General features: G+C 44.2%; 4 protein-coding genes, 2 long non-coding RNA genes and 1 pseudogene across 17 annotated transcripts; 5 read left to right on the top strand and 2 right to left on the bottom strand.

Annotated features, from left to right (window-relative positions):
- Positions 1 to 36,589: 36,589 nt before the first annotated feature.
- BPI (bactericidal permeability increasing protein) lies at positions 36,590 to 67,700 on the top strand (the record flags this gene model as incomplete). The annotated part of the gene is made up of 15 exons (XM_081256023.1): positions 36,590 to 36,719; positions 39,214 to 39,328; positions 40,598 to 40,726; positions 42,438 to 42,599; positions 44,113 to 44,176; positions 49,930 to 49,993; positions 51,651 to 51,742; positions 55,412 to 55,588; positions 56,621 to 56,680; positions 58,115 to 58,282; positions 59,391 to 59,458; positions 61,593 to 61,635; positions 64,448 to 64,511; positions 66,102 to 66,178; positions 67,662 to 67,700. 15 exons carry the CDS (start codon positions 36,590 to 36,592, stop codon positions 67,698 to 67,700), a joined length of 1,452 nt encoding a protein of 483 aa, XP_081112149.1.
- A 9,080-nt stretch (positions 67,701 to 76,780) lies between these two features.
- Positions 76,781 to 123,993, top strand: LBP (lipopolysaccharide binding protein). Of its 6 annotated transcripts, XM_081256259.1 has the most exons (15): positions 76,781 to 76,965; positions 81,014 to 81,128; positions 82,286 to 82,414; positions 85,143 to 85,298; positions 85,907 to 85,970; positions 89,883 to 89,946; positions 92,236 to 92,327; positions 93,690 to 93,866; positions 95,229 to 95,288; positions 97,714 to 97,881; positions 99,265 to 99,332; positions 99,868 to 99,910; positions 102,120 to 102,183; positions 102,994 to 103,070; positions 105,340 to 105,721. In XM_081256259.1, the coding sequence occupies exons 1-15, from the start codon at positions 76,842 to 76,844 to the stop codon at positions 105,382 to 105,384; spliced, it is 1,446 nt and encodes a 481-aa protein (XP_081112385.1). In that variant the 5' UTR covers positions 76,781 to 76,841; the 3' UTR covers positions 105,385 to 105,721. The 6 variants fall into 6 exon arrangements, with proteins under 6 accessions (XP_081112385.1, XP_081112384.1, XP_081112386.1 ...); XM_081256258.1 differs by having other exon boundaries at positions 102,994 to 105,721; XM_081256260.1 differs by lacking the exons at positions 102,120 to 102,183; positions 102,994 to 103,070; positions 105,340 to 105,721 and adding an exon at positions 122,413 to 123,993.
- LOC308628901 lies at positions 85,977 to 137,980 on the bottom strand. Of its 4 annotated transcripts, XR_014017598.1 has the most exons (6): positions 137,709 to 137,980; positions 135,651 to 135,713; positions 134,055 to 134,130; positions 116,647 to 116,693; positions 115,961 to 116,137; positions 93,873 to 94,154 (listed from the first exon to the last, which is right to left on the bottom strand). It is a non-coding gene; the product is annotated as an uncharacterized lncRNA (long non-coding RNA). The 4 variants fall into 4 exon arrangements; XR_014017596.1 differs by lacking the exon at positions 93,873 to 94,154 and adding an exon at positions 85,977 to 89,131 and having other exon boundaries at positions 115,961 to 116,693; XR_014017597.1 differs by having other exon boundaries at positions 115,961 to 116,693.
- A 5,918-nt stretch (positions 137,981 to 143,898) lies between these two features.
- Positions 143,899 to 150,432, top strand: LOC308629296. Of its 2 annotated transcripts, none has more exons than XR_014017650.1 (6): positions 143,899 to 144,014; positions 145,866 to 146,022; positions 146,614 to 146,674; positions 147,882 to 147,954; positions 149,789 to 149,959; positions 150,046 to 150,432. It is a non-coding gene; the product is annotated as an uncharacterized lncRNA (long non-coding RNA). The 2 variants fall into 2 exon arrangements; XR_014017651.1 differs by having other exon boundaries at positions 145,866 to 146,234.
- Positions 150,433 to 156,557: 6,125 nt separating this feature from the next.
- LOC308628736 (splicing factor 45-like) lies at positions 156,558 to 158,738 on the bottom strand. The gene has a single exon (XM_081256001.1). It carries the CDS (start codon positions 158,219 to 158,221, stop codon positions 157,016 to 157,018), a length of 1,206 nt encoding a protein of 401 aa, XP_081112127.1. The 5' UTR covers positions 158,222 to 158,738; the 3' UTR covers positions 156,558 to 157,015.
- Positions 158,739 to 169,957: 11,219 nt separating this feature from the next.
- RALGAPB (Ral GTPase activating protein non-catalytic subunit beta) lies at positions 169,958 to 273,068 on the top strand. 2 transcript variants are annotated; one of them, XM_081255473.1, is made up of 30 exons: positions 169,958 to 170,208; positions 190,723 to 190,938; positions 194,958 to 195,160; positions 202,394 to 202,557; positions 204,109 to 204,295; positions 207,110 to 207,241; positions 217,383 to 217,561; positions 218,846 to 218,994; positions 219,121 to 219,337; positions 222,845 to 223,046; positions 225,848 to 226,015; positions 226,533 to 226,647; positions 227,029 to 227,176; positions 229,349 to 229,413; positions 230,630 to 230,759; positions 232,598 to 232,719; positions 237,154 to 237,336; positions 238,585 to 238,736; positions 244,277 to 244,464; positions 246,785 to 246,891; positions 248,491 to 248,643; positions 250,774 to 250,983; positions 256,026 to 256,184; positions 257,775 to 257,940; positions 261,512 to 261,634; positions 262,887 to 263,023; positions 264,722 to 264,830; positions 265,605 to 265,683; positions 267,932 to 268,080; positions 268,932 to 273,068. In XM_081255473.1, exons 2-30 carry the CDS (start codon positions 190,753 to 190,755, stop codon positions 269,123 to 269,125), a joined length of 4,476 nt encoding a protein of 1,491 aa, XP_081111599.1. In that variant the 5' UTR covers positions 169,958 to 170,208; positions 190,723 to 190,752; the 3' UTR covers positions 269,126 to 273,068. The 2 variants fall into 2 exon arrangements, with proteins under 2 accessions (XP_081111599.1, XP_081111598.1); XM_081255472.1 differs by having other exon boundaries at positions 232,586 to 232,719.
- On the top strand, positions 234,689 to 236,908 carry LOC308629063 (small ribosomal subunit protein uS3-like; annotated as a pseudogene). Its single transcript has one exon. The product of its transcript is annotated as a small ribosomal subunit protein uS3-like (transcript).
- Positions 273,069 to 274,782: the final 1,714 nt, after the last annotated feature.

The following is a 274,782-nucleotide window of genomic DNA, read 5'->3' as shown; positions in this document are numbered from 1 at the left end:
GGCGGCCAAAGGCCGCCCCTCGGAGCCGGCGCCTTTCTCCCACCCCGCCCGCCGCGGCGTGTGATGAGAACCAGACGCCCCCCTCCCGGCCCAGGACCGCGCGGCTGCCAAGGGGAACTCGAGCCGGCGCTGCTCCTCTCTCCTTCCCCGCACTCCCGCCTCCCTTGTCTCGCAGCCCGCCCATCCCCGGGAAGCGCCCATTTCACAGAGCGAGGCTCCAGCGCAGTCCAGACACTGGGTGAAGCGCGTACTGACTTCGGATTCAGAACAGGGGTCGAATCTCTTCCTCATGCATTTGCCCGTTGGGGCATTCCAGCAAGTCACAAACTCTCCTAGGTCTCAGTTTCCTTATCTGTAAGATGGGGATGCTGATGGTGATGGTGATGATGGTGATGATAGTACCTGCCTCTTAGATTTGGTGGTGAGGAGTAAGCATATGTCCCAACGCCCTTCCCCTGTGAAGCCCACCTACATGCACCCCACCAGGACCACCCAACTCGTGGCTTAGAGATGATGGCGGCTGTTTGTGAGTTCTGGTCTTGTTTCTTTCAAATAGTGACTGGCTGTGTGACTGTGGCCAAGCCATTGTTCCCTGCTAGGCCTCAGCTTTGGAGGGAGACTGGGAAACTAGACGATAACTAAAGTTATTTCTGGTTGGATGACTCTCGGATTCACCCATTACTTTATCAAACATTGTACCAAGCACTGAGCCAGGGCAAGACAGAGCCCCTGCCCTCAGGTAATGTACAACCTAGTGGGGAAGATTGGCAAGAAACAGAAAAACAGAAAAAAGTAATACCTGAGTGTGGGAACTGCTAATAAGGAAACAGACAAATGTTAGCATTGGACACAGTAGGGGGATCAGCCTAGAGCTGGTGGTCTAGGAAGGAGGAGAGAAGCCTAGATCTAAAGGGGGAAGGAATTAGGTGAAGAGTGGGGAATGGGGTGGGGGGGAGAATCAGAGTTCCAGGCCAAAAAAAAAAAAGCATGTACAAAGGCCCTGAGGTGGTACTAAGCTTAAAAAAATTGGGAGTAAGTGAAGAACTGAAAACAGAGTATAGTAGTAAGGGTTTAAGTTCAAAGTCCAAGCAACATTCACAGCCCATCTCCCAACCCACATAGGTTAACCAGTCGTTTAGCAGATAGAACCGGAGCTAGGAGCCATTCCATCTTGCTATGTAACTTTAGAAAAGTCCCTTCACATCCCTGGACCTCCATTTGTTCATTGTTAATTCGGGACTAAGAATCCCCACTAGCTTCCCGTGCCATTCAGCCTGGGGGAATCCCTCGATGGTATGTATTCAGCAATCAAATAAACCCTCTCCAACCTGCAAGAGCCGGTCTGGATGGTTTTGGTATCATTACTCCAGACCCGAGTTTTCGAGAGAACAGACTTGTTGATGTCAGGTGCAGAATTCCGCTGGGAGTTGGGGGGATCGTAACTTGGAGGTTCTAGAGTTCCAGCTTTGCAGTGAGACAGAATTGACATGACATCTAGTGTTCTGGGTTTGCAGGCAGCAGGACTGACTGTGAGTTAGGCAGAGAAATGAAGGACTGGTGGAGTATCGGGTGCTCACAGAATCAGTGAGAAGGCTCGGGTCCATCCTCTGAAAAGCACAAGATACGTGAGATGCTCCAGGAGTCTCATGGGCAGGAATGAGTTGTAAACCCTTGATGACCGATGGAATTACATCAAGACAGACAAACACACCAAAGTAGAACTTTCCTTGTGTCAGGTACTTCTCTAAGTGTGTAATACAGAGTTATGATGAAGATTCTATTATTGTTCTCATTTTGCAGATGAAGAAAAAAAACTGAGGCACAGAGAGGTTATGTAGCTTGCCTAAAGTTGGATAGGAGTTAACTGTGGAGTCCAAAATTGAACAAGGCTATCCATTTCTAGAAATGATGGTACAAACTACCTTCCTGTGCTACCACAATGAATCCCAAGCTATGCGTCTCTCCTTGACAGGTTCAAAGACTTAAAAGAGAGATGCTCATTGGGCCATGTGCCCAAGGTTCCACTAACCCTGAACATATCAGGAACAGCTGGTCATCCAAAGGGAAATTAGGTTGCGTATGAAGGGTGGGAATGGATCTGAAATTGCATATAAACCACAAGTTCTCATTATAAAGTCCATTCCTTGGGTCTCTTGACATTCTTTGCAACTTTATTACTATCACATGTTCTTCCAAAAATACTTTCTACTTAGATGGTTCAATTCCACATCCAACCAAAAATGTACACACACATACGTATCCATACCCCCTTGGCCTCATATTGTGTGTGACCTCAAAAAAGTTCACCTTCCTGAGCCTCAGCTTCATCCTTTGTAAGCCAGAGAGAATAATATTTACTACCTCATAGGATCATGGTGGGGATTAAGTAAATTAATGAGTGTAAGGTGCTTTGCACTGTGTCTGGTACACAGCAGAATTAATATACAACACATAAAATGGTGGTGTTTGTGTTAGGGACGAATGGTTGTGAAATCAGCCTCTAAATACAAGAATTTAACTGCTGGATTGGATTTGGTTCATCTCTCAGGAAATTTCCAAAGGATTTTCCAAGGACTATTCAAGTATTCATTTCCTCTCTCTTTGGTAAATGAATAACTGAATCTTGCTCCAATTGCTACACTGAATTTGGAGAAATAACAAAATCCATCACCGGTCTTACGTATGGTAGAGTGGAGAAAACCGGGAAGGGATGTGGAAGTGGGCTCTGCTACTGATGTGCTGAGTAGCCTTGCACAGATTGAGGCCACAGTATCCTCAGCATAAAATGGAGGTTATAATCCTCTCCTCATGAGATTTTAGTGAGAATCCAATGAGATAATGCATTGAAAGGGCTTCACACAGTGCCTGGCAAGTGGCAGCTCTACCTATGATTCTGAGATTCCCAGGGCCAGATGCCAGGACATCTCATCAGGGGACAGTCTTACTTGTGGGAAGACAGTTGCCTAATTTTTAAAAAATGTCATGGGGGGGTGCTTCCACGGTGGCGCAGTGGTTGAGAGTCTGCCTGCCGATGTGGGGGACACGGGTTCGTGCCCCGGTCCGGGAAGATCCTACATGCCTCGGAGCGGCTGGGCCCGCGAGCCATGGCTGCTGAGCCTGCGCGTCCGGAGCCTGTGCTCTGCAACGGGAGAGGCCACAACAGTGAGAGGCCCGCGTACTGCAAAAAAAAAAAATCATGGGGTTCAGAATTTATTCATTCATTAAATACTTATTTGTTCCTACTATCAGGATAGGAAATACTTGGCACACGTGTGTACATTCACCCCTCTCCTACCCACAGTAGACATCATTAATCAGTCATGGAACTTCCTGCTGAACCTAAAAGCAGCCTCAGAATCCTCCTCAACACAGAGCCCAGGCAGCTGCTACCAATCAATATGAGCTGGCATTACAGACAAGGCTTATTTACCATCTGTGGTCCCTAATGTACAAGGAAGATTGACACTGGAGAAGACACAGGCTCTGCAGACAGAAGGCTTGGGTTTGAGTCTTGCCCGCTACACACCCTTATTAACATGAGTAGGTTCCAAGGTATTGTATCGGCCATGGAGTGTGCCACTCACATGTCCCTTCAACAGAAAGCCTGCTGCAGGAAGTTCGGTGAGCTGTGGATGACTCAGGATACAGCTTGTGGCTGAGGCCACATGCTTCCTGGACAGCCCCTGGTTGAGCACCCTGTGTACAAGGGTTTGCCCCTTCTGCCTGATATGGGACTCTTCTATAAACAGCCTCTGTGCCAGAGCTCCCCATTGGGCTGGCTGAGGCTTCCTCAGTGCTCTAGCACAGGTTGAAGTTCTCTCTACCCAATCCTCCTTTCCTCCCCCTTTCCTTTCACAGACGTCGAACCTGTGGCATGGTTTGAAGGCTCTTCCTTGACTCTCCCTGCTCCCTCTCCCCTTTATCCTCCTCACAAGCATCACCCCCAATGAATCTCTTGCACTTCTAACTCTGTCTCTGGCTTCTGTTTCTCAGAGGCTGCAACTAACACAGCACTGAGCTGCGTAAGTCTGGGCTGGAAAGGAGTGGTTTGATCCTCTTCTCTGATGGTGACAGTAGGGGGTGGCACAGAGATGATTGTGAGCGCTGGGGGCCAAGAGCGACTCAGAACAGGGAGGCTGAAGGGCACAGTAACATAACCCATGGCCTCCCCTGGATGAAATCGGCCTTACCCATCAAGGACTCTTGATTGTAAATGACAGAAGTTCAACTCAACCTAGCTTAAATAAAAAAGGGATTTAGGGTCTTAAAAGTGAGAACTGGTGCCAGAGCTCTGTCATCATTCTTCTGGTGGTTTTTTCCCTGTGGCCAAGGAAGAACGCCTCCAGGAACTCCAGGCTTACTCAGGTCCTAGTACAATGACAACAAGTTTTTTCCCCTACATCTATATACTAATTCTAGGGAAGATCCTGATTGGCTTTGCTTGGGTCACATGTCTATTCCTGAACCAATCACTATGGTCAGGGTAACAAGGATAAACTGATTGGCCAGAATAGATTTTGTGCCCACCCCTCAGGTGGGAACACATGGTGGTAACTCTACCAGGACTGCATGGAGTGGGGAGAACTTCTCGAAGAAACCAGAAGGAGGGAGATGGAAATGCAGGTTAAGCCAACAAAAGCTTTGATGATCATTGCCCACTTCATAAATAGTAGGAAGAAAAAAGACAGAAAAGACATGGCTTTCTCCCTCAGTGACCTTCTCTTCTTGCAGGGGAAAACATGATGTTTAAGTGAGCTCCCTGATACCAGGTCTTGGGTTGGGAGTGGAGGACGCCTGTGGACACACAGGTACTTTAGACACTGTCCCAACTTCTCCTAGGATGCCCACAATCTGGTAGCGGGGACAGAGAAGGAAATCCATGAGAACAGAACCTCTCAGGGCCCATGAAACTTAAAACTTAACTTGTTCAACTGTCCTAATTTACAGCAGGGAGATCCACCCAGAGAGGGGTGACTCACGCAGTGTCACACTGCCCAGCCAGAACTACTATCTTTCTTACTTGGTCAGCTCTTAAAACTGCTTCATGGTAGAGGAGCCCATGATATATATATGTAAGGGCCCTGAGTTCAAGTCCCTGGCTGCCCAGTACCTCCCTGGGGGATCATGGGGGTTTGCCTAAATTCTCTGAACCTCGGTTTTCTCGGCTGTACAATGGAACCAGTAACCTCTGCTTTGGCTCCCTCCCTTGCCTGTTGTGAGGCAATAGCCACAAGCACTTTTCATGTCCTGCATGGGATAGTGGTTCCTGAGATGCACTGATTGATCGCCCACTCTATTCCAGGGACAGCATGTGTACTGGGAGCTGGAGTAGCAGGGTGAACATAACAGAGGGTCCCTGCCCTCATGTAGCACACAGTGTGATAAGGGATCAAATCTTAATAATGAACACTTCATACAAATGGGGGTATGGTTGTTAAAGGGAAAAATAGAGTACATATCAAAGGAACCCAGTAGATTCTAGGGATCTGGGAGAGGTGCCCTGAAGGCTTAAGCTGAGATCTGACAAGAGAGGAAGCATTAACTAGTGAAAGAAGGCAGGGAAGAGCATTACAGTCAGAGGGAACAGCACATGCAGAAGTCCTGTGGCAGGAGAGCGGGTTGAAGGCACAAAAGAGACAGAGTGAGAGGGACAGGGACATGAGAAGGGGGAGAGGTGGGCAGGGTTCTGCAGATCACAGAGAGTTTGAATTGTCTCCTTAGAGCCCTGAAAAGCCATGGAGGGAATTAAGGAGGGAGTAATGTGATCAGCTTTTTTTAAAATCAAGATTCCTCTAGCTGCTGGGTAGAGAACACAGTAGAAGGAAGGCAGGGGCTGAAGGGAGACCCACCAGCAAGGGGGCTATGGAGGGCTGGAGAAGTGTCTAGCTCCAAGGGCAGTGGAAACCAGGAACCAAGGCCCCAGGGGAACTTGGGGCTGGAGACCCCAAGGCAGGGGGCACTGAGGGCTATCCTGCTTCCCTCAGTCCATCCATTAGCCCCCCATCCCCCCGTCTCTTTTCCTCCTAGTCCAGCCCTTGCTTGTTATTGTAGGATTGACTCCATGGATGACTCATCCAGGAGTTGGCTTTCTCGTTCCAGCCATGTCCCCATCCCTGGCCACTTGGAGCTCCTCAGGGCCTGCAGACCTCGCCCCTCACCATCTGGGGAGGCAGCCAAGAGCCCCCCAGCTGAGGGGAGGTCCAAGGAGGAAGGAGCTGGTCTCTGTCAGCCTCAGCCATGACCTACGCCTTCCTGCCTCTGTGGATTTATTCATCCTCTTCCCCTCACCAGGGGACCCCCTTTCTGCAAGTCCTGTTCATCCTCCCAGGAACACCTCCTCTGGGAAGCCCTGCCTGGTGGCCCCAGGCGATCTTCCCCGCTCTGCTCAGCAGCACCTGTCTTTTCATTCATCCCTCAGGAACTCACTTTCTGGTAAAGGAAGCAGGAAACTGCTGGAATGGAGTTGTGGACACAAATATGTTAGGAGCCTAGAGGAGGGAACCAGTAACACCCCCTAGAGGTGGGATCCAGGGAGTTTTCCCACAGGAGGGACACTGGCACCAGGGTTGTGAAGGAAGAATAGGAGTTCACTGTGGGGAGAAAGAAACAGGATGTGCAGGGGCTGATGGCAGGTAATATCTGTAATGTGTGAAAGGGACCCCGTGCATTCAAATGTTTGTGATGAATAAATGAATGTTTGGGAAGAACACTGAGAAAATTCAATGCGGCTGCAAACTGGTGGCATATGAGCCAAACCAGGCAAACAGAAGGTTTAAAAAAAACCAAAGCAAATCAGTTGTCAATGTCTAAAAATAAGGAGGCTTCACATAAACTTCTGAAGCTGGGCAGCAAACTCTCCCTTCGCTGAGGCACTTGGTAGTCAGCTCACCAGAGTCCCCACCTGGTTCACTTTACTTGTTCATGGTACTTCCTGGACCCTGCGGGCTTCTGAGTTTGCACCCCTGATCCAGATAATATGCTTTTTTTAAGGTTCTGGACCATGAGTTGCTCACAAGGCCAGGCACACAACAGGTGCTCAATTAATGTTTGTTAGCTAGGTGGATGGATAGCATGGTGATTCTAAAACATGCCCCGAATTTCTTTCTTTTTTAAAAATTATTTATTTATTTATTTATTTATTTATTTATTTATTTGGGGCTGCATTGGGTCTTCATTGCTGTGCCTGGGCTTTCTCTAGTTGTGGCAAGCGGGGACTACTCTTCGTTGTCGTGCGTGGGCTTCTCATTGCAGTGGCTTCTCTTGTCGCAGAGCATGGGCTCTAGGCGTGCGGGCTTCAGTAGCTTTGGCACGTGGGCTCAGTAGCTGCAGCTTGCGGACTCTAGGGCGCAGGCACAGTAGTTGTGCACGGCCTTAGTTGCTCTGCAGCATGTGGGGTCTTCCTGGACCAGGGCTCGAGCCCGTGTCCCCTGCATTGGCAGGCAGATTCTTAACCACTGAGCCACGAGGGAAGTCTCCACGAATTTCTTAACTCTTCCTTTCCCAAAGTGGAGCCCCCTTCATTGTGGGCTGGGTCTAGAGACTTACCTTGAAAGAATCAAATGTGGAGGAAGTGACGGTGTGTGACTTCTGAGACTAGGTCATAAAAGACATTGTGGCTTCCACCTTGCTGTCTCTTGGATCATTTGCTGTGGGGGAAGCCAGCCACCATGTTGTTGGGACACTCAAGAGGCTCTACAGAAACGCCCATGTGTCGAGGGACTGAGGACTTCTGTCAATAACCATGTTGCTCAACTTAGCAGCCATGCAAGCAAGCCATCTTGGAAGTGGACCTTCCAGCCCGACAAGCCTTTGGGTGTCTGCAGCCCCAGCTGACAACTTGATTGCAGCCTCATGAGAGACCCTGAGCTAGAACTACCCAGCTAAGCTGCTTCCAAACTCCTGATCCACAGAAATTGTGTAAAAAAATAAGTATTTATTTTTGTTTCAAATGCTGAGCTGGAGGTAATTTGTTGTGCATCTAACTAATATAGATGGATGGATGGATGAACGAATGAAGGGATAAATGGATGGATGAGAGGTTGGATGGATATAGCGTATGTAGGGAGGGAGGGAGATTCTATTCAGAAAGTGAGTAGAGGTCGGATCCGAACTAGAAAGCCAAAAAAAGTTTGTAATACAGGAGTGCCGTAGTCATCTCTAAGTTTTAGGCGTGTCACACAGGCAGCCAGCTAGGGGAGGATGGAGTGGAAGAGCCTTAAGTCTGAGAGGTAAGCAAGAGGCTGTGTCAGTCATCCTGGGGAGACTGGGTGCCCTGTGTCTCCAAATCCAACTTCCTCGAAAAGCAGTCCTACCCCAGTCTTTTGCACCCTGAGGTCCTGGCTTCGTCATTCCTCGGCCCCAGCTGGCCCTCTGAGCTGTGGAGGAGGTCAAGACTTCAGCATTTCTCAGAGGCCTAGTCATCCTCCACTCAGAGTCTTCTTTGTGTGGAGGAAGCAGTTTCTCCCTTGCCTGGTGGGGGGCTGAGGGTAGGGTCAGTGGCCTTCAGGAACCAGAGAGGGGGAGTGAGGGGCTGAGATCCTCTGTGGAGACCCCACTGGCCCTGGGCATGACGGGAGCCATGGCCACCAACCAAACATGGGGTTAGGTCAACCCTGAAATCCAGTCTACTGGGGTTGTTTGAAATGGCCCAGCACTTCTGGGGCAATGCATATATGAATGGGACTGACATATAGGAGAAGTTTCAATGCAAATCAGACTGCACTGAGATGCCATTTCTCATCCATCGAATTGGCAAAAGTTCAAAAGCTTGACAGCACGTGTTGATGAGCCTTTGAGCAAATAAACACTCTCATATATCATTGGTGGGAATTTGGTAATATCAGCAGAATGACATGCTGTACCCTCTGACCCAGGATTCTTACTTCTAGGACTTATTCTAAAGCTATAATTACACAAATATTTTAAAACTTACATACAAGATTATTCACTGAGGTATTATGTGTAATAGCAAAATGAGTTTTGGTACCATACAACGGCTGAATATGGCTGAATGTTATGCAACCATAAAAGCTGGGAGGAAGACCTCTATGAACCTGTATGGAGTGATTTAAAACATACATTGTTAAACCAAAAGATAAAATAAAAACAAGTGTAAAGGATTATGTATAGTATGCTACATTTCATGTAAGAAAAAAATTTTTAATTATATATTTTCACATGTATGTATTTATTTGATCATGCAAAAGAAACCCAGGAAGGATAAATCAGAAACTTATTATTGGGTTGGCCAAAAAGTTCATTTGGGTTTTTTGGAAAAACCCAAACAAACTTTTGGCCAACCCCAAACAGTTACTCATAAGGAGTTTGTGGCAACGCAGTAGAGAATAAAGAGATGGGAGTGAGACTTCTCTGAATATATTTTTATACAGTTTTGATTTTTTAACCATGTATACATTTTCAAAAATAAAATTAAATGAGAAGATGAAAACCTAGACCCTAAGCTTGAAAACAAAGAGAAAAAAATGAGCTTTATTGTATGTCAGATTCATAATATAGGGGCTTCCCTGGTGGCGCAGTGGTTGAGAGTCTGCCTGCCGATGCAGGGGACACGGGTTCGTGCCCTGGTCCGGGAAGATCCCACATGCCGCGGAGCGGCTGGGCCCATGAGCCATGGCCGCTGAGCCTGCGTGTCCGGAGCCTGTGCTCCACAACGGGAGAGGCCACAACAGTGAGAGGCCCGCGTACCGCAAAAAAAAAAAAAAAAAAAAAAAAGTATGGATTTGTGTGTACACAGAAGTTAGCCTATACATACTTATTTCTTTTCTCCATCAGCTGAGAGGGCTTAGAAACAACAACACCCCAGTAACAATGAGCCCACCTAGCATCCACAACTTGGTTTCTAATACCATTCTCCAATAAAAGAACCAGGGCTCCTTGGAAAAGTGGCTTATGCTAGGACTGGGATAGGAATACACAAGATGAGCCTGGATCATCTTGCAGTGCCAGAAAGTAAGGAAGTGCTAAAAAACAAACAAAACCCACAACGATGGCAGCATGTCAAAGGGACACAGGAACCAACTGAAAGAGCTTCTAATGACCAAAGCTGGGACAATTTGAGCAAGGAAATAAAGCATTATACTGATATAAATAAATGAGTGGATAAATAAGTGGGAGAAAATAGATAAATCTCCTTGCAGAAGAATTCCAAATAATTTATGTAGATACATCACCTTCAAGGAGATGGAGCATAATTTGTCACTCCTAAAGTATGGGCTGCACATAGTGACTTCCTTCCAAAGAGCACAGGATGGAAAGGAAAAAAAAGAGTAACTTTACATGGAGAAACCTGACAAACACTACCTCAGCCAGGTGATCAAGGTCAACAACAACAGTGATAAATCCTGTTGGTAGTAAATACTCTTCATATGTGGGCAAGGATAAGGTAATTGAGGTACAAACTGCCTTAGACAGCCTCGATTCTGTTCCCACCTACCTTGCAAAAATACCCAGACAGGGCAATAGTCTTCTCCAAGGACACACAGAGTGTCCATGGCAGATCAAGATTCAAACCCTCTACCCTGACCTCTAGCCCAGGAATCTACCCCCAAATTCCAGAGTGCTGGAAATGGGAGGCACACAACAGGCCTATTTACAATATTACCCAAGCTGCCACTATGGGGACACCCGTTTCACAGAAAAGGTAAGTGGGGCTCGAGGGGCTGGTAGAATTTCTCCCGCATCAGCTTGGAGTGTCAGAGCTGCAAAAAAATAGGATATGTGGCTTCCCAAGTTATGTATGCCCCCAACAGCCACAGCTTAGCCTGATTTACCTTCATCCCTGGAATTCTCAGCCCTAAAATGTCTCCTTCCACAGATCTCTAGCTCTTTCCCCCTCTTTTCTTACGAGATTGCCTTTTCCCCTTGTGGCCATACTTCAAGGCTCTAGGGCCACCCAAGGACACCCCAGGCCTCTTGCTGGGGTGAAAAGACCAGGGCAGTGTGAAAAAACTGGGCAGATGGTGCTATGGCAATGGCGACAGGCAGGGGGCCAGGGTCATACTGCGGCCTCTTCCCACCAGCCAGCCAAGAACTTAGCTCCTAATGAAAGGGCTAAATTGTCCCGTGCAGCTGTGCTTGTTTTTTTCCTCCTCTTTCAATCTGCAGCGCTGATAGGGGAGGGGGGAAGGTCGCTTTCTTCCTGCCTGTGTTCTACCCCCCACCCCCAGGGAATCCCCTAGGACTATTCTACAAGGGCTATCAAGTGCCACTTTCCCTTTCTGGTTTCTTGTCAAAGCAGAATCTCAGGTCTGCAGAGTGAGAAGGGGGTCTCAGAAGCCATGGTGTCCAGCTGTCGCCACATCAGAATGACCCATGGGGTATATTACATGCAGAAGTCCCTTTCTTCTCCAGAATCAGAACCTCCAGGGCTGGGACTGGAAACTGTATATTTTCATAAACACAGCTGGTTGATGAGACACCTGGTTTCACAGATTGAGAAAAACGGAGGTCCACAGAGAGCTGCTCACAGTCACAGAGTGATTTTTATGGCTAGACCCAAGCCAACTCATTCAGTCAGTCACAAAAGCATTCACTCAGTGCTGACTCTACCAGACTATATGTTAAGGATTTACCAGAAAGAAGGTTTGCTAACAAGATGCTCACAATAAGCAAACAAGCAACAAATGGGTCCTTCAAAAGCACAATGATAAGTGACCATTGAGATGTCCAAGACACTGCAGGAGCCCAGGAAAGGGTACCTAACCAGGCAAAGGAGCAGTAATCAGGGAAGGCTGCCTGGAGGAGGTGATAACCCAAGCAGACTCTTCAAGGAATCCTATGAAATATCTATGTAGTGGAGGAAAAGCCCTCCAGGAAGGTGGATCAGCATGAGTAAAGGCTTGGAGGTGATAAACAGCATGGTGTGTTTGGGCAGCCAAAAGCAGTTCAGTGTGGCTGAAGCCCAAAATCTGAGGGAGGAAGAAGTAGAATTCCACTCACTGATTCTATCTATTGAGTGCTTGCTGTATGCTGGACCTTTTTCAGGCACTGGGTTTGGGCACAGTGAACAAAGTGGACAAAATCTTTGCCCTCGTGGGACTTACATTCTAGTGGGAAGGAGAGAAAAACACAAACTGGTAAGCAAACAAGCAAATAACATGCATGAGGTGATAAGTGCTGAGGAGGAATATAAAGTAGGGTAAGAGGCTGGGGGTTCCTGTTTCATGAGGGGCAGACAGGAAGGCGTCCTGGAGAAAATGGCCATTAGTGGAGACTTAAAGGAAACAAGGCAGAGAGTCATAAAGTATCTGAGTGGAATGTATTCTAAGAAGAGGGGGTAGCAAGTGTAAATGTCCTGAGGCAGGAGTGAGATGGAGAAATGTTGGTGGGGGTCAATTCAAGGAGGAACTTATGCAACATGTTAAGAATTTTGATTTTCTTCGTTATGGAAAGTATAAGTCAGCAAAAGATTTAAGCAGAGGAGGGGACAAAGTCAAATGTAGACTTTAAAGTTCCTTCTGACTGTTATTTAGAGAATGGAGCAGATGGCAGCAGGAAGACCAGTGAGGAGGCTGCTATGGCTGTCCAGGTGGGAGGAGATGGTGGCCTGGACTGAGGGGGTTGATGAGGAAGAGAAAAGAAATGCTAAACTAACTCTCCAAGAAGCAAAATCCACAAGGCTGGATTGGTTGCTATTGTTGGGAGAGAAGGAGGTGTCCAGGATGGCATCAGGTTATAGGTGGGAGGCATGACCATCTCTTAGTTGGAGGCATACTTGGACCTGGACGAGCAGGACTGGGGAAAAAGATACATTTAATTTTTAACTCCTGAGCCTGGGGTTCCTGTGGGATGCCCCTCTGTCCAGAGGGAGGATGATCTAGGGCTCTAGAGGGATCTGAGACAGACAGGGGGGTTGGGGAGTTGGCAGCATAATGAGGGGCTGGGGAGGGGCTGGGAAGAGGCTGGACAGATTGGTCATTTGAGATGGTTCGTGAATGTTGAATGGGAAGGAAAGGGTGCCCAGAACAGAACCCCAGGAAACCCCAGCATTTAAGGGGTGTAATAGACACCCACAAGGGAATAAGAACCAGGGAGCTGGGACCCAAGGAAGTGAGGAGAGAGTTTTTTGGGTGAAGCCAGGGGATGCTTCAACGGGAGAAAGACAGGCTGTGTTAAGGGCGCTCAGAGACACATTCAATCAGGGACTAAAATATGCCCATGGGATCTTTGTCAGGCATTAAATAGAATGACACTGCTCTCAATGGGCTGATGTGGAGCTGTCTTCAAGACTGTATTCATTATCTACTGCTGCTAACAAATGACTGACAACTCAGCAGCTTAAAGCAACAGTGAACATTTATTGTGTCTCACAGTTGCTGTGGATCAGGAATTTGGGAAGGTTTAGCTGCCCTGTTCTGGCTCAGAGTCTCTCACATGGTTGCAGTCAAGATGGTGGCCAGGGCTACAGTTATCTGAAGGCTCGACTGGGGCTGACAGACCTGCTTCCAAGATGGCGCACGTACATGGCTGATGATTTGGTGCTGGCTACTGTCAGGAGGCCTCAGTTCCTCACCCAGCGGGCCTCTCCACAGGGCTGCTTGAGCAGCCTCACAACGTAGCGACTGGCTTCCTCCCCCAGCAAGTGATCCAAGAGAGCATGTGGAAGCCACAATATCTTATGACCTCACCTCAGAAGTCACACACTGTTATTTCCACAATATCCTATCATAGTCAGTCCTATTCAGTGTGGGAGGGGACTCTACATAAAGGCAGGGGTCACTGGGGGTCATCTTGGAGGCTGGCTTCACAAGGTGAAGACAGGAAGACCATCAAGTGCCCAGCAGCATGTTTGGTACACAATGATTTGTGGAAGTCTTTCAAAGGCCACCCATCTACATAAGCATGTGATGCTTATTTCATAGAACATCTCTGGGCAGATATGCTTTTCACTGTTTAATCCCTTTGTATCTTTTACATGTTTCCCCTATTCTAACAAATATATTTAAGCAATAATTATCAGGTGACTGGAAGAGGTGTCCACTGAGTTTGGAAAGGAGTTCTTTCATTCCTTCGAACAACAGACACTTGTACTCAGTTCCTACTGTGTGCCAGGCATTGCTCTTGGCAGCAGAAACAGTGAAGTGAGCAAAACAAAGCTCTTGCTGTTGTCAGCTGATTTGTTTGCTAGGGCCACCATAACAAAACACTACAGACTGCAGAGCTAAAAAAACAGAAATTTATTTTCTCACAGCTCTGGAAGCTAGACATCCAAAATCAAGGTGTCAGCAAGGTTGGTTCCTCCCAAGGCTCTGAGAGAAGAATCCATTCCAGGCCTCTCTCCCTGGTTTACGAACGGCCATCTTCATGTTCCAAAGCCTTCTCCCTGTGTATATGTGTGTCCAGATTTCCCCCTTTTTATAAGGCCACCCATCATATTGGATTAGGGCCCCCTCTCATGACTTTATTTTAATGTGATTACCTCTCTAAAGACTGTATGTCCAAATACGGCCACATTGCAAGGTACTGGGAGTTAGGACTCCGGTGTATGAATTTGGAGGGAACACTACTCAGCTCATAACCTCACCTTATGATCTAGTGAGAGAGACAGATGATAAGCCTATAAGCATATGAATCCTCAGGAGGTGAGGGGTGTAATGGAGAGAGAGACAACAGCACTGGGGGACGAGTAGGCCAAAGGAAAGGTGTGGCTCTTACCTGTGGGATGGAAGGTTCCAGGGGCTGAGTGGGGAGGGGTGGCCTGAGGGCAGCAAGTGGGAGTCTGGGCCAAGGAGACAAATGGGGCTTTATGGAGGTTTGGCTGAGGAGGGGCTGGAGGATGATAGCTGGAGAGAGGCCTGGGATCAAAGGGAAGTTTCATCTAATTTTACGAGGAAGAATTTCATGAGCTGAGAAGACTCAAAAAAATTCAGGAAAGGGGGGCAAGACCCCAGGTGGAGAGCTGGGCCTCTTCTGGGAGCTATGAGGAAGGGACGGAGGGAGTGAAGAGGCGGGGGTATCAGCATGAGTGTCAGGGTGGGTATGAGGAGAAGGCTGAGGGCTTGGCTGAGGGACACAGGAAGCTTCAGGGTGGGGGCTCCCCAGCCCTCTCTGCCCACAGGCCTCCCTCCCAATCCCCCACCAGCCCCGGCAGCCTCCGTCCCTCCCATTTCCTCCCCGTCTCCCCCAGGACTCTCCTATGACACGGCTGTGGGACACTCCCTCCCCACCGCTGTCCACTCCATCAATGGATGCTGTGTTCTCTCTGGCGTTCCCCCCACCATGTGTCCACCGTCACAGGGACCACACGGCCCGGGGTCAGTCAAGGCCACCTCCATCTGGCGGCAGGGAAGCTCTGCCTCCACATTATGACAATTCAGAAATTCTTAAGAAGCTGTGCGGGGCTTTCCTGGTGGTGCAGTGGTTGAGTATCTGCCTGCTGATGCAGGAGACACGGGTTCGAGCCCTGGTCTGGGAGGATCCCACATGCCGCGGAGCAACTAGGCCCGTGAACCACAATTACTGAGCCTGCGCGTCTGGAGACTGTGCCCCGCAACAAGAGAGGCTGCGATAGTGGGGGGCCCACGCACTGTGATGAAGAGTGGCCCCCACTTGCCACAACTAGGGAAAACCCTCGCACAGAAACGAAGACCCAACACAGCCAAAAATAAATAAATAATAATTAAAAATGAATATCTGCTTATAAAAAAAAGCTGTGTGGTGGTTTGTTTTTGGGTTTTTTTGTCTTCAATTTTCATGTGAAGCTGTGTTTTGTCTTTTCACATCCATTGGACTCTGCCCCACCTTTTGAAAACCCTCCAGTGATGCCCTGTTGCTCAGAGGACAGAATCCAAACACTTCAGAGTGGCCTCCAAGGAAGGCCTTGCGTGGTTTGGCTTCTTCAGTCCTTTTTTTTTTTTTTTTTTTTTTCCCACATCGCGCATGTGGGATCTTAATTCCACGACCAGGGATCAAACCCGCATCCCCTGAAATGGAAGTGCAGAGTCTTTTTTTAAAAAAAAATTTATTTTATTTATTTATTTTTGGCTGTGCTGGGTTTTCGTTGCTGCGCGCGGGCTTTCTCTAGTTGCGGCGAGCGAGGGCTACTCTTCGTTGCGGTGCGCGGGCTTCTCATTGCGGTGGCTTCTCTTGTTGTGGAGCAAGGGCTCTAGGTGGGCGGGCTTCAGTAGTTGTGGTGCGTGGGCTTCAGTAGTTGTGGTACGCAGGCTCTAGAGCGCAGGCTCAGTAGTTGTGGCTCACGGGCTTAGTTGCTCCGCAGCATGTGGGATCTTCCGGGACCAGGGCTCGAACCCGTGTCCCCTGCATTGGCAGGCGGATTCTTAACCACTGCGCCACCAGGGAAGTCCCTAAAGTGCAGAGTCTTAACCACTGCACCACCAGGAAAGTCCCTCTCTAGTACTTTTTAAAAACTTTTTCATTTTGAAGTAATTTCAGGTTTGCAGAAGACTTGCAAAGACAATATAAAGAATTCCAACATACCCTTTGCCTAGGTTCCCCTAATGTTGCCATCCTACCTCACTACAGTACATTTATCAAAGCTAAGAAATTAATGTTGGTGCAATGTTGCGTTACTTTTATAATAAATAAAGACGCTTATGGATTTTTTCATTTTTATTGTGGAATATATCACAAATACAAAGGCATATATGTGCAGTTTGAAGAATAATGATAATGCCCTTGAACCCACCAGTCCATTTAAGAAATAGAACCTTACTGTTACCTTGAAGATCTCTGTATGCTCCTCCCCGATCAAGTCCCCTCGTCTCAATGATTGTACCCACAGATTTTAATTTATGGAGGTGACTGAGTGATGACTCAGAGAGGCTAATGTCACTGAAAAAAGAATTGATTACTTACACTTTCCAAGGGAAGGGGGTTGCCCCAGGCCACTCAGGGTCACATGAGAAAGACACCTGGGTGATTAGGAGTCAGAAGCAAGGATGTAGGGAGCTTAAGGTCCTTTACTGGGGTTTCCATGGCTGTAGGGGTGGTCTCTAATTGCCTGGTTAGCTGGATGATTTAGGGCAGGGAAGTATTGGTTTGGTGTGTGAGAGTTAAAGTGGGTAGTAGTGGGTATGGACTCTGGATTCGTTGGTTTACATGTAAAAAGCACACTCCCCGAGAAACCCTTTGCTATCTCTAAGAATTGGCTACCCTGCAGTGCCATCTCTCTTGGGCCAGCAAGATTTTCCAAATGTCAAAACACCATAAGATAACAGAAAATAAAAAGACCATCAGTTCCCTGGTGGTCTAGTGGTTAGGATTCTGGGCTTTCACTGCTGTGGCCCAGTTTCAATTCCCTGGTCGGGAACTGAGACCCCACAAGCCACTAGCTGTGCCGCGTGGCCAAAACAAAACGATTAATATGTCCCCCTCCCTCCATGCTCCCGCTGCCTCATCTCAGGAAACCCATTCCCTTGTTTTTCGCTATAGTTTTACTCTTTATATATAATTTCCTAAACAAAATATTCTTTTGCTTTGTCAGTTTTCAAACTTTATATAAATGGAGTCATACTGAATACATTCCTCTGTGAGTTGCTTCCTCCCAATCCTCCCAAAACTTCTGCTTTTAAGATTCATCCATGTGAACACAAGCAGCAGACAGTTTCATTTGCCTTCACTGCTGTATAGTACTTCATTGTCTGCACATTACAATGTATATTGTACAATGCAAATTACAATGTATGTATGTTCTATTGTGGATGGATACTTGCATCTTCTCCAGGTTTTCGCTGTTGTTGTTTTTCTGTTGTGAACAACGTTTCTCTGAGTATTCCTGCAGATATTGCTGATATACAGACGTGCTTCTTTTGGGTAAACCTAGCAGTGGAAGGGCACGTACAAATACGTTCACATCAAAGCACAGCATCTTCAGCATTACTGAGGATAACGGAAAACTGTTTTTCAAAGTTTACATGCCTGCCAGCTCCCTTTCAGACCCTCATCATCTCTTGGTGACATCATCTCTGACTTTCAAAATTTTGCCAATCTAGTGGGTATGTAAGGATATCTGATTGGGTCTTAATCTCTACTTCTTTGATTGATAATCAGGTGTCAGTCCTGACTGTTGGCTTTTCTTTTTGTAATGGAGGTGCCTGACTTAAGCTTTGATTGCCCGGGCATCCACTTCCAAGAGGGCTATCTCAAATAAATACATGGCTGGCCACAGGACTAGGTAAAGAGCCTGGCCACCTGCCCCAACTGAGGCTCTTTTGTTTTAGAGATCTTGGTTGATTTCAGTAATTGAGCTTTTGGGCTACTTGTTTTTGGTTGTTTCCTCTTCCTGTGCTTCAAATTCCCACTCTTATGCTTCAAATTTTCCAATAAAGAGAGAGCCTGAGAAACCCTAGGTCCCCACCCTTGACCCCAATTAAAGCAGGACCCCATGCCCTCACCCTCTCTCTCTGCTCGAACCTTGCTGTGTGGCCCCAGGTGTGCTGTGTAATTTCTGGTTCCTGTAAGTAATAAAGCTTTATTTTTTCATGCTGAAGGGCATCTTGCAATCCTATGAACCACAAGGGCCGGTCCATGCCAAGCATTGTTTACTGATGGGCTGAGACCAGCACACAACAATTAGTAAAGTTGGCTGGATTCTATGATTGCCCTTGCAATGAATCAAGGGGAATGCCCCTTTTACCTGCAACCTTCTTACTAACCACCTAACTCAGGTGGGGACTCCCATCTGGGAAAGAGCACCGCTTGCTGGGCTTGTTGCACTGCTGTGTGCTTTTGCATATTGCCTTTGTGGTGTGTTGCCTGCAGTATCCAACCCAAAAGGTAATGGCCACCATAATAATCCAAAGATCTCCCCAGAGCAGCGTGATCAAGGACATATGGTTTAAAGAGACAATTAGACAATTACTTATAAAGGCTTTAATTGACTATAAATGTGCATAAGGGTCCTCCACGTGTCAAGACTAAGGGGAGCTAAGGAGAGTGGATTGGATCACAAGGCTATTGTCACTGCCCAGGGAGAGGTTCTGGGGTAAAGGCACCAAGAAAAAGTAAGGAGGACAAAGAGGGTGGGAGACCTCAGCCTGCAACCGCTGAGTCAGTGGGTTGTGCCTGGACTACGTGTCCTACCCCAGGAGTCAAATAGCCTTACAACCGGAAACCAATGGTAACACCAGAGGGAAAATACGACAGAGGCCTATGGTCTCTGTGTCACCACTTCACTCACAACTGTTGCTCTTCGTTGCTCTTCAGTTTACTATGGATTCAATCCCTGGTGTGATGTTGCTGGCAAAAGCCAATCCCTAAGAGGTCTCTTGGGATACCCTAGGGGTGGAAAAAAAGAAGTGAAAGAGGGCTCACAGTGATGTCATCCAAAATTTGCCAGGAACAACACAAAAGATTAAGGTAACAGGAGAAATCAAGAGGTAGAAACTGAGATCAGAAACTGTACCTTAATCAAAATTCAAACCTTTCTTAAAGATTTTATGCAACAGGAAGGAGAGAGAGGAACTAATTGGCTATTTCAAGCCTTTCTAAAAATTTTACACAGCAGGAGACCTTCAAACCTTTCTAAAAATTTTACGCAGCAAAATTTTATGCAGTAGAGAGAGGAACTAATTGGCTATTGTAGGTTTTTGTTTATTTGTCCAAAACGGGCTCCGGATTTTTTTTTTTTTTTTTTTTTTTTTTTTGCAGTACGCAGGCCTCTCACTGTTGTGGCCTCTCCCGTTGCGGAGCACAGGCTCCAGACGCGCAGGCTCAGCGGCCATGGCTCACGGGCCCAGCCACTCCGCGGCATGTGGGATCTTCCCGGACCGGGGCACGAACCCGTATCCCCTGCATCGGCAGGCGGACTCCCAACCACTGCGCCACCAGGGAAGCCCCAGGCTCCGGATTATTATTCATGGCCGCCAAAATGCATCAACTGGTTTGTATCTCTGAGGACCCTAAATTCCATAATTTTCTTAAAGATCCATCCAGGCTACATGCTCACTGTCTTCAAGATACCACAGATCCTAAGTCCCCTCGGCTTTCCCTTGAATGGGGCAAAACTAAAATACACACCTCACTAGGAGTCCCTGCCACCAAGGGAAAAGCTGGCAGGGTTATTGAGGCCTCCAGTGAGGATCACTGCTAAGGCTCACAGTGAATGAAAAACATTAAGGTGAGACCTATCTCCTGGTGCACAAAGTTGACCTGGTCCAATGGGTTTATCATTTCCATGAACACTGTGACGCAAAAGACCCCCTCTTCAACTCCCAACCCTGAAGAGGCCCTATTTGACCTTAAATCCAAGGAATTATTTTTACAGGGGCCTTCCCTAATTGCAGGACAATGCTACTACATTTTATTGGGACTGTCAAAACCATCCAAAGGACACTAAAACTTCTAGAAGAAAACTTACATTCTTTCTCTGTCTCTTGAAGATATAAATCTCCCCATGTCTTTGAAATTTAAAACCCCAGGAGGTAATTTAAGATTATAAGTGGATCCACACAATTCAAACCCGTGTTGTTCAAGGGTCAACTGTACTTTTTTTTCTCACTACCTGATCCCTCCAGAATTTAGAAACTCTCATTGAGTATTCTTACATTCATAGCAGTATAATTATTTGCATAACTTCAATAAGAATCTGTTCTCCTTGTGACAGGATAAAATTTGAATCATTGGTTATATTACCAAGGCTTTGGCTGGAACATCGTATTTGAGAATGTGCATAAAAATACACACGACCAGGTTTAAGGAGCTAAGGCTGACTATATTGAGCCAGTAAAGCCCGATACCAAGTCTCCCTAAAATTGAGTGCCCTTACTGAGTGTATGATTAATCTCTCTATCCAAAACTTTATTCCCCCCCTTGTCTCCTTTGACCTCAATCCCTTTCTCGTCCCCTCTGACTTCAATCCGGTGCTAACCAAACACTAATCAACAAGAGTCAGAAGACTAAGATTGCTGTGGTCAATAATATCGTTAATGTATTAAAATTGCCATTATAGTATCATCATTAATATACAAATTCAGTTTGTTTCTCCAGGGCAAGATGAAACGAACAGACCCCCAAGCCATGGACCACCTGACCTGAGAATTGTAAAACAAAGACATCCTGACTTCCAAAACTATGATTTAGAAATGTCACAGAAATGTCCCAACGTGATGTTTAGTCCCAGTTTCTTTGTTCTTCCCCTTTAATACATCCCTAACTCAAAGACCAAGTTGGAGTGGATCTGAGACTTGTCTCCCACTCCCTTGCTTGGTGCCTGACAAATAAACCCTTATTTTGTTGCAAACACTCACTGTTAGAGTTTGGTTTTCTGCACCAGGGGCACATGAGCCCTTGCCCAGTAACAGCCCCTTGGAAAAATCAGCCTGGCACCTTTCTTATAGGGTTTCTGGCAGCCTTACCAAGTGGTTAAGAAAGGTCACTCCCTGGCAGGCCCAGGAACCTCAGGATATTTGGGAGACCTCGAGAAGAGAGGAATTCATCTAAATCTATAGGTATTGCAGGCAAAGTCTGATGGTAAATGTTTGGCTTGTCTTCCTAGCCTTTAAAAGTGCAATCTGAGATTCCTTATGAAAAGTTCCAGCAAATCAGACATAAAAGAGTCTGTATGGTCAATCATTATTCTTGCTGCACTTATGTGAATAATAAGGCCAAGTTTAATGAGACTAGATTTCTTTTGTGAACAAATTAGTCTTACTTTGATTGTCTCTGATAGAAAAAGGGGTGACCGTAGGAAAAAAAAATTATGTTTCAGTAGAAACTGTATACACACTTGTGGATACTAGATTCTAGTTCTGTTAGTGGTCTTTGTGGTTTTTAGATTCTAGTTCTGTTAGTGGTCTTTGTGGTTTTGTTTTCAACCTGTAAACTGGCATGGACACTGAACCCTTTTCATTTCCTCTGATATCTGGCTCCAACTCTCCAAACTAATGTTTCCAATTTTTCTCCTGCTTTCTGACTTGGAACCACTGAGAACTAAAACTGCCCTTTCCCAAAGTCGCAAAAGCTAAAGTGGAACAACTTGAAATAAACTTCAGAGAAATCAGCACACTAGCTCATATATGGAGGATCTTCATGCCTGTTGCTATGTGGGCCCCTCAGAAAGATCACCAGAACCAGGAAAGTCTGTGAGATCACCACTGCCTGCCCTCACTCCACCTGAAGATGCTTCAAGCTCAGCATCTAGAAATCTTCTCAACTGGTTGCCTTCAAAACTCAGAATCCTTTGTTTCCATAGAAATGCCTCTTATGCAAGTACTTGCACCATGTTGGCCTAACTTGGAGAACTCACCTGCATCACAGCCAACTGAAGACACAACCCTTTAACTGAAGCAACCTATTGTCAGGACTAAGAGGCTGATTCAATTAGATATGGTGCAATCTACCAAATCAGGACAGGTTCAAACCTACTTATACCAAATGGCCCAAGATGTTAAAATATTTCATAATACTACTCAAATCTTTGAACAGATTGCTAGGGCTCCCAGATCACTGACTTAGTTCCATCGTGAGGCCTTTCAAGTTTAAGACAATGGCCACGAACTGGATTTCAGACTATTGGCTGTATAATTATGGTAGAATTTGCTAATATAATCTTATTTAGGTGTGTAATTTCTGGGTTGAAACATGCCCTACCCCTGACTTTTAGCATCCAGCTATCCAGGCAGTTAGTCGACTCATTGTTGACTCTGTTGCCTCCCCATCACACGGTAGATTGTAGTGTAAGCCTTGACGGCTGGCTTTTCTTTTTGTAATGGATGTGCCTGACTTAAGCTGTGATTGCCCAAGCATCTACTTCAAAGAGGGCTATCTTTTTTTTTTTTTTTTTTTTTTTTTTTTGCGATACGCGGGCCTCTCACTGCCGTGGCCTCTCCCGTTGCGGAGCACAGGCTCCAGACACGCAGGCTCAGCGGCCATGGCTCACGGGCCCAGCCGCTCCGCGGCATGTGGGATCTTCCCGGACCGGGGCACGAACCCGTGTCCCCTGCATCGGCAGGCGGACTCCCAACCACTGCGCCACCAGGGAAACCCCAAAGAGGGCTATCTTGAATAAACAACTAGGTGAAGAGCAAGGCCCGCATCCCCACTGAAGCTCCTTTGTTTTAGACATCCTGGTTCATTTCAATAATTGACCATATGGACCACTTGTTTTTTCTCTTCCTGCACTTTACATTCCTGCTCTTATGTTTTAAATTCACCAATAGAGAGAGAGCCCAGGAAACCTGAAGACCCCACCCTCTACCCCAATAAAAGCAGAACCTCAGGCCCTCACATGTGTTCTCTCTCCTGCTGCTTGCAGCCTTGCTGTGTGGCCCCAGGTGTGCTGTGTACCTTCAGATCCTGTCAGTAATAAAGCTTTATTTTCTCAAAGTTTCCTGATGGTTACTTCTGAAGGACATCTTGTAATCATAATAAGAACCACAAAGGCGGGTCCAACCACATTGCTTGTTGATAGACTGAGATGAGCACAAAACAGGTGGAGTGTCTTTTCTCATGTTTATGGATCATTTCTGCTTCTTTTTTGAAATTTCTGTTCATAATTTTGCTCATTTTCTTTTGTGTTATTTATTAGTCTTTTATTGATTCATAGGTGTTTTTATGTATTATAGTTGCTACTCTTTGGTTAGTTATGTGTGTTGCAAACATAGCAGATTGTGACTTGTCTTTTCATTCTCTTAATGGGGTCTTTTGATGAACGGAAGTTCTCAATTTTCATGTAGTCAAACATCATATATTTCCTTTACAGTTTAAACCTTTTGTATCTTGTTTTTAAAAGCTTTGGTTAAAGGATCTTTCCATAAAAATGCTCTCCTACATTTTGTTCTAAAGTTGTAAGATTTACCACTTACATTTAAATTCTTAATTCATCTGGAATGGGTTTTTAATATATGGCATGAGGTAGGGAATCATTTTCATTTTCTTCCTTATGAATAGCCAATTATTCTGGCACTTTATTGGAAAGACCAATATTTCCTTCTGCATTTGCAATGCAAGTTGTGTTGTATACCAACTTTTCATATATGCATGAAGAAAAAAAAGTGTTAAGGAAAAAGTAGAATGAAATAAAGTGGCATGCAAGTCTTCATCCCAGCAAGTCCACGTCTAGGAATTTATCCTAAAGGAATAATTATAAATGCAAAAGAACACTTAGCTCAAGGATGTTGTTCATAAGACCTAAAAAAAAAAAAAAAAAGGAAACTATCTACTTGCATATCCAACAAGAGGGGATTGTTTAAATATATTACGGTACCTCCATGCATTGGAACACAGTATAGTAATCTAAAAAGATGTGGCAGGTTTTAATGTGGTGACATACGTTGACTGAAAAAAAATGCACCACCTAAAAGTTGAGAATTATGTTTTATCTGGCAGACTTGCTGAGGACTTAAGCCCGGGAGGCAGCCTCTCAGATAGCTCTGAGGGACTGCTCTGAAGAGGTAAGGGAGAAGCCAGGATATATAGGAGATTTTGCAACAAAAACCAGGTAGTCAGAACATCAAAAGATTACTGTTAATTAAAGAAAAAACAAACATCTCAACTTAATGAATTTAGTGCTTTTGTATGTATGGGAAGATGCAAGAGTCTGGGTTCATTGAAATCATTCCTTTGGTATGCACCTTAACTATCTAGGGCCAGTATCCTGTTTTCCTCCATCCTGAAGCCCCTCAGGGTACACAGCTGGGGGTGCTGCAGTGGCTGATGGCTTGCTGGCCACAACCTCCTTTGTCCACTGATACGGCAGGTGACATTTTTCGTTCCCACACGGAAAGAAATACTGAGAAAAGCAGACTGTAGAACCACATCTATAGTATAATTCTCTTTATATAATCTGTTCATAGATACATTTCAAAGAAGGGGAAGAATTTGTTAAAATACCAGCAGTTTATGTGTATTGTTCGAGTTTTTCACAGTGCTATCAGACAAACATAAATAACACACAATTAGTTTTTCCTATGTTAAAAAATAATGTTGCCTATGTTAGTAGGACCCAGATATCCTACTCCTAGGTTCTTATCCAAGAGAAATAAAAAATTAAACACAAAAGCCTGTATGTGAATGTTTATAGCAGATCCACTCATAATCACCAAAAACTACAAACAGATTCCCTCATCTGGTGAATGGACAAACTGTAATACATCCATACAATGGAACATTACTCAGAAATTAAAAAAGAAAACAAAACGCTGCTATGAGATGGATATACGTCCATGCTCCGTCCTGTAAAAGAAGCGAGGCTCAAAAGGCTATACGCTCCATTTATGACATTTGGGAAAAGGCAAATGTATAGAAAAAGAAAATATCAGGGGTTGCCAGGGTAGGGCTGGTGGGAGGGGCTGACTGCAAAAAGGTACAAAGAAACTTTTGGGGGTGAAGGAACTGTTCTGTATGTTGATTATGTGGTGATTAGACAACTATGGGTTTGTCAAAACTCAGACATAAACACTAAAAAGGGTGACTTACTGTATGCACATTACACCTCAATTAAAAAAATTCTAAGTATAAAAGGTGATGCGTATAATGTGACGCGTATAATACCTTTATAAATTAAAACAAGCCAACCACGTGAAAGCTAGAAAAAAATACGCTGTGTAAGAGCATTTAATGATATGGAAAAACATTCCCAACATTGTCAAATGCATATCCATGGCACACAACTAAGTAATAGACTTCCATCTGCTTGTGTGTATATGTGTGTATACACAAATGTGTATACACACAAATGCACACATACACGCACACACTGGTAGGAAGACACACTGCTGGCTCAACACCAGAAATGGTGTCCACGTCTCTCCGAGTGGAGGGGTCACAGCTGATCATTATTCTCTTTTGCCCCTCTTTTTTTTTTTTTTTTTTTGCGGTATGCAGGCCTCGCCGCCGCGGCCTCTCCCGTTGCGGAGCAACAGGCTCCGGACGCGCAGGCTCAGAAGCCATGGCTCACAGCCCCAGCCGCTCCGTGGCATGTGGGATCTTCCCGGGCTGGGGCACGAACCTGTGTCCCCTGCATCGGCAGGCGGACTCTAAACCACTGCGCCACCAGGGAAGCCCTGCCCCTCTTTTTGCTGATTTTCCCACGCTGACCACATTTTGTCCTGGCTCCTTGGAACCGCTGGAGTCCAGGAGGATGGGAGGATGCAGCCATTCCACAGCTGGGAAAACAGCAGCCCTCACATGAACCCTGAGCCCCGTCCTGTCAATGTTTATTTTTCCTCCCTGAGCAGACAAGGCAGGAGGCTGGGACAGGGGGGCAGAACTTCAGACGCAGAAGCCCCCTTCAGTTGCCACAAGGCAGCCTGGCCGTCTCCCAGGCAGGGGCCCTACACCCTGGGCTCTAGTACATGAGGATAAGGTCAAGAGGGCAGGCTCTGGCGCCCCCTGGATCGACTCACAATTAATCACTTATCAACTGTGTGTCCCTGGGCCAGGAACTCAACTTCGCTGTCCTCCTCTGTAGCATGAGGATAAAGATGGTGCCTCCTTCATCAGGATGTCGTATGTGTATATGAGCACGCACACATGTGCAAAGGGTTTTGAACGATGCCTGGCACCATTTAAGTGCTCGGCAAATGATTAGGAGGATTGCTGTGAAAATCCCGCTGATAGATGTATGAGCCTACTGGTCCCATCTCAGGGCATGCGGTGCTCACAGGGTCACTGTCCTGATATCCCCAAATAATTTTTAAACAACTCATTGTGATTTAGAGCACCCAGAAAGGAATAGGCACAATCTCCTGAGATACTTCTTAATATTTCCCTCTCCTCAGTGGTTCACATCCCTCACCACCATCACTATCATCTCTTTGGAGGTCTCCCTTCTCCAAACTCCCTTAATTCAGTCAACAGGCACCTACTGTGTGCCAGAAGCCAGTCTAGGTACTTAGGAGCAAAACAGATAAGAATCCTTTTATCCATATGTAGATTACAGAGCCATCCCCCAGAGCTAGCCCTGGAGCCTGGTCTTTTCCCTCTTTCTTCCCCCACCCCTGCTTCATCATTTTGCCACTCAGAGCACCCAGATCCCTGCAGCCCCCTCTACAGAGGGCGGAGGACAGGAAGAAGCTGAGCCAGCCTCTCTTTAGCAGGCAGGGCTCAAGCAGAGCCTGGGCACCTCCAGTCATCAACAGCCATGTCCATTACAGACCGAGATTTCCAGCTCTGGCCGGGCACACAGGAAAGGCTTAGCCATGGTGGCCTCATTTTACAGCGGTCATCTCAACCCCAGTTGGACTGGCAGCAACTTCCAGGACAGAGCCCACTGTTGTTCAGTCCTCGGAGAAGGTACACCACAGGGCAAGGCGCGCAGTAGGCTCTTGGTGGCCAACGGGGCCCCGTAGGGCACCCCATGGACAGATCTCTTTCAGAGGCCATGGATGGCCCACGTCAGAATCCACTGATACGCTGGGGAGGTGTGTGGGGCAGGGGGTGGGACTCACCAGCCCAGCCAGGGTTTTCCGTGCACTTACAGAAATCACAGCGCCCCACGCTGGCAGAGCATTCTGCCCCTTTTGAAGACCCCACCTGGCCAGTCTGCCACACGTTTAGTCCTCAAGATGCACCTGTGAGCTCCAGGGGACAGACAGTGGGTACGGTGGGAGGAGGCCAGGGTTTGGACTTGTCCTCAGCTCCACCCTTAGTAGTGCTGAAGCCTTGACAACCTTCCTGACCCTCAGTGTCTTCTTCTATAAAAAAAATACAAATGTTAACCCCTTCCTGGGTGGAGAGGATTCAATGAAAGGTGGTACACAGAAGCATTTTGTTAATGTTTGTCTGCCTTTTTCTCTCAGAAAAATCCTCCACCTTCAGACTATCAGACACCCGGGAACAGAACCCAGTACACTGCTTCTCATGGATCTTGTCACTGCGGTCACTGCAGATCTACACATGCAAGTTTGTGTACACCACACACACACACACACACACACACACGAGGCAATTATGGATATTCTAACCAGGGATCCTAACTGCAAGCAACAGAAGGCAACTGTGGCCCATTTGAGCAGGAAAAGAAATGTATGGAAAGGATAAAAATTTGCTTCACAGAATCACAGGAATCTCCAGGCCTTTACTCTGAAGGCAGAGTGAACTTCATTAAAATGAATTGAGAGGCACACATAACATTGTGTCTTTCGCAGAGTTAGTGCTCCATAAATGTTATCTAAGATAAGAATAATCTTATGTTACGCCTCTGCTCAAAATCGTTTAATGGCTCCTACTGTCACCAAGGTAGTCCTGGCCTCAGGCTGTGGTGCAGGTGGGGATGGAGGATCTGAATTCTTTCAAAGGATCTGTGAACCCAGATAGTCAGGAAGCGTTGTCTGGAAGCCAGCTCACATCCCCAAGGAGGGTAAGAAACGCTCTCAACCCCACCTGCTTCCCTGCTCTCGCCATCTTTCCCCCTCCGCTAGGAATTTGGAATTGCTACTCCAATTGGCTGGATTCCAGGACGCTGATGGGTTCTTGTTTGCTGGTGGGCAGGAGTCTCTGGGGCTAAAGGGCCACACACTCAAGTGCCCTTTCTCTGTTCTTTTGCTCTGTGCCTTGTGACCAGTAAGCCAAACCCAAGCTCACTCTGGCTTTCTCCCCCACCTCTCTTTCCACGCAAGCCAGCCATTGTTGGGATTTCTCCACCACGCGGTCAGTCAAAGGCTGGGAGGGGACGGGATGAGCCATGGGAAGAGACCCGTCCCCCTGGCATCTGTGCTCCTGACCAGGCTAAGCCACTGGCCACTGGTCCCGCTGACAATGAATCAGTACTTTGTTTCTGAGCTTGACAGTCTCTGAATTCAGCTCCCCAGGTGTAGTGGGGGCCAGGCGGCGGGTAACTGGCAGCACAAGTTTTGGGCGTTTAGAGGTCCCTTTGCCAAACTATCAACTATCATCTGAACGTGCCCCTGGCTCCTCATCTCAAATGTCTAAACCCTGAGCTCGAAAAATGCAAATTCATTTAAAAGAGTGGCTAAATTTGCAGTGGCTTTTCCTCAACCTCCTGGTTGCAAACGTTAACTATTATCACGGAGGACCTTCATACTTGAAAAACTTGGGAGTCAGTGGGCTTTGAGAACAATACCACAACATGCCTTTGCTTAGCTGTTCCCTCCACCTGGCCTCCCCCCACACAGTCCATGGAAAATGCTCAGGGGGCTAAGGGGATGTGTTTCTCAGGGAGTCCTGACATTGCAGAGTCAACTCCATCATGCAACCCAACAGGAAGCACTCCCTCCCCTCTTTTGGAGGCCCTCAACACCCATGTGCCATTCCTCAGTTGTGTGGCCTCGGGCAAGCTACTTAACTTCTCTGAGCCTCAATTTTCTCACCTGTGAAATGGAGCCAGTGATACCTACTTTCAGGGATGGGTGAGGATTATTATTATTATTATTATTATTTTTAATTTTTTAATTAGTTTCTGCTTTATAACAAAGTGAATCAGTCATACATATACATCTGTTCCCACATCCCTTCCCTCATGCATCTCCCTCCCTCCCACCCTCCCCATCCCACCCCTCCAGGCGGTCACAAAGCACCGAGCTGATCTCCCTGTGCTCTGTGGCTGCTTCCCACTATCTATCTACCTTACGTTTGGCAGTGTATATATGTCCATGCCTCTCTTTCGCTTTGTCACAGCTTACCCTTCCCCCTCCCCATATCCTCAAGTCCATTCTCAAGTAGGTCTGTGTCTTTATTCCCGTTTTGCCCCGAGGTCCTTCATGACTTTTTTTTTTTTTTTTTTTTTTTATTTATTTTTTAAATTCCGTATATATGTGTTAGCATACGGTATTTGTCTTTCTCTTTCTGACTTACTTCACTCTGTATGACAGACTCTAGGTCTATCCACCTCATTACAAATAGCTCAGTTTCGTTTCTTTTTATGGCTGAGTAATATTCCATTGTATATATGTGCCACATCTTCTTTATCCATTCATCCGATGATGGACACTTAGGTTGTTTCCAGCTCCGGGCTATTGTGAATAGAGCTGCAATGAACATTTTGGTACATGTCTCTTTTGGAATTATGGTTTTCTCAGGGTATATGCCTAGTAGTGGGATTGCTGGGTCATATGGTAGTTCTATTTGTAGTTTTTTAAGGAACCTCCATACTGTTCTCCATAGTGGCTGTACCAATTCACATTCCCACCAGCAGTGCAAGAGGGTGAGGATTATTAAAAGGGAATGTTAGCCAAGGGTTTGGCTTGGTTGCCAGTGTGGTTTAAACCCTCCAAAGAGGGGGCTGCTCTTATGGATGAGGACCCTGGGCCCAGAGAGGAGCAAAGACTTGTCCAAGTTCACATAGCCATGTAGAGGCAAGCCAGGGCTCAAAGCCAGGCCTTTCCTCACTGGCCTTCCGTGGTCCCAGCCCGCCTGTGTCTCCATCTTTGTGCTCTTACCACTATTGCGCAGGGCCAGGCTGGCAGTGGTTTGCCCTTTACCAGCCACAGACCCCCAGGGCTGGCTGAGCACACACCTATTTCCTAATGTGCCTGAGGGGAAATGGTTCTGGATGCTCCTTGGACATTTGGCAACTGTGTGTTTCTTTACTTCCTGTGATCCACCGTGGGGCTGGAGGAGGCCCAGCCTGCTAGAGCCAACACTCTCAGCTTCCAGAGAGAGCGGAGAAGCAAGAGTGACACTCTCTCTCCCCTCTGCCCCCTGGGAGAACAACATTGCTTTCTGCTTCCCTTTCCCTCAGCCTTCAGCTCTCCCCAGAAACTGTCCTTCCTGCAAAGCTAATGCCTTCAGACTCAGAAGTGGCCCTCATTCTCTCAACCCCAAGGCTGCCATCCCAGGGCCAAGGTCAATTCTCACCTCCTCCCGGAAGCCTCTGGGGATTGTCAGGCTGAGCTTGTCCTTCTCAGTCTACATACATTTATTGTCTGGAATTTATGCTCTGGGTTCTGACCCTTCTTTCATGTATTCATTGGTATTTTTTTTAATGTTTAATTTTTATAAAATTTTAAAGGTTACTTTCCATTTACAATTATTATAAAATATTGGCTATATTCCCTGTGCTGTACAGTACATCCTTGAGCCTACATTACACCCAATAGTTTGTACCTCCCACTGCCCCACCCCTATGTTGTCTCTCCACCCCCCACTGGTAACCACTAGTTTGTTCTCACGAGTCTGCTTCTTTTATATTATATTCACTAGTTTGCTGTATTCATTGTGATCTACCCCAGGACTGCACTAGTAATAATTCAAAAAGTAATAATAATAACAGCACCATGAGAAAGACCTGCCCTCACATCCAAGACCAGGGTACCCAAAGGGGTCTTTTTCTGAGATTTTAGGCTCAGAAAGAGATATTTTTTTAGCATAACAAGGTAGGAGGGACACCCTCTCAAGAGGTTTTCTCCATGGTACAAAACGTCTGATTGCCTTCTAGATACTACACACCTTGAGGCCTGATCTCCACGAGGTCCTATTCTTCTCCTCCCCTCCACCCCTCGGATCCACCACGAGCCCCTTCCTGTTCCTGCATCCCCAATCCACGATAAGAAAATAACTGACAACATACACCAGAAGCCAGACACACAGAGAAATTGGGACCAGGAGGGAAAGAGCTGGAGGATCAGGGGCTGAGGGGGAGGGAGAAGTTTATGGGGCCTCCACTGACCGCAAGGATGACCTCATGGTAACACCTGAGCATCGAGGCCTGATGAAGAGCTGCCCCTGAGGATGGAGTGTGGGGACAAATGAGGAAACAGGTTCAGCAAGGTTAAGTGACAAGGTCAAACTCACAGAGTGAGTAAGTGGCAAGCTGGAATCTGCACCCAGATCAGTGAGGTTTCAGCCTCCGCTCCTAACCATCTTGCTGTGCTGGGAGTGGGTGTTCCTCCGCAGAGCACCTGGCCGAGGAGTGGCGGCTCACAGAGGCCATGGGAGCCCTGGATTCCTCTCCCTCTGCACATGTCCAGCCCAAACCCAAAGACCCGAGAACCGAGCGCTCAGTATGTTGTGCCCCTAGTGTGTTTTCCTGGGGGCTCCAGGACTCTCCAGCCAGCTAGCCATGAAGGTTAAGTTATGACTATTTGTTGAGCACCTTCTCTATGCAAATTGATCCACACCTGTTATCTCATTTAATCCTCAGAACAACCCCCATGATGGGCATTGTTTCCCTATATTTAAATGAGGAACCCAAATTTCAGAAGGGTCAAATAACTTGACCAGAGTAGGTAGCCTGGCTAGAACTATGAACCCAGGGCTCCAAGCCCAATGGACTTTCCTCTAGAAAAACTCGACATCCTAAGGAGCACGGATTAGAAAGATGGACAGAGCCAGCCCCTGAATTAACCACTCTTGACCCATCCCACCTCTAAACTCCTGCTGAGGTAATATGTTTTCCTATAATTTAAGCCATGTTGAGTTGGGATAGCAGGAGAGAATTTGAGTGGCTGACAGAATTTTTCTATATTCTTATTGTGATCCTGGTTACATACACATAGCTATATATGCATTACAATTCATAGAACTAAAAGAAACTATAAGAAGTAAATATGGCATAATGTTAAGATTTTATAAGCCTGGGTAGTCTATTCTTATCTATATGTTTGAAGTATTTTACAATAATGATAAAAAGACCAAAAAAGAGGAGGAAGAAGAAGAAGAGGAGGAAAAGGAGGAGGAGACATTGGAAGAAGCCTGTTTAGACGCAATGGCTGGAGCTGTTGCAACCATCTTGCAACTGTCAATGAAAAATTAATCAGTAGATCTAAGAAAGAAATGAAAAATTTTATTCACGCCAAGTTGAGGATTATAACCCAGGAACCGGAGAAGTTAATCTGTGAACTTAGTTCCTGCTTCTCCATTCTCTGGCCACTGAATAAAGCTTGTATTGTTTCAATCTAAAACAAAACAAAACAAAACGAAAAAACGAAAAAAATAAAACCCCAGGAACAGCATCTCAGAAAGCTCTGAGATGCTGTTCCACCCATTAGAAGTCAAAACACAGTTACATACGTTTTTTGAGACAGAGGGCTGTACGTTAGATGACATATTATTGACATTTTACACAATTCAGATGTGCAGGTATTTCTGCCAACGGGGAAGTTTTGGTCAATGCCTAACGCAATGCACAGTAGAGGGGAGAGAGGAGGCCAAAGGGCAGAGAAAATTTTTTACGTTTACATTTTCTTGTCTTGCCATTAAATGTGAATTTGATTTCACACAACCATGAAAGAAGCCAGTGTGAGGGTAAATCTGAGACACTAGGATGTCAGAGCAGACAGGTGTGGAGAGATGGTAAATGTCTGTTAGCTGTTGAATTATTTTTTTAATTCCCATTTTTATTGCAAATCTGTTTTTGTTTTTCTTGGCTGCACAGCATGTGGGATCTTAGTTCCCCAACCAGGGATCAAACTCACACCCCCTTCAGTGGAAGCACAGAGTCTTAACCGCTGGACGTCTGGGAAGTCCTGTTAGTTGTTGAATTAATCAGAACCTCAAACCTGCCCTCTCTCTGGACTTCGTCTCTGAGATATTATATGTGTTTATTGTTGAAGCCAACATGAGCTGGGGATTTCTGTTCCTTGGGTTGAAGACATTGTCACTCATACTGAGTAGAGAGTCAGGCCTGAAGCAGTAGGACACCTCCATGGCCAGTGGCAGAGCTGAAAAGGAGGCCAGAGGGTCGCTGATGGACTCATCTGGATTTGACTGAGCATGAACATCAGAGGGAAGCCAGTGGGGCTGGCTGCTTCAGAAACGTGCCAGTTGGTTTGAAGATTCTGATGTAGTGGCAGTGTAAGTCATCGTCATGTGAGTTTCCTCTTAATACTTCTTTCCTCTCTGACACCCTCACAGATGCAACATCTGCCTGAACCCAGGGGACTCAGGAATTTGGAGCAGTTAGAGCTGCAGGTGTTCAAAACTGTGTAAGATAACTCTTCAAAAATCTAATTTTCTGACAAGTCATGGATCTATGTGTTTTGGCATCTATCTTCCTTGTACAGATACAGACATGTGAGTCTGGGGGCCCAGGAAGGTAGAACTAGGGTGAGGACCCAGGGTGACAAGTTCTCTTGGAAAGCTAGAGGGAAGAATTCTTCTCTCCATGAAAGGCAGTGTGACCTTGATAGGGACATAATCGCTCTGTGACTCAGTTTCCTCAACTCCAAAATGGAGAATAATTATCCCACCCTCACAGGTTGTTTTTAGGCTTGGAGACAATGTATGTAAAGTGTCTGTCACATAGTAGATGCTCTGTACATGGTCACTGTTTTCATTCTTAAGCAAGCCAGAAGGATTCTTGTTGGGGCAGGTTGGGGCAGGAAGGGAGACCCTTTTAGATACAGAGGAAGAGAAGAAAGGAAAAAAAAAAAAACAAAAACAAACCTCAGGAGGTCTCATGTCCTCCTGGATCAATGGGCTTCATTAAACTTTCATCAAATCAGAGTCGGGGAGACAGGGCGCCAGGGGGCTGATGAAGACTCAGCGGAAGAGAAGCCATCCTCCCCCTCTGCGGCCCCGCCCCTCCTCTAATCACCATGGAGATGGTGAGGCTGCCCAGCGGGATTCCCGCCCACACTGGGCCTGAGGCTGCTGCAAAGGGAGGGGCAGGGGCAGAGCAGACAGAGATCCTTCTGGAAAGCTGGTGTGGGGAGTATGTGCTGGTCACCACCCCCCTCAAGGCCCAAGACACTGAAGGACTCAGGATGGTGTGGGATGCATCTGCGTTTGATTTCCAGCTCTGCTAGCAGCTAGCTGCCTGACTGTGGGAAGAACACTTCCCCTCTCGAACCCTCAGGTTCCACATCTGTCAAAGGAAGCGGTAAAAAGGAATAAAAACAAAAGCTTGGTGAAGAAAACTGGGGGATGAGGAAGCAATGAAATATAGTGCAGTGCATGTAGAAGGAGACAGAACCCTACATACTGTTCATTGAAAAAAGGGAACTTTACAGAACTGGTCAGTGTGATCCCTTATTTCTTCGTTGAAAAACACACTCTATCTACACTTACCAAAAGGGGGAGAGGGGAGAGAAATACTCTAAAATACACTTCTGCTTGTCCTCTCTGGAATTAGGGATGGCAGGTAATTTTTAATTTTTTGGTTCTTTCTCAAATTTTGGTCAATGAACATGGATTACTTTTAAAGCCAGAGTGACATTAATAGCTACCATTTGTGGGCTTATTATGCAGGGGTGTTGTGCTAGGTGCTTTAGGTGGTTTAAAGCCCTTTATGTCTTCACAAAAACCCGGGGAGGGAGGGTATTCTGTTTATCCCCACTTTACAGAGAGAAAATTGAGGCTCAGAGAGGTTAAGGGGCTTGACCAAGGTCAAACCACCACAGAGTGGCCGAGTTGAGATTTAAAACCACAGTTAAGATACCAGACTCCTGGGCTTCCCTGGTGGCGCAGTGGTTGAGAGTCCGCCTGCCGATGCAGGGGACACGGGTTCGCGCCCCGATCCCGGAAGATCCCACATGCTGCGGAGCGGCTGGGCCCGCGAGCCATGGCCGCGGAGCCTGTGTGTCCGGAGCCTGTGCTCCGCAACGGGAGAGGCCACAGCAGTGAGAGGCCCGCATACAGCAAAAAAAAAAAAAAAAAAAAAAAAAAAAAAAAAAAAAAAAAAGATACCAGACTCCAAAAGTCAAGCATTTAATTATTACCATTTTTGCCTCTCAGGACAAGAAAATGCTAAATGTTCTGTTTCCTTAAATGTTTTACTATGGAAAACATCAAGGAAATCAAAAGTAGAAAGACAAATATAATTTTCAGTTATAAAATGAATGAGTTCTGGGGATCTAATGCACAGCATGGTGACTATAGCTAAGAGTACTCTATTGCACACTTGGGATTTGCTAAGAGGGTAAATCTTCAGCCTTCTCACCACACACACAGAATGATAACTACGTGAGGTGATGGATGAGTTAACTAGCGTGGTTGTGAAAGTCAATTGACAGTGTACACATTTATCGAATTATCACCTTGTACACTTTAAATGTACACTAGACCCTTGAACAGTGCAGAGGTTGGGGCACTGACCCCCCCGACAGCAGCCGAAAATCCACGTATAACTTAGAGTCGGCCCTCCACATATGCGGTTCCACCATATCCGAGGTTCCACATCTGTGGATTCGACCAACCAGAGATGGCGTAGTACTGTAGCATGTATTTATTGAAGAAAATCCCCATATAAGTGCACCTGCGCAGTTCAAGCTTGTGTTGTTCAAGGGCCAGCTGTATACAATTTTATTTGTCAACTGTACCTCAATAAAGCATTAAAAAAAAGAAAAGAAAAATATAATGAACACTGATGTACCTACCCCCCAGCTTCCAGGAAGTCCTTAGATAAAGGGATTGGGGTGGGGGTTCAGGGAGGGAGAAGGGGTGCTGAGGGAGGAGAATGATGCCCAGAGCCAGAAGTCTCAACCTACACACACCACACACCACACATACAAACACACACAGCATACCACACCACACACACACACCACACACAGACACGGGGCTCCCAGGCTCCACTGCTGGCTGCTCTGGGGCTGTGGCCCCGACCATGGTGGGGGACCGCAGGCAGGCGGCCGTCCACCCCGTCTCCCGCCCCTACTCCTGTTCCTTCCTCTTTCCACATTCCACTGACTTGCACTTCCCCAGCTGCCTCATTTATAGGTCCCTGATTCCCCTCCAAGGCCTCGAGGTTTTGGCAGCTGTGCAGGACGAAGACATGGCCAGGGGCCCTGATGACACGCGGAGGTGGGCGATCCTGGTGGTGCTGGCCGCCCTGGGCACAGCTATGACAGCAAACACCATCCCCGGCCTCGTGGCCAGGATCACCCAGAAGGGCCTGGACTACGGTAACTGGATGCCTTCCTTTTCTCCCCTCCAACCTCTGAGGAGCACTGATTGAGCACCTGCTGTGTGCAGCCCTTTAAATCCAGTGTATGGCCTGCTCACAGCTCCTCCAAGGAGGCCCTCTTACCCCTGTGTTACATATGAAGAAGCTGAGGTAAGGTGAGCTACCCAAGGTCACAGGGCTGGGAAGCGGCAGCACCGGGATTGGAGCCCTGGTCTGGAGGACTCTGAGTCCAGTGCTCAGGTCCCTCACGGTCCCCTCCCTCTACGCAATACCCACCTCGGGCTTCTAGGCCTTTCACTTCCTTCCAAGCTGGTTCTCAGCCCTGATTTTTTTCTCAAAGTCCCTGGCTCAGTCTTCAGTGTGGGGAGGCCCTCCCCCAGGGCAGGGGTTTGTCAGCCATATTGTGCACACTAGCCATCTGGGTGACCCAGAGAGGGTCCCCCAGGCCATGCATCCAGGCCCAGACAGAGGAGAGACTGGCATGAAGCAGCCCCTGACCTGCTCAGATCGGTGCCAGGCACTGTGCTAAAAGGACATACTGTTACCAGCGACCTTTACAGATGAGCAGACAAACTTGGAGGAGGGACTGGGAAGTGGGCGGCCTGGATCTGAGCTCTGGTCTTGTCAGATGTACCAGGGTGGGGCTGCTCAGTGCTGCCTCTCAGTGGCAGAGAGATGAACTGCAGAACAGTGGGGGACAGCCCGTGCCAGAGAAATCAGATCCAGAAGGCAGAAGAACCACAGCTGCGGTGGACCCCTGGGGAATCAGGACAGGACCAAAGGGACCTGGTATCCCACCCCTGAATTCCTACCCCAGCCCAGGCAGGACATCTCTGAATCCCAGGGGTGCAGACGGAAGTTCCCCATGAGCTAGGAGAAAGGATTATGTCCCTGCTCTCTACCCAGAGCTGGGGTGGTCCTGAAGTCTTACAGAGAGCAGAGGCTTGGGCTCGGCCTTTAAGCCCAGAAGTCTTCATGTTCTGTCACATCAGCCTCGGTTCCCCCTTCTACTCACACCCCATGCGGCAACCGGTGAGAGCTGTGAAATACAGCAAAGCTGCTCATTCCCCCTCTTTACTTACACTGTTCAGTGGCTCCCTAGTGCCCTCAGTGGATGTCTTGGGCTTGGCATTAGAGACCCTTCAAGACATGGCCGCTGCAGACCCACAGATCGTGGCCATCCCACATTTTCTTTTCCCTCTGGGCAGTGTCAATCTATGCATTGTTTACTTTTGAACCCCCAGAAGGCCTATCCCAGGGCACAGGCTCTGGGACCAGAAGGCCTGGATTCAAATCCTGCCTCCATCACCTGCCAGCTGTGTGGTCACCTTTCTGAGTCTCAGCTTCCTCATCTGTGAACTGGGAGTCGTAACAGGACCTACGACCCAGTATTGTTCCGATTCAGTAACTTAATATGTGTATAGAGCCCAGAACTGTGCCTGGTGGAACAGAGTAAGAGCTTGATAACTGTTATTATTACTATTATTATTCTTACTACTTCCTAACTGGCTCCTGGGATCCCTCATCCTGCTACTTACTCTTCTCATTTAACGTGTTTGCCTTTTAACTGGTTTTTCGATGCTGTTAACCACGTAATAACTGATGGCAGAATTCCTGACCCTGGAACATTCATTCATTCATTCCTCCAACAGGTATTAAGTTCCAGTCACTGTGGTAAAGATAGGGGATGTCCGTGACATCTACCACTGACCTTGGGGGGCTTACATCTAGTAGGGAAGAGAGATAGTAGTAAAAAAATCACATGAATAAATGCATAATTACAAACGGTAACGGGAGCTCCAGAAGAGATGCCCACAGCATCATGAGAACGATAACAAGGGGGATCGCTCTCATCTGATGAGTCAGAGAAAGTTCCTAGAGGAAGTGATGACTAGAACGACCAGGTGAAGATGAGAGGAAAGGGTTTCCTAGGCAACAGGAATGGTACATGCAAAGGTCCTGTGGCGAGAGAGTCCGAAAGCCAGAGAGAGAGAGTATCTGTGAGGGCAGAGCACAGAGCAGATGTTCAATAACACCCACAGGTTGCCTGACGGGGTATTTGGAGGGGGTGATATTTTAAACTAGGGGCTGGCAAATGACAGCCTATAGGCCAAATCTGGACCGACGCATGTTTTTGCATGGCCCAGGAACTAAGCATGGCTTTTACAGTTGGAAGAAGTCAAAAGAAGAATCCTATCTCACACCATGTGAAAATGATATGAAACTGAAATTTCAGTGTCCATCCATAAAGTTTTATTGGAACACAACCGTACCTAGTCATTGACGTATTGTCTACGGCTGCTTTTGTGCAATAAAAGCAAAGCTGAGTGGTTGTGACAGAGACAGTAAGACCCACAAAGCAGAAAATCTTTGCTCTGGGGCCCTTGACAAAAACCTTAGCTTGAGCCCTGCTTTAGATCTTTCCGATCCCAACGTCCCTGCCATGAACAGGCTGCACACCTCTGACCACTGACCCCCCTCTCTCCCCTCAGCCTGCCAGCAGGGAGTGGCTACTCTGCAGAAGGAGTTGGAGAAGATCACAATTCCCGATCTCTCAGGAAGCTTTAAGATGAACATCCTTGGGAAAGGGAAGTATAGCTTCTACAGGTAAGGTCCGTCAAGCTCAGTTCTCAGTGTGCAGGACTGTAGTGTGTTGGGGCCACCAAGACCTAGACTCACAGAGCCACAGACTCCTAAACTCAGAGACATTAGGATCCCACAGCTAATGTTCACACCATCCCAAGGGGATCCAATCCCCCAAGCTGCATGTGGAGGAAACCACACAAACGGTCTTTCAGGCACTCACCATGACTCCTGCAGGGATGTCACGAACCCCCAAACTCTGTGCCAAGCCCACATGTTAATTAGGATTAGGGGTGGGGGTGAGGTTTCAAGGACAGAAAACCTAATCCCAAATGGCCTAAACCAGATGGTATTGGCTCACAAGTCCCTGGAATTGTCTGTCTTCAGGTTCAGCTTGAGGAAGGCTCAAATGTCACTGGACCCTGTTTCTCTCCTGCCACCTCTCAGCACCACTTCCCTCGGGAGGGCTAATTCTTGGGTAGGGCCTCCCCGCGAAGCACTCACCAGCATCTTCTCAGCACTCCCAGCCCTGTGGGAGGAGGGCACCTTCTCCTTACAGCTCAAGCAAAACTCCTAAGATTCACTCTGATTGGTCCGTCTTAGGTTATGTACACACTCTTGGACCAATCACTGTGGCCAGGGGATAGAAGACACGAAGGAGCTTGTGCTGAAGTCTCAAGCTCCACCCCCTGAAGATGGCAGTGAAGTCAACTTTCTTTGGAGCAACACGGACTAGATGTGGGGAAGGGTTCCTCCAGAGTAAAATGGCAGTTCCGTTGTCACAAGAGAGGGGTATGGGTGCTGGGGAGAGAAATCCATAAATGTCCTCTAAAGAATTTTATGCACTCACTCATTCAACAAATATTTTTGTGCACTTACTATGTGTCTGACTCATCAGGCTATGCTACAATAGTGGAAAAAAGGCAGACACATTCCACCCTTTACAGAACTTGTAGTCACTGGGATAACATTTGTTATCTTCACCGATCATCACACACCCTGCAAGACAGAGGTTACTGTACTCATTTTACAACATGAGGAAACTGAGGCTCAGGATGGTTAAGTGATGTGCCCAGGGTCACACAATAGTAAACTGAAGAGCAGTGTTCAAATGCAGATTTGTCTGACTTCAAAGCCTAACCACAGAGCTCCCCAGGCTGCTCTCATAGCTTCTGGGTTCTTTTGGAATAACTGGGGTAAAGGGCCAGGATGGAGGGGAATGAGTCTGCATTGACCATTGACTGAGTCCTTGTGGGGACACTTAGAGACTAACTGATCATTTCTTCTTTGCAGCATGGTTATTCATGGATTCAAGCTTCCCAATTCCCAGATAAGACCGTTGCCTGATCAAGGCCTTGAACTCTCCATCAAAGATGCAAGTATCAAGATGAGTGGAAAATGGAAGGCTCGAAAGAATTTCATGTGCGTTTGTTTCCAAGCTCAGTGTTTGTTGAGTGTGTGGGTGAGCTCTTGGTGATATTTGGAGGAGATGAGAGCCAAGGTCTCAAGAATGCCCAATTTTTGCCTGGCCCATTACCATTTGCCCCCTCAGAGTTCCTGGGGGAACTTTTCACAGAAGAATTTTCAACATAACCCTTGGTTAATAGCTGAGAATTTTCCCACATCTCAACGCAGGGCGCGGGCAAGGCTGAGTTGGTGCATGTGGCTTAGGATGGAAGGCTAAGTGGGACCTTTTTTTTTTTTTTTTTGCGGTACACGGGCCGCTCACTGTTGTGGCCTCTCCCGTTGCGGAGCACAGGCTCCGGACACGCAGGCTCAGCGGCCATGGCTCACGGGCCCAGCTGCTCTGCAGCATGTGGGATCTTCCCGGACCGGGGCACGAACCCATGTCCCCTGCATCGGCAGGTGGACTCTCAACCACTGCGCCACCAGGGAAACCCTAAGTGGGACCTTTAGTTTACCCCTTTATCAGTTAGCTATCGCTCTGTAACAAACCATCAGTGACCGAAACTCAGTGACCTAAAACAAGTCATAGATCATCACTTACATATCTATGTTTTGGCTGGGGTTCCCTGATGTAGGTTGACCTCAGCTGAGGTAGCCCTGCTACACATGTATCTCCTCCTCCTCCCCGGACCAGTGGGCTACCCAGAGCATATTTAGTGATGGTGGAGGTGCAAAAAGGGCAACCAGAAACATGCAGCCCCCCTTAAGGCCTGGGAGGGATTGAACTGACCCATGGTCACTTCTATTCATATGCCATTGGCCAAAGCAAGTCATGTGGTCAAGTCCAAGGTCAAGAGCATGGAACTACACACATATGCCCCCAAGGTAGGCAATGGTGAGGGTATGGATGCAGGGAGGGGTGAAAATTGGGGCAGATCATCCAAACTACAGCTCTGAATCTAAATATTGGGCCCTCACTGCAGTGACTCCGTGCAGCAGTGACAGTGGCTCAGACTGACCTGTCAGTTTATCGACTTCTCCTTTGTGGTGAATCCAGGGAGAAAACGGACACTTTGGTGAGGAGAGGGGCGTGAGTCTGCCTTCTGTTACAAGGACTGCTGGGTGTGTCCGTTCCCCACAACAAGAATTGCTTACTTCTTCACTTGGGCTCTTTCACATCTATCATTTCACTTACTGATCACACACATACAAAAAATGATAACAATGCTTCCTCACATTATAGAAGAGTTGACAAACTACATTCACACTCACTGTCTTATCCCAAACTCATTTCATCCCTGAGGGAGGAGGTATTAACCCCATTTAATGAATGAGGGCATTAATTAAAGTCATTTGTCCCCCAGACTCAACTTTCTAGTGGCAAAGCTGGTGTCCCACTGCTGGTCCAGGGTCTGGGTAAGGAAACTGAAGCTCAGAGAGGTTGAGAAACATTCTCAGTGCCACACAGCACACAGGCAGAGGCTGAGGCAGTGGGTAAGAGCAGGGTTCTGCCAGGCAGACATGGGTTCAAACTTCGGGGTGGAATCCTGGCTCTTTCACTCAGCTGCTGTGTGACCTTGGGCAAGCTGCCTTCCCTCTCTGAACTCCATCTCCTCACCCAGAGTGGAGATAATAGCAAAACCTGCCTTCCGGCATTGGTGTGAAGTCTGAATGGCAGCGAGCAGAAAATGCTCGCTCCAAGTCTTTTCTTTCTGTTTCCCTTCAGCAAAGTCAGCGGCAACTTTGACCTGAGTGTGGAGGGCATCTCCATTATGGCTGGTCTCAAGCTGGGTTATGACCCCACCTCGGGCCATGCCACAGTCGCCTGCTCCAGCTGCGGCAGCCACATCAACAGAGTCCACGTACGCATCTCGGGCAGCAGCCTGGGGTATGATCTCCTGGGGCTGTGGATGGGAGGAGGGACAGGACTGTCTTAGTTGTTCTTTTTTTTATAAATTTATTTATTTATTTTGGGTTGTGTTGGGCCTTCGTTGCTGCGCATGGGCTTTCTCTAGTTGTGGCGAGCGGGGGCTACTCAGCTGCGGTGCACGGGCTTCTCATTGCGGTGGCTTCTCTTGTTGCAGAGCACGGCCTCTAGGAGCGCAGACTTCAGTAGTTGTGGCGCATGGGCTTACTTGCTCCGCGGCATGTGAGATCTTCCCGGACCAGGGCTCAAACCCGTGTCCCCTGCATTGGCAGGTGGATTCTTAACCACTGTGCCACCAGGGCAGTCCCTGTCCTAATTATTCTTGTATTCAGAAAACACATCCCAAATGCCACTTCTATGCCAGGCCTCAGGTGTAAGGGGACAGGGGTCTACAGATGGAACACACAACACCCCTGCCTTGAAGAGTCACTTGCTCGTTCAGTATTCATTCAGCAAACTTTACTGAGCACTTATGCTCCAGGCTGTGCACTAAACACTTTAAGTGCACCAAGTTATACAGTCCTTACCACAAGCCTGCAAGCATTCATCTCTCCATCCATCCAACGAATATCGACTAAGAATTTGCTATGCACCAGGCTTGTGCATTGTGCTCAGGAAATAGCAGTTGTCACTAAAAATTTGGCCTTGCTAACAGCGATTGGAGACTTACTGCATGCCTGGCACTGTTTCAAGCATGTTCCTTATCTCATTCAATCCACACAGTGACTCTGTGCAGTTAGTCAATTATTACCCCATATTCAGAGGAGAAGATCAAGGCACAGAAGGAATAGGAAATAACCTGAGTTTTCATACCTAGTGAGTATTGAGAAGGGATTGGGATTCAGCCCAGGACTTGCTGGCCCCAGAGTCTTAGCTGCACAGTCCCTGCTCTTTTGAAGCTTCCAGCCTGTGGGGAAGACAAACATTAATCAAATCATTGCATGAATGAATGGCTCACAATAAGACCTGAGAAAAAGATGTACCAGGTGCGATGAACACATAGAACTGGAGGATCTGACCTAGCCTGGGGGCTGGCCATTTCATTTTCTTTGATGAAATGACATTTCAGTTGAGATGAAAAGAATAAGTAGGAGTTAATTAACTTGGGGACAATGGGTGTTTTAAGCAGAGCGAACAGTATGTGCAAAGACCCTGCAGTGAGAGGAAGCACAGGACACAGGAGGATACGGCAAAGCAGTGTGGCTGGAGTACAGAGAGAGGGAGTGGTGAGGAATGAGGCTGAGATGGGATGGGGGTCCAGCCGTGCACCTATTGAAGAAATAACCTCAGAAGCAGGTCACTGCCCACAGGGGAAGAAGTGTCTGATGGGGGTGTACAGAGTTGGAGCCCAGGGATGAGGGAGTTTAGGTTTATTTGGAAAAGGGAGGAAGGCTTCCCAGATGAGGCAGCCTTTGGAATGCATCCCAGGGACACCTGGGAAGCCTCATGCCTGTCCCCACGTGTCAATCTCCAGGTGGCTGATCCGACTCTTCCGTAAAAAAATCGAGTCTTCGCTCCGAAACAGCATGAACCGCAAGGTACGAGGGGCTCAGAGTTTCACCTCCTGTCAGAGTGGGTGGGGCCTTCTGTGTCCACATACCTCACGCATCGCTGGACACTTCTGCTCTCACCCAGACCTCTTTTTTATATATATATATATATATATCTTTATTGGTGTATAATTGCTTTACAGTGTTGTGTTAGTTTCTGCTGTACAACAAAGTGAATCAGCTACATGTATACATATATCCCCACATCCCCTCCCTCTTAAGCCTCCCTCCCAGCCTCCCTATCCCACCCCTCTAGGTCGTCACAAAGCACGAGCTGATCTCCCTGTGCTATGCGGCTGCTTCCCACTAGCTAGCTATTTTACATTTGGTAGTGTATATATGTCAATGCCACTCTCGCACTTCGTCAGAGCTTCCCCTTCGCCCCCTGTGTCCTCAAGTCCGTTCTCTATGTCTGTGTCTTTATTCCTGCCCTGCAACTAGGTTCATCAGCACCATTGTTTTAGATTCCACATATGTGTGTTATTTGTTTTTCTCTTTCTGACTTACTTCACTCTGTATGACAGACTCTAGGTCCATCCACCTTGCTACAAATAACTCAATTTTTATGGCTGAGTAATATTTCAGTGTATATATGTGCCACATCTTTATCCATTCATCTGTCAATGGACATTTAGGTTGCTTCTATGTCCTGGCTATTGTAAATAGAGCTGCAATGAACATTGTGGTACATTTATCTTTTTGAATTATGGTTTTCTCAGGGTATATGCCCAGTAGTGAGAGTGCTAGGTCATATGGTAGTTCTATTTTTAGTTTTTTAAGGAACCTCCATACTGTTCTCCATCATGGCTGTATCAATTTACATTTCTACCAGCAGTGCAGGAGGGTTCCTTTTCTCCATACCTTCTCCAGCATTTATTGTTTCTAGATTTTTTTGATGATGGCCATTCTGACTGGTGTGAGGTGATACCTCATTGTGGTTTTGATTTGCATTTCGTTAATGATTAATGATGTTGAGCATTCTTTCATGTGTTTGTTGGCAATCTGTGTATCTACTTTGGAGAAATGTCTGTTTAGGTCTTCCACGCATTTCTGGATTGGGTTGTTTGTTTTTTTTGATATTGAGCTACATGAGCTGCTTGTATATTTTGGAGATTAATCCTTTGTCAGTTGCTTCATTTGCAAATATTTTCTCCCATTCTGAGGGCTGTCTTTTCGTCTTGTTTATGGTTTCCTTTGCTGTGCAAAAGCTTTTAAGTTTCATTAGGTCCCACTTGTTTTTTATTTTATTTCCATTTCTCTAGGAGGTGGGTCAAAAAGGATCTTGCTGTGATTTATGTCATAGAGTGTCCTGCCTAGGTTTTCCTCTAAAGGTTTTATGGTGTCTGGCCTTACATTTAGTCTTTAAACCATTTTGAGTTTATTTTTGTGTATGGTGTTAGTGAGTGTTCTAATTTCATTCTTTTACATTTAGCTGTCCAGTTTCCCCAGCACCACTTATTGAAGAGGCTGTCTTTTCTCTGTTGTATATTCTTGCCTCCTTTGTCAAAGATAAGGTGACCATATGTGCGTGGGTTTATCTCTGCTCTCACCCAGACCTCTTCAGCAGTCCCCCACAGCCCTTGGAAAGCACATGTCCAGCTCTAAAAATCAGTCATGTCAATTTTCCTGGGGATCCAGTGAGAAACTAAGAAAGGATCATGTGACACATGACCCACAGCAAACTCCCCCATGCTTGGACCACCTCTGCTCTTCCCCCATCATTCTTCCCTGCAGAGAAACTACCATTCTCTCGCACTGAGCCCCTCTCCTCATAGCGCTCCAGCCTCCTCCCCCATCCCCCAACCCCGAACCCCCTTGGTGGCGATACCCACCCAGAAAACGTGCAGCTGATGAAGCTGCTAGACTAGAGTGTGGTCACATTATGTCCTGAGGCTGGAACTGGTACGAAAGACAGACACGGACCAGAGCTCCCAAGCCTACCTTCACCCTAACCCCCACCCCACACAAGCCAACCTCTTCAGCTGAGAAAAGGGGCCATTCCTTGGGCTAGTTTTCCATTAATAAACTGTCAGTCTCCAGGAAACCCCTGAGCCTATCTCCCAAGACAAGTGAGCTTGAGTTTTCTCAAAGGGCAATGGGGAGCCATTGAAGGTTTTAGGCAAAGGGGTGACCTGGCCAGATCTGTGCTTTAGAACAACTTCTCTGGCTGCCGTGAGAATGGCTGGAGGGACCAAGAGCAGGGGCAGGAGTCTCGGCTACACTGAGGAGGCTTGTGCAGCCTTCCAGGTGGGAGACCTTGGTCTCCCAGTGAAAGGCACTGACAACATGGGTAGGGAGACATCCATCAAATGAGATCATCTATCTGAAGGCACTCTGTCAAAAGTTAAAAAAAAAAAATCCATGCCTGGTGGTCAAAATGCATAACACAGGAGATTATAAAACAGGTTTTAGAGTCAGAGTCTCTGAGTTTTGATTCTGGCTCCAGGGCTTAGCTGTGTGATGTTGAGCAAATCACTTGACTTTTCCAAACCTCATTCACCGTCTGTAAAATGGGGACGTTGATACCTTCTTCACCAAGCCGTTGTAAGGATTACTAAAATAGTTAAGGCTCCCCACCAGCCTGGCTCAACCATAACTCAACCGTCTCTGTAATTAAGTAATAGTATGAGGGGAGTGTTAGCATGTATTTAACATAAAGAACTATTAAAATAGATTATTTCTTGTTAACGCCTTAAGAGTGACCCCTTGAGAGCAGCCAAGCTGAACAATAATAACGCTGAGACACAGACAGAGGAAGTGATATTGCTGGGCTTCAAACCCATGCCACCCCACCTCAGAGGTGAAGCTCTTAATCAGTCCAAGATATTGTTTAGAAGAGAGTATGGGCCTGAATGGATGAATGGATGAATGGATGAATAAATGAAGTGTCAGGGTGTCCATGATGTTATGTAGGCCTGGAAATGGCGAGGAATGAGTTTGGGAGTCCACCCCCCAGGAATTCAGAGAGAAGAGTGGGCGTCTGAGGGAAGGAAGGGCCTATAGAGGGTGTGGATGGGGGTGGGGGCGGAGGAGGGTGGCAGCAGAGAGGCAGGCGCCAGGCTGCCATGTGATTTGCTGTGATTTGGAGCCCCCTGGTGGCCCTCATTAGTAACTGGCATTGGAGGGCAGTAGCTGAGGGCAGGCAGCCCAGGTGTCCAGCTGGCCCCTCGCTGCCAGATGTGCCGCCCGCTCTCACCTTTGGGCCACTTGGAGCAGAGGCACGGGTTTCTCCGAGAGTGACATTCTTAGTCTCCTTGGGACATCCAGAGTTTTATGTGATAGAAACACACTCCAGGAAAACCAAAATTTCTCCCTCCTTCCTTTCTTTCCTTCCTCCCTCCCACCCCCCAGATAAAATAACTTGATTGACAGTGGGGAAGGCGGGAGGGACGTATGGAGGTGCCCTATCTGCCCTGTGGGCAGATAGGGGGACCAGCACTGCGGAGGAGTGGGAACCTGACGGGTTTGGTTGAGATGTGCTGGCCTTGGGGGCCTGTGGGACCTCCAGGGACTTGGTCCAGGAGGCAGCTGGACCCTCAGGCTGGAGCTCAGGGGAGATGTCTGGCTGCAAACCAAGGTCTGGGTGCTGGCCACAGGTTGGGAACGTGGAGCGGGGGACCCAATCAGGGTCCCCCCACCCCCCTAGGCATGGCTGAGACAAAGATTCAGGTGCGAGTGTTTTATTGGGCAGGGATCCCAGGCGAGGGGTGGGGAAGGGACCTGGGGGCAGGAACATTATTGAGTGGGCTACCGCTCTGGACAGCTGGGGCTCAGTGCTGCGGGACTTCGGGGCACACACCTCAGAGCTGTCCCAAAGGGGTGGGGAAGATGGGTATTTATCCACCAACTCTCACCCCTCTTTCGGGCTGCTGTAACTCCTTCTTGGCACTTGGGAGCAAGGTCCAGGGATTAAAGTCCTCAGGCAGGGAGAGTTGCTGGGTGTGTAGGGAGCTGTCACGCCAAGCGCAGGGGACCCCCGGGGTGGACCAACAATGTCCCACAGGGGCCATGGGCATGTATGGCAGGCTGCAGAGGGGCTCCTGGGTGGAAGGAGATCATCATCTTCACGAGGGAAGAGGAGCTCACTGGGTGTCCAAGGAAGAGGAAGTAGAGGTCCAGGCGGAGAGCGGGGAGGGTCCTCAGTCAGAGACAGTGGCCCATCATGCCAGGGGCTGCCCGACAGTCAAGAAAGGCAAGGACTGGAGAGACTCCGCTGGATGAATGAGGTCATTCAAGACGTGGGGAGAGCAACGTCGTGAAGGCGGGGCTTATCTGACCGCCGCCACCTACTGCACCACCTACCCCATCAGCCCCAATGGGTCAAATTAAGGAAGCCTGTGATTTTAATCCTCCTCCAGCTATAGCTTCGAAACAAATAGCCCCAAATACAGCGTCATCCAGCAACGACCATTTGATAATGTTCACGGATTCTGTGGATCAGGAAATCAACAGGCACAGTGGGACCAGCGTAGCTTGCCTCTGCTCCATGATGTCTGTACCTCATCTGGGAAAACTCCAAAGCTTGGGGCTAGAGTCATCCAGTGGGATCTTCTCTCATGTCCGTGGTGCCTGAGCTGGGAAGACTTGATGCTCGGCTCAGCCGGGGCTGTCGACTGGAGCATCTACCCGTGTCCCCTCCATGGGGCTGGGGCTTTGCACAGCTCATCAATGGGTTCCAGAGTGACCATCTCAAGAGACCAAAGTGGGGCTTCCCTGGTGGTGCAGCGGTTGAGAGTCCGCCTGCCGATGCAGGGGACACAGGTTCATGCCCCAGTCTGGGAAGATCCTACATGCCGCGGAGCGGCTGGGGCCGTGGGCCATGGCCGCTGAGCCGGTGCGTCCGGAGCCTGTGCTCTGCAATGGGAGAGGCCACAACAGTGAGAGGCCCACGTACCGCAAAAAAAAAAAAAAAAAAAAAAAAAATAGAGACCAAAGTGGAAGCTGCACAGCCTTTTATGACCTCACCTGGGAAGTTACACAATGTCACTTCCGCTGTTTTCTATTGGTTAGAAGCAAGTAGCCACCCCGCCCACCCAGATTGTAGGGGAGAGTTCACAGACTCCACCTCTCAATGGGTGTGACAGGGCCACATTCCAGAAGAGCAAAAGGAATGGAAAATATAACCCGCAGCGCTCCATTTTACAGATGAGAAAATAAGGGTCTCTTTTCTCATAGAAATGGAGTAACTTCCTCAGTGGCAAAATCAGCATGTGACCCAGGGCTTCTCAGACCAGTGCTTGTTCCCCTATGAGTTATGGGAGGGGGACTGCTGGGAAGTCTTCTCTGGCCACACAAAGCAAAGATGAGGGTGCCCACCCAGGCTTGAGCAGAGGGCCTGGCCCCTGCTCCTAGAAGCACACACAGGGGAAGGCTGACATCTAACCACCTCCTGTTCATTTTCTCACCACCTCATTCCACAAAGGGTCTGAGTGCAAACAAAAGCAAACAAACAAAATCTCACATTAAAAAATAAAAAACATAAATACCATCAGGAAAGCTCCATGCCAGAGTAGGAAATAAAATGCAGACATGCAGGTCATACAGTCATATAAACTTACTATTTCCAAGTTACATGTTGAACTCTGAGCTTCCTGGCGGCCAAAGAGAAAAGGGAAACTTGAGTAGCTATATGATTTTCAAGGAAACATTCAAGAAGAGCGAAACATGTCTGGATAATTATTCTCAGAAGACATTTTCCACTATAGGAAACCTTTGCTGATCAGTTCTTTTGTTCTCCCCAGATCTGCGAGGTAGTGACCAGTAGCGTATCCTCCAAGCTGCAACCTTATTTCCAGACACTGCCAGGTAAGGAGGCTGGAGTAGAAGGCGGAGAGGGTGAGGGACACAGGGAGAGTGTGATGGAGCCAGCAATTTCCCTAGGCAGGCCTGGGCTTGGGTGGGAATGGGTAGCACAGATTATTTTCAAATGGCAATTGGCATCAGATCCCCTCTTGGGCCAGGTCCTTGTGACAGGTCCAGAAGTTTAATGGAAAAGCAGCTCTGCAGGGGCCAAACAACAAATACCTGCAGCTCTCTGGAGCCAAAGATACATAGCTGGCCTGAGAGCTGAGGCTGATCGCTTCCCCTCTCAGGGCCTCAGTTTCCATATCTTTAAAATGGGGACAATCTTCTCTTTCCCCAAATGCTTGGTAAATGGTGAAGGGCTGCAGTAGGTGGGGGAGGACCCGTATGGCCAAGTGCTCACCATGTGTCATTTACCCAGCAGAACGGTTTCCTCTCGGCCTCCTAACACCCCACTGAGATCACTGTTTTGTCCCAATTTTACCACCAGGAAACAGAGGCTCAGAAAGGAGCCGAGGGCTTCCCTGGTGGCGCAGTGGGCTTCCCTGGTGGTGCAGTGGGCTCCCCTGGTGGTGCAGTGGGCTCCCCTGGTGGCGCAGTGGTTGAGAGTCCACCTGCCGATGCAGGGGATACGGGTTCGTGCCCCGCGGTCCGGGAGGATCCCACATGCCGCGGAGCAGCTGGGCCCGTGAGCCATGGCCGCTGAGCCCGCGCATCCGGAGCCTGTGCTCCGCAATGGGAGAGGCCACGACAGGGAGAGGCCCACGTACCGCAAAAAAAAAAAAAAAAAGAAAGGAGCCGAGTCTTACCTGAGGTCAAGAGGCAGTAACAAGCAGAAACAGGATCCCAAGCCTGTGCCCCAAACTGCTGCCTGGGTTGCCTCCCTGTGGAGCCTGGTTTGGCTGGCACATGGCACATGTCCATTTCAGATACATTCCCTTCCCCGAGGCATCGCCCCAGCCCCTCCAGGCGCAGGGCCCCTCCTGGACGTGTTCAGTGCAGTTGCAGCGTCCAGGGTTTGGCCTCACCAGGCAGGAAAAAGATTTTGGCTTGAGTCCCAGCCTTGTCACTCACCAGCTTTGCCATCTTAGGCTAGTTACCTTTTCTGAGACTCAGTTTATTCCCCTCTAACATGGGAAGAAAGGGCTAAAGGAAGAACCAATATTTATTTAATCCTCATTGATTACTGCTGGGAAGCAGAGAAACCACTCAGACCTGAAGCCAGTCTGGGCTCAGCCTGGAATATTATCACTGCTAATAATGATCCCTTCTGGCTTTTGAGTTCCTACCATGTACAGGGCATCATCAAGGTCACTAGTAGTACCCCATTTTACAAATGAAAAAATGTGGCTCAGAGAAATGAAAGGACTTGTCCAAGGTCACATAGATTTCAATTCAAGCCCAGGTCTTTCTGCTCCTTGACTCTGTTTTAGCCACGTCTCCGGGCTGTTGGAAGAAGGGAGAGAGATGATATCTGTGAATGTGGGGTGTGGGCTCATTTTCCTTTAAGGAGACCTCAGGGAGGGCTCCCTGGAGGAGGTAGGAATGGAATTAGCACTGCAGGTCTTGATTCAACTTTAGGGGACGCTGCCCCTGCATCCAAGGCCCCAAAGATGCTGCCATGGGGAGCCAGCTCATGGTCCATCTTCTTTCTCCCTAGTGACAACCAAAATAGACAACGTGGCTGGGATTGATTACTCTCTGGTTGCACCTCCAAAAGCCACAGCTGATAACCTGGATGTGCTGTTGAAGGTAAGACTTACACCAAGAATCATACACCCTCACACCTTTGCCTCAGACCACCTCCCCCGCAGACTCCCCATCATCCTTGGAGACAGATCTTATGACTCCACCCCTTTCCTATCCATTCTCACTGCTCTCCCCAGTCCACTCTCCTCATCTTCTCCCGGTTCCAGTCACACTGGCCTTCAGGCTATTCCTGAAATGCGCTGCGACTGCTCCCTCCCCAGGGCCTTTGCACTTGCTGCCCCTTCTAAACAGGAGGCTCTGGCCCAGATATCCACAGAAGCTCTCCCTTTCCTCCTTCAAGTCTTTGCTCAAATATCCTCTCCCTAAAGAGGCCCTCCCAGGCCACTGTTGCTAAAATAGCGCCCTCCTCTTCCCCTATATCCTGCTTTATTTTTCTCAGCAGCACTTAGTACACACGGTCGCAAGCTTGTCTCCCTCAATGTGATGAAAGAAAAGGGGCGGTGATTGCTTTGTTCTTTTTTTTAAAATTTATTTATTTATTTTTGGCTGTGTTGGGTCTTTGTTGCTGCACACGGGCTTTCTCTAGCTGCGGCGAGCGGGGGCTATTCTTCATTGCGGCGCGCAGGCTTCTCATTGCGGTGGCTTCTCTCGTTGCAGAGCACGGGCTCTAGGCACATGGGCTTCAGTAGTTGTGGCATGCGGGCTCAGTAGTTGTGGCTCGTGGGCTCTAGAGCACAGGCTCAGTAGTTGTGGCGCATGGGCTTAATTGCTCCGTGGCATGTGGGATCTTCCCGGGCCAGGGCTCGAACCTGTGTCTCCTGCATTGGCAGGCGGATTCTTAACCACTGTGCTACCAGGGAAGCCCACTTTATTCTTTACTGTATGTGTAGCACCTCAAACTATGCTTGGCATATAATAGGTGCTCAGTAAATAGGTATTGGATGGATGGATGGATGGATGGATGGGTAGATGGAGTTCGTTTCATTTCATGCCACTTTCCCCCTCATTCCGCAGCCTCCAACCAAACTCACTGACCTTGCACTTCCTCAACATATCCAGCTAGTTCCCACCTCAGGGCCTTCGTCCTGTCCATTTCCTCTGCCTGGACTCCCCTCCTTCCCATGCCCTCCTCTACCCCACTGGCTTCTTCTTATCCTCCAGCGGATGTGGGCTGGGTTTTCGCTCCCCGAGCAGCCTTCTCAGACCTCCTCAGCTGGAATAAGTCCCACTCCCTGAATCCCCTCCGGATGTACCTCGGTCCCTCCACAATCGATGACTGGCTTGTTTGTTTACTATTTACTTGTTTGTTCTAAAACACATTTGATGTCAAAAAGAAAATGTAGAAAATACAAAGGAGCAGAGAAATAAATAGGAGGGAGAGAAGGGAGCAAGGAAGGGAAGAAGAAAAGAGAGATTACCCTAATGTTACAACTCAGAGATATGCACTGTTGACACACAAGTTACAGTCTTCCAACCCTCCAATCCTTGTCTCTGCTGAGACACAGGAAATTACACACACACACACACACACACACACAGACACACGTAACAGAGGCAGAAACAAATACACATAAAAACCACATATATAGGGGCTTCCCTGGTGGCGCAGTGGTTGAGAGTCCGCCTGCCAATGCAGGGGACACGGGTTCGTGCCCCGGTCCAGGAAGATCCCACATGCCACGGAGCAGCTGGGCCCGTGAGCCATGGCCACTGAGCCTGTGCGTCCGGAGCCTGTGCTCCGCAACGGGAGAGGCCACGACAGTGAGAGGCCCGTGTACCGCAAAAAACAAAACAAAACAAAAAAAATCACATATATAGACGTAGAAGTACATACACACACGTGCATGTATACGTCATATTTTACATTCTGTTTTACAACCTTTAAAACCAGAACAGTATAATGTGAACATCTATCAATGAAATGTCCTCCCGTAGCCCTTTTACTGGCTCTTGGGTCTGTCAGTGGACAACTTGTGGTAAGGTACATGGACAGTGCCCCCTCCTGGGGTGTCTGTGCTCTTTCCATGTTTCCCACAAGTTTGACCAGAGCTGCCTCGAATATCCTTATAGCTGGATCTCTGCCCATCTTTGACTATTTCCTAGAAGTGAAATTGCTGGACCAAGTAGTATAGTTTTTTAAAATCTAAGTGATACGATGGAATAAAAGATTAAAACAATTCTTATTTACCCCTAGCGAATGAGAATGTCCTGTTTATTGCCCCCTATCTCCACTTGGGGCTCCTGCCCAGAGGTAACGGCTGTCAGCCGTGGAGGGTATTAGCCCTCCAGTCCCCTGGTCCTAAGCATTCACATACACATATGTGAAAGCCCATCTAGTTTTGCTGAGAATCTGTTTGCACGTATGAATACACACTGTTCTTCACTTGCTTTTCTCACTTAATGATATACATTAGAGCCGGTTCCTGTTTGGTACATAGGTCCACCTGTTTTTTTTTATTTTTGTCTTTTATGCTTTCTTTTTTTTTTTGTCTTTTTTTTACACCTGATATTTTTAAGAGTTGCATATGGTATTTATTCTATAATATGGGTGTTTCAATCATTAATTGTAAATAATGAGATGATCCAAAAGTACAGAGAATATTGCACATTCTCACGTACCCACAACCCAGACTTCAGACATGTTACATATTTTGTCATACTCACCTCTGATTTTTTTGAAATGAAACATTGTAGAAATAAATAGCTGAGGCCCCCTTGGGGACCCTCTACCCTCCAGGGAACCACACGGATGACGCCCCTGTGTGTCCTTCTTGCCCGTGTGTGTCAATAATTCTTTTTTTTTTTTTTTTTTGCGGCACACGGGCGTCTCACCGCTGTGGCCTCTCCCATTGCGGAGCACAGGCTCTGGACACGCACACTCAGCGGCCATGACCCACAGGCCCAGCCGCTCCGTGGCATGTGGGATCCTCCCGGACCGGGGCACGCACCCGTGTCCCCTGCATCGGCGGGCGGACTCTCAACCACTGCACCACCAGGGAAGCCCAATAATTCTTATATAGTATGTTTTATAGGCCTTTAAATTTTACATAAATGGTATTCTAACATATGTATCCATCTACAATTTGCTTTTTTATAACTCGGCATTCTTATTTTTTTAGCTAAATAAATGATCTGTTTTCGCCATGTGTTGCCAAATTGCTCTTCAGAAACATAAACATATAATCCCCAGCAGCACGTGAATGCTTTCACCAAAAACTGGGTAGTATGAGCTTAAAATACACACACACTTAAAACAGCTTACCTCTCTCGAAAATTTTGCTAATTTGATCCATGAAAACAAACAAGCAGAGCCTCCTTGTTCTCTTAGGAGAATTTCTGCGCTTCTTTGCAAGGTTGAGGCAAAGCCAACAGCATGGTTGGGTGCGTGCTTGCCGGACTCTGGCTGCCCAGGTTCAGTTCCTGACTCTGCCACTTACCCTTCCGAGTGACCTTGGGCAAGTCACTTCACCTCCCTGAGCCTCGGTGTCCTCTCCTGTAAAATGAGTATAATCTCACCTACCTCACAGTGTTGGTGGGAAAAGCACTTAGAAAGTAGCCCCAGGAGGAGATGCTATTGTTCATTTCTGTCCATGGCTTTCTCCTCTGTGAATACGTGATTGGTACCCTTAGCTCATTTTTTCTTGGAATGGAGACATCGAATTGTAATATCCTGAAGGATGCCCAGGCTCACTCTTCCGCCTCCATCCCCAGGGGGAGTTTTTCAGGCTGGCCCACCGCAGGCCCCCTCCCTTTGCCCCGCCGGCGCTGACCCTTCCCACCGACCACAACCGCATGGTGTACCTGGGCATCTCCGAATATCTTTTCAACACGGCCGGGCTCGTGTATCAAGAGGCTGGAGTCCTGAATATGACCCTCAGCGATGACATGGTAAGGCCAGGTGGAGGTAGATGTGTGAAGAGGTCTGGACTCAAAGCGCAGTAGATGGTCTGGATCTGAGTCTTGGTTCACAGTTGGGGAGATCAAGGTCTGGACTCTAGAGTCAACCAGACCTGAGTTCAAATCCCAGCTCCCCTGTTTTCCAGCTGGGTGACCTTAGGTGGTTATTCAGCCTCTCAGAACCTCGGTTTCCTCTAGTTCCTCCAAAGGGTGTAATGAGGGTTAAATGAGATATGAATGCTTGTGCAGCCCCAGCACAGGTTTATCAGCATGGAGGAAGTCCTCTGAATACTAACAGTAACAGCCAGCATTGACTGAGTACCTGCCGTGTGTTGGTCTGTAATCCAGCTTTATCATCATATCACCATTATCGTCATCATCCTCATTGTATATTTGTGGCTGAGTCCTGCTCTGGGCCTCAGTTTACCCATCTGTAAAATGAGGAAACGACCATCTTCTCCAGAGTCTAGGGGCAACCTGATCCCACCCTGGTCACCAGCCGCACAGGGTTCCTCCTACGCTGCTCCCTGAAGAGATGCCAGATCCTCCCTCTCTGTAGAGGCACCAAAGGGATGCTGACCCCCACATGTCCCCCCTGTGGAAATAAAGAATGACCACCCGAATGAGAACTCTTCAGGGCAAGGGAGTCAACCTCTATCATTTGCGTTTGGCAGAGACTCGAAGGCAGACAGGGGGCAGGAAAGCTTTATAGTGAAAAAAAGGGAGGGCTTCAGGTAGGCTCTCATGGAGGTTGTCGGTGCGGGGAAGCTGGAGGTGGGCTAACAGAAGCCAGGCAGCCTATGGGATTGCTTTGAGGAGCATATTTGACTTTTTCAATGCAAAAAATAGGGAAGCTGGCAGTCACTGATCATGCCCTGACCATTCTGGGTCGGCATTCTATTGTCATATGTGGTCTGGCCATGGTCTGTTTGTATATTCAGCCTCTCACCCCTCATATGGAATTTGCCACCCAATCTATAACATAATCTTCCAAGATTCTTTTCTCTTCTTCTCTCACTACAGTTACCAAAGGAATCCAAGTTCCTCCTGACAACAAAATCCTTTGGAGCCCTCATACCCGAGGTGAGAAAGGATCTGCTCCCCTTTAGTCAGCTCAGTGAGGAGGCCTGGGGGAGCTAAGTAGGACAGGGCTCTGCAGAGTGGCCTGCCGAGAGCACCCCTCTCCAGATCCAGAGGCAACCCAGCCCGAGAGTATGGAAAGAGCTTTGTGCAGCCCATCCCCAGTACAGAGAGAGGCTCCAAGCACCCACGTGACCAGGTGTGAGGGTAGATGCCGAGGGCTCATCCATTCAACAAATATTCATTGAGTGCCCACCACATTTCTGGGGCCCTGTGCTGGGCATCCAGCAAAACAGACCACATCCCTGCCCTCCAGGAGCTCCAGTCCAGTGGAGAGAGAAAATTATTATTAGACACCCAAAACAATAAAAAAGAAAATGCAGACTGTGATAAGTGAAGCCAACACTAATTGGCTGAAGTTGATGAGGTCACTTCAGGCAAGGTAGCGGGGGAAGGCCTCTCAGTCTGCTTGGGCTGCCATAAGGAAATGCCACAGACCAGCTGGCTTAAACAACAGAAATTTATTTCTCACAGTTTTGGAGGCCAAGAAGTCCAAGATCAAGGTGCCAGCAGGTTCAGTTTTTGGTGAGGGCTCTCTTTCTGGCTTGTAGATGGCTGCCTTCTTGCTGTGTCCTCAGATGGCCTTTCCTCTGAGCACATGGAGAAAGAACAAGAAAGCTCTGGTGTCTCTTCTTATTAGAACAGTAATCCTGTTGGACCAGGCCCCAGTCTGATGACCTCATTTAACCTTAATTACTTCCTTAGGGCCCCATCTCCACATACAGCCACACTGTGGGTTAGGGCTTCAGTATATGAATTTTGCGGGGGATGGTGGGGGGGGGGGCGGGGAGACACAAACTTTCAGTCCCTAATGGCCTCTTCGGTGGTGGCACTTCCAGAAATTTCTATACAGGAGGTACTGGTATAGAGGAGGTGTGACTGGTAGGGGGCCAGGGGAATCGTCTTGAAGCTTCATTTGCATAACAATAACATTCTTTTTACTCAGACTGTGAGTTTACCTGGGGGAGGATTGGAGGCAGCTGAGATGGGGGTGTTGCCAAAGCTCTCCTCTGATCCCCCTTGAAGCCACCACTGCTCTCTAGACTTGAAGGAAGGAAAAGAGCGAAGCTAGGGAAGAATACAGGACGAGCATTCAGGAAGAGGGAACAGAGAGTGCAAAGGGTTTTAGATGGGAAGAGAGCAGGTCATATTTGAGGAAGAGAAGTCCCTTGTGGCTGGAGTTAAAGGGCAAGAGGTAGAAGCATGGGGTGTGAGGTTGGCAGGGTACCAAGTGCTGAATTATGCAGTCTTTACGGTTTATTCCAAAAGCAATGGGAAGACATTGGTGGTGTTTATGCAGGACCAGGACAAGATTGGATTTAGAAACATTTTAATAAAATTGCCCCTTTTGTTGGTTGTCCCTGCTGGGGGCTGCAGATGGCTAAGAGGTTCCCTGACATGAAGATGCAACTCCTCATCTGGGCCTCCTCCCCACCGAACATTGCCGTGTGCCCCACTGGCCTTGACCTCACCTTTGCCCTGGATACCCAGGCCGTTGCTGTCCTCCCAGACTCGTCTTTGGCCCCCCTCTTCCTGCTTGAGATGGTAAGCTGCTCCCGGGTGAGAGCAGATGGGGAGCCCTGGATAGGGCCAAGAGCATGGCCCTCAGAGTCAGAGGGACCAGTGTGACTCCTGCCCAGACTCAAACCTGGACTGTGTGTTTCCAGGACCTGAGACTGGAGCCACTGTCCTACTGCTTCTTACTTCTACCGGCATTCATTCATTCCGTTGTCCCTTCCGTCGTTGGCTTGAAATATGCGTACTATTTCCAATTCATTCACTTGTATCTTTGGTCATTCAATTATGTATTTGTGGATTTGTTCATTCATTTATTCATTCAATTATTCATTTGACTGCTATCTTGAAACATACTATACCTTTGCTGGTTCATACATACATTCATCTATTCCATTATTCATTTACTTATACCTTTGTTCAATTGATCATTCATTTGTATATTTGTTTGTTCATTCATTCCTTTATCATTTATTCATCCATGCATATCTTTATTCTGTCCATTGTGAGTTTAATCCTTCACTTATTCAAGTATTTATTCCATGATTGACTTGTGCATTCGTTCATTTGATCACTCTGTCACACCGCAAACATTTGGTTGTACCCGCTCTGGCAATTGAAGGTGAGGGCCAGATTCTCCCCACCAGGAGGTACTCAGGTCTGCCCAGTCTCAGGCTGAGGCCCATTTTCCCCACTTTGCAGATTCAGTGGGTTCTGAGGGGGTTGCCCAAGGCCACACAGACAGTGGGCAGGAAAGCTGAGGTTGGGAGTCTTGGTTTCCTGACTCAGTAAACATTCGTTTTATGAATGAATGAATGAATGAATGTGAGACTAGGGCTGGCCTGGACTCCAGCCCCACAGCCTGTCTCCCACAGTCCATGGGAGTGGCCTGGGAACGCTGAAATGGTCTCAGAAGCAGGGGGAGAAAATGGTAATTGATTGACAGGCCAGGACTCATCAACAAGCACAAGGTTTGCAAAAGGAAGAGCCCTCTCCTCCGTGGGTCCCGCAGGTCTGACCCAACAATGAGGGCTCCTCTGCCGAGCCTTTGTGAAGCTTACCTTCCGGTCTTGGAGGCTTCGCAGAGTCCCCAGCCCCTGGGTCAGGGGCCTTCACTTCCTGGATTGTTTCTTTGCAGTACATGAACGTTTCTGTGGATATTGGTGCCAGGTCAGAGAGACTTGTTGGAGAGCTCAAGTTGGACAAGTAAGTGGGCCTGTGGGCACGCGAGGAAGGGACTGCCCATCTGTTCTTGGTGCCCGTGGGCTAGCAATGACCTTACAACGTGCCAAGCTTTCCTGTTCATCCATCACATTTAAGCCTCAAACAGTGCATGGTGGGCACAATATCCACATTTTGCAGACAGTGAAACTGATGCTCAGAGATGAAGTGACCTGAGACCACACATTATAGGGTGACCAACCATCTCGGTTTGTCTGCAGTGTCCCAGTTTTAGCACTGAAAGCCCTGCAGCCCAGGTCACCCCCCACCCCATCCTAGGCCCACTCATGGCTGGGCAGTGCCAGCTGATGAATCTGCTCCAGCCCCCAGCCACTCCACGTCCCTGGCCTTCCTGGGCACTTGGAAAACACTTCAATTTCTTCACACCCTTCCTTGGGACTTCATCAGCCATCTCCTGCTGGGAGACTCTGGAATCTGTGCCTGGGTTGGAATCCCAGCAGAGGAGGTTGTGGTTACGGATGTGGGCTCTGAGGTTGAGCCTGCTGCCTTGGAAGCGCAGCTCACCTTTGGCAAGCACTGAACTCTCCAAACTTCAGTCAGTTTCCCTGGCTGGCAAAATAAGCCCAATAATTGTTCTTTGCCAACAGCATCATTTTGAGGGTGAAATGAGGTATTAATATGTATTGCAGTGCTTAGAACACTTCGAGGGATACAATAAGCAAGAGGAAAAGAGAAAGACAGAGGAGCACACAGAAGAAGAAAAGAAAAATCAGAAATGAGGGAGAGTCAGAAAGAGACAGAGAGACAGAGAGAGACAAAGGAAGGGAGGGAGAGACGCAGAGAAAGAGAGAGTGAGAGCAAGACAGACAGATGGAGAGACACATTAACAGGAGAGACAGAGAGACACAAAAGGAGGAAAGAGGAGAGAGAGACAAGCAGATACACAGAGATCAAGAGTGAGGGAGACGCACAGAGTCCGATGCGGTGACCCCCGCATTCCAACCTGGCGTCTACATCTGCATCACTTTCACACTGTTTAAATTGAGTCTTGACCCACATTCCTCCTCATTTCTGCCTTCTCTCTGGCACAGAGCTGTCCTTCTTAACCTTGAGTGTGGCTCCTGAGGTTTACGTGCTGCTTATTTCTCCTGGCATCATTTTGACAAGTGTTACTGCTTTAGAAACATGTGGATTTAATTTTCCTGGAAACACCCATGGGCCTCTCAAGTAGAGGAGCTGGAGAAAATAGAGCTGGGTGATGGCTGAACACAGACTTTCTAAAGTATGCAGGGATGGGGGTGGTGAGAGTCCATAGGCAAGAGTTTTCAAACTTTGTAGGGTACTGGAGACAACAAAAGCTTTGACATCAGGGAGACCTGTTTGAAATTCTACTTAGCTGAATGTTAGCTGTATGACCTTGGGCAGATTGCTTGACCTCTCTGAGTGTCAAGGACCTCGTCTGTAAAATGGGAGTGTGATGGCCCTTGGCTTTGGGTATTACAAGAATTCAATCGGATAAAGCAACCAACATAGCGAATGATAGGGGTTCAATAAATAGCCATTTATTTACCTGTTTCCTAGATCATAGTTAAGATGCCATAAAGTCTGTAAATATGGGATTGTTTATTGGCTCAAATAATTGAAAAGTCCAAGGGTTTCAGGCAAGGGTGGATCCAAGTGCTCAAATGATATCCTTACAACTCTGACTCTCTTGATCTCTTGGCTTTACTATCCCTTATGCTGGCTTCATTTCCCAGCAGGCTGTCACCAAGTGATGGCAAAAATTGTTACCAGCATCTCCCTAATTTTGCTGGAGAAAAGAGAATACCTCACTTCCAATATTTCCAGCAGAAGTCCTGGGACCAACTCTCATTGGACCAGCATGGGCTAGAGTTCAATCCTTGAAGCAATCACCATGGCAGGGGAGATAGACTCTGCCCTTTGGCCAGCCCACCCCAGAACCCAGCATTAATAATGTAGGGAATGGGTGACCGTCCAAAAGGAAAAATCAGGGGGCTGTCACCATAGAAAGGGGGAATGGATACAGGATGGGAAAACCAGACAGCATCCACCAGAGTGGGCCCCTTCTCCCCAGCAACTGAACTCTAATATGAGTCAGGCTAATGGTGGTCTCAACTTCCCCCTCCCCTTCTCACAGGCTGCTCCTGGAACTGAAGCACTCAGACGTCGGTCCCTTCCCGGTGAGTCTGAGGCCATTGGTGGCTCCTTCCTTCCTCTGATCTTGAGATAACTGTCCTGAAGACACCTGGGCTCATAGCATCATTTCAATAGACCACTGGTTCATTTGCATATAATTTGCCTGTGAAGTAATGATGCAGGGAGCTTTGTGGGCACAGAGACCCGAGCTGGAATTGCTGCTCCAAGCTTACTAACTGTGGGCCTTGGGCAAGTCCCTTCCCCTCTGTGAACTTCATATCTTCCCCACAAATCAGGGATAATCCTTTCCACCTGAGTTAGTGTGGTGAGTTTTAAATGGGATTAAATGTGCACAGTCAGGTACAGAAAATCTGCTCAACAGATGTTTGTTGAAAAAACAAGTTAATTACTTTATTGAGTACCTACTATGTGGCAGGCACTGTTCCCCAGGTGTGGGAATGTGCTGATGAACTAGACAAGAAAGTGACTTCTTCTAGAGCCTACATTGTAGTAGAGAAACAGACAAAAAGAAATGAAGAAGATCATTTCAGTCAAGATCAATGCTATGAAAAACTAAGTGGAGGTGGGGTAGAAAGCGATGGGGGAGGTTAAGGGTTAGACCATGTGATCAGGGGAAGCCTCTCTGGGGAGGTGATATTTGGGCTGAAGGAGCCTGCAAGGTGAAGATCTGTTGCAGGCAGAGGGAATAGCAGGAGAAAAGGCCCTGTGGTGAAACAAGCTTGGCATGTTTGGGAAATGCAGAGAAGCAGTGTGGCTGGAAAAAGCAAGTAGGGGCTGTAGAGAGGCAGGCAGGGGCTGGCTCGCCTGAACCTTCTGGACTAGAATAGGTTGTGTTCAAGGGGCAGCAAGAAGCTGGTGAACGTTTCATGCATGGAGTGACATGATCTGATTTATACTTTATAAAAGATGCCTCTGGCTGCGATGGGGGGAATGGATTACGGGGAACGAGAGTCAGACCATGCGGATCGTTGGGGAGGCAGGTGCATTTGCCCATGTGAGAGATGATGGAGGCTGGGTCTAGGCCAGGAAGAAGGAGAAAGATGGTGGATTGGAGACACACTTTGGAAGTAGAATTAGAACTTGGTGAGAGATTTGATGTGTGTGGTGGGGGAAAAGGCAATGAAGAATGACTCCTAGCTGTTTGGCTTGAGCAGCTGGATGAATGAATGGCAGAGTCATTTAGAGATTGAGTAGGGGAGGTGGGAGGGAGACAACAGGTGTCTCGCCAGCCCAAGTAGATGATTCCACTACCCGGAATCACAGACTGTCATCAAATAGACTCACCCTTGATGCTCCCCCATCACTACCCTCTGGCACTGGTGGGGAGTTGCCCCTGTAGATAGCAGGTCAAGTGTACTTCAACAGCCGACCTGAATGAGCATCGCTCTTGTGACTTCCATTAGAAGCCACAGTGTGCTAATTCTGTCCACAGCACTTTACTGCACATGGCCCGAATCTTCCAGAGAGCCTCTTGCTAAAGCTCTGGAGAACATTTCCTTAGATCTCTGAAATGCCCCCCAAGATTTCTACTGAGTAGGTGCCTTATAAGCCACCCAGCCCTGAAGTCAGTCCCAACATCCCCTCCAAACCCAATGGACATCCATCCAGCCACTTCCATCTCGTAAGATTGCAACAAACAGAAGGGCCCAAAGCAACCTCATTGCATTTTCATGGATTTACTGGTGCCAAGGCTCTCATGGTGGCAGCTGGACTCAGTCGGTGACTAACTTCTGCTTCCGCAGAAAATAAAAGTTTAAAGTTCCCAGATTCATGAGAAGAAGGGCACCACATTTGATGAGCCCAGGGGACTACAGTCTGGGGAAGGAAACTCAATTGTCCTAGAAACAAAAATGTACATACTTACAAGTTGTAAATGTCACCACTACAGGCAATCATCTTGAGGGTGTTACATTATTTTTGAATTTTTTCAATTATAGCAAAAGCAAAACATATACATTATAGAAGAGTCAGAACCTACAGATTTGCAAGACAAACAAACAAAAAATAAAAACCATTCCTGTTTTCACCACTTAATTAATAATTTGGAGTACATCCTTCCTGACTTTTTTCTATGCATATTTAATAACAGAATGGAATTACATGGTTTCTGTAGCCTACTTTTTCTTTTTTTAAAAATTTTTATTGGAGTATAGCTGATTTACAATGCTGTATTAGTTTCTGCTGTACAGCAAAGTTAATCAGTTATACATTAGCCTGCTTTTTCTTACTCAAAAAGATATCACGAAAAATTTGTGCTGATAATTATATTTCTACAATATCATTTTTAATAGGTGCATAGTATCTCTTAGTATCAAAGTGCCACCATGTTCCTCAGATGATTCCCCAATTGTTGGACATGTAGGTTGCTATTAATTTATTGTTTTGGTTCTATCTATTGCACTACTTCATTTCCTTAGGATAAATGCCTTAGAGGCATGTTTGCTGGCCCACCATGCACACACATTTTTAAGGCTTTGGATGAACATTGCCAAATAGCCCTCAAAAAGTTTGAACTAATTTGCTCTCTAGCCCACAGTGTCTGAGCGGGTGCATTTTCTTATGCAAAGTTTTTCACATTTAAATACTCTGTGACGACCTTCCTTACCTCAGCCTTGCCCCCTACAGTCTAGAATGTGATTTGCATCTGGAACCTTTAAAGCAAAAAGGGTCACTCTGGTGACCTTGATGGAGCTGCAGAGTCTTCGCGTCACCCCTGTGTCCATCTCTCAACGGTTTTCCCAGCTGCGAGGTTGCCCTGGGTGGGAGGGAGGGTGACGGAGGACAGCTGATGCTACAGTGCCCTGATGTGTGTCCCATCCTCCTCGTGACCCCCAGGTTGAATTGCTGCAGACTATCATGAACTACGTGGTGCCCACTGTCGTGATTCCCAAGATTAACAGTAAGGAATTTTGGAGAAAGGATTGATTTTCAGTCCTGGGGGAGAGGCGGGGTGGGGGTGGGGGGTTCGGTCCTGAAACCACCGAATACCCAGCCCCAACTGTGGTAGCTGGAAGTGGTGCCTCAAATGGACCTCAAATGGCATCTGACCCAGAAAAGGGATGGGAAAAAGGGCTGAGTTCCTCCTATGTGCCCATCCAGCCTTTTTTTTTTTTTTAAGATTTACAAAAATGTTTAATATACTGTTGTCTGTAACAGGAAAAACTGAAAACAACCAAAACCAAAATTAAGTTATAGGAGTCATTAAGTAAATTATGGCATACATTAACATTATTGAATATATAAAAATTAAAAATCACATTCTTTTTAAAAAAAATTTTTTTAATTTTTAATTTTTTTATTGAGCTTTTCTCAGTCTTTTATTATCCTTTGCATATGTTCACACACTGTGATCATACCATGCATAAGTTTTTTATTCTAGTTTTCTAATTATTCTTTCTATTATAAGCATATATTTTTTTACATCTTTATTGGAGTACAATTGCCCCACAATGGTGTGCCAGCCTCTGCTTTATAACAAAGTGAATCAGCTATACATATACATATGTTCCCATATCCCTTCCCTCTTGTGTCTCCCTCCCTCCTACCCTCCCTATCCCAACCCTCTAGGTGGTCACAAAGCACCGAGCTGATCTCCCTGTGCTACGCGGCTGCTTCCCACTAGCTATCTATTTTACGTTTGGTAGTCCCTAGAGACAGGGGATAGCAGTGGCCATCAGTTTTCATAGGAGGAAATGGGAGATCAGAGAAGTTAAGTGATCGTTCCAGGTCACAGAGAAGGTGAGAGATGGAACTGGGATTTGATCCCAGCCCTGAAGCCAGAGCCCTAGGTCTTTTTCCAACTCTGAGAGAGAAGGACCAAGGAAGAAGAGCCAACCTGGGCTAACGCTTCCACTCAGCTCACTCACTGGTGAAACCCCTGACCTTGGCAGAGCCAGGGGCAAGGGCACACATAGAGGCCCCCGTGCTGTGTAACTAGAACACTTTGAAATTGTAAATGAAAACAACAAACTGTTACATATAGTCTCTGGCTCCTCCTACCTTGACAAATGCAGCTTCATAATGACCTGAGGGGACCAGGTTGGAGTTTAGAATTCTCCAGAGTTTCACAGCAGAATGGGGTGGGACGGGGGAGCTGGACCACAGCCCGTTTCCAGTTTCATCCTAAACGTGGAGGGGCTTCATGTGCATATCCATCACATGTCCCCAGAGGGCCTCCACAGCCCAGCAAGCAGCCGCTCCGGCTGTCACTTGGGCTGGATGTGCACCAGCAGTGCCGGCACCCTCAGGAGGGTGGTCTTGGGGCTGAGGGGGCGGGAATTCACCAGTCCTGGGTGCTTGGAGCACGGTGGAGGAGAGAGTGGGAGATTCCAGGCAGCCTCTTCACAGGTTTCTTCCCGGATCCGGGCCAGGGGAGCTGCCGGCCGGCCGGGCTGTCTGTTTCGGATCCCTGTCCCTCCCTCCCTCTACCTCCCTCTTCCCTACAGAGGAAGTACCTTAACCTTAACCTCTACCTTAACCTCCAATGCAGAGAAGCTGCAGAAAGGCTTCCCTCTCCCGCTGCCCGCCTCCATCCGGCTCTTCAACCTGGTGCTTCAGCCTCACCAGGTGAGTCCCCAAGCTCTCCTTCGCCAAACCTCCCATCACAATAGGCCCCTCCTCCATGTCAGCTCTGGATCAAGCGCTTTCTACCCTTGCAATAATCCCAGAGGGTGGGTGCTGTTACTAAACAGAGAACAGAGGCTAAGACTCAGAAGAGCCACACGGCCATTCCATGAAGTCCAAAGTCAAAGCCAGGTCCCTGCTTTTAACCATGGGCTGCACCACTCCCACTCTCCACTTGGTAAAAATGGAACTCACGTGGTGGCCCCAAAGCCTCTTTTATAAGGTGGATGCACTTAAATACTTGACAAGTAGGTGTCACATGCCTTCCTTTGCATCCAGCATCCTTCTAGGCCCTGGGCTATAAAGCGCAGGGTCTGGCAGATTACGATCCCCGGGTATGGACGGCCTCCTCTTCCCTTTCCCTCAGCCTGACCCCCCAACAGCCTCTGACACTATTTTCCCCATCCATGGAATGCTTTCTTCTCTTACCTTTGAAGATTCCCTCTCCTGGTTTTCCAGCCACCTCTCACTGGGCTGTTTGGTCTCCTTTGCTGGTTCCTCCTTCCCCTACCAGTGGGAGTTCTCCAGGGTTCCTGCCCCAGCCTCGGCCCTTCCCCCGCTATTGCTTTCCCTGGTCGCTTTCATCAACTCAGGCTCAACAGCCACCTTTGTGCCGCCCAGTGACCCAGCCGTGCTTCCAGTCTCTTCTACGTGCCCGAAGTGTACATACGCTGGTTTCCTTGGTGCCTCCATCCTTAAACCCACTGTGTCCCAACAAAGCTGATAACTCTGCAAGGAAACCATCACCCACTCTTACATTCCTTACCACTGTCCGTGGCTTCCTGATGACCTGGTGGCCCTCCTGGGAAACCTCCGCCCAGCTTCCTCCCTCTCCCTCACCCCCAACATCCAGCCCGTCAATCCCTGATTCTTTAAACTTAATGGGAGAACTACCAGGGCTAAGAGACAGTAGAGAAATAGCTGAGTGAGCAGAGGAAACACATTCCCCACGTTCCCTACATTTTACCAAGTTCATTCTTAAAATAAAAAAATGACCCCATAGGCACAATTTAATGCCTTCATTTCTGAAAATCCTGAGTGAAGGGTAGGAAGGAGCAAAAGAGAAGTGTTTCTGCAACTGTGATTGCAAGGAGGGCTCCCTGGAGCTGCCAAGAGGCAGGGATGACAAGTGAAGGCCTTCCCAGCAGCCCGGGGGTCTCCACGTCTGAGAAGAAAACAGCTGGCAGAGAAGCTGCTGACAGATTCACGGGCCTTGGCAGCCACTGATGTGCAGACCCCAGGGGTGGGACGCCAGGTGCCCCCCGCCCCACTCACTCCTGCCTTTCTGTCAGCAGACAGGCCTGCGCCATTCTCTGCTTCCCAACAGACAGGCTCCCAAAATTTCCTTCTAAAAACCCAGCATCCCCATATTCACAGATGAGGGGTATTCTTCCGCCTAATGATGGCCTTCTCATCTCTCCCCCAGGATTTCCTCCTGTTCGGTGCAGATGTCCACTACAGCTGAAGTCCCCATGGGTGCTGGGGGCTGTCAATCACATCGGGAGGTGAGGGGCTGTCAGCACCCTAACCCTGACAGGCCCCATGGGGCCCGGGCTGCCTCCCTCCAGGCTTCCCTCTCTAGCTCTTGACTCGGAGACTTGCAAACTTCTCTGAACTCAGATTCAGAAATGATCTAAACATGGGAACCTTGTTCCTTGGAAAAGTGTGTGGTGTGTATTTTAGGGATTATGAATTTCTTTCAAGGGCTAAGGCTGCATGGACATTTCCTCCAGGAATTGCATTTCAATTGTAATCACAATATTTCTCTTTGTGCTTCACACAACATTAAAAAAGCAAAATAACAAAAACAAAAACCCGTTTTTTCTGTGGAATTCTCTGTGATGGTATGGTTTCTTCTTGTTTTATGTCCATTCATTCGTTCATTGGCTTTATGCAGTGTGGCCAAGATACAATCACCTCTTTTTAGTTCTCTAATTAATTTCTTGAGCCCCCCACATGCCTTCCTTAGCAGAAACTCCCACTGTCCCTTTTTGAGGGCATCCCTCATTCAACAATCTCCAAGAGTAATTGGGGTTTACTTAGTCCAAAGGGAGTGGGTCTTGCTTCCTCATGTCAGGCAGAGGTCTGTAGAGTAGCTCTGTCCATTGGGTTGTTGTTCCTGCCACTGCCACATAGCGTCGCTGTTGAACAGTGATTCCGCACCGCCCATTGTCTTCCTGTGTAGTCATCTACCGCGGCTGTTGCTCCTGTCACCACCACGCGGGGTCGCTGTTGAGCGCTTATCCTGCACAGCCCGTTTTCTCTGCCCCACACTTGGGCTCCACCTTGGTGGCTCTCTTAGTCCATGCTTTCCTGCCCAGCCATTGGGCCCAAAGCAGAACACTGAGCCAGGGGACAGAGCCCTGTGGAGTTTTTAGTCAGTCACATTCTCAGCTGCAATTAACACTTCCCCATGACTCTCCAGGCTGCTATGGAAGCCCGATCACCAGCCCAGACAGTTGTTGGACTCTTGGTGAGTTTCCCTGGGGACTTTGGGCCATTTCCTATCATGGAACATCAGGTGTGGCTATCTCAGGCCATTAGATGGGTCCTAATAGCACTGTACTTGAAACTGGTTGAAAATTCCTGGAAAGCCTCCTTAGCTGTTGACATTTGGTCTGAGACCAGAAGAATGAAGAAGAGTTTGAAGCAGGCAGTGGTGTACGGATGACATGATCAGATTTCGTTTTAAAAATGTTTTTTGTGTGTGTGACTTCTGAAAGCATTAGAAGGGCAAGAGTGGAAGGGGGTGGGCACAAATTAGGGGTCTGTTGTCCTTCAGACTTCATCCAGGCTGGTGCTAGTAAAAATGGAGAGAAACATTGCAGTGAGGAAAAGCAGATAAAAGACTTTTTTTTATTTTAAAAGAAAAATGTACATGCTTCTGCTAACACCATTGATTCTCTGTTAAATGGAGGTGGAGAATCTGGGGCCACACAGGGGAAGGGAGGGACATTGATCAAGCACAGCACACTAATGATTTCATCTAATCCTCACAGCACTTTCCATCCCCCAGGGTGAGATTTGTTCAGTCCTTGTAGATTGAGTCACTCCCCGGATTACACATCTGGTAAGTGGCAGAGCTGGGATTCCTGCCTTTTATGTCATCAGAGCCCATGCTGTTTCCACTCCTTCCAGATGTCCGCATCTTGCCTGTTTGGGTCTTGGCGTATTGAAGGCAGGACTACTGGTTTCAGTTGCCTAGGCCGTGCACTGCAAAAAGGCACCAGGCTGAGGGAACAAAACCCTTTCTCTAATTTGTCCTCCAAAAGGGTACACTTTTTCTGTTTGCCAAAGACTAATGGAGGCACTGAATAGGAACAGAGAAAAGCAGCTTGTTAGGCTGGAAGAGGGCGAATGGAGCACAGCATGGGATGAGGCTGGGAGGCCGTGAAGACTGTTAAGGACTCTGGATTTTGTTCCAAAAAATAAGGGGAGCCACTGGAGAGTTTTGAGCAGGAGAAGGACACAATCTAATTCACATTTTTTAAAGACCCCTCTGGCTGGGGTGGGAGCATAACAGATAAGTAAGGGGACATAACCCTGCCTTTTCCCACCCTCACTCCCTCTCCCATCATTCTCTTTGGAGATGGTCAGCCCCTTCCCACGCCTACCCTCTACTTTCCAAAACATTCAGGCAGCCCATGCCTCACTTTCTATAGAAAAAAGTACAATTATTTCTTGGATCTAAAGACCTGTGAGTGGGACTTCCCTGGTGGCTCAGTGGTTAAGAATCCACCTGCCAATATAGGGGACATGGATTCGAGCCCAGGTCTGGGAAGATCCCACATGCCGTGGAGCAACGAAGCCCGTGCGCCACAACTACTGCAGCCCGCGTGCCTCGAGCCTGTGCTCCACAACAAAGAGAAGCCACCGCAATGAAAAGCCTGCACCGAGCACCATAACAAAGAGTAACCCCCGCTCGCCGCAACTAGAGAAAGCCCATGCACAGCAACGAAAGAAAAAAAAAAGACTGGTGAGTGGGACACAGTGTGCCCTGGAGACCTCATACTAATGGCTGAGAAATATGCAGTTGTTTGGAGGTCTGATGTGAGGGGCATCCCCCCAACACACTCCAAATTATCTGCCACGCTGCCTACAAAACCACTGTTGGAGTGGCTTCTCCCTTCAGGCTAAGCACTGCTCACTCCAAATGATGGCTAATGGGTACAGGGTTTCTTTGGGGGGGGGGTGCAGAAAATCTTCTAAAATTAGATTACAGTGAGAGTTGCACAACCCTGTGAATATATAGGGCTGGCCAAAAAGTTCATTCGGGTTTCCCCGTTAAAAACCTGAGCAAATTTTTTGGCCAAGCCTAAACTAAAACCCACTGAACTGTACACTCGAAGTGGGTGGATGTTATGGTATGTGAAATATGTTGATAAAGGTGTTTAAAAAAAAAAAGAATTGACTTGTCCACTCTGGACTGCCTAAAAGCTCATCATCAGAGCAGCTTCACTTCTGGTTAAGCATTGCCCACTTGGGGCTCCTTTTGGCAATGCTGACTTAAATATGAAGGAGGGGTACCCGACAGGGGGAGAGAAGAAGGCGTGTCAACCCAATCCCTCTTGGGCTGCACAACTTTCCGAATGGCACTTAACCTCTCTAATCCTCTATTTCCTCCTCTGAGAAGTAGAGGTAAAACCTTGCCCTTGGGCTTCCCTGGTGGCGCAGTGGTTGAGAGTCCGCCTGCCGATGCAGGGGACACGGGTTCGTGCCCCAGTCCGGGAAGACCCCACATGCCGCGGAGCGGCTGGGCCCGTGAGCCATGGCCGCTGAGCCTGCGCGTCCGGAACCTGTGCTCCGCAACGGGAGAGGCCACAACAGTGAGAGGCGTACCGCAAAAAAAAAAAGAAAAACCTTGCCCTCCTCTGTGGCATGAAGTTGTTGTGAGGAATGAGTGGTACCATTGATGAGCTCATGCCATGATGGCTAAACGCAGAAGCTGTGGTCCCAGACGCTGTGGATTCAAATCCCTGCTCTGCTGTTTACCAGCTGTGTGACCTTGAGCAATTAAGCCTCTGGCCTTCAATCTTCTCATCTGTAAAATTAGGATCATAATAATACCCATCTCAAAACGTGGTTATGAGAATCAAATCTATGTGAAATCCGTGGTACAGTATCTGACAAGCAGTAATCAAAGTTGGCACTAAATATTAATAAACCCACTAATCCCCACTCTACTGTAAGGACTCTATCTGGCTTGCCACAGTTCTCTTCCCAATGCCTGCCGTACGGGTGACACTCAATAAATATTTATTTTTTAAATGATCAAGGATTTGAATCCAAAACCACTTTGTCATGACTTTCAAAGTATGATCCAGGGCTGCCTGCCTGGATGGGCCTGACCCCAAGAATCAGAACGACTGCCTGGCTAGAAATCTGGGCTCAGTGATGGATTCACTGTGTGGCTGGTCTTCCCTCCCTCGGTCTCAGTCTCCCCTTCCGTAAAAGCAAGGGCCCTCTGGACTTCCAGGAAAGGAATCCAATAAAGTGAACTCTGGCAAATATTAAAGAATCTTTTCTTGCTGAGACATTTTCATTTTAACAGAAGCTCCTTAGGGTCCCGAAAGCTATTAAGACCTGGTGAAATGAGGCTATGGCTCGGAGTTTAGATGCTGCCAATGGCAGAGGCGGAGGAGGGGTGGAGGGAGACATGGGAGGGTTTTCAAGTTCCTTAGAGCTTCCCCGGGGTGAGAGGCTGTGTGTCCTCATGGCCAGCCCTGCTGCAGTAGGTGACATCTCCTGGCATCCCAAGTAGGTGACACAATATCAAACCACATTGGATCAGCAGTGACAGTACTATTTTTTTTTCTGTAAATCCACATGCCTCAGGGCTCATGCATGTGTGTGTGTGTGTGTGTGTGTTCATGCACACACATCACAGATCTGCAGGTGACTGGGTTGGGAGAGGGGGCAGCCATAGACATCAAACTCCAAAGTGCCTACGGAGCTCCAAAAAGGCAGGTCTTCACGACATCCTTCTCTTCAATTAGAGCCGATGTGCTCAGGAGTGCAGGCACCATCATAGAAAACTGCCCTTGAAAATAAGAGTGAACAGAGGTATAAAATCACTGAGCTTGGGGGGAACTTGGAGCCCATTTAGTCCATTGTTCTCAAAGTATGGTCCAAGATTGGCACCACCTGGAGCTTGTTAGACAAACAGAGTCTCAGCTACCAAAGGAACGTGATGAATCAGAATTTGTATTTAACAAGATCCCTGGTATATATATACATACCACAACTTCCTTATCCATTTATCCATTGACGGACTCTTGGGTTGTTTCCATGTCTTGGCTATTGTGAATAATGCTGCAATAAACACAGGGGTGCAGATATCTCTTCAACATCCTGTTTTCATTTCCTTTGCATATATATCCAGAAGTGGAATTGCTGGCTCATACAGCAGTTCTATTTTTAATCTTTTGAGGGACTTCCATACTCTTTCCCTAGTGGCTGTACCAATTTACATTCCCACCAACAGTCTACAAGCATTCCCTTATCTCCACATCTGGAATTTGTATATCTATACACAATGGAATATTATTCAGCCATGAAAAAGGAGGAAATCCTGTCATTTGCAACAACATGGCCCTTGAGGGCATTATGCTAAGCAAAAAAAAGATAAATATTGTATGATACCATTTATATGTGGAATCTAAAAGAGCTGAGCTCGTAAAAATGAGAGTAGAATGGTTATTACTGGGAGCCTCGGGCAGGGGGGAACTGGGGAGATGATATTTAAGGGCCAAACTTGGAACTAGTAGTTAAATAAGTCCTGTAGGTCTAATGCACAGCATCGTGATTACAGACAACAATACTGTATCATAAACTTCAAAGTTGCTAATAAACTAGATCTTACTTATTCCCGCCACAAAAAAGAAATGATAATCATGTGCTGTGATAGAGGTGTCAGCTAACGCTACAGTGGTGATCACACTACAATATATAAATACATCAAGTCAACACGTTGTACAGCTTAAACTTACCTGTCAATTATATGTCAATGAAAATAAATTTTAAAATAAAATAAATAAATGAGATCCCTGGGATCCGAGGAACACTGTCCTAGTCCGACACTTTCATCTGCATTTGGAGGCAAAGTGAGAATCAGAGAGGGGCATGGTTTACCCCGTGTCACACAGCCCATCAGGAGCAGAGCCTAGACAGGGACCCAGGCTTCCTTGCTGCCAGTGCGTCACATGTTCTGGCTCTGTGTTTCGACACAGCCTGCTTCCTTCTCTTGGACGGCCCTTGGCTCTCTCCTCTGTAAAACCATGTGTGACCTTCAAGATCCAAGAGGATGTCACCTCCCTAGGCAAGATGGCCCCCAGAGACATCCTTGGTGGCAGAGTGAGGGTTGCTGTGTACTTTTAGTTCTGTGTCACAGGCTACTGTTCCCGCACAAGACCTGTTCAGACTTTGGAAAAGAGCTCTCCACGAGAGGAAGGCATTTGCTACAAAAGGTCAATAACAGAAGAAATACTCAGTGTACCAACTGTGTCCATCAGGCAGGAAATCAGAATCCAGCTCAGATGGTTCTTGGGATTCGAATGAAGGGGCTATTTACAGAGCTGGGGGACGGGCTTAAGGAAACCTGTGAAGGATGGGAGGCCCCCAGGAACTAGCCTCCCTAAGCTTGAAGCAGCAAAGAAAGCAGTAGTGGTGTCCCAGCCTGGCGGGGAGATGGGAAGGCTGGAGCCAAGGGTGAGAGGAGTGTCAAGAGTGATGCAACCACGGCCAGACCTAAAATCCAAAGCAAGGAGGAAGCAGGGAGAAGTGCCCTGACCCTGCTCTCTTCCTAACCTCCGACCTCCTGCCGTGCTGGCCTTTGGCTGAGCCCAACTACAGATGAGAAAACTGAGTCAGCATGCCCAAGGTCACCCAGTGGGTGAGCCAGGATTCAAACCCAGGCCACCTGGTCCCAACATTCATGCCGTTAACCTTTCACTTTTCCGATTTATGTTCATTCACTCAATTATCTACTATGTGGTGCTCAGTATTCCAGGCACTGTCGTTTCCAAATTCTGGGTTTTCCAAATTCTTTTCGAGACTTTTGTCATCAGAACACAGTAAACACTGTTCCTGTTCAAAGGGAGAGCGTTTTCTCTGCTGTAGGACTTGATGGTGGGGGAGTGACAGCGGCTTTGGCTTTCGTGGAGGTGGATGGACAGACTGGTAGGAGAAAAGTCCAGGGGTTCTGGCCAGTGTTGGATTCATGCTGCTCCCAGGGGCCTCTGCTGGGTCCTGGGTCACCAGCAGGGACCTTGACCTGGGGGTGGACACCTGTGGCGGTGGAGGCTGGGCCTGGGCCCATGGGGCACACTGCCCAGCCGGGGAAGTTCTAATGTCCAAAGCTCACTGCTATGGGAACTCCTGCCCCTGCAAACAGCCCCCAGCCTGGACATTCTCAGACCTCTGTCAGAGGAAGAGTGACATCTGTGTCCCCATGAGGTCCCCACTCTCTAGAATGTCCTCCCTCGTCTCCAAGCTGAAGGGCCCATGGGAGTCACCTGCTCTGTATCCCTCATTTTACAGAGGGAAACTTAGGCACAGGAGGACACAAGGCTTGCTGAGGGCCCCATGGCCAGGCAGAAGCCAGATCGGAACATTGGTTTCCCGGCTCCCAGCCCAGCACCCCGCCCTACCTCCACAGGCAGAGTCCAGGGAGCAGATGCCCCCAGGCACACTGCTGCCAAGCTTTTGTCCTTGTTCTTTGCTGGCCTGGAATGGCTCTTCCAAAGCCCACATCCTCCTCATCCTTAGGGTCCCAGCTCAGCACGTCACCTCAGAGAAGCCTTCTCTGACCATCGCTTTGGAATGGCCCACAGATCCGGGTTCAAACCCCTGCTGGGTGACTATGGCTTAATCACTTCATTCCTCTGAGCCTCAGTTTTTTCAGCCCCAAACGAGACTTCAGTACTCACCATAAAAGGCTGCTGCAGGGCCGAGAGGGGTGTGTGGCATAACCAGCATGGTGCCCCGCACATAGTAGGCGCTCAATAAATGCTGCTTCCCTGCCAGTTCCCACCAGAAGCGGGAAGGATCATAGGATTCACAGGGCTCAGCCCTGCCCTCAGGAGCACTCAGGCCTCTTGCAGGGGGATTGGGGGGTGGGACAAGGACCCCAAAAACCTCAGCCTGATGGACAGAAACAATAGGACACAGAGGAGCAGAGAGGCCCCAGTGTGGGCTTCCCTGCGCTCAGTGTGGGAGATTCTGATCCCAACCCCAAATCCAGTGCCTTTTATGACCCACTGGGAAGAAACCCTGTCACTCCTGCCACAGTCAGTGTATTGAAGCAGTCCAAATACCCACCCAATTTCAAGATGGAGACACAGAGACCCCACCTTTTGAATTTGTGGACATATTTTTAAAGTACCACAATTACAGAAAAGCAGAGAATGGTTAATGCTATGATGGAGAAAGTGCAAAGGTTTCTGGGATCTCAGAGGAGGACCTTCCTCTAATCCAGGGAAATATGGAGGTGATCGGGGAAGGCTTCCTGGAGGTGGGGGCAAAACAAAACTCACGAATATAGGGAGTCCTTGGGAGGGGAGAGATCCCTACAAATTAAGCACAATCCCTACTATAAATTTTGTTTCCCAAAATAAAATTTTATTTTCTTTAGTTACTGCAAATACAATATATGCCAAGAAAATAAAAATGGAAATACCAGCAAACAAAAAGGTTTTCAAAACACCCATAATCCTGCTCATCCAACCAGAAATGATCCCTCATAACTCCTTGCTAAGAATTTTCCAGATTGGCAAACGTGAGAATAGAACAAAGAAATAGAACCTCACCCTATGATGCCATTGGCAATGGGCCCCTCATAAGCATCTTTCTGAAGTATCAAGAAATACATTTATTTCTGCAGTCTCACTTTAAATGTATGATAGTATACCCAGTGCGCTTTTGTTGAACGTCTTAGGTTGGGTCCCACTCTGACCTTGCCGATGTCACACGGAGCAGCAAAGGGCATCCTACTGCTGTGACATATTTCCACACTGACTTAATTATGTACTTAGAGTAAAGTTCCAGCAGTAGAATTACTGGGTCACTGGGCATGCAGCTGTTTAAGGATTTGCCGAGTTGCCTTCCAGAAGATTTTACCACTAGCAAGGCTTGAGAAGCCTGTTTTCCCACAGGGGATGGGGAGCGGGGGTGTGGGGCGGAGATGTCTTTTTCACATAAACTGAGGTGAGTCTAACTCAGCTGGCTTGGACTCCCAACTCTGCCACCTGCCGGGTGTGTGAGCTGGAGCCGGTGACCTGGCCCCTCTGAGCCTCAGCTTCCTTGTCTATAAAACCGGGCCTTCCTGGAAATGAACGTGGGGTCTTTTTGTGGGAAGAGGGGACAGAGAGTGTCACCTGGGCCCAGGCCAACCCATCCTCTCACCCGGGGCGGCGACCACAGACTTTGAAGTATGACCCATGACCCCAACAGTGTCGCAAGCAGGTTCCAGTCACTAGGCCTCCCCTTCCTGATTCCAGGAACCTGCCCCACTCAGGAGCTGCCCCAGGCCACAGGCCTCAGTTACTTAAGGGAGCTGGGCCCAGCCTGAGGCTGCGACAGACCTGGCCCAGCCCTCTGGGAACCCAGGATGGGGACTTCGGCTGGGGCCCTGTCCTCCCTCCTGCTGGGAATGCTGCTCACATCCACCCCCGGGGCCCTGGGTGCCAACCCTGGCCTGGTCGCCAGGATCACCGACAAGGGCTTGGAGTATGGTAAGGAGCTGCGGCTGTTGGCTGGACTTGGCTGACCCGCTTGGCCCCAGGCTGCTCTGGGTACGGCAGGGGACACAGAGGGGACTCTCTCCCTTGGGATGGTGCAGCCTTCCCGGCCAGGCAAACCTGGCTCAGGTTCTGGCCTCGTCACCCAACCCCTGGGCCACTTGGGCACATTACTTGTCTTAGCTGGGTTCCCCACTAGCCAACAGAGATAAAGATTTGGGTGCGAGTAGTTGAGTTGGGAGATGATTCCAGGAAACACTGTAAGAGAGTAGTGATGTGAGATGAGAAAGGCAAGGTGGCCAGGAGAGGCGTATCATTAAACCAGCTACCGCCTCAGTGATGGGAACAGCTCCACTGGAAAATTTTTGCTCGAGTTTGAAAACATATGCCTTAAAACTAGATGTCAGGGACTTCCCTGGCGGTCCAGTGGTTAAGACTCTGCGCTTCCAGCGCAGGGGGCACGGGTTTGATCCCTGGTCGGGGAACTAAGATCCCACATGCTGTGCATCACAGCCAAAAAATAAACAAAAACCAAAAATATATATATTAAAAAAAAAAAAAAACTAGGGACTTCCCTGGGGGAGCAGTGGTTAAGAATCTGCCTGCCAATTCAGGGACACGGGTTCGAGCCCTGGTCCAGGAAGATCCCACATGCTGTGGAGCAACTAAGCCTGTGTGCCACAACTACTGAGCCTGTGCTCTAGAGCCCGCGAGCCACAACTACTGAGCCCACACGCCACAACTACTGAAGCTCATGCGCCTAGAGCCCGTGCTCCGCAGCAAGAGAAGCCACCGTAATGAGAAGCCCGCCTACTGCAACGAAGAGTGGCCCCTGCTCGCGGCAACTAGAGAAAGCCCGCATGCAGCAACGAAGACCTAACACAGCCAATAAATTAATTAATTTAAAAAAATTGATGTCAGAATGGTGGTTACCACCCGGAAGGGGCACAGGGAGCCTGCAGGGGTGCTGGGAATGCCCTGCATCTTGCTCTGGGCGGTGGCTACATGCGTACATAAACATGTAAAAATTACCTGGCAATACCTTTAAGATTAGTGCCCTTTAGGTTATACCTCTACGGATGTTATACCTCAGTTTTAAAGAATGGGCAAAAGCAGGACTATATTTTATTTTTTATTGGAATATGGTTGATTTACAATATTGTGTTAGTTTCAGGTATACACCAAACTGATTCAGGCTTTTTTTTTTTTGCAGATTATATACCATTATAGGTTATTACAAGATACTGAATATAGTTCCCCGTGCTATACAGTAAATCCTTGTTGCGTATCTATTTTATGTGCAGCAGTTTGTATCTGTTAATCCCATACTCCTAATTTGTCCCTCCCCCACACCTTTCATAACCATGCTGTTTTCTATGTCTGTGAGTTTGTTTCTGTTTTGTATATAGATTCATTTGTAGTATCTTTTTTAAAAGATGCTAAAACAAAGTCTCAGGAATAAACTGTCCAAGGGGCAAGGGATCTAGGGTATTTATACCGCTCCCTTCAGCACCTGATGGAGGGCTGCTCCTCACATTTATGGAGGCTCAACTGCCTTATCTGTTCACTGGGGTAATACCATTCCCTCAGGTAGAGTTGGTGGGAGCCCAGATTGGCTGGGGACAGAGAGAGGGAAATCAAGGAAGGGGTCTTGGAGGAGGTGAGGTAGAAAAGATACGTTAACCAGGGACAAGAGATAGCATTTTGGCAGAGAGATCGGCTCATGCATTTGCTGGAGGGAGGACTGCAAAGTGGTTTGAGGCAGAGTCGGGGAGACCCCGGGTCATCTGTGTACACACACCCTCCCTGAGGGCAGAATCCTGGGTCTCTCATACCTCAGATAAACAGAAGGTCCTACCGAATGCTGTTTATATTGAAACCCTAGATCAGGCAAAATTTGCCTTTTGCTCCTTTCCACTGTGTAAATGTAACCAGTCCTCCAGAGTTGGACATTTTGGTCCTTCCCATATTTTTTTTTTTTTTTTTTTTTTTTTTTTTTTTTTTTTGCGGTACGCGGGCCTCTCAGTGTTGTGGCCTCTCCCGTTGTGGAGCACAGGCTCCGGACGCACAGGCTCAGCGGCCATGGCTCACAGGCCCAGCCGCTCCGCAGCATGTGGGATCCTCCCGGACTGGAGCACGAACCCGTGTCCCCTGCATGGGCAGGTGGACTCTCAACCACTACGCCACCAGGGAAGCCCCTTTCCATATTTTTAATGACATAAACCCTGCATTTACTGAGTACCTGATGTGTCAGGCACCAAGCAAGGGTGCTTTTTAAAATAAATTTAATTAATTAATTAATTAATTAATTTTTAAACGTCTTTACTGGAGTATAGTTGCTTTACATTGCTGTATTAATTTCTGCTGTATAACAAAGTGAATCAGCTATACATATACATATATCCCCATATCTCCTCCCTCTTGCGTCTCCATCCCTCCCACCCTCCCTATCCCACCCCTCTAGGTGGTCACAAAGCACGAGCTGATCTCCCTGTGCTATGTGACTGCTTCCCACTCGCTAGCTATTTTACATTTGGTAGTGTATATATGTCACTGCTACTCTCGCACTTTGTCAGAGCTTCCCCTTCGCCCCCTGTGTCCTCAAATCCGTTCTCTGTGTCTGTGTCTTTATTCCCGCCCTGCAACTAGGTTCATCAGCACCATTTTTTAGATTCCACATATGTGTGTTATTTGTTTTTCTCTTTCTGACTTACTTCACTCTGTATGACAGACTCTAGGTCCGTCCACCTCACTACAAATAACTCAATTTCTTTTCTTTTTATGGCTGAGTAATATTTCAGTGTATATATGTGCCACATCTTTATCCATTCATCTGTCAATGGACATTTAGGTTGCTTCCATGTCCTGGCTATTGTAAATAGAGTTACAATGAACATTGTGGTACATGACTTTTTGAATTATGGTTTTCTCAGGGTATATGCCCAGCAGTGGGATTGCTGGGTCATATGATAGTTCTGTTTTGAGTTTTATAAGGAACCTCCATACTGTTCTCTATAGTGGCTGTATCAATTTACATTCCCACCAACAGTGCAAGAGGGTTCCCTTTTCTCCACACACTCTCCAACATTTATTGTTTGTAGATTTTTTGTTTGTTTGTTTGTTTGTTTGTAGATTTTTTCATGATGGCCATTCTGACTGGTGTGAGGTGATACCTCATTGTAGTTTTGATTTGCATGTTGAGCATCCTTTCATGTGTTTGTTGGCAATCTGTATATCTTCTTTGGAGAAATATCTGTTTAGGTCTTCTGCCCATTTTTGGACTGGGTTGTTTGTCTTTTTGATATTGAGCTGCATGAGCTGCTTGTATATTTCAGAGATTAATTCTTTATCAGTTGCTTCATTTGCAAATATTTTCTCCCATTCTGAGGGTTGCCTTTTGATCTTGTTTATGGTTTCCTTTGCTGTGCAAAAGCTTTTAAGTTTCATTAGGTCCCATTTGGTTTTTTTTTTTGTTTTTATTTCCATTTCTCTAGGAGGTAGGTCAAAAAGGGTAAGCAAGGGTGATTTTTATCCTGTCAGCCCCTTTTTGCTTTGCAATGATCTTTTTTAACCCTCATGCCACCCCAGTGAGGAAAGTATTATTATCATTGCTATTTAACCGACAGAGAACACCAAGGTTGAAAACTTGCTCAAGGTCACCCACCTAGAAACATGCCAACACCAGAATCCTAGCCCTAAAATCCTTACAGTCTCTTCTACACAGGCTAGATGCCATGAAGGACAGGAAAGAGGGCCACCCTCCAAGCACACAGCACTCCTCCCTCTCGGAGCTGCTGACAAAGACATTGTGTCTTCATCCATAACATGGGCATGAACATAACTACCTCACCAGAAATGCAGTGATGCTCCTGTGTGTTTCTCTTGCTACTGGGTGCTCTAGAGGGGCTCAATAACCTGCAACTGCAATTAATGCTAATCAGGAAGTCGACCTCTTTCCCCAGGGCAGGTGGGAGCCACTGAAGGGTTTAGAGGGAGGGAGGCAGGCTGACTAGGCGGACTCCCAGCTTTTTCCCATCCACAGTGGCCCAAGAGGAGCTGGTGACTCTGCAGAGTAAACTGTATGATGTCACACTGCCCGACTTCAGTGGGGACGCCAAGATCAAATACCTCGGCAATGTGCGCTATGAATTCCACAGGTGGGGCTCTGAGGTGACTGGGCAGGGGCCGGGGGGTCTGGAGAGGAAGGGAGGGAGAGCCCCAGGACTGATTCAGGACGTCTCTGGGGCAGACGGTGGGATGGTTCCTCACAGAATTCAGAGGGAAGTTCTGGGAGGAACTTGGGCCCCTTCATTCATTCATACAACAAATATTAATGAAGACCCACTAGCTGTGTGACCTGAGCCTCAGCTTCCTTATCTGTAAAATGGGGATAACTTGCTGCCTCTTTGGAGTGATTATCCAGGCTCTGGCCTGGCCACTGGATGTAGCCTGGAAGGGAAGCTAGACCTTAAACATTGTTTTAAATAAACCTTAAATTTTAGATGTAGTAGCCCTCTTAGCCCTGAGGTTGGCACATCTGGAGGAGTCAGCTAAAGTTTCCTGGACGCGATGGCATTTGAGCTGAGTCTTCAAAGGATATTTAGACCTGAACAGCTGATGCTTTTTTTAAAAAAGGCATCAAACACTTTTTGAAGGATTGATAATGGAATGGGGGCAATTGAGCCCACAGCTCATCACACACCTCTCTGCTCACCACTGATGGCTTCATTCAGTCCTTTTTTTATTCAGTCCATCAGTAAACATCTATTGGGCACCTACTGCGTACTGGGCAAAGAAGATGGAACTTGACCATTCTCTTCCCAATGATGGCTCCACAATACACGTCATCTTGGTTTGCTTCTCCCAGCCCTTTTGTGTCTCTTCTTGAAGCTGCCTTCGGCCTTCTCTGAATCTGATTCCCCCACCTGGAGGTGTGGAGGAAAGGGATGATGGGGTGCATCTATGCACCCTACTCAGGATCCCAGCCAGGGACACATGAGCTCTGATCCTGACTGTGCAGCTTTGGGCAAATGCATCCCTTCTGAGAGGTTCTATGTCCCCCTCTGTAAAAAGGGAACCTGAACAGTGCTGAACCCCTCTGTGAGACAAACTGACATAATGCATATAAAGTACTTGGCATGGCTGCCTGGTCAGCACAGGGCACACAGCAGGTAAGTGTGGGGAGCCAGAAGCCTGTCTGATGCAGGCTCAGCTGGCCTAGTCCCTGTAGGATGGGGGCAAGAGCAAGACCCCTGCTGAGGCTGGACCTGCCTCTGCCTCTGGGCTGATGCCGCTTCTGTGGGTCTCTCTCCAGCCTGGACATCCACAGCTGTGAGCTGCTCGGTGCTGCTCTGAAGCCCCTCCCCAGCCATGGCCTGCATTTCTCCATCTCCGACTCCTTCATCAGAGTCAAGGGCAAGTGGAAGGTGCGCAAGCGGATACTGTAAGTTGACTCTGCTTCCAGGCCCTTGGAACCTTGGCTTTGGCTTTCATTCCACGCTTCTTGGGTCCAAGGTGTTCCTAGCTTCCCCCATAGCAAACCTCAAGGCAAAAATTCAAGTGCAAGTACTTCATCTGGGGAGCGACCTAAGGAAACATAGAGGGGGTGTGCAGAAGTGAGGTGGGGAAGGAGGTCAGCTTGGCAGCTACTAGAGCTCAACCCTCCCGGGGACCCCTGGGGATAGTGTAGGCAGAGCACACTTCTGAGGTACCCCAACCTCCTGTTTGCCATTGGTCAAGGGTAGCTCTCAGGGGCACGACCTCTCCAGCACTTTGAACTGTTCTCTGACCTCTGAGGTCCTTGGATGGAAGGTGGGTTAGTCTCCTTGGGCTGCCATAATGAAACGTCACACTCTAGGGGGTTCAACCAACAGAAATCTATTTTCTCACACTTTTGGAGGCTGAAAGTCCAAGATCAAGATGTGGGCAGGTTTAGTTTCTTCTGAGACTTCTTTCCTGGGTTTGCAGATGCCTGCTCTGTTGCCATGTCCGCTCGTGGTCATCCCTCCATGAGCCTGCATCCCCGGTGCTTCTCTGTGTGTCCAAATCTCCTCTTCTTAGAATGACAGATTGGACTCTAGCCCACCCTAATGGTCTCATTTTAACTGAATCACTGTCTCAAATACAGTCACATTCTGGTTACTGAGGGGCCTTCAACATTTGAATGTGGGGGGGACACAGTTCAGCCCATAACAGGAGGGCAACTATGGGTGACCTGGCCATATAGACACTGGAGACCTGCCCTGTCCTACACAGTAGCCTGTGGCCACATGTCCTTACTGAATACATGAAAAGTGGCTGGAACAAATGGGGATCTGTTGTAAGTGTGAAACACCTTATTTGAAGATTCAGCACATAAAAGAACATAAGAAATCTCATTAATAATTTTTACACTGATCACATGTTGAAATGATAATCATATACTATTAAAATGATTCTCACTTTTTTCCTTTTGCTTTTTCTAATGTGGCTACTAGAAAATTTTAAATTACCCATGTAGTTCACATCATATTTCTGTTGGACAACACTGCTTTAGAAAGATGCTCAGTATATAGGTCACCTATATTTGCATATTTCTTCAATTTCCATGACAGGAATGAAGCCATACTCTTCAAGATCTCTTATATGAGCATATGAATATCTACCTCACTTTTTAAAACTTTTTTTTAATGTAACTTTTTTTAAGATTTTTTTTTGGATGTGGACCATTTTTAAAGTCTTTATTGAATTTGTTACAATACTGCTTCTGTTTTATGTTTTAGTTTTTTTGGCCACGAGGCATGTGGGATCTTAGCTCCCCGACCAGGGATCAAACCAGCACCCCCTGCACTGGAAGGGGAAGTCTTAACCACTGGACCTCCAGGGAAGTCCCTGTAATATTTTTATTGAGGTGAAATTCACATAACATGAAACTAACCATTTTAAAGTATACAATTCAGTGGCATCTAGTGCATTCACAATGTTGTGCAACCACCACCTCTACCTAGTCCCACAATATTTCCATCACCCCAGAAGATGCTCCATACTTATTAAGCACTAACTCCCCATTTCCCCCTCCCCCAGTCCTGGGCCACCACCAACCCGCCTCTGTCTCTATGGATTTGCCAATCCGGGACATATAAATGAAATCGTATAGTATGTGACATTTTGTTTCCGACTTTTGTCATGTAACATAATATTTTTGAGGTTTATCCACACTATGGCATGCATCAGTGCTTTGTTCTTTTGTATGGATGGGTAATATTTCACTGTGTAACTAGACCACATTTGGCTTCATTCTTTTTAAAGGCTGCATAGCATAGATGCCCACAATTTATTGAACCTATCCCAACTAGTTGACATTTAAGGTTGCTTCCTCATTTCTTGCTATTACCCATGATGCTTCAGTGAGCTGCCCCACACATATATCTTGACTGGACGAACCACAGAGTAAAGACTTAGAAGTAAAATTACTGGGCCAAAGATTTGTGGTTAAAATCAGGATAGATTCCACCAGCTTGTGTTCTAGATGTGCTTTCCCAACCAGTGTTTTGTTTTCCATATCTTCACAAGCACTGGGTGTAAAAACTTCTAAACTTTTTATCAACCTGTTAGGTGAAAAGTGGCATCATTGTTATTTTCATTTTTAGTAACTTCTCACGTGCTTATTTGCAATTGAACTTCCTTTTCATATCTTTGATCCCTTCTCTTTCCTTTTGTCCTTTCCTTATTTCTTTGTATAGGCTTATTCTTTGTGTATTAAGGAAATTAACTCATATATTAGCTCACGTGTTACGGAAATTAGCTCTTTGCCTAGATCAAGATGCAATTTCTTTTTTTTTTTTACTTTGCGTATGGCATTTTGTTGTTGCTGTTCACTAAAGTTTTAATTTTCAGTGCTGGCAAGTTTATCCACCATTTCCTTCATGGCTGCTGAGACTTGGATCTAACCTAGGAAGGCTTTTGCCCATCCCTGACCATAAGTAAATGAACGCAAGCTTTCTTCTTGAACTTTTATGGTCTTATCTGTAATAAATCTTTGCTTTGTAATAAGTACTTGTAATAATTTTTTTAATTAAATTTTTACTGCAGCTTCACTTATTTGGGGGTAAGAATTGAGATTTATATTTCCCCCCCAAATGGTGGCTGACCCTAGTCTAGGAATCAGTTACTACTTCTCTTATCTCCTCTAGGAAACTAGACGGCTCCTTTGATGTGACAACCAAGGGCATCACCATGTCAGTCAATCTTCTCTTGGGCAGCGAGCCCTCTGGGAGACCCAAGGTCACTGTTTCTAGCTGCAGCAGCCACATCCGTGATGTGGACGTGCACATGTCGGGAGATTTGGGGTAGGTCACCATCGGGACACTGACGAGCTTGACCCCTGGCTGCAGCTAGAGGCACATCCAGCCCAAGGCCTGGTCACTGATAAGCATGAGGGTCCAGGCGTACTGCATGGGTATATCACGTGCCCTTGGAGGTAATTCTTTGGGGGAGCTGCTGAAATCAACAGAAGCAGATTTAAGCTCGGAGTACCGGTGTGCCATTTCCACCAAAAGACAAACTTCACCACCAACAGGCAAGTGCGATTTGGTTACTGAAGAAACACAAAGGCTTTTGGCCAAAGGAGAGTTTGTGGAAAATATGTAAACCCTTGAGCAAGTCTCTTCAAGTCTCAGTTTTGTTGATTAGAAAAACATGGATTCTCCAGCCCCTCCCCCAAATCTACTGACTTGGGGGCACAGCAGGGGGCTGGGATGCCAGATGCGCTGAATCAGTGAGTGTGCTGGCAACTGGGACTCCGCATATTCATCCCATCCAGGATTCTGGGACACAGCAGGGGACCAGAATGGGGTGGGGAGGGCTCCCTTGGGGACTGGCCTGGCTCTCTCTACTCTCCCACTGTCCCTGCATTCAGTGGCACACAGCTGATCATCCACTGTGCTTCTCTCCCCAGGTGGCTGCTGAATCTCTTCCAACATCAGATCGAGTCCAAGTTCCGAAGAGTATTGGAGAACAAGGTAAGAATGTCCAAGTGGCTGGCGCTGCCGAGCCGCTCAAGGGGCTGGGCCCAAGTCCTTAATGGGCTCTGGCCTTGAACAGCCCTAGGGGCTGGCCCAGGCACACTTGGGCTCAAGGCCCAGAGAGGACAAATCAAGGTCATGAAGCTGGTGTGCGGCAAAGCTGGGGACAAAACGTAGGTCTCTGGACTCCGAGTCTATCCAGTGAGACAGAAAATGGTTAGATGCTTGGCCAAGGGTAAAACAGTAGGGGCCAAATGGAGACGCCTGCTTGGCCTTGCTCGCTGCCCGCCCTGGCCCTGCAAGCCACAAACGCAAAAAAGAAAATCAACACTTAGGTGGCTGCAGAGACCAAGCAGGACACTTTGGGAGTGTGTGGACCAGGTGGGAGTTCTGGTTCCTGCCTGGGCGATGAGCACCTGCTTTGTACGCGGAAGCAGTAACAGACTGTCAGTGCTTCCCATTAAAAAATTATGTGAAATCTCCAAATTTTGGAATCTCTGGCTCAAAGAAAGAGGTTTCATGTTAACTTTCAGTTCTTGCACTCACTCACTTCACCCCAAAATCTCATTTCTGGGGTATCATATACCTGGATCTGTGTCTGTAGCAATGACTGTGCTTGGGAAGGAGAAAGTAACGAAGGAGGAAGAAACAGGCGCACACACCGCTCTTGGTACAACATCTGGTTTGGCTTTGAGTGCCTCCTGGTGGTTGAAGAGAGAATAGCATGCAGACCCCACAGATTGGATGTAGCAAGCTGCCTTCTGTTCCTTGTCTTATCCTGGTGTCCTGGGGTCTAGGTGAGCTTGGGAAATATGTCAGCCTCCTTCTCAAGCACCCCACTGCCATGTTGCCATGCCTTTCTGAGTGGGACATAATATTCTTCAGTGGTTTGGATTTATACTCCCCTGTTGATGATGGAGATAATAATGGTTAATAATAATAATATATAAAAATAGTACCATATTACAATTAATAATAATATAATAATTATCAGGGTAATAAGTTACCCTGATAAGTACTATTTTGATAAATTAATATAATTAATGTTATACAGAATGTGTCACTCTATATAACTATTCTTCTTTATAATAATAATGGTGGCTATTTGTTGAGCCTGTGGTTTGGCTAAGAGTAATGTACTAATCACTTCACATAGGCAATGCCACTGGATCTCAACCACAGCCTCTGAAGGAGATACCGTTTCCCACGTCTGAGGGAGAAGCTCTGAGCGTGGAGTAACTTGTTCAGTGGTCACCTTGTTGACAAGAGGCTAGGTCAGGATCTGAATTTCCTGGAGCTTGGAGCAGCTTGTACCAAAGGCCTTGTGGGGGCTGGTGTCTCAGGAAAGATGGAGATCTCTCTCCCCTGATCCCTGATCTTTTTTTCTTAAATTTGTTTATTTACTTATTTTGGCTGCGTTGGGTCTTTGTTGCTGTGCGTGGGCTTTCTCTAGTTGCAGTGAGCGGGGGCTACTCTTCGTTGTGGTGCGCGGGCTACTCGTCGCAGTGGTTTCACTTGTTGCAGAGCACGGGCTCTAGGAGCACGGGCTTCAGCAGTTGTGGCACGTGGGCTCACTAGTTGTGGCTCGTGGGCTCTAGAGCGCAGGCTCGGTAGTTGTGGCGCACGGGCTTAGTTGCTCAGCCTCATGTGAGATCTTCCCGGACCAGGGCTCAAACCCGTGTCCCCTGCATCAGCAGGCGGATTCTTAACCACTGCGCCACCAGGGAAGTCCTGACCCCTGATCTTTATAGGGCTTCAGAAATCTCCTTCTCCCAGGGCAACTAAGAGCCTGGTGCAGGACCGGTCGGCTTCCCCATTCAGGGAGGGATGAGGTATCTGACTAGCAGGGCTAAGAATAATGAGTCCTTGCTGAGCTTACTCTCTGGGCCATACACACTCATAAGCTTATAACCTCACCCCACCCCCACCAAACACCCTGGAAAGCACTGGGCCTTGTCATTGTATCCTGAGGTGAGGACCCCAAAGCAGAGAGAGATTCTGCAAAGGTCACAGAGCCAGTGGAGACTTAGCAGGATTTGTTTTTTTTTTATTAGTTTCTGCCCTACAACAAAGTGAATCAGTCATACATATACATCTGCTCCCACATCCCCCCCGCCTCCTGCATCTCCCTCCCTCCCACCCTCCCCATCACACCCCTCCAGGCGGTCACAAAGCACCGAGCCGATCTCCCCTTAGCAGGATTTGAACCCAGGTTTTCAGACTTCCCTACTACACCCTTAACCACTGCCCCAACCTGCCTCTCTGGGAGACCTTACTGCATGTCTGGGGCCGAAGCACCTGAAGGCCTCCCTTCCCCCATTGGGTGAGGTCGACAGAGTTTCCTGGCTCCTTTGAAACTAACCATGAAGGTTCCTCACCACCTCTTTCCTTTATTTCTGGCAGCTCCCCACTACCAAACTCTTCTCCCAGAAACTAGGCCAGCTGCAAAGGGAGGTGAAGATTTCACCCCTTGTCTGCCCAACCCCCAGCCTGTCCTTCCCACAACCCTGTGCCTGGTTTATGCCTGCTCACCCTTTAGCTTGCCCTTAAAAGGCCACCTCTTCAAGGGAGCCGTCGGTGACTCCCTCACTAGGCCAGGGCCCCATCCATGCTCTTGGACCCCCTGCCCACGTGCTCCTCCCTCCACTGTATCTGTGCATCCGTTTGCACCACAGGTGATAGCTGGTTAATCAAAAAAGCTGTTTAAAGTGAGGACTCACTCATACACACCTGAACAAAGAAAATATTTACATATGAATCCAAATGTTTTAAGATACAGTAAATGTAAATTCAGTTGACCGAGGCCCAGAACTGTTCTTTGTAAACAGTCTCTTGATTGGCATTGCACTGTCTTTCTTTCATTCAACATGGATCTGCTACAGATTCCAGCTCAGATTTCTTTAACCACAATGAGAAACTAAAGACATTTGCAAAGCAATCCCAGTGCAGAATCCTTCTAAATTCTTATGATTGTCTTCCTTGTAAGCTTTTCTGGTCCACACCAATTTACCAGCATTTTCTTTAAGCAACTCACCTTTCCAAAACACTTGCCATAGGTTTTTGGGAATTCCCTGGTGGTCCAGTGGTTAGAACTCCGCGCTTTCACTGCCGAAGGTGTAGATTTGATCCCTGGTCAGGGCACTAAGATTCCTCAAGCCCTGAGGGCATGGCCAAAAAAAAAAAGAAGAAGAAGAAGGAAAGAAAACGTAGGTTTTCATAGAAACAACTCTTGTCTCAGTCATATTTCATGGGTTTACATAAGAAATAATTTGAGTGATTGCAATAGCAAGGAAAGCAAACAGGTTAGAGAACACACATTTCCTTTTCTTGAGACGCACGCAGTTCAACGGGGGCAAAAAATTCTGAGTGCTTAGTGTGTGTGGTAGTCTGCTGGATGGGAGGGTTCAGTCTTCCATGGGCAGCAGGGGACATGGGGACTATTGATCAATCCAGCTAACCTGTTAAGTGATGACATTTAAGAAGTATCTGCATTAAGTATACACTTGTTTGTGTGGCTATTGCTACTTATTGTCTGGTTCTGCTATTTCCACTCTAGACCCTGGGAGACCAGGGCATCCCAAAGGGAAAGGTCCTTCATGATGGAGTTTCAGGCAGCGCCTCTAGCCATGTCCCCTCATCCACTGCGTAGGTGACTACCTAGCTCCGATTTCCAGTCCTGGGATGGACTTTGACAGGTCCAGCTGGACCCTATTGGGGTCTACATGGGGGCTGACATGTTTTTGATCATTTCTACTTTCTCAGTACCTGGCACATCATAAGTACTTATACATTTTTGTAGAATCAATGACCAATTAGCAAATAAGTGAAATAATGGAACTAAAGCAATTAGCACAGGGCCAGACCAAAGCCAGGGAACTCACTCAGGCTTTCTCTTCTTATATTTTTCAGATTTGCAAAATAATCCAGGACTCGGTGACCTCTGACCTACAGCCTTATCTCCAAACTCTGCCAGGTAGGACACCCCACCCATACCTGGGATACTTGATTTTTACTAATTTTTATAAGTGCATACATGTACCTTATAAAACCTTACATGGAAGAGAAGTGTTGAAAGTTAAAATTAAAATCCCCTTTTCTCCCCAAATTTTCTTCCAAGAGGTAACCTATTTCCTTTGAATGTACAAATATAAATATACACATACATAAGCATATAACTATACATTCACATATATATTCCTTTTGTTCATGAATACATGTGAATATGCATAATTATGAATATATATATTAGTCTATAATAATACCTTGTTCTTTTGTAACTTGTATACTTTGGAGATCTTTTTACATCAGCACATATAAATTGATCTCATTTTTAAAAACTTTTGTGTAGAAGTTAATACAGAGAGAAAAGTGCTCAAATCATAAGTGAAGAGTTTTTAGAAACTTTTCACGAGCTGATCACATGCACGTACCAGCTTACAGATCAGTATACAGAACACGACTGGCCTTTCAGAGTCCTCTCGTGTCTCCTTCTGACACTACCCACCCCTCAGGGTGACCACTAACCCAGCTTCTGCTAGCAAAGGTTAGTTTTGCACTTTGTACATCAGTGGAACCATTGATGTACAAAGTCTTTTATCAAGAGCTGGAGACTTTCTCTATTCAACTTTTTTTTTTAAAGGATACACATTTTACTTATTTATTTATTTAAATTTATTTTATTTATTTATTTTTGGCTGCGTTGGATCTTTGTTGCTGCGCATGGGCTTTCTCTAGTTGCAGTGAGCAGGGGCTACTCTTCGTTGTGGTGCACGGGCTTCTCATTGCGGTGGCTCCTCTTGTTGCAGAGCACAGGCTCTAGGCCTGTTGGTTTCAGTAGTTGCGGCACGCAGGCTCAGCAGTTGTGCCGCACGGGCTTAGTTACTCCGCGACATGTGGGATCTTCTCAGACCAGGGATCGAACCCATGTCCTCTGCACTGGCAGGCAGATTCTTAAGCACTGTGCCACCAGGGGAGCCCTATTCACCTTTAAAATATGAGGTCAATCCATATTGTTGCATATGGTGAGTTCATTCTCCTGCTGTGTAATCCACCGTGTCCATGTCTCTCCATTGGTTTGTCTATTGTACTATTGAAGCCCATTTGGGTAGTTTCAGTTTTAGACCATCGTGGGTAGGTGCTGTGAACATTCTAGCTCCTGTGGATGTACGTCTTTGGGTATATACCCAGGAGAGAAATTACAGGCTCTTGTGGTGCGCACAGGTTCAGCCTTACCAGATCCTGCCAAACAGTTTTCCAAAGTGGTTTTAATAGACCTCTTTTTTTTTTTTTTTTTTTGGCCACACCACGTGGCTTGCAGGATCTTAGTTCCCTGACCAAGGATTGAACCTGTGCCCCCTGCAGTGTAAGCACGGAGTCCTAACTACTGGACCACAGGGGAATTCATTTTAATAGCTGCACAGTGTTCTATCTTAACGGATGTCTCCATTTATTTAATAAGTCCCCAGCTGCTGGATAGGTAGGTTTGTTGCCATCCTTTGCTATTGCCAACAGTGGGGCAGGGAGCGCCTCACACCACCTCTTCCCCTTCAAATGTAGCAAGTGGAGGCCCCAGATCTCGGCTACACACATAAAGTTGGTAGAAACAGGCCCTGGCAAATTGTTGAGGTGTTCTCTCATGCCTTGGCCCCCAGGTCCTCCACACTCACCTGTTGACATTCCCCTTCAGCAGAGACCCAGGCAGGCACAGACACCCAAGTGCTTGGGACAGAAAACTCCAGTCCCTCCAGGGCCTTGGAGGGGAGTCTCTGGGCCCTTTGGACATGGCCCAGCCTTCCTGGTTATTTGGTTCGTACTGGTAGGAGACTGGTTTCCCAGAAGATCAAGGTCTCGGTTGTAAACTTGGGGAGCAATAGCTTCGGCTGGAGAGTTTTTCCTATTGTGTAGCTTCCTAGGTGTGGAAGGGCTGCCAGACCTGAGTTCCTCCTGCCCTCAGGGTATGTGTGTGTGTGTCTATGTGTCTGTGTGTGTGTGTGACTGTGTGTCTGAGTATGTGAGACTCTGGAAACTGCTCAGGCTCTGGGCTAAGCATACCAGCCCCCTTGTGGCTTAATCACCAGTGGAACCGAAGAACCCATGTCATCTCTTTCTTGGCAAAGGCGTTCTTTGCCCCCAGCACTGGGCTGGGTGGAGGGTCTTAAGGTGGAGGGGCAGGGGGCTCTGAAGAAAGTCACAGAGAGTGTGGGTCAGCCAGAGCCCTCACCCCTTCTCCCCCGCCTGCCTCCTAATTCTGCCCTTCCTTCAGTCACCATGGAGTTGGACATTTTCGCTGGGCTTGATTACAGCTTAATGGAGGCCCCTCAGGCAACAGTGGAAATACTGGACGTGATGCTTAAGGTAAAAGGGTCAGGGGCGGGGGCTTGGGCGGGTCCAGGCCAGGTGTGGCATCACCTCAGGGTCAGCCCTTCCTGGGGCCTCTTGTTCTCCTGGCTTCAGATCTGTCCTCATCTCCCCGTGTGGTTCCCACTGTGTCAAGGGCGGGGCGATATGGATTGCTGCGGGGTGTTCCCAGAGCCAGGATCCTCCCACGGTGTCTTTTTTTTTTTTTTAAGCTTTTTTTTTTAGCTGTGCCAGTAGCTGTGGCGCACTGGCTTAGTTGCACTGTGACGTGTGGGATCTTCCCGGACCAGGGCTCGAACCTGTGTCCCCTGCATTGGCAGGCGGATTCTTAACCACTGCGCCACAAAGGAAGCCCCTCCCAGGCTGTCTTACATCACTTAGGCCTTGAAACTTCCCTTCCCCCTTCCTCCCCTCTTTCACCATTCCCACCAAACAGGTGAGGTCAATCAGAGCTGGCCCTCAGTGGTGTGGAGGAGCCGGCCAGGAGGTCCTATAGGTTAACAGACCAAAGCTTCTGCGGATCGTTTCATTAAGGGATTCTGGATACACACTTTGATCCAAAGGAAAACATCCTTTTTATTTTTTAATTTTTATTGGATTATCGTTGATTTACAATGTTGTGTTAGTTTCAGGTGTACAGCAAAGTGTATCAGTTATACATATACATATATCCTCTTTTTTTTATGTTGGGGGTAGGAGTTTTATTAATTAATTAATTTTTGCTGTGTTGGGTCTTCGTTTCTGTGCGAGGGCTTTCTCTAGTTGTGGCAAATGGGGGCCACTCTTCATCGCGGTGCGCGGGCCTCTCACTATCGCGGCCTCTCTTGTTGCGGAGCACAGGCTCCAGACGCGCAGGCTCAGTAGTTGTGGCTCACGGGCCTAGTTGCTCCGCGGCATGTGGGATCCTCCCAGACCAGGGCGCGAACCCGTGTCCCCTGCATTAGCGGGCAGATTCTCAACCACTGCGCCACCAGGGAAGCCCCCTTTCTTTTAAGATTCTTTTCCCATATAGGTCATTACAGAGCATTGAGTAGAGTTCCTTGTGCTATACAGCAGGTTCTTATTAGTTATCTTTTTTATATATAGTAGTGTGTATATGTCAGTCCCAATCTCCCAATTTATACCTCCTTCCCTTATCCCCTGGTAACCATAAGTTTGTTTCCTACATCCGTGACTCTACTTCTGTTTTGTACCCTTTTTTTTTAGATTCCAAGGAAAACTTATTTAATGGTGGAGTTTCAGGCATGTTCCCTCCAATCCATGTTCCCTCATCAGACTCTATAGGCAACTACCTAGCTCAGATGTCCAGCCCTGGGATAGACTTAGAAAAGTTCAAATGGATTCTCTCTCTCTCTCCAGGGTGAAATTTTTAGCCGTGATCACCGCTCCCCGGTTGCCTTCCTTGCTCCTGTCATGAGCCTTCCTGAAGAACACAGCCGAATGGTCTACTTTGCCATCTCTAATTATGCCTTCAACACCGCCAGCCTAGTTTATCACAAAGTGGGATACCTGAACTTTTCCATCACAGATGACATGGTGAGAATCATAGCACAATAGCTCCCACAAATGACACTGTCTCCTTCCTTCTTTCCTTTCCACGCATTTACATCAGTGAAATAGTAAATTATGACTAAGAAGAAAGATCAAGAGCAGGAAAATATAAGTTAGTACGATTTCCCTTTTCATTTTGGCTGCCAGAAAGCTCAAAGTTCTTTCTCCCTTAGAACAATTGTGGAAGACTTTGTGGCTTGCTTGTCTGTCTTTTAGTTTTCCCTCCAGACTCGATCTGTTATTCTAATTCATACTTTCTTTCATCCTGATGGTCTGTGGAGGTTTAAAAAAAGATTTTAGTGAATGGGGCAGGACAATAGATACACTGATAAATGCATAAAGTTACATAGAATAGAAAATAAAGACCAAGTTAAAAGTAAAGCACAATTTTATAAAGACACTGGGCCCCAAAATTGATTTTTTTAAATATCACGAATCTGTGCAGGAGCTTCCTGTAGCCAAAATGGAAAGGGTACATGATTTAGTGATTCACAGGAAAAAGGAGAGACAAAGTCTTCCGAGCACTTAGCTCTAAAATAACTCTCAGATGTGGCTTTGTATAATGGTTACTAAATTTTAGAGTGGATCACGTGGTTAATATTTCTTTCAGTTTCTTTAATATTTCTGGGGTTTAGATGGATGTTTCTTGTAGCTCTTTGTAAAAGCTGAGGCCCCGTGAACAATGTAGGGATGGTGGGGGAAACACAATGCAGTCCGTATTGGATGGTCCAGCCTACGCTGGTAATAAATTGAGGACCAGCGGTGATGGATGGAGTGACACTTGTCCTTTGACTCACCCACACCCAGGCCTTTTACTTCTATTGCCATGTTTGAGTCACCCTTCCCACCTGTGGTACAGTCCTTTCTTTCAGTGGGTGGGATCACGGTAGCTGTGTTTTACTGAGCACTCACTATGTGCTAAGCCTTGGGCTAGATGCTTTGTACCCACCATTTCACTTAGCCCTCACAGTGACCCAACAAGTGGGGACTATAATTATCTCCATTTTATAGGTGAGGAAGTTGGGGCTCAGAGAGGTAAAGGCACTCACCTGAGATCACATAGTCACAAAGCCAAGAGTCAAACCTAGATCTGCGTGATTGCAAATCTCACCCTTGTGGATCCTCTGACTGAGTCCTGCGTGTCACTTATGGCCCAAGGAGAGCAGTCAGGATCCCAAGGACTTGTGTGCTCATGGTGAATGCAGAACAGGCATCTCGCCATTGCCATGGTAACCCTGAGCAGTCAAGAAGCTACATTATTGAATATCCCCCCACTTCCCCATCTCTCTTCAGAACTTCGGCTCTGGCCGGAGCGCCTAAAACTTCTTTTGTGTCCCTTTGCCGCAGGTTCCGCCTACTTCTAACATCCGACTGACCACCAAGTCCTTCCGCGCCTTCTGCCCCCGGGTAAGGCTTCCCTTAGCCCTCAGGGTGCAGGCTGAGCCCCCAATACTTCAGGGGTCTTCTTTAAAACCTCCACACTCCTCTCAGCTTGACCAAGAGTCAGAAGGCCAGCAGTGGGGCCCCCAGTGAAGGCCGTGGTGCTGCAGGTTTGGGGACTCCCTTCCCTTCAAGGCCCAGATAACAGAGGCCTGAGCCCTGTGTCTCGTGGGACCACAGGCTGCCCAGTCTTTTTTTTTTTTTTTTTTTGCGGTACGCGGGTCTCTCACTGCTGTGGCCTCTCCCGTTGTGGAGCACAGGCTCTGGACGCGCAGGCTCAGCGGCCATGGCTCACGGGCCTAGCCGCTCCGCGGCATGTGTGATCCTCCCAGACCGGGGCACGAACCCGTGTCTCCTGCATCGGCAGGCGGACTCTCAACCACTGCGCCACCAGGGAGGCCTGCCCAGTCTTTTGTTGATGATCTCTGACAATACCAAGGAATGCCGACATGTCCCACAAAATGTAACCTAATTAATAACACCAAGCAATTACAGAGGGCGTACTAGGGGTCAGGCACTGTTCTTGGTGCTTTAAAAAATTATTTTTTGAATGGATAATAAATTCTCATTGTTCAAGATTCAAAAGACATAGAAGGCTATAGAGTGGAAAGTCCCATCCACTCCTGTCCCCTAAACATCCAGTTCACACCCTGAGTCTATCAATATTATCAGATCGTACACATCTTTCCGGGGCTATTCTATGTATATATGAACAAATGTATGTCTTTCCTCCATTTTTTTACAGAAAGGGAGGTATATGTTACACTCCATTTTGTACCTTACTTTTTCCCTTAGTATACCAGGAGATGATTCCATGTAGGTAGATAAAGAGCTTCCTCACTCTTGTTTTCTTGGGAATCCAGTCTGCCATTGTATTATGGATGGACCATAGTTTGGGTAATCAGTCCCCCATGGAAGGACATGTACGTTGCTTCCGGTCTTTTGCTACATCAGTGTTGCAGTGAATAACCCTGTAGCTTGGTCTTTGCTGGACTAAGCTTTTCATGTTCAATATCTCATTTAATCCCACAGAAATCCACCTGTCCTGTCCCCTCTCCCCTATCTTCTGAGTCCCCCCAAGACACAGCTCAGACAGGTGGTAGTGCTTAAAGTTCCTTGCAGGAGGCTTGATGATGGCTGAGAGGAATTATAACGGTGGGAAAATGGTTGAACTTTAAATACTGCGGTACCTGGGTCACGTCCTTCCATAACATACCCTCACAGCAGGCCCCTTCTCTCCCTAGAGCCCCAAAAAAGCCCAAGCTGCCACCTTGTTGTCGGCACTAGCATTAGAGGGACCTTGGCTTCATCCTGGTTCCAACATCCCTTTTGCCCAGAAAGAGGAGGAAACTCTCCCTCTCCCTTCCTGCTCACATCGTAATCAACCTGACACAGAAGCAGCTCAGGTCACCTTCTTAGCCAAGTGGTTTACCTCCTCAACCTTCTAAAGATCTCCCTTTTACAACTGAATGTAGATTTTATATTTGCATAACCAAAAGGCTCATGGGACTGTCGTTCCTCCACCAACTTCCCCCGTAAAAGGAAGTCTTGACCCCAAATTAAATTCTAATTAAAAGGAAAATTGCCAGCTCTTTGAAATGGTGGGATCTAGGTGTGCTGTGCTTCAAAAACATTGGTGTCTGGTCTTTGCATGTGCAGTTACCTGAGTGTGATGGGGGTATAGAGAAAAAAATAGCTCTCACCCATTGCCCAGGGAGGGGTGTGGAGTGAAAAAAAAAATCAGCCTAATCTTTCTGGAGGACAGTTTGGCAATCAATAACTGGCAGAAGCTTTAAAAATATCCCTGTCTGGGGCTTCCCTGGTGGCGCAGTGGCTGAGAGTCCACCTGCTGATGCAGGGGACACAGGCTCGTGCCCTGGTCCGGGAAGATCACACATGCCGCGGAGCGGCTGGGCCCGTGAGCCATGGCCACTGAGCCTGCGCGTCCGGAGCCTGTGCTCCACAACGGGAGAGACCACAGCAGTGAGAGGCCCGCGTACCGCAAAAAAAAAAAAAAAAAAAATCCCTGCCCTTGGACTCAGCAATTCCATGTCTAGGAATGTATCCCCCAAAATAATAGCCAAGGGTACACAGGAGAGTGGTCTTTAAAATGGCAAAACCTTGGAGACAACTTGATGTACAATAAAGTTAGATCAATTGCAGTACCCATACACAGTGGAATACAATGCATCCATGAGATAAATGACACAGACTCCATATGTCTGACGTGGAAGGATGTCCAGTTATACCTTCAAGAGAAAAAGGCACAGAGCATTTTGTGGAAATTAAACCAACCAAGAAGTGTTCTCAGCTTGACCTGACTCCCTCAAGGTTCTCCAAGCAAACCTGCACGTTTCCTTCTCTTGACATAATTTCTTCATTCTGTCCTCAGTTAGCCAGACTGTACCCCAACATGAACTTAGAGCTCCAAGGCACAGTGGTCTCTGCCCCCTTCCTGAACTTCAGCCCTGGGAATCTGTCCTCAGCTGCCCAGATGGAGATTGAGGCCTTTGTGCTCCTGCCCGACTCTGTCAAGGAGCCTGTCTTCCGGCTTGGTGTGGTAAGGTTCAAGGGCTTGGCAAACATTGTTCCCTTTTCCTACATGCTTTTTCCCCCACTCCCCACCTGGCTAATTCCTTAAGATAGATCTCAACTTAAGTATCACTTCCTCAGATAGGCCTTTCTTGGTTGCCCTTACCCCTGATCTACCTTAGGCCCCTTGTCATTTTTTTTTCTTGTGGCACCCTATTATTTTTCCTCATAGGACTTATTGTAAAGATACCAATGTAGCTGTTTGCAGGTTTATTTGCTTAATGTATGTTTGCCCAACTAAGTGAGTCTGGGCTATTGTGGGGAGGAAGGCAGAGGGGATCTTTGACCTGTTGCTCTGCTCTTTATCTATATCTGACCCCTGAAGACTACATTTCCCAGGTTTCCTTGCACTGACTTCCAGCTAGGTCAGCCAATGGAAGACACTGTCAGGAGAACAGAGGGTGGGAGGAAGGAAGAAGCCAGAGTATTTCTTCTTCTCTCTTTATCTTGGACAGAGACTCAGGCACTGACTGTGTCTCCTCCATGGTGCCTCCCCAATTCCTCCCTCTGTTCCTCCAGTCCTGGGGCGGAAGCAGCTTCCCACCTCTGCTGATCTCTGAGTTGCCTGTCCAACTCTTTTTTAACTTCTCAGCAATTCCATCATTTGTATAACCAATCCCCTGTATGAAAGTCCCTCTTGGTTAAATATTGAGAGTTGTGTCTCCCTTCTCAATGGACCCTGTCAAACAGAGAAGGGATTCTGAGTTTTTTGGGGGTCCTGCTCACAGGATGGAGAACTTTGCTCTCTTGTTCCAGGTTTGAAACTCAGCAAGACAAATTTCTAGAAGAGTAATTGCTCCCAGATGTTATATCTGCAATTTGATATTGTTGTTATTGTTATCAAAATTGTTGTCAATATATTTTATTTTATTATTTATTATTTTTATTATTTTGGTAAAGCAGAAAAGGATAGCTTTATTGCTTTGCCAGGCAAAGGGGAACACCCCAGACTTCTGCCTTGAAAAACTATGTGTCCCTAATATATTCTAAATTAAAACATAAGCTATTATTACTATTATTATTTACTAGGGCTGAATCTTGGCCCTGAGATAGCTAGAAATGGTCCCTTTAGAGATCTCCAGCGATAGGCCTCTAAACCTTCTCTTGGTAGTATGTTCAAAGTTTAATTGTTATCATAGTCAGCAATTTCAAGTAAAAATGTTCAAGTCCAAGTTCAAATGTTTATTGAGCACCCATGATGAGCTTCTTGGGAGTCTAATCTAGTGGGAAAGTTCCTACTTTAACTCAGTGAGATGTTTGCTTAGAGGAGACAGCCAGTCCTCATAGTTATCCATTCTGTACATGACAACCTCCTTCATCTAGACCTGTTTCTTTCTACTGGAATTACCAGGCCATTAATGTGTCTGTCATGTTGACCTTCAACACCAGCAAGATCACTGGATTCCTGAAGCCAGAAAAGTAAGTCAGCCTCCTGACTTACATGGGGGGTGCTCAACTGGGCTCCATCTGACACTTCAGCTGATTCCCTGTAGCTGGAGGTGGGATGTAACCAGATCCCCCTGTCAAACCGTGGGGCCCACAGTTTGGGAAGGAAACTTAAATTTTACCCCAGTTGGCCCAATTCCTTTGGCCAACTGGATCTGCCTCCATAAACTTCCTTTTCACCTAACCCCCATTACTTCCAAATTTCTAAAGAATTTACTAATACTGCTTTTTCTTAATCTATGAATTTTAGACATCAGCAATATTGACTTCCTGAAATTATAGAGACTGAGTTCTTTCATGTTACACACTTCCCCTCTGCAAGTCTTCCCAATAAGGTTGTATCATTGTTTTTGGTTCCTCAATCACCTATTTCACTCTCACTGCTACCACACCCTTGGCCCTGTGCCTTCTCAAGCTGGTGTCTCCTCCTTTCTAGGGATCCCTACATTGCTTAGGTTTCCCTTGAACATAATGCCCACATCTCTGAATCTTCTCTGATTTGTTATAGGATACAAGTGGAACTGAAAGAATCTAAAGTTGGAGTATTCAATGTAAGTTATTATTGTTTTTATTTATGAAATGATTAGGGTAATAATTAATTTAGAGTATTTACTAAGCAATGCTTTGGCACCTATAATAGAAAATAGAAAAGGAGAAGAGTTACTCTCTGCCCTAGAAAAGCATAGAAGTTCTTGAGGACAGGAACCATAGGGCAGAGGAACAGTTACCTCCCAATATAAGACAGTATAATTAAATCATCTATTGGACAAAATCTTTTAACTGCAAAGAATAGAAAGCCAACTAAAAGTGTCTTAAGCAAACAGAAGGAATGTATAGGATCATAACCAAAAAACAAAAACAAAAAAGCTAAGGCTAGAGGTTTCAGGCATAGCTGGATCCAGGTGTTCAAATTAGTACAAGAATCTCTCTCCAAGGGAAGGGGAGAGGGGCGATATAGGGGGAAAACGGTTATTAACTGATTGTATAAAATCATGTGTGTGAAACTTCTGAAAATTGTAGAGTGCTACAGAATTTAAAGAATCTTTCATTCAATTTTTGAAAAAGAAAAAAAGAATATATTCCAAAAAAAAAAAGAATCTCTGTCTCTCCATTCTGCTTTCATCTGTGTTGGCTTCATCCTCAGGCAGGTTCTTCCCACTGGTGAAAAACTCACAAATTTCCTGTAGTTTCTTTTTTTTTTTTTAACCCCCCCCCCAAAAAAAAAGCCCTCTTTGGATTAATCTTAGTCATGTGCCCATTCTTTAGCCAATCACGTGGTTGGAAATTGGACAAGGTCAACTGGCTGAGCATGGGTTTAATCTACACTCCCCGAGCCAGGATTTGCAGTCCCAAACCACACGGACTGAGATTGGAAAGGAGGGTTCCCCAGGAGAAAATAGGGACTATTATTAAAACAAAAGGAATTGAGTGCTGGGCAGGCAAAACCAAAGGATGATTTCCACAAAGAGGAAAAAGTGGTGAAATAGATGGCGCCATATTAAAGGAGGAAAAAGAATGGGAAGTTTTATGTGGGCTGAAACAATCGAGGAGAGATTTCTGAAAAGAGGGAAGGTGGGGTGATGGCAGCTGCTCACAAGCCAAGGAGGAGATGGAACGACTTTAATCTATAGCAGTTGGCTCCCTTTTTACCATCCTATGGATGCTGGCTCCCTCTGACCACACTTTACCTGCCCCCCACTTCCCAGACCTTCCCTCAAGTAGAAGTGGAAAAAATACATCAAGTGTGGGGAGAAACATTGCCCACAGGGACCCTGAAGGATGACTCCTTTCAGAGAACAAAGGCTAAAGTGAATAATGACACACTAATATTGTATCTGTGCATGGCATGTAAAAATGTTCTATGAAGTAAATTACTCATATGTAAAGAGTCACAAAAAGACATCCTATCATGTTTTCAGAACATCGACCATAAAAAATAAGATCTGTAGGGCTTCCCTGGTGGCGTAGTGGTTGAGAGTCCGCCTGCCGATGCAGGGGACACGGGTTCGTGCCCCAGTCCGGGAAGATTCCCACGTGCCGCGGAGCGGCTGGGCCCGTGAGCCATGGCCGCTGAGCCTGCGTGTCCGGAGCCTGTGCTCCACAACGGGAGAGGCCACAACAGTGAGAGGCCCATGTACCGCAAAAAAAATAAATAAATAAAATAAGACCTGTAGAATCAGATAAATCTGGATTCAAATTCAGACCCTGCTGCCCGATTTCTAGCAAGTCACTCTCATTCTGTGGGCCTCCGTTTTCTTATCTGTGAAATGGGGACGTTAATATTAGCTTCGAAGTGTTATAGTGAAAATGGAATCAGGTGTAGACGTAATGCTCTGAGCCCTATACCTGGCACATAGTGAGTGTTAAAAGTTGGGTTTCATAATTTTTGTTTTGACTTAAAAATCTTTTTTATTATATAAGTAACTTGGGAAAACATTTCCACTGTAAAAAGAAAAATTAGCTACTAAAGATAAGGCTAAGCCAAACCTTGATGTTCTTCCTGGAGGATAGATAGTTGGGTGTGTAGTCTTCCAAATTTTTCTATCCCTTTGTACACATATAAATGTGCATCTCAAAATAGTTTTACCTTATAAAGTAGTAGCATGATGTAGGTATCTACCTGAAATTTGCTTTTTTTCAAGCCTTTTGCCATGTCAACCCATACAAAACCACCCCACCCATGGGGTGGCCTCTGTGGAGGTTTGTTGGTGGGCAAGATGGTACATGTGGTTATGGTGTACCTCTCCTATGCTCCACCAGGTGGAGCTGTTGGAGGCGCTGCTCAATTACTACCTTCTCAACACCCTCTACCCCAAGGTCAATGGTAAGTATCACTATGGATTTTTCCAAGTCAAGAGTGGACACTGCTCTTTCAGGGAAAGAAAGCTGGGACCAGGGCTCTCCTGCAGGCTGTGTGACCTTGGGTGAGTCACTTCTCTTCTCTGAGCTTCAGTGGCCTGTCTGTGAGACAGGAGTGTTGAAGTCGGCCTCACCTCATTCCGGGCCTCTAAGGAGGGCTGAGGATAGGGGCAGTTTTTGGAACACAGTAAACCTCCTCCTAAGAGAGAAAGAGGGGCTCACAGAAGTGCCCACACACACCCTGAAGTGACAGGTGAGACTGAGAACCAAATTAATACACAGGGTACAAGGCAGCCCACCTCTAAAATCACATTCCCCAGTTAGTTGCTATCTCCCTGGTCAAAAAATAAAGCTTAAAGACCTAAACCCTGTTTCCATGAGACCCTGCTTCATTTGGCTGCAGTAGAAAGCAGGATGCAAGTGGGGGGCAGGGAGCAAATGCCCACTGGATTCTTATCATGAGTAGACGCTGCCCCATCCCTGCCAATGTCTCCACAGAGCACCATGGCTGAGGGCTCAGGCTCCTCTGTCAGTCTGCCTGGCATCAAATCCCAGTTCTCCCACTTTCTAGCTATGTAACCTAGGACAGGTTACTTGGCCACTCTGTGCCTCAATTTCCTTATCTGTAACATGGGAATAATAATCCCAATCTTTGGTGATAATTAAATGGGAATATACCATGTATTGCGTTTGCAGAGAGGAACTTTTTGGTGTAAATTTTTCTCTGTAATTATTTATTAACAAATCTCTCTGGATGTTCTGCCTCAACCTCCAGATAAGTTGGCAGAAGGCTTCCCCCTCCCTCTGCTAAAGCGTATTCAGCTCTATGACCCTGTTCTCCAGATCCACAAGGTCAGTGGGTTCAGCAGGGTTCTGAGGAATTGGGGAGGGGGGTTGGTTAACTTTCCTGGTTTGCAGGCTATAACTCAGTGGGTGGGACCCAGCCCAACCCTGCAGCTGGGAAAGCCTCCACAGGGGTGGGATGGTTCAGGGTCAGCTGGATGCCATGAAGCCGTCCACATGTCCTTTAGAAGTGGCACCTCTGTGGGGGCAGGAGGGATTTGACACAACCTGTGTCACAACTTTCCACCCCCCACCGCCCCGCCCCCGGGCCGTGGGTGACCTGGGAGAACCTCAAGACCAGCTCGTTTTAAAAATACAGCAATCCTAGCCATGCCAACAGCTCAGGTTCTGAAAGCCATTTGTAAGTTTTTAAAATTTCTTCTAATTTCTTGGGAATTCCCTGGTGGCCCAGTGGTTAGGACTCGGCACTTTCACTGCTGAGGGCCCGGGTTCGATCCCTGGTCTGGGAACTGAGATCCCACAAGCCGTGTGGTGAGGCCAAAATTAATTAATTAATTAATTAAAATAAAATTTCTTCTAAGTTCTTAAGTGGAAGAGCTTTGATGTACTAATAGATACATGTTTGGTGTGCCGTCCCTCATAGACCCATGGCCCCACCACACTCATAGCTTGACTTATGGTGTACGTCCTTCCAGCCTTTTGTCTCCTCCAAGCATTTTTTGAAATTGTTTTCTTGTCATGGATAGTTGCCTTGCTAGCGCTCAGACCTGTTTCCTTTCTTTTCTTTTGGTTGCAGTCTAGTCTCCCTTCCCCCCACCAATGTTAAATTCTGTCCCAAGCATGCAAGGGACCATAATTTACTTAACGATTTGAATACCAAGGAATATGTCTGATTCTTCACCAGACTCTCCACTCTTCTGAGCAAGCATTTTATGCGCCATCTGTGCCCCCACGGTTCAGGTTATCTTTCTAGAAGAGCATCCGTGAGGTGGGATGACTGGGTTGGCAGGCTTGTGAGCATTAAAGGAGATGCTGCTTTGTGCGTGGTACATAGTCAACATCCAGCAAACAACAGCTACTAAAGAGAGGGGCAGGCAGCAGAGTGACCAGGAACATTGAAACAGAGATCAACTGAGACATTTGAAAAACAAATATCCAGAGCCCTTTTGTGCCCTGAGATACTCAACATCCAACTATGGTTGAGAGTTTATAAGGAGTGAGACAGGTCATTGTTCAAAGCAAGGACTGAGTGACAGTTCATGCAGCTGGCCTCAGTTTTCTCCTCTGTAAAGTGGGGTGTAGCCCAAACCTCACTGGGCGGTTATGAAGATTAGAGCTTCTAGCTCAGTTTGGCACAATGGAAGTCATTAGAAGATTTGTTAGATTGACCCTTGAACAACACGGGTCTGAATGGCCCCATGTCCGGGTTTACGCAGATTTTCTTCAATAATAAATACAATACTATGGTACTACACCATCTCTGCAGTTGGTTGAATCTGTGTATGAGCAACTGCGGCCGCGAGGAACCACGGATATGGAGGGCTGACTATAAATTATACGTGGAGTTTCCCACCCATCGGTGCCCCTAACCCCACAGTTGTTCATGGTCAACTGTATATATACTATCATATCCATTCCCTTTTTTTTCTTTTTTTTTTTTGCGGTACGCGGGCAGTGAGACACTGTTGTGGCCTCTCCCGTTGCGGAGCACAGGCTCCGGACGCGCAGGCTCAGCAGCCATGGCTCACGGGCCCAGCTGCTCCGCGGCAATGTGGGATCTTCCCGGACCGGGGCATGAACCTGTGTCCCCTGCATCGGCAGGCGGACCCGCAACCACTGCGCCACCAGGGAAGCCCTCCATTAACATTTTGAGGTCAGCTCTGCCCACGTGTTTGACCCCCAAAGGCAGGGGATGGGTTGCTGTAGGAAAGAATTGGATTTTGCTCCGAGTTCAGAATTCCCACCCCTTTGGTAATGGAAACTTACGAGGAAGTAGGAGAATAAACCCCAGCAGCTCACAGTTTTGTCTTATTCACCAAGGAGAGAGAATTTAGGTGACACAGGGGACATTTATGAGGTCTGCCAGGAAGCAGCAGCTTGGGAAATGACAGATAAATTGCCACCTTAGAGAAGGCAGCTGGCAAAAGCTGTGCTTTATGGAGACCTTGGGAACAGAGGCACACGCTCGATTTATGCACTGACCTGGTTTCTGGCAGAGCTTGTGCTTCCCCAGATGTGGGCCTCCCTTTAAATCAGAGATGCATCTTTTTGGAGTAGAGGATGCTTTTACCATCCTGTCCTGTCTTGTCTCTCCTAGGACTTCCTGTTTTTGGGCACCAACGTCCGGTACCTGAGAGTTTGAGGACAGGGCGAAAGACAGGGCTTGGGGGCCACAGCTGGATTGCCAAGTTGCATTTCCAGATGTGCAGCATATTCCTGGAGATTCTGGGAGGATGAAGACCATTTCTGTTATCAGCTCTGGGGGCCTGGCCTCTGTCCCCACACTCCTCCTTTTCAGCACGTACACCCACAACCCCTCTAACTCTGGATTTTACTTTCCCACCAGCACGGACCGTCCTCCCCCACTAGCCTGTACTATCTTTAAGGGCAGGCACTGTCTTTTTTATTCACCATCGGATCCCTGTGCCTAGCAGAGTGCTTGCACTTAGTAGGTCCTCAATAAATATTTATTAAATGGCTCAATGAAGGAAACATCTGGTACTCTAGCTGATCCTCCCTACTGCCAACCCTCTCTTACTTAAGGGGTCTTTGGACGGTCAGCTCCATCTGTGGTCTTCAAGGATGAACCCTGACCACATTCCCATTTCTCAGCGCTGCTGCTGTGGGAACCTCAATGCGAGAACATGGGATTCCACTCCCTGCTCAGCCCTGGACCTGGAGCTGATGCTGGCTCTCTAAGACAACTGTCCATCTCAGTTTGGGGGCAGTTCATGGGTAGTTCATGGGCTCATTTCAGTACATGCTCCCTCTCTCCCTCCCTGTCTGTCTGCTGCAGACACAGGAGCCAGTGGGTCTCCGGGAGCAAAAATTCAGCCTCCTGCTGCCCTCCCCATTGAAACAGGTGTAAATTAGGAGGAAATGGATCTGTCTAGGTTTTGGGTCCGATCCGAATAAAAGACTCATCCAACTGTTGTTTATGAGCCCCAAGCCTGGAGGAAGAGGCCGTGATTTCTAATTACTGAACAACCAGCCTTTGATCAGACTTTACCAAACAGTCATTTCCAAGTTATGTGGTTGGGGCCCCAGGGACTGGGAATCAGAAGGCTCGTTGGATGCTTTCTTAATTGTGTTAATGAGCGGATGGATGGAGCTGCCGGCTAGCAGATAATTCACAGGGAATAGACCCATTTACCCTGTGTGTGACAGAGATGCATTACAAGATGGGATGATGCACTGTCACCCAGCTGGAGGCGGGGTGAGCCATGGCTTCGCCTCGTCTCTTTTGTTCACCTGTCTGCCACCATCATCCATCCTGTGATGGACTGTGAAGGGCTCGGCTTCATCCAGCACTGGCCACGTGGCCTTGGACCGGTCCCTTTCTCCCTTTCCCCCACTTTATGCTATAAAATAAGGATGATAATAATAGTAGCCATGTCCTAGGACTCTTATAATGATGATATTAGGTAATCCATGTAAAAGGATTTATTTAACCCTAGTGGGGATTCAATATTTATTGGCTGGACGTGCTTACTGAGCATCCTCCTGTTTGCAGGCACTGAGTTGGTCAGCACAGGGGAACTAGAGGCAGCACAGACCCAGTTCCTATGTCTGTTTTTCAGAACATTGCCTCACTGAGGAAAGAGCCAGTCTTGACTCCAACTGACTTGCTTTGGGCCTCTGGGAAAGACCTCTCTAAAGCCTCAGTGTCCTCCCTTGTCAAATTTGCTGGGAATACCTCCTTGCAGGGTGACTAGGGACTCAGTGGGTTCACATCCAGCTTCTGGGGGTGAGGGGAGGATAGGGCATAACCAGGTCCTGGTAAACAGCTGATGCAATTATCACCTACCTTCCTTTGGGCTCCCCAGAAGCAGACTCTGAAACAAGGAGGCCGGTACAAGTAGTTTACTGGGAAGAGGATCCCAGGGAAATAACCAGCAGAGGAGAGAAAATGTGATGGGGGGCGGGCTTCCCTGGTGGCGCAGTGGTTGAGAGTCCACCTGTCGATGTAGGGGACACGGGTTCGTGCCCTGGTCCGGAAAGATCCCACATGCTGCGGAGCAGCTAGGCCCGTGAGCCATGGCCGCTGAGCCTGCGTGTCCGGAGCCTGTGCTCCACAACAGGAGAGGCCACGACAGTGAGAGGCCCGCGTACCACAAAAAAATAAATAAATAAAAATAAAAATAAAAATTTTAAGATGTCAATCAAAGCAATTTTCGGCACATGCTTTAAAAAAAATCAATCTACAAAATGGATAATCAACGAGGACCTACTGTATAGCACAGGGAACTCTACTCAGTATTCTGTAATAGGGACTTCCCTGGTGATCCAGCGGCTAGGGCTCTCTGCTCCCAACTCAGGGGGCCCCGGTTTGATCCCTGGTCAGGGAACTAGATCCCACATGCTGCAACTAAGAAGTTCACATGCAGCAACTAAGAAGTCCGCATGCCACAACTAAAGATCCCGCATGTGGCAATGAAGATCCCGCATGCATCAACTGAGACCTGGCACAACCAAATAGATAAATAAATATTTTAAAAAAATATTCTCTAATAACCTATATGAGAAATGAATTTGAAAAAGAATGGATATATGTATATGTATAACTGAAGCACTTTGCTGTACACTTGAAATTAACACAACATTGTAAATCAACTATACTCCAATATAAAATAAAAATTAAACTAAAAAAAAGAACAAAAACAACAATGTACAAAAGGGTCCATAATAAGCAGCAAAGGTCTCAGAGGGAACAACTTTTAATTCCTTAAACATTTCTGTTTTTAGTTCTGGATACCTTCAAATATTAAGTAATGTTCCTATTTCTCTCTCTCTCTCTCTCTGTCTCTCTCTATTTACCAATATGAAACAAAATTACTGATTTCATTAACCTGCCCCACTTACAGCCCCTCTCTCAAAATAGTTATGTAACTTCATATTTTTGGCTTCTCTGTTGGTCAGTTTATAATTTCAGATACTATGTTCGTACATTTGTTTTTTGCTCCATCAACTATATATAGCTGGGGTCTCTCAATTTCTCTACTCACTGTGACCTAGCACCTCTCTGAGCCTAAGTTCCCTCACCTGGAAAAGAGCAGGTATGAGAGTCTGACTAGACAGCTAGTCACAAAACCATTTCTCTTTCTTCCTGGGCTCACAGCTGTTTCCCAGCCTCCCTTGCAGTTAGATGTGACCATGTAGCTGAGCTTTGGCAAGTGGAATGTGGGCAGAAGTGATGTGTGCCACTCTGGGTGTAGCCCATAAACACCCCTATTTGAGTCTCATTCTCTCTCTTCCTCTCCCCTCCCCCATCCGGATTTGACACCCAAGGTAACTTGAGATAAAGGTACTGACAATGACAGAGCCTCCAGCAGCCCGGATCCCTGAATCATTCTGTGTCACGGACTTCCAGTACTATGTTGAATAGAAGTGATAATAGTGGGCATCCTTGCCTTATTCCTAATCTTAGAGGAAAAGCTTTCAATGTTTCACTAATGAGTACGATGTTTGTGGTGGGCTTGTCACATATGGGCTTTGTTAGGTTGAGGTCATTTCTCCTCCTAGTTTGTTGAGTGTTTTTATCATGAAAGGGTGTTGAATTTTGTCAGATGCTTTTTCGGCATCTATTGAGATGATCATGTGATTTTTATCTTTCATTCTGTTAATGTGGTGTGTAATTTGCGTATGTTGAACCGTCCTTGCCCCACACAGGTAAATCCCACTTGGTCATGTTGTATGATAATTTTAATGTGCCGTTGAATTTGATTTGCTAGTATTTTGTTGAGGATTTTTACATCTATAGTCATCAGAGATATTGGCCTGTAGTTTTCTTTTCTTGTACTGACTTTGGTTTTGACATTGGGGTAACACTGGCCTTATAAAATGAGTTTGGAAGTATTCCCTCCTCTTTCGTATTTTGGAAGAGTTTGAGAGGTATTGATTGGCATTAATTCTTCTTTAAATGTTTGGTAGAATTCTCAGTGAATCCATCTGGTCCTGGGCTTTTTTTTGGGGGGGGATTTCTGATTACTGATTCAATCTCTTACTAGTTACAGGTCTGCTCAGATTTTCTACTTCTTCATGATTCAACCTTGCTTGGTTGTATGTTTCTAGGAATGTTTCCATTTCTTCTGGCTTACCCAATTTGTTGGCATATAATTGTTTATAGTAGTCTCTTATCATCCTTTTTATTTCTGTCATCAGTTGTAATGTCTCCTCTTTCATTTCTGATTTTATTTGGATCTTTTTTTTTTAAGTCTAGCTAAAAGTTTATCAATTTCATTGATCTCTGTAAAAAAGCAGCTCTTAGTTTCATTGATTTGCCCTGCTCAGTTAACCCTTCGTTTCCCCCCAGCAAGAAAATATGCAGCCTATCTACACCATAAATAACCAGATAATCTCTCCTGGTTCAGAATTCTAAAAGCTTGTCATCAGCTCTACAGTTCACTCAGCAAATGACTGTGTGGCACTGTAAATTGCTATTTAAATATTTTGTGATCTTACTTCTCCTGAGTTTTATGTCTAACAACTGTAAGTAGATTATACTTTCCTTGAGGGCAGGAAACAGATATTATATGTCTTTGTATCACCCATGCCTCACTGCAGTACTGAGTTGGGCACTTAATATGTATCTGGTGATTTGATTTGAAGTCTCTTGTCACTTAACCTAATTTTCCAATCTTTTCCCCAGCTACGGGCTGCCCCAGGCCCTTTTCACATAGCTCCTCCAATTTAGAGTCTGCTGTTAATTGTCTCCATATCTTTGTCTATGCTGTGCTGCACATGCTCAGTGCCCCTGCGTTTGACTTTCATATCACTCCTGTTCAGATCACAGAGCTCCCCAAAGGACATCTCACCCGGTTCTCACCCTTTCTGATGGGTCTAAGCCCTCTGCTGGGGCTCCAGAGGATATTCGGGAGGTAGATGAGCCATGAAATGTTAAGTCAGGAGGGTGGAAACCCAGGTCAGCAGGAAACAAGAGAGGATCTGAAAGGCCTACATTTTAAAGGGTCATCAAGGGTTGCAGGGATTAGCATAGTTAATATTTTGGTGAATTTCCTTGGTGACTTTCCATTTTAGGAGAGCCTGGGCATGGTTAAGGTCATGCAGAGAGGAAGTATAGAGTGGGATGGCTTCATAGAAAAAGTCCCTTTTAGATCTAATACTCCATGATTCAAAATTACTTACCGTTATGTGTTGAATTGGGTCCTCCAAAACAGATATGATGGAAGTCCTAACCTCCAGTACTTCAAAATGTGACTGTATTTGGAAATAGGATCTTGATAGAGATAATCAAGTTAAAACGAGGTCATTCAGGTGGTCCCTAATCCAATATGACTGGTGTCCTTATAAATTTGGACATAGAGACAGACACCCACAGAGAAACAAGATGATGACAGAGGCAGAGATCAGACATGCAGTTTCAAGTCAAAAAATGCTTGAGGCTACCAGAAGCTAAGAAGAGGTAAAGAAGGATTCTACCCAGAATCTCTGAGGAAGCCTTGTCCCATGGATATCTTGATTTCAGAATTCTGGCCTCCAGAACTGTGAGACAATAAATTTCTGTTGTTTTAAGCCACCCAGTTTGTGGTATTTTTGCAGCAGCCCTAGGAAAGTAACACACTTATCTTCTCCATGCTTCCTTCCCCCTATCCATAAAATGAGCACCTAATGTCAACTTCACAAGAGTGGGAGGCTTTTTGCTGAGCTAAAAATATCAGTGGATTTTTATTTTTTAAACATTTATTTATTTGATCGCGCTGGGTCTTAGTTGCGGCACACGGGATCTTCGATCTTCATTGTGGCATGCGGGATCTTTAGTTGCGGCATGTAAACTCTTATTCAAGGCATGTGGGATCTAGTTCCCTGACCAGGGATCGAACCCAGGCCCCCTGCATTGGGAGTGCAGAGTCTTAGCCACTGGACCACCAGGGAAGTCCCATCAATGTTTTTTTTTTTTTTTTTTTTTTTTTTGTGGTACGCGGGCCTCTCACTGTTGTGGCCTCTCCCGTTGCGGAGCACAGGCTCCGGATGCGCAGGCTCAGCAGCCATGGCTCACGGGCCCACCCGCTCCACGTCATGTGGGATCCTCCCGGACCGGGGCATGAACCCGCGTCCCCTGCATCGGCAGGCGGACTCTCAACCACTGCGCCACCAGGGAAGCCCCCAATGGGTTTTTAATTAGTTATGCAAAAGTCAGCTTCTCACTGAGTTTGCAAAATAAGCACAGCTGTTCCAAGTATGCTTTTTTTTTTTGGCTGTGTTGGGTCTTCATTGCTGCATGCGGGCTTTCTTTAGTTGTGGCGAGCAGAGACTACTCATCCTTGCAGTGCACGGGTTTCTCATTGCGGTTGCTTCTCTTGTTGCAGAGCATGGGCTCTAGGTGCGTGGGCTTCAGTAGTTGGAGCATGCAGGCTCAGTAGTTGTGGCTCACGGGCTTAGTTGATCCACGGCATGTGGCATCTTCCCAGACCAGGGCTCAAACCCACGTCCCCTGCATTGGCAGGAGGATTCTTAACCACTGTGCCACCAGGGAAGTCCCTTGACTATAGTTTTTTATTCTTTAACTATATTACTGGATTCTACCTCTTAATCTTTCATGAAGTTCTGCTTCAATATTCATAGATTAAATTAGTCTGTGAATTTCTCTTTGTTGCTTTGTCAGGTTTCGATATTTATCTTAGTCAACTCAGGCAGCTATAACAAAACACTGGGGTGGCTTTAACAACAGAAACTTATGTCTCATAGTTCTGGAGGCTGAGAAGTCTAAGATCAAAGTCCTGCCAATTTGCTTTCTGGTTAGGGTCTAATTCCTGGCTTACAGATGGTCATCTTCTGGCTGTCTTAACATAGCAAAGAGAAAGGGAGATGTCTCTCAGGACACTTTTTATAAGGACACTAATCCCATCATGAGGGCTCCATCCTCATGACCTCATCCAAACCTAACCACCTCCCAGTTGGAAGGCCCCACTTCCCAATACCATCACATTGGGAGTTAGGGCTTCAACATATGAATTTGGGGGGAGGACACAATACAATCCATATCAATATTAATACTCTTCCAAAAAAAATCACTGGGCAGTTTCCTTCTCTCTTTTTGCTCTGGAAGAGTTTGGTGAGCTTTGGAAGTACCTGTCACTTATAGATTTGAAAGAAACCTTGGGGTTGTCTTGGACAACTTCCTCAGCTACTTCCATAGTTATTAGTCTGTTCAGGTTTTCTATTTCTTCTTAAGCCAGTCTTGGGAATTTTTATTTTTTTAAATTTATTTTGGTTTTAAATCATCCAACTTTTCAAGAGGATTAACATTGCATTGTGTTAAATGGGCCTTCATAATTTCCCCCTTACCTTTATACTGTATAGTATCATTCAACAATTAAAGAGAATAAAGTAGATCTATATATGCTGACATGGAAAGATCTACAAGATAGAATGGGGGTTTATCAAGTCTCAGAAAAAGAGAGAATCCATTTTTTAAAATAAGCTTTTATTTTGGAATTAGAATCTCCTTTTTATATATTAAATGGATGTAAAATGGTCTAAAAAGATACCCACTAATATCTAGTTGTAGCAGTATTCCCCTTAGACCTGAGCAAGAGGGACCTCTCCCTTGGGCATGCTCTTTAGAGGGGCTGCTCATCCTCCTTCCAGATGCACCACATCCACAGAGGACATGCCCATCTAGAGTCTGAACCTTCCTTCTAGACCAGCCTTCCTATTCCTGGGACCCCAGCATTCCTTCCAGAGTCTGTAGGGACCTTGCCTCAGGTATGTCTTCCTGAGGATGGAGTGTACCACTGCTGTGACCACTGCTAGGTCCTGTTTGAGGGGTGTGTGGAGAAACCTGGATGTGCAGGTTGGAGTCTCCATCTGTGTATGCATGAGGCCCTGGTGGTGTAGACGGAGCCGGGCAAGGGAAGAGAAGGGAGGCCCTACACCTCATTCTAGGAAGAGGCTCTGTAGAGTCCAGGAATTCTAAATCCAAACATGGTTTCTCAGGTCAATATGAAGGTATATTTGTCCAGGTAGGAGGATAGAACGTTTCTATTTAACAGTTTGTTAGCTGGATTTACAAAAAGTATGTAGATATATGGTATGTGGGCCTTGGTTTGACTCTTGTCCTGGGCGCCGCAAATGTCATGGGGTTAATCATATGACTTCTGGGAGAGATGTGGAACTTGAGGGGGGAAAAGGGAGAGTGTGTGTCATGGGCTGAACTGTGTCCCGCAAAATTCATATACTAAAGCCCAAAACGCCACCCCACCCCCTGTACCTAAGAATGTGAGTATATTTGGAGATGGGGCCTTTTAATGTGTTGATGAACTTAAAATTAGGCTGGGCCCTAATCAAACTGACTGGTATGCTTATAAGAAGAGGAAACTTGGACACACAAAGAGACACCAGAGGCTCATGTACAGAGGGGCGAACGTGTAAAGAGGGGAACTGTCTGCACCCCAAGGAGAGAGGCCTCAGAGGAAACCAACTGTGTGGGCACCTTGATTTTGGTCTTCCAGCCTCCAGAAGTATAAGAAAATAAATTTCTGTTGTTTAAGCCACCCAGTCTGTGGTATTTTGTTCTGGCAGCCTGAGCTGACTTTAACTTTTTACTCTATTTTTTTCTTCTTTGACTTTTATTTCTAATGCCTATGTATCCGTGCATTATTTATGTAATTAAAAAATACATATTAAAATGTTCTCTTATCATGCTCGTCTTTCATTTCTCATCCTAATTATGTGTTCTCTGTATGTGGTCTTTTTCCTCCTGATTAGGCTGGCTGGTGGCTTCTCTATTTTACTGTGCAGGGTTCTCTTCCACAATGAATCAGCTCTTCCATTTACCAATTCTACCTTTGTTTCGTACTTTAATTCATTAACTTCTGCTTGTCTTCATTCTGCCCTTCTTTCCTTAGATGTATTTTGTTCATTTTGTATCTTCCAGCTTTGAATGCTTGATTCATTTATATTTGTCTTCTTTTTCAGAAATATACGTGTTTAAGAAGAAATTTCCCTCTCATAATGTTTTTTTATTTTATTTTATTTATTTTTGTCTGCGTTGGGTCTCCATTGCTGTGCGTGGGCTTTCTCTAGTTGCAGCGAGCAGGCGCTACTCTTTGTTCCAGTGCGTGGGCTTCTCATTGCGGTGGCTTCTCTTGTTGCAGAGAACTGGCTCTAGGCGCGCGGGCCTCAGTAGCTGCGGCTCGAGGGCTCTAGAGCGCAGGCTCAGTAGTTGTGGCACACAGCCTTAGTTGCTCCGTGGCATGTGGGATCTTCCAGACCAGGGATCGAACCCATGTCCCCTGCGTTGTCAGGCGGATTCTTATGCACTGGGCCACCAGGGAAGTCCCTCTCATAATGGTTTTTTAGCTGTATCTCATTGTTTTAGACACAGTGTTTTCATCTTTGTTTTCCAATCTTGTTTGAACTTACAATTTTGACTTTCTTTTGTTCTCAAATGGAGTTTTAAATTTTGAGGAGGGGATGCAACTAGAGATTATCATACTAAGTGAAGTAAGTCAGAAAGAGAAAGACAAAAACTATATGATATCACCTATACGTGGAATCTAAAATATGACACAAATGAACTGATCTATGAAACAGAAACAGAATCGTGGACATAGAGAACAGACTGGTGGTTGCCAAGGGGAGGGGGTTGGGGGAGGGATGGAGTGGGAGGTTAGGGTTAGCACATGTAAGCTTTTATATAAAGAATGGATAAACAATAAGGTCCTACTGTATAGCACAGAGAGCTATAGTCAATATCCTATGATAAACCATAATGGAAAAGAATATTTTAAAAAAGAATGTATACATGTGTATAACTGAATCATTTTATTGTATAGCAGTAATTAACACAACACTGTAAATCAACTATACTTCAATTTTAAAATAAGTAAATAAAATTTGAGGAGGGTTTTAAAAAATATTTTATTTATTTATTTATTTGCTTGCACTGGGTCTTAGTTGTGGCATGCGGGCTCCTTAGTTGCAGCTCCCTGGCTCCTTCGTTGTGGCATGCAAACCCTTAGCTGCCGCATGCATGTGGGATCTACTTCCCTGACCAGGGATCGAACCCAGACCCCCTGCATTGGGAGTGCAGAGTCTTAACCACTGCACCACCAGGGAAGTCCCGAGGAGGGGGTTTAATTTTTCCACGTGGTTGGGTTTTTGTCTCATTTCTACTTTTTGTTTTAATTTCTGGTTTTATTACTTGGTGGTCAAAGAAGTCTCTACTATTTCTATTTGGGGGAAAATTACTGATATTTTCTTTATAGCCATGGTCAAGTTTTGTAACTATTCTCATGGGTGTTTCAATGGAAGACATATTCACTGTTTACATATCCATTTGTTTGCACAATGCCCTATTATTACTAATATCAACCTGATTCATTATTTGATTCGGATCCTCTGTATCCCTTTGTGACTTGTGGCTCTTGGTAAAGCCCTTTAGCCAGTGTGGTTGAGCTGATTTATCTCTGTTCAGCTGGCATTGTACAAGGGTGATATCAGGGTGTGATTCTCACCTCTCTCTCCTCACCTTGCCCTTAGCTCGTTGGCTTGATATAGGACCCCAGCTCAGAGAATTACAAGGGTGGTAAAGTTACAGAGTCATCCTTACAGCCCTGGTTCCCATCACCCCGGGGCTTGAAGACAGTCGCAAGGTCTTGAGTCTTCTTTTGCTCTGAGTTCTCATCTTTCCAAGTAAAGATGTTGGTCAGACCCTTCCAGACCCTCTTACTTACTTTTAGGAAACCTGTACCTACTTAATATCCAAGAGATAGGTAGGGACTCTCCATGTCTTCCTTAAATGTGTTACAGATATTTCTGTGCATCTGGAAGGTACTCTTGCCAATTTGCTCAATTCTGCCACATTCATTTCAGATGACACGTTCTTCTGTTACTTGCTCCGTCAATTTGTCTCTGCTGCTGCTGTTGTTCACCTGAAAGGTGTTGGAGAGGGTCAGCGGGGCTTTCACTCTGCCACCTTTTCCTCCTAATACCCATCAAAGCCAATTGCTTCTGTCTCTTGCCACATTCTATGAAAGCCAATAGCTGGATCCTCACTAAATTGAGAGACTGTGTGCTGAAGTGTCTGACTCAAAATAAAATCTATTAACTTTATGGATCCTTGGGGACACCTCAAAGGTCATTCTGAAACTAGAGTTCAGCGGGAAGCCCCTGTGCTTGCTGATGAGGACAGACAAGGCATGTTAAGATGCCTTTGAGAGGCAGCACAATGGCTTTTTCAATCATATGTCTTGAGGACAGAGAGATGCTCCCTATTGTGTCTCGCACAGGCAATTCGAAGTGGCTTCTAGATAAGCAGCAACCAGGCTGCTCTGGTTTAATAATATTCCTCTTATTTTCCTGAGCAATACCAAGGAGTCAGTTGAGCTGTCTATAAACACAGTATTCTCAAATTTTCTTTGTTTTTTCTTTACTGTTTTACCTTTCTCTTTCTCCTTCCCTTTTTCTTTTTTCTTTCTTCTCCTGTTCCTGTAATAAATTTGAAAGCATCAGTGTTTCTAATGTCCAGGAAATATTTTTATGACTCTTTCTCTTTGCTTTAGACCTTATTGGCTCTTTCTTTAACCATAATTCTCACCTCCTCATAGTATTTTACAAAACAGGAAATTTCTATTTACTGTAACTGGCAATTATTACATAAACATTCTTCATGTATATTGGTCAGGTTTCAGCAGGTTGTGCGGCAGAACAAACAACCCCAAGATCTTAGTGGCTGACCACCACAGTGGTTTATTTCTCACTCACGTGACATGTCAGTTGCAGCTCTGTGCCAAGTCCTCTTCATTCTGGATCCAGGATGCAGGAAGAAAGGGAAGATCAAAGTGCAAAAGGGACAAACTAGCCAAATCTAATCCCTTTTAGAGGGCTTTTCCAGGAGCCCACCCTTTCCTGGTTCAGGTGGGTCACTCAGCAGCCTCCTACAGCGCAGGCAGCTGCTCCAGCACCTGTTCCTACAGTCTACAGCAGCCAGAAGCACTGAAAGGCCAGTAGCTTCCCCCAGCACCCCCACCTTTGGCAATTTTGTATTCAAATGCTTCCATTGAGATACCTCAGTGGTATCAGGGTAACTTTCCCTGGTTTGATAGAGGGCAGTTTTCTGGCAAGTTCCACCAGGGCAGACCTCAGTAACTTCTCTGCTGTTCAGTGAACCACAGCTGTGCCCAATCCAACAAAGTCTGGACCTCAGCACTGGGGGGAGGGCATAGGGGAGGGAAAGCTCTTTCTCAGCCCTGAGAGTCATGACTGCTCCTTATACCTGCTACTTCACCTGTATTCTTCAGAGTTCTCTTCACCTCTTACTAGGCAACCCCTCATTACTTCAATCCTCTGTTATAGTCAATGATTCTTTATATTACACTTTCCCTATTCAAATTACCATTTTTCTCTCCTGATTGAATCCAGACTAATACACCAGCCCAGCTTTGTTGGCTCACATCTCATTAGCCAGGACTAGCTGCCAGTGCTGGGAAATGTAGCTCTTTAGCTGGGCAGGTGGCCACTTCAACTAATCCAGGGTTCTGCTAACAACAAAGAAGGGGAGTTGAGGTCTTGCATAAACAATGTGCAGCGTTGACCTCAACAGAAGTACATATTGATAAGGATGCCTTCCAGATCTCCAGTCAAACTTCTCTGCTTTCTAGGACAATTCCCTTGACCACACCCATTGGTGAAAATCCCCACCTGCCCACATCTCCAGGTGAACATTCTTACCTGTCCACGTCTCCAGGCTCATTTCACACCATCCTCCCCGATACCATGGATCCCTTCCCTTGAAAATCCCCTCAATCCTCTTAGAAAAGGATTAAATAAGCGGAAACAAATTCAACAAGTATGATTTGCTCTATTATGAGCATTACACAGACTGAATGTCCCACAGTGTCCCCCTGAAACAGGTGGGAAGGGGGCAGGGCACAACCTTTAAAAGAATGACATAGCCTTTGGATCTGACATAAACTGGTTAGAACCAACTAGGTCCAAGATGGCAGAAGATTCGACTTCCAGTAGACCTTGAGCTTCATTTTATGCTCATTGTAATATATTAGCATATGCTAAATGACACCAGGGCCATGACAGTTCTGAGACTAACCATAAAAGGCCAAAAAGTGGGTGGTGGCCCAATTCCTGGAAATCTCCACCCCTTCTCCAAGATAGTTGGAATAATCCTCCCACTCATTAGCCTATGAAATTACCCAGCCCATAAAAACTAACCACCCCATATTTTGGGGCCTCTCGCCTTCTGAGATGGCCCACACTCTGTCTGTGGGGTGTGTTTCTCCCAGGGCCACTCTCGCCTTTTGAGACACACCATACTCCGTCTATGGAATGTGTATCCCTCTAAGTAAATCCACTTTTTACCTATTGCTTTGTCTCTCACTGAATTGCTGAGACATAAAGACTTCAGTAGGTCCTGAGACCAGATATGTGATTTTAATTAAAAGACAGTGGATTCAAGTTCCCATCTGGGTTTTGGCCAGGTTCGAGTCCCAGCCCATGGGTTCAAATCCCAATCTGAGTTGTGCAGTTTCACCCCGTCTCTGAAAGCCCCCCCAGTCCCTCCAGCGTCTCAGAATCTCTCGACAGCCTGCCCACTGGCCCTCCATGTGCTGTGACCCATGTCGTGTCTGCCTCCCTAAACAGCTGAAGCCCCCTTAACAGGGGGACTGACCCAGTGTCTGTCCCTTGCAGCTCCCTGCCCAGTCACCCTGGCCCCCAAGGCAGGGAAGGGCATCCCCTCCTTTCTCAGGACGCTCCCCAAGCTCTCAGAGCCTGGGCCTGAGACACAGACATTATCGCTCCCCTTCTGCAACTCTGACTCAAGCACAAGTTCCAGCCAAGATGGAAACAGGAGGTAGTGATGGGAACTTGCTGTGTGACTGTGGGAAGGTTAACAATCTCCTTCTCAGGGGTAGCTGTGAGAGTTAATGAGAAAATGACAGTCTTGCTAGTCACACAGTAAGTTCTCAGTAAATGCTAGTTGGGGTATTATTATTTTACAGTTGCTGGCTAGCTCTTCAGAAAGAGGGGCCTCTCACCTCTAGGAGTTTAGGAAACTCCAAGTGAGTTCTGACCACTTTGAGGTCCCGGGGCATCAAGAGAAGTCACTCCGAAGGGACAGGAGGGGAGAGCAGCTTAAGCAGCCAAGCTCTCCTGGTGGATGTTAACTTGAATTCACAGGAAGTTTCACAGGGAGATCTTTCCAGAAATGCAGCAGCTGCATTGAAAGTGCAGACTGCACCGCCATCTACTGGCCATGTTTTGGAAGGAACGTAAACAAGTAGACAACTGGTCACACTGCTGCTGGTTAATCACGTAGATTCCTGGCCTACACTCTCAGGGGTACTGGGGTGTCTGCATGTTTATCGAGTCTTTCAGTGGATTCTTGTGCAGGTGGTCCAGTACCCCCCACCTCTTCCCATGAGGCGACCCTATTTTAAGGCATGAACAAAAATATTCACAACGATGTGATGCACTGAAATGCACTCTTGCCCAAAACACCTAACCTGAATCTAATTATGAGGAAACATCAGACAAACCTAAAGCGAGTGACTGACCTATACTCTTCAAAAATGTCAAGGTCATGAGAGACAAGAAGACTGGGAAACTGTTACCAGGAGACTAAAGAGAAAGGAAAACTGAATGTAATATATGATCCAAGATTTTCATTCGTTATGTAGGATGTTATGGGACAGCTGACAAAATCTGAACATAGTCTGCTGAAAACAGTATTGTATAAGTGTCAATTTCATGATTTTAATCATTGTACTATGACTATATAAGAGAATGTCCTTGCTTTTAGGGAATACACACTTAAGTGTTTAGGGGTAAAAGGCCAACAGGTTTGCATCTGACTTGCAAACAGTTCAGGAGGGAAATTTATGTATATATATATGTATAATCTTGATGAAGGGTGCTCAGGAATTCTTTGTACTCTTTTTGCAACTTTTTTAGCAGTCTGAAATTATACTAAAATAAGAAAAAATTTTTTCACAGCCCTACTGAGAAAATAGTGACATAATGCCACCATAAATCAGTTACACATTAAAACCTCGCCTTTTTACAGAGCCCTTAGTAGGTGCTGGACATGTGCTTTTCATGGTTTATCTCATTAAATGCTCACAGCAATCTTATAAGAGAAATGCTACTATTACCCTCCAATTTTCACATGAAGAAAGCTTCACCTCAGAGAGGTGAAGTAATCTGCCCAAGATCACACAGCCAGTAGGTGATAGAACTGGGATGGGCTCTCTCAATCCAGAGTCATAAGAATCCAACTAGCAGCACGCAGGGTCCACAACACTAGAAGACATGGTTCTCATTATTGAAAGGACTGGGGACCACTCCTGCAGTTGCCAGATTGAACTGTACCATATCCTCCAAACATACCTGGGCCTTGACTCTGCCTCTGTGCAGACCATTGCTCCTGACTGCCTTTTTTGCTGTCTTCAATGTCCCTCCCCTACATCCTCTTCTGGGCTGAAAAACCTCTTCCCCCACAGTTCCTTCCCAAGCCCTGTACCTAGGAGGGACCTGTCCCTGCTCTGCAGTCCCACAGCCCTATACTTGTCCTTCTCTCAGAGAATATCCTATTCTCCATCTCCCATTATAATCCTTTGGCAGAGGCAGAAGAGGGAAGCTATTGCTGGCTCCAGCTCTGCACTCAGACAGACCTGGATTCGAAACCTGGCTCTGCCGTTTACTGGCTGTGTGATCTTGGGCAAGTCCCTTCACCTCTCTGAGCATCTTATAAGTAAAACAGAGCTACGATAACCCAACTCATTATAAAGAGAAAGAAAGATGAGCTGTATAAGACATTTCCTATAATATCTGGCAAGCGGCAAGTACTTAAAAATGTTAATTACTACTCCTGTGTCCTACCTCCATAATGACTGTTTTAAATTTTTTCAGATAAATTAGTTATAAGCTTGTGTCAAAGTTTTATTTTGATCATGCCACAAAGCCAAGTCAGAGTTCCCTTTTGTTAAGGACATTTCCCAGGAAAAGAGAATGGTTGGATAAGCATTATTAAACTGAATATAAGATAAAGAATGTCTGATAATCAGCTGAGTGTTTGGGTAGCTGATTTCTCCAAGGAGGTTTTAATCTTGTTAGAGTTTATCAGAAAATTGCTTAAACATTTATCAAGAATGCTAATTTCCTCCCAGAAGGAGATTGTGAATTACACCAAGCAATTCTATCGTGATGGGAACACTCTGCTCTTAATCAAACTCATAATAATCAAGGCTGACATTTCGTGAGGGTTCACTATACACCCAGCATGGAGCTGTGTCACAGGCCTAGCCTTGAAGCAGATCCTGGGTGTATTTTGTCATTGTGCCCTGTTCTGACTTAGTTCAGAGTCAGACTATGCAGGCGGCTACAAAATGCTGGTGGAATGTGTGAACGGGAGCAGCGGCCATCACGTCCCAGGACTCTGCATGATGTGGGACACACACCCTCTCCTGTCCTGCACACCACCAAGGTGGAAACAAACAGGTTTCTGAGAGCAGACCATCCACTGTTCCCCCAATATAATGGGATGTAAGTAAATGACTTGGTTAGGCTTTCTGGTTCAATACTGTCAAGAAAGTCCTTTACCAGCTAGGTGACAAAGTGCTTAATTCTGGCCACAGAGCCTGGCAGAGAGACCAAAGGCTCATTACCAAGCATGGATGCCTTTCCTCTGGCAGACAATAAAGAGTTGGATCCAAGTTGCTCATTAGTTTCTTTAGGGATTTGTTGGACATCTTGCTACTACGTGAACAAACAGATGGACTTGGCTGTTGGCCGCAAGGATATTTAAGAAGGAACAGATCTGCCTACCCATTGTGAGAAGCAAAACACTGTGTCTGAAGGGGGTGCACTGCCTCCCATATGGTTTGGGGATGAAGTCAGTGGTCTTCAGAGTGTGGTCCCCTGACCAGCAGCATCAGTATCACCTGGGAATTTGTTAGAAATGCGAAGTCTTGGTCCCCACCCCAAACTTACTGAATCAGAAATCTGAGGTGGGATCCAGCACTCTGTGCTTTAACAAGCCTTCTAGGTGATTTGGATGCACATTCAAGTTTGAGTTAAACTGGGTTAAGTTGTAATATGTTTTCCTCTTTCTGTCTTCTCTGGCTTCCCCGCATCTTCTCTTCCTCCCCATCATCTCCCATCCTTCCTCCTCTACAAACCTATACCTTCTCAGAATCTCCTGGGATTAAATATAAGTACTCAGCTGGGTTGTGAGACCATCCATGGATCACCAAGAAAGATGGAAGATTATCAAACTCCAGAAAATTGTCACATTCTCCCAGCTGAACGTTTGAGAACAGGCCTGCCTGGATGAGCTAGAAGACGCCTTGATGGCCTCTGAGGCCACAGCACCACACGCTTCTGAGGCAGAAACAAGATCAGGCCAGAGTTTGGAGTCTGTGCTGTCCTGGAGCCAGCCATGGCCACTCAGAGGATGTTCAGAGCAAAATAGCTTAGGGAAAGAACAGCAACTGGGAGAAGAGGTGAAGAAATGGCTGTAGGTGACCACAAAGAGGCCTGGCACAATGCAGCCATTCAGAGAAAAATGCCACAGCTACAGGATGGATCTATAGAAACACATCAGCATGTACTGGGCTCCTGAATGGATTTCCTGCAGATCTGGGAGCTGATATTCAGTGGATGTTCAAGGAAAGGGTGACTCCTGAAGGCTGGAGAACTTGGGACACTCATGTGACACCAATAAAAAGAAGGCATAGTCAACTGATTCTTTTAATAAACATTTGCAATTCACCATGGCACATGCTGAATTTTAGGCAGAGGGCATATCTGGTACCTCACTCTGGTACTGTGGTCCCTTCTAGCAAGCTCTCCATCCAGCTCCACAGCCATCTCTAGGTCTACTTAGACCACTCAGGATCCCAGGCAGCTCAGGGAAACTAAATTTCAAAGCCTCCTGCTATGGACAGAGTTATGTAACCCCAAAATCCATATGTTGAAGCCTAACCCCCAGTGCGCCGGTATTTGGAGTAAGGAACTAATTAAGGTTAAATGAAGTCATAAGAGTGAAGCCTTAATCTGGTAAAGTGAGTGTCCTTATAAGAGACACCAGGCATATATACAATGGAGTATTACTAAGCCATAAAAAAGAATGAACTTTTGCTATTTGCAACATCATGGATGGACCTGGAGGGTATTATGCTAAGTGAAATAAGTTAGACAGAGAAAGTCAAATACTGTATGTTATCACTTATACATGAAACCTAAAATATAAAACAGGTGAACGAATACAGTAACAACAACAAAAAGAGACAACAGGGAGGCCACTCTCTGTCTCTCTCTGTCTCTGCTATGTGAGGACATGGTGAGAAGGTGGCCATCTGCAAGTCAGGAAGAGAGACCCCACAGGAAACCAAATTGACTGGCACAATAATCTTAGACTTCCTGGCCTCCAGAACTGTGAGAAAATAAATTATTTTATTTAAGCCACCCAGTCTATGGTGTTTTGTTTTGACAGCCCAAGATAATGAAGATAGCTCCCTCTGCCTGACCCCACCAGGCTGTCCAGTTGTCCTGGATATACTATAGGATAGGACAGGGGATAGTTCAAGAAGTGTCTTCTTTCAGATTGCTAAATGGGAAGCAGAGTAAATGATTTCCCCCCTGTCCTCAGTGTTCCCTCTAATGCACCTTTCCCCTGCAAGCCAAAGTCCACAGAAGAGACACCTTGTACCCCTCAGCCATCTGTCCAGGATCCAGTCTCCCTCACCAGTGGGCCAACACTAGCCTTGGGACATCCCAGATACTGCAGCCAGTTGTATCAGGAACTGGCCCCACCCACCAGCAGGCTGACACTAAATCTGAGACCCCCAGTCCCACAATCACCCACTCCAGAACCCAGCCCTGCCCATCAGTGAGCCAGCACTAGCTCCAGAACCCCCCAGGATCACATAGCCAGCAGCCCCATGACCCAGCCCTGCCAGCCAACCAGTGGCTGGCAGCCTCTACACAAGGTAGGGCCTGACAACAAACCAGACCAAGTGCCAGCCACACCTACCAGATTGCCCACAGCAGTCAGTCTGCCACAACACGCAGCCCAAATAGTGGGCACCCCTAGAGCATATAGCTCTGGTGACCAGAGAGAGGAGTGTGCTGCTGAGATACATTGGACGTCTCCTACAAAAGGCCACTTCTCCAAGGATGGGAAACGTAAACAACCTACCAAATACATAGAAATAAAAAGAGCAAATTAGGCAAAATGAGGTGACAGAGGAATATCTTCCAAATGAAAGATCAAGATAAAACCCCAGAAGAAGAACTAAGTGAAGCTGAGATACGCAATCTACCCCACAGAGAGTTCAAGGTAATGATCATAAAAATGTTCAAAGAATTTGGGAGAATATTGGATGAACAGAGTGAGAAGTTAGAATTTTTTTTTTTTTTTTTTTTTTGCGGTACGCGGGCCTCTCACTGCTGTGGCCTCTCCCGTTGCAGAGCACAGGCTCCGGACGCGCAGGCTCAGCGGCCATGGCTCACGGGCCCAGCCGCTCCGCAGCATGTGGAATCCTCCCGGACCGGGGCACGAACCCGTGTCCCCTGCATCGGCAGGCGGACTCTCAACCATTGCGCCACCAGGGAAGCCCAGAAGTTAGAATTTTTTAACAAGGTTAGAAAATATAAAGAAGAACCAGAGATGAAGAATACAATAATTGAAATGAAAAATACCTAGAAGGAATTTCTAGAAAATTTCCTAGAAGGAGTCAACAGTAGACTAAATAATACAGAGGAACTGATCAGCAAGCTGGAAGACAGATTAGTGGAAACCAATGAAGCTGAAAGAAAAAAGAATAAAGATTAAAAAGAAATAAGGACACTTTAAGAGATCTCTGAGATAACATCAAGCATATTAATATTCACATTATAGGGGTCCCAGAAGAAGAGAGAGAGAAAGGGGCAGAGAACATATTTGAAGATATAATAGCTGAAAATTTCCCTAACCTGGGAAAGGAAACTGACATCCAGGTCCAGGAAACACAGAGAGTCCCAACAGGATCAACCACACCAAGACACATTGTAATTAAAATGGAAAAAATTAAAGGGAGAATATTTAAAGCAGCAAGAGAAAAACAACTAGTTACATACAGGGGAACTCCAATAAGAATACCAGCTGACTTTTCAGCAGAAACTCTGCAGGCCAGAAGCGAATGGCATGATATATTCAAAGTGATGAACGGGGAAAGCCTACAACCAAAAATACTCTACCCAGCAAGGCTCTTTTCATTCAGACTTCATGGAGAGATCAAAAGTCTTACAGGCAGGCTGGGCTTCCCTGGTGACGCAGTGGTTAAGAATCCGCCTGCCACTGCAGGGGACATGGGCTTGAGCCCTGGTCCGGGAAGATCCCACATGCCACGGAACAACTAAGCCCATGTGCCACAACTACTGAAGCCCGCATGCCTAGAGCCTGTGCTCCCAACAAGAGAAGCCACCACAATGAGAAGCCTGCACACCACAACGAAGAGTAGCCTCCGCTTGCCTCAACCAGAGAAAAGCCCATGTGCAGCAACGAAGACCCAAAAGCAGCCAGAATTTTTTTAAAAATTAAATTAAATTAAATTAAAAAGTTTTGGGGCTTCCCTGGTGGCGCAGTGGTTGAGAGTCTGCCTGCCAATGCAGGGGACACGGGTTCGAGCCCTGGTCTGGGAAGATCCCACATGCCGTGGAGCAACTAGGCCCGTGAGCCACAACTACTGAGCCTGCGCACCTGGAGCCTGTGCTCCGCAACAAGAGAGGCTGCGATAGTGAGAGGCCCGCGCACCGCGATGAAGAGTGGCCCCCACTTGCCACAACTAGAGAAAGCCCTGGCACAGAAATGAAGACCCAACACAGTCAAAAATAAATACAAAAATTAATTAATTAATTTTAAAAGAAGACCTAAAGAAGAAATACATGGCAAATATCTTTAAAGAAAATAGTTTTACAGGCAGGCAAAAGCTAAAAGAGTTCAGCACCACCAAACCAACCTTAGAGAAATGTTAAAGGGACTTCTCTAAGTGAAAAAGGAAAGGCCACAACTAGAAACAAGAAAATTACAAAGGGAAAAAATCTCATTGATAAAGGTAAATACACAATAAAGGTAAATTAGCAGTGTGTAAAGCTACTGTGAAAGTTGAAAGACAAAAGTAGTAAAATCATCTATGACTGCAATAAGTAGTTAAGCGATACACACAAAAAAAGATGTAAAATATGATGTCAAAAACAGTAAATGTGGGTGTGGGGAAAGTAAAAATGCAGGGTGTAAAAATGTATTTGAACTTAAGACATCAGGAACTCAAAATAATCACATATAGATTGCTATATACAGTGTGGGGAATATAGTAAGTAACTATGCAGTATCTTTGTATGGTGACATATTATAATTAGACTTATGGTGGTGATCATTTTGAAATGAATAGAAATACCAAATCACTATGTTGTGTAACAGGAGCTAACATAGTGTTGTAGGTCAGTTATACTTCAAAAACAAACAGATAAACAAACTCATAGAAAAAGAGATCAGATTTGTGGTTATCAGAGGCAGAGGGTGAGGAGAGGGGGAACTGAATGAAGGCAGTCAAAAGGTACAAATTCTCCATTATAAGACGAATAAGTTCTAGGGACGTCATGTACAACATGATAAATATAATGAACACTGCTGTACGGTATATATGAAAGTTGTTAAGAGAGCAAATCTTAAGAGTTCACATCACAAGAAAAACTTTTTTTCTATTTCTTTTTTTGTTTTTTTGGCTGCATTGGGTCTTTGTTGCCACGCGTGGCTTTCTCCAGTTGCGGCGAGCGTTGGCTACTCTTCATTGCAGTGTGCGGGCTTCTCATTGTGATGGCTTCTCTTGTTGTGGAGCACAGGCTCTAGGCACGTGGGCCTCAGTAGTTGTGGCACGTGGGCTCAGTAGTTGTGACTCATGGGCTCTAGAGCACAGGCTCAGTGGTTGTGGTGCATGGACTTAGTTGCTCCGCGGCATGTGGGATCTTCCCAATCCAGAGCTCGAACCTGTGTCCCCTGCATTGGCAGGCAGATTCTTAACCACTGTGCCACCGGGGAAGTTCCTCTATTTCTTTTTTTTTTTTTTTTTTTTTTTTTTTGCGTTATGCGGGCCTCTCACTGTTGTGGCCTCTCCCCTTGTGGAGCACAGGCTCTGGACACGCAGGCTCAGCGGCCATGGCTCATGGGCCCAGCCGCTGTGCGGCATGTGGGATCTTCCCGGACCGGGGCATGAACCCGTGTCCCCTGCATTTGCAGGCGGCCTCTCAACCACTGCGCCACCAGGGAAGCCCTCCTCTATTTCTTTAATTTTGCATCTATATGAGAAAATGAATGTTCACTAAACTTATTGTGATAATCATTTTCATGATGTATGTAAGTCAAATCATTAGGCTGTACACTTTAAACTTATACAGTGCTGTATGTCAATTATATCTCAATAAAACTGGAAGGAAAATTAATAATAATAAAACATCCATACTACGCAAAGCAATCTACAGATTCAACACAATTCCTATCAAAATTCCAATGGCATAATTCACAGAAATAGAGCAAACAAGTCTAAAATTTATATGGAACCATAAAAGACTCCAAATAGCCAAAGCAATCTTGAGAAATAAGACCACAGCCAGAGGCATCACACATTCTGATTTCAAACTATATTACAAAGCTGTAGTTATCAAAACAGTGTGTTATTGGCATAAAATCAGAAACATAAATGAATGTAACAGAATAGAGAGCCCAGAAGTAAACCCACGTGTATAAGGTCAATTAATTTACAACAAAGGAGCCAAGAATACACAATGAGTAAAGAACAGTCTCTTTAATAAATGGTGTTGGGAAAACTGGAAATATACATGCAAAAGAATCAGGCTAGACCCCACTCTTACTCCATACACAAAAATTAACTCAAAATGGATTAAAGACTTGAATGTAAAACCTGAAACCAGAAAACTTCTAGAAGAAAACATAGATGGTAACCTTGACATCGGTCTTGGCAATGATTTTTTGGATCTGACATGAAAAGCAGGGGTAACAAAAGCAAAAATAAGCAAGTGGAATTACATCAAACTAAAAAGCTTCTGCACAGCGAAGGAAACCGTCAACTAAATGAAAACGCAACCTACTGAATGGGAGAAAGTATTTGCAAATCATGTATCTGATAAGAGGTTAATAATCAAAATAGATAAAGAACTCATAAATGCAATGGAGAAAAAAAAATCTGATTTTTAAATGGGCAAAGGATCTAAATAGCCATTTTCCAAAAGAAGACATACAGATGGCCAACAGGTACAGGAAAAGATACTCAACATCACTAATCATTGGGGAAATGCAAATGAAAACCACAATGAGCTATCACCTCACACCTGCTGGAATTATTATCAAATAATATTTAATAATAGCTATTATAAAAAAGACAAGAAATAACAAGTTTCGGCTTGACGTGGAGAAAAGGAAACCCCTGTGCATGCCTTGTTGGTGGGATGTAAATTGGTGCAGCCACTATGGAAAACAGCCTGGAGGTTCCTCAAAAAATTATAAATAGAACTACTATATGCAAATCAGAAGAAAGCTGGAGTAGCAATTCTCATATCAGACAAAATAGACTTTAAAATAAAGACTACTAGAAGAGACAAAGAAGGACACTACATAATGATAAAGGGATCGATCCAAGAAGAAGATATAACAATTGTAAATATTTATGCACCCAACATAGGAGCACCTCAATACATAAGGCAAACACGAACAGCCATAAAAGGGGAAATCGACAGTAACACAATCATAGTAGGGGACTTTAACACCCCACTTTCACCAATGGACAGATCATCCGGAATGAATATAAATAAAGAAACACAAGTTTTAAATGATACATTAAACAAGATGGACTTAATTGATATTTATAAGACATTCCATCCAAAAACAACAGAATACACATTTTTCTCAAGTGCTCATGGAACATTCTCCAGGATAGATCATCTGTTGGGTCACAAATCTAGCCTTGGTAAATTTAAGAAAACTGAAATCGTATCAAGTATCTTTTCCGACCACAACACTATGAGACTAGATATCAATTACAGGAAAAGATCTGTAAAAAATACAAACACATGGAGGCTAAACAATACACTACTTAATAACGAAGTGATCACTGAAGAAATCAAAGAGATCAAAAAATACCTAGAAACAAATGACAATGGAGACATGACGACCCAAAACCTATGGGATGCAGCAAAAGCAGTTCTAAGAGGGAAGTTTATAGCAATACAATCCTACCTTAAGAAACAGGAAACATCTCAAATAAACAACCTAACCTTGCACCTAAAGCAATTAGAGAAAGAAGAGCAAAAAAACCCCAAAGTTAGCAGAAGGAAAGAAATCATAAAAATCAGATCAGAAATAAATGAAAAAGAAATGAAGGAAATGATAGCAAAGATCAATAAAACTAAAAGCTGGTTCTTTGAGAAGATAAACAAAATTGATAAACCATTAGCCAGACTCATCAAGAAAAAAAGGGAGAAGACTCACATCAGTAGAATTAGAAATGAAAACGGAGAAGTAACAACTGACACTGCAGAAATACAAAAGAGCATGAGAGATTACTACAAGCAACTCTATGCCAATAAAATGGACAACCTGGAAGAAATGGACAAATTCTTAGAAATGCACAACCTGCCAAGACTGAACCAGGAAGAAACAGAACATATGAACAGACCAATCACAAGCACTGAAATTGAAACTGTGATTAAAAATCTTCCAACAAACAAAAGCCCAGGACCAGATGGCTTCACAGGCGAATTCTATCAAACATTTAGAGAAGAGCTAACACCCATCCTTCTCAAACTCTTCCAAAATATAGCAGAGGGAGGAACACTCCCAAACTCATTCTATGAGGCCACCATCACCTTGATACCAAACTCAGGCAAGGATGTCACAAAGAAAGAAAACTACAGGCCAATATCACTGATGAACATAGATGGAAACATCCTCAACAAAATACTAGCAAACAGAATACAACAGCACATTAAAAGGATCATACACCATGATCAAGTGGGGTTTATTCCAGGAATGCAAGGATTCCTCAATATACGCAAATCAATCAATGTGATATACCATATTAACAAATTGAAGGAGAAAAACCATATGATCATCTCAATAGATGCAGAGAAAGCTTTTGACAAAATTCAACACCCATTTATGATAAAAACTCTGCAGAAAGTAGGCACAGAGGGAACTTTCGTCAACATAATAAAGGCCATATATGACAAACCCACAGCCAACATCGTCCTCAATGGTGAAAAACTGAAACCATTTCCACTAAGATCAGGAACAAGACAAGGTTGCCCACTCTCACCACTCTTATTCAACATAGTTTTGGAAGTTTTAGCCACAGCAATCAGAGAAGAAAAGGAAATAAAAGGAATCCAAATTGGAAAGGAAGAAGTAAAGCTGTCACTGTTTGCAGATGACATGATACTATACATAGAGAATCCTAAAGATGCCACCAGAAAACTACTAGAGCTAATCAATGAATTTGGTAAAGTAGCAGGATACAAAATTAATGCACAGAAATCTCTGGCATTCCTGTACACTAATAATGAAAAATCTGAAAGTGAAATCAAGAAAACACTCCCATTTACCATTGCAACAAAAAGAATAAAATATCTAGGAATAAACCTACCTAAGGAGAAAAAAGACCTGTATGCAGAAAATTATAAGACACTGATGAAAGAAATTAAAGATGATACAAATAGATGGAGAGATATACCATGTTCCTGGATTGGAAGAATCAACATTGTGAAAATGACTCTACTACCCAAAGCAATCTACAGATTCAATGCAATCCCTATCAAACTACCACTGGCATTTTTCACAGAATTAGAACAAAAAATTTCACAATTTGTATGGAAACACAAAAGACCCCGAATAGCCAAAGCAATCTTGAGAAAGAAAAACGGAGCTGGAGGAATCAGGCTCCCTGACTTCAGACTATACTACAAAGCTACAGTAATCAAGACAGTACGGTTCTGGCACAAAAACAGAAAGAGAGATCAATGGAACAGGATAGAAAGCCCAGAGATAAACCCACGCACATATGGTCACCTTATCTTTGATAAAGGAGGCAGGAATGTACAGTGGAGAAAGGACAGCCTCTTCAATAAGTGGTGCTGGGAAAACTGGACAGGTACATGTGAAAGTATGAGATTAGATCACTCCCTAACACCATACACAAAAATAAGCTCAAAATGGATTAAAGACCTAAATGTAAGGCCAGAAACTATCAAACTCTTAGAGGAAAACATAGGCAGAACACTCTATGACATAAATCACAGCAAGATCCTTTTTGACCCACCTCCTAGAGAAATGGAAATAAAAACAAAAATAAACAAATGGGACCTAATGAAACTTCAAAGCTTTTGCACAGCAAAGGAAACCATAAACAAGACCAAAAGACAACCCTCAGAATGGGAGAAAATATTTGCAAATGAAGCAACTGACAAAGGATTCATCTCCAAAATTTATAAGCAGCTCATGAAGCTCAATAGCAAAAAAACAAACAACCCAATCCAAAAATGGGCAGAAGACCTAAATAGACATTTCTCCAAAGAAGATATACAGACTGCCAACAAACACATGAAAGGATGCTCAACATCTTTACTCATTAGAGAAATGCAAATCAAAACTACAATGAGATATCATCTCACACCAGTCAGAATGGCCATCATCAAAAAATCTAGAAACAATAAATGCTGGAGAGGGTGTGGAGAAAAGGGAACACTCTTGCACTGCTGGTGGGAATGTGAATTGGTACAGCCACTATGGAGAACAGTATGGAGGTTCCTTAAAAAACTACAAATAGAACTACCATATGACCCAGCAATCCCACTACTGGGCATATACCCTGAGAAAACCATAATTCAAAAAGAGTCATGTACCAAAATGTTCACTGCAGTTCTATTTACAATAGCCCGGAGATGGAAACAACCTAAGTGTCCATCATCCAATGAATGGATGAAGAAGATGTGGCACATATATACAATGGAATATTACTCGCCATAAAAAGAAATGGAATTGAGCTATTTGTAATGAGGTGAATAGACCTAGAGTCTGTCATACAGAGTGAAGTAAGTCAGAAAGAGAAAGACAAATACCGTATGCTAACACATATATATGGAATTTAAGAAAAATAAATGTCATGAAGAACCTAGGGGTAAAACAGGAAAAAAGAAACAGACCTACTTGAGAATGGACTTGAGGATATGGGGAGGGGGAAGGGTAAGCTGTGACAAAGCGAGAGAGAGGCATGGACTATATACACCACCAGACGTAAGGTAGATAGCTAGTGGGAAGCAGCCGCATAGCACAGGGGGATCAGCTGGGTGCTTTGTGACCGACTGGAGGGGTGGGATAGGGAGCGTGGGAGGGAGGGAGACGCAAGAGGGAAGGGATATGGGAACAGATGTATACGTATAACTGATTCACTGTTATAAAGCAGAAACTAATACACCATTGTGAAGAAATTATACTCCAATAAAGTTGTAAAAAAAGAAAAAGAAACAGTAAAGGGGGGCTTCCCTGGTGGCGCAGTGGTTGAGAGTCCACCTGCGGATGCAGGGGACGCAGGTTCGTGCCTCAGTCTGGGAGGATCCCACATGCCGCGGAGTGGCTGGGCCCGTGAGCCATGGCCGCTGAGCCTGTGCGTCCGGAGCCTGTGCTCCACAATGGGAGAGGCCACAACAGTGAGAGGCCCGCGTACCGCAAAAAAAAGAAACAGTAAAGGGAAAAAAACCAAAAACTGAGTAAAGGAGCAAAGTCAACACACAAACAAGCATGTCAGTCATGGGCTGCCTTGAATAATGTATTATTATGGGTTGTCCTCCATTCCTGTTAAGTTCATAGAGCAGAACCCACGATTTACAGTTCTCCCATGTGCCCTTCAGCATTATCTGAACTTATTCCAGTGTGAGGTCCAAATACAAACGTGTGGACTGGTTTCTGTCCGGAGGCTCCTTTACTTCAAAGACAAAGCGAACCTCCACAAGTCCGGGGCCCAGCCCGGTCACCATATCACATGTGGGCCGGCAAAGGCCCGTCCTCTGAAAGAAATGGCAGGACCAAAAAGCTAGTGTGTGAAAGCTCCAGGGTTTGGAAGGGACAACTGGGCCCTTCAAACACGGGGAAAGGTCTTTCAGCGACTCCTGTCCCTGCACTATCGATGACCAGGGCACGGGCAGCCCACGATCACTTTCGATGCAGGAGCAGCAAAGGACAGAAAGAGCCAGGAAGGGCGGGAGGCTGGAGCCAGGGGCCTGGGGCAGGGAGAGCAGCCCAGCCTGGCCGAGTCCCAGCAGCTTCTGTCGTGTCCTGCCAAGACCCCACAAAACCTCCCTGCCAGGGGGAGTCAAGACACTTCCAGAATAAAAAACTGCAAATGCTTTCGGGCTGAAAAAGATCAGGATCATGTGGTCATGGCACCACCATGAAAAATTTTTTAGAACTTTTGCTGCTATCCCAGCTTTGCTCTTCAGATGAAGATGTGGAGTCTGAGACGGGGTCACAGCGCTAGACAGGTTGAGAGGCGGGACCGGTCTCCATCACAACGGTACTTGCACTGACACCCCAAGGCTCGGAAGGGAGGTGCCCCGGGGAGCCCTTCACCCAAGCAGGTTCCCAGAGCCCTCCCCTAGGCATGTGGGGGACTGCCCCACAGCAGGATACTGTCACCCCACTTCCCCCTACATGATCATCCAAGCCCCAGAAAACACGCACGTGACTGTACAAAAAACACAAAATTCCAGAGAAAGGTCCAAAAGCCTTACCTGGGGCCCCAGGGCCTAGCGCCTGGCTGACACCAAGATGACGCCTCCTGTGGAGCCTCTGTGCACACAGACCCAGCTGCAAAGGAAAATCGGTGAACGGGCACTCACAGCAGGCTCTGGGGGACACACAGAGCACTTGGCACAGCAGCTGGCAGTTCCTAGCACTCACGAAGGCAGGCTGTTACTGCAGTACCTGAACGGCCACACTACGGTATCAGGAACAAGAACAATTTAACCCCAGGAAGGGGTCTGCAGGTCACCTCTGACGGGAATAACACCTACATTACGCTATGTGCCAACTGTGAGCAATCTGCTGCTAACCAGTCTGCAGGCTGTGGCTGCCTGGCAATGACTAGAATGGACCGGGAGGGGTACCAGGTGGGGGAGGGCCCCGTGCCTGCTACGTAGTATAAGGGCGACTTATATATGCATCCTCAACTATACTGGGCTTTGTCCAGGTCGGTCACTAGAAAATCACCCACAGTGGACCACGGGCCCTGCTCATGACCAGGATTAAGGCAGATTATAGTAAGTCTATACCTTTCATTACAGAAACAATTCCAGTGGAGAAAAGGAGGCTGACCCGGCAGGCTGGCTTGCTGGAGGGCTTGGTTCCCTGACACTCTGCAATGGGAGAAGCCCTGTCACCTCACAACAGATGGGTCATCTCCACCTCTTTGGGGTTTTTTTTTTGGTCCAGGTGCTATGCGTCAGGCACCAGATGCAACACAATAGAGGGAGGTGCTGCCCTCAAGATTACAGCATAAGGGGCACGATCAGCAAATCAACACTTTCTAGGTGCGATCAGTGCTGAGGGGCGGGGCTGAGGATGTGGGATGAGGAAGGGGTGCGATGGGGAATCAGAGAAAACTTCTGGAAGGGAGCCCTCCACTGCCAGCCCGTGAACTGCTAAGGCAGGGCCCTGTTCGGGAAAAGGGGCGCTCAGTGAGCACACAGCGCCAGGGACCAGGAAGCAACACCAATCAGTGGGAAGAAAGACATGTACGAAAGCTCCAGAGTTTGCAAGGGACAGGAGTGAACCCTCCAAACACGGGGAAAGGCTTTCAGCAATTCCTCTCCCTGCACTATCAATGACCAGGGCACAGGCAGCCCACGATCACTTTCGAATGCAGGGGCAGAAAAGGGCAGTGAGGGAGCTGAGAAGGGAGGCCACAGCCAGCATCCTGGGAAACGGCCTGGCCTAGGAACACACCAGCAGACAGGTCAATGACCAGACTTACAGCCTAAGATGACAGAACCACCCGATTATTCACCAGTGCCTGCCAAGAGCTGAAGAGGAGACTAACGGCAGAAATACTGAGAACTCTTAGGTACTGAAGGAACGTGTGTAAGTGGCACCAGGATTGAACACCTGACAGAATTCTCACTCAGGCTCACAGAAGAACACTTGGCTGGACACTGGATGTGAATCTCTGTCCTGTCAACATCACAGCAGCCTCCATCCAGGCTCTCAGGAGCAGAAGGGGGCCCAAGCCTCCACTGCACCCTCACTCTCCACACCTCAGCACCCAACATCTCTGGCCTCACAGCCTGCACACAACTCAAGTAATAGAGAACCGGCGGGACACCACTTACCTGGGACTCAGTCCCGGCTCTCCCTGACGACACGTCTCATGTAACAGCAGCCATGTGACACTCCTGCAGGGGACAAGAAGCCATCACGTGATCTGCCCAACTGGCAGGAAACCATTATGCTCATCGACAGGAAAACATGATGTGTGTGTTGGGGGGATTCGGGTCTTAGGCAATGAACGCACTACATCCTGACTCCCTCCATCCTCAGACTGCCTCATGCTTGGTCACTGCTAGTCACTGAAGGCTGTCCTGTATGGAAGGGACAAGTATGGGTCCCCTGAACATGGGGAAAATCTTTCAACTTTTCCTCGGCCCATATTACCAATGACCAGGACACAGGCAGCCTGTAACCACTTCAAATCCAGAGGTAGAAAAGAACACAGGGCTGCTGAGACTGGAGACCAGGGTCAGAAGACCACAGTTGTGGCAAGACCCACTCCCATTCTCCTTTTTTAAAGCCTCAGAGACACCAGCACCAAGCCAGGCAGAGGGCACTCAACAGACACCAGGAGCCAAAAGACATCTAAAGAGGTGGTGGGGGGGGGGATTTCCTGGAGGTCCGGTGGTTAGGACTCCGTGCGCTTTCACTGCCATGGCCTTGGTTCAATCCCTGGTCGGGGAACTAAGATCCGGCAAGCCGTGCGGTGTGCAATAAAACATAAGTAAAATAATAGAAAGGCGGCGGGAGGACAGCCATGTGGGACAGCTCCAGAGTTGGGAAGGGACAGGAGTGAACCCTCCAAACACGGGGAAACGCTTTCAGCAACTCCTCTGCCGGCACTACCAGTGACCAGGGCACGGCCAGCCCACGATCACTTCCGAATGCAGGGGCAACAAACGGCAGAAGAAGAGCCAGGCAGAGGAGCCCATGTGAGCAGCCGGCTCTCCGCCCAGGAAGGGGAAAGCTGCCCAGCCAAGCCCGGGACCCCAACGCTATCCTCACTTCATGGAAAGACTCCATCTCCCCTCATCAACAGAGGCCACACGAAGACCAACTTCTCGTAAAAATGCCTCAAGTACTCATCCACCCACAAAATACTAAGTACCTACTAACCACTTGCCAGGCACTGGGGGTTCAGAGACACAGACCAGGCCTCTGCCCTCCAGGACTGCTTGCTGTTTCCCCCCTGGAAGGAAAGGAAAGCTCAGGAGAATGAAGTAACTCACCTGAGGTTCCACGGCTAACGAGCAGCTGAGTCAGGATCTGAACTCAGGCCTTTCTGGCCCCCAAACCCAGCCCCACTCTCCTGCACAAGGCTTGGCAAGACTGTTCCCAGAACCCCCCTGAGCCCAGGGACCACCCCCTCTGCGGCGGGGCAGGAAGGCCACAGCCCCCAGTTCAAGGCCCTCAGGAGCAGCACTTGCCCAAGGGACAGACAGCTCATTCCCTGGACACAGTGGGGCGCAGCAAGCAGTGCGGCTCACGGTCTCGCAAGAGAGGAGGGGGCGCTGGCAGAGGCAGGCGCAGCAAAGCCGTTCGAGGGAGGGTCTTCAGCAGCGCAGGGCCCGGCCAGGGAACGGGTGTGGAAGGGCTTCAGTGCGAAGCAGGGACAGGAAGCCAGACTCTGCCCCTCGGGGGCCCTGGGGCGCCCTCACTTTAAAGCTCAAACACCCGTTGGAAAATGGACGTTTCCACACTTTCCCTTAAAGCTTATTAAGGGGAAATGGGCTAACGGTCACCAGAGTATTTGGCCGGTAACCGACGAGCGGCTTTGGGGCCTGAAACGCTGGAGTCGGAGGTGATGGGCAGTGAATCAGGGGCTCTGGCGCCCCCCGGGCCAGGTTCACACGGGCTCTGCACGACCCCCTGCGGGACCTCGGGCCCACGCGTCATCCGACCGGTCTCTCGACATCAGCGGGCACAAGTCTCCCCACGGGGTGGGTGAGGCTCCAAGACGGCGCCGGCCGGTGGCTCGGTGACCCGAGGCCTCTTTGTCGAAGACACGAGGGCCGAGAAGTCGCCATGCGGCGCTCACCGCCCCCTCGGGCCTCAGTTTCCCCTTGGGGGGGGGGCGGGCGGAGCAGACCACGTGCCCAGCGCTCCCCTCAGTAACGCACCCGGGGCGCCGTGAGAGATGGCACGGAACAGAGGCGGAAACACAGCAGACAGTGCGGGAAGGTACGGATGTCCGCGAATGTTGGGAGATGGCGTGGATCCAAGAGAAACAGAAACCAGCGGAGTCGGGAACCTCCTCCACCCGCACAGCGGCGGCGGAACTGCAGCAGAGACGAGGCCTGCGGCCTAGAGCGGAGTCGCCGGGAGCGGATCCCTCGCGCGCGATCCTGCAGCGACCTCTGGTGGAGCGGAGCCCGAGTTCTGCGTTGGGATGACTTGGTAATTTCCAGAAGCAGTCTGAAATTTTGCTTTTCTGTGTGTGTTCTGTTTGTTGTCACTGATTTGTCATTAATTTGTAGGAATGGTGACTCTTTCACATGAGAAGCTTTAATTAGCAAAAGCTCTTTTTTTTAATATCCGAGTATAGTTGATTAATAATGTGTTAGCTTCAGGTGTACAGCGGAGTGATTCAGTTATACAGATACATATATATATTCTTTTTCAAATTCTTTTTCCATTTAGGTTATTACAGAGTATTGAGCAGAGTTACCCCTGCTATACAGTAGGTCCTTGTTGGTTATCTATTCTAAATATAGCAGTGTGTACATGTCAATCCCAATCTCCCAATCTATACCTCCCCTGCCACCCTTTCCTGCTGGTAACCATAAATTCGTTCTCTAAGTCTGTGAGTGTGTTTCTGTTTTGTAAATAAGTTTGTTTAATCATTTTTTAAAGATTCCGCATGTAAGCAATATCCTATGATATTTGTCTTTGTCTGACTTACTTCGCTCAGTATGACAATATCCAGGTCCATCCATGTTGCTGCAAATGGCATTATTTCATTCTTCTTTTTTTTTTTTTTTTTTTTTTGCAGTACGCGGGCCTCTCACTGTTGTGGCCTCTCCTGTTGCAGAGCACAGGCTCCGGACGCGCAGGCTCAGCGGCCATGGTTCACGGGCCCAGCCGCTCCGCGGCGGGACCCTCCCGGACCGGAGCATGAACCCGTGTCCCCTGCATTGGCAGGTGGACTCTCAACCACTGCGCCACCAGGGAAGCCCATATAACTGGCTTATTTTACTTAACGTAATATTATTAGGGTTCATCCATGTTGTAGCATTTGTCAGAATTCCCTTCCTTTTTAAGGCTGAATAATATTCCATTGTATGTAGAGACCACATTTTGTTTATCCATTCATCCATCAGTGGACACTTGAGTAGCTTCTACCTTTTGGCTATCGTGAATAGTACTGCCATGCACATGGGTGGACAAATATCCCTTTAAGACCCTGCGTTCATTTGTTTCGAGGATAAGTGGAATTGTTGGATCCTAGGGCAATTCTGTTTTTAATTTTTTGAGCAACCACCATCCTATTTTCCGTAGTGGCACACACCATTTTGCATATTTTATCTACTTTGAAGTTGAAAACTTGAAGTTCAGAAGGATTAAGTAGCTTGCTAATGTGTAAAACGTGGTAGAGAAAAATTTCAAGTATGTCTATTGAATTCATTTCCTAGGGCTGCCATAAGAAATTACCACAAACTGGGTAGCTTAAAACAGAAATTTATTCTCTCACTATTCTGGAGGTTAGAAGTCTGAAATCAACATGTCAGCAGGGCCATGCTCCCTCTAAAACTCTGGGTGGGGGTCTTCCTTTTCCTAGTGCTTGGTGGTGCCCATCAATCCTGCAGCTGTGTCAATTCAATCTCTGGCATTCTCCTGGGGTGTCTTTCTCCTCACTTACAAGGACACCAGTCATGTTGGATTAATAGTCCTCCGTCCTGCAACATGACCTCATCTTAACTTACATCTTAGTTACATCTGCAAATACTATTCCCACATCAGGTCACCTTCCCAGGTGCCAGGTGTTAGGACTTCAACATAACACCTTTTGGGGGTACATAACTTAATCCATAATATCTGTCTTCCTCCAAATTCTGTGATATTTACCATACTTTTGACCTCTTAATGTGATAAACTACTAGACTTCCCAATAGAAAGCCATGCTTGCATTTATGGGACAGAACTTATTTGCTAGTAGTGGATTATTAGACTATAAGCTTGGAGGAAGGCAGACACAATAGGCTTTTTCATTCATCCCTTTGCCTCCAGTCATTATACAAAAAAAAAAAAAAAAAAACAGTATTGGAGGGCTTCCCTGGTGGCACAGTGGTGAGTGTCTGCCTGCTGATGCAGGGGACATGGGTTCGTGCCCCGGTCTGGGAAGATCCCACATGCCACGGAGCGGCTGGGCCCGTGAGCCATGGCCACTGAGCCTGCGTGTCCAGAGCCTGTGCTCCGCAACGGGAGAGGCCACAACAGTGAGAGGCCCACGTACTGCAAAAAAAAAAAAAAAAACAGTATTGGAAAAGTGGTATAGTTTTTCCAGTGCCTTTATGGGGAAAAATCATTTGAACAGTTGTTTGGGGAATTATTTAGGTGGTAGTTTTTGTTGTTCCTTTCTCAATTTCCTGCCAGTCAGGCTGTTGTTGACATCTGTTGGACACACCCACCAGCATAGCACCCCATAGAGCGGAAGTGCTTATTTACCATGTATTGAATAAATGAATGAATGAATGAATAGAAGGTTCATTGGCTCAGCAGTGCCTCTGCCCCCTTTTTGCTACTACTGTTCTGTCTCGATGACCAGTGGCTCCAAGTGGCTGGTGGCTCCTCCTCCCCCTACAGCCTCCTTAAGCCCCCTGTGTCCACTCCTGAAAGAGCCTTGGTCCAGGCAGACCTAATCACCAGCCTCCTCCTGCCTGGGTAGGTCCCCAACACTTCCCCTTCTGGCAAAAGACCCACTTGAAACATCCATCCCTTCTGGAGCTTGCAGAGAGTGCACTGCAGTTTTATTTTGTTTTTAACGTCTGCAGACACATTGCTGACTGACAAATAAGGACAAGCCACCGAGCATGGACTGTTATCTGAACGCCAAGAGCAAAGGCTGTCGTAACACATTTATTTCAAGACCTCAGCATGCTGCCCTGTTTGCTGGAATCTCCAGTTATGTAGGCCAGTGTCGTAGATGGGAAAGTCATCTGAGATAAGCACGCAGTGCCTCGTGCAATGCCAACCTCCCCGCCCTGACCCCCACTGATGGAATACCTCAATAACTGGCCATTTAGGATAAGTTAAGGAAAAGACTTAGGCACTGCGCCAGGAGTGTTGGTGCCAGAAACCTAACTTATGCTAAAAAAAAAAAAAAAGAATTACATTCTTAGAAAGCTTATGTAACCGAACAAAAGGAAAGGCAGAGGTGGAACTGGGCTTCCAAGATGACAAACACCAGGGACTGAAATTCCACCAGTACTCTCTGTCCTGCATCCCCCCCTCTCTCTGTGTGTGGATTTCTGACTTTACGTTTACTCTGTTTCTTGTATATGGGGTGGGGGGGACATATGCTACATTTGCCCTGAAGTACATCTCCATACATCTTCCACTGTAGGTAGGCAGGATTGCCACATATGGTTGTGCAGGTTGTGTACTGCCCAACTCATGGACATGCCATTCACATCATAGACTCTGGCTGAAAAGCAGAGATGTTAAGGATACTTGGCTGAACATAGAAAACACTTGATGTTTTCCTAGCACATCCTTCTCTCGTCCAGCAGAGTCACCCTATGTTCTACCATCCTGAAGAGAGGGGTTCAAAAATCTCCATTCTAATCCTTAAATGGTGGGCCTTTCTAATGAAGACTCTTGGGAATATCTTTAAAGGGCAACACTTTGGGGAAATTTTCCCACAAGCTTCATGAGGACAAGCAGAAGATAATTAAACCTGTGACAGTGTAACCCGTGCAGGTCCATTAGAATAAGAGAAAGGTTTGCAAGAAGTAGAGGGGCCTTCTGAGAAATGCAGCCCTAATGCCACATTCTTGGAACTCTCAATCCTCAAATTTACTTTCCAGGCCAAAGGATAGGCCCTTCTACGTTTTCATAGCTGTGGGAGGAGTCACCCATCTCAGAGGTCTCTCATCTTATGGGTGGATTGGGAGGTGTTGAGCGTGCATAGGTGCATAGGTGTTAAGCATGCATAGACTTCAGAGTCTCTGTGGTTTGCCCTGCTTGGGATGCTTGGCCAAGACCCAGCTCCTTCCTGAATGAGCTCACTGGGCAGACCCTACCCAGTGATGCAGTGGGCGGAGGGTGGGCAACAACAGTGAAAGGAAGAGGAGCCTGAAGGTGATCGAATCTGAGCTGGGTCCTCTGTCAAACATATTGTTCTCCTTGGTCATCACTGACCAAGGCTGCTTCCGCCTGAAACTTCCCAATATACTTTTAGGATGTTTAGGTCTACATTACTGAATAAATTAACCTGTAATTTACTTTTCTTTTATTAACCTTTTCTAATTTGGAGGTTATGTGAACTGAGAACTGTTCTCTCTTTATAATCTGGGAGACTGTGTAACGCTGCAAATCTTTGTAGAATTTACCTATTAAGACACCTGGGGGCTTCCCGGGGGCTTCCCTGGTGGCGCAGTAGTTAAGAATCCGCCTGCCAATGCAGGGGACACAGGTTCGAATCCTGGTCCGGGAGGATCCCACATGCTGCAGAGCAACTAAGCCCGTGAGCCACAACTACTGAGCCTGCACTCTAGAGCCCGCGAGCCACAACTACTGAGCCTGCGTGCTGCAACTACTGAAGCCCACACACTGCAACTACTGAAGCCTGCGCGCCTAGAGCCTGTACTCTGCAACGAGAAGCCACCACAATGAGAAGCCCGCACACCACAATGAAGAATAGCCCCTGCTCGCCGCAACTAGAGAAAGCCCGCGTGCAGCAATGAAGACCCAATGCAGCCAAAAAAATAAATCAATAGGGCTTCCCTGGTGGCGCAGTGGCTGAGAGTCTACCTGCCGATGCAGGGGACACGGGTTCGTGTCCCGGTCCGGAAAGATCCCACATGCCGCGGAGCAGCTGGGCCTGTGAGCCATGGCCGCTGAGCCTGCGCATCCAGATCCTGTGCTCCGCAATGGGAGAGGCTACAACAGTGAGAGGCCCACGTACCCCCCCCAAAAAAAATCGATAAAATAAATAAATTAAAAATAATAATAATAAATAAATAAACTTATTAAAAAAAGACACCTGGGTATGATGTTTTCTTTGTGGGAAGATTGTTAACTGACTCAATTTTTTAAAGTGTTATGAAATTATTTAGGTTTTCTATTTTTCCTTAAGGCAATTCTGTTAAATATATTCCAGGAATGCGTTCATTTTACCTAAATTTAAAATTTTACGGGCAAAAAGTCAAACATATTGTTCTCTAGCTTTTTACCCTCTGCTGACTGTACAAAGACCCTTTTCCCATTCCTAAAGTTGTTTGGCTATGTTGCTCTAAATGGTTAGGCTCATTTTCTGCCATTTTGGTTTCTACTCATTGTTTTATTGATTTTACTTTATTTGGATCATTTCAATTGTCCTTTTCCTCATTTTTTAAGCCCTCAGGAACCAAGAGCGGACTGAGACACATGGACTTTTTCTTACATTTCAGAATCAAGTGAATGCCTCTCCCATTGCAACAATGAGAATTTCTTCTCTTGTGACATTTAAAGATTCATCTATTACAGGCCATGCAATGAGATGCCCTAACCAGTTTCTAACTTCTTCACATCCCAACGCATGGATCCACTCCCCCATCCCTTCCCCCACATCAGCTTGTGCGTCTTCCTTTTCCTCCCTTTTCTGAACATCTTCCCATTCCCCCTTTCTGTTTGAATCCTTCAAAACCCTGCTAAGGTACACCACCTACAAGAAACCACCTTAATTTGGAAATTGACTGAAGTATGACTCCACTCATAGCTCCACAACTAGCCTCCAAGCTCCTTTAGGATCCCTGCTCTCTCACACTCGAGATACATAATTAAGGAAGAAAGTATAATTTTCCCAGCTTGGGTCCCATGCCCAACCCTTTCTCAGGAGAGGGCAGGACTCCATAATTGATATTCCCAACAAGACTGAATTCAACAGGAAAAGTGAATGCCACAAGAAAATCAGGGAGAAGGAGTAGACAGGTCAAAACTACAGCTGTCCTAGCCATTTAATATTCAGATGGGTGGTTGGGAAGAGGAAAGGATGCTCGGAGACTTGGCAGGTCAGAGTTTCCGTTCTCATCCACAAGGGGGCGCGAAGGAACCGCTTGCGCGGGTTCCGCCCTGGGAGCTGCCGCTCTAGGCTGCCGCGCCTCAACTGCATTTCCGCTGGCGTTCAACCGGCGGACGCTGCGTCCTGCGTCCTAGTGGGAGAGAACCGTGCAGCTTCTTCTCACGTCGTCTCCTATGACCTGCAGCCGACAGTCCCGGCACCCTGGGTGAGTCACTGCGGGGCCGCGCTAACCAGGGACCCCCGGCGGCCTTCAAGGCCGGTGCTCTGTCTCCCCGCCCCCGACAGGAGGAGAAACAGGCCCGAGGGGGTGGGAAGCTCCGGCCGCAGGTCTCCTCGGAGCCCTTGTCCGCTCCCTGTTCTGAGCCCGTCCCCTCCGCCGCGTGTGGGCCTTTCGGGACTCGTGTCCTCGACAAAGAGGCCTCGGGTCACCGAGCCACCGGCCGGCGCCGCTTCGGAGCGTCAGGTCCCCTGGCCTCACCCGCCCCGTGGGGAGACTTGTGCCCGCTGATGTCGAGAGACCGGTCGGTTGACGCGTGGGCCCGAGGTCCCGCAGGGGGTCGTGCAGAGCCCGTGTGAACCTGGCCCGGGGGGCGCCAGAGCCCCTGATTCACTGCCCATCACCTCCGACTCCAGCGTTTCAGGCCCCAAAGCCGCTCGTTGGTTACCGGCCAAATACTCTGGTGACCGTTAGCCCATTTCCCGTTAATAAGCTTTAAGGGAAAGTGTTGAAACGTCCATTTTCCAAACGGGTGTTTGAGCTTTAAAGTGAGGGCGCCCCAGGGCCCCCGAGGGGCAGAGTCTGCCTGCTTCGCACTGAAACCCTTCCACACCCGTTCCCTGGCCGGGCCCTGCGCTGCTGAAGACCCTCCCTCGAACGGCTTTGCTGCGCCTGCCTCTGCCAGCGCCCCCTTCTCTCCTGCGGGACCCTGAGCCGCACTGCCTGCTGCGCCCCACTGTGCCCAGGGGCTGAGCTGTCCCCTTGGGCAAGTGCTGCTCCTGAGGGCCTTGAACTGGGGGCTGTGGCCTTCCTGCCCCGCCGCAGAGGGGGTGGTCCCTGGGCTCAGGCGGGTTCTGGGAACAGTCTTGCCAAGCCTTGTGCAGGAGAGTGGGGCTGGGTTTGGGGGCCAGAAAGGCCTGAGTTCAGATCCTGACTCAGCTGCTTGTTAGCCGTGGAACCTCAGGTGAGTTACTTCATTCTCCTGAGCTTTCCTTTCCTTCCAGGGGGGAAACAGCAAGCAGTCCTGGAGGGCAGAGGCCTGGTCTGTGTCTTTGAACCCCCAGTGCCTGGCAAGTGGTTAGTAGGTGCTTAGTTGGTATTTTGTGGGTGGATGAGTACTTGAGGCATTTTTACGAGAAGTTGGTCTTCGTGTGGCCTCTGTTGATGAGGGGAGGTGGAGTCTTTCCATGAAGTGAGGATAGCGTTGGGGTCCCGGGCTTGGCTGGGCAGCTTTCCCCTTCCTGGGCGGAGAGCCGGCTGCTCACGTGGGCTCCTCTGCCTGGCTCTTCTTCTGCCGTTTGTTGCCCCTGCATTCGGAAGTGATCGTGGGCTGGCCGTGCCCTGGTCACTGGTAGTGCCGGCAGAGGAGTTGCTGAAAGCGTTTCCCCGTGTTTGGAGGGTTCCTTCACTCCTGTCCCTTCCCAACTCTGGAGCTGTCCCACATGGCCGTGCTCCCGCCGCCTTTACATCTGCTTCCTGGCCCCTGGTGTTCGGCTTACTGAGTGCTGCCTATGCGAGGCCCAGTGCTAGTTGCAGAGAAGCTTTTTAAAAAGGAAGATAAAGCATGGGCTGTGTCTAAGGAGCTATGGGCTGGCCGTGGAGCCACTGTTCGGGTAATTTTCACCAAGGGCTTCCCTCCAGGAAGCCAGGTCTGCCTCCCCCTTTTCCCCTTTCCAGGTCCTTAGTCAAGCATGTTTCCTGGTGTGAGGCAGTGTGGGAAGTGGCTTGTTGTGAGATGAGGGCAGTAATCATACTTCATGAATATCATTGGTTTTCTTGTTTTTTTGCCTCTCTCTGATCTGATCTCAAGGTCAGTGTCTGAGTTTTGCCTCTCCGCAGGCTCAGTGCCTGGCAGGTGTCCGGTCTCAGCAACTGTGGAACAACTGCCCAGCAGGAAAGAAGGAAAGGACAGACGCATCCCGGTGAGGTGGCGCGGCCCATCGTGTCATGGAGAATCAGGGAAAGACTGCTTGTGAGCCAGCCAGCCAGGGGAGAGGTGGGGGCACTTCCTGTGTTTCCTTTTCTTGGAATTGTTCTTCCTGTTGACCAGTATTTATCCCTTGGAGGTCCCTTGGCATGAGATGGAGCCCAATCCACCAGGGGAGACTTTCCCCATGGCCTGCGGTTATGGTGGCAGGAACCAGAACAGTACTGCACTTGGACAAGGCTTAAATAGACACCAGACCTCACCTCCGCAGGCAGCCTGAGGTGCCTTTACCCTTCCTACCCCACCCCCGGGTCAAGGCCAGACCAGGCCAGGCACAGCCTGTCAGGTGCTGCACGCTACCAGACCTGTCCTGGACTTTTATTCTGTTCAAGATCCAGCTTCCAGAAACTGTACAGTGTCATTAGAGTTTGCACAAAAGATGATGTGAAAAGGCCTCTGCCTCAGATGCAGATGAGCTGTTGTCCCATGTGGAGTAATAACTTCCGTCCTGTTCATGAGTGGTGGTGTGGCTTGTGGGTGGTAACAGCAGCCCACGTTTGTGAAGTGGCCGCTATGCATGTACTCAGCCTGGGCTTCCCAGGACATGCTGTGGTCAGGTGGGATCTAGGTTACTCATCCAGGGCTTCTCGATTTTTGCAGAGGAGACTCTTGAGAGGTGTCCCCATCCTGTCAAGAAGCAGCTGGACCATGTGCTGCTGAGGTGAGCTCTGTTCCCTGGAGATCTGGGGCTTTGCCTCCCTCAAGGTGCATGCAGGTCCCGCGGTGGTCTGGGAAGCAGCTAGAGGAGAGACAAGAGTGGCTTCGACCCGGCCCTCACCTTTACCCTCTCTGGGGCCTTTGGGAACACACCTGGTTCCTCTTTATGTGCTTGTTTCTGAGAGCCCCTGGGGAGCCCTTCCTCAGACTGTTTGTTATGTTGGCAGCAGAATGTGTGAACAGAGGCAGGGAAAGGATTTCGGTATGCCCACCTGTACCCAGGTGTCAGTCACTTCTCTGCCTCCTCCTAACTTTGGGACCTTCTCTTATCGCTGGTTTCATCCTCCATAAAGCAGGACTACAATGAGGCCATTTGTCTTCAGATCACCGAGTCCCTGTCTTTTACAACCTAAGAACTCTGTCACTTTTCTTTCAGAGGTGTCCTCCCTTTATCTCTCCCTTGCGGGCCACGTGGAAGGCTTTTTTTGCAGGATTAGAAGCAGATACTACTGGGTGCTTGTGCTCCGTTAGGCCAACTGCTCCAGGCCTCTGCCATTGGCCTCCTTTTTCAGCAAGGCCTCTGTCCTTTCCTGCCCTTGCACTTGGAAGTGATCACGGGCTTCCCGTGGCCTGCACTTTGGTAGTGCAGGCAGAGGAAACATGGTAGGGTTGTCCTGCATTTGGAGGGGTCACATCCTCACCCTCCAGTTCCGGGAGCTTTCCTACACACTCCTGCTTCTTGCCTGCCATACCTCGGGCCTCCAGGGCCTTGGGGTCTATCATGTGTGCATTGGTGTCTATCATGCGTGCATTGGTGTCATTGTTGGGGCATTCGCTTCCTGCCCCTGCTGTTGGGAACCAGGCCCTGTGTGCTGCTTAACTTCCCCTTGATGCCCAGTTGCTGTCAGTCGGCCATGGCACGTTCCCGTAAACCTGGCAATGGTGTCCTTTTCCGCCTATCACTGATCAATTACACATTGATCAGCGTTGGCCACCCTGCCATAGGCCATCCACTGTCTCCCTTTTTAGAGTTAACTGCTGTTTTTTTAATGAAGAAATAGTGTGTCTGTTCAGGAAATAATAACAGCCAACATAGGCAGCACGTGTACTGTCTGGTAACTCTTGCACTAAGTCCTTTCCTGGTGCCTGACATGCTCTGCTGTGAGCAGGGACAAGTCGGGTGCTCATCCTTGGCTTCTTGTCTGTTGCAGATGAGTCCACTGTGTGCGGAGGTGTCATGGAAGTGGTCATGTCAGGAGTGGTCTAGACCTCAGTGTCCTTGAGGTAAGATCTCTCATGCATTCTCTGGAGTGTTGGGTCCTCTGATCCGGTAGTCGCGTGTGTGTGTCCCCAGGGGCTTCGGGTGAAGATGTAGGGGAGCCGAGAGGTGAGCTGAAGGCAGCATCCACGAGTCCCCAGGTCTGCTCACCGCCCCAGCCCTGGGCTTCCTGGACCACATCTGGCCCTTCACTGTCGGCAGTGGCTGCTGCAGGGCTGGAGCCTCTAGAGTTCCACTGGGGCGTTGAGAGTTGTGGGGTATCTGTCCTTCCCTGGAGTGTGGGCAGAAGCATGTTGTGATGGAAAACGGGTGGACCTGGGCATCAGAGATTCCTCCCCTGGCTTTGAATCCCCTTCTGGTTCTGTCTTAAGGCAGTGTCCTATTCAGAACCTTGTTTCCTTCATTTGAAAAACCAAAGCTGTGTTAGAGGTGACTTGGTGGTTCTTAAGACCACGTGATTTCTGTAATTTCCAACCGTAATATTTTCCCGTCTTTGTCCAAAGTGTCTCCTCTCTCTTTTTTTTTTTTTTTTGAGTGGATTTTTTTCTGTGCTGATTGATTGATTGATTGGCTGTGTTGGGTCTTTGTTGCTGTGCACAGGCTTTCTCTAGTTGCGGTGAGCAGGGGCTACCCTTCGTTGTGGTGTGCAGGCTTCTCATTGTCGTGGCTTCTCTTGTTGCGGAGCAGGGGCTCTAGGCGCACACGCTTCAGTAGTTGTGGTTTGCGGGCTCTAGAGCGCAGGCTCAGTAGTTGTGGCGCACAGGCTTAGTTGCTCCGCGGCATGTGGGATCTTCCCCAGCCAGTGCTCAAACCTGTGTCCCTTGCATTGGCAGGCAGAGTCTTAACCACTGCGCCACCAGGGAAGCCCCAAAGTGACTTCTCTTTGATTCCCCTTAGGCGAAGGTTTCTGTTGGGCTTTTGCAGGAAAGAATGGCCACTCCGTGGGTCCTGTGCTTGGCTGGGTGGTTTTCCCAGACTCAGTCTACCGTGTAGGCCACTGGCACTCCCTTCTCTTCCTGGAGCTCTCTCTGCCTTGTACGCACCTGCATTCAAAGGTGACCATGGGCTGTCCGTGCTCTGGTCGTTGATAATGCAGGGAGAGGAATTGTGGAAAGCAGTTTCCCGTGTTTGGAGGGTCCACACCTGTCCCTTTCAAATGCTGACGCTTTCACACACTCCTGCTTCTCTCCAGCCTGTGCTTTCCAGCCCTCAGGCACTGGGGGCTGCTGTGTGACAGGCAGTGACAGGAGACTTCCGAGCTCGGCCTGTCTCAGCTTGGCCTCCTGTTAGCAGAGCCAGGCTACATCTGTGTCAGGTTTAGATACTTTAGGGGTGTAAGGAACCAGGATGAATTACACATAATGAATAAGCACGATGTTGGGTGGTGTATAGTGGTTGCTGTAAGATTTTCAAAGGGAAGCAGCTTGTTGGAGGTGGCGGACCTGGCCTTTGAAGGAGTGGGATGCGATAGGCTGTAGGAAGGTCTTCGGGGGGAAGGGAGGAACACGAGGATGATTTGAGGCTGGGGTGAGCGTGAGCACCTGGGAGTCCGGTGTACAGGCAGTAATGACGGTGCGGGGGACAGCTGCTGGGGGTGGCGGTCCCCACTCCTGCCACAGGGGTAGGGCCGAGTGGGAAGAGCTCCTGAGAGCAAGCTCTCCGGCCGTCTCTCTGCCAGTTACTGCATTTGCTCTGTCGCCATGAGAAGGCCCATTTTTTAAACACAGTGTTCATTTTGACTCTTCTCTGGGAGTTTTGAGATTCCGTTTTGAGCCAGGTTTGGTGTGAAAAGCCCGCAGCTCACGCCTGACTAACTGGGGGCACTCTCACGCGTGTCAGCTTGAAGGAAGACACGGTAACGTTGGAGAGTTACCCCTGGTCCTGACCTCCTGCCCCGTGGCCTCCTCGTCACTCTGGGGTGCTGCCTTGGAGGAAGCCTCAAGGAATGGAAGCTCTGGCCTCTCAGGATGGTGACCTGGGTCCCAACTCCCCTGGAGGGGCTTCCTCATGGTGAGTAACTGCCAAGGGGCTAAGTCGGCCTGTGTTTCTGAAATAGAAATTCCAAGCTGCCGGCCTCATGTGACTTCCTCCTTTAGGTGGTTTTGGGGCTGTTCACGGATGCTGGCAGAACAGAGCGAAGAGGGGTGTTGCCGCTGATCGTCACCAGACCTTCGTCTCCTGTTGCCTTAGCACAATATGGAAGGGCTTGGCCCCTGTGAGCGGGGCAGAGGGAAAGTCCTGGGACTCTGGGGACTCGGGATTCAGAACTGGAGACCTTCAGCTGGCTCTGCCCTTCCAGCAGGTGCCACAGAGCACTGGGGACCCAGAAGTCTGCTTTCCTTCCGTCTGGACCAGGTCATCCAGTGGCCTCCGTGTCCCCTTGTCTGCTCCTGGTGTAACTTTTTAGAAACAAGAGTTCCCATTGGAGTCTTCTGTGCTGGGCATCGTGTCCTCTCACCCACTTCAATAAACCTTGAAACTGCCTTGCCGCTTTTTATGGTTTTGTTTTCTTTTTTTAATACTTGCTTCCATGTGCACAGCTAGGTATAGAGACAGTGGGCCACAGGGACAGGTCTTCCAGGTTTCAGTCATTGAGACTTTCCACTTAGCACACTCCTGAGGCCTGACCTAGGGATGGGGGATGGGATGTAGAATTGACATGGAGTTGAATAATCCCAAGTGCTTCTGGGGGCTCAGGTTTAGCAGAGACGGGAATTGTTGGCAGAGGGATGTTTGCTCCAGGGCTTTGGAAGAGAGGATGAGGGTGTGGTGGACGTAGAGACAGTCGGGCTGAAGTCCTCGAGGAAGGCAGGAGAGCCTTGGGCTGTGGGGGTGAAAGTACCCGGGGTGAATTTGGGGAGATGGTTTGGAGCAGGGCTGGGAGAGGGATGTATGAGGAACAGCTGCCCTCGGGAGAACTCTGGCGGTGTGGTGGGCAAAGGCCAGGTGTTGGGGTTACTGGTACAGTAACAATGACGGCAGTGGTGCGCTTCACCACCCTGTTGGGTACATGGCACTCTGCTCACCTTTCAGGTGTCGTCCACACAGGGGAAGTCTCCCAAAGGCCCTGGTGAGAAGGGAGGAGTTCGCTGTCCATTCCTTCCAGTGCCGTTGAATCACCTTGACTGGGGCTGAAGTAGAAACCAGGTGGTCAGGCCCACCTATGTGAGGTCAGCAAATTGATGGCTTCTGCCAGTGGGAGGCATTTTTGGGCCTGGAGGGTCCACGCTGCCGGGCAGCCGCAGCAGAGGTCCTTGTTTCTGCCGTTCCCCTCTCCTCAGTACCTGCCCAAGGGCCACGTGAAGTCTCCCATTTGCTCTCTTGAAGACCCCCCACCTGCTCTGACTCCCCTCTGGGCCAGTTTCATCCCACCGTGGCCCTAGTCCTCTAGTGAAAAAGGAGCACATGTCCGCCCACTTAGCCAAAGCCCCGCTGCTGGTTGTTGCCTCGACACTTGGAGCCCTCTTTCTTTAACACAGACTGTCCCCTCATTGCTGAGCAACTTCCTGTCAGCTTTTGGTACCAGTATCTGTGCCCCATTCCCCTGCCCTTTATTCAGTTTATTCTTTCATGGTTTTCTGGACCCCCCCCCACCTCAATCCTATAGCCTGGGGGTCCCTGATGCCATTTTGTCTGTGTTCTGTAGGAGGGGGCGGCGATGGAGCACTGGAGAGGGGAGAGGCGCGAGCTGCTATGGTTGGTGAAATGGGGGAGGGGAGGGGAGGGGAGTCACAAGCCTACGGAGGCGTGATCTCTGACCGTGGCTTGGCCCAAGGGCACCAAAATTTCCTTCGTAATTCGCCAGACTGGTCACTTTCCGGAGGTGTCACTCATTCCTCGCCCAGTTTCCGTGGCATCCTGGTATAATGACTGGAGGTGGGAGTGGGTGAAGTAATGCATTAGAAGTGCAGGTTGCACCACCCCGCCTGCCCGCCCCGCATGTAACACTCGGTAGAGGACAGCGCTTCCTGATCATTAACCTGTTCACTTTCAGATTATAAATGACGCTCGCCCCTGACCCAGCCTCTGAAGTCTGCCCTCCCCTGCCCTCTGCTACCCTCGCCCACCTGACCCTCAGCCCCAGCTTAGGCTTCCCACTCGCCAGGGTAGACACGCAGGGCCCTCCCCTGTGATCAGGGTCTACTGTCCACCCGCATCTCACACATCATGCCCCACAAGCACCATAGGCCCCAGCCATGCTACCACGTAAGGTTCCTGACCATGCTGCCCTTTTCCTGGCCTGCGTTTTGTGTGCCTGGAACGCCCCTTCCATTTCAGATGCTCGCCTGACTCCGCTTGTGTCACTTCCTGTAGGAAGCCTTCACCGGCTAAACTTCCACCCAGACTGGATCGCCTGCCCTTCCTTTCATTCACATCAAGTTCAATTTTGGGTAGGCACAATTCTAGGAAATGATAAATAAAGGAAGGCAAAAGAGCCAAAACCCCTGCCTTTATGGTGCTTCCATTTTAGAGGACAGGGACATACCATAAACAAAGTACTGAAATGTCTAGTGTGCTAGACAAGGACTGAGAAGAAAACTAGTCAAGCGGAGAAACAGGACAGGAAGTCTGGGGGCAAGCAGGGGGCGTGGCCTTTGAATCTGTAGTTGGAGAAGGCCTCACCTAGGAGGTGTGATTTGAGTAGAGGGAGGAGCTCTCACCTCTGGGCGTTCATGGCAGCCTGTGCAGTCTCCATCACGGCACGGACCAGCGATGGGAGGAATCTTCCCTCTGGGATACCAGGCCCAGGGAACTGGGGGGACGAGACACCTTTGAGGCCTCTGCAGGGCGACGGCTAGTTAGCAACGTCTGCCGTGTGGTGAGGGCAGCAGCCGAATCAAGTTGGGATTAGCTAGTCAGACCAGGCTGTGCACGTCTGGAGGGCAGGCTCTGCATTGTCAGCGCGCAGCCCCTCGCCCCACCCCCCGACCACAGCTCGGTGGACTCGGTGCCATCACCCATGGGCAGGCCTAACCCATGACCTTGGTCTAGGACCAAGAACAGTGCTAACCAAGCCAGGCATGTTTTCCTCTTGGGGAGTTCTTAGCGCGTCAAGAGCCTGAGTGATTGGTTGCAGGAACAAAAACAGGAAGAGATGGAAGAATTAAGTCCCTTTAACAGCAGAGTCCAGAGGTGCAGAGCACTGAGCTCCTGTTGTAGGCAAGAGAACCATTTCTAGAATTTTTACAGGGAGAGGATGAGACTCCAATTGCCAAACCATGTTTGTGCTGCTGTACAAGGCCTGGCTATGGAGTCTGAGCAGCACTTGCTACAAGGCCTGGGGTTCCGTTTTCCCTGAATTCTTATAAGGCGTGGCCAAGTGACCAAAATGCCCGTCTTCCTTTTCTTTCTAAGAGACGTTACATTCACCATCACTGTACCATGAGTAGAGGGAGCTAAATGAGTGTCTGCTCATAACAGCCTACAGGGTGTTACTTACTTACCAGTGTGGTGGCTGACACAGGCAAGGAGCTCAATCTGCATTTAAGGATGAGGGATGAAGCCAGTGGTGGCCTCGACCATGGGTACCAGGAATAGTTCACTGAGGCCCCTCTTCCCCCATGACTACAACTGGCATGTCACCAGGATACCTAACTCGTAGGAAGCGACCTAGAGAAATCCTTAAGAGCCTGTTGAATTCTGATGTTGTCCCTTAATTGCTTTGGGGCCTGGAGCACATTCTTTTGCCTCCTTGAGCCTCGGTTTCTGGCTCTGTAGTTTGACCATCAGAATAGGACCTACCACAAATGGTAATGATGAAATAAGATGATGCTTGTGAAATGCATAACACAGTACCTGCCTCACACTGAGTGCTCTGTACACATCAGCTATTTTTATTCGATGAGCATGTCTAGCTTGTTGATAGTTAAAATGAAGAACAAATATAAAATGTCATTATGACAGACTCATCAGTCATCTATTAACGTGACACTACATAAATACTTCTTTGCAAATTTGCAGACGTCCCAGGGGGGCTGGTGTTAATCATCCCTACCATTGATAGAACTTTTATTAAATTCCACGCACTGTACTAAGTGAGCCTGTATATATAATTACTTCACTTAATCTTCACAACAACCAGTGAGGTAGACTTAATTATTCTCCATTTTATAAATGAGGAAACCAAAGCTCGGAGAAATGAAGGGACCTGTCTCCCTTCCAGTGAATGGTTCAGCTGGCTTTCCATTTCCTGGTGTATCAAGTAGTGAAAAATGTTGCAGGCTGATTTCATAAATAGCACAAGCATACGAGGCTGTCAGATGCTTGTTTGTACTGGGAAACTGGAAATTAGGATATTTTACTCTTCCCTCCATCTGTTTCAAATTACGGCCTATTATGCAGTCTTCCTAAAATAGTCCCCATCTAAATCACCAGTCTTGAGGACTGAACTTGTGAACCTGACATGTACAGAGACGATAGGCATGTTTCAGCCAACGCCAAAGTATCAAGTGCACATCTCATTACGGCTGTGTCTGAGGCAGGAGTCATCCTAGGTCTTCTAAGCTTGAAAAAACCTTGGCAGGGTACGACCGAGGTGGCCCAAGAACCAGGATTAGGGTCAAGAAGGGCCATGATCCTATCAGCAAGTTGGTGCCTGGTACCAGAGGTGAGGCCGCTGGTGGGAGTTTTATGTACAGTATAATCAAGCCAGGAGAACGGCCATCTGGGAGAATGAAGGTTTATTGTCCATGCAAAAAAGATTTGTCAGGCACTGTGCTGAGAAGCAGGATCTGTCCTCATGGGGATCATATCCAGGTATATACATAGTAAGTTCTATTTCCAGATATTTATGGAACAGTCACTATGTGCGGGCCTTGCTCTAAGCTGTGCACACAATCCTGAACAAAGCTGAGGAGGGGCCTCATGGAGTGTACAGTCTAGAACAGCACCGTCCAAGATAAACCCATACATGTAATTTAGAATTTTCCTACTAGCTGCATTAAAGAAATAAAAAACAGATGAAATACATTCTAGTAATACGGTTTTATTTGATCCACTACATCAAAAAATATTGTCATTTCAACATATAATCAATATAAAAATGATTGAGATGTTTTATATTTTTCCCCCAAACTAAATATTTGAAATCTGGTGTACATTTCATGCTTATAGCACGTCTTGGTTATGCTTACAGCACGTGTGGCTGGTGGCTACCTTACTGGACAGCACACAGATCTAGATGATGAGGGGTTCGAGGCTAATTCCATGAAAGAAGAGTGTTGCAAGGATGCCTTCTTTACAGGAAGGCTGCTGCATCTGGTAAAGAAGCTCCTCCAGCCTGGGTTCCCCATCCCCTGGAATCCCTCTTCCCCATCTTGGCAGAGCAGGGCCAGGTATATATCAGGTGTGCCGGATGGAATCCCTGCATCATGTTCCAGAACCTACTGGAGGCAGGATGCCAAGTTCCATAGTGCTCGCCCAGTGTAAGCCCCACTTCCTAGAGTTAACCTTAGTGCGCTGGGAGTGCGTTCATTCAGTCAGTTACTACTTGTTAATTGAGCACCTACTAAGTGCCAGCCTCTGTGCTAAGTAAGCACTGGGAACACACACCAGTGAACATAGACAGTTGATAGCTCACAGTCCCATCATGATAAACAAGTAACCCATAAATGAAGAAATCATTAAAAACGGTAAGAAATGCTATGGAGGACAAATGACAGGTGCTGTGAGATTCAACAGGGCCACCTGACCTCTTTGGGGGTCAGAGAAGTTCTCCCGGAGGGAGTAGAATTAACTGGGCAAAGGAGGAGTGGTCCACGTGCAAAAGCAGCGTGGGGGATGCAGGGAGGAGCTCTAAGACAGCCAGTGGGGATGGCATGCACCACTGAGGATTAGGGCAGCAGCCTGGAGTGGCTGGGAGAGCGCTAGCTTTGGAGTTGCACGGATCTGGTCCAACCCAGCCAGAAACTTGGGTGACAAGTTTCAACCTGTCTGGGCCCCAGTGGCCTCCTTTAGAGGGACGTGGTGAAGATTAAACAGAGTGATGTATGAAAACTCTTGATATAGCAAATGCCCTACCTCATTGTTAAATTGTTGGCCTTTTTTATTATTTATTGAAGGTTCTTCTGCACCATATCAAGAAGATGGCCAAGTTTTGTGTTTGTTTCCTTCTCTTGGGGACTTCAGAAGTCTCCAAAGTAGAAGTGTTTGAAGAAGTGGAGACAGAAACCTCCCCCCCCCCCGTTTATTTTTTCCCTTGCTTTATTTTTACTAGAAAATTTGAACAGTACAAGTAATAGATGACTTTTACAAATAAACCTTTTATTTTGGAATAGTTTTAGATTTGCAGAAAAGTTTAAAACCTAGTACAAAGAGTTCCCATGGATCCTTCACCCAGGTGCCCCTAATAAGCACATTTGTCAAAATTAAGAAGTTAATACTGGTACCTTACCATTAACTGAACTCCAAGTTCAGTTTGGATTTCACCAGTTTCCCCACTCATGTCCATTTTCTGTGCCAGGATCCAATCCAGAATACCACATTACATTTAGTCATCATGTTTCCTTAATCTCCTCCAATCTGCAACAGTTTCTTAGTCTTTCCTTATTTTTCACGACCCTGACAGTTTTTTTTTTTTTTTAGAGAAAGCAGAAATTTTCACCTTTGGCAGACTGCCAAGATGATACTTAATTATAGAATTTATGAAGCTACAGTTTAGTAACTTGCAGATTTTATTAAAATGAATCAAAAAAAAAGAAAGAAAAGCAAAGGGTAACACAACCCCATATCCCAAAACTTTCTAGATTTTTTTAGTGCAAGAAATGCCGTATCACTGAAGCACTTGAGAATTATCATGAAATCCTAGCAAAAAATGTAATCACCTCAGAAGTGGTAATAAAAAAGAGAAACAACCAGAGAGGCACACAGATTGTTTTTTTAAAGGATTTTTATACCATATTAAAAAACCACAAAATAAAAAAGGGATCAGTCAACATATATCTTAGAAGTCCTTCCAGAGTCTCTGTACCCACAGCCATGCAGGCTGCCTGTTGCCTTGCTCTCCTCTGCTCAGTCTGTGGCTCGTTGAAGGATCGTTGGAGATGACTCAGGCTCTAGTTCTTACAATCACACTTGTTCTGCCAAATCCAAGACCCTGAATTTATCCAAATTGTAGAAACATGCTTTGACCACCCGTCCACCAAAATACCTCCCATTCAGATCAACAACAGCTTTAATTGCTGATTCAACCCTCTCAAATTCTAAAAATATTCGTACTGCTTCATCATCAGGGGCACCAGGAATTTCAAATATCACACATTTTCCAACTTTGCCATATTTTTCACACTCTTCCTTGGTTTCAACTTCCAAGTCTTCATCTACCTCTCCTGCACCAACCATGTTCCTTAGTAGGACCACTTTAGTAGGACACTTAAGTATTTCAGCTAATGGATTTGAATCCGACTTCTTGGCTGCATCTTTCTCAGTGGCGTCGCCCACGATGATCTTGCCTCCCCGCTTGCTGGTCTTCTCCACGGACAGCGCTGTGCTCAAGCCCTGCTCGTGCTTCCCAAGACCCTGGCCTTCCCGGAAGCTGTACTTCTGCATGATTTTATGTGCTACTGTGCCACCCATGTTGGCGAGGAAGGAGTTGCCAGGGCCAGTCGGGGATCTGGGTCTGTCTTGTTCCTCGTACACTGGGGGAGGGATAGCAGCTTTGGAAGACTGTGAGCGAGGTCTTGAATCCTCTTCATAAGGGAAGTCTCGGGGTAACTCTTTGTCTTTCTCTACAAGAGAAGTGGGTGGTGCAATGGCAGCTCCGCCCATACTTCTCTTCCTCCTCTCTCGCTCATAATCTTCATCTTCATCAGAATCTGGATCTGGTCGCCTGGAAAACCCACTAGCTTCATGTCTGTCTTTACGCCTCTTTTCTCTCTCTTCTATTTCCTTCTGTCTTTCCAGCTCCCGCTGTCTCTGTCGCTCCTCTCTCTGGCGCTTCACTGCTTTCTCATAATCGTTAGGAAACATGGGATCATATTCATCAGCTAGGGGAGTCAAAACTTCTCCTGCAGAAAACCCACTGGGAGCCGGGTCCTTGAGGCCCGCCGCCACGTGCGGCGGGGTGTCCACGATCTGCCGCTCGTCTGAAGAGCCACCTCGCTTCAGGTCGATTACTGGGGCAAGGACCGTACTTTGTTTTGTCCTCTGGCTCTTTGCCTGAGTGAGAGCTGCCTTCTTCACCTGGAGCTGAGACTGCAGAAATTTGAAGTTTTTGGACCAGCCGTCCGTTTTTGAGTCACTGGTCTCCACTCCCAGGTCATCGTACAGGGACATCTTCTCAGTTTAATGCCGGCCCGCCCGGCCGACGCTCCCGGGCCGCGGCGGCGCACAGGGGCCGAGGCGCCGCGGACTCGGCGGGCTGGGCGCTCGGCTTCAGCCCCCGACGGCCGGGCCTCTCCGGCGCCAACCCCTACGCAGAGCCCCTGACAGTTTTTTGTTTTTGTTTTTGGCTGCTAAGTATGTGGGATCTTAGTTCCCCGACCAGGGATTGAACCTGTGCCGCTTGCATTGGGAGCACGGAGTCTTTTTTTTTTTAAGGTCACTGCAGTAGTGGTTGGAATAAGAGGCTGAAAGGATTTTTTTGTTTTGTTTTTTGGTTTTTTTTTGGCTGTGTTGGGTCTTTGTTGCTGAGCGCGGGCTTTCTCTAGTTGCAGCGAGTGGGGGGCTACTCTTCGTTGCTGTGCGCAGGCTTCTCATTGTGGTGGCTTCTCTTGTTGCGGAGCACGGGCTCTAGGCACGTGGGCTCAGTAGTTGTGGCTCGCGGGCCCTAGAGTGCAGGCTTGGTAGTTGTGGCACACGGGCCTAGGTGCTCTGTGGCATGTGGGATCTTCCTGGATCAGGGATCGAACCCGTGCCTGCATTGGCAGGCAGATTCTTAATCACTGGGCCACCAGGGAAGTCCCAACCTTGACAGTTTTGAAATGTGTTGGTAAGATATTTTGTAGAATGTCTCTCAATTTGGGCTTTTCTGATGTTTTCTCATGATTAGACTGGAGTTACGGGGTTGGGGGAAGAATATCACAGAGGTGAAAAGCCCCTCTTATCACATCCTATCAGGGAGTATATAACATGACTTATCACCAATGATATTAACCTTGATTACTTGGTTAAGGTGGTAGCTGCCAGACTTCCCCACTATAAAGTTACTATTTTTCCCTTTCCGTACTCTAGTCTTTGGAATATAGGCTTGATTTTAATAGATATTTAAGAAAACATATTTGGAAATCTTTGCCCAACAGTGAGAGAGTATATCTCTTTCTCAAGCACATTTGAAGTATTTACAAATAATGACCACATTATCTGCTGCAAAGCGAGTCTCAAATACCAATGCATCAGTATCACATAGATTACAATATGACTACAACATAAAGACACGTAAAAACAAAACTTTAGACAATACTTAGACTTGAACTATTACGAATATACCATATATCAAAACTTGTGGAATGCAGCTAAAACAGTACATAAGGAGAAGTTCATAACTTCGAAGGCCTTCATTGAGAAATTCCCTACAGTAAAGGGAGCGTGTGACTCATCACACAGGAGACTTACCTCCACTGACCAGTGTGGACAGGAGTTCAGAGGGTTTCTCCCCAGTGTTATGGTCTTGGGCACTCCTCCAGGACTTTAGCAAAACCCTGAGGGAATCAGAACCACAGTGAACCACTGAGATTGAATGGCCCACCAGTTCCGAAAAATGGAGGCACAGAACAGTTATTCGATTCTACAAAGAAAAGGGATAAAGGGAACTATGCTCAATATGCTGTGATAGGGACTTCCCTGGTGGTCCAGTGGTTAAGACTCTGCGCTTCCAATGCAGGGGGCGCAGGTTCGATCCCTGGTCAGGGGACTAAGATCCCACATGCATGCCGTAACTAAGAGTTCGCGTGCCACAACTAAGGAGCCCGCCTGCCGCAATAAGACCCAACGCAACCAAATAAATAAGTAAATAAATAAATATTTTTTAAAAAGTCCTGTGATAAACCATAAAGGAAAAGAACATAAAAAAGAATATATATATATATATATGTGTATAACTGAGTCACTATGCTATACAGCAGAGATTGGCACAGCATTTTAAATCAACTATACTTCAATTAAAAAAAAAAAAGAAAAGGGATGAGATATTTTCCCCATGCTAGCTTTGTGAAATAAGTTTCAGTTGTGATATCCATCAGAGGTGTTGAGGGAAACCAGAGTTTATGTTATCTTTGATTTAGATCTGCTAAAGACATTGTTTTGTTGGGAGCAAGAGTTTTATAATTTTTTTAAAAAGCTGTCCTTTCCAAATGCAAGAAAGACAGCTTCTCAACAGTGAAAAAAGTACACAAGAATATAGGTTTAACCTCTTCTTAAAATAAAAAATTCTAAGTAACGAAGTTTGCTCCAACGTCACAGGCATTGCCTTTAAGTGCTACCTTTTTCAGAATGGGCCACCTCCTTGTAAAACTCTCGCCACTTCTAATAGACCCTGTGTGGATTCTGCTCTCATAGGTTTAGCTGTCTTCTGCTTGAGGTGATCAAGCCTGGGAATACAAAGCTTCAAAGTGCCGATTCTTTGAGCTATTCCCTGGCAGCTTTACCAGGGAGATCATTAACGGTTAGGGTGGGATTTCTTGAGCTCCCTTGGAATGGGCTTGTCGAGGACCACCCTTCCCCACCAGAGAAGAATGTACTAAGAAAACCTACCCTTCTCTTTCAGCCAAGCATTTTCTATGGCATGGGCTCAACCACGCATCCCCAGCATCTCTGCTTCTCAGCTATGAAGTATGATGTGAATGGCTCCCAGGAGGGGTACAGTGCACATCCCTATGTGGCAAACCTGCCTACCTTCAGTGGAAGGTGGATGGAGACATGCCTGGGATAAACCTAGAGCATGTCTCTAACTGTATGCAAAAAGCCAGAGTGAGTGTGGAGTCAGAAGTCCACACACAGGGAGGGGCAGAGCTGCAGGACAGGGAGTCCCAGAGGAATTCCAGTCCCCCGTGCTTGTTGTCTTGAAGGCCCAACTTGACCTCTGCCCTCCCCTTATTTGACGACATAAGCTTTCCAATAAATATTTCTTTTTAAAGTATAAGTTAGATTTCCATCGCCAATGCATCCTTGCTAAAAGCCCGAGTTTTCCCCTTAACTTGCCCCAAATGGCCAGTTGTTAAGGTGTTCCATGGAGGGTTTGCTTATCCAGGTTGACCTTGCCTACCTAACGGGGATTCCAGCAAACAGGGCAGTGTATTGAGGTCTCAAAATAAACATGTAGTGACAGCCTTTGCTCCTGGCATTCAGACATCTGTCCATTCTCAGTGGCTTGTCCTTATTTGTTGGTCACTAAATTTATTTCCTGGTATTAAAAATAAAAGAGTAGGCACACTCCATCCATACAGGAGATGTATGTGTGATTTGGACCTTTTGACTGGAGGGAATGTTCTGGGGCAGCCACTCCAGTGGGGGGCCCAAGTTGGCAATTAAGACTGCCTGGAAAATGGTGCTTTCAAGAGTGGGAGAAGTGAGCTCAGAGGAGCTCAAGGGGCCTATCGGGAGAAGAGGAGGACACCAGCCAAGGCAGTCCTAGTATGTGCAAGGCCTTGGCAAATATTTTTTGTATAGCCCCTGTCTATATAAACAATTTTCTTAAAAATATATTACAGAGGAGAATTCCCTGGTGGTCCAGTGGCGAAGGCTCTGCACTCCCAATGCAGGGGGCCCGGGTTCGATCCCTGGTCAGGGAACTAGATCGCACATGCCTCAACGAAAAGATTCTGCACGGTGCAACTAAAGATCCCGCATCCTGCAACTAAGACCCAGTGTAGCTGAATAAATAAATATTTTTAAAAAATGTATTAACAGGGAATTCCCTGGAGGTCCAGTGGTTAGGACTCCGTGCCCTCACTGCCAAGGGCCTGGGTTCCATCCCTGGTTGGGGAACTAAGATCCCACAAGGCACACTGCGCGACCAAAAAAAAAAAAATTCATGGGCCCCATGTGGAGCGTTGTGATTTACTGATGAAGATTTAGATCATGGGTAGAGAAGGGTGCTGAGACTTTATTTCTTGTCCTATCAGTGCACATGAAGATTCTTGGTAATATCCAGACACCATCTCCTACTCTTCAACTCCAAGAACTATCTCTTCATGTTATTTATTGTAAAATGTGCCATTCTTGCTTAGTTTCTTATTTCCCACTGCAAAAAACGGTATGCCGTTTGGAACCTGTTAGTATTGAAGCAATATAGATCTTCTTAACTTTGTATTTCTCTAATACATTTCTTTACTTATATATTACATTACAATTCATACATTACTCATGATGCTGCGGCATCCATGGTGGTGGTCCCTACGTGCTGGTTTCCAAGGACTCTCTCAAAGATTTTTACTGTGCCTCATTGATGAGAACTACGAATATCAATCTTACCCAGAGTATGCAGGAAAATGAGAATGATGATTTATTTTCTGGTCATGTTAAACTTATCATTTGCAATATTGTTTTGTAAATGTGGAGTAATACATCTTCCAATCATGACTTGAACTCTCTTTTTTTTTGGTAGAAAGGAAAGTTGCTTTAATCAGAAAGCCAGCAATCTGGGGAGAAAGTAGACTCATGACCCAAGAACAACTCCAAAGATTCTGGTCAGCCATGACAATTTTTAAGGGGAAAAAGGGGAAATAATCGCAGTTAAATATTAAGGAGGTCATATTCTTTGTCATTTTTCCATTGCGTGCAGACCTGCTGACTTCTGATCTTCCTTTGGATGCTCTCCTGCCCGCGTGGTCTGCCTGCAAGTTTACCAAGGGGAAGCTAGGGGTAGATAGTAAGTCATTCTTTAACTACTTAATTCTTCATTATTACTCCTTGTTTTTTTTTTTTTTTTTTTTTTTTTTGCGGTACGTGGGCCTCTCACTGCTGTGGCCTCTCCCGTTGCGGAGCACAGGCTCCAGACGCGCAGGCTCAGCGGCCATGGCTCACGGGCCCAGCCGCTCCGCGGCATGTGGGATCCTCCCGGACCGGGGCACGAACCCGCGTCCCCTGCATCGCCAGGCGGACTCTCAACCACTGCGCCACCAGGGAAGCCCCGTTCATTTTTATTTCTGGCTCCCTAGCATCGCTTTGGATTTGGACTCTGCTATCCAGAGTATTCACCAAGCCTCAGGGCTTCATGTCTTTTGAGAATCGGCTCAGCTGGTTTTCTAGGTTCTCATCCAAGTCTCGGCAAGAAACTGTTGGTTCAGCCAGAGCTTAGGGCTGAGTCCTCTAGGATGCTATTGGAACACACTCTCCAGCTTGGCTTTGACCCTTTGGAGACTGACTGAACTCGCTAGGCAGTCAACCAACTGTGTTATTGTCCAGCTTACATCTCTTTATCTCAGTTAAAAAGGTATCATGAGGGTTTGGGTCAAGGGCCTTTCAGGCATAATATGGTTACACACAGGCCTTCCCAACCTATTAGTCTCTGATTCTATCACAAAAACCAGATAGGATTACTTGCTATAACTTATTCTTGGGAATCCCTTACTGGCTCCTAGAGCTCATTGGTCCCTCTCTAAGGGTCTACATACTACCTATTTGGGAACAATTATAGTTTTGTTTTTTTTAAAATAAATTTATTTATTTTATTTATTTATTTTTGGCTGCTTTGGTTCTTCGTTGCTGTGCACGGCTTACTCTAGTTGCGGCGAGCGGGGGCCACTCTCCGGTGTGGTGCGCAGGCTTCTCACTGCGGTGGCTTCTCTTGTTGTGGAGCACGGGCTCTAGGCACGCGGGCTTCAGTAGTTGTGGCTCACAGGCTCTAGAGCGGAGGCTCAGTAGTTGTGGTGCATGGGCTTAGTTGCTCCACGGCATGTGGGATCTTCCCAGACCAGGGATTGAATCCGTGTCCCCTGCAGTGGCAGGCGGATTCTTAACCACTGCGCCACCAGGGAAGCCCCTCGATTATAGTTTTGAGTGAGTTAGAATTTGCCACACAGTTTGTCAGGTCTATCAGAATTTATTGAAGGGCTTCTTAACCTAGGGTTTGTGAACTTGCATGGGAATAAATTACATCTTTATTTTCACTAATCTCTGACTGAAATTTCGCATGTTTTCTAATTGTTAATGTAAGCAACAAATCACAGTAATGTTAGCATGACCTTGACTTTGTCGCCAATACAAATCATGGATTTTTCACATCATGCTGGAGTCGTTGTAGACATTTCAAAACATCTTTCAAGTTCACAACTACTTCAAAATTATGGTACTTATAAGACCTGCTGCTAGATCTTGTTACTTAATGCATTACTAAAGAGGCACGTATATTACCATATTGCAGATTTAAAAAATATTCTAATAGCTTTATTTTAATATAATCGGCCTCCCTTGCAATCTGACATATTTCATTTGATGCATTTAAAAATACAACTCTGAGAAGAGGTCTGTAGGTGTCACCAGTTTGCCAAAGGGGCTCATGTACAGAAATTCATGCTTGTCATGATGGTAGCAGCTCCTCCTCAGAAGCCTCAGGGGCCAGAGCTCTGCCCAGAGCTCCCCTTTGCCCAGACAGATCTCTTGAGGGGCAAAAGAACCCTCACCTCAACTTTGGGTTCTTGTCTTCTCTTCACTCAGACTAAGCTAACACTAGTGAAGCTTTCCTTTCGACTACATGTCTTGGACTCTTTAGGCCATAATCACTGCATTCCTGAATTATGATTGCTTTCAATGCTGACCACAGTCCTGCCTTCCACACACCACACCAGCGGGGAGCACGGGAAAGGGGCCTGTGATCAGAGTGAGAAGAGCGGCCCCCTTCATACAAGATACATCCGTCCCTTGTTCTCCATGGCTTAAGACAGATGAGAGCACCATGTCATCGCACTGATTGGAGGCATGAAAAGTACATCGATGGAAAGAGCACATCGGCCTTGCAGCTCAACATCTCAAAAGTCCTTGGAGGAAACGGGCATGGCCGCTTCTGCCAAAGGGAGTGAGGTGACCACCCTGGGGGCTGGCTGGGGAAGGGACAGCAGAACACACAGGGTAAAGGACATCTGCCGCCCTTTTCTCCCATTTCCCTGGCTGCACTAGGTCAGAGGGGCACTGTGGTCTGAACAGAGAGGTGCAAGCCAGTACCTGGGTCCACACTTGCAGCTCAAGCGTCTGCAGTGGATTGTTGGTGGCTCGCAATCTTAAACCTAGCCTGGTTCCAAAGTGAGTGAGAATCATCAGAATCATACTAAAACTACTTCGGCAGCCCAATCTTGCACAAAGGGTGAAAGAACTACTGTATCAGATAGCAAGAGTGAGGTCCTTGCCTGGCTGTCCTCTTGGAATCAGAGCTGGCTATGGGGCTCCATGACATGAGTCCTGGAGTATCTCAGGGCATCTGGTCAACCCCACACATAAATGAGAGGGGGGTGGGGGTAAGATAGAGGGTTGAAGAGTTCTTCAAAGAAAAGTAATGGAGAATGAGACCCACCCGGGATGGACATGGTCTGGGACGGGGTAGCTGTTCCTAGACGGCACCTCTGGCCAGCCCCAACCACTGAAGTGAGACTTAGAAGATTTCAAGGTAGAAATTTCTGGCCAACAGGACCCACACGGGGCCTGGTCTGGATTGGGGCACCAGGCCAAGATGGCATTGGTGGCCTGGAGAGGCACTCAGAAAATTTTGGGGAATACCAATCCAAAATGCAGTACCATTTGAAGCACAAGGTCTGGGGCAGGGGACCTCTTACCTAGATCTAATGATATTTTCTACCTCTACCACTGGATATTATTCACTAAGACTTAACGGTCCAGCAAGAAACTGGGTTCAATGCTGAGCCAATGAATCTTCCAGCCACCCACCCATCCATCCAACAAATGTTTATTGAGCACATACACTGTGCTAGTATTGCGTTAGGTTCAGGAGAAATAGAAGTGGATCTTCTCAGCCATTTTCCACACCAAGCTAGTTCTGCACAACTGAAAAAGGAAGAAAAGGGAAAAAAAAACTGGCTACAGATGACATACCTCTCATATATCTGTTCAGTTAAACACTTTTCTCAATTATGGCTTTTGAAAACTGTTCCACTTACTATGGTTCCACACAATTTACCCCAAAACTTAGTGGCTTAAAACAATGACAATATTTATTTTGCTCATGAATCTGCTATTTGGGCTGGGGTTATCTTGTCTCTGCTTTGCTTGCTTTCAGGTGAGTTGGCTTGAAGCCTGGGGACTGGAATCATCTGAAGCCTTCCTCATTCACATGTCTGGCCATTGATGTTGTCAGCTGAGACAGGTTGTCTCAGGTTGTCAGCTGGAACATCTCCACATGCTCTCTTCATGTGGTCTGAGCTTCCTCCCAGTATGGTGACTGGGTACTGAGGGTGAGCATTGCAAAAGCGAGTAAGCCAGGTGGAAGCTGAATCCTCCTTATGACCTAGCCCCAGAAGTCGCCAAGCATTACTTCTGCCCTATTGGCCAGAACAGTCACAGCAGCCAACCAGATTCAAGGAGAGGGAATATGGATCCATCTCTCAGCGGGGAGATGTTGGTTACATTGTAAGAAGAACTGGGGGATGGATTATATATATTGGTGAGGTCAGTTCAGGAAAAAAGTCTTCCACATAAGGTTGATACAACTGCTCCATTTTTTTTCCTTTTTTCAAATGCAATACCTTTTAATACACAGTAATTAAGTACATGATACCAAGTGATTATTCTGACTACAGTTTCAGATGAAGACAATTCCCCAATTCATTCTACTTTTATAGTTAGAATTTACGATGTAGAACAGATTTGAATTGTGCCCTGTTGGGAGAATCCAAATGTTTTATTCTGTATAGCATTTCATATGTCTCTTCAGTCTATTGTGCATGCACACTTTTTGCATATGTTTCAAAGTGTTCTGATGTTTAATTTTCCCTCAAGGTGTTTGTGTGTGTTATAACTTTATTTTTATGTTGGTTTAAGAGAAACACTGAAAATTTTTTTTTAAATTGGAAAAGAAAATATGCAGAAATATAATATCACCTTTAAAAAATGACTGCTCACTTGTATCTTTCCTCCACCCGCCACCCCTCACCTAATATTAAATCTTGTCATCTTGGTCAGTACATTAGTCCTTATACGTTACATTTTTTATGTAGAAGCCACATTCTTTTTTTAGCATTTTATTTTATATTGGAGTATAGTTGTATTATTTTCAGGTGTACAGCAAAGTGATTCAGTTTCATTTATTTATTTATCTTTTGGCCACACCATGTGGCCTGTGGGATCTTAGTTCCCCGACCAAGGATCGAACCCATGTCCCCTGCATTGGGAGCGCAGAGTCTTAACCACTGGACCGCCAGGGAAGTCCCACAAAGTGATTCAGTTACACGTATACATGTATCTATTCTTTTTCAAATTCTTTTCCCATTTAGGTTGTTACATATTATTGAGCAGAGCTCCCTGAGCTCTACAGTAGATCCTTGTTGGTTATCCATTTTAAATATAGCAATGTGTACATATCAATCCCAAACCCCCTAACTATCCTTCCCCCCTGCAGAAGCCATATTCTGAATTTAAAATTATTTATTTATTGCTTATATGATTTTTGTTTCCATTGTTCCATTGCTACATGTTTGTCTGTTAAAAATATTTAGGTGTCTTGGGTTGGAATTGAACACCTATCTTTTTCCCATTAAAATTAATGGAAGGGCTTCCCTGGTGGCGCAGGGTTGAGAATCTGCCTGCCAATGCAGGGGACGCGGGTTCGAGCCCTGGTCCGGGAAGATCCCACATGCTGCAGAACAACTAAGCCAGTGCGCCACAACTACTGAGCCTGTGCACTAGAGCCCGTGAGCCACAACTACTGAGCCCACGTGCTACAACTACTGAAGCCCATGCGCCTAGAGCCCTGCTCCATGACAAGAGAAGCCACCACAATGAGAAGCCTGCGCACCACAACAAAGAGTAGCCCCCGCTCTCTGCAACTAGAGAAAGCCTGTGCACAGCAACTAAGACCCAATGCAGCCAAAAATAAATAAATAAAAATTTAAAAAATTAATGGAAATATGTATTTTTTTCATTTATCAGCTTTTCACTTAGAGGCAGAATTTTCAGGAGTCAATTAAAGTCATCAGGTGGGAGATAGATGTACTTTCATCATCTCCCTAAAAGCTTTGACAGCCTCCCAGTCCTCTGTGTCTGTCATTTTTCCAGTTCCCATCACCTATTGCTCTTCTAAGCCATCACCTCCATTATCAGCTCCTTACCTGTCTGACATATTACAGATGTTCCATATTTATTACGTTAGGAATGAGTCTGGTTGACTGTAACAGGTAACTTGACAAACTGTGGTCTAAAAAAGATTTTTTTTCCCCCTCATAAAACAGGAAGGCAGTCCAGGGTTTGTGCAGGTGCTTGAGTACGACCTAAAGAACCAGACTTCTTTTGTTCTTTTATTTCATCTTCCTTAGCACAATCCTCCTCATGGTCTCAAGGTGATTGCTGCACCTCCGGGTGTTGTGCCTTAGTTCCAAACATGAAGTAGGGGAAGGGTGAAGGTCACAAACTTCCAAAGAGTTCCTTTTTATTCTGGAAGGGAAGCTGTCCCTTGGGACTTCTGCCTACATCTTATTGGCCAGGACTTTGTCTTATTGCCACTTCTAGCTGCAAGGGAAGGTGGGAACTGTGTGCTTTGCTTTCCAGCCTCTGTAGTTTGGAAAAGCAAGGGATAAGTGATTGGAAGAAATATTGAGAGCCTCTTACAACATGTGCCACACTGCGTTTAATTGAAATGTATTGCTTCGATCCACAAAGTATCCTGGATATAGCCTGTTCTTGTCCTGGAACATTCTTCCTTTTCCTTTTCTCTCCTTTCCTGGGTATGTATGTGTGTGTGTGTGTGGGAGGAGACAAAATATTGAGGAAACACTCTTATTTTTTTTTTATTTTTTTATTTTTTTTGGCTGTATGTGGGCCTCTCACTGTTGTGGCCTCTCCCCTTGTGGAGCACAGGCTCCGGACGCCAGGCTCCGCGGCCATGGCTCACGGGCCCAGCTGCTCCACAGCATGTGGGATCTTCCCGAACCGGGGCACGAACCCGTGTCCCCTGCATCGGCAGGCGGACTCTTAACCACTGCGCCACCAGGGAAGCCCCACTCTTATTTTTTTTTTTCCATGAGGATACCAGTTCCTTTGTCACTCCTTCCTCCATGGTCTCTTCTAACTGAGGGTAAGGAGGAGGAGTCAGCATCTTCTTTGCTCCATTCTGCTCTTTTCAGACACCGTGACTTCAGCACTACTACCCTGATCCCTTCCTCTCTGAATATCAAGGACAGTCTCAAGGCCAGGTTCTCCCTCCTCTTCTTTCTCAGCCCAAGTTTCCTCCTTTACACTCCCAAGGGACTTGAGCTGTATCTCTCTAATGGTATTTATCATTTTCTTCGTTGAAGCTGAAACCAAATGATTGGAAGTGGTACTGTTTACGAAATGTGTGGTGCATTGTAGGTGCTCAAACCGGTAGCTCTTGCTATTATTACTACTATTAATAATGTCTTATCGCCTATATCAGACTCAGCTCCTTAATGACAGGCTCTGAATCTGATGTCCGATTCATCTTTGTAACACACATCTGGCCTGGAATTGAACATTGCTCATCATGCTATCAATATAAGGGGGCGGCGGGTAAAGGACAACATTTCAAAGGAAGGGTTCTGTACTGGTGTGAGAAATTCTTAGAACCTGAGTGGGAGCCAGAATCTTGCAGAGAAGACCCTTACTCCGTCCGCATCAAAAACACGCAGAGTCCCAACTGTTTCGTAGGGACGCATGTGGACCGCCTTCACGCCTGTGTTGCGATGAAGTAGGAGAGTCCGTCACTTCACCCCTCCTGCTCCTCCGGAAAGGGAGGCGGGACTATACCCCGCGCGCGGCGATCTGGGATAGCTGCGCACGCGCAGCTTCCGTCTCCGTGTCTTGGGAATTATTTGACGCCGCCGCTTCGGCCCCACACAAGCCTCTGATTAGGCGCGCCGCGCACGCGCAGTGATCCTCTAGGCTCGGGGAGTTATTTGACGCTGCCGCCCCTGGCAGTCGGAAGTTGCCTGAGCAGAGCCTAGCCGGCCGGCCCGAGTGGCCTTCGTCGACCCGGGCGCCCTGGGAGAGTCGCTGACGGGTGGACGGAGCGACCGCCTGAGGACAGCCGGCGGGGGCAGCGAAAGCGCCGGGCCTATGGCGCGGGTGGCGTGAGGCGGAAGGCCGAGTGCGGCCGGCGGCGGCGGCGGCGCCCGCCCCAGCAATGCGGGCCCCGCCCGTCGCCTCAGGTAACCGGGCGGCCCTCCCCGTCGCGACCGGACCCTCCCCTCTCCTCCCCTCCGGGCGGTCTAGGGATGGCTAAGCCTTGTTTCTCGGCCCTGGTGGCTCCAAGGGCCCTTCGGAAGCGCATCTCATTTTTGGGGGGGGACCCACGGGGTCCGGGGCAGCTTGGCTGTGGAGTCGGCGGCTTCTGTCGGGTCTGTTCAAACCCGGGGTGGCCCTTGAGAGCTGCCCCGGCCGGGCGAAGCTCTTTCCTGGCAGCCTGGGGGAGGGGGCGGGTCTGGAGCGGAGCTAGACAACTCTGGCGAAGAATCTGGTCCAGCAGAAAGGTTGGTCGAGTGGCTGTCGCCCTTTGGGACGATGCTGCCCGTTGCACGGTGACTGTCGGAGGAGGAAGAGTTAATAATGAGAATAAACAGCTAGCCCCTGTTAAGCGCTTACTATACGCCGGCCATTGTGCCAGACCATTACGTTCACCCCATCTAACTTCACAACAACCCGGTACGGGAGGATGATTATCCCCATCTTACTGACGAGGCGACTGAGGCCCTAAATGGTTAGGTTGACTTCCTTGCCCAAGGTCACGGAGCTGGTAAATTTGACTCGAGATTCAAGTTCTTAACAATTAGGTCAGTGGCTCTCCAACTTCGCTGCACGTAGAAATCACCTGGGGCAGCTTTTAAAGATTCCTGATGCCCAGGTAGCAGAGCCAGGCCAATTAAATCACCGTGTTTGGGAGTGGGGTCGGTGGGGGAAGCCAGACAGCAGTATTTCTTAAAGATCCCCACATGAATTCAGTGTGCAGCAAAGTTTGGGAACTGCTACCGTAGATAATTCTGCATCTCAGTAAAACGTTTCGGTGTTTCTCCAGTTTAAGTGTGTAGGAGAATTTTCTGGGAGTTTGTTTAAAATGCAGTTTCCACCTGCAGAGATCTTTTCATTAGGCGCACGGACTACTACACCTTGTGAAAGCCTGTTGGGGGTGGGAAGTAACTTTCTCTGCAGGATTTGTGAGTCAGCTGGACCTTTTAAAGGTCCATCTCATGCAAAACTGTTAGTTTGCAATTTTCCTGGATACACAGTACTCATGGTTATAGTGTCTCTGATCTTTGGGTCTTGTTTGAATATGCTGTTATCTGCCTAGTCTGTCCTCTGTGTTTTCTCCCTGCTCCGCCCAGACACACACCCTTCTGCTGTTTCTTACACACATAAACGTAGTCTTTTCTTCCCACCTCTGGCTGCATAACTCCCAGCATTCAAGAAGCCTCTGTGACCCTCACACCTCTTGCTTCCAACCACCTTGGGTCTTTCCTGTTTGCTCTTTAGCATCATCATAATGGAATTTACCAGTGATTTTTCTGTGTTGTATTTCTGTGTTTTATTAGATTGTGAGCGACTTGAGCCATGTTTTCTCATCTCTGTATTCCTCCCAGTTCTTTGACATACAGACTCAACAAAGGTTTTACTGAATGGAATGTTTGTGTCCCTTTTATGTCACAGACTGCATGCTGCAAATCGGTTCTTCTCTATTTCCACTTTTGCAAAAGGTGTTTGGTAGTTCTTGCTCTACAGAGTTTTGTTCTGTTTGCTTGAAAATACTCGTTAACTTTTCCATCCAGCAGTTAAATAAACACGTTGAGTTCTTAGAACTGGCGAGACACTAGGGAAGACTAACTATGTGCAGTCAACATTGGTTGATTTTTTTTTTAATTAATGACTTCTTACTATATGGTGTCATATAGTAAGACTTCATGATGTTTTCTTTTTAAATTTTATTTATTTATTTATTTATGGCTGTGTTGGGTCTTCGTTTCTGTGCGAGGGCTTTCTCTAGTTGCGGCAAGTGGGGGCCACTCTTCATCGCGGTGCTGAGGCCTCTATCGCGGCCTCTCTTGTTGTGGAGCACAGGCTCCAGACGTGCAGGCTCAGTAATTGTGGCTCACGGGCCTAGTTGTTCCGCAGCATGTGGGATCCTCCCAGATCACGGGTCGAACCCGTGTCCCCCTCATTAGCAGGCAGACCCTCAACCACTGCGCCACCAGGGAGGCCTTGTTGCTTTATATTATATAGTTTTATCATAGTCAGATACAATCAGTTCTGTAGTGGAGACCTTTTTATTGCCCTTAGGCCTTTGCATGTGTTCCCTACTAAACACTATGCTGTCCAAACTAGCGTTTAGTTGTCATCCACTAAATGTTGTTACCTTGCTGGTACTTGGTAAATACTAGTAGAGGGAAGTGCTGTTGGTAGTAGTTCATCCTGTTACTAGGAGGGATGACTTAAGAAGTACTTAATAAAGATTAAAACCTTGATGTCAGAGGAATTGACAAACTTAGTATATATTTATTACAGAATGCCTGAACTGCTGTTGCCCAACATATTTACAAATTATAAAGGAAGGCAGCCTGGTAATTCAGATTATCTTTGTTCTTGGCTGGTCTTAAAACCATGTAAGGTTTATAAAAGTGATTGAGTGAGTATGTGTGTGAAGGTCATTATGAAGAGGTTTTTGGACAAGAAAGATTTTCAATAGTAGTTAAATATGGTAAAGTATGTGGACTGAATAAGAAACACATTTCACGTAATGACATTCTTTACATCATACAGATTGTTATAGAGTTTTCTTGGTTCTGTTTTGTACTATTTACTCAAATTTTAGGCTAAGGCTAATGTAGAAACTGATGGGATAATTTATGTTAAATTCAGATACTCAAGAAACTTGCCCTTGTTTCTCTGATCAGATATGGGCAGAGTATCCAGTTCTGGCCTTAGCACATGGAAGAAACTCAATCTTCAAGCCTGAGGTTTAAGTCTCTAGTTTGATCCCCCAGAAAAGGTGAAAAACTACACGTGCTCAGTTAGAGACCAAAAATGACTCTAATCATGATAGCCTGAGACCTAGAAATGGATTCTTTTTAATTTGAGGTACCCATCAGTGTTAGCAGATGTGTTCCCTGACATGTGTAAAGGGCTTTTCGATAGAATACATGATTTTCTTTGGTGCAAGACGATTAAACGTTTTAGAATTAAGGTACATGGAGTTTAAGTTTTAGATGCAGAAAATAGGTAACCTGCCCAAGACTACATGGTTGGCTGTAGCACATCTAAGAATAGAATGCAGGTCTCCTTCCTCTGGACTCAGTATCCCTTTCCACCCTCATGCCCCTCATGTGAGAGGATGTCTTGTTTCTTGTTGTTGTTGTTGTTGTTGTTGTGTGTGTGTGTGCGTTGGGGATGGGGGAAGTGGACAGAGTAGTCTGCTATGTTTGAGATATTAAGTTAGATATATAATGAGTGCTTGTAGTATGACATGTACTTTGCTATATAAACTGGGGATATTAAGATAAATAAGACACAGCCCCTTTCCTTCAGGAATCTATAGTCTAGTCAGGGTTGTAATAAAGGTAAAAGTATAGTATCTAAGGCAGCTCTGTCAAATAGAAATTTCTGCAATGATGGAACTGTTCTATATCTGCACTGTCTAATGTGGTAGCAGTTAACCACATGTGATATTGAGGACTTGAAATGTGACTAGTTTAACTAAGGAACTGAATTTATAATTTAATTTCAATTTAAGTAACACGTGGTTATGGCTGCTGTGTTAGAGCAAGTCTGAGGCATAAAAGATGAGAGCTGTGGTGGAGGTGGGAGCAGGCAGAGTATCCATATTTTTTGGACAGACTAGCAAAAACTACCTGTTTTCACTTTTGGGGTTCAAGAATGCAGGCAGAACCTGTCTCCCTTTCTTGTAACTCAGGTGTTTGATAGGATCCTTAACAGAATCTGGTGCACAGGTGAATACATTCCTTTTTGGCCAAGCTTGATTGATATTTGCCTTGGGGGTCAATAGGACTACAACAGAAATATGAAATATGTTCCTTGTGCCTTTATTAGTTGTAAAGGTTATATGGATGACCTTGAATGCACTTACGCACCTTAAAATCCAGCATTTATTTACTCAGTTCATTTATTCAGTGTTTTGGCACCCTGTACCCTATTTTTCCTAAGAGAAACAAGGCATGCCTGATAGTGTGTACCTTGCATTTGTACAGCTCAAAGTATGTTGACTTATGTTGTTTTATTTGATCCTTTTCCCAAGTCACTTTAGCTAGGTACTGCAGGTATTCTCCCTGTTTTACAGGTGAGGAAACTATGACAAAGAAATGCCAAGTGACTTGTCCAAGGTCATATAGTGAGGTACCGAGTCAGAACAAAAGAAGGAGCATTGGACTTCGAGGCAAGAGGTGGAGTTTCTTGTCCCAGCTCTACTGTTACTTGATGTGACCCTGAGCAAGTTGTAGAGGCTAGTGACATCTGTCTTGCTTAAATTTCTAGGCTTGTTATTGAACTGAAATGAAATAACATGTGAAAGCTCTTTGAAAATGATCAATTATGCAAAGGTACATTGTTATCAAGCAAGATCTGCAATAGTTTTTCTGTTGTAGGATGCCACCTTCGTAACTCATCACCTCAGTTACCATGTTGAATACTGCTGTATCATGGATTTATTCATCATGGATTTCTGTTCTTCACTGTGAAACTTTCTCTTGGGCAGCCATTGTGTCCTGTTCCTATCTGCTTCCCTACATGTTAGGACAATACCTGACACATAGCAGGTGTTTAATAAATGTTTATTTAATGAAATGACTGCTGTACGAATTTACAAAGTTAAAAAAAACTGTTCTCTGTAATTAGATTTGAAGCTCCTTGGGAGCAAGGACGATGTTTATTCATTATTATAGTCCCTGTGCTTGGTGTATAGAGGGCATGTAATAAATATTGGCTGAGTTAATTGATGTAATTAATGCCAAGCTGTGGTCTTAGTGTGTCTACCACTGTATTGATCATTTTGGTAGTTTGTCAATTAGACCAAACCTTCATGTTACTTTGTGGTTGTACCTACAAGTCATAAACTGTTACCCAGCACACAGTGACCTGATAGTAGAAACATCCAGAGATTACCTAGAAAATGGATACATGCAGAGTTGGGAAGGAGATTAAGTGATCTGCAGGGTAGCACTGTCATCTTTGCTTTCCTCCTATCACTTCTGGAGTATTGAAAGTGGAGGCTTCTCTGCTCGCAGCTCAAGTTGATAGCCACCAGAGCCTAGCTGGGAAGGAGACTCATAGGATCCTAACACAGCAGCCAAAGCTCTCAGCCCTCTGACTTCAGTATCTCACCACAGTGCCCAGCCCTCCCTGCAATGTTCCCATCCTTCCTGCCCTCCCCGTCCTCAATATGTTAGAGACACTGGAGTCTGCTTTCCCTTCAGCCTGTCTTAGATACTTCCATCAAATTTCCTTAATAGGAATTCAGTTCCTGTTGTATTATTCCTATGATAAAGTTAAACTTTCTCTCATTCTCTGCCCTCAGTTTTTACTAAGTTAATTTCAAATCTCCAATCTGAGGATTCATAGTACTCTTCCTCCATAAGAGCTATTGTTTGTTGATTGCTTACTTTGGACTAGGTAGGACCAAACATCTTACATGTATTGGTTTTCTAATCACAACTCCAAAGTAGGCTGTTATCCTACTGTTATCTCCATTTAACAGATGAGGATGCTCAGACACAGAGGTAGAGCAACTTTTGCAGGATTTTCCAACTTGCAGGTGGTGGAACTGGGATTTGAATCTAAGAAGTCTAGTTCCAGAGTCCTGGCTCTTAACCAGTCTCCTATTTGTTTTCATGCTTCTCATCTCTGTGTGTAATGGCTACATCATAGTATATAGAGTTAATATGCCCTAATTGTGAAGGTATTCCATTATTGATGGACAGTTAAATTCTGATCACTTCCCCATCTTATGTATAATACTACAGTGAATGAATGCCTCGTGCATTTTTCTATTGAGTTGTTTATCAGGATAAATTAAGTGGTGTTACTGGGTCAAAGCACCTGATATTACTGTGTCTCCCACTGTGTATTGGCAAAACATTCGTGCTATCCTTGGGTGAATGGTTAGGCATTAGCCTGAGGTGCCTTACAGGTGTGTCAATTTATCGGCAGGATAGAGCTACAAACAATTCCATGGCAAGTGGACTAGGCAATCAAGGCCCAGCAGGGTTTTACCGTGGTGCTATCCTGAAAGGTTGATGCACATATGAACATCTTTGCCCAGGAGGACCTAGGCTGTGAAACAATTCTGGTTCTTGAAACTACAGATGTTCTTTGAGATCTCTGGGTTGCTTTGGACAGCTTGAGGTGCAACAGCAAGAGGAGGCTCTTATTTGTGTGTTTAAGACTAGGCTGGCCACTGACAAAACTGGACCCAACGGGACTTACCCTGCCAAATCTGTGACATTACACTCTGCCCTCATCTTTTTTTTTTTTTTTTTCCTAACAGCAACAAACATGAAACAAAATGAAGTTATAGGACTTCCATAGTTGGGTAGTAAGCCCAGACCCTGGATCAGAGGTGGGTTAGGGTGACTTTCAGGGCAGCAATGGCTCATTCATAGTGTATGCCTCCCTACCTTCCCTCCACAAGAATCATGCTAATTCAGTTACCAAAACTAGCATATGCCTTTATCTTTGATCAGAGGCGTAAACTGACCCATAGATGAGTACTTTTTAGCTTACATCCTGTTTTTTTTTAAAACTTGAATTAGTTGCTAACATTTAAAGAGTGGACTTCACAGAGATGTCCAGATTTTCTGTGTCTCTTGAAAAACTGGATTATCAGGCAACACTGGGTCTACATTCCTTCAAGGTAATAGTTGGCTAAGGCTGAGTAGTGATTGTGTCCTTTAAAGAGAACCTTAATTCTCTAATTTGCCCCAGTGTGCACCCTACCCACTTCACCCCATGTTTGGTTTCCTAGACTGGAGGTTTTCATCCTTCCCAGACCTAATATTGGTAATGACTGCTTCAGTATCCTGAAATTAACAGATAATATATAACCGACCAACACATAGAATTTTAAAAAAATCTGTGAAACTAACAATAACAAATGATAACCATAAATTACTATCCTTCCAATAAAATTGGTATTTCGGTAAAAATGCTCAGGTAGAGCTATACTAGAGGACATAACAAAATGGTCGGATGCTTGTGTCTACTTATAACTTGAGAAAGTAAGACAGTAATATGGCACTTTATATTTGACATTTGAAATAAGGGCTAAGTAAGTAGCATGTAGTTCTTGGGATTGTGCTCCTGACAGCAGTGTGTGGTGTTAGCAACTCAGACACCACACAAGGTATGGCCTTTGGTGATGTGATTGTTCTGAAATGGTGAACAATTCTTGGTGTGGTAAGGTTCCAAACATAAAAAAGCTGAATCTTTCCTCGGTTTGCATGGTTAATTGTGTTACTGGAAAATTAAGTGTATATTAAAATAGCACAAAATATTTTGTATTTATGAGTAAAATGAAGTTAGATTTTTAGCCTTAGACAATTAAGGACAGAATGATTTTCTGGCAGACATTAGAAAGTCAGGTGAAATGTAGCAAAATTATTCATTGTGCAGGACTGTCACCTGGGTTACAGGATGTCTAGATATCTTGGATCTACCCATAAATACCAGTAACATGCCCCAGTCGTTGCGTTAACCAAAAGTGCACTTAATATTTCCAAAATACCCTGGGTGGGGGCAGTCCTTTTTTTTTTTTTTTTTTTAAATTGAAAATCATTGCCCTAAACTCTTGAGTGTGTCCTGTTGGCCTTACCTCCTAATCATTTTGCTAGTTTAATATTTACAAAATAATGCCTTTGTTAATTTGTGTTTTTTTTTTTTAATGTTTGTTTCCAATGTTTATTTTCTCTTCATTGTTTAATTTGCATCTGCAGTTGGCCCTTTCTGTTGGTGGGTTCCGCATTTGCAGATTGAACCAACCATGAATCAAAGATACTTGGGGAAAAAAAATCCAGAAAGTTCCGAAAAGAAAAACCTGAATTTGCTGTATGTAAGCAGCTATTTACACGGCATTTATATTGTAATTAGAACTATTTACATAGCACTTACATTGTATTAGGTATTATAAATAATCTAGAGATGATTTAAAGTATATGGGAGAATGTGCATAGGTTATATGCCACATACTTTTTTTTTTTTTTTTTTTTTAATTTATTTATTTATTTATGGCTGTGTTGGGTCTTTGTTTCTGTGCGAAGGCTTTCTCTAGTTGTGGCAAGCGGGGGCCACTCTTCATTGCGGTGCACGGGCCTCTCACTATTGCGGCCTCTCTTGTTGTGGAGCACAGGCTCCAGACACGCAGGCTCAGTAATTGTGGCTCACGGGCCTAGTTGCTCCGCGGCATGTGGGATCTTCCCAGACCAGGGCTCGAACCCGTGTCCCCTGCATTGGCAGGCAGATTCTCAACCACTGCGCCACCAGGGAAGCCCGTGCCACATACTTTTATATAAGGGACTTGAGCATCTGTGATTTTGGTATTGTTGGAGGGTCCTCGAACCAGTCCTCCGTGGATACCAAGGGACAACTGTAATTATAAGGTACATCTTTGTCTTATTATTTTTTGTCTTTTATGCATTTTGTTGAAATTTAGCAGCTATGTTTTTCTGTTACATGTGTTAAATATTTTAGTTCAACCTTTTCTCTCTCTCGGTCTTAGTTGCAGTACGTGGGCTCTTTAGTTGGGGCATGTGGGGTCTTTAGTTGTGACATGCGGACTTCTTAGTTGCGGCATGCATGCAGGATCTGATTCCTGGACCAGGGTTTGAAACCAGGACCCCTGCATTGGGAGCGCAGAGTCTTACCCACTGGGCCACCAGGGAAGTCCCTACCTTACGTGTTTCTTGAAGCATTTATTTCATTTTCTTCCATGTAATCGTTTAAACATTAATAGATTTGAAGAATTTAAATCTCTTATATTTAAAAACTTTTTTAAAAATTTTAAGAATTTAAGAGCTATTAATCCTGTTTTTTTTTTTTTAATGTTGAGCCTTCTTTTTTAATTTATTTGTTTTTATTTTTGGCTGCGTTGGGTCTTCGTTTCTGTGCAAGGGCTTTCTCTAGTTGTGGCAAGTGGGGGCCACTCTTCATCGCGGCGCGCGGACCTCTCACCGTCGAGGCCTCCCCCGTTGCGGAGCACAGGCTCCATATGCGCAGGCTCAGTAGTTGTGGCTCACGGGCCCAGTCGCTCCGCGGCATGTGGGATCCCCCCAGACCAGGGCCCGAACCCATGTCCCCTGCATCAGCAGGCAGACTCCCAACCACTGCGCCACCAGGGAAGCCCTTAATCCTGTTTTGATTGGTCTTTCATAGTGTTTTTTCAAGAAAGATACTCCTGACTTTTTTTTTTTTAACTTTTTTTTTTTTTTTTTTGCAGTACGCGGGCCTCTCACTGTTGTGGCCTCTCCCGTTGTGGAGCACAGGCTCCGGACGCGCAGGCTCAGCGGCCATGGCTCATGGGCCCAGCCGCTCCATGGCATGTGGGATCCTCCCGGACCAGGGCACAAACCCGTGTCCCCTGCATCAGCAGGCAGACTCCCAACCACTGCGCCACCAGGGAAGCCCGATACTCCTGTCTTTACTTCAAAATTGGGAAGGGTGGTAGCTGTTTCTTAAAAATGCAAATTCCCAGGCCCTAACCCAGACCTACAGAATTGAGCTTTTTGGGGATGGAGTTTTGAAATCTACATTTTAAACCAGAGGCGCCCCCCCGCAATGATTCTTATGTATGCAGTGGAGTTTGAGAGCTAGCTTGTCTTTTTTTTTTTTTCTTAAAACATTTTTTTCTCTCCAACAATGTATTATCCGAAATGGCCACTAAATATTATTTAAGTATTCCTTGAATATTTGAAAACCATCCAACTACTTTTTTTTTTTTTTTTTTTTTTTTGCGGTACGTGGGCCTCTCACTGTTGTGGCCTCTCCCGTTGTGGAGCACAGGCTCCGGATGCTCAGGCTCACCGGCCATGGCTCACGGGCCCAGCCGCTCCGTGGCATGTGGGATCTTCCCAGACCGGGGCATGAACCCGTATCCCCTGCATTGGCAGGCGGACTCTCAACCACTGCGCCACCAGGGAAGCCCGACCAACTACTTTTTTAATACTAATAAATAGCTTAAAGCAAATGGACATTTTCAGTTTTTATATGTATACAGCATGCAAAATTTTGGACTTCCTTCAGTGGCATAAATGGAACACCTTCTAACATCTTCCTTTTTCCCACTGATAAACCTTGGCATTCTGAAACATTCAGTATTCACTGTGTGCCAAGGACTTCTCAAAGATTCAGGAAGTGAGGTTTCCCCTCAAAAAGAAGGTTGACACACTTGTGGTGAAGATATCTTTATAAAGCTAACGAATAACCAAACGTGAAGCTTAATATTAATAGCCTGTAGTAGACACTCAGAGCTGGTGAAGAGGGGTGACTGGAGGAGTCAAAAAAAGTTTTACCGAAGAGGACATTTGAGCTGTGCTTTGAAGTGTGAAGACTTCATAAGGTGGAAAGAGGTGGGGAACAGCATGAACAGTAATATAGAGTATGAACAAACTTGTCGGTTTTGAGCAATCATCAGTGGTTCTTTGGGTCATAGCTTGGAGGATGGGGTGGGAAAGTGGCCATAGAAGATAAAACTGGGAACATGCATAAGCAATTTCAATTAGAATTTTAGCAAGGTTTTTTCCTTTAATTGGATAAAGTCATCTTAACTTTTTTTTTTTTTTTTTCTTTTTGCGGTATGCGGGCCTCTCACTGTTGTGGCCTCTCCCGTTGCGGAGCACAGGCTCCGGACGCGCAGGCCCAGAGGCCATGGCTCACGGGCCCAGCCGCTCCGCGGCATATGGGATCCTCCCAGACCGGGGCACGAACCCGTATCCCCTGCATCGGCAGGCGGACTCTCAACCACTGCGCCACCAGGGAGGCCCTTAACTTTTATATAAAAGAGTAAATGCCTGAGAATAGCTGATAAAGTTTTGAAAAAGAGTAGTCAAAGTAAAGGGAGCTTCCTCTTCAGATGTTAAAACATTCTGTAAAGCCACTGAATTTAAATCATTATGGCTGGACTTCACTGGTGGCATAGTGGTTAAGAATCCGCCAGTGCAGGGGACATGGGTTCTAGCCCCGGTCCGGGAAGATCCCACATGCTGCGGAGCAACCAAGCCTGTGCGCCATAACTACTGAGGCTGCACTCTACAGCCCACGAGCCACAACTACTGAGCCTGCGTGCCACAACTACTGAAGCCCGCGCGCCTAGAGCCCGTTCTCCGCAACAAGAGAAGCCACCACAATGAGAAGCCCGTGCACCATAACAAAGAGTAGCCCCGCTCGCCACAATTAGAAAAAGCCCTCACACAGCAACAAAGACCCAGTGCAGCCAAAAATAAAAATAAATAAATAAATTAATTTAAAAAAATCGTTATGGCATTAACATAGGAATAGACAAATAGTTGAACAGAACAGATTTGTAAATAGATTCCTATATAAATGAGAGTCTAATATATGACAAAATTGGTATTTCAGGTCAGTGGGAAAGGATGTGCTTTTATTTTTTTGTTTTTTTGTTTTTTGGCTGCATTGGGTCTTTGTTGCTGTGCATGGGCTTTCTCTAGTTGTGGCGAGTGGGGTCTACTCTTCGTTGAGGTGCGCAGGTTTCTCATTGAGGTGGCTTCTCTTGTGGAACACGGGCTCTAGGCACTTGGGCTTCAGTAGTTGCAGCATGCGGGCTCAGTAGCAAGGATGTGTGTTTTTTAGATGTTGGGGGTAGCAGTTTATTAATTAATTAATTTATTTTTGCTGTGTTGGGTCTTAGTTTCTGTGCGAGGGCTTTCTCTAGTTGCGGCAAGTGGGGGCCACTCTTCATCGTGGTGTGCGGGCCTATCACTATCGCGGCCTCTCTTGTTGTGGAGCACAGGCTGCAGACGCACAGGCTCAGCAGTTGTGGCTCACGGGCCTAGTTGCTCCGCGGCATGTGAGATCCTTCCAGACCAGGGCTCGAACCCGTGTCCCCTGCATTAGCAGGCAGATTCTCAACCACTGCGCCACAAGGGAAGCCCAAGGATGTGTTTTTAATAGATGATATTGACACAACTTACTATACATCTGTAAGAAAATAAAATTGGATCTTTCCTATACCACTCATAGAAGTAAATTCCAGGTGATATAAAACTTAAATGTGAAGAATGAATTATCTTGCATGAAAATCTAGTAACTACATTATACACTTTAGGGTTATGTCTTTAAACTTATGGACCTAGGTGCATAATAAATATTTTATGTATTTTACATTATGACCCAGAACATATGCATATATAAAAAATGAAACAAGTCTTAAAGAACATTGCTTACCTTTACTGTGTGTGGTGCCTTTATTGTATATTCTATTCCATATAATTAAAAAGTATTATCTATTTCATTTATTTTATGACCCACAGTTTGAAAAACACTGATACAGGGGATAGGAGGGAGAAATCACCTAAGCCAGACTCAAAACTAGAAGTTATAAAATAAAAAAAAATATATTTGGCTAGAATAATGAAATTCTACTTCATACCTACCAAATTGGCAAATAAATATGTAAATAAATCTGATTCTTGGCAAAAGATTGGGACTGAGAGGAGGAAGGGCTCTCATCCATTCTTAATGTAAATAGGAGTTGTTACAGCTTTTTGGGAATCTATCTGGCAAGACCTGTTAACATTAAAAATATATATACTCTTTGATCCAATGGTTTCACTCTTGGAAACTTGTCCCATAGAAATTAAAAGGCCAGTACTTAAGGATATATTAGCAAGCATATTTATTGCATCATTATTTCCTGGTGACAAAATATGGGAAATGAAGTAAATGTAAATCATTGGGAGACTAAATTGTACCATATCAGGGAATATTACACAGCCATTAAAAAGAATCTTATTGGAAGGATATGCATGAGGTACTGGTGAATGGAAAAAAGATGTAGAAAAGTATATAGTCCCTAGCTATGTGTGCATATAAATTATTTTAATATGACTGAGTTAGGGTGGAGCAAAATACACAAGGAAGTGTTAGGTTGTTTAAGTGGATTATCTTTTCAGGGAAGTGAATTATTTGGGTAGGGAATGAAGACAAATATAAAGGGTAAAAATTCACACTAAAACAAAACAAAAACCCTTGTAGTATAATGTTCTTGTGCATTTATTGAAGAGGTTATAGTGTGTGTATTATACTATATACTATACGTATATGTATGTGTGTGTGTGTTTATATATATGTTCATAAAAAAAGGTGAGAAAAAATGTGTGGGTGTAAGTTATACTCTGATGAGAATGGCAACCTATCAGAGGCTCCCCTTTTTTCCCTTCCATTTTTTAAAAAATTCTTATTAGTCATCAGTTTTATACACATCAGTGTATACATGTCAATCCCAATCGCCCAATTCATCACACCCCCCTGCCCCTGTGGCTTACCCCCTTGGTGTCCATACATTTGTTCTCTACATCTGTGTCTCAATTTCTGCCCTGCAAACCAGTTCATCTGTACCATTTTTCTAGGTTCTACGTATATGCGTTAATGTACGATATTTGTTTTTCTCTTTCTGACTTACTGCACTCTGTATGACAGTCTAGATACATCCACGTCTCAACAAATGACCCAATTTCGTTCCTTTTTATGGCTGAGTAATATTCCATTGTATATATGTACCACATCTTCTTTATCCATTTATCTGTCGATGGGCATTTAGGTTGCTTCCATGACCTGGCTATTGTAAATAGTGCTGCAATGAACATTGAAGTGCATGTGTCTTTTTGAATTATGGTTTTCTCTGGGTATATGCCCAGTAGTGGGATTACTGGATCATGTGGTAATTCTATTTTTAGTTTTTTAAGGAACCTCCATACTGTTCTCCATAGTGGCTGTATCAATTTACATTCCCACCAAGAGTGCAAGAGGGTTCTCTTTTCTCCACACCCTCTCCAGCATTTGTTGTTTGTAGATTTTCTGGTGATGCCCATTCTAACTGGTGTGAGGTGATACCTCATTGTAGTTTTGATTTGCATTTCTCTAATAGTGATGTTGAGCAGCTTTTCATGTGCTTCTTGGCCATCTGTATGTCTTCTTTGGAGAAATGTCTATTTAGGTCTTCTGCCCATTTTTGGATTGGGTTGTTTGTTTCTTTAATATTGAGCTGCATGAGCTGTTTATATATTTTGGAGATTAATCCTTTGTCCGTTGATTTGTTTGCAAATATTTTCTCCCATTATGAGGGTCGTCTTTTCATCTTGTTTATGGTTTCCTTTGCTGTGCAAAAGCTTTTAAGTTTCATTAGGTCCCATTTGTTTGTTTTTATTTCCATTACTCTAAGAGGTGGATCAAAAAAGATCTTTCTGTGATTTCTGTCAAAGAGTGTTCTTCCTATGTTTTCCTCTAAGAGTTTTATAGTGTCTGGTCTTACATTTAGGTCTCGAATCCATTTTGAGTTTACTTTTGTGTATGGTGTTAGGGAGTGTTCTAATTTCATTCTTTTACATGTAGCTGTCCAGTTTTCCCAGCACCACTTATTGAAGAGACTGTCTTTTCTCCATTGTATATCCTTGCCTCCTTGGTCATAGATTAGTTGACCATAGGTGCGTGGGTTTATCTCTGGGCTTTCTATCTTGTTCCATTAATCTATGTTTCTGTTTTTGTGCCAGTACCATATTGTCTTGATGACTGTAGCTTTGTAGTATAGTCTGAAGTCAGGGAGTCTGATTCCTCCAGCTCTGTTTTTTTCCCTCAAGACTGCTTTGGCTATTTGGGGTCTTTTGTGTCTCCATACAAATTTTAAGATTTTTTGTTCTAGTTCCATAAAAAATGCCATTGGTAATTTGATAGGGATTGCATTGAATCTGTAGATTGCTTTGGGTAGTATAGTCATTTTCACAATATTGATTCTTCCAATCCAAGAACATGGTATATCTCTCCATCTGTTGGTGTCATCTTTAATTTCTTTCATCAGTGTCTTATAGTTTTCTGCATACAGGTCTTTTGTCTCCCTAGGTAGGTTTATTCCTAGGTATTTTATTCTTTTTGTTGCAATGGTAAATGGGAGTGTTTCCTTAATTTTTCTTTCAGATTTTCATCATTAGTGTATAGGAATGCCATAGATTTCTGTGCATTAATTTTGTATCCTGCAACTTTACCAGATACATTGATTAGCTCTGGTAGTTTTCTGGTGGCATCTTTAGGATTCTCTATGTATGGTATCATGTCATCTGCAAACAGTGACAGTTTTACTTCTTCTTTTCCAATTTGTATTCCTTTTATTTCTTCTTCTTCTCTGATTGCCGTGGCTAGGACTTCCAAAACTATGTTGAATACTAGTGGTGAGAGTGGACATCCTTGTCTTTTTCCTGATCTTAGAGGAAATGCTTTCAGTTTTTCACCATTGAGAATGATGGTTGCTGTGGGTTTGTTGTGTATGGCCTTTATTATGTTGAGGTAGGTTCCCTCTATGCCCACTTTCTGGAGAGTTTTTATCATAAATGCGTGTTGAATTTTGTCAGAAGCTTTTTCTGCATCATTGAGATGATGGTTTTTCTTCTTCAATTTGTTAATATGGTGTATCACATTGATTGATTTGCGTATATTGAAGAATCCTTGCATCCCTGGGATGCATCCCACTTGATCATGGTGTATGATCCTTTTAATATGTTGTTGGATTCTGTTTACTAGTATTTTTTTGAGGATTTTTGCATCTATATTCATGAGTGATATTGGTCTGTAATTTTCTTTTTTTGTAGTATCTTGGTCTGATTTTGCTATCAGGGTGATGGTGGCCTCATAGAATGAGTTTGGGAGTATTTGTTCCTCCACAGTTTTTTGGAAGAGTTTGAGAAGGATGGGTGTTAGCTCTTCTCTAAATGTTTGATAGAATTCACCTGTGAAGCCATCTGGTCCTGGGCTTTTGTTTGTTGGAAGAGTTTTAATCACAGTTTCAATTTCATTACTTGTGATTGGTGTGTTCATATTTTCTATTTCTTCCTGGTTCAGTCTTGGAAGGTTATACCTTTCTGAGAATTTGTCCATTTCTCCCAGGTTGTCCATTTCATTGGCATAGAGTTGCTTGTAGTAGTCTCTTAGGATGCTTTGTATTTCTGTGGTGTCTGTTGTAACTTCTCCGTTTTCATTTCTAATTTTATTGATTTGAGTCCTCTCCCTCTTTTTCTTGATGAATCTGGCTAATGGTTTATCAATTTTGTTTATCTTCTCAAAGAACCCAGCTTTTTGTTTTATTGATCTTTGCTGTTGTTTCCTTTGTTTCTATTTCATTTATTTCTGCTCTTATCTTTATGATTTCTTCCCTTCTGCTAACTTTGTGTTTTGTTTGTTCTTCTTTTTGTAGTTCCTTTAGGTGTAAGGTTAGATTGTTTATTTGAGATTTTTCTTGTTTCTTGAGGTAGGCTTGTATAGCTATAAACTTCCCTCTTAGAACTGCTTTTGCTGCATCCCATAGGTTTTGGATCGTTGTGTGTTCGTTGTCATTTGTCTCTAGGTATTTTTTGATTTCCTCTTTGATTTCTTCAGTGATCTCTTGGTTATTTAGTAACGTATTTTTTAGCCTCCCTGTGTTTGTGTTTTTTACGTTTTTTCCCCTGTGATTGATTTCTAATCTCATAGCGTTGTCAGAAAAGATGCTTGATGTGATTTCAATTTTCTTAAGTTTACTGAGGCTTGATTTGTGACCCAAAATGTGATCTATCCTGGAGAATGTTCCGTGCACACTTGAGAAGAAAGTGTAATCTGCTGTTTTTGGATGGAATGTCATATAAATATCAATTAAATCTATCTGGCCTATTGTGTCATTTAAAGCTTCTGTTTCCTTATTTATTTTCATTTTGGATGATCTGTCCATTGGTGTAAGTGAGGTGTTAAAGTCCCCCACTATTACTGTGTTACTGTCTATTTTCTCTTTTTTAGCTGTTAGCAGTTGCCTTATGTATTGAGGTGCTCCTATGTTGGGTGCATATATATTTATAATTGTTATATCTTCTTCTTGGATTGATCTTTTCATCATTATGTAGTGTCCTTCCTTGTCTCTTATAACATTATTTTAAAGTCTATTTTATCTGATATGAGTATTGCTACTCCAGCTTTCTTTTGATTTCCATTTGCATGGAATATCTTTTTCCATCCCCTCACTTTCAGTTTATATGTGTCCCTAGGTCTGAAGTGGGTTTCTTGTAGACAGCATATATGTGGGTCTTGTTTTTGTATCCATTTAGCAAGCCTGTGTCTTTTGGTTGGAGCATTTAATCCATTCACGTTTAAGGTAATTATCGATATGTATGTTCCTATGACCATTTTCTTAATTGTTTTTATAGGTCCTTTTCTTCTCTTGTGTTTCCCACTTAGAGAAGTTCCTTTAGCATTTGTTGTGGAGCTGGTTTGGTGGTGCTGAATTATCTTAGCTTTTGCTTGTCTGTAAAGCTTTTGATTTCTCCATTGAATCTGAATGAGATCCTTGCTGGGTAGAGTAATCTTGGTTGTAGGTTCTTCCCTTTCATCACTTGAAGTATATCATGCCACTCCCTTGTGGCTTGTAGAGTTTCTGCTGAGAAATCAGCCGTTAACCTTATGGGAGTTCCCTTGTATGTTATTTGTCATTTTTCCCTTGCTGCCTTCAATAATTTTTCTTTGTCTTTAATTTTTGCCAATTTGATTACCATGTGTCTCGGTGTGTTTCTCCTTGGGTTTATCCTGTATGGGACTCGCTGCGCTTCCTGGACTTGGGTGGCTATTTCCTTTCCCATGTTAGGGAAGTTTTCGACTATAATCTCTTCATATATTTTCTCTGGTCCTTTCTCTCTCTCTTCTCCTTCTGGGACCCCTATAATGCAAATGTTGTTGCGTTTAATGTTGTCCCAGAGGTCTCTTAGGCTGTTTTCATTCTTTTTTCTTTATTCTGTTCTGCAGCAGTGAATTCCACCATTCTGTCTTCCAGGTCACTTATCCGTTCTTCTGCCTCAGTTATTCTGCCTTTGATTCCTTCTAGTGTAGTTTTCATTTCAGTTATTGTTCATCTCTGTTTTTTTGTTCTTTAATTCTTCTAGGTCTTTGTTAAACATTTTTTGCACCTTCTCGATCTTTGCCTCCATTCTTTTTCCGAGGTCCTGGATCATCTTCACTATCATTATTCCGAATTCTTTTTCTGGAAGGTTGCCTATCTCTACTTCATTTAGTTGTTTTTCTGTGGTTTTATCTTGTTCCTTCATCTGGTACATAGCGCTCTGCCTTTTCATCCTGTCCATCTTTCTGTGAATGTGGTTTTTGTTCCACAGGCTGCAGGATTGTAGTTCTTCTTGTTTCTGCTGTCTGCCCTCTGGTGGATGAGGCTATCTAAGAGGCTTGTGCAAGTTTCCTGGTGGGAGGGACTGGTGGTGGGTAGAGCTGCCTGGTGCTCTGGTGGGCAGAGCTCAGTAAAACTTTAATCCGCTTGACTGCTGGTGGGTGGGGCTGGATTCCCTCCCTGTGGTTGTTTGCCCTGAGGTAACCTAACACTGGAGCCCCCCTGGGCTCTTTGGTGGGGCTAATGGTGGACTTTGGGAGGGCTCACGCCAAGGAATACTTACCAGAACTTCTGTTGCCAGTGTCCTTGTCCCCATGGTGAGCCACAGCCACCCCCCACCTCTGCAGGAGACCCTCCAACACTAGCAGGTAGGTCTGGTTCAGTCTCCCCTGGGGTCACTGCTCCTTCCCCTGGGTCCCGATGTGCACACTACTTTGTGTGTGCCCTCCAAGAGTGGAGTCTCTGTTTCCCCCAGTCCTGTCGAAGTCCTGCAATCAAATCCTGCTAGCCTTCTAAGTCTGATTCTCTAGGAATTCTTCCTCCCATTGCCGGACTCCCAGGTTGGGAAGCCTGACGTGGGGCTCAGAACCTTCACTCCAGTGGGTGAACTTCTGTGGTATAAGTGTTCTCCAGTTTGTGAGTCACCCACCCAGCAGTTATGGGATTTGATTTTACTGTGATTGTGCCCCTGCTACCGTCTCATTGTGGCTTCTCCTTTGTCTTTGGATGTGGGGTATCTTTTTTGGTGAGTTCCAGTGTCTTTGTGTTGATGATTGTCCAGCAGCTAGTTGTCATTCTGGTGTTCTCACAAGGGGGAGTGAGAGCAAGTCCTTCTACCCCGTCATCTTGGTTCAGGGCCACAAATTTTCCCTTCCGTTTTTGAGAGTGCTTATTTTAGGGCAGTGGTGCCGGGGTTGGGGGAACATCAGGATATCCTTAGGGGGGTTCCTTATAAATCCTAAGGAAATTGAGGCAACTTGTAACAGTCAGTCACATCCACCCATCCTTCACATTGTAGGTACCTTGTTCGATTCTGGTGCATCCTTTCTGCCTTCCCATTGTCAGGGCCTCTTGGTTCAGAGGAGGACCATATCCTCTTGAAAAACACTGATACTTACTGAGCTGGAATGAGGTTTTGTAAGATAAAATTAAACAAAGTTACCAGTTTGAAGAAAAACTAGTTTAAGGGATGGAACTTTTTAAAGCTTAAGTGTATCCTTAAACTCTGCCGGCTGGGCAAACAGATTTCAGAGCAAGTAGAAAATGAAAGTTAATAGAAATTAATTGGAAAGGATTAACCATCCTTGATTCTCTTCATGAGTATGGCATTTATGATTGTAATATTTACATTGCATTCATATAGATATGTTTTCTGTGGCTAAAGTTTCTCATTTGTATGGTAGACTTAAATATCTTTAAATGGAGAATATACAGTGTAGGGAAAAGCAGGACATGTCATGGAGAATGTATAGGTTAGGGAGGGGCAGTACATGCTGTGGTTAAGAGCATGGTCCCTGGAGCCCAACAGATGTGTACTCAAAACCCACCTCTACCATGTTATAGTTGTGAAGCCTCAGGGAAGCAGCAGACCTCTCTATGCCTCAGTTTTTTCATCTGTGAATTAGGGATAGTGTTACTTAATTTTCATAGAGTTGTTGTGTGATTTCATGAGTAGTATGTAGTAAATGCTCAGTAAGTGGCAGGTCTTTACATGTTTTCTGAAGGACACTGACTTCCAGGGGTTCCATTACCAGAAGAATGTATGCCACTGCTGTAGGGAATGAAATATTCTCAAAGAATTTTATGTCTGATTTGAGGGCATTGGTGGGAAATTGCAGGGGTATGTTTCTAGCAAGTAATAGGTACTTGGAAACTGTTGACTGAAAAATCTGGGGCCTACAGTAAACCCTTTCCTTTGTCTCCCTTTCCTACTTAGAGCATACCATTCTTCTATCTTTTTCTATCCTGGAACATGAAATGTAGAAGGTTCCCTCATGCTGTGAGTGTACCAAATTTGATTATTTTATCCCCTTGCACGGTGGCCATCTGCCCCAGCTCTACTCTGAGCTTCTGAGGGCTCTTTTGGGGAGGTGCTCAGACAGCTGCTTCCCAGGGTCTGCCTTTCCTACCTGATCTCACTAAGAGGCTATTTAGGACATTCTCAAGACATTTAAATGTTTTTTTTCCTCAGTCTTCTCAAGGCAGTATATTTACAGCTTCTTTATCTTGCTATGTAGGGTAAATGTCTTTTTTACTAAGTTTTATTAGTTTGCAGCAATATAGTTTGACTTGTAATTCTCTTTTGTCTTTTCAGGTGCCATTTGGATAGTCCTTTAGCGGCACGATGTACTCTGAGTGGAGGTCGCTGCATTTGGTGATTCAGAATGATCAGGGCCACACCAGTGTGCTACACAGCTATCCAGAGAGCGTTGGGCGAGAGGTGGCCAATGCGGTGGTTCATCCTCTCGGGCAGGCCTTAGGTACCCTTTCAGCGGCTGGTGGTGAGAGTTTGTTGAAAACTGACAAAGAAGTAAGTGTTTTTTTCATTTCATTCTACTCTGTGGAAATATGTTTGTTACAGAATAATTTGTTTAACATTGTCTTTTTAAGTGGATTTCTGCTCACTGTAGTGTGATGTCTTAATTTGACCGTATTTGGGTTGAGGGTTGGGGCCCAGAGTCTGTGGGAGTTATGAGGAATAGGTTGTACCATTGTGCTGTTGGGACTTCCTGCTAGCCGGACCCAGTTCTCCACTTGAGCTGTGAGCTGAGACAGAGACTTGCCTATCAGGTCCCTTTCCCTAAGTTTTAGGCTTAGTCTTCAGATTTCCATTCAGAGGTTGTGTTTGGAAGGTCTTCATTCCTACCTCTAGATGGCCTCTGACTGAAGGCCTATCTTGTGTTGTCTTCAGGCTACACATGTGCGCTGCGCTTGAGGCTCTCCCGCTGTCTCCATCCCAGTCTACCCTTGTCTGACTTCTAGGTTTAAGAGTGCTACAGAGCAGCTAAGTCTGTATAGCTGTGAGCCCACGTGGTTGGGATGGGGGTTGTGTTTACTGTTCCTAAAGATGAGGAGCTTTTGGAGTGGCTTGGCCTAGAGCTAGTCCTCTGTTCTTGGGTTCAGGGGACGGGGCTGAAGTTAAGTTGCCAGTGGGGAGTCATGAAGGGGCCCTGAGAATGGAGTGATACGGAGCTTGCTAGTATGAGGTCTGGCTAATCGGGATTAGAACTTGTCCCTTGTGCTTGAGAACATTCATGCAACGTTTAGGCTTTGGGTTTACCTATTTCTCAGACACCGCACCGTTTTTCACTTACATTTTGATTTCTTGTGAAGGAGAGATTAGACTTAGTCTAGAAATAAGACAACTGTAGATAGGAGACTAAGGTTTATAGCTCAGGAAGCATTTTATTTACCCTCTGTAGGCCAAAGAGCCTGGGTTGCCGAAGGGGAAGCCCCTCATACTGAGGAGCATTTTCTTCTCAGAGTGCCCTGGCAGAGACTTACCCCGAGGACCAGCACTTGTCCTGGCGCACTCTCTTCTTGGTGTGTCTGTAATTCCTTCTGCCCTCTCCTGGGAAGAGATGGCATGTGAGTAGATAAAGATGCTCAGTGCAGCCCTTGTTTTTTCTCCTTTCCTACCCTCAAAAGGATATGAGAGAATAGGTCTTGAATCCAGTGTCCTCTCGAATTGTACAGTTGAACTATTGTGTGACGATATTACCAAAGATATCTTCTCCTTGGTCTTTCCTGTGATAATTAGGTACTTGCAACGTCTTTTAAAATTAGGAACTTGCAAGCTCTTTTAAAATTCTTTCTCTTGTTCACCTAAATCCCACCCCTCTATACCCCTTCCCACCTCATTTGTCACAGCTTCACTGTGTTTTTATAGTCACTTTTAACATTTATTGCTGTTATATGTTACTTTCTATTATATTATATTGTTGTTATGTATTTTCTACCCTTAGCCTTTGTAGTTCTGAGGTTAAAAATTGCAGTACAGGGCCTCCCTGGTGGCGCAGTGGTTGAGAGTCCGCCTGCCGATGCAGGGGATGCGGGTTCGTGCCCCGGTCTGGGAGGATCCCATGTGCCGCGGAGCGGCTGGGCCCGTGAGCCATGGCCGCTGGCCCTGCGCGTCCGGAGCCTGTGCTCCGCAACGGGAGAGGCCACAACAGTGAGAGGCCCGCATACCGCAAAAAGAAAAAAAAAAAAAAAAAAAAAAAAAAAAATTGCAGTACATGTATTTATCTTGTTAGACTCAGCTTTAGTTTTAAGCTGTTATAATCTTTTTTTAAATTATTATTTTTTATTTATTTATGTTTGGCTGCGTTGGGTCTTTCTTGCTGCACACGGGCTTTCTCCAGTTGCGGCGAGCGGGGGCTACTCTTCATTGTGGTGCGCGGGCTTCTCATTGGGGTGGCTCCTCTTGTTGCAGAGCACGGGCTCTAGGCACGTGGGCTTCAGTAGTTGTGGTGCGTGGGCTTCAGTAGTTGTGGCTCGCAGGCTCTAGAGCGCAGGCTCAGTAGTTGTGGCGCACGTAATTGCTCCACGGCATGTGGGATCTTCCAGGACCAGGGCTCGAACCCATGTCCCCTGCATTGGCACACGCATTCTTAACCACTGTGCCACCAGGGAAGCCCAAAGCTGTTATAATCTTCTTGAATCCTGAATTTCTATTTAACAAGTTAGTTTTTTTTTTTTAGCTTTGTGATATCTACAAATGGTCCGCATGTAATCTGTTTTTCTCTAAGTTAAAATCTTGGCAGAGCCTTTGGCATGCCATTGGGCATCTTCTTCCAAAACGATCTTGGTACAGTAATCCACTGCTATTCTCCCATGTTATTTTGACCAGTTACAGATCCAACCATTCTACCTCCTTCTGGACTGTATCTTTCCATCTTGTCCACAAGGACCAAATTTCTTGTTAAAGCCCAGATCCCCCTTTGCCAGAGAAGGCTGTTAATGGCATGGTGAGAATAGCTTTAGATTTCTAGTTGGAAGACCAGGGATCAAGTTTTCAGCTCCAGCATTTCCAAACGAGTGCCATGGTCCAAATTGCTTAATTTGCTAAACTTCAGTTTTCTTATGTATGAAATGAGGATAGGGACTTCCCTGGTGGTCCAGTGGTTAAGACTCCACGCTTCCACTGCAGGGGGTACACGTTTGATCCCTAGTTGGGGGACTAAGATCCCATGAGCCATGCAGTGTGGCCAGAAAATAAAAGTAAAAAATAAAAATAAAATGAGAATAGTTTACCCTCTCACACCGGTTATTTTGATGTTTAGATAATATTTATGAAAATACCTCAGAAACTGGTTTTAAATCAGTGCCAGGTTTCTACATTTGTCAGCTGCCTTCATAGTAACTCTCTTAATAAAGGAATGAAGCTTGTCTGTCATGACTTGTTCTTTTTGAGCAGGCTGGTTCTCAGCGACCCTGCTTCCCTTTCATAAGTGCTCACTGATCATCTGCTTAGTAATTTGTCCCAGAGTTTTGTCTGGAATTCACTTAAACTTTCCAGTCTACATTATCTGGAATATAGTTTCATCCTCTTTTGCAAATTAGGCCATTTCCCCTTTCTCATTGTGCCTTATTCGTTCATGACTGCACGCAGTGGTTCAGCAGTCTCTTAGGCACCTTCTCTCGGCCCCTAATTCAGACAGGTCAGGAGGCTGGAACTCATTTAGTGCAGCTAAGTGCCTTTTTAAGATCTTACCCAGCTTCAGTCCCTTCTGACTTGTGTTTGTTCTTGCCCTTCCATTTAAAATATTGTTTTCTTTGCCAATGAAAATAGTCACAAAATAAGAGTTGGGCAGTTCATCTTCCTTCCTGTTGTTTGTTAAAGTTGCATAATCTGGAAATGGAATATAATTAAATTTATGTAAGTGATTTCCTAAATGACACACATACCCGCATGCAAATGAAGTGGAGAAAAATATCTAAAATTTTCTATTTCTGTGCCTCCAATCTCTATGGAAAATCAAGATGACCTGTACTTACTCTTTATTTTACAGAGCAAACAATAATATGTTTGCTCTGTAAAATAATAATAATAACATGTTCACCCTATGTTGGGGTGAAAGCCAACATAGGCTTAATAATTAGAAATAAGTAATTTATTTTCTTCTTAAATCTTTTGCTTAGGAAACGTTGTCTGAGTATGTCTTTTTTTTTTTTTTTTGCGGTACGCGGGCCTCTCACTGTTGTGGCCTCTCCCGTTGCGGAGCACAGGCTCTGGATGCGCAGGCTCAGTGGCCATGGCTCACGGTCCCAGCTGCTCCACGGCATGTGGGATCTTCCCGGACTGGGGCACGAACCCGTGTCCCCTGCATCAGCAGGCGGACTCTCAACCACTGCGCCACCAGGGAAGCCCCCTGAGTATGTCTTATACATGGAAAGTACATTCTGTAGAATTAATCTGATGTATGTTGAGATGAATATACTTCAGTTGAGAGGTTTTTGACAATAAAAGAGCTTAACATTTTAAATCAGTCTACTGATACACAGATAGGAATGTGTAATAATTCTATATGTATATTTTCTTTTGTTTAGGTAAAATGGACCATGGAAGTAATTTGCTATGGACTGACCCTTCCATTGGATGGAGAGACTGTAAAATATTGTGTTGATGTATATACTGACTGGATTATGGCTTTAGTGTTGCCGAAAGATTCTATTCCATTGCCAGTTATTAAAGAGCCTAATCTATATGTTCAAAGTATACTAAAACACCTGCAGAATCTTTTTGTACCAAGGTAAGCTATACTAGTCTATCTGGCCTGTTATCAGGATCATAATAAACTACTCATCAATGTTACTTTTTTATATTATAGGAACTGATTTCATTGTTAGACCTTTGAACAGTAGCTTTCATTACTTGTTCAGTTAAAGAGTGTGTTAATATGAATGAGAGAGATGAGCTTATATAATGTTTACTAGGACTCTTTAACAAGTGTGTGTTCACTTTAACGGCTTTTGGCTTCGCTTCTAAGATCTGATAGCTATTAGACGTTAAAATACTGTGACCCTTTTCCCTTCCAGTCGGAAAAAACCATACTTTTTGCCTAACATACTTCTTATCTCCACTTAAGCTAAAGGCAACTAAGCCATCTACTTTAAAATGAATCTTTCTTATGAGAGAATGAAGACATTGAAGTAAGCAGATTTGAAATTATAGGCACATTTGTAGTAGGCCAAAAGAATACTCTTGACAGTTTGTTACTGAGTTTTTCCCCTATCTCTGCGGCAGAGACCTTAAATATTGTAATGTAAGATTGCCTTACTTGTGCCTAAAACATTTTTTCCCATTCTAAAAGAATTATATGTCACTATAAAGGATTTTGGAAATATAGAAAATAATGGAGAAGAAAGCATTAGTTGCCTACCTATTTGTAGGGATTTCCTTTGAGAAAAATCTGTTTTCAGCTGTTTTTTATGTCTGGAAGGGGCAAGTGGGCTTCCCTCCTTTTGGAAAAGTTCTGGTTAGGGCTTTTGGTCTGTCAGATGATGAGGACTTTGAATCATACAAAAACCAGCCCTGTAAATTTTAACTTTTTAAATTTAGAAGGAAGATTACTTTGGAAAATCTGAATTAAAAAAGAGGAATCTCCATTAAGAGCTCTGGTCTATAGGATCAGTTGTACAAACATACCTCAAGATATTGCAGGTTTGGTTGCAGACCACCACAATAAAGCGATCATTGAAATAAAGCAAGTCACATGAATTTTTTGGTTTCCCAGTGCGTAAAAGTTTTTATACTATACTGTAGTCTGTAAACATGCAATAGCATTATGTCTAAAAAAACAATTACATATTTTGATTAAAAAATACTGGCATTGCTGAAAAATGCTAACCATCTGAGCCTTTAGTAAACTGAAATCTTTTTGCTGGTGGAGGGTCCTGCCTCAGTGCGATGGCTGCTGACTGATCAGGGTGGTGGTTGCTGAAGCTTGGGTGGCTGTGGCGATGTGTTAAAATAAGACAACAGTGAAGTCTGCCACATTGATTGACTCTTCAGTTCATGAACGATTTGTCTGTAGCATGCAATGTTTTTTGATAGCATTTTACCTACAGTAGTTCTTTCAAAATTGGAGTTAATCCTCTCAGACCCTGCTGCCGCTTTATCAACTAAGTTTATGTAATATTCTAAATTGTTTGTTGTCATTTCAATAATTTTCACAGCATCTTCACTGGGAGTAGATTCCATCTCAGGAAACCACTTTCTCTGCTCATCCATAAGAAGCAACTCCTCTTCCATTAAAGTTTTATTATGAGATTGCAGCAATTCAGTCACGTCTTCGGGCTCCACTTCTAATTTTAGTTCTCTTATTATTTCTACCACATCTGCATTTACTTCCACCACTGAAGTCTTGAGCCCCTCAAAGTCATCTGTAAGGGTTGAAATCAACTTCTTCCAGACTCTTATGAATATTGATGTTTTGATCTCTTCCCATGACATAAATATTCTTAATGCCATTTAGAATGGTGAATCCTTTCCAGAGGGTTTTCGCTTTCCTTTGCCCAGATCCATCAGAGGAATCGCTGTCTGTGGCAGCTATAGTCTTAAGAAATGTATTTCTTAAATAATAAAACTTGAAAGTCGAAATTGCTCCTTGATCCGTGGGCAGCAGAATGGATTTTGGGTTAGCAGGCAAACATTAATCTTGTTGTACATCTCAGTGTTGACGGAAAAAACTGCACAGTCGAAAAGTTGAGAATTATGTTTTATTCGGCGGACTTACTGAAGACTATAGCCCGGATACTGTTTCTCAGCTCTGAGGGGCTGTTCCAAAGAGGTAAGGGAGGAGCGAGGATGTATAGGAGCTTTGCTGGGAAAAAACCAACAAAACAAAACTGTGTAGTGGAACATCAAAAGATTACTGCTAATCAAAAAACAGACATCTCAAGTTAATGATTTTAGTGCCTTTCTGTGTATGGGAAGGTGCGAGAGTTTGGGCTCATTGAAATAATTCCTTTGGTATGCATCTTAACTATCTAGGGCCACTATTTTGTTTCTCTCTGTCCTGAAGTCCCCTCATGGTGCACCATGGGAGTGGGGGGGGCATCTGCAGCGGCTGATGGCTTTATGGCCACGATATTGTTTGTTTACTGAAATGGCAGGTGACATTCTTTGTCCACATCCATTAGAGCTCTTGGATGACCCAGGTACATGGTTAATGAGCAGTAATATTTTGAAAGGCATCTTTTTGTCTGAGCAGTAGGTCTCATCAGTGGGCTTAAAATGTTGTAAACAGATGTGCTGGCATCCAGGCTTTATTGTTTCATTTATATGGCACAGGCAGAGTAGATTTAGCATAATTTTTAGGGGCCCTAGGATTTTCAGAATGGTGAATGAGCATTGGCTTCAACTTGAAGTCACCAACTGCATTAGCCCCTAACAAGAGAGTCAGCCTGACCTTTGAAGCTTTGAAGCCAGGAGTTGACTTCTCTCTAGCTATGAAAGTCCTAGATGGCATCTTCTTCCAATAGAAGGCTGTAGGCTGTAGGCTGTTTTGTCTCCATTGAAAATTTGTTGTTTAGTGTGGCCACTTTAATTATCTTGGCTAGATCTTCTGGATAACTTGCTATGGCTTTTACATTAGCAATTGCCGCTTCATCTTGCACTTTTTTTTTTTTTTTTTTAAATGGAGACATTTCCTTAAACTTCATGAACCAGCCTCTGCTGGCTTCAGACTTTCCTTCTGCAGCTTCCTCACTGCTCTCAGACTTCATAGAACTGAAGAGAGTTAGGGGCTTGCTCTGGATTAGGTTTTGGCTTAAGGCAGTGTTGTGGCTGGTTTGATCTTCTATCCAGACACTAAAACTTTCTTCATATCAGTAGTAAGCCTGTTTCTCTTCTTATCATTTGTGTGTTCACTGGAGTAGCACTTCTGATTTCCTTCAGGAACTTTTCCTTTGCATTCACAATTTGGCTAATTGGTGCAAGAGGCCTAGCTTCCAGCCTGTCTTGGCTTTTGACTTGCCTTCCTCACTAAGCTTAATCATTTCTATCTTTTTACAATGTTGTGTTAGATTCTGGTGTACAGCAAAGTGATTCAGTTTTTTGTGTATATATATATATATATATACACACACACACATACATATATAAACACACACAAATATATGTATATTCTTTTTCAGATTCTTTTCCATTATAGGTTATTACAGGGTACTGAATATGGTTCCCTGTGCTATAAGGTAGGTCCTTGTTGTTTCTAGCTTTTGATTTAAAGTGAGAAACATGATTCTTCCTTTCACTTGAACACTTAGAGGCCATTGTAGGGTTATTAAATGGCCTAATTTTAACATTGCTATCTCTCAGGGAATAGGGAGGCCTGAGGAGAGGGAGAGAGCAGGAAAATGGCCGGTCAGTGGAGCAGTCAGAACACACACAACATTTATCAGTTAAGTTCGCTGTCTTATATGGGCATGGTTTGTAGTGCCCCAAAACAATTACAATCACCATAACAGATATAATAATGAAAATATTGCGAGAATTACCAAAATGTGGCACAGAGACACAAAGTGAGCAAATGCAGTTGGAAAAATGATGCCGATAGACTTGCTCAATCAATGCAGGATTGCCACAAGTCTTCAATTTGTAAAAAATCTGCAATATCTGTGAAGTGCAACAGAATGGAGTGCAATACAATGAGTTATGCCTGTAAACTCCTTATCTTGTGTGCAATACCTGCTGTAATCTGGCCCCTAACCACATTAGCTGCTGCTAATTCTGCGTGAGCCCTGCTCTTTGGTCAGACTCATAAATTAAACATTCTCCCAAGACTCCTGAAATATCTTCTCCATCATTACCTACTCTTTTGCCATCCTCCTCCTCCTCTCCCTGTCCTAGTTGTCCACATCGCTCTCTTGATGGTTCATCTTAAATTCAGCCTTACCTGGTCATTCAGGCCCATAGTGATCACACCTTCTTTGAGCCTGTAGGGTACTTCCTGTGTACTTCTGGTATCTCTCCAGTTTTATTGCTTATCTTTTAAAATGTGTATGTCTCATTTCCCCATCTAACCAACTTGAGGGTAGGAACTAGGTTGTATATAGTTTGGACTTCCACAGTACCTAGAGCAGTACTGGTATTACATTAGGGTGAATAAAATGCTGGTTGCTTATATTTATTGATTTCAAATAGAATTATAACAGGAATGATGGGAAGTAAGTGGCATATTGTTTGTGGCTAAGCAGGTTCTTCTAAAATGATATAATACTTTTAATGCTTTCTTGTCATCCCATTTAGGAGACTAATTTACTAGGCTTTTTCTTAGTGCGTGGGACAGTCTCATGGATAGTACTGTCACTGTGTTTCTTTCCTCTTTGTACTCTTACCAACTCTCAGTGCTCAGTTAGTTTGTATTGATGAGAAAAATCAACGGCATTTGAGTTAATTAGGCTTTTGCTTTGGCTTTTCTCTTTTTTTTTTTTTTTTTTTTTGCGTTACATGGGCCTCTCACTGTTGTGGCCTCTCCCGTTGCGGAGCACAGGCTCCGGACGCACAGGCTCAACAGCCATGGCTCACGGGCCCAGCCGCTCCGCGGCACGTGGGATCTTCCCAGACCGGGGCACGAACCCGTGTCCCCTGCATCGGCAGGCGGACTCTCAACCACTGCGCCACCAGGGAAGCCCTGGCTTTTCTCTTTTGAGAAACATGACTACCTTATAAATTGTTCATCTTACTGTTTTGGTAATTAGCTTATTTTCTCAAAAGTATGTGTGTGTGCATACTTCTGAGTGGGGGCTAAACTGAGTATTAGAGTTCTCATGGCCAGTAATGTCTTAGGGAGCTGAATATTTTCAGTGCTAAATATTGGGAGTTATGATCTCATCTCTTATTACTGGAAGTTTCTTTTTTTTTTTTTGATTCAGATAGTTCACAAAATTGTCATCAAGTTTACTTAATTAGTTGTTTTTATGAAAACTAACACTCAGAATAGAGGAAACAGCCTCTACTACTTTGCTAGAGATTAAGTCAGAGTGGATGTAACCTTTCTCTTTTTGCCTATCAGTTTTTGGGGGTCTTTTTTGCATAACTGAGTGAAGAGTGACCCATCATTTAAAATTGATTAGTGTTTTCATTGCTCAAATAAACTTCTTTAGAAAATGTGATGTTCTTCTAAAGCAGTGGTCGGCAAACATTTTGTGAAGAGTCATATAGTAAATACTTTAGCCTTTGTGGGCCATACGGTGTCTGTCACAACTATTCAACTCTGCTGGTGTAGAGAAGCAGCCATAGATGATATATAAATAAATGAGCATGGTTGTGTTCCAATAAAACTTTATTTACAAAAACAGATAGCAGGCCAGATTTGACCCATTGGCCATACATAATTCACCACCCCACGTTCTAGAACAGTTTTCTGAAGTTCACAAGTTGCTTTTGAAAATATTAAGGGGAAAGGAACATCTTTGGTGTTTAGACCTTTCTGTTTATTTTCCAGTAAAGATTACCTTGTTTCTCTTAGCTGTAGAAACTTGGACACTTCTTAAATTTAGGCTGTCTGAGTGAGGCTACAGTACCTAAGGAGCAGATGTTTCCTTTTCTGCCACTGGGCAGGTGGTACCTAGAAAGGGTGGGTAGGCCTGGGTTACCATTTGGGAGGCTTCTAGTGTCATTGCTATCTTGCAAGAGTGTCACCCCCAGGACTACTAGTGGTATTTTTGTTTCTTATTCTGGGTTTCCTCTTACATGGCTACATGAGGTTTGGGGCTGGTATGTATTTCTTACTCTTCTTTAGTAGCCAGAGCAACAGACACAAGCTTGAGCCTCATGGCTTCCCATGGACTGGATTCACCTCAAACTGAACATGGGATATCTTCCTGCTCTTGGGGACTCTTGGCTTTTCCTAAGTGAATGTCTCATCATTTTACTTTAGATCTGACTTCTTCAGGGAAAACTTAAGGTTGTCATTTTTTTGCAACTCCAGTGTAAGTTTCTGGTTTTCTGGGTCATGGCCCAGAATCTGAGAATCTTTATTCTAAGGTTTTGATGGGAGTTCTAAGGGCAGTCACTTCATTTTCTGGATTTCTTGAGGCAGCTCTGCGATTCTCTACTCTCATTCAGACATGTTTTATGAATTTGTAACATGAGTCATAATATATAGAAACTTGGCCTCAAGATTTATTTCAGTAGTATTAGTTACTTGTCTTGGGTTTCACATGAGAACTCCGGAGGGCAGTTCATCATTTGCTGATGCAGTGGGTTTACTACGGTTCTTGAAATTCTCAAGGTGATCCACTTTGGACAGTGGGGATAAGGGCTGGAGCTTGGACCTGATATATAGATCTAATTCTGTTGGAGAAAAATGGTCCTGTGGACTAAAAAGCGTTATAAAACTGTTCTTCGGGAGTATCTTGGGTACCTTTGGAGCCTCCATCTTGGGTTATTTTGCCTTTTTTTTTTTTGTAGAGCAGCAGTAGCAGGTGCTCATTTCTGAGGCAATTGCCTCTATATCTCGTCAGTTTTGGGGACCTGTTAGGATATTCCATTCTGTAGGCTCTTCTCTAGCAGACATTAGCTTCAGAGGGACTGTGAGCACTATGAAATCACGTGCAGAATTCTTGTAAATGTGTGTTTAAAATTTTTAAAAAGAATACAAAGGCCATTCTGCTGTGTGAGCAGCGGAAGTGGCTGTGGGTATTTACTCATTCATTCAGCAGAAACCTATTGAGTATCTGTTGTATGCACCAGGCACATTTCACACTTAGAAAATCTAGAAGTGAAGTTTACTTTCTGTTATCCTCTGTCTCCCCAGGAGCTCTTCAAGCTCTTTAAGAGTGGTAGGCTGAGATCCCAGAGGGCCAAACTGTATGACGAGGAAGTAGCTTGGAACTGAAGAGGGTGCATCTAATTCTGTCTGCTGATGCTGTTAGGGAGTATCATTGGATCATTGCTTGCTGTGTCCAAAAGTCTCCTGTCCTTAACTGTTGCATTCTGTCCTTAAGGCTTGTCAGTGATGTCTGTCTGTCTTCTTCAGACAGGAACAGGGCTCCAGTCAGATCCGACTATGCTTACAGGTCCTGAGAGCCATTCAGAAACTGGCCCGTGAGTCATCCATTATGGCCCGAGAAACCTGGGAAGTCTTACTGTTGTTTCTTCTGCAGATTAATGACATACTTCTAGCACCACCAACTGTTCAAGGTTTGTTCATTTTTTTTCTAATTTATTTCTGAGCTCCAAATGCTGTTTACTTTTAGACTCAATGAGTAGTAGACTGTGGGGATTTAAATTTTGGCACTACAGTTGACAAACCAAGATGAACAGTTCTTAGAATGGAAAACCCTCAAAGGCACAATGCAAAGTTATGTTAACTTCAGTGATGATTTTGCTAATATAGGGAGGGACTCAGTGAATTAATGCATGTTTGATAATGACAGTAACAGTAGCTTGTTCAGTATATTAGGATAGAGCCTAAATACGAAACAACTAATGTACCGGATTACAAAGTAGTTATCCAGGTAGACTCTGAAAACTTGATAGCTAGAAGATATTTTGTTTAGCAAATGAACCCTACAGAATCTTAAAGTGTTCTATTTGGAAGTATGACAGTATGTCATTCATTGCCTAGCCATTAAAAAGCCTCCAATTTTATAAGATTTTAGAGTGTATTTTAGACATCCTGCTTTGTATGCACAGTATACACAGACAATAAGTTGATATTTTAGTTCCCTTGTTGCTTATTCATCTGTGTAGTCTCTTTACTAACACATGTGAGTGTGCTTGTGCTCTCACACAAATGCAGTGTCCAGGAAGATATCTTAAAAAAAACCCTAGAATTTTAGTGTAGCAAGGGACCCCATAATAGGAATACCCTGTCTGGTATTGATGATAGCTGGCCAGACACAGATAGTGTGTCTCTCTGCTACACACTCCCCATGGCAGGGATTTCAGCACCATAAGGCCGGCAATCCATCCACTTCGGGGGCTTATTATTGTTGAAACTTCATTTTTGCACATTTGAAATAGGAATCCTTAGAACTTTTCCTTCTCGTCCCAAGTTTGTCTTTTGGAGCCATGCAGAGTACAGACCACTGCTGTTCTTCCTAGTTCCAGGGCTTGGAACAGAGGAGCAGCTCTGTTTTCATGGTTGAGGCTCTGTCCTTCCCAGTACCAGCCCTTGGGCCCGCTTCCCTTGAAAGGGTCGCTTTCAAACACCTGAAGCATTTGATAGCAAAGTTTAGAGGTAAAAAGTCTTGGGTATTTGTTCTGATTCTTTTACTTATTGGCTGTGTGAACTTGGGCAAGCTACTTAAATTTCCTGAACCTGTTTTCTCATCTTCAAAATAGGTATAATCGATAATTGGTAAGAGATATTATAAATACCTGTCCTGCAGAATTAATGTGTATGAGCTGTGTGCACAGAAACTGACTCATAGCAGTCATTCATTATAGACACTCATCCTTTCCCTTCCTCCCTCTGTACTCCTTGTCTCACTGCTGGAAGATTAAGATCTTCAATACAGACCAAGCAGGGCCACTTGAAAACTTTCAAAGTGATAATGGGTTGATGTATCCATGATTTCCTTCATAGGAGCTTCTAAGAATAGTTTTTTGTTCTCACTGTTAAGTTGTTATTTGAAAGTCAAAACTTAACATTGCAGTTAATTTTTTGACCAGTTCTCCCAAGTCACTGTATTAAAGATTCTGCTTTACAAATAAGTATGCCAAAGATGTTTTCTTTTTGTTGGTAAGGTGGCATTGCTGAGAATCTAGCAGAGAAGTTGATTGGTGTTCTCTTTGAGGTTTGGTTACTAGCTTGTACTCGGTGCTTCCCAACACCTCCTTACTGGAAAACAGCCAAGGAGATGGTGGCTAACTGGAGGCACCACCCGGCAGTGGTGGAGCAGTGGAGCAAGGTCATCTGTGCGCTCACTTCAAGGTAAGTTATCATCATCCACTTGCCTTCCTTCATCCGTCTGGCCTTGGGTAGCTTTCCCCTAGTTCTGTGTCTTTCTGGGATTCACAGAGTACATGGTAAAAAGTCTCTATTCTGTGTCTCTCATTACTGTACTTTAGATAGAGAATCAAACCACTTTTTAAAAATAGATATGTCAGTTTGGCTAGTGCCTGTCTAATCTAAAACATTTTAGATTAAGCAAGTATTTTGGAGAGGCAGATAAATTCTGAGCCCTGCCACTCCCACCCCCAAAATCCCACTCTTATTCTGATTATTAGAATATTCATGATCATTATTTTAAAAAAACAAACCAAAGAAAGGTATAACAGAAAGAATTAAGTTCACCAGAAGTCTTATTATATATGTTTATACATAATTTTACAGAAATGGGACCATACTATAATGTTCTCCTGTGTAACCAAAGTAGGCAGTATTTTATTATAATAATTTAACTTTTTTTTTTTTTACCATTTATATATAATGCCATCACTATTCTGTGAGTAAACTGTTAGGCCTCATTTTTTTCAGACTTTTTTTTTTTCATTTCTTTTAATATGACTCTAAAAGTTGAACATTCTTTTTTAAACATAATCACAATACCATTTATCACACCTAAACAAAATGTTAATAGTTTGTTAATATTGGTTAGGCTGTTGAGTGTTCAGATGTCCCTGAATGGCTCAATTTTTTTTATAGTTGATTCCATTGAATCAGAACACAAACAAGGTTTGGACATTGTATTTAGTTGACATGTTTCTTAAGCCTATTTTAAACTGTAGGTTACTGTTCTCTTATTTTTATTTCCTTGCAGTTTTTTTGTTGAACTGGATTGTTTGTCTTATAGAATGCTTCACAGTTTGGATTTTTCTGATTATGTCCTAGTTGTGTTAATTAGCATGTTCCTCTGTCCCCTGTATTTCCTGTCGACTGGTGGTTAGATCTAGAGACTTGATCTGATTCAGATTTGATGGGGGGTAGGGTAGTGGTGGAGGTAAGAACGGATCATTCGTAGGTGGTATCATGTATCAGAAGGTAGACTGATTCTGGTATATCTTTGTGAATGTCAATATTATGAATCTATTTTAAAATAATATATCATTTTATCTTGATTATAAAAGCAATACATGCTTATAATAGAAAATTTGGAAGATGTAGGGGGAAATATCCATCACTTACAAATAACCAAAGTTTGAATGTATTTTTTCTGTTTTCTCTTTTTTTTTTTTTTTTTTTGGTGTGTGGTATGCGGGCCTCTCACTGTTGTGGCCTCTCCCGTTGCGGAGCACAGGCTCCGGATGCGCAGGCCCAGCGGCCATGGCTCACGGGCCCAGCCGCTCCGCGGCATATGGGATCCTCCCAGACCGGGGCACGAACCCGTATCCCCTGCATCGGCAGGCGGACTCTCAACCACTGCGCCACCAGGGAGGCCCTGTTTTCTCTTTTTAAAAAAAATCAATTTGAGATTATTTGATATAGTATTATCTGCTTTTTTTATCTGTTGTCTGATTCTTGTCCCAGTAATTACATGTACCTTTTTTCTTCTTAAATAGATCTCAAGATCATTTTTTAATGGCTTTATAGTTTTTCATTTTATAAATGGAATTATAATTCATTTAATAATTTCCCTGCTGTTTTGATACTTAAGTTTTTCCCTGTGTTTTATTTTAAAAATATTGTTGATATGTGAGTACTTTATACATAGTCTTTGTGTATATTCTGGTTATTTTATTAAGACATCATCTTTAGATTATATAACTATAATGTAATAGATTATAATCATTCTAATTATAATAGGTTAATAATTAGGTCAAAGGGCTTTGAACAGTTTTAATACATTTGGAATATTACTATTTAGTTAAGTAATTGAATTGTCAAATTCATTTTATGGCACACACACCATAAATTCTAAACTTCATTTAAAGTTATATAGCAGTTATTATGAATAAATTATAGCTTAGTTGTGTTGAAGGCGTTTGCAGTGCGATGAATCTTTTAAAAATAATTTAAAGAATTTATTATTTATATTACATGATGGAGATGGGGGGGAGATGCAAAAGGGAGGGGATATGGGAACATATGTATATGTATAACTGATTAAATTTGTTATAAAGCAAAAAAAAAGAATTTATTATTTATATTACATGACTATATAATCAACATAAGCATAATTGTATATTATGATTCTATAATTATTTGTTATTTGCAATTATAAAGTAAACTTCTAGGTAATTTTTAATTTTATAAAGTAATATTTAATTTGTAATTTATGTTATAATATATATTATAAAATTATATTATGTATAATTATATACACCATTGGATGTTACATGTTATACATATTATAATGTTATATACAAGAGGTATTATAAAATTTATATGAGATATATTTAATTTATAAAATCACTTATTTGATAATTATAATAAAATCATATAAGTAAAATAAACTTAGAGTTAAATACATAAATTTATAAAATTATAAAGAAATTTTATAAGTAAATAAAATAAACTTATAAATTATATAACTTAAAAATATATGAACTAAATTATAAATAACATTAATTATTTAAAAAAAGAAATACATGTTTTAAATAATCCTTTACAAAACTGGAAATCCTCTTCCAGTTTATCTATTTTATAAACAAGGGTTTTCATTTATTTTATTCACTTCAGTGAGGTATAATACAGGTTTCATCTATTTTCTCTTATCATATTTCTCTTAGTATATTTTAATGCTTGAATATATTTTCCATTCTGTTACAAAATGAACTTGGTGGTGGGTTTTTTTTTATTTTCTAGATTGCTACGCTTTACATATGGTCCTTCATTTCCTCCATTTAAAGTTCCCGATGAAGATGCCAGTCTGATCCCTCCTGAAATGGATAATGAGTGTGTTGCACAGACATGGTTTCGCTTTTTACATATGTTAAGGTACTGTTGTTGTTGTATTTCATGTGGTTTTTACGCAGTGAGTGTCTTAGGGCAGGAATGGTGCTATAACTCCTTGTTGGAGTTCACAGTGTGGCTGTTAAGCCCAGTCATCAGATGGAGCCAAATTGGACAACACACACATCTACATCATGTGCCCCTGCTCTCCCTGTCCCAGCAGGGTCAGGCTGTCCTCAGCTGCTCTTGGGCCACACTCTCTAGAGGCTTGTTCCCTGCAGTAGGTGCAGCATTTGTTCTCTTGCCTGTTGGTGCAGCTTGGATGATGATCTCTCTCCCAGGACTTTGTCACATTCTGTGGGGACTGGAGACTAGCTTGTTCCTCTCTATGACCAGCACTTACTGGTCAGTCTGGCTCTCAGGACCTCTCTTCTAGTAGCGTTGTTTAAAATTTCACTGAGGGTACACCATAAAATTTCACAGAGGGACAAATTGCTAAAAGTAATACTTCATGCTCTTTCTTTTTTTATAGTAATTCTATTCAATTCAATTTCATTGCTTCCTACCTTTCTCTCTACTAGCCCCATCCTTGTGCTCTGTGGGACTTTGGTTCTGTTGTATACTGTCTTGATTTGTAAACTTCTTCCTTGCATATCTTTTCTTTCTGGTTTGACGAGCCTCATTTTTCTATTTGTGTATTAGTGATTCTAAATTACTCTGTATGACCTGTTTATGCATTAGGGATCTTAACCATTTTCTATCATGTTTTTTTCAGTTTGTATTGTGTGTTTTTCATATTTCAGTGAGTTTAGTTTATTTTTTTTAATCTGTCTTTTTCTGTGATTATTTTCTGTTTCCTTTAAGATTAGAAAGTCTTTCTCTGTTCTTTGATCAGATAGATATTCACCTATGATTTCTTCTGACTTTGTTTCCTTTGTGCCATTAAGTTCCTTTATATATATGGGTTTTGTCTTTGGGTCACATATTCCATTGATCTTTGAATTCATTCTTATAGGAGATTAACACTTTTAATTATTTTAACCTTATAATAGTTATTGATATTTGGTGGGACTAATATCTTTTTCCCAAAAACATTTCTTGGAATATTTTTTAAAATCTCTTTTGCCTGTTTAACATTTTAGATGACTTTTAGAATCCACTTGACATGTTACAAAACACAAGTGAACAGAAGAACCCCACAAAACCTTTTGGGGTTTGGAGTGTGTATTAATTAGGGTAAGGAACATGTCCTCCTTTAGCAGATGAACCTGAAAATCTTAGTGGCTTAGTACAGTATGTTTCATAAAGTCTTGGGTAAGGAGCAACTCTGCTTAGGTAGTTGTTCAGGGACCCAGGCTGGCAGAGTCTCTGCCATCTTCAACATGTGGCTTTATTAGGGCCTTAACTTTGTAGGCAGGTGCCTCTGTATCTGGCTAGAAGATGGAAAAGAGAGAGAGCAAGGAAAATTGTGTGGAAGGTTTTCATGGACCAGCTCCTGAAGTGTAATGTAAATCAATGCTACCCATATTCCATTGGCTGGAACTCAGATGTATGCCACACTTAATAGCAAGAGAACATAGGAGGAAAAGAGAAGCTAGTGAACATCTAACCAGACTCTGCCAAAGATGAGAATTGCATTACGCTTGTATTTATATTTAGGAACAGCTGATATCTTAATATATTGTGTTTGCTTTTCTAAGAGTAGGTATTTTTCGTTTTTAGAATCTTATTTAATTAATTTATTCATTTAGGTTGTGTTGGGTCTTTGTTGCTGTGCATGGGCTTTCTCTAGTTGAGGCAAGCGGGGGCTACTCTTCATTGCGGTGTGCAGGCTTCTCATTGTCATGGCTTCTCGTTGCAGAGCACAGGCTCTGGAGCGCAGGCTCAGTAGTTGTGGTGCACGGGCTTAGTTGCTCCACAGCATGTGGGATCTTCCCGGGCTAGGGATCAAACCCATGTCCCCTACATTGGCAGGCGGTTCTTAACCACTGCACCACCAGCGAAGCCCCTAGAATCTTAAATATCTTGCAGAAGTGTTTTGTAGTTTTCTTCACAGAGATCTGCATAATTTTTTTCGTTTTACCATTATTCCTATGTATTTATTGCTGATGTTGTGAAAGGCTAACTTTTTTCTAATGTTAAATCTTGTAAGTGGCTATTGCTGCTGTAAAGAAAATGTTTTACTTATTTTATTTTTGTATATTTTTTATATACTTGGGATTTAAAAATGCTCTGAGTATTTCACTGATTCTTTTTAAATTTCTAGATATAATGAATACATATCTGCAAATAAATGTCTCCTTTCTAGTAATTCATACTCGAATCTGTGGTAATTAATTATAAGTGCTTTGATTGCAGTAATATCTGTATATGAGTTCATGTTCTGCTACTTTTTTCTTTGTGAACTTGAGCAAAAAGTTTAGTCTCTCTGAGTCTCAGTCTCTTTTTAATCTATACAATGGGGATAATAATAGTATCCATCTTGTTATAAGCACTGAAGAAAAAGTATGTAAAACAGTACATCTAATGCTTGAAAAGTTGCCATTGTTGTTATAATTATTTTTGTATGTGTTTTACTACATTAGGCAGAATTTCTAGAACATTGTTGAGTTAAAATGATACTGTTTTGGCATCCTTCTTTCATTCTGATTTTCATTGGAATGCCTCTATTGTGTGAAATTTTGAGTGGGATATTGGTTGTTGATATTAGATAGTTATTCTTTTTTATGTTCCTGATTTCCTAAGCAATTAAAAAATTTTGAATTTAAAAATATAAGTAAAATCAGAAATAGTACTGAATTATTTTCAAATCATATTTTGGTGTCCATTTAAGCAATTAAATGTTTTTTCTTCTTTTACCTATTGATAGTATGTTAATTTTTCCCCAATACTGAATCATCCTTCATTGTTTAGAGCAAAATTCTGCTTGGTTATGGAATGCTGTTCTATTGAATCATCCTTCATTCTTTAGAGAAAACTTGTGCTTGGTTATGGAATGCTATTTTAATGTTTTCCCAAATTATCTCCGTTTCTATTTTTTGACTAATTTATATTTTGGTAACTTAAATAGGAAACTACCTATCTTTTTCTATGCTCTGTTGCATGAAAGTTATATATTCCTTAAGAGTTTGTAGTTCTTGGATAACCTTTTCCTGTTCCTTCACTATTAATTGATCTCTTCAGGCTCTATCTTTGTTCTTGAGCTGAAAGATTTTAGTATTTTAGTCAGGGTTTTTTTGATATACAGAATAGGAACTTACTTAAACAAATGAAAAAGAGGGGTTATTGTGTGATGATAGAGCAGTCTCACTGGGCTCCAGGAAGCAGTGAACATTCAATCATGATAGGGAGGGATCAAGGCAGCCTTGAGACAGGCTGCTCTATTGTCTGTCTCTTGGCTTTTTTGCTCTTCTTGTGCATATGCACTGCTCTCTTTCTCTGGCAGGCTCCCCCTGAACCCCTGTTTCATTCTCTCCAGTTTTCAATATTAAACAGATGAATTAAGCAGAGCTCTGCTGGACTGAGGTGTAGTCCATTCCAAGCTTACTGCTTATTTTTCTAATTTTTGAACAGAGAACTATAATCCCCAGTAGGTACTGCTTCTAGAGACTTCTTATCTTCCCTACACCACATAGTAGACCACAGTTCTTTGGATACAGTGTACTAACACTAGAAGCCCCTTTTCCGTACATGCACACATACGCCCCTGTCCCCACTTGCAGTTATGTGAAGTTCAGAGTCTGAGTAGATGGGAAAAGGTTTCAAAGGTCCAGGGCATCTATAAACCACTGATTTATGTTTCTCAGCCTAGTTCTTTTTGTCTTGAAGCTGGTGGAAGTTCTTTCCAGGTGCTGGCTGTAGGTTGACTAACAATATTACCTTGGGTTGGAAAGGCTGTTTAATGGACAGTTAAGCAGACTATTTTGAGTGGAAGCCTAAATCTATTTTTTAATGGAAATGTTTAAAATTATTTATATATAAAATATACCTCAAACCCATTGTTTTAAATACATTGAAATGGGTCTGCTGCCCTATCCTACCCATCTACCACACATGCTGGGATGTTGCTCCAGGACCTTACTTCAGACATCCGTGTGGCTAACAGGGTTTTGGTGCTCCGGCCTGGTGTCACGCCTGAGCCTCCAAGGTGAGAAAGCCAAGTCCAGGACATTGGACCACCAGAGACCGCCCGGCCCATGTAATATCAGTCAGCGAGAGCTCTCCCAGAGATCTCCATCTCAATGCTAAGACCCAGCTCCACCCAACGGCCAGCAAGCTTCAGCTTGGCTGGATGCCATGCCAAACAACTAACAAGACAGGAACACATGCATTAGCAGAGAGGCTGCCTAAAATCATACTAAGTTCACAGACACCCCAAAACACACCACTGGACGCAGCCCTGCCCACCAGAAAGACAAGATCCAGCCCCACCCACCAGAACACAGGCACCAGTTCCCTCCACTAGGAATCCTACACAAGCCACTGAACCAACCTCACCCACTGGGGGCAGACACCAAAAACAACGGGAACTACGAGCCTGCAGCCTGCGAAAAGGAGACTCCAAACACAGTAAGTTAAACAAAATGAGACAACAGAGAAATGTGAGCAGATGAAGGAGCAAGGTAAAAACCCACCAGACCAAACAAATGAAGAGGAAATAGGCAGCCTACCTGAAAAAGAATTCAGAGTAGTGATAGTAAAGAGGATCCAAAATCTTCAAAATAGAATGGAGAAAATACAAGAAATGTTTACAAGGACCTAGAAGAGCTGAAGAGCAAATAAACAATGATGAATAACACAATAAATGAAATTAAAAATTTTGTAGAAGGAATCAATAGCAGAATAACTGAGGCAGAAGAACGGATAAGTGACCTAGAAGATAAAATAGTGGAAATAACTACTGCAGAGCAGAATAAGGAAAAAAGAATGAAAAGAATTGAGGACAGTCTCAGAGACCTCTGGGACAACATTAAACACACCAACATTCGAATTATAGGGGTCCCAGAAGAAGAAGAGAAAAAGAAAGGGTCTGAGAAAATCTTCGAAGAGATTATAGTTGAAAACTTCCCTAATGTGGGAAGGGAAAGAGTCAATCAAGTCCAGGAAGCACAGAGAGTCCCATACAGGATAAATCCAAGGAGAAACATGCCAAGACACATATTAATCAAACTATCGAAAATTAAGTACAAAGAAAAAAATACTAAAAGCAGCAAGGGAAAAGCAACAAATAACATACAAGGGAATCTCCATAAGATTAACAACTGATCTTTCAGCAGAAACTCTGCAAGCCAGAAGGGAGTGGCAGGACATATTTAAAGTGATGAAAGGGAAAAACCTACAACCAAGATTACTCTACCCAGCAAGGATCTCATTCAAATTCAACGGAGAAATTAAAACCTTTATAGACAAGCAAAAGTTAAGAGAATTCAGCACAACCAAACAAGCTTTACAACAAATGCTAAAGGAACTTCTCTAGGCAGGAAACACAAGAGAAGGAAGAGACCTACAAAAACCCAAAACAACAAAGAAAATGGTAATAGGAACATACATATCAATAATTACCTTAAATGTAAATGGATTAAATGCTCCAACCAAAAGACATAGACTGGCTGAATGGATACAAAAACAAGACCCATATATATGCTGTCTACAAGAGACCCACTTCAGACCTAGCAACACATACAGACTGAAAGTGAGGAGGTGGAAAAAGATATTCCATGCAAATGGAAATCAGAAGAAAACTGGAGTAGCAATTCTCATATGAGACAAAATAGACTTTAAAATAAAGACTGTTACAAGAGACAAAGAAGGACACTACATAATAATCAAGGGATCAATCCAAGAAGAAGATATAACAATTGTAAATATTTATGCACCCAACATAGGAGCACCTCAATACATAAGGCAAATGCTAACAGCCATAAAAGGGGAAATTGACAGTAACACAACCATAGTAGGGGACTTTAACACCCCACTTTCACCAATGGACAGATGATCCAAAATGAAAATAAATAAGGAAACACAAGCTTGAAATGACACATTAGGCAAGATGGACTTAATTGATATTTATAGGACATGCCATCCAAAAACAACAGAATACACTTTCTTCTCAAGTGCTCATAGAACATTCTCCAGGATAGATCATATCTTGGGTCACAAATCAAGCCTTGGTAAATTTAAGAAAGTTGGAATTGTATCAAGTATCTTTTCTGACCACAACGCTATGAGACTGGATAATCAATTACAGGAAAAAAACTGTAAAAACTCCAAACACATGGAGGCTAAACAATACGTTACTAGATAACCAAGAGATCACTGAAGAAATCAAAGAGGAAATCAAAAAATAATTTGAAACAAATTATTTTGTTTCAAATGACAAATGACAATGAAAACACGGCGACCCAAAACCTATGGGATGCAGCAAAAGCAGTTCTAAAAGGGAAGTTTATAGCAATACAGTCCTACCTCAAGAAACAAGACAAATCTCAAATAAACAACATAACCTTACACCTAAAGCAGTTAGAGAAAGAAGAACAAAATAAACCCCAAAGTTAGCAGAAGGAAAGAAATCATAAAGATCAGAAATAAATGAAAAAGAAATGAAGGAAACAATAGCAAAGGTCAATAAAACAAAAAGCTGGTTCTTTGAGAAGATAAACAAAATTGATAAACCACCTGCCAGACTGATCAAGAAAAAAAGGGAGGAGACTCAAATCAACAGAATTAGAACTGAAAAAGGAGAAGTAACAACTGACACTGCAGAAATACAAAGGATCATGAGAGATTACTACAAGCAACTGTATGCCAATGAAATGGACAACCTGGAAGAAATGGACAAATTTTTAGAAAAGCACAACCTTCCAAGACTGAACCTGGAAGAAATTGAAAATATAAACAGACCAATCACAAGCACTGAAGTTGAAACTGATTAAAAAGCTTTCAACAAACAAAAGCCCAGGACCAAATGGCTTCACAGGCGAATTCTATCAAACATTTAGAGAAGAGCTAACACCTATCCTTCTCAAACTCTTCCAAAATATAGCAGAGGAGGGAGCACTCCCAAACTCGTTCTACGAGGCCACCAATCACCCTGATACCAAACCCAAAGATGTCACAGAAAAAGAAGACTACATGCCAGTATTACTGATGAACATAGATGCAAACATCCTCAACAAAATACTAGCAGACAGAATCCAACAGCACATTAAAAGGATCATACACCATGATCAAGTGGGGTTTATCCCAGGAATGCAAGGATTCTTCAGTATATGCAAATCAATCAATGTGATATACCATACTAACAGATTGAAGGATAAAAACCATATGATCATCTCAACATATGCAGAAAAAGCTTTCGACAAAATCAACACCCATTTATGATAAAAACTTCAGAAAGCAGGTATAGAGGGAACCTACCTCAACATGATAAAGGCCTTATATGACAAACCCACAGCCAATATCGTTCTCAATGGTGAAAAACTGAAACCATTTCCTGTACGATCAGGAACAAGACAAGGTTGCCCACTCTCACCACTGTTATTCAACATAGTTTTGGAAGTTTTAGCCATGGCATTCAGAGAAGCAAAAGAAATAAAAGGAATCCAAATCAGAAAAGAAGTAAAACTGTCACTGTTTGCAGATGACATGATACTATACATAGAGAATCCTAATGTTGCTACCAGAAAACTACTAGAGCTAATCAGTGAACTTGGTAAAGTAGCAGGATACAAAATTAATGCACAGAAACCTCTTGCATTCCTGTACACTAATGATGAAAAATCTGAAAGAGAAGTTAAGGAAACACTCCCATTTACCATTGCAACAAAAAGAATAAAATACTTAGGAATAAACCTATCTAAGGAGACAAAAGACCTGAATGCAGAAAACTATAAGACACTGATGAAAGAAATTAAAGACGATATAAACAGGTGGAGAGATATACCATATTCTTGGACTGGAAGAATCAACATTGTGAAAATGACTATACTACCCAAAGCAATCTACAGATTCAATGCAATACTCATCGAACTACCAATGGCATTTTTCACAGAACTAGAACAAAAAGTTTTGAAATTTGTATGGAAACACAAAGACCCCAAATAGCCAAAGCAATCTTGAGAAAGAAAAACGGAGCTGGAGGAATCAGGCTCCCTGACTTCAGACTCTACTATGAAGCTACAGTAATCAGGACAGTATGGTACTGGCACAAAAAACGGACATATAGATGACTGGAACAGGATAGAAAGCCCAGAGATAAACCCACACACATATGGTCACCTCATCTTTGATAAAGGAGGCAAGAATATACAATGGAGAAAAGACAGCCTCTTCAACCAGTGGTACTGGGAAAACTGGACAGCTACATGTAAAAGAATGAAATTAGAATACTTCCTAGCACCATACACAAAAATAAACTCAAAATGGATTAAAGACTTAAATGTAAGGCCAGACACTATAAAACTCTGAGAGGAACACATAGGCAGAACACTCTTTGACATAAATCACAGCAAGATCTTTTTTGATCCACCTCTTGGAGAAATGGAAATAAAAACAAAAATAAACAAATGGGACCTAATGAAACTTAAAAGCTTTTGCACAGCAAAGGAAACCATAAACAAGATGAAAAGACAACCCTCAGAATTGGAGAAAATATTTGCAAACGAAGCACCTGACAAAGGATTAATCTCCAAAATATACAAGCAGTTCACACAGCTCAATATCAAAAAAACAAACAACCCAATCCAAAAATGGGTGGAAGACCTAAACAGACATTTCTCCAAAGAAGATATACAGATTGTCAACAAACACATGAAAGGATGCTCAATATCACTAATCATTAGAGAAATGCAAGTCAAAACTACAGTGAGGTATCACTTCACACCAGTCAGAATGGCCATCATCAAAAAATCTACAAACAATAAATGCTGGAGAGGGTGTGGAGAAAAGGGAACCCCCTTGCACTGTTATTGGGAATGTAAATTGATACAGCCACTATGGAGAACAGTATGGAGGTTCCTTAAAAAACTAAAAATAGAGCTACCATACGACCCAGCAATCCCACTATTGGGCATATACCCTGAGAAAACCATAATTCAAAAAGAGCCATGTCCCACAATGTTCATTGCAGCACTATTTACAATAGCCAGGACATGGAAGCCACCTAAGTGTCCATCGACAGATGAATGGATAAAGAAGATGTGGCACATATATACAGCCATAAAAAGAAACGAAATTGAGTTATTTGTAGTGAGGTTGATGGACCTAGAGTCTGTAATACAGAGTGAATGAATTAAGCCAGAAAGAGGAAAACAAATACCGTATGCTGACACATATATTTGGAATTAAAAAAAATGGATATGAGGAACCTAGGGGCAGGACAGGAATAAAGATGCAGATGTAGAGAATGGACTTGAGGACACGGGGGTGGGGAGGGAGGGGTAAGCTGGGACGAAGTGAGAGAGTAGCATGGACATATATACACTACCAAATGTAAAATAGATAGCTAGTGGGAAGCAGCTGCATAGCACAGGGAGATCAGCTTGGTGTTTTGTGTCCACCTAGAGGCATGGGATAGGGAGGGTGGGAGGGAGACACAAGAGGGAGGGGATATGGGGATGTATGTGTACATATAGCTGATTCAGTTTGTTGTACAGCAGAAACTAACACAACATTGTAAAGCAATTATATTCCAATAAAGATGTTAAATAAATTAATTAAAAAATATGGAACAGAAAAAAAATACATTGAAATGTATGGCTTTAATGTGTGCATGTGAACACAAACACTAATCCCAATTTTCACATAGTTTTTAAACAATTGGAAATGTTAATATTAAAGTAAGATTTTCTCCTTGGGGTTCTTGTTGATTTATTTATAGTTTTACCATTCCATTGCTTAGTTCCAAACATATTACAAAATATCCATGTATACGTTAAAAAAATTAAAAACTAGTCTTATTTTGATTCTCATTCTCTGAATAGGCAAAGTAGGTTCATGTAAGCACACTGCAGGTCTTCTGTAAAGTAGTGTTGGTGTTGAGTCCCTAGCTTATTAAATACAGATTAATCTCCTCTCTGAATCATCAAAGAAATAGGCACAAACAGCCCGTTCTTAAATTAGATTGCATGCATTTTATTGCTAAAGAGATTTCTAAATGTATAATTAATTCTTGCTCTCTCTTTGATAGTAATCCCGTGGATTTGAGTAACCCAGCCATTATAAGCTCGACTCCCAAATTTCAGGAACAGTTCTTAAATGTGAGCGGAATGCCGCAAGAATTGAATCAGTATCCCTGCCTTAAACATCTGCCTCAAATATTTTTTCGTGCCATGCGTGGAATCAGCTGTCTGGTGGATGCATTCTTAGGTGAATTTTGTGTATGTTGCTAGATGTTTGAAGATAACTCTAGAATCTAGTTTTAGAGACTTGTGTGGACAGCCCAAAGCAAAAGATGATCAGAGTTGATTACTAATAATAAACTGGGAAAAATTATTTGCAATGAATGTGATAGCTAGAGGGTTTTTGTTATTATTATATAAATAGATCAAATAATGCAAAGAAAAAGAATAAGACCTGGTAGATAAATGGACAAAGACTATGAATAAATAATTTGCAAAAGAGAAAAGTGTTCATTCTCACTAGTAATCCAAGAAAATACAGATTAAAATGCATTAGGTATCATTCTTTTTTTTTTTTTTTTTTTTTTTTTTTTTGCTGTATGCGGGCCTCTCACTGCTGTGGCCTCTCCCGTTGCGGAGCACAGGCTCCGGACACACAGGCTCCGCGGCCATGGCTCGCGGGCCCAGCCGCTGCGCGGCATGTGGGATCTTCCGGGATAGGGGCACGAACCCGTGTCCCCTGCATCGGCAGGCGGACTCCCAACCACTGCGCCACCAGGGAAGCCCCTAGGTATCATTCTTATGTGAATCATTAGGAAGCAGTTTATACTTTTTGTGAACCGTTGTTTTAAACTGTTTTTCACATGAAAAGTCAGAATTTTTTTAACCTGTTAAAAGGCAGTGATATTTAATACCAATCATTTTCAAAAACGTTTTGTTATGTGCAATTAATATATTACAGAGGTAATATATTAGTTCAGTTAACTTTGGCTGCCACCTGGCCAAAAGTACTAGTGGTTTAAACAAGGTAGTTTACTTTCACATGTGTTAAGCTCAGGACTAAGCTGTATACAGGGCTGCTATAGCAGTTCCACCATTGTCAGAGACCCAAGGCCCTTCCGTCTTCTGGCTCTTCATCCTTTGTGCACACTCTCATGGGCCATGATGGGTGAAAGAGTTCCAGCTGTCCTGTTCAGGAATTGGGAAGGAAGGAGCATCTACCTTTGATTGGTTCTTTTAAGGAGATTTCTTGGGGAAGACCCACCCAATAATTGCCCACTTCTCTATGGTCAGAACATGGCCACATCTGTCTGTAAGGGAGCCTTCAAAAGGCAGTTGTTTATTCTGCATAGCCATGTCTAGCTAAAATTTGTGTTTTGTAACTCAGGAAGAAAGGACAAATTGACATTGGGAGGCAGCTAGCAGATTCTGCTGTAGTCTGTTGTGAGCCTTCACTGGTGTAGCTTGAGGAAGATCTACTGACCACATATTTTGAACTATGAAGAATAACTCCATTTGTCTTTCTTTAAAGGCATTTCTAGACCCCGATCAGACAGTGCTCCTCCAACACCCGTGAATAGATTGAGTATGCCTCAAAGCACTGCTGTCAATACCACCCCACCACATAACCGGAGGCACCGGGCTGTTACTGTGAATAAGGCCACCATGAAGACAAGCACAGTAAGTTCTCATGACCATTGTTATACTGTATAAAATGGGCTTTTTAATCTGCCTTCCTTTAAAAAATTCCTGCTGTTTTCTCAAACTTTTCATGAGTGTGGCTGTATTCTTGTGTTCTTCTAATAGGTTAGTACTGCTCACGCCTCAAAAGTTCAGCACCAGACATCCTCCACCTCTCCTCTGTCAAGTCCAAATCAGACTAGTTCAGAACCCCGGCCACTGCCTGCCCCACAGAGACCAAAGGTTAACAGCATCTTGAATCTCTTTGGATCATGGTTATTTGATGCAGCATTTGTTCACTGTAAACTTCATAATGGGATAAACAGAGACAGCAGCATGACTGGTAAATATTGCTCAAGAAATACGTTGTCATTGTTTTTCTTTTCTTTTTTGTCTTTTTAATCTTTCCTACCTGCAAGATTAATATGTATCTTAAAAAGCTCTCTGTCTCTGACCAAGCAGTGTCTTGTGCTTAACCCCTTCCAGCTGAAGTAATTTTGAAAGTTTCCCTACTTGTCCTTTTTATGTTCGTTCTATGAGGTTTGGCTTTTGTCTGGCTTTTGTCTAACACTTCAGGTTAGCCACTTTTTGTTAAACCAGATTCCTTTCAGTAGGTGACCTGGAAGTTCCCTTCATGTCAGCCAGGATAATAATACTGATATAAAGAATTAAACATAATCGACCAGAAATTTATTCATAAGAAGTGTTTTCTTAGATTTTTGACAGCCATTCACTCATTACTACATATAAATATCAGAAAATTTCTGCTTCACAGAAGACTCTAACCTTTTAGGTTTTAGTCTAGAGAACTTTATTTCAAGGGCACACTTTGAAAAATATATTTTCTCTGTAAGTAAATAAGACTGGTGAAGAATTAATAACTCAACCCTGATATATTCATTTAGATTTTATTACAGAAATGAAATTCTATCTAAATCTGATTTATTTTTGTCATCTTACCATTACACATGGAAAGTAGTGGCATAGGGTGCAGGATGGAAGGCTGGGGTACTGCAGAATATACTGAATATTTATGACTTTTATAGAGCTGAGCAATAATAATGGCTAGCACTTACTGAGCTGCAGTTACTCTGTGCCAGGCACTATGCTTTATGAATTAATTGTGCTTTATGTAATAATATAATTAATATTGGTTGGTTGGTAAGAGAAGCACTTTTCCACTGGGGTTGGAAATAACTTGAGATAAAAGGATGCCTAATTGTGTTAGATGATGCGTCTCTAGGAAGAGTGTTAATTTCAAGGATAAAACTAATAAAACTAATAAAATGGTCATAAGGGTCTCTGCTTTCTCTCAGAAATGCATTCTTTGTTATTATGTATCATCTCGGAACTAAGGGTCTGTTAGCATTATATACATGTAAATTATTTTGGTTGTTCTTACAAATCTTTAAATAATTTAGAAAAGTAGTACATATAAAGGCATTTTCAGGAATATAATTTGAGATTGCATGATTGAGTTTAGGGATTCCTTTGTTTATTTTGTTCAAATTCAGACACTTTATATTCTACCATTTCCATATTTTATTTGCAAGTTTGACTTATGGATAAGTAAATGTACTTATTTGATGACTAAATGAAAACATTTAAAAAACATTTTGACTTACGTTTTCTTATGTTCATGTGCCTTATATTTTGAGTTTTATGACCCATGTTTATATTTATTAATTTGTATTGTATATTCTAGATTGAGTTAGTCATATTTTTATTTTTATTAGGATACAATTCTTTACAGTGTAACTTCTGGGTATCAAGCTGTTGACACTAAAATCCCTGAATCCAGAGTGGTTCAACCTGCTGCTTCCTTGGTGGGCTTGCTTAAAGGGAATTTATAGATCTTCCCACTCTCTAGGGAGTTTTTAACAGCTTTTCTCACCCTCTTGTGCCAAAAGACAGAAACTAAAATTCAAATCATGTGTGGGCTACAAATTCCTACTTTTAACTCTTACCATTTTCTTTGGTGGGGAAAGGATAGAAGCTCTTCTTCCCCCACCTTGTGTTCAGAGATGAGAAAGGCTGTTGTATTACCCAGGAGATAGGAGGTGTCCAGATAGCTGAATGGGTTAAAGTGCTGTTGGGTGCTACTCTTGAGGTCTTGGGGGTGGTGGGAAGTTTGAGAATACTGATTCTGTTAGTCTGTTCTCTAAGTACTGGCTGCCATCAAGGAATTCTGCCATGTAGTTCACCTCTAAAAATGTTTGCTTCTGTGAACTGGTTAGCTTTAGAGTTACATGACAGTACACTGTGCTTTGTAATTGTAACATTGAGCTGGGAAGGGTTAATGAACTAAAATTTTAATGCACGTTATGGGCAGTTCAAAACCTCAATTTTTTTGTACTTGTGTAATTTTCTTCGTTCATTGTTTTGCATGATACAAAAATCATAATTTTGGATCTGAATGCACAATTTCCTGTTTTTGAACTAGCTTGTGGTATCATAAAGCTTTTAATCTAACTTTTAAAAAGCTAAAAAGCTTCTTAACTTATTGTAAAATTTCACCATCTTTAAAGTATTTTATAATTACTACTGTCCTTTGATTTGTTTCCATTTATTTCTATTATCTTGCAGCATCTTTTATCCAAATTCTTCTTTCTTATAAATCTTGTAAGTAGGAACCAGAAGCTTCTCCTTAATTGCAGTCATGTTTTTATTTTTTTCATAATTCCATTAAAAATTTTGATTGTCATTGTCTCTTGTAGTTTTTGCACTCGGGAAGAAAAATACTTTTCTGTGTTTTGAATGGGGAAGATTGTTGGCAAAAGCAAATTAATCTGCCTGAATCAGTCCCATTATTTTCGTACACTAGTCTGGTCATGTCATGAATTCCAGGATTTTGCACTAACTGTGTTTTGGCTTTTTTTTTTTTTTAATTTAAAGCTTTAAGCGTATTTTTATACAGATTTAGTGTTTGATTTGTATGCATTCTGCATGTAGTGTTTTTCAAATGTATTATTGCTGGATAGCTTATTCAGGACTAAAAATGGCTCATGGGAAGTTGCATAAAGATTTATGCTTGACTCTGCATTCTGTTAAATCTGTTATTACAAATAATTTAAACATTTCATGTAGAGTGATAAAAGATTTCAGAGTGATTTTCAATACACTGTGAAATCGTTTGTTAAAAATAAAAGCAACTTTCGAAGGGCTTCTGTTTCAGTGACAACAAATGACCATGATAATCTTTCTTACCAATCCAATTTTCTGATTTATCAACCTCAAGTTAGCTGCTGTCTGTGGTTGTTAAAATTCATTCTCATTTTGCTTGGTTGGGCGATTCTTTGGTGTGTGTTTTGGAGTTGGGTGGGTGGTGGGAATGCTCTCTCTTCCTCCCTACCCATTTCTTATCCTTACCTTGCCCTCTCCCTAAAGTATACAACCTGGCATGGGATTACCCATTCAATTATGATGTCTGTCTGGGGTAATGTGTAAATTTGCAGTACCTATTTTTCTTAATGTTTAAGCATCATTTTTTTAGGGAGAGAAAAAAACAGAATAAATAATAGAAAAGCCAAATTCTGTGTTATATATCTGTATGTATGTGAATACAGATATATACAGATGTACTCTGCTAATCAGAAATTCAGTTGAAAAATGCATCTTGTAGAATCTGTTAAACTGACAGTACCACTGTAAATTGTTACCCCTTTTCAAAGAAGATTTCAGAGAGCCCTTTTAAAAAAAAAAATTAAGACATAATTGCTAAACAAAAGCATTATTGGATTCTATTCAAGTAGCTATTTAATGACACCAACATTTGATCTTTGTGTCCAGGGTCCCATGAGCCTATTTGCATATCAACAAATATAATAAAACCCTCCTTTTTTCTCCCCAGCCATTACAACACAAGCTAGCATGGAGTTTCGACGGAAAGGGTCACAAATGTCCACAGACACCATGGTTTCCAATCCTATGTTTGATGCAAGTGAATTTCCTGATAACTATGAAGCAGGAAGAGCTGAGGCTTGTGGGACACTGTGTAGGATTTTTTGTAGCAAGAAGACTGGAGAAGAGATTCTGCCAGCTTATTTATCCAGGTCTTAGAATTTTTTTTGTTTATTTTTCCATTTATATAGTTGTGATAGTGAAACTATTATAGCATGGCTTAGTAGGTTGAACTGATAAGTAAATGTTGGTTTGAAATACCTGCAAATGTATGTAAGTAACTGAAATTTTTTGCTTGAATTCTTCCTTTTTACCTACCTTACCAGATTTGGTGAGGACCCCTAACACCCTTTTTATTTTAGAAGTATTGTTAATTCCATCTTAGATGATGTTTGTTAATTACAGAGAGATTTGAAGGGCCACACTAAATTTTTAATACATTTTTACCACAGTACTAGACAGTATAGATGGTCCAGAAATGTTAGCTGTCAATCCTGCCTCTAAGGAGCTTATTTTCACAAGTGAGCAAAGCCATGTACACAAGTAACACCAATCCGATAGCAATAGGAAGCTGGTAAGAGAGAGACACAGAAAAAGTGCTATAGGCATTCAGAGGAAGCAGCAGCATACACTTGCCCTGGGGGTTCAGGAAAGAGTTACAGAGGATTGGATGATTGTGCTGGACTTATAAAATGACTAGTATTTAGACTATGTTAACAAGTTGGGTAGGGTCATCCTATCCAAATTTATAACTTCATCCAGTCTTTTTGAATGGCTCTGCCATCCATTCAGTTGCTTATGCCAGAAACTAGGAGTCATTTTAGGCTTCTCTTCTCTCCCTCTGTATCTTTAGATGGTCAGCCGACTCTTGCCTTTCTGCTACTTAACCCTCTTTCTAATCTCTCCACTCTGTCCTCACCATGACACTTCAGGCCTTGTCACTTTTTTGCTAAATTAACTTGTAATGGCCTCCTATTTTTCTTGACTGTCTTTTGCCCTCCTCAACTGATCATTCACACAGCTCCTGAAGTGATACTAATATTAATAAGAACATTCAGGTGTCTGTACATACTAGGTTCTCAGGAGAGAGGATTAAACTGACTCAGAAGGAAAAAGTGTAGAAGAATACAGATGTGAAACAGAATGGTACATGCAGGGAAGTAAGCAGTATCTTAATAGGCACTTGACTTTCAGTAACAGAAAACTCTTTCAATGTGACTTAAGCAAAAGGGGAATGAGTTATGAGAAACTCACGCTGTTGAATACCTTCTAAGGTCAGGACATGCAGCAGGGTCTCACAAAGGGCAGGAATCAGGAGCTAGAAAGTGTTCAGGGGCCAAAACAACTTTCCCCCTTTTTGTTTCTCTGTCATCATGGTCTCCCAGAACTGCTTCATTCTTCTCTTACCTGCAGATCATGTTCTTATATTGTAGTATGCTTCTAAGTTCAAATTTCCATGACCTTTGTCTAGGTGACCAGCAGGGCCAGTTAGCATTCTGAATCCTAATTTCAGATTCCTGAGAAAGAGGATCTGATTAATCAGGTGTCTACCTCTGGTCTAATCAGCTACAGCTGTGAAGGTGGGTCACATTGGATACTGGCACCCCATGTGGTGGGGGCACATTTCTTAGGAGGGAGACGATAGGTTGGGACGATACTCCAAACGGTATCAACAGCAGTAAGGGAGAAGGCTGTGAACACGAGCCTTCCATCTGGCCCATAAGATTGGATGGGTGGTAGTGTGACTGAAGAGTGGATTTGTGACGGAGGCCAAGGATGGGGTTAGTGTTGAACCTGTTGAATTTGAGGTGTCTGCGGGCTATTTATCAACAAATATTTATTAAGTTCCTACTTTGTGCCAGTCGCTGTGCACAGGGAGTACTAGAGTAATCAGTAGACATGTCCTGCCCTCAGGTCTCCAGTATGCTTTTGGCTAGTAGATCTGGAGCTAGAGACTGATTTGATTATGTTTGGTGGCTTAAGTAGTGTTTAAAACCAGGCTAGTAAAAGAGATAGCTTAGAGAACTGAGGTTGGCAGCCTGAGGAACCCCAGTGTTAGGAGGCACGTGGAGTAAGAAGATCTGTTAAAGGAACTAGCCATAGAAGTCAGAGAAGAATTAAGAGCAGAAGGGAGTAATCAAAGGGTTGAATGCTTTAAAAAGGCAACGTTAAGACTTAGACATGTCTTTTGGATTTAGCAATTGAGAGGCCATTGGTTATTTGCTATAACATGGTTTTAGTTGAGTTCTAGAAAGAGAAGATAGATTGAAATGGGTTGAGCAGTGACCAGGAGGTTAGGAAGTTGTTTCTGAGGAGGTTTGTGGAGAAAGGTACCTTACAGCAGCAGAAGAGTATACTAGTATAGTTGCTTTTGAATGATGGAAGATTGAATGCTTAGTTCATTGGGGGTTAGGGGAGGATGTTAAAAGTAAGGTATGTTCAAGTACATTCCTAAAAGGATTCTTATTCAGAGCGACCTTCATGTCGTGGTGAATACAGGGTCGAATGAGGTTTCTTTCTTTCATTGTGCCCCCAAAAATAATGGGGGAGGGGGAAAGGGACACAACACACTTTTTTTCAGGAATTGCGAAACACTACAAAATTTTACTGACATGGAAATCAATTCAGTAATTCCTCCAGTTTATTGATAATTACTGCAGCCTTTTGTTTTTATCAGTAGTTACTTCATTTGCAGGCACCTGTAACTGAATTGCAAGGCTTAAAACTTCAAGAAAGTGTAATAGACATGAATCTTTTTTTTCTTTTGATTAGGAAATATAACTTGGTTCTTAGTGTATTTGATTCTGAATTGTTCTAACTCCAGTAATACATTTTAAAGGATAGAAGTAGTGAAGATTGGAAATAGACTTTAAGATGACTGTGTAGAAAATATTAATAATTATGAAAACAATTGATCAGCAGTTTGTTTAAAATTTTTTTCTTGCTTTCCTAGATTTTACATGCTTTTAATTCAAGGTTTGCAGATAACTGATTATGTGTGCCATCCTGTCTTGGCCAGCGTTATTCTAAACTCCCCTCCTTTGTTCTGCTGTGACTTGAAAGGGATTGATGTTGTGGTTCCTTACTTTATTTCAGCTCTTGAAACCATTTTGCCTGACAGGTAAGCTTTCATTCTGTACTAGTATGTCAGTTGTCGGTTTTGGCCTGGTCTGTTTTGGTGCTTCCACCCCAGTTTCCCAATTTATCCTGTCCAGTTGTCTTCATAGCCCAAGGGGACTCAGGCCATATTAAATGAGTGTAGAACATCCAGGCCTACCTCGTCCCTGAACTCTTTCAGTTCTCTTTGTCCACGGGCGTGTTGAATCCTTCTTGGTCTGGTCTAGACGGGTAAGAATAGCCCCAGCCCAGAGGTCTTTTATGGAGTAGGCCTTACATTTAAAATCAATCAATCAGTCAGATTCTAGTTTAATTCCATAACAGTTTAACATAGAGATTCTCTATCACACACACACAGATTGCAGAATATGAACTCAGTGGAAAGTAGTTACTGCATTCTTTATAAAACCAAACCCAGTACGTGTATTATAAAAAATTGGCATAATGTATATTTGGCAATAGCTAAAAACATACTTTAGTTCAGAAATACTAATAGCTATCTTTTTTTTTTTTTTTGGCAGAGAACTCTCAAAATTCAAAAGCTATGTAAGTCCAACAGAATTGAGAAGATCTTCCATTAATATCCTGCTCTCTTTGTTGCCCCTCCCACATCACTTTGGCACAGTCAAATCCGAGGTAGTTTTATTAAAGTTTTTTATATTCTGTATTCTCTTTTGTGTGTTAATTCACGTCAAATTGTATTTTTTTAAATGGAACAGGAGCTTTAAAAATTTTTTTCAAATTATTTCAAGTGAATCAACAAAGTTGATTTGTTGAGGTATTTCTTCTGTCAGTGAGCCAGCATGCCCTTGGCCTACCATTTCAAGTGGTGATGGGCTGGGCTGGTGATGTCTGATCTCATATGTTGTGTGAGTTAGTGACACACTTAGCACAGTGGCTAATATTAGACTGCAGGCCTTGCTTGTTAGACTGATCTATGTGTCCACTGTAGCAGTTCCTACATGGGCGTAGTGTACCACAGCAGACGATGTTAAATGTTATTTGTTTCTTCCGTAGGTGGTCCTGGAAGGAAAATTTAGTAATGATGACAGCTCTTCTTATGATAAACCAATAACTTTTTTGTCACTGAAGTTGAGACTTGTGAATATACTAATAGGTGCCTTGCAAACGGAAACGGACCCCAACAACACTCAAATGATACTAGGTTTGTGTTCACATGTTTTTTTATAAGTGAAAACCCAGGTGGTATGTTGACCTCAGGCATGTTGAGGAGGCAGGGGTCAGGGATGGGAACCTAAGCATAATATAGCCCTACTTATTCTGAACCACAGGCAGAATTTGTTTGCTTTTATATGTGAAAATTTTTGAAGGGGTGAGATGAGGGAAGGAAAGCATCCTAGTTGTCTTGGTAGGTCATGTTGGCTTAGTTTTATTTGTGTTCTTCATTTTTCTCTTTCCCTCTTGTCCTTCTCTCTCCTTCTCTCCCCTTCCCTCCCCTTCTTCTCCCCTTCCCTCTCTTCTCTTTCCTTTCTGTCCTCATTACTTCTGCCTCTGCCTCCTGCCTATTACGTACATGTGAAAATATTTGGAGTTGGGTGTAATTCTGGAAGCCATGTTTGAACATGCCAAGAGGAGATTGAGGAGTAGCTGTTGCTGTGCCTCCTCCCTTTTTCCTTATTATTTCCTGTTGGTTTTCTAATCATACTGACTCTCTGTCTTAAATGGCTCCTTATTATTATTGCCACTTACATATTTTAAACACTTATCACCTCTCAGCTTGGTTACTGAAGCTGTCTCTCACTGTACTTCTGGTTTTTTTTATCAAAGCCAAGGGCATGGTCCTATGTGCAGATACTCCAAGGAGAAAGAAGAGAATGGCATGGCTTTTATCCTTGAGCAAGTCTCATTGCAGAGGTTGGAACACCTTCACAGAGTACTCAGATAACAGCAGAAGGCAGTGCTGATTGCATATCATGTTGAGTGTCTTCAGGGTTGAGAAAGAAGAAACCAAAAGAGCAAGGAAACTTCATAGAGGGAAGTGGAAGTTAAATTGGATCTTGTAGGGCAGGATTTGAATAGGCGCCAGTGAGGTTAGAATTTCATTCCAGGAGAGGAAATGACAAGGCCAGAGCATTGGTGGTGGCAGTAGTGGTTGGAGTGGCTACTCAGGAAGTATAGTATGTTATGCGGCAAGAGAGGGGAATAAACAGGGAAGAGTAAATCCTTTCATTTTGGAAAGGAGTTGAAGGAACAGAGGTTAAATCTCGATCTGAGAGAGCCTCCAAATTGTACTTTTTTAGGTTATTCAAATAACATCGCTTGAAATCAGATAATTTCTACAGTTGATAGAGTATTTATTTCTGCTTTATCCTTGTTCTGAAGACGCTCCCTATGTGTGTTCCAAGGAAGAATCAGTTGTCGGTCTTGCCATAGATTGGCAAAGCTGTGTCTGTCCTCTTTATCCATAGTGCACAAGAGCACTCCCCCACTGGGATGAGAAGCAGTGTGCTAGGCTCACTATCTTGTTTCTGTCCTAGTCTTTCTAGGGCTATGAGTTCCTTGGGAATAAATACATGCAGCTTGCCTTCAGAATATGCAGCCATGGGCGAACCCTAAACCATTCGTAAAAAGCAGTTGGTCAGAAAGATATAGCTGTGATTTTTATCTTGTTATTTTATATTGAAAAGATCAGGGCTTCCCTGGTGGCGCGGCGGTTAAGAATCTGCCTGCCAATGCAAGGGACATGGGTTCAAGCCCTGATCCGGGAAGATCCCACATGCCAAGGAGCAACTAAGCCCGTGCACCATAACTACTGAGCCTGTGTGCCACAACTACTGAGCCCGCGTGCTACAACTACTGAAGCCAGTGTGCCTAGAGCCCGTGCTCTGCCACAAGAGAAGCCACTGCAATGAGAAGCCCACGCACCGCAACTAGAGAAAGCCCGCGTGCAGCAACAAAGACCCAGTGCGGCCAAAAATAAATTAAAAAAAAAAGTAAATTTATTAAAAAAAGAAAAAGGAAAGATCAGAATCTGGTTTTGAAAGTATTGCATAATATTTTTCTTAGTTTATATTACCCTCGAAATTGAGATGTTTACATCTGGTCTTTCACACCAATTAAAAAATACCTTCAGATTTTTTTTGACCTTCAGATTTATTTTAGGAAAACGTTATTTTAAAATTTGGGGGAGAGATCAGAAGATTAGGTCATTTCTAAAGAATATCTTTTCTGACCAACCAGTAGATTTATTAGTAATTTTATGGAACTTTCAGGAATACTCAGCTAAAGTAATATTCTTATCTCTGTATTAATGGAGATGTTTTAGCCATTTTAGTATTCTTGTCATGTATTTAAATGTATTTTTTTGTTGTTTCAGGGGCAATGTTAAATATTGTTCAAGATTCAGCACTCTTAGAAGCCATTGGTTGCCAGATGGAGATGGTAAGAAGCATACAACATGTAATTTGTCAGAGAATATCAACTTCTGTTTTTATGTAAATTATATTCCAAAATGTCTGTTCTTGTGTTTTTTAAAGGCATTTGTTTGTAAATTCAGCTCACTGATTCAGAAAGGATCCTTTTTAAAATATCTATTTTGAGGTTTCTTAGCTTTCAGTGCCTCATCAGGTCCCTGAGAGATTCTGCATGAGAGAAATTCCAGCTAAACACTGTCTTTATTCCTGGACAGTGTTTACTTAAAGCTCTTACTTCTTTTGCTGTGTTGGTGAATTGGCTTGAATAATCTAGGAAAAGCCCCCTACTCCATAATTCCTTGTATCCCTTGTAGATCTAGTGTTGGCTGTAAACAGCATCTAGTTTATTCTTTTCTATCTCATCAGCTCTTTCTGGCCCCTCTAGACCAAAGTTTGAAGACCCCCGCAAAGCACCAATGCTTCTAAATCAAAAAAACTTTCCAGAGACTCCCAGTTCCCCCTGCTTCTGTCTTCAAGATATGTGATCCCTCTACCTGGAGTAGAGGTGGGGTGGTGGGTGGGTGGGGAATTAATAGAGTATACTGGTGTGAGATGGGTGGATGTTGGATGGGTGATCAAGTTATTATTAAGGAAATTATGTTCATGTCCCAGTAGGTGGCTAATAACAGTCACCTTATCTGGATAAAATGAATTGTGTTTGTAGGGGAGGAAAATGAGGAATGTCTTTAACAGACACCTTTGTTAGCCCCTATACGTACAGGAGTTAATCTTTGTACTAATCATATGTTTTATTGTTTGTGTTTTATCATATAACTACATTTGAAAGTTGTTGTTTGTTTATTTGTGTTTTTTTTTTTTTTTAAGATTGTATTCCTGTTCTGATGTTTTGCTTGGGAGGCACTAGGGTATTTCTTTAAGGACCCAGAGTCATTAGCTAGTGAAGTCTAGTGAAGATGGAAAAGGTCTGGCCCTTTTAAACAGCATCAAAGAAAACTCCAGAATGGGCACCCTCTAATCATCAGACCCTTGATACCTCCAATAGGTGGTTATGCGAAAACACCACAGCAGTTTTAATCCTTTGTCAATTTTTATCTGTGTATCAGTTTGTGCTGTTTAGCTGGCACCTTCCATTTTATCAACATGGCTTTAGTGATTGACCTCTGTCTATACTTGTAAACTATGGGTCTAGCTGTCAAATATTTGATTCATTTTTATTTGACTAGGGTGGTGGAGAAAATAACTTGAAGAGTCATAGTCGCACGAATAGTGGTATTAGTTCAGCAAGTGGTGGAAGCACGGAGCCCACAACTCCTGACAGTGAAAGACCTGCTCAGGCTCTTCTAAGAGATTATGGTAATCCATGTTTTTTTTTTTTTTTTTTGAAATCTAAAGTTTATAGAATAACTTTTAACGCACAGATATACAAAACAAACAAGCAAAGAAATGTTAAACCAGATTTTAAGTTCATGACTTTTATGTATCTAAGTGTAACAGAGAGGCTATTAGTCCAAGACATTAAGAAAAAGAAAACATTTAGCTCTGTAGCTTTTAGTAGTTGGATTTTGCGTGGTTTCTTAGATTTTATAAGTGATTATAATGTGTGGTTAGGGAACATTTCTGAATTCTGTACCAGGTGCTAGTAGTACAGAGTCAAATAGGATTTACGCTCTGCCTCAGAGTCTAATGGCAGAGTCAGCCAGTCTACCCGATTTTGCAGTGTGGTAAGGGTGGGTGATGGTTTATGCATTAGACGGCAACTCAGAGGAGAGTCTGTCTTTGTGTTTGAAGGCTATATAGCCTACTTTATCTGGTTAGATTCTTCAGTCACAAAATGTAAGGAAGAGTAAGGAAACACTTGCCATTAGAGCATCCTATTCAATAATGTCCTTTATCCTGGGCAGTTACTTTATGGGTTCTGTGAGTTTATGGGTGCCTTTATGTTTTTACACATAAATACTAATGGTGTATTGAATCTGTGAGTATTAATCCAACTAGATTGGAATGAAATCTAGCTCCTTAGATGTGAGCTTAATTTTTTTAATCATTTGGAGAGTTCATGAGCCCAGGAGTCCAGACATATTTCAGTGATTTAAGTTTGTTTTAAGTATCCTTCAACATGTCAGATACATAAGGTCATTCATTATGTGGCTATTAAACACATTTAAATATTGCATTTATGAAGAAGTTATTTGGATTGCTATCTTACTCATTATGCTTGTGGATTTAAGTGTAGGTGAAAATTTGTTTTATTTTTCATGTTTCTAAGACACTTTTAAACTAAAGAAATTTTCGCATTATTATGTGTTCTAATATAAATGTTTGAAGTGGTTATTGTTTGTTTCAGTATTTTGAACTGGTGTTAGTGAGTTCTGCTTGTAATGTCATAAAATATTTTTCCTAAGAAATCCAGATATGTGTTAGTGTCGCATGAATGTCTCTCTTTAATGATCATTCCTTTTTTTGTTGTCACTGCCCTCTTTCTGATAGGATCGACAGGTATAATGTCCCTAAAGCTTCCTTTATAAATTCAATTTAATTTGTCCTAATTTATTATTAACTAAGTAGTAATTACTTTTAAATATAGAATTGGAGGCTAAATAAAAACACAATAACTTGGTTATGTAATTTTTTTAGAAGTATTAAAGTTGTCTTAGAGAATTCAATATTAAAATTTGTTTGAAAAGGGATTGCATGTAACTTTTGGTGGTTTAAACCCTGAAAATAATTTCAGTAGATGCTTTAGGATAATTCCCAGCATCTGAGGAGATTCTAGAATTTGAATTCTTTCCTCTATAAAATTCCAAAGAAATAATTGATAGCCTTTTCATTGTTTTGCTTTTTTAAAAAAAAATGTAACTCTGTCAGTTAATTTAGACATTTTAAGATTTACATTGTTATAAAAATGATATTGAAACTTTCAAATCCCAGTGGATGTCTGTATGAAAGTACATGAGCTGGGAGCTAGAAGCTGCTCTGGTCCAGTGTGTGTGCCCTGTGCACTGTTGTTCAGTCAGGCTTGACGCTCAGGCCAGTGGGGCGGGGAGCATAGCGCTGTGTGGGTGCCCATCATGCTCACTGTGGCTGCTGTGGTCTGTGCCTAGTGGAATGCTGTGCTTCTCGTTACTAATGCTTAGTTGTTTTCCCTCCCTGTGGGATGTGGCATTGGGGTTATATCCTAGCTCTTAATACAGATTCAGCTGCTGGGCTCCTGATTCGCAGCATTCATCTCGTCACCCAAAGACTCAACTCCCAGTGGCGGCAAGACATGAGCATATCACTGGCAGCTCTAGAGCTCCTCTCTGGCCTGGCGAAGGTGAGAAGGACAATCCGTTTATTTTAGCCCAGCGACCTTGGACTATGGCTCTTTTTTCTGTATCTCCTGACCCCTTCTTGGGGTATTGCGGTGTTGGTTATATTCAATGCAGTTGATATCAAGGTGTGCAGAAATGAGCCTCCAAGTGAGATTTTACAAAATGATCTTTACTATTTTGTTTAATAGGTTCAAAGAGTGTGAATGATATTTTTTGCTGTTAAATTACTGGAAACATTTCAATACTTGCTATTCATTTGTACATAATAATAGAATACCTGTTGATTTATACCTGTTGATTTTGTATTTGCTTATAATACCCTTAAATTTTCAACAACATTTTGTGCCATTGTAAGTTCATCTAACTTCAATGAACAAATGCAGATTTGACAACAAAAGAAAAGCTTATCCTAAAATATGCCATTTGGGACTACCTGTGATTCTTCCATCTTCCATTATCAGAGATAAGTGAAAATTGGCTGTATTTTCAAATTTCTTTCATAGGTCTTTTTCAGTTTTGTGGAACCTTAGAGCTGGGTGTCTGTTTGCATTTCTCTAAGTATTTTCTTTTTTTTTTGCTGAGGTGAAATTCACATAACATAAAATTATCCTTTTAAAGTGAACAATTCAGTGCCTATTAGTACTTTCACTGTGTTGTGCAACCACCACCTCTTATCTAGTTCCAAAACATTTATAACCCCAGAAGAACCCTGTACCCATTAAGCGGTTGTTTCCTGGTCTCCGTTTCCCCTAATCCCTAACAACCACCAATCTGCATTCTGTCTCTATGGATTTACCTATTTTGGATATTTCTTATAAATTAAATCATACAACCTATGAACTTCTATGTATGGCTTCCTTCACTTAATATGTTTTTGAGGTTGATGTATATTGTAGAGTCTGTCACAACTTCATTCCATTTTATGGTTGAATGATATTCCATTATATTTATGTAACAATTTGTCCGTTCCTCTGTTGCACATTTGGGCTGTTTCTACCTTTTGGCTATTGTGAATAGTGCTGCTATGAACATGGACATACATGTGTTTATTTGAATACCAATTTTCAGTTGTTTTGGGTATATACCTAGGAGTGGAATTGCTGGGTCATATGGTAATTCTATATTTAACTTTTTGAGGAGCTGCCAAACTGTTGTCCACAGCGACTGAATCACTTTACGTTTCCACCAGTGATATAGGAGGGTTCCAATTTCTCTACTAACATCTTCACTAACATCTAAATGTTTTCTTATCTGTAAAATGGGCAGGATTATCTTGCGTGTGTGTATGTATGTGTATATATATATATATATATATATGTGTGTATGTATATATCTATCTATCTATCTTGTATAACACCTGGTGATGTGAGGATGAAATGAAATGAAATATATAGAACACTTTGTAAACACAAAGGTGATGTACACACATAAGGTGATATTGTCTGAGATAAAATTTAAGCCCTCGTTTTACAGATGAGGGGACAGGTAAACAGAGGCTGTGACTTACCTAAGTCATGAGAGACAAAATAAGCAAGTCACCACCACTTACAGCTTACCTTTACCTCAGAGATTCTCAAGGATAGATGAAATGGCCATAGTTTTGTGAGGAGCAGTATTGATGCAGAAGGTAAGAATAGCCATTTGTGAGACATGCAGGACCACACTGTCTTTGAGAGCAAGGTACTGTTGCCTGTGACCTTGAGTACACTTGCAGTGGTAAGGAATAATTAGTCCTAGATGGAGTGCTCTCTGGACCTAACAAACCATAAAGGGCTAACACTATGTGATTTCAAGACTTGCTGTATAAAGCTATGGTAATCAAAACAGTCTGGTATTGGTATAGGGTTAGACACCTAGATCGACAGTGTAGTATATAGGGAGTCCAGAAATAGATCCACACATGTATGGACATCTGATTTTTGACAAAGGTACCACAATAATTCAAAGGAGAAAGGATAGTCTTTTCAGCAAATGGTGCTGGAACAATATTCATATACAAAAAAAAAAAGAACTTTGACTATGTACAAAAATTACCTCAAAATGGATTGTAGACCTACATATAAAACCAAAACTCTAAACTTCTAGAAGAAATAATGGGAGAAAAATCTTTATTGGTTGTACAGAGATTTGGGTTATACAAAGATTTCTTAGATATTATACCATAGAGGAACAGACTATTAAATTGGACTTTATTAAAATTAAAAACTACCATTCTTCAAAAAATACTGTTAAGAGAATGAGATGACAAGTCACAGATTGGGAGAAAATCTTTACAGAGTATGTATGTGGTGAGGGACCTGTATCCAGATCATATAAAGAATTCTCAAAACTCAGTAGTAGCCTTTCGTTTTGGTGGTGTGCAGTAGTAACATGGTGGTGAAAATTTCCAAGAAGAGGATGTTTGTTGTTGATGGCTTTTTCAGAATTAAACTGAATGAGTTCTCACTCAGAGGCTGGCTGAAGATGACTGCTCTGGAATTGAGGTCTGAATTATACCAACCAGGACAGAAATCATTACCTTGGCCTTCAGGAGCAGAATGTTCTTGGTGAGAAGAGTCCAGGAATTGACTGATGTAGTTCAGAAGAAGTGTGGATTCCCTGAGGGCTACGTAGAGCTCTGTGCTGAAAAGGTGGCCACACGAGGTCTGTGTGCCATTGCCCAGACAGAATCTCTGCATTACAAACTGCTAGGAGGTCTGGCTCTGCAGAGAGCCTGCTGTGGGGTGCTGCAGTTCATCATGGAGAGGGGGGCCAAGGGCTACAGGGTCATGGATGTCAGGGAAACTCCAAGGACAGAGGGCTGAATCCATGAAGTTTCTGGATGGTGTGATGATCCACAGTGGGGACCCCGTTAACTACTATATTGATACCCCTGTGTGTCAGTGTTGTGCTGGGCATCAGAGTGAAGATCATCTTGTCCTGGGATCCAAGTGGTAAGACTGGCCCTAAGCAGCCCCTTTCTGACCACATGAACATTGTGGACTCTAAGGATGAGATATTATCCATCATTTCCATCTTGGGACAGAAGGATAGGAAGCCAGAACTACCTGCCATGCTCGAGCCAGTCCCCACTGCATAACATGGTCTTCTTGGCACCTGGATACGGAGTCTGGATGTTGCTTTGTGAAGACCTTTAATACAGTCTTTTGAAAAGACAGTATAACAATGACAGCAAAAGCCCTCAATAATACAACAAACAACCCAGTTTTAAAATGGGCAAAAGATTGGACAGATATTTTACCAAAGAAGATATACTGATGGCAAATAAGCACATGAAAAGATGCTCATTATCATTACTTAGTAGGGAAATGCAATTAAAATCACAGTGAGATACCACTCCATACCTTTTAGGTTAAAATTTAAAAGACTGACCATACCAAATGTTTGGTGATGATGTAGAAGAATTGGAGCTCTCATATACTGTTGAAGGGAATGTTAAATGGTGCAACCATTTTAGAAAACAGCTTTGCAGGTCCTTAAAAAACTAAACATGCATCTATCATATGATTCAGTCAGTCCACTCCTAGAAAATAAGAGAGCATATACGTGTACAAAGACTTGTACCTGAATGTTTATAGCAGCTTTATTTGTAATATTCAGAAGCTGGAAACAATCCAAATGCAACAGGTGACTGTATAAATTAATTGTGATATAATCCATATAATGGAATACTACTCAGCAATAAAAAGGAATGAACAACTGATACACACAAAAATGTGGATAAATGTCAAAATAATTGTGCTGAGTAAAAGAAGCCAGACTGTCCCCCCGACCCCCACCAAATAGTGCAGTACTCTGTGATTTTATTTATATAGAACTCTAGAAAATGCAAGTTAATCTATAGTGACAGCAAATCAGCAGTAACCTAGGGAGGGGGCAAAAAGGAGTGAGAGGAAGGATTACAAAGGTGCATGAGATTTTGAGAGGCGATGAATATATCCACCGTCTTGATTGTTGTGATAGTTCACAGGTGTATACTTAGGCTGAAATTTATCAAATTTTACACTTTAAATATACGTAGTTTACTGTATGTTAATTATACCTCCGGGCAGCTGCACAGAACTTTGTAACCCATAGAGCATTGCTGTGGGGTTGGGTTAGGGGGCTTAAAAAATGTGCACATGTTCCATTGCCAGCTATTCTTGTGATTTGTGGCAGTGATGAGTAGCTGCACCCCAGGAGTTTAGGTTTTAGAGCATGAAAAAGTATGCTAAAGTGAAATACTGTTTTAAGGTTTGAAAAATGCCCTCTATTTTTATAGAGTAGTGTATGATAATACATCTGAAATGTTATGTTCTTTTATATAAATAATACTTTAAAAAGCAGGGCTTCCTGTGATGTGTCATATTCTCAGAAAGGCTGGGCCTCAGTGTTGAGGCTTTGACATTGGTACAGTGGTTCCTGGCTAACTGTGTTCACCGTACGAATACGCTCAGGTGAAGGTGATGGTTGACTCAGGTGACCGGAAGCGCGCCATCAGTTCCGTGTGCAGCTACATTGTGTACCAGTGTAGTCGGCCAGCTCCTCTTCACTCCCGGGATCTTCACTCCATGATAGTGGCAGCTTTTCAGTGTCTCTGTGTCTGGCTGACAGAGCACCCTGATATGCTTGATGAAAAGGTTAGTCTACTAGATCTTAAACAGTAAACAGAAACACCAATGTATGTTGGAAAATATCTTTTGAAAGAGAACATCTAAATGTAAATACAACGTTGCATACTTTGAACTGAATATACTTGTTATATTTCAGGAGAACACTTGTCCTAGTGAGCATAATTCAAAAACTGTCATCGTACTTATACAGTTGACCCTTGAACAATATGGAGTTGAACTGTGTGAGTCCACGTATATGCACATTTTTAAAAATAGTAAATACTACACTATTACATGATTCCTGATGGGTTGAACCCATGAGTGTGGAACTGTGGATAAGGAGGAACCGCATATATGGATGGCTGATATACATGTGGATTTTTGACTGAACTGAGGGTCAACGCCTCTAACCCCCATGTTGTTCAGGGGTCAACTTTATTTGGTTGCAAATTAACCCATAGAGAAGTTCTTTTCAAAGATGGGGCTTTGAATAATTTATCTGTGAACTGTCAAAAGAGATGGCCAATAGGTACTTTGGTCACCTGTCATCAAACCAAGAAGGGCAGTTGATAGCCAGGCTGCAAACCTAGAGCACTGCTTGTTCATAAAGGTTGCTTGTATCTAAAAATTTCATTTCACACACGTTTCTTTCTTTTCAAGTAGACACAGATATCTAGACTGCTTTCTCTACCATTGTTCCATGTAATACTTTTCTTATGGGAAGGCAGACAGTTACAAAGAATTCACAGTGTAAATAAAAGAAGAGATACCAGGTTTATTGGAAAATTATAGAGAGTTTTATATAGTTTTTTAAAAATAATACTGTTGATTAACTCTTAGTCATTTTCATGATGACTTGTAAAGTTATCATACCAGAAATTGCTTTAAAATGTCAATAACCTATGAGCCTCCCTTTGGATAATGTAACATATTTTACACCATGTAGGTTTAACTGAATTGCTGTTACATCTCTTTCACTGGGCCTTTCACGATTTACAGTCCATGGTAATTTTACAAGAATTGTGACTGATAAAATTGAAATGAATTTATCATTACTTATTATCTGAATCTCAACACTCAAATTTAGTTCTTTAAAGAACAGTGGGGGGGAACAAGTTTATTTTATTAAATTATTATGAAGTTAATATATACCTATTCAAGAAAATGAGAAATTAGAGTCCCACCACCAAAACACACCCATATCGACACTTTCATGTATTGTCGTCTCATAAAATAGGTGTCTTACAAAAGCTAATCTGCTTTTCCTTTTTCTAGGACTGTCTTAAGGAAGTGCTGGAGATTGTGGAACTGGGTATTTCAGGAAGCAAGTCCAAGAACAGTGAGCAAGAGGTCAAGTACAAAGGAGATAAGGAGCCAAACCCTGCATCTATGAGGGTAAAGGATGCTGCTGAAGCCACCCTAACATGGTATGAAAGTGACTGCACAGGGATTGTGCCTAAGAGTTAGATGGGATTAGATGTGATCCTGTGTTGTTTCATCTCCTCCCCAGTTGTTCAGCATTAAGTGACACAACCCCATTTAGGATACTGTTTCTCCAGAAATAAAATGGAAAAGAAAATCTCTTGTTTTTTGGACCAAAGGAAACCAGGAACTTGGGGCTGAGAGTTTGGGTCCTTGTTTTTCTATGCTGGTTGTTAGTTAATTAAAGTCATATCATTTTAGAGCTGGAAAGGATCTTGGAGAGCCTTACCCACCCCCTCACTTTGATGGCTGAGTCCAGAGACAGGGTATGTCCGTGGTCACACCATTAGGTCTCCTACTTGCCAGCTCAGTGGTTTGTATTCTCTGCTATACCATTTATATTACATGTTACAGGTTCATTCAGCAAGATTTATAAACTTTCTCTTATGAACTGGTAATAGGATTGTAAAGATAAATCAGATTCAGTTATCACCATCAAAGAGCTTCTTGTCTAGTAAGGAAGATAAGATGTGAACACAAATGTCTATAATGCTAGTTAGATTAAATGCTCTAAGAGAAGAGGTACAAATGAAATGCTGGGGTGTTGGAAGGAGGAAATGAATACTTCCAGATTTGGGGAAATCAAAATAAGATTCCTAAGGAAAATGACATTGACCTGACTCGTAGAGAATGGATAAAGTTTGAGCCATAAGTCAGATTGCAGGGTGGTTAGGCAGCAAGAGAAGACTCCTACGTCAAGCAATTTGGTAGTGAAGGGACAGAGACAGGTTGGTATCTTGAAAAAGTATTAGAGAGAATTGAAAGAGTGTGTTTGGCCAGTTAGTGAGCAGAGTAGAAAGAGGGAAGAAAGGCAGTTTATCAACTGAAAGGAAGAGGTAGGTGGAGAGGATTAGGTGGAATTCGTACAGATGGAAAGATCAGGCTTATGAAAGGGTAAATGTGGATGAGACCCCAGAACAACATAAAAACGGGAAGGAGGAATGTCAAGTCAGTCTGGGTTGGCTCATCTTGGTCTTCTTAGTAAAGTGGTAGGTAAGACAGCTTGTAGATTTGTATGTAAATCAGCCCTTACCAAGATCCCAGAATCTTTTATGAGTTTTGTGACCTGTTGAAAGCTTCACACTAACGTGTGCACAATAAAATTGGGTTTATTTCAGTTCCTCATGGGCTTAGGTCATTCAGTAAAGTTTCAGAAGCACACTTGCTTTAGTTCAGTCCTGCTCACTATGCTAATGATGGGCTTTCATTGACTTTGTGGAGGTTTGGCTAATAGCTAGAAAATTAGAAAAATGCGATTGAGTACTAGAAATAATAGAAGTCCAGAGAGAAGACCTGTGTGGGCTGGGGTGGACTTAAAAGCATTATTAAAAAACTAAGACTTGATGTGTGTACATTGAAGAGTAAGGGATATGGAGAAAGGGGGAAGGACATTTCTCACTGGGACTCTGCATTATATAAAAATAAGTTTGCTCCATCCTAGGCTGGATGGGACATTCCATTGAGAATATGATTGGCAGTGAGGATCGGATATGAGCTCGGAATAAGTAGAGAGTCCTGGGATGCTTCCAGGGCTAGCCAGTAGTTATCCAGGTGGCTCATCTGTCTTATCTCTGCTGGCAACTCTACAAAAGGCATCTTCAGTTTTAAGTCTTGAAGAGGGCCCTGAAGAGTCATCATGAAACATATCCAAATCACATTTTCTCTGTTCCCTCACAATTACAGCTTTATGTCAGTATCATTGCTGTTTTCCAGTTATGCAAACACAGAACTTTGACTCATTTTCTGATTTATCTCTGCTTTATCTGTTATTCCCCATATGAAGCCAGTTACTGAGTCCAATAGACTTTACTTTTGAAAGTATTTCCTCCATTTGTTCTGACCTCAGATAGCATTCCCAGTCCAGGCCCTTATCACTTCTTGCCTGATTTCCCTGTTTTCAGTCTCTCACACTTTTCATTTTGCATTCTGTTGCTGAACTCATCATCTTAGGTACTGTGCTTATTCTGCTGCTTGAGTGATTGAAAACTGAATAGATTGCTGTTTACTGCGATGTGGTGTGAAATTTTTGGTCTCGTTTTCAAAGCCCTCCTTGAGTCCCCACTCAAACTGTCTGATCTTTCCCAGCACATCCCTTCTGCCACAGCTGGCAGGCCACTTGTGGCCGTGAAGTGCACATGTTCATACCTGTCTGTATACTTGCCCTGGGTTTCAGGACTTCCCTCTTCTCTTGGCCACATCCTCCATTGTTCGGTGCTCACATCATATCCACTACTTCTATGGACCTTCTTTGGTCATTCTGCTTCTTTTCCACACCTCTGTGCTCAATTAGTCTGACCTTACCACACTGCATGAATTCTACAGTGTCATGATCACACCTGGTTATATTTGATAACATGCTAGTGTTACCTCCCCAACCTGGGTAAAGACCACATTTCCCTCTTCACACCCCTCACAGTGCTGAGCACACAGGAGATAGTTACGGAATGCAGATCAGCTGGTTGGTGTTTTTTCCCTTGTTGTATAATATACATTAGGACTCTGGAAGACATTTTAGTGGCCCCTCTGCTTAGTCACCTTTAAGACTTATTTACCAAGTTATTCAGCCTCTAATTTTGGGATACTTTAACCCCCAAGTTTGCCCATTTCATTTTAATTGTTAAAAACTTGATGTTTACACTGAGCTAAAATCACTCCCACTTTAACTTCTACCCATTGGTTCTGATTCAGACTTTTAATAATGAAACCCTTTTTTCTGAGGAGTGGTGATATTCGAAGACAATGCTCATGTTCTTTCTGATTCATTTCTGCCAGTACCTTCAACTGTTTTTCATATGACAGGGATTTAGAGTACCTTTATCATCCTCGTCTTTTTCCTTTCAATGGCGCAGGTTTGGCTGTGTACCTCTTTAAAGGTCAATGACCTTTAAATTGTAGAATATTATATTTTCATTAAAGTGTACTTAGAGACTGCATTGGGTTTTTGAGAACCTGGTGATTTGTACTAAGTCAACTAAAATCTTAGAGGCTTTTTTTAACGCATTTACTTTTTGTCTTTCTCATCCTGTACTTATTTTTGGGGGGGTATTTGGATGTAATATACAGAATTTTGCATTTAAACTTGAAATTTCTTAATGTAAGATTTACCTCATTATTGTTAATCTTTTAAGATTCTTTTGGATCCCAACTCTTACTCTGACATATTAACTCTGCAGCTCAACTTTTGGTCAACTGCAGATTTATTTTATTTATTTATTATTTTTAAATTTATTTATTTATTTATTTATTATTTTTGGCTGTGTTCGGTCTTTGTTGCTGTGTGCGGACTTTCTTTTAGTTGCGAGTGGGGGCTACTCTTCACTGTGGTGCGCAGGCTTCTCATTGCGGTGGCTTCTCTTGTTGCAGAGCACGGGCTCTAGGTGAGCGGGCTCAGTAGTTGTGGCTCGTGGGCTCTAGAGCACAGGCTCAGTAGTTGTGGCGCACGGGCTTAGTTGCTCCGCGGCATGTGGAATCTTCCTGGACCAGGGCTCGAACCCATGTCCCCTGCATTGGCAGGCGGATTCTTAGCCACTGTGTCACCAGGGAAGTCCCCAGCTGCAGATTTAATGAGCCTGCCCTGTGTGTCGTAATCAAAGATACTGATAAAAATATTGAACAGGGACTTCCCTGGTGGTCCAGTGGTTAAGACTCCGCTTCCACTGCAGGGGGCACAGGTTCTATCCCTGGTCTGTTGGGGAAGATTCCACGTGCCGCACGGCGTAGCCAAAAAAGTAAATTAATTAAATGGTTAGTTCTTGAAAAAATATATATATATATTGAACAGAGAAAGACTCACAAAGCACATGATAAGAGGTTTCCCTTCAGGTTCACAGAGGTTTTTAAATCTTGTCTGTAAGTTTATAATGATACACTGCCAAATACTTGCATGTCTTGATTTCAGAGATATTTCTCTGCCTTTACAGTCTAGTAATCATCAAGAGGAGAAAATGAGGTTAGGCTGGTGTGACCTATACCCTTGCCAGCAACCTATTTGATAATGTCTTAGGATCTTGCATGGAACATAAGCTCACATGGTCCATATGCTTTGTGACAACCATCTCTGTCCCATATTAGAAAACCCACATTTTCCCATTACTCGTCTCTTGGTTTTTCATAAATCCTTAGGCCTGAACTCATCATGAAATTCTCCTGGTCCTTGAAATTCTTAGATAGTCCTCCTCCTAGGAGGAGAGAAAATGGAAGGAAAGTATCTGTTAAGCAGTGTTGCCTTCTATTAGAGAGATTTGGGTTCAAGCATTAGAATGAAAGAGAAAGGGAGAGGATTGCAATGATGTTGGGGAATACTAATTTTCAAATGAGTTACGTATGAAGGATCAGGTGATATTAGGACCACAAGATAAAATCTTTTAAGTTTTCTTAAGAAGATTCTGTCTGTGTTTCAGTTTCTTAATTATAAAATGGGAATAATAATGGTACCTATCTCATAGGGTTGTTATGATAACTAAATAAAATGTGTGAAGTGCTTAGACCCAGTGCCTGGCACATGGTAAGTGGTATATGTAAGTTATTACTATTATGCATTGAAGGTATGCAGAAATCTCTGTGGATATAAACATTTCAGAATGGTAAGACTTGATCAGTTGAATTCCAGTTTATAAAGCATTTTTTCTTATATATTCTCATTTAATAATTACAGTGGTTCTGTGAGATGTAACTACTAGTGCATCAAGTTCCTTATCTGTAAAATGAAGATATCTATTCATGGCCACACAGTGAGAAGGCAGTAGGCCCTGGTTTCTGGTCTCTTGATGATCACTTATCTCTTCTGAGCCTGAGTTTCCCCGTCTGAAAAATTGAGGGGGCTTGGCTGATCTTTGGATCCTTTTCTAGGTCTAGAATGCTTTAGCATTATCCTGAAACCTGGAGCACACACATTTTTAAAAATATATCTTTAGGAGCTTCATGATTTGGAAGTATGATTAGTCACGTTCCCTGGGTGGCAAACTTCGAGAGAGAGAAATTTGCTTGCAGGAAGTTTATTGGAAAGTGCTCTCAGGATCAACCCTTATGAGGGAATGAAGGAAGTAGGATTGAGCAGAGGGAAGACATAAACTGTGATGCATTTGCAACAAAGAGCTCTGGAGCTGGGCCGGCCCTTCAGGATTCTCTCATGTTGGGGCCAGAGGGCTGGGACTTAATACCCCTGTATTAACAGTTCATTGGACGAGAACTGTCCCAGGAGGAAGCTGTGATCTTGAGTAAAGTGGTTCTCATTGGCCTCTCCAGGACTCAGCTGAAAGCTATGGCCACCATCTCCCTGCATCTGAGGGACTGGGTCTTTCAATCTTGGAGAGGGAAATCTGGACAGCACACCACAGCATCCGCCACAGGGAGTAAATCTGACTCTCAAAGAGGAAGCGTGGCTGTGGTCAAATAAATCCAAAAGAACAGAAGGACAGATTGATGCATGAGGTGAACTTAAGATTTCCCTTTGGGGATTAACTGTTATCTTTTGCATTCTCCGTAGTATTATGCAGTTGCTTGGCGCATTTCCTTCACCCAGTGGTCCTGCCTCTCCTTGTAGTCTGGTGAATGAGACCACTTTGATTAAATACTCCAGACTGCCAACCATAAACAAGCATAGTTTCCGGTACTTTGTCTTGGATAACAGTGTCATCCTGGCAATGCTGGAGCAACCTCTTGGAAATGAACAGAGTAAGTTTCAGCACTTTGGGCTTTTTCCACTGCTAAATCAACATGTTCATCAGTATTAGCAAGCTGTTTCCAGGATCGGGGAAGGAAAGACTGCAAATTCTAAGTAATTTTGCATTTGTCAGAAAGCCTTCTAGCTGATGAGATAATAGCAACTAAAAAATAGAGGGTCAGAAAATGCAATATACATATTAAATAGAATCTTTTAGAGGCTCTTTATTAGAAAAGAGCTCCATAATTTTATAAAAAGTTTACTTTAGTGGGATATTTCTGTTGTTTACTGTGTATAAAAATCAGTATTACTCTTCCGTCCTTCTTGAACTTTGGATCCTGCCCCTCTCCTTTCCCACCCTTCACTCCACATTGTTCTTTTTCAGTTATTGGTGCCACCCAAACAGGCTGGGAATTGGAGGAGTCATCTTTGCCTTCTCCTTCCTGTTACTCCCTTATGTAGTTGGTTTCCAAGTTTCTACCCAGCTAGTGACTTTGGAATCTTCTTTTCTCTGCATTCCTCCCAGTACAGCCAAATGCAGGACTTTATTATTTCTTACCTGGATTATTGCTTCCTACCTGATCTGATTCTTCCTCCTTCCAGTTCCAAAATTTGTTACCGTTACCTCCATCCTACTTGCTGCCACCATTGCATTCATCCTCAAATGCAGATCTGACCATGCCAGTGCCCTCCTGAAAATTATTCAGTGATTTTCCATTGACATAACATGCACTGTTTTCTTCCCCTCTTTCCCCCAATTATAAACCATCTCAAGGTGTGTGATTACCACTGCAACGCAGACTACTCAAAGTACATTTTTTTCTGATGGTAATTGGAATCAGCCAGTATGTAAAGGAAGCATGTTCTTAGAGAGACCCTTATTGCTGGGAAGGTAAAGGAAAGTGAAGGTTACAGAATCGTTGGGCATACAGGGAATCACCTGGCGTTCAGTTCCCGCATTTACAGGTTAAGAAACTGGGGCTCAGAGAGGGTATGTGACTTATCCAGGGTTACTTGAGAAGTGTATGGTATGACCAGGACTAGAGTCCAAAATTTTCTGAACCTCATACTGTCTCTTTGTTATTGTTGCCCCACAGTGATAGGATTTCCTCAGTGATTAAAGACTTAATCTTCTTACTTTTGCAAACGTGAAAAGGATCTTAGAGTCCCATGCAAATTCTGTTGAGTATATATAGGTAGGATCTCATAAATCCATAAAATGAAATGAGACGTTTCCCAGTAGTTCAGGGACGAGTGAATACCATCACAGGTTTCCTTCCTCTTGTGGTAAGATACAGTGACTTTAATATGAAGTGGATGGGGCCTTTAATCGTTGCCCAACTCCAGAAGCACTGGTCCCAAGTCTTTCCTTCTTAAGGCACCTCATCCTTCTCTACCTTAGACCTGGGTGTTGCTTGACTTTCTTCCCTGGTTTGTGCCAGTTATTCATGATTCCTCCAGTTTCCCACTCCCAAGCCACCTGCTAAAGAGTCTATAAAATCCCAGTATCCTCTCCAGGTTTCCTGGCCTGAGGGGTAAATGTCAACCCTTTCAGATTTTTTAGGACTCCATTACTCTCATTCTAAGCAATTTCATTGCATTGGAATTCTACCAAAAATATAAACAATTGAGATTTTATAGAACTACAAGGATATTTTAATGGTTCATTGTAATAGTTAATAACAGAAGCAAGAGAGAGAAGTTTGAACAAGTTTGACTCCTACACCAGAGACAAAAGAAGGGAATAGGAAGAAGGATCTGGGTACTCAGGAAGTCCATCCTGAGTTCTTTACCTCCCTTCTTCCTGCCCCTGAACTTCTGTTGGGATGAAACAGTGCCTGCCTGTGGTGGGCCGTGGTTCACAAAGGCATGGGTGAATGTAACATCAGCACCGCAAGCACCCAGCCTGTCTTCTGCATTTAGGTCATTCCCAACACTGAAAATTAAGAGTATTTGCTGGGATAGTGTTACCCAAAAATGTGTATGTGTATTGCTGGAGGTATGTGAGATGATGTTGGTTGATACATCGGTGAACATTATTTTATGTATTTTTAAACATGTGTTTTTAAAATATATAATTAGCACACCAAAATTCATGGTTTTCCTTTTAAGGTAGAAATATATCATTTCCTTCAAAAATTTTAAGTTTAAATTTAAATAGTAATAGCGGTACTTGAATATGGCAGAATCCACAGAGATGGTTCACAAAGGATAAAAGTTAGGGAAGCACTGTGCTAGGGCTTTGATTATTAGAGGCTCTAAAATTGACAGTAGGTATATTTTATATGCTGTGTCAGAAATAAAAACTTTTCCACCAACATTTTATTCTAGATGATTTTTTCCCCTCTGTCACTGTGCTGGTCCGGGGAATGTCTGGAAGACTTGCTTGGGCACAACAACTTTGCCTTTTACCCAGAGGAGCAAAAGCAAATCAGAAGGTATCCATCAGAAGTTACAGGGAAGTGACTAGGAGTGAGTGTGTGTGTGCACGTGTTTGTGTGCGTTGTGATTTAAAGGTTAAATAATACTACAACAAAAATCACTGATAAATATTTTTGATCCTAGCCAGATTGTCAGTGAATTCACATCAGAATCATCTTAGGAGCCTAGAATTCCAGGTCCACTGAAATACTCTTTAAAGACGTCTTCAAGGCAGATGTATTTTCAGAAAGCTTTCCGGGTGACTTTGACATCCACTTATGATTAAGAACTACTGTTCTGAACATTGTCCCAATTTTTTTCATGCAGTGTTTAATATAGTAAAATTTAGGTACATGCCATTATGAAAAAAATTTTGCCAGAGCCTTGATGTCTCTGGCAACAGTACTTAGTTTCAAATTGTTTCATATAACTGTATAATTGGTAATATGCTCTATAATTTTTTAATGTGCTGTATAATTTAATGAAATCTTTCTTTGGGGTGGCACAGTTTATTTTCTTTATAACAGTTGTAATTATGTGAATAAAATTTGCTTACGGGAGAAAGTTGGAAAATTCAGATAATGAAGAAATTTTAAATCACCTGTACTCTTACTCTCCAGAAGTAGATAGCCACTGTTAATATTTTAGTGGATTTCCTTCCAATCTTTTTGTTCCTTTCTGTACATAACACTTAAATAGAATTTTAGTCATTTTTGTATACTGCTCTTTTCACTTATCACACTGTAAGCTTTTACTTATGTTACTAAAAATTCTTTAAAACATAACTTAATAAAATTTTACCCGCATTTAAGAGAGACACTCACAAAATTGGAGCAAATGCCTAAAACAATTGAACATTCCATATGTCTCTGTTAGATGAGATGTGTTTGCTGTGAGGAGCACACCCCTATTTGCTCCTGGTGGCGTCACGCCAATCACATTCTGTCAGCAGCACTGTATAAGCCACTGAATGCCATTAAAGACTGAGGAAGAAGGAGATGAGGAAAGGCACTAAAACTGTTTGATAGTTTAATATGTGCCATATATTTTTTTGTTTAATCCTTATAACAGTCTTGTGGTGGATTATTTCCATTTTTCAGGTGTGAAAACGGAAGTCACACAGCTAATATATATTAAAGCAGGGATTTGGCACCTTGAAGACCTAGATTCGGTGCCATATCTTTTCAATTAAGCCGTGCTAAGGTTCTAATTATTGAACTCACTGTCTAGAGATGCCCAGTGGATGTAAACTTGTACCTTATTATATGGAATGATTTGAGAGCCCTTAGGGAAGAAGGAAGTTTGAGTCTTAAGCTCTGAAATGCCTTACCTATTGGCTTACCACTGAATATGGAAGATTCAGGCCTGGTGCAGTGGAGGTCCGTAACCCATTTATCAGTCACAAAAATCTGTCATAAGTTGATGAACATTTTTATAAAAATAAAAGAGTACATTGGTACCTTTACCATTAGCAGTAGTATTGGCAGATTCTTACTGAATTTCTGTGTTATGCAGTCCTAGGGAAACACAGGCATCTAAGAGACCAGGGAAATACGTGTCATTTCAGATGGCACCCAAATGTAATAAACATAATGTTATTTGTTTTATTTTAACAGCTTTTTGTGCCTGAACCTCGTCCAGTTCCTAAAAATGATGTTGGATTTAGATATACTGTGAAACATCGACCATTTCCTGAAGAGGTGGACAAGATTCCTTTTGTGAAAGCAGATCTGAGCATTCCAGATTTGCATGAAATCGTTACTGAAGAAGTAAGATAAATTATTATGAGCTGTTGTTAAGAGAATGACTGTTAACATTCTTCAACAACTTCTGTGGTCAAGACACTGCCTTTCTTTGGTATTCCTGGAGGTGATTCATAAGATGACCTGGGTATTTGTCATCCAGGAGGTTACCATGTAGTAAGACAAATATAGATTGTGGCTGATTGAAAGGAACTGGACATATCTTATAGAGAGGTGGTACTGGGCTGCCTGGTCTGTGGTTTCAATAGTGTTCTGATATGATCAGACCCTAGTGGAGGATATTTGGAGAAGGGAGCCCAATTCAGAGACAGTTATGACAATCTAGACAGGGGATGGGAAGGACTACCTCATTGATAGTGGAAGTTTAAATATATGGCATGTCTTGTAGAGGTAGATCCAGACAGTCTTGGATTGACGAGGGAAGGAAAAGAGCCAAAGAACTTTAGATTTCAGGCTTGAGTGACAAAGATAACAGTGCCATTTATAGAAATACAGACATAGGAAGAGGACAGGTTTGGGAAAATGGGAAAAAGTTATTTCGTTTTAGATTAGATACTTAACTAGATTAAGTAATTGGTCGCCTAGGTCAAGAGAGAAGAATTTTAAGAAATGGAAGGCGGGTATGTCAGGGCATGAGAGAATATAAGGTTAGGAATGGAGGCTGCCTGCAGTTTCCAATGCTAGAGAGATCAAGGAGAAGGAGCACTAAGAAGAGGCCCCTGGATTTTGTCATGAAATGTTGGTGACCTTTGAGAGCAAGTTCAAAGGAGTATTAAAGTGTAAGGGTCTGGGGAATGAATGGTTAAAGAGGAAAAGGCAGTGAATGTAAACTACACTGTTGCTGTTAGCAGTAAAGGGAAGGGTACAGAGTGAAAAATAGTGTGAGGAAATAGCCTTAGCTAAGGAAAGGCAAGGCTGGTTTTTCTTTTTCTTTCTTTGTTTTTAATTCAAGAAGAATTAGAGGTGGAAAGGAACCAGTGGAAAAGGTTCTGCACCTGCCAACACTGTAAGGTGGGCTGGGAAAATGATAAGTAACAGAGCAAAGCCCTGGAGGCAGTAGGGTCAAGAACCTGTGATTGAGTCTAGAAAAAGGACACTTCTGGTAAGACAGGAGAGGAGAGGGTCAGCGAAGGTTCAGAGACATTTAGAGGTGGAAAGGAGGAAAAGTGAAGCAGCTTATATAAGTTTTAATCTTAGTTCTTAGCAATGAAATAGGGAAGCAAAGATGATTCTTAAAATTGCCAGGCAGCCCAGCTAGGTTTAAGTAGCATCATCTGTAGTGAAGTTACTTAATGCACTCTGCTGACTTTCTTCAAAAGTCCTTGGTATCCAGAGGCATAAGTAAAAATTTTGAATGGTGTGGAGATTGGCTGGGTGAATAAGGAAGAATAAGGAACAACACAGCTATGTTATATGCTTAGAAGAGGGTATTAAGATGTCAGATTTGGGGATTTAGTTTTGGTTGGGAGGTAGATGAAGCCAGAAGGATGCTAATGGCTTGGGGAAATACGGGGAGGGGTTGTTTGCCTTTCAGTGATAGTACGGGGGAGTAGGGGTACGGGTGAGCTGTAGGAAAGGAATTTCAGGATTGTAGCTCTTGAAAGTCCAGCACATCTGAGGTGCAAAGTGTGTCATGGATGGCCAGAGTTGTGAAGGTTGAGGAGGTTGTAGGAATATAAGCCAGACTGTTCACCAGAGAGGGTGGAATTTTAAATAGGATGGATCAGAAGGGAAGCAGAGGTAATTCCAAGAGTATAGCAACTAATGCATATGGTTGTGGACTTCAGAACATGAGGGGATCACTGCAGGATGAAGAGGGACAGGGATCTGGCAGAGAGCAGCAACTCTGCCCCCTTCCTTGCCAATGTGAAGGAAAGCAGAGACAGAGTGATTTCACTTACAGCGAGGAGATGAAGGAGCAATTTTTGAGGTTGTAGGGACATGTTTTGGGTATTTGTTTTAACCTTGTAACGTATTTGCTTGATTGTATGCTCTTGGTTGTACTGAATTGAAGCTCAGTGTTGATCACTGAAAATTATCTTCATTTATTTTGTTGCTTTATTTTCATTTAAAACTTGATTAATTCTATTACTTTTATGATAATTCCCAAAAAATGAAATGTTCGGTTTATTTCAGTTAGAAGAGAGACATGAAAAATTAAGGAATGGCATGGCCCAGCAGATTGCTTATGAAATACACCTTGAACAACAAAGTGAGGAGAAATTGCAGAAGAGAAGTTTTCCTGATCCAATTACAGATTGTAAGCCCCCACCTCCTGCCCAGGAATTCCAAACAGCACGCCTTTTCCTTTCACACTTTGGATTTTTGTCCTTAGAAGCATTGAAGGTAATTTCTGTAAACTTTTATGAGTAAATATATTCATAAATTAACATTCAGCTGCTGATAGCTAAAGCATTTTTATGAAAATAGAATTTAAAAAAAATAAAAACTGTTTAAAACCTTACCCTTCATACAAGGAAATGAAATTCCATGATGCTGTAGATTATAATATGAGCTCCAAGACAGTTTTCCCATGAATATATTTAGAGTTCTGTCTGAGGGGGCTGCTTATAATATAATAATATATGCGCCTCTGAATTTTCCTAGGTAATGTAGGACTCATATCACACATATTAATGAAATCTATAGATAATTAGAAAAAAGAATGTTAAAACTCTTCCCCAGTAAACTTTATTACTGAAAGTATGGGCTACAATTTACTCTGCTCTTTTATGCCACTTTTAAAAAGGAACAAGTATAAGTACTTCTTATGTTGTGCAGTTTCTGAGATCAGACTGTCTAGGTTTATGTTCTGGCATCACTACTTGCCAGCTATGTGATCTTGGGCAAGTTGCCCAACTTTTCTGAGTCTTAGTTCCTCATCTATAAAATAGGGGTGGGCTTCCCTGGTGGTGCAGTGGTTAAGAATCCTCCTGCCAATGCAGGGGACACGGGTTCGAGCCCTGGTCTGGGAGGATCCCACATGCCGCAGAGCAACTAAGCCCTTGCGCCACAACTACTGAGCCTGCGTTCTAGAGCTCGTGCACGGCAACTACTGAGCCTGCGAGCCACAGCTACTGAAGCCCGCACACCTAGAGCCGTGCTCCGCAACAAGAGAAGCCACTGCAGTGAGAAGCCCGCGCACCGCAACAAAGAGTAGCCCCCGCTCGCCTCAACTAGAGAAAGCCCACGCACAGCAACGAAGACCCAGTGCAGCCAAAAATAAATAAATAAATAGATAAATAAAATAGGGGTGATAAGGGTATCCATCTCATTATGATCGTGTCAGGTGCTTCATGTAGTAGGTAGTACAAAGTCAACCAGCCTGTAAGGTAAATAATGTCATTATTCTTAATTCCATTAAAACAATTTTACAAGGAAAGTAATGGTATCTCTATTTCACAGATGTGGAAACAGGGCCTCAAAAATGTGAAATGGCTTCCCTGAATGAGGATTTAGAGTTTGTACTAAGGCCTGTTTGTTTTGAAAAGCACAACTGAAGATTGCCAGGCAAGAAGTTGCTTATTGCACAAGTTGCCCCCTGCCCTTACACGCCAACAGCTACTTGGTTAAAGGCCATTTAACTTTTAAGGAAAACAGGGGAACATTGCTGACTGAGTTTGGATTTCAGCATGTAGATGAAAAATATTTTATGTTGTAGAAAATTGAGTTAGTGGTGGAGAGTAAAAAGTAAAAAACTCTTAAAATGCAGAAGAAAACAACAGAAAGAGGAAAATAATGAGAAATACAGTGGTAAATATGGAAGGCCAGGAACAAAGATACAACCTACAAATGATTAGTAGTATTCCTAGTGGAGAAAATTGAACAAAGTAGAAGCAGTAAATTAAAATATACTAGAAGAAAATATTACATTCTGTGGACTGACGGGAGACAAGAAGAGCCTTAACAGGCCTGTCTCTGAGATTGCAGTTTTCCTTTCATGTTATCTATTCTGCTTGAAATTTTTAAGCTTTCAAGGAAATAATTCTCATGCTTTCTCACCTGGTTCAGAACATAGGAAAAAGGGACTTCCTTGGTGGTCCAGTGGTTAAGACTCCACACTCCCAATGCAGGGGGCCCAGGTTCGATCCCGGGAATTAGATCCCGCATGCCACAACTAAGAGCCTGCATGCTGTGATAAAGATCCCGTGTGCTGCAACTAAGACCCAGCACGGCCAAATAAATATTTAAAAAAGAAAAAAAAAAAGAACATAGGAAAAAGTCAGAAAGTAAACTGGTTTATTTTGTGAATCTTAGCTTATCTCTAATAACTTAAACCGGACAGCACACACATACGAAAAAGCTATAAACCAATCTTTACTTATGAATATATGTGCAGAAGTGTTTAGGAGAATGTTAGTAAAACTGAATTCAGCAGGGTGTTAAACAAATTAACTTCTACAACCAAGCAAGGTTTATCCTAGGAACTCAAGGAGAGTCAGTTATTGGTAAATATTAGTAAAGTTATTAAGAAAATAATTTGATCCTATTTTAGCAGATCAGTCAATAAAACAGTCAGTATTCAATAGAATAATATTCAGTCTGATTTTTAAAACGTGAATAAACAAAAACCCAAAAACTTAGCCAGGGCCAGTAATGTAGATCTCAGTAAATGGCAGCCTGTTTAGGAAACAAGATGGAGAATGAGGAAACTAGAACCACCCTTTGTTAAAAATCAGAGGTAAAGGATATCTACCTTGGCCACTGTTTAACACTGAGAGTTTTTTAGTTAATGAAAAGTTATTTTAATCTTTATTTTATTTTTAATTTAAAAAAATTTTTTTTTGGCTGTGTTGGGTCTTCATTGCTGCACGTGGGCTTTCTCTAGTTGTGGCGAGCGGGGGCTACTCTTCATTGAGATGCGTGGGTTTCTCATTGTGGTGGTTTCTCTTGTTGCGGAGCACGGGCTCTAGGCGCGTGGGCTTCAGTTGTTGCAGCACGTGGGCTCAGTAGTTGTGGTATGCGGTCCCTAGAGCATGCAGGCTTTAGTAGTTGAGGCACGTGGGCTCAGTAGTTGCAGCGAGTGGGCTTAGTTGCTCTGTGGCATGTGGGGTCTTCCCGGACCAGGGATTGAACCCGTGTCCTCTGCATATGCAGGTGAATTCTTAATGACTGCACCACGAGGGAAGTCCCTATTTTAATTTTTAAATAACTATAGATTAACAAAGTTTTTTAAAAAATGTGAAGGGAGGTTCCCCCAATGGGTAACATCTTACATAACTACAGTATAGTATCAAAACCAGGAAAGTCAGTGAAATATTAAAAGAAACTAAAAGGAAAAAACCATTGGAAAGGAAAAGACAGTTCCCAGGTAATATGATTTCTAATTAGACAGCCATAAGAGAATCAATAGAATGTTTAAAGTAAATGAGAAGATCACTGCAAAGTACAGCTATTAATGACTGTGGCTCTAATATCCAGTTAGAAATATGATGCCAAAATACCTCAGTTACAACTGCGATATTGACAAAAGTTATTCTAAGAAAATGTATTAAAACACAGACCTAGGGCTTCCCTGGTGGCGCAGTGGTTGAGAGTCCGCCTGCTGATGCAGGGGACGTGGGTTCGTGCCCCAGTCCGGGAAGATCCCACATGCCACAGAGTGGCTAGGCCCATGAGCCATGGCCACTGAGCCTGCGCGTCCGGAGCCTGTGCTCCATGGCGGGAGAGGCCACAATGGTGAGAGGCCCGCGTACCGCAAAAAAAAAAAAAAAAAAACACAGACCTAGAGGGAAAAACTTTAAAGTTACTAAGAGTTGAGAGATATAAAATATATGCATGTTATGTTCCTGAATCAGAAGATCATCCAGAAGAACAAGCTGATGAGATAGCTTATTTAAAAAGCAAAGAATGAGGAGCCTTTGTCCTATAAGGTGTATCATAGCATGCTGCAGGTCTGCAGTTCCTTATCCATGATTTCAAAGTGAAAAATGAAAACTAGAAGATCTTTTGTATGTTTGTATAAAATTCACTTAGTGGAAAAATCTGACCTGAATTGATGTGAGCCTATTTGTAGTCTTACTTATTTCATAGTGTGAATACTCTTCTGTTTGACTGCAAAAATAGTAATGTTTTTGATGATAGGGTGTTGCCTCAACCCTTGTTAGGACTGTTACATAATGGACTGGAAGACCAGGCTCACGATCCTTGCTATTGTAGAAGAGAGTAATCCTTGCCATCTCTGGGGGATGCTTTCCTGAAAAATATGGATGGCCCAACCTGCTGGGCAAGATCAGGATCTCAAAGAAGATAAGGGATGGGGGGAAACAAAACAAAAAATGCCTCAAAAAATTAATAGACTATTTTTTAAAGCAGTTTTAGGTTTGCAGAACAATTGAGTAGAAAGTAGAGAGACTTCCCATATAACCTCTCTTCCTCCACACACATAGTTTCTCGTATTGTAACATCTTGCATTGTTATGACACATCTGTAACAAGTGATGAACCAGTATGGGATGGATTATTAACTGAAGTCAGTAGTTTACATTAGAGTTCACTCTGTGTTGTACAATTCTGTGGGTTTTGACAAATGCGTAATAACATGTGTCCATCATTATAGCATTATACAAAATAGTTTCACTGCCCTAAAAATCCAGTGTAGTCTTCTTACTCATACTTCCTCCTCCTTCCCCCACCCAACCCCTGATTTTTTACTGTCTCTACAGTTTTGCCTTTTCCAGAATGTCATATAGTTGGAATCATATAGTATGTAGCCTCTTCAGATTGGCTTCTTTCACTTAGCAATTTGCATTTAAGTTTCCTCCATGTCTTTTTGTGGCTTGATAGCACATTTCTTTTTATTATTGAATAATATTCCATTGTGTGGATGTATCACAGTCTACTTATCCATTCACCTACAGAAAGACACCTTGGTTGCTGCAAGTTTTGGCCATTATGAATAAAGCTGCTGTAAACATTTGTGTGCAGGTTTTTGTGTAGACATGTTTTTAATTCATATGGGAAAATACCAAGTTATGTAATTGCTTCACTGTGTGGAAAGACTATGTTTAGCTTTGCAAGAAACTGCCAAATTGCCTCCTGGCATGGCTGTACCATTTTGCATTAAGCCCAGCAATGAATAAGAATAAAATACATATAAAATTTTTTGCTAGAAAGCTTGATATTTTATAGAGAAAATAGGATTTTAAATTATATACATATTAAGATTTCAACTGTCTTTCAACAGAAAAAGGCAAATAAGAGAACTGACAGGAAGTACACAAGCATGTTAAATAGTTTCTATAGTTTGGGATTATGGTTGTGCTTATTGCTGCCACTTTATAATTTTTTTTTTTTACTTAATGTTCATTAAACCATGAGCAAGTGTTGCTTTTACAATTAGAATGATGAAGAGAGATGATAATTTCTCCTTTCTTCCTTTGGCGATAGGAACCTGCAAATAGTCGTCTACCTCCTCACCTTATTGCACTTGACTCCATGATACCTGGATTTTTTGATGACATTGGGTATCTGGATCTCTTGCCATGTCGTCCCTTCGACACAGTTTTTATTTTCTATATGAAGCCAGGTCAGAAAACAAACCAGGAGGTAAGATTTCTGGATTTTGGGGGTAAATTTTTATGCTGTAAATTTTATAAACCCTTGAGGTAATTCTTACACCGGTTGAGTTTCCTTAGCTTTCTAGGAACTGAGTGTGAATAGAAAACAATAAGATTCTCTGAGGCCTCCTTTAGAATGGCTGAGACCTGCCTTCCCTAGCCACAGGGAAGATTTAGATTAATTTCCAGCTGCCAGCCAGTGGCCTGCAAGTTGAATTTGACTTACTTATTGCATCTTGACTAAATTTTCAAGTTGTTTATTTAAAAGTTTCACTTCTGAAAAAAAATTTTAATTGGAAGAAAACGAGAACTGGCTGTCAAATCAGTTTCTTGGCACTTAGAAGAATATGAAGGGATATGGGTGAACTAAACAGGTACACTTCTAAGGAGATGATGTGTTTAAGAGATGATATGTTTAAGAGATAATGGCCTGGCAACGATGCCCAGTGGATTGAGAAGTATTCGACGTAACACACCACATATTTTGACTTTATTAGGCCTCCAGATGGTCTTGCCATTGATTAACATTGTATGAACTACATCAGTGATCTGTGGACTGGCTGCATCAAAAGTTACTTGGGAGAGCTTTTAAAAATAGTAATTCCAGGATCTTATCTCTGCTGATCTGATAGAGAAGTTCTAGAGTAGGCTAAGAGAATCTTATGTTTTAAGAGATTCCCCAGGTGATATTGATACACTACTCCTCTCATTTTTAATTTGTAGAAGATTTCTCCTTTTTCTTCCTCTAGCATTAGGTTTTCAACAGAAGCACTGTTGCTATTTTGGGCCGGATAATTCCTTGTTATGGGAGCTGTTCTATAGGACATATAGCAGCATCTTTGGCCTCTACTCACTAGGTCCCAGCAGTGCCCCACCAGTTGTGATATCAAAAATGTCTCCAGACATTTGTCCCCTGGAGAGCAAAATCACCCCCATGAGAACCACTGTTTTAGAACAAGGGACTTTTCTTTCTGAGGCCCAGGAATTAAGTTTGGTACTTGGTGAAGAGGAGAGACCCTTCTGGTCACTTCATTTTTTCTGGAATGGTTGCATTCTCTTCTTTGGACTAAGAGAAGGATGTTTTCCCACTCATTAATTATTGGATTTGTAATAGGTTTATACTTTTTATAGCATTTGTCAAGATTTGTAAGTAAATAATCACATACCTATGTAATGTTTTTCACTAATCAGACTCTGTGAAGGCGGGGACTTAGTGTTTTTTGTTTACTTTTAGTAAACATGTCTAGCTCAATAATTACTTTGCTAGGGAGGGAGCTAAAGGATTTTCTTGTATTATCTCACCTAATCTTCACAACCATCATTATTACTCACTTTATAGATAAAGAAACTGAAGCAGTGGGGTTAAGAAACTTGCCCGAGGCCCAGCCAGGATTTGAACCCAAATCTGTCTAACTTGGAAGCATGCATTTTTAACTACAGTGATATATATAGTCCCCAGTTTATTCTAAGCTTGGGCTTGATTTATCAGACACTTCAAAGTGAATCGATTTTTATGAAGCTTATTTTGATATGCTCTTTTGTTTCCTTCATTATATCTGATGATTGGTATGTATTTCAGATTTTAAAGAATGTGGAGTCTTCCAGAAATGTTCAGCCACATTTCCTAGAATTTTTGCTCTCCCTTGGCTGGGCGGTAGATGTGGGCAGACACCCTGGCTGGACTGGGCATGTTTCCACCAGTTGGTCTATTAACAGTTGCGATGATGGTGAAGGACCTGAACAAGGTAAAACTCGTATGTTCATTTGTTTTTTCTTGTTTTGTTACTCTTGGCTTTTCCCCCTTTACTATTAGTTTGTAGTCTTATTAAAAAAAACAAGCAGAGGTATAGAATGGAAAAGTCTCTTTCCTCTAATCCTCACAGGAGGTCACTTAATAATTGTATAGTCTTCCAGACATTTTCTGTTAATATGGGGAATACTTATGTACATGTATATATAAATGAATGTATATGTTATATACATATATAATGAGAGTTAATTAATATAAAATTAATGACCTAATTATCACAAGGTTAATAAGTTCCTTTTTTTGTAGTGTGAGTGAACAAATTCCATTTTCTATAACAATATTATAATAAATTTAGATTATAGCAAACAGTGCAGTTTCCTAACAAGTGTATTTTGTCTAATAAATATAGGTTTCTATTAACAGATGTGTTTTTTAGACTTTGTGGCTGTCATTTAAGTTACATTCTTGGGATATTATGTAAAAATCTTTGTAGTAAACAGCTGACTGTCTCTGAGAGATTCATGCCCATCTCTGCAAATCCTCCTGAGGAACTATAATCAGGATAACAAGTACCAGAGCAAGTATAAGTTTAAACTTAAGGCCTTTGCACCACCTGGCTAGTGCTTTTTGTTCTGGGGGCTCTTGAAATCACTGGAAAGTTAATAATACCTCTCTCAAGTGGGTAATGCCTGTGTCCAGTGCTTTGAATTAGCAGAGTTTTTCTGTCAACAAGATTATACTCTCTCAAGGTTTCCCATTGAATATCATTGTGACCTGTAACTTGTAATTTTTTCTACTTTCAACCAAGGTTGAATCAAAGTATTTGAGGATATGTTCTAATTTTATTGCCACATAACCTTTAATATGTGCTTGAGTGTATCTATAGACTAAGTTCTCATAAGTAGAATTGATAAAGGATTTGCACATATTTTAGTTTGATAAATGTATCAGTTGGATGCTTAAGGTTGCAGGTAACAGAAAACCCGACCCAAATTGGCTTAGATTTTGAAGGTCATTTATTGCCTCATATAACTGAAAATTCCAGAGATCAGTGTACATTTTTTGTTGCCATTTGATCAGCAGTCCTGTTCTATTTCTCTGCAGTTTTCCTTTAGCTCTCTTTTCCATGTGTTGGCTTTGTCCCAGCCTGGCTTTCCTCATAGTGCAAATAAGGCAGTTCTAGGCTTTACATTCACATACCACACTAGTCTGAAGAGGAGAGATTAGCTGAGTCTCAGAACCTCCCTTCTCCCCAAATCCTGAGATACGCAGTGATTGGACCACCCTGAGCCTGTCCCTGTGGCAAGAGAGATGGAATGATCCTGATAGAAACAAACAAGATAGAGGAGGGGAGGGTGGAGTGGATCTTGGGGCAGTAACCACAGTGTGTACTGCAGTCGACACAAGTGCCTGCCCAGCATCTAAACCGGGAGTCAGCAACTACAGCCCATGCCTGTTTTTGTAAATAAAGTTTTATTGGATCTCAGCCACGCTTCTTTATGTATTATCTGACTGCTTTCATGCTACAACGGCAGACTTAAGTAGTCGTGGCAGAGACCATATGGCATGCAAAGCCTTATTTACTGTCTGATCCTTTGCAGAAAAGGTTTGCTAACCTCTGGTCTAAACTTCCTGTTTTCCACATCCTCACCAATTTAGGTGTCTTCTGGTCTGTTAGGTGAGGAATTTTCTATTTTTAATTATGATTGAGTTTCAGCATCTTCTCATATTTTTATTTCTTACCCGAGAACTACTTGTTCATTTCCTCTTCCCAGTTTTTTGTCAGGTTGTTGATCTTTTATGTATTACTGGCAGGGCATTGTGTCCATTTTTTTTTTTTTACAACTTTATTGGAGTATAATTGCTTCACAATGGTGTGTTAGTTTCTGCTTTATAACAAAGTGAATCAGTTATACATATACATCTGTTCCCATATCCCTTCCCTCTTGCGTCTCCCTCCCTCCCACCCTCCCTATCCCACCCCTCCAGGCGGTCACAAAGCACCCATCTGATCTCCCTGTGCTATGAGGCTGCTTCCCACTAGCTATCTACCTTACGTTTGGTAGTCTATATATGTCCATGCCTCTCTCTTGCTTTGTCACAGCCTACCCTTCCCCCTCCCCATATCCTCAAGTCCGTTCTCAAGTAGGTCTGTGTCTTTATCCCTGTTTTACCCCTATGTTCTTCATGACATTTTTTTTCTTAAATTCCATATATACGTGTTAGCATACGGTATTTGTCTTTCTCTTTCTGACTTACTTCACTCTGTATGACAGACTCTAGGTCTATCCACCTCATTACAAATAGCTCAATTTTGTTTCTTTTTATGGCTGAGTAATATTCCATTGTATATATGTGCCACATCTTCATTGTGTCCATTTTAATTGAAAACTATACTAGCTCTCAGGAGTGTTACTTTTTTAATTCAATCTTGCTGGCTTAGAGCAGATATTATTACTAAACTGCCTGTACACTTTGATATTATATCACTGATCACTGGGGAAAGTGGAACAGAAGCAAAGCTGAGGAGCAGTAGAGAGAGACCAGGGACAGGAAATGCCTTGAAAGCAAGAGTACACACACAGGCAGACATCTGTCCCCCTTCCCTTCAGAGGGACTGTGGTAGTCTTCTCCCTTTTGATTACTGTTACCTCTTCCAAAAAGACTGTTCCCTAAATCCGCCTTATACAGATGAGCTAAAGGTCCTGCTAATCAGAAGTGGTCTGGGGCTTCCCTGGTGGCGCAGTGGTTGAGAGTCTGCCTGCTAATGCAGGGGACACGGGTTCGAGCCCTGGTCTGGGAGGATCCCGCATGCCGCAGGGCGACTAGGCCCGTGAGCCACAAGTACTGAGCCTGTGCGTCTGGAGCCTGTGCCCCTCAGCAAGAGAGACCGCGATGGTGAGAGGCCTGCGCACCATGATGAAGAGTGGCCCCCGCTTGCCGCAACTAGAGAAAGCCCTCGCGCAGAAACGAAGACCCAACACAGCAAAAATAAATTAATTAATTAATAAACTCCTACCCCCAACATCTTAAAAAAAAAAAAAAAGAAGTGGTCTGATTTAGAGTAGTTTCAGAAAGTATGAAATTAAGATTTTATGATTTAAAGTTAGTGTACGTGCACCACAACTACTGAGCCTGCACTCTAGAGCCTGCACGCCACTACTGAGCCCACGTGCCACAACTACTGAAGCCCGTATGCCTAGAGCCCGTGCTCCACAACAAAGGGAAGCCACCACAATGAGAAGCCCGTGCACTGCAACAAAGAGTAGCCCCTACTCGCTGCAACTAGAGGAAGCCCGCACACAGCAACGAAGACCCAATGCAGCCAAAAATGAATAAATAAAATAAGTTTTAAAAAAATACAACTTCTAATTTAAAAAATAAAGTTAGTGTAAAGACATTTAATGGACATTTATGGTTTATTCTTCTTACACATTAATTGGTTCATGTTGGAAATGTACCTTCTATTTATTATCACTTTATTAACCAGTTAAAATTTCAGGAAGCAGGATGATATTGGTTTTCCCCACTTTTTAGAGCAGTAATGTAGTGTTTCTCATTCCTAGATGAAGTGATTTCCTCTGAAGATGCTGGGGCTAGCATTTTCAACGGACAGAAGAAGGTGCTGTATTATGCTGATGCCCTTACAGAAATAGCTTTTGTGGTTCCTTCTTCTGTGGAGTCCTTAAGTAAGGGCATTTTTTGTATGGAACTATTTTTGTATTCACTGGTTTGTGCAGTAGTATTGCATTGGGGGAGATTCTGAAGTCATCTAAGACATTCTTCAGCTTCGAAGGCATGATAGCTTTTAGATTATGCAGAGGTACAGGATGTTATCCCCTCTTAACTAAAGGAAGGTGGTTAAAAACAAGAAGACTGGCTCTCTAATAATTTTTAAATAAAGGAGATCCACTTTGGCCCATTTTTTAACTTTTTAAAATCTGATTAATACATAGAAGCCCTATTTTCCAGTTTATTCATTTCTTTCTCTAATTATGAGTAAGCTCTCACCTGCTTCCCTGTTTCCATGTGAGAGCCTTTATATGGAACCCCAGAGAATCCTGCAATTGGAAGGCTCTCATGATGGCATCTGGCTGATCTTCTAACACTGAGGAGGAGAAACTTCAGCCTAGAAAAGGTGGTGATTAAGCCTGTTCTTCTCAAGGATCAGGAGTGATCATTACTTCTCAGTCTGAATTCTTAGTCTTATTTTGCCTAGAACCTTTGCTTCCTGCAAATTAAACTCATTTCTTTGTGCCTGACCAAGCAGTAGGTGGAAAACTTCAGCTTCTTCATTGAGACCATCCATAGGATAGGATGCTGCACATCACACTTTGATGATCTCATCTCTAGGCTAATGACTTTTTGTGTACTCTAGCCTACCTAGGCAGCCTCCTAACCTTTGTATTTGGACCCTTAATTTTGCACTCTAGGCCCCTCTCTGTCTCTTGCTCTGGGGCCAGTTGTGTCCCTGGCAGGAGGGGCCTTCCATGTTCTAGGTCAGTGTCTTAGCAGCTGTTTGCCTTCATGTCAAGGCTGTGATCTACCACCTGATTCCAGAAGCCAGGCCCCGTCTGTCCTCTATGAACTGAGTCCCTGCCTGGTGTCTCTGGCCCAGCCTGTTTGCACCAACTCAGTAGAGCCAGAGCCAGCAAATTATGGCACACAGGCAAAATTCAGAACACTAAGAATGGTATTTACATTTTTAAAGGGTTGTAAATAAAATACAAAAAAGAATATGCTGTAGAGACCTGTATAGCCAGCAAAGCCTGAAATATTTATTACCTGATCCTTTGCAGAAAAACTTTGCCAACCCTTGCTCTAGAAGCAGTGCTTTGCTTAAGTGACTTAGGTTGGACTGTTAGCATAACTAGTTTAATAAACATGTTTGCTCTAAGGAAGTAGTAGGTAGTATAATTATTTTTTTTCTTTATGCTATAGCTGATTCATTGGAAAGTAACATCTCAGACCAAGATAGTGATTCAAATATGGATCTTATGCCAGGAATTCTGAAACAGCCATCCCTGACACTTGAGCTTTTCCCTAATCACACAGACAATCTTAATTCCTCACAGAGGGTAAGTCACTTTGTTGATAAACCTCCAAAAATTTGTAGTGAAATGGGAGTCATTTTAGAATCATGCCTGAAAAGCTTTTAACTTTAACCCAGAGAGTAATTATAGCAGTACTGATTCATTAGTATCTTAATTTTTTTAATCAAATTCTTATGCTTTTCTTTTTTTCAGCTTGCAACAAATATTTAATTCTAATTCAGCCTTTGTTGTTTTCCTTGATTTAGCCATTTCAGTTCCGTGCTCGGTTCTTTCACCCATTCCGTCTCAAGCCTAGGTTTTTATTTGGTCCCTACAATATCCACTAAAGGTACAACAATTACTATACATTTCATAGCATTAATCATGCAAAATTCAACTTAAGTCTGACAACATACAGATGACAGCATTTTGAAGAATCGCCCAGTGTTTGAATAAATGCACTGAGTGAGGCAACACAGCAGCTACTACAAGAAGACAGCATTTTACTTTTATCCTTTTTTCTTACCTTATCAGATGTTATGTCTTATCTGTGTTCTCCCCTCATGTTATGTCATAATCCTTACTGGAAAGTGACTAAGTGATAACAAGAGTACAGGATCTGTTTACAGGTGTAAGAAAATTGATTTAGAACAAATGGTAAAAAAGACAAAAGAAGTGTAATGTAAACTTTCCTGAAGCCCTTCTTCCATTGTAAAGGGGTTTAATTTGGCTCTTTCTACACTTAAAATTATTTTTTACGTAAGTATTTGCTTAAAAGAATATGGGAGAGGTTCACCTTTAAAATTGATTTAGGAAAAAAGTTAACTTGTATAAAACTCTCTGAAGTAGACCGATTTTGAAAATCATGAGTTGCTACCTTTAAAAAGGTTTTACAGAATACAGTTTGGAGAAGAACAAGTCAGGTAATGCAGAATTTTAGTCAGATCTAATAGTCAAGGATTGCTACTCATTTTCTGAATGCCAACGTGGTTACGATTAGAAGGGAACTTCCTCAACCTGAAACAGAACTCTGCTAGAAACCTGCAGCTAACATTATACTTACACATTATTCTGAAAGCTTTCCCCCCAAATGGAGGCAAGGATGTTTGCTCTCACTACTTCTATTCACAAGGTAGTAGAGGTTTTATGCAGGGAAATAAGATAAAGAAATAAAACGCATAAAGCTTGGTTATTTCTTAAAATCCAAAGAATGACAACTCTTAAAGCACCATGTTTTCATTTGCCACATACTTTGCAGACTACTAACAAACTTAAGGAAAGAAAAATCATATCATTATATCAGTAGATACAGGAAAAGCTGTTGACAAGAGTTCAACACTGAAAGGATCCCCAGGCAAATCAGTGATGTTGCTATGATGGAAAAATTGTACTGCTTTCTGACCATAGAGATAGACTCAGATCCTTTTTAAGCACTCATTAAGGCATTGCATCAAATTTTATTTTTATAACTATAATTGTTTACTGTTCCTTATCTTTTTTTCATTTGAAGTTTCTAGACCTTCATTTCCTTGTTCTAGTTTGAGACTTGATAAACAGAGGAACCAAAGAAGGGCTTTTTTGCAAATGTATTTTATACTTTTTTCCAGAAGTGACTTCCCATGACGTGATCCTTATTTCACTGGGTAGCTTGATGAATATATGGTTGTAGTTTTATTAAGCCAGTGTTTTTTATTTGTTTGTTTGTTTTTCTTCCCCTCTTCTGCTCTTCTCTGCCTCATATAGCTCAGTCCCAGTTCCAGAATGAAGAAGCTGCCTCAGGGGCGCCCTGTGCCTCCCCTTGGACCTGAGACAAGAGTTTCTGTAGTCTGGGTGGAACGCTATGATGATATAGGTACTGTGTAAGGACTTTGTCCATTAATAAGATTATAATAGGATGACGATGACTTGTTAAATGTCTAAAGGGAGTGGCAGCATAGGCCCTATATGGTGGCCAAGAGCTGGGACTGGAGTTCAGCAAGCCTCGATTTCATTAAGCCTTAGGTCACTCATCTGTTAAATGAGTGATCCAGCACTTATTTCATAGTTGTGAAGATTTGATGAGACTCATGGTTACAAAAAGCCTTTAGCTCTTCTTCGTATGCCAGTTACTGGTTTGTGGCCACTTGGTCCCACTGCATGTAGCCCCCAGGTACCCCAGAACCTCTGGAAAGGAGAAGGGGGAACACCTCCCTCACCCTCTTTCCACAGACCCTACTGTCTTATTTTAGTGTAAAGATTAATTTGTCCTTAGGGATTCTGCTATGGATATGTTTTTCATGATTTTTATGTAAGCTGGATAAGAACATTAGAAATGTGTTTTTATCCTAGAATCTCATCCAGCTTAGAGTTTATAAGGAAGTGTGATAGTTGCTTTCCAGAACTTCTAAAGCTATTTCCAAGCCCTCCAAGACTATAGACTATGTTCTGTAAAAACTCTCTGCTTTAGATGAACTTATCTAAAATACGTCTTAAGGGAGAATTTTTTTTTTAATTTGTGAAGAATAGTTAGGATTATATATTTTAGGATAGCACAGTCCATATATTTGTTGCCCGCTACGTGAAGAGATTAGGAAAATAGGTTTCCTAGGAGGGAGATATTAATTGTAATGCTATGATTTTCTTCCAGAAAACTTTCCCCTCTCAGACCTGATGACAGAAATCAGTACTGGTGTGGAAACTACTGCAAATAGTAGCACTTCTCTGAGGTACGCTCTTTACTTGCTTGAAGTTTATCAGCATTGTGTTTAAGCATAGAGGAACCTATTTTTCACAATATGTTGATTGCAGTTTCATTAAGAGATAAGGACTTTAATGAAACAAAAGGGATGAGGGCAGTAAGAAGTAAACATAATTAGGGGAAAAGAATCAAAGAGAGAAGTTTGTAGATTAGTGCACGAGGTGATCAAATTAGCAAGGATTTTTAAATGGCATAATTAATTGCTGTTTAAATTTATCTGAGGCAAAAAAGAAAGACGGAGAAGTGGAGGCAATTAAGTATTAGTGCAGGCTGATAATAGAGTAGCAATATTAGATAGAAATAATGGAATTAAATTGGTCAAAACATTCTGGATAGATAGCAGTTAAAATATCCTCATCACATAGGAGCTATTTAATGGAAAAATATTTCTAAGTAAAACGTAATACTAACTTTATTATAATAAGATTTTTATTTTAACTTTTCATGCACAAAAAGGATGAAAACAGAATAATATGATTCTAAGAATAATAAGAATATATCTGTTCAGGCTTTATCGTTTCAAAGATTTTTGCTTGCTTGTCTTTGGTTTAAACAAATAATTTATATCAAGCTAAACTTGATATTTTAACTTTGAGTAAGTTCCTTCTGTTTACATGATCTGGTTTGTATTGCACGTAAGATGAATTTATATTACTGTTGTAGAAATGAAGTCAGTAAAGGTGGTTTATTTTAACATTATCATATTAAATTTCTAGAATAGGGCAAGTCATTCTTAAAACTTCCATGTTTGTTTTGGGGTTTTTTTGGCCACACCGCATGGCATGCGGGATCTTATTGACAGTTCCCCGACCAGGGATTGGAACCCATGTTCCCTGCAGTGGAAGCACGGAGTCTTAACCACTGGACTGCCAGGGAAGTCCCCATGTTTTTTATGCTAAAGTATTTTAAAGCAAATTACAGATTTTCTAACATTCTAAATATGCACCTCTGAAGATTAAGAACACTTTTCAAATAGATAAAGATAATATTATCACAGTAATAAAGTTAGTAGCAATTCCTTAATTTTATCTAGTAGCCAGCTCACATTCAAATTTCTCCATTTTCCCTAAAATAGTCTTTATAGCTGGTTTGTTTAAACCAGCATCCATTTCATCCATCTGGTGTTAATTCTTTCAGTCTCTCTTAATACAGAACAGTCCTGTTTTTCTTTTTTTCGTCCATGACACTGACACTTGCTGAAGAGACCAGGATAGATTTCATGAGGGGTACTTTTCTAGAACTAGTTTGGAAGAGAACTTTTAAGTCTCTTGTACTGTTTGTTGTTGTTTTAATCTTTTTAGGTCAAAAGTTCTAATATGATTGGACTGTAAAATTTGTGTTTTACTAGTAGTTTAGCAAAGTTTAGAATTTGTCTTGGGGACAGAATTAGTATAGGATTGATTTTTATTAAATGTCTTTAAAAATTGACTCACTGTCCCTTTGGCCAAAATCACTTTAGAAGGAAAGCTCATTGTGTTGCAAAACAAAAACAAACCACAACCCTGGCATATAGCATCGAAGAGTAACATGGGTACCTCTAGATGCATTGGCATAGCCCTGACACATGATGTGTAATTCAGTCTTCTAAAGGTACGGTTGCTGACCTTGGCAGCTGTGTTACCTGTTCAGAGGCTTTGAGGGCTTTGACTGTGCTAAGACTCAGCCATTTATCACCTCTGCTGAGGAGGACACTTGCAACTGACCCAGACTAAGGTCCTCCCGACCTCTTTCCCCAGCACCTAACAAAAATCATATCAGGGATTCCCATAGTGAGCCTAAACTGTATTTCCACTTCTGCTCTGAGGTGCCAGCATTGGCTGTGGTGGAATTCCCTGCCCTCTGGCCAGCCCCACTTTTGTTCCCTACAAGAAGGAGGAACTAAGTAAAAGTCCCATGGCTGGTTGCTATTGATGGTTCCCCACCATACATTTTTCTGGCCTTTCCTTCTACCCCGTGTCCCCAGTGTTTCTAAGTACAATTTTTAGCCCCTTTTTTGGCAGCTTCAAAAGGCCAACCCCAGTGATGGGTAATTAGGGTCAGGTGTTGGTGTGGGGAGCTTCACCATGGGCTCCCAGAAAGAAGATTCTGAGCAGACTGATCACCTGTCTCTTCTCAAATACTGCCTGGCAGTAAGTCCCCTTGGTATTCTTATATTATACATGGGGGACTTTAGCTCTTGAATATCTGGAGTAAGAAGAGTTTTTTCTTTTCTTAAGATCTACTGCTCTTGAAAAAGAAGTTCCTGTCATCTTCATCCACCCTTTAAACACTGGATTATTCCGGATTAAAATTCAAGGAGCCACTGGAAAATTTAACATGGTCATCCCTCTCGTGGATGGGATGATTGTCAGTAGGCGAGCACTCGGTAAGTCGTATGTGGCTGAAGGAGTGAGTTTTCTTTTCATTTCTTTTTTTTTTAATGAATTTATTTATTTGTTTATTTATTTTTGGCTGTGTTGGGTCTTCGTTGCTGTGTGTGGACTTTCTCTAGTTGCAGCAAGCAGGGGCCACTCTTTGTTGCGGTGAGTGTGGGCTTCTCACTGCGGTGGCTTCTCTTGTTGTGGAGCACAGGCTATAGGCTCGCGGGCTTCAATAGTTGTGGCACACGGGCTCGGTAGTTGTGGCTCATGGGCTCTAGAGCACAGGCTCAGTAGTTGTGGCGCACGGGCTTAGTTGCTCCACGGCATGTGGGATCTTCCCGGACCAGGGATCAAACTCGTGTCCCCTGCATTGGCAGGCGGATTTTAACCACTGTGCCACCAGGGAAGTCCCATTGAGTTTTCTTTTTTTTTTTTTTTTTTATTTAACATTTTCATGAACCAAAAAGAAGTATAAATAAGGAAATGGCCATATTACTTAGTAGGTCCCACATGTGGAAAATCCTCTGGCTCTTGTTAAAAGGAAGCATGTTTGGTTCTGTTTTGAAGTGTGCCTAATCTGCTAAGTAGGAGCACAACTATAATTCACAAACTTCCAGTACTGGAAAACAAGCATAGCTGTTTACAGTCCAGGGCAGGAAATGGGTTGTCAGGCTAGATTTTGATTTTGTTTTTCCATGTCATTGTGTGTTTCTTCTGACAGTTTTATCTTAGTAGAGCTCTGTCTCTCTGGGGACAAGGAGTTTTGCAAATGTAATGAAATAGTTTGAGTTTGCAGAGAATAGTTCACTTGAATACTGATAGTTCACCTAGCTGACTAAAACCCTCTGTTTTCAAGGTTTTCTGGTGAGGCAGACTGTAATTAACATTTGTAGAAGAAAGAGACTGGAAAGTGACTCGTACAGTCCACCACATGTCCGCCGGAAACAGAAGATCACCGACATTGTCAACAAGTACCGGAACAAGCAGTTGGAGCCAGAGTTTTATACTTCACTTTTTCAGGAGGTTGGACTCAAGAACTGTAGTTCTTAGACCACTGTCTGTCTAGGACTATTGAACTCTAGTTTGGAGCTATAATATCAAAGCAAAACAATTTGATAGGTGATCACTGTAACAAAACAAATCACTCCCCAAGAGCTTACTGTTTAATCACCAGAATAGAAGAGACACATTATAAACCCATCTGAGAGAAGACTTTTCGGCTTTTTAGTGAAATGGGCTCCCAGACACAATCATATTCCTGCTGGTAATGATGATATACGTTTTAGCCATAAACTTTCTTTTAAAAGTGACAATTTTAGTTAAATATAAGCCTTTTGAGGAGAAAGGCTTTTATGCATCTCAGTTAAACATGTGCATTGGTAGTTTCAAATTTGCAAATTAGAAGTTGAAGATAGTTTTATACCTCACTTTTTAGGAGGTTGTGTACAAAAGTAAAATCTGTCTCAGAATCTTCCAGGACATTTAAAGACTCGTGTTGATGGCATGGAGGAGAAGGAAGGAAACCTCAACTTTCTGCTCACTCGTAGATCCATTTGTCATCCAGCTGTCATCCAAATGTCAAACTGATGGAAAAGAACTTAAGTGTTTTTTGCTCAGATAAGAAGTCTGAGATTAAAATATTTCATAGTTTTTCTCCACATTTCAGAAAGTTACTCTCATCACTGCAAAGGTCTGTCTGAAGGCCTCAGTTTCTGGGCAGCCCAGGAACAGATCTAAAATGGAAGCGTGGCCCAGTCCTTTAATGAGGATACAAATGGAGTTTGTGGAGCTAAGTTAGAAGACAGCTGTGATGCCTCCACTCTCTCCGTTATTGTCTAGCTCCGTGACATTATGACAGGTTAACCATTTGTAATTCCTTGGTAATTTCTTGGTTAAATATTAAGAAATATAAATTCACAGCAAAGGTTAAACATTATTTGGTTTCATCCATTGTCTCATTTCAGGACCAAGCAGGAAACTGCAGTAGTTTATGAAGGATTCTAATTTGGGGTTCAGGAAGTAGCCTCTCAACGCTACTAATTCAGATCTCTCCCAGAGAGCTACTAGATTTCATCATAATTGACAAACATTAGTGACCACCTCCTTGGGTGGCTGCTTTTAGAAATGGCTGTTGTTATATTTTCTGGACTTTGCTGGCTGAAGGCACAACAAATCCCTGCCCGGGTTTTTGAAATACTTCTGTTACCTCGCTGCTACTTTTCTGCCAGGGATAAATGTTTTGAGGTGGCCAGACCCAGAACATCCTTACAAGGATTCCTGTTACAGTGCTAGAGTATACACTGCTCATTTCTCCTATTCTTATGTGCTTTCTTCTTTATTAAGATTATTTTATGTTAAGAAAATAAGTGACATTTAAAAGTCCAAAGAGGAGTGATCACAGTTGTATAAGGGGTGATTTCCCACTTGAACTCTGATGTCAGTAGATTCTGTAGGTCAGGCCTACAACGGTCTGTTTGGTTTGATGTTTTGGTAGTTTAATTAGAGGGTGGGGAATAGTATAGGACCTAATTCCCTGTGCAGATATTTCTATTCCAGAAGTACATGTTCATATCTATGAGCAAGAGACGGCATAGCAGCTCTTGGTTTTAAGTTTGCCGTACCTTTTACTTCGTGTTTGTTTTAAGCTCAGGTAAAGGTAACCTCCTCCTTCTATGACTCCAGTTTCCATTCAGGGTATAATATTATTCAGTAATTGATTTTTTTAAATCTGGGCAATAAATTGATGTTTCCAGATGGTAGCATGGGGGAGGGGGTTGTATGATTAGCACGTTCTACCCTAAAAATGTTTTAGTAGCTCAGCAGGTGTAAAGTGAGGTTTAACAACTTTCATGGAATTTCCAGATTGACATTTCATGGGAAAAAATGGGCACTTGTTCTGATGGATGTGGACAAAGAAGGCTATAAATTAATGTGCAACTTATAACATTCCAGAGGTTAAAAATAACTGATGTAGGTGTGCCTCCTCAGTGTGACTCTTCAGATAACACTTTTACCTTTGGCATAGTTCTGCTGTCAGCAAAATGTACGGTGGTGTGTGTGTGTGGGGTGGCCTTCCTGATGCTTCAGTTTGCTCTAATTTCTGACAACTCTGTAATTCTAATGGCTTTGATAAGTCAGTGAACAGCCATGTTAAATGCATTTATGATCTGGAAGACGTAGTGGTCTCCCAGGGAAGGAGGGATGGATTTAGGACTGTGCTGCTCCCTAAGGCGTGAAACCCTGGTGTGCACAGCACAGACGGAGTATGGGGCACACATACCTCGTCAGGTGCCGACTCTTGCTCAAAATCACATCTACCTAAAAAGGGAGTGTGGTGGGGACCCTTGGACCTTTCACTAGTGTGGGTTTGAGTTCATGGTCACTAAGTTCTCTCAACTGCCTTTGTAAAAGTCACTTTGAGTACAGTAATGCCAGAGGAGCATATTTAGTCTCTAATAATAATCTCTAGTAGTCCACTTGATAAATTTGCTAACATAGGTTCAGAACCTTTGGGGGGAAGCCAGGACCACTTCGGTCTTTGGCTTAAACAGTTTAGTTGCTGCATGTGACAGGTGCACCAGGGTGTGGGTGAGTGTGGCATTTGTTGACAAGGAAAGCATTACCCAGGGGACAGAGGCAGGTAGCCCCTCGTAGTCCCTTCTCACATTTGGGGGGTAGGGGCTCTCTTCCCCTCTCTGATTGGGAGCACTGAGGGCAGAGAGGAGGGCTTTTGCCTTTTCCTGTTCAGCCGGCTCTCTTTTGTCCAGTGCTTCCTCCTAAGACCCCCTCCTGTCCATTGGCCCTTTGACCTGGATAGTTACATGGTGGTTTGACCGCCTCCCGTCCTGGCAATATATACACAACATGCATGCATGCTGTCCTCCATTTCCAGGTCTTCAGGTCCCCTGAGGCCACCCATTCTCCTCTGGACTCATTTATAAAAACAAAATACCTACATCTTTGGCCAGTAATGTCAGTTCCCTACAGGTTTTGTGTGTGAGGCCTTCATGAGTGGTTACTTCCTGTATACACTGAGGAAGCATTTGTCAGACTCTGCAGAGTCATTTTTAGAGAAGCAGTGTCTTCAAGAGTATTTATTTATATTGGAAGGTGGAATTTTACCCAAAGAAAGTGGGAGTCAGCCTTGCTCAAAGACATGTAGATGGTAAAAAATGTATCGGCGGTAATTTGACACTCCTGCTGGTAGTTCTCCATTCAGCATTTTTAAACCCTTTCAGGTTATATCTTCCTAAAAAGAATTGATTTATATGTTTACATGAAACGGTAAGTTGCGTTAGGTGGTCTGTTTTAGGGATTTCCATGATGGCCTCTTTTCCCGAGATGGAGAGATTGGAGGTAATCCACCCGTTCAATGTGGAATCAAGCTGTGGGTTCTCAGTAGCTAAAGAAGCCATGTACTGTATAGTGTTTTTCTCGGAGTATCAACTCATGTTTTTCAGATGCTTTTCTTTTTTTAATGGTGAGGGAAAGGTATAATTTGGGATTCCACAGTGCCTTGCATACAGTAGGCGCCCAATAAATATTTGTTGAATCAAACCAAGTTTCCCAAGTCCTTGTCTCTTGCAGTGACCAAGAACATCTTTCTCCTCTGAAGGGCTTGGCAGTTGTGGCTAAAAAGTAAGCAGTATCATTATTTGCTTGAAATCATATACACAATTTGTATGAATTTTGGTATGTTGCCAAGACATGATCTTTTTCTTATTGTATTTTCTGTAAATATTTCTGGCACTGAACTGTAAAGTAAAGGCGAAATGTAAATATGAAGGTGTCCTGTGTACCCTCGCCTCCTGTGTTTCCTCTTCGTCAGTTAGGGAAGAAGGCCCAGAGGCTTGTTTGTATTTATGCAGCCCCTTTGTCCAGAAGAAACCCATGGAATATTGAATGTAATACATTTAGTCAATTAAATTTTAAGGAGATTCTTATCTAAAAATGTCATGTGTGCTTTTGGTTTGACTCTGGCATGGGTGTTCTTCATAATTTAGACCAGTAGGTTTTCACCCTGGTTTTGTAGAGTATCATGAAATACTCAAAATTTGATAAATTTAAAAAGAAAATTATTTGGCCTTCTATGCTGGAAGGAGCTTGTGTAACAAGCACTGCCAACAGAGGCCCACCTTACAGAGGCTAGCAATTGCTGAGCAGCTGGCTGGCTCTCTGTGTCCTGGGAACACAGAAATGCCAGCTGAGCTCCCTGCCTGCAGAAGATCTGAGCTCTGCCAGGGCTGGCCAGTCAGGAAAGCAGAGATGCAGGGGGAGGTCCTCCCGCTGCCCACTGGCCCTTTGAGTAGGGTCTTGGCTGCAGAAGGTTCCATGGGGCCAATTAACACCTAATGCCTAGGTCACACGTGGGGGTGGGGTACCACTTGAGCAAACAGCTGTGGTGCATGACTCTGCCAAGAGCCACCCCTCCAGCCTGGCACTGACTCCACGTGACAATGCGTGACCCCCTAAAGTGCAACTGGAAGCCAGGGCTGCGAGTTGCATCCCCTCAGGTGTGTGTCCACACCTGCTTGCCTCCTCACCACAGGACCTGCTGCTGGGTTCTGGTGGCTGGGGGTGCTTAGCCCTGGGCTGACTGCACAGTGGCCCTGTTTTGGGGTCTGGCAAGGATATGTGTGTTCGAGCCTTTCTCAGCTGTGCGGCTCAGCTCTTTCTGACCCCAGCCCCTTCAGAACCCAGTGCCAAGGGACCTCCCTGGTGGGCCAGTGGCTAAGACTCCGTGCTCCCAACGCATGGGGCTCGGGTTCGATCCCTGGTCAGAGAACTGGATCCTGCATGCCACAACAAAGAGTTCACATGCTGCAGCTAAAGATCCTGCGTGCCACAATTACGACTGGCACAGCCAAAAACGAACAAACAAAAAACAGTGCCAAGAAATCACCCCAGCCCAGACCACCCAGCTCTTGGTCTTGGCCCCCGGGCCCTGAGTGGCACAGCTTGCCAGGCTACCGTGTTTCATGGATGCACATTCTAATACCATCTGCCCTGACCCTCCTCTGCTGGGGGCTCAGGTCATTCCACAGCTGGGCTAAGACTCCCTTTAAACACACTGGCCCTCCAAACCCCAGCTGTCCCCGCCCCCGTTTTTACTGTGGCTGGAGCCCTCTTACCCTTCTCCCTGGGCCAGTGTCTTCCTCTAAGGGGGTCCTTCCACTCCATGTCTCCCCTAGGTCTACCACCCACTTCCTACAGCTGCTCCCCCAGCCTGGAACTGGGTCTGCCTGACTTTCCAACCTATGCTCCACGAGATGCCGTGGTCTCAAAATCAGGTCGGCCTCAGACCGGTTGCCCATTGATGTGTGGAGTCCGAGCCTCACCCCCTGGAGGTTCTGACTCAGCAGAGCAGGGTGAGCACGCCAGTCGGCATGTCTCATAAGTACCGTCCAGCCCCCTCCGCCCCTCTGCTGGCAGTGGCTGAGGCAGGTGGGCCAGTTGGAGAATACCACGCTTCTGCCTTCCTCCCCTCCACAAGCAGCAGCCGCTCTTCTTGTGGACTTCCCGCACCCACCAGGCTCCCAGCCTGGCCAGAGTCCCCCTCCAGCTCAGGGGCTGTCAGGCCCTGGGAGGTCCAGCGCCTCCTTCCTGTCGTGGGACCTGACGCGGAGATTTACTGACTACTCCATAACGAAAGAATGACAGAGGCGAGGGGGAGAGAGAAGCTCAGCATTTGGGGGTGTCTTGCCCAC

This window comes from Mesoplodon bidens, assembly GCF_964165515.1.
Source record: "Mesoplodon bidens genome assembly, chromosome: 15".
Taxonomy (NCBI): Eukaryota; Metazoa; Chordata; class Mammalia; order Artiodactyla; family Ziphiidae; genus Mesoplodon; species Mesoplodon bidens.
The sequence above is the reverse complement of the archived record's forward strand: the minus strand, read 5'-3'. Positions and strand labels throughout refer to the sequence as shown.

Excerpts from the sequence above, each read along its gene's own strand:
- LBP (XM_081256258.1), top strand. The coding sequence starts at position 76,842 with ATGGGGACTTCGGCTGGGGCCCTGTCCTCCCTCCTGCTGGGAATGCTG. Across the intron at positions 82,415-85,142 it reads AAGGTGCGCAAGCGGATACT|GAAACTAGACGGCTCCTTTG; the intron begins GTAAGTTGACTC and ends TATCTCCTCTAG. Across the intron at positions 97,882-99,264 it reads CTGTCTTCCGGCTTGGTGTG|GCCATTAATGTGTCTGTCAT; the intron begins GTAAGGTTCAAG and ends TGGAATTACCAG.
- LOC308628736 (XM_081256001.1), bottom strand. The coding sequence starts at position 158,221 with ATGTCCCTGTACGATGACCTGGGAGTGGAGACCAGTGACTCAAAAACG.
- RALGAPB (XM_081255472.1), top strand. The coding sequence starts at position 190,753 with ATGTACTCTGAGTGGAGGTCGCTGCATTTGGTGATTCAGAATGATCAG. Across the intron at positions 190,939-194,957 it reads TGTTGAAAACTGACAAAGAA|GTAAAATGGACCATGGAAGT; the intron begins GTAAGTGTTTTT and ends TCTTTTGTTTAG. Across the intron at positions 250,984-256,025 it reads TGTCCTTAGAAGCATTGAAG|GAACCTGCAAATAGTCGTCT; the intron begins GTAATTTCTGTA and ends CTTTGGCGATAG.